This window comes from Plutella xylostella, chromosome 18 (assembly GCF_932276165.1).
Source record: "Plutella xylostella chromosome 18, ilPluXylo3.1, whole genome shotgun sequence".
NCBI classification, from domain to species: Eukaryota; Metazoa; Arthropoda; class Insecta; order Lepidoptera; family Plutellidae; genus Plutella; species Plutella xylostella.
The window spans coordinates 8,264,672-8,544,675 of NC_063998.1; the positions used below are offsets into that span (position 1 = coordinate 8,264,672).

A 280,004-nucleotide genomic window follows, 5' to 3' on the forward strand; every position below is an offset into this window, starting at 1 on the left:
CGCAGAATATTTATGCAAGAACTGTCGGCCTAAGAAGTAGGAGATACAACATACCCCCGCGAGCAATCAAATAGTACCAGTGACAATGCAATGGCACCAAATTAATCATAAACGGAAAAGGCTAGCTTAATTATGCCGCCTGCAATATTAAAGTATATTTTACAGCGCATCAGAATATTTAGAATATTACCAACCAAAAACTTGTGTTAATATATAAAATATTGCGTTATATTTAGGTAATTGCTGCCTACCCCGCAAGGGAGTACATTAGTACAAGGCGTGAGTGCGTGTTTTTGTTTTTTTATTTTTTATTTAGGTAATTAGAGTCGAAATAGTGTAAGTGGAACTATTTTATTGCTAGCGAGAGTAAAAACAGCATAACAAGGTAAACGCTTTTCCCTTTCACCAAAATCTTTCTTGTAGTGGGCTGCCAGAGTGTTCTGATACATTTTCATGAGGTTAGAAGCTTATGTCTCGGAATTGTCGGTGTTTTCGGAGTGAGGTCTTAAACGGTCTACATTTATTAGCCTTTAGGTTAAGTTAACTATTCTTTTTATTTGCCTTTAGGGTAATATAGCAACTATTGGTTTCATTTACTCTTTAGTAATAATTCACTACCACTGATCAAAAATGGGATTCACGACTTTCGTAATAGTATGTGTATAAATGTGTAAGTGAAGCGTTGATCCGCGAGTTCCGCGACAAATGGAAGTTTTGTAAAACTGAAATTTAGTTGGAACAATTTTATTACGCGGCATACTTAGTAATTGTTATGTATATCTAAGAAGATGAAATAATTCATAGATAAGAATTAAACTAATATCACAATCAGCACATACCTACTAATCTCTTCATTTTATTAATCTTAGTCAACTTTCCATACTATCAAACTTTTATTAAAACCCCAGAAAAAGTACCAACAGATTTCCAGAACTTTTTCTTGCGAAGCGTTCGCAATATCTCTCGATATGAATCTGGGAGTAGTTCTAGTTTTCCAATTTCAGTTTCGGTCTAGATTTTACATATTACTTCCGAAGCGGCCACTCCGCAGCCTAAATAGGAAGACCTAGATTTTCAACTTTTCAAGTATTTCGGTCACACTTCGGCTCATTCCCTGGAGCTCTCTTTGTGTCTGTGCCTCTTTTGAGTTTCTGTTAGTATTCAGATATTTTCAGAACATTTTTCTTGGCTCTCAGTGGGTTGTCAGTCTCGTTTTTTTTTTATAAATTTTATAAATCTTAGAAGAGCAATTCAAAAAATTCTTAGTGAAATTGATAGAACTATCTGTAACAGGTTGCCTGTAAGAGATGGCTTTTAGAGATAATGCCGCCTATTATACATGGTTTTAAGTCTGTGAGTATATTTTTTGTAATTCACATTTAGGTGGTGCATAATAAAGTTATATGCTAATCCGTTTATTGCAAAAAAAAACCAATGATTATTGCATATCCTACGAGACGCTCAGGCAAACTTTTTCCCAACACCCAATAAAACTAACTGGTAACTGCCCATAAAAGGCAGCTAATCCATAAAGTAAGCGTATTTATAAGAGTGCTGAGAGGTCGGCAGTAACACTGAATAAACAGGATATGAGCCGCGTAAATATTCAGCGTCCATTTTCTCATAATCAAAACGCCAGCCTCAAGAAAAGGTGCGGCCACACTGGTGTCCGCCGCGCGATAGCTTTCTAAAGTCTGTTTTTTAGTCTCAGATACTAAATTGACTGACAGATTCTAAACGGTTCATCAACAGTCGTTTGTCTAGCGATTAAGTGATGTATCGTTCTATTGGCGGGACAATCGACTGTTGTTGAATCGTTCAAAGTCAATTTAGTATCTGAGATTAGAAAACAGACTTTAAGCTCCAATTTCTCCGTAGTCGGTTAGATCGAAACCAGGGAAAACTTGATCAATTATTCGTCATCTCCATATTAAATTCTTGAGAGATGTGTCAAAAGTCAATCAATAATCCCTCGTTATGCTCTAACGGTTAGAGTCTAACCCACTATGGAGAAATTGGCACTAAGGGACGGTCTTTTGATCCGTAGTCACTTTAACCATTAGTTAAGTCACTTGTCAAGCATGAGAGCTACTTACATATAAAATGTATCGGTTTGTTGCGATTTTTGACAAATAGTTGAGTTAATTAACTAACTATACGATTGACTACCTCAGTGTAAACACCTTTACACTGTGAACGTTTTGATTTTCATAATTTTTGCCGCATCTTGGGGTTAGACCTCTTGGAGATTTTACTAATTTAAAATTATTAGGGAATGTATGAATGAATACCTATATCATAACTTTAAATTATTTATACTTAGTATTTTTGGTTCTGAACATACTTAAGTACCTAATTATGAACCTGAATCGGGATGTGTTAAATAATATGCTTAAGCATTTAATTTGATTTGGCTCATTAATAAATGTATTGTAGCATCTTTAAAAACATTATTTACATATATTAATTTAATAAGTACCTGGTCTACAAACCATGAACAAAATTCGCAACTAAGCTTGGGTTGGTGGGTAGGTACTATTTTGTTAGCATAGCTCTTGGCAATATCTATGGCACTGCAACATTTATTGTTACTGAATACATTTCCTTTGAATGCAACTACGAATATAATTAAAATTCGAACGATAGAATGCAGTTGAACGATACAGGGTAGTTCACTGCGCAAAACGGAAGTGATTCACCGGAAGCAGTATGTGCCAACGATACGCAATGGCTGCCACAGTGCCACGGGTAAATCTTAGTTACAGACAGAATTGGTTTTGCCTAGGTAGTGCTGCGGTTGATACCTTATGCAACTGACACTGTTGGCTTAGTGCCTCCGGTGTTGAATGTATGCAAATGTTAATACTGCATACTACATGGTATAAATAAAAGCTATTACTTGTACCTACTAAGATAACTAAAGTCATAAAAAACACAGAACAGGTTTCAAGGTACAATGAGGGAGGAGATAACTGTCAAGTACAACTTATTTTATAGTATTGTGTTTTTAAAAGCTTATTATTTGGTAGAACTGCTAATTTTACAATATTTACATCTATCACAAGTAACTTCACATCCAGACGCTTCAATATTTCCATACATCAACTCTTTCGCCCACACTGCTACACAGCAAAATAAAAGCGTCATTTAATTCTACCGACTGCGGAATTTTCCCCATCCACGCAATAGAATCACAGTATACTATAGAATAGTGGTGGTACCGGAAGCGAGGCGCGCCAACGTCTATCGGACGGCGGCCATATTGGAAATTTACGACGCACGCCATCTAGTGGCGAACGTTAGCAACTCCAATAATTGAAAATTTACTTTATGTGGCAGCCAGTTTATGCCTCTCCGCTGTTGTTGTTGATTACTGATGAAAATGCAGTTGGTATTCAATTTAATAGTGGTATGTTTTGTTTTAAATTTTAGTACCTAGAAACAACCTCAGCTTCTACATTTAAGGAACTGGGTATTGAGAGATAGATTCAAAAAATTGGAATTAGCATGAAGAGGGTGTAAGACGTGGCATGGGACAAACGCTTTCAAACCGAAGTTATGATATTTTTTGAATTAGCCGCGCTAGTTGAGCTTACACTTCCCCTTAAAACAAATTTAAAAACCATTATTACTTACCTACCTGACAACATTTGGTGAAAGTCCACCTAAAAATTCACTACATTGTGTCAACGAGTTTATATCGCATTCACTTTTAGTAGCACTCAGCTGTTCTCACAAATGTCTCGCTCATAAACTGTTTTGTTTCTGAGTTATTGTGTGTGACTACAGCAAATGGCTCACGTTACTACGAAGTTTGTATTTTGTACGAAATGGCACTCATTGGGTTAAGAGCTTTTCCCTTGTTTGAAGGACCTACTTGTTGGAATGAACGACGCTCATTAATTATTCACACGATGCGCTATACCGTTTGAATGAAGTTTACTTGGAAAATCGTGTATGCTTCAGTCAGCTGATTAATGCTGCTGCTACATATATTAGGATTGCAGTATACTTCAAATTTCATTGAAGTAGCTTAATATTTGTATCTTACTCCCTTTATATAAATATAGTTCTGGTTTAAAACTGGTTGTCCTTACAATTCATACAAATCAGAACTATCTTTAGCCTTCGTTTTATAAATAAAGGGAAAGAATTTACTAAAATGACCATTCTGGCAAAGTTTTTTTGCCGGCTGCAGTTTCCTTCCAATCTACGGAAAACATAACACATACTGTTTATCTCCCCTGACCATACTGTAACAAAACCTTTGAACTAAGTACATAACCACAAGACACGCAAGTTAAATTAACCGAGAGTTCAACAGATGTTGCGGAGCGTCTAAGTTTCTTACTGACACTGCAGGACACAGCAAAGATAAACTAACGTGATTTAGATAAGACAACACACTGCTTGCTGTTGTTGTACTGTTGCTCTTTACATTTGTTACAGTACAAATAATTTATCTGAAACATAAAGAGTTTAAAATAAAGGTGTTCATACTTCTGGCGAAAGGTTGTAAATATCACGAATTGACGCCATGTTTCTGCCATGAGCATTGTTGCAAAATTATTACGTATAAGTATTATGTTCTGTACAATTTTATTGATGGTGAAAACTAAATGGCGAAAAGCTAATCTGTAAGCATATAAAGAACGGCATAATAAACTGCCCTGAGCGGAAAATTCAAAATTTAACCTACAAGCATAACACAGATACAAGTATTTCTATCTAGACAGTCCCGACCTCCGAGAAGCAACTACCTGAGACCCACAGATGTATCGTTCCCTCAGTAAACAAAACTTGCGAAAACAAGCGTGATCTCTTGGCGCATTCAATTAACGCGGCAGTCTAACCTGTGGGGAAAATGGGGAAAACCAATTATCGACAGGGGAGTCGCCTTTCTTAGACCTTGTATTCATCCCGCACCCCTCTTGGAACTTTCGTCGTTATGACGTGGCACTTGTTATAAATCACAGCTATTAGGGGAAAGCGGGTCGCTTTGTGCCTAAAAGGTGTACCTGTTTGCCGGTCTGGCTAATTGTCGACGGAATGGCAGTTTGGATTTGTTACAAGATTCATTTCATAGTGCGGTTCCGCGCGGTTGTGGTGTGGCACCTGTCTTGCCTTGCAGGCACACGGGGGTTACTCTAGATTGAGTAAATACAAACGAACGGGAGCTGTCATATGATGGGTGTGTTTAATGCACGAGTCATAGTCTTTTCAAGATTGAAATATCAAGTTTCAGAACGATGCTGTGCTATTTACGACTTTAATCTACGTCAGACAGACACAGTTACGTACCTATTGCATGGAAGCTGCTCTATGGGAATTTTTTAAACCCTATTGAAAAATACGGGTGTAACAAGTTTTTCATGTACATAGGTGTTACATCTAGCGGATTTCACTTACATGAGTTGCATCTGCTATTTGATATAAGTAATAAAGTAACTTTTCAATTTAATTAGAATTTAGAGTTAGAGCAATTTTCGTATTAAAATATAACCGATTTATTTTTGTTCCAGGTAAGACAACATTGTTTCATCAGTCAAGGTAAACTTCGCGTGTAACATGAAATATTCTATAAATAACAAATGGTGCACAAAGTTGGAGCTTCAACAAATATTATCGTGTTTTCAGAAGAAGCATGTGCGGGATTTTCGCAAACTCCTTGAGTTTGCTGCAAAATTACGTAGACTATAGGAAACTAACAATGCATAGTTGTAACTTGTAAGTATGCACAAGCACAACTAGCAATATGTATGTGAAAAACTAATTAATTCGCGACGGAAAAAGATGGGTGTTATAAGAATAACGTATCCGTGTATAAGTGTGTATGTATTGGCCAGTGATAGCGTAGCTGCAAAGCGGCTGAACCGATTTCCGGGTAGTAGTTAACGTACCCGAAGTGTTCTTAGCCATGTTTGATGAAAATCGGTTCAGCAGTTCCAAAGATATACGACTGTTATTGTTGAATATCGGGGGTTTTTAACGTTGGTTAGGTTGGCTTTGCCCAAGTTGCAGACACAGAAAGAAATATTGCAAGATGATCAATTGTAACTTCTATCAATGCTTTTATGGACCTATGTAGGTATTCCAATGTTTGGTACCTTTACATAAACGTGTACCTACGTATTATATTCGCTCGTAGTAGCCTTAATTCTATTCTATTCTATTCTCTGTGGGGGTGTAAGTACCTGCACCTGGCTCTCTCGAGTGGAACCTTTGTGCATATCGCCAAGGTCTAAACTGCCTTCCTAAGCTTGGACCATTTCCCACCACGCTGGTCCACTGCGGGTTGGTGGGTTCACATATCTAGATGTGCTAAATCTAGATATGCAGGTTTCCTCACGATGTTTTCCTTCACCGTAAGAGCGATGGTATACATTGTACTTAAGTTAAAAGAACTCATTGGTACATGTCAGCGCCGGGATCGAACCCGCATCTCTTGCGTGAGAAGCGGGCGCTTACCCGACTGAGCTACCACCGCTCGTAGTAGCCTTAATATACCTTCATCTATGGTTATGAGAGTTTTAGTTACAAACGATATGAAAACGGCCTGTGAATGCAATTGCGATGTTCTTTTATTGTTATAGCTTTCACTGCAGTTTTAGTATCCTGAATGTACTTCCCTCCATTTTAGTGTTATTCATATTAAGTTGTAGCTTTTCTGCTCGAGCTTTGCCTCGACTTTAAAAGGTTTTCCCCTGAAATTTGAACATTAAAAAATCGACGTATATGGATAATGAAGCATTATTAAATTAGATATAATGAATGATATTTAAAATTGGTTTGGTAGATGAATTATTAATATTAGAAATTGTGTTAGTAGTTTCCAAGTGCATAAAAAAAATACTAATACATCTTGATACTAGTAGGTACTTAAGTAGTACCTTGTATAAGCACTGATAAGTACTTAGAATTCATACATTCACGCTTCCATTACGTACTAAACGAAGCATGTGCCAGCCAAACTAACTCCAACAGCATCCCCCAGAGACGCACTTAGACAAGGTTGCATGTGCGGACGCAATATGAACTGATATCATACAAACACCGTCCGGCTAGAACTTTAATGCAGTAATCGAAACTCGACCTCAGCGGTGTGCCGGTTGAATATCTACGGAATGGAATTTTATTATAAGTTTCGTAAGTTGTTTGCTGTCTGATACCATGGGGGAATTGTTTCGAGCTGGTTGAGGTAGATATGTGCCTATTGAGATACCTACCGTTGTGATTGAACTTCATTAGGCAGGTGTTGTTTTTAATAATAAATAGCTGGCTTTATGGCAGTCACAGCAAATGAATTTTGACCTATTTGACATAAACTTTCAGGAAGAAGCACTTTGGTATATTATCGCAAAGTGACACTAATTAATCTTAGCTGAAACATCGTATATTGTTTATCAAAGGCTGAGACTCAAATCCAGTAGATTATTTAAGTTAGGTATAACATAGGAAATTATTCCAACTTTACCGTAAGTCTTCTGCTGTAGTAATTTAAGTTTAATTTTGTTGTGATCCTTCGTGAAGTTATTTTTAGATACTGAAAGATGTTTCTGATCAAGAACATAATTAAGTAGGATATCATTACTTTAATGTTCTCAATTATTAAATCAACTAGCTACCAACTACGTACGACTAACTAAAGCCTAAATGATTGTTTATAGGTATGTACTTACATTTGTATTTAATTGAAAACAAAATAATTAAGATACTTATTAAACAATAACATTTCTGTTTATAAATTGTAAAACTTGCAACAATAACAGTTAAACAGGAATCTTGATAACATTAACCAAGTCATTATACAATACTCCATCTTGTGCCAGTCCTTTGCTGCGGATGTGGAGTCATGTCACTCTAGAGTCCTGACTGATATTCACTTGTAATTTATTTGTGTGTGTGATCCGATGGGATAATAACTCACTAAAGGCATCAGGGTACCTAAACTAATAACCAGATGAAACACATAGTCCCATTCAAAATTGCATTCATCTTTTTATTATTTAAGACCGTGGTTTTACCGTGATCAGTGGCACATAGCGGAAATATCAGGTTTAAAATTACAAAAAATAAACAGCCTAAGATTTTATAAGAGGTTTTTTTAATGAAGACAAAAAAAAAAACATTCTGAGCTTAATAGCATAGAAAGAAGTTCAGTGTAAACTTCTCTATATCCTATACAATAAGGCCCATTCGCTTTTGTAAGAATTTGAAGTTATTAATTATATCATTGTAATGTTTGACGGATGTTGCTAAAACCTCTTTAATTAACAATGATCAGTTCATACCAAAACAGTAATACGCATTTCCCTATCTCTTACCGCACACAGTCATCTAACAAACAACCAGGGACGGGCGAGAGGGACAGCATATGACACCACTCTGTAGTTAGAACGAGATAGACATCTCGACGCGTCATTTACTTAAGAAAGTGCCACTTCACATCAGCTCTTCCTAAGCTGTAATTGGATATTCGCTTACCCTTTGACTGTAGCGACACCTATTAGCCAGCACTTACACAGTGTAAAAGCACTTCATTAAGTGTTGTTGTGTTTTAAAATGTCGTCGTGGTTTAATCTTTCTAGACTTCATACGTATCTGCGTGAGCTAGATACATTTTGCATATGTTTAGGTTGGTCTAAATTATATTTTGTAATATATACACATACAGACCCAAATCTTTGTATTCACAAAATGGTATATGAATGCCACCTTCCCGTGTGACGCTGGTGTATAAAAATAATAATATTTTAAAAAAACCGACTTAAAAAAACCACTAAAATGTAAGAAATAATTTAAGGTTTACACAAATTATATGTGACAGTACAAATATACCTAAGCAGGAACTGTTCTTTTTTGATGTTGGTGCGGTGACAAAGTAATCTGAAGAAATATGGCACCAACTTCAAAAAAGAACAGTTCCTGCTTAGGTATATTTGTACTGTCACATATAATTTGTGTAAACCTTAAATTATTTCTTACATTTTAGTGGTTTTTTAAAGTCGTTTTTTTTTTAAATAATTATTTTATTTTATAGTTTTTACTTTATTTGCAATAATTTTTAATCAAAAGTAAGATGCAAATGATACCAAAAAGTCCTACTAATCAATACGAATCATTCAAGCCTAAACACGAGGTAGTTGCTATACATATACCGTTGAGGAGTTCGCTTGACTGCCTTCCGTTTCCATCATCAGATCAGCTCAAGGTCACCATCATATTTTTTTGTTATAAGAACTATATTTACGTTCTTAATTTCATTAGAATCGGTTAATATGTGTCCAAAATGGAAATTCATACCCTGTTTTTACCCCTTTACCCACCCTTAGGGGTGAGATAAAATTCTGAAAAAAAAATGGGACCACCTGGGAGCTCAACCCAATACAACAAAAAAAGAATTTCCAAAATCGGTTTATAAACGGCGGAGTAATCGGTGAACATACATAAAAAAAAATACCCGACGAATTGAGAACCTCCTCCTTTTTTTGAAGTCGGTTAAAAAGATAAAATACTCTTACACACAAACAGAAACAGTTTCACAAACTGTATCTGTATCATCAGAACTAAGTCTTATACATTATAGATATACCTACATACCTAAATTTGGCACCTTGTCCAGCTCAAGTGTTTGTCACCGAACCGCAAATAAGAAGAACCAAAAAGCATTACCTGATTTAGGAATAATGGTGTCAAAACTTAAAAAAATAAATTTTGACGACGTGTTTTTACGCAGCCAATCATTACCTATTTTATTTTTATTTACTTTAACAACAAGCGCTTTTAAACTAAATAATTGTTAGAAAGAAACACAATTAAACTCGCACGCGTAGCAGGTGCCGCAACACACTCGCAACGTCGCAACACTCGCGATGTTACGCGTATCGTGACGCGACGCAAATAACAACTTCAACTTATAACAAGACTTTCTTACTAGTTGTGTGAGGAGAGCAGTGGCTTGGCTAACTTGATATGCCTTCTGGGTTCAAGAAAAATAAGTTTTTTTATTAATCACCGACTGTAACAGGTAACAGGTGGTGTTATAATTATACTTAAATATAAAATTATGTACTGTACGTATAAACTTCCATTTAATGTATTTACTTTGGCTAATGTACAATTGTACATAAATGTGTCCCTAACTACATATCGTTGGCTGAATACCCATCTAACTATCATAACTTAGGTTCTCAGAAGCTATGGGCGAACATACAAAATGATTTATAGACTACAAATAATTCTGAAACTGATTATACCCAACAATTCTAAAAATAGACACCTATACCTATCATAATAACAACACTACAAATGACTATATTCAACTACGGTTTAAGAGAGTATAAAAATCGAATAAGAAGATAAAAGTTTGCCTACTGAAGGAGTAGTGCGTACGACTGAAAGTTGGACTTCATACAAAAGTTCTGTCTAATGAGATATGCCGGGGAGCCGGATTTTCTCGCCGTCTATTTACTAACTAACTGTTACTTTGTTTGGCTGAGCGGTCAGTGGGACTTTGACCCTTTCTTTCAGGGATTACACATGTGACAGATAATCTCCTACGAAAGTAGGAAAATACTGGTAGTAGGTAGTTTCTAGTGTGACTGCGCCTATAATTTACAGGAATCATCATCGGTAGAGGCACGGGCCTCCTTTCAATGAATGTGTCTAGCCCACAAGAGGGAATTAAAATTCTAAATTATAAATGATTGCCAGTAAATTAATACGTCCTGAATCAATGAGTAAAAAAATTACAGCATCAGTTCTTACAGTCGGGAGTGAAATGTGATTCTTCCTTAATTCTATTTCTGCCTGCTAGAAAACGCTGACTCATTCAACTGTAAGGGCGAGGCCCCGTTGCCGCTGAGTGGTGCGGTACTATGCCGTTTTCCATATATTTTTCCGGGTAATATGATAGATAGATAGATTGATAAGTTATTTATTTACTTAACACAACACATACACAGGTTACACAGCAAGATTTCTAACATAATTTTTTTACATAAAACACAAAACATTATTATAAGACATGCAGATAGAAAAGCAACATGTGTATTTATCATGTTAGCAAAAGGGTTCTGACTCAGCATAATACTATGATTATAATTAAATAATCACAGCGCTGGTATTCTGCCAGGACCAATTTAGTGAGTGGGAGTGGAGCCTCAACCAAACACAAATATATTTATACTAAAATAGAATAGATACCTAATTATATATTTATATATTATGTTCCGAATGTATGTATATATGTTAGAATAAATTGTGTTAAATGATTATGGATGTATGCCATGTAGTATGTGTAAACTAATATATTGTGATGATTTTAAGTGACATGTGTAAAGTAAAATAATAGCAAGTGATGTGGTAGTTAATTTGCTGGGTGACACCTAGAGAAAGTATATGGCGAAGAGAATGCTAGAACGTAAGCTATGAAGCCTGCTTTTGTACATCTAGCAAGTAAAGTCGGAAGCGGAGTTTAAAAGTGTGTGTATGTAATATCATAAAAAATCTATGGAAAACCGCACCGCAGCAACAGGGCGTCGCCCTAAGATAGAGGAGGGCCAGGGGCGAGCTAGAGGGAAATACTCAGAAATAAGCTATCTATCCAAAATAATAGTAAAGACAGCTATTATGAACTCGGGAAAACTGCTGAATATTATATTTCTTATGGAAAACTTTGCCCTTTGCCATATTATAGGTATGGATGGTGTGTCACATTTATCAAATATGAAAAAAGATTTTTCATTGACCTGGCAAATAAAAATGATCATGCACTTTCTCTATTAACAAAGAATAACACTGTGCAGAAGTATGCACTTTTCGACAGTATGGTATAGTTTTAATGCCAGACAACTACTCAATACCTACTTAGCATCAAAAAATCAACTTTCCAAAACTTCTAAAAGCTTCCGTACCTCGCAGAGCTTTCAACACATTAAACCGCTGCCAAAATGCACTAAAGCTCGTTCAACACAGCTTAGTAATTCATTGACAAAGTTCGTCGTTCGGCAACTAATTCATATTATTATCCTTCCATCCCCGCTCGAATCAAAACCACAAACGTTAAGCGCAAAACCAGACATGAAACATTCTAACTTTAAGGCCAATTCAAAGGCAATATATACCACCAGTATTTTCATTAAATACCACCAACTAAACGCTGCCCATTGAAATTCGCTGTACGGAACTAACTTACCTTCGCCTTAATTACAAAAACTAAACGCATTAACTCCCTTCACTCTCACCGTGGGAAATTCTATTCAGTTACCCTACATTTAGAGTTGAATATGCAATGTCTACCTGACAACATTGTTGCGTTTTGTTTTCGCCTCCCAATACAAAAGGTTCACAGGCATGCCGCGTATGGAAAGGTTGGATCGCAGTGCTTTTCCTGAGCATTGTTTGTTTATAGACTTTGCCAAGATATTTAGTGTTACCTCTTTGACTCGTAACGCTGTCGATGTAAGGTTCACAATCGCATTTGTTGCTGTATTGGGTAAATTTGTTAAGCTGTATGCACTCATGCTACTGGCTCAACTTTTAGTAATATCCAGCCGAGTGTGCACAGAGCTTTATAAATCTGGATTGTTGTGCAGTTTCGGGCCGGATGTCCGGAATATTGAGAGCTTCGTTATCTACCGGCAAGATACATTCAGAAAACATACTTTCAATTGTTAGTTTACATCGTTTTTATCGTGTTATGATATGAATGGGCGAATAACTTCGGAACGGTGAACTATTTTGATTAAACATGGTCTTTGAATCAATTTTAGCTTTCCACTTTAAGCAAGGCTATTTCGCCATATACACATAATTATTGTTTAAAACCGTCAAAGAAGCGTTACAGAATTTTGTAAGAAAAATTTCAGAACAATGAACGAGTTATATTTAATCCTTTCTCTTTTCAAACGTACAGATCTCATCAGAAACCTACCCCCGGCGATTAATTTACTCGAAAGCGTGCAAATCCCTCCTCCATACTTCGTTCTAACACCAGTATAAATAAACTCAACACTTCGCCTTAAGGCCACCACTCTTCGAGGTAGGTGCTGTCCCGTTTTTATTTTGCGAACACCCATTCTTGTAACACGACCAGTGCAAACTGGTCTGTGATACCGCCTCCAGCGCTTACAAAGTCTGGCTATTGCAAACGCGGCGAGGTGTATGTCGAGGTCTTATAACAGTGGTGAGTGCTAAGCGCATACAGTAACATAAGTAACCATCAAAGTTCGCAGCGTACTTAGAATAAATTTCCAATGCTCTTCAGCACGAGTCGTTAGTTTCTGAACTGTGTGCGTGCGGTATCTGCTGATGTGCGTCCGGAAATTATGAGTGGGGTGGATTGAAAGGAATCGTTCGGAAATGAGCTGCGGGTATTAGGTGGGATTTGTTGGTGAAGTTCAGAAATTGATTACGAAATTCACACAGCTGTGTTATTTTTTGGTTTACTTATTTCAATAACACAACATTTTACTGAAGCATATTCACTCTAGGTGTTTCGTGTGAGTTTAAAATTAGGCAAGCCAGTTATAATTAATGTTGTGCTATGTATCTAAGAACTCGCCTAAATATAGGCAGCGACCTATTATATATGTAGGTGTGCAGTAGAAAGTGCAAGGAGCAGTTACCTACATATTATGGGTAACTGCTTCTTTGTCATATTAATGTATGTGCCATAATAAAAGATAATTATATCGTATATCCACCTAAAAAAGATTCTTTTAAAATTGTTAATGTATTTTTGATCCTTCTGTGCCCCTTCGATATAAATATCGAACTGTGAAGACAAGTAAATAGGAGCAATGATTGATTGAAGTAGGGTTGTTGGTTTCTTTATTTCGCTTCATCCAAGAAGTCATACACGGAGTACATTGATGACTACTTGGAATGCCAAAAATGACATTTATTTGTTCCGAATAGTCGTAGCCTAGGTAATCATCATTCATTTTTATTTTCACCTAGACCAATTTGAATCCAAACTCTTAATACTTGCCAATACCTATTTATGTATTATGGGAATAAGTAACACCACAAATATGTATCTACTTATGTATGTTGTATGTGGCAATAACTTATAAATAATCAATAATGCTTTTTACATAAGAACCATTTACTTATTTAATTTATTTATTTATTTTTAATAATACCCTAGCAAATGTTGTAGCCACCAATTACAGATTTTTTCTTTTTAATTTCCAAATAAAGCCTTCACTACAGAATTTTTATTTTCTCTTGCTTTCTCTCCAGTAATTTACGCAGGGGCTCTCTCTCCCTATAATGCTTACAGTACATAAACGTCCTCCCCTGTATATAAACCTGCCTCGGGAGATCTAGATTGTTCTCGGTGCCGCAAATACTTACTATCAATTGAAAACTAACCGACTGTGATTTTGCTCTATGCTTCATTGTAGTTGGCTTGAGGAAAGTCTAACCTCGGTAGAAATCGGAACTTCTTTTATAAGTAGAGGAATTTGCAGTACCTAAAAGTATTTTTTTTCTACTCTAAGGCTAGGACAAAATATAAATTATATTCTTTTTTTTTTCAAAATAAATGCAACAAATATTCTCTTCTCTGATACAAGATAAAAATCAGGTACAAGCCATCTATAAACAAAATATATTGTTATTGTTCTATAGGTACATTCAGAAGCTTCTGTATGGGCATTGTGGCAGACATACATACAATACTCACACCCTCTCACCCTTTTTTAACCGACTTCGAAAAAAGGAGGAGGTTCTCAATTCGTCTGTATGTATTTTTTTTTCTTCGGAATATCGACATAATATCACATTTATGCAATAAAAGATTAAATAATAATAATAACAAAACACTCTCCGGTTTGACTTACTCGTAGAATTTTCTAGTGGCGCCACTTTTCATAGAAATTATTTCTGTACAAGCACGAGGACCTTAGATCAAGGATGCACAGACTTATCAAGACTAGGGGCCGCTCGGACAAATTATGAACTGATGGCGGGCCGCCAGAAGTATAGGTAATTAAAGACAAAAAATAATTGATAATAATGTTAAAATTGAAAAATAATTGATTTATTTTGAAGCGTGGCATAGTGCTTACAATCTTTTTTTATTTATTCGGCTTAAATTTTCATGTAAAACTGCTTCCAAACATTCGTTTGCAAGGCGTTTTCGATTTTTTGACGATTTCGTATTGAAAATTTAGTAGGTTAGTCACATATTATAATAATAATAATAATAATAATAATAATAATAATAAAGCCTTTATTCAATCATAAGTTTTACATACATTGACATTAGTTTAAAGAATTATTGCCAAACAATTAATCATAATCATGCAAATATTGACACTGCAAACTAATTATTCAATACAAATTAACAGTTTAAATAAATTAAGTACATTAATACATTACATTTACATTTATAATAATAAAAAATTATTTACACTATCATGCAAAGTATCAAATATAAAATATGTCGTGGTTGTATAATTCAATTAAGTACTTTACATTCCATTAATATCTAATTAAATCAATGAAAATTTACCATTAAATATTATGCAACTCAAACAATACTTAACACAATAATATCATTAATTTATATTCACTTAAAAATTATGTCACATTCATTTAAGTCCTTTATAGGACATGGTAGGCCTCTCACTGAATCTATCAGTGAGGTTTGGTCTAATCACCCGTGCTGACCAGACTTGACTGGGTGATGTGTTGGAGCTAGAGATACCGTTTCTGTTCTCTGTTACTAATTTTGAGCAATGAAGTCTTTTGACATCCAGTTCCACAAGTTCCTGTTTGGGGCTAGTCTCCACCATAATGAGTTGAACTTCCTTAACTCATCAGTCCATCGCATCAGCGGCCTGCCGACCTTGCGCTGTCCATCTCTAGGTGTCCATTCAGTTGTGAGACGTGTCCATCTGTTGTCGTTAGTTCTCATTATGTGTCCAGCCCATTGCCACTTCAATTTTCTTATTGTGGTGATGACGTCTGTTACTCTTGTGCGTTTTCTTACTTCCTCGTTCCGTAATCTATCTGATTTTCTTACGTTCAACATACTGCGCTCCATTGCTCGTTGATTGACTGATAATTTAGTTTTGTGTCTTTCTGTGGGTGCCCATGTTTGAGCGCCATACGTCATTGCTGGTAGAATACAAGCGTTAAACACTTTCCTTTTAATGGAAATGTGGAGATCAGACTTAAATATATGCTTAAGAGCCCAATATTTTTTCCAGCCAATATTTACTCTTCTTTCCACTTCTTTATCCAGTCTTTTAATGAATGACATCATCTGCCCTAAATATACATAATCATTCACATATTCTAGTTCTATTCCTTTTACTCGTATAGGTTGTCTCGTGCTGTTCGTCATTATTTTCGTTTTACTTTCATTGAGTTGGAGGCCTGTAGTCTCTATAGCGGCTTGGAAGTCTGCAATTATTTCTTGCATTTCACTCGCACTCTCAGAAAAGAAGACAATATCATCCGCAAATCTTAAGGCTGTCAATTTATACCCATTTATTGATATTCCTTTTGAGCCCCAATCGACGGATCTAAACGCTTCCTCAAGTAATGCTCCAAACAAAAGTGGGGAAAAAGGATCTCCCTGTTTTACTCCTCTCTGAATTGGGAACATAGGACCTTCCGACTCTAGTTTTATTAGTGCTGTGCTCCTCTTGTAAACTTCCATGACTATGCTTACATATTTTGCACTAACTCCTTGTTTTAGGAGTGCTTTCATTAAAAAAATTCTGACTTATACTGTCGAACGCCTTTGTGAAGTCAATGAAGCATATGTAGAGACTTTTGTTGTATTCTGTATATTTCTCAATGATCATGTTCAAGGAATGCAGATGGTCTGTAGTTGAAAAGCCTCGTCGAAATCCGGCTTGGTCGACTGGTTGACTCTCATCAATGGTTTTGTAGAGCCTGTTCTTGAGTATGGTCATGAATAGTTTATACAGACAGCAAGATAATGTGATAGGTCTATAATTGTTGACATCCTTTTGGCAGCCCTTTTTATGTAATAGTTTTATTATTGATGTATGCCATTGTTTTGGTAAGACATTATTTTTCAGGATAGAGTTAAATATGTTTTGAATTGGATCTATAAGTACGTCTGCGTAGCATTTCAGTATTTCATTTGTTATTGAGTCTTTCCCCGTTGCTTTTTTGCTCTTTAGATTTTCAATAGCAAACCTAATTTCAGATTTGAGAATATATGGCAATTCATCTTGATCTTCAGTGCTTTGGATTTTCTCTACAATTGACTCTTCTTTGCTGGCATAGAGATTTCGGTAGAAGTCTGTTGCAATTCTAAGTATATCTTGTCTGGTTTTTGCGACTCTACCTTTTGTATCAGTTAATGTAGAGATCATTTCTTTTCCTATCGATCTTTGTTTCTCTATCTCTCTAACTGATCCCGTAGTTCCCATAATTTCTTCGATTATTTTCAGGCTGTGAGTTTTCAGGTCTTTCCGGATACTACATCTTGCTTCTTTTTGTATTTTACTGAACTGAGTTCTTTCCAATCTGTTTTTGTTAGTTTTCCATTTAAGTTTATCTCTTTCATGTATTAATTTTTTGGTTTCTTCTGTGAATATAGTATTCAAAGGTTTTTTGTCTTCTACTTTTAGTTCTTCTTGCAATTGTTGTAGCAGGTTTTCTAGCTGGTCATACATTGTTTGCATCGACTTGTTGTTTTCGCCATGCATTGTGCTCTTTATCTGTTCTTTGTGTTTTTCCAATGGTGAAAAATGCATGATTCTTCTTGGATGGGACTTAACTCTTCTTGGTTGTTTTGTGTAAAGACATGCAATTACCGGTCTATGATCACTATTTATCTTGAACTTAGTTAGAACCTTCACGTTTTTTAATGTCCTTGTATTGTTAGCAAGAATGAAATCGATCTGGTGCTGGCTCCCATCAGGAGAAAGCCACGTCCACATTTTACCTTGCCTGGCTTTAAATAGGCTATTTGTAATTTTCAGTCCAAATTCTTGACAGAAAAGTACAAGTCTTTCCCCTCTGTCATTTCGTTGGCCGTAGTAGTAAGGACCCATAATATGATTTTCACATTCTTGTCGTTTGCCTATGTGGCTGTTGAAATCTCCTATGATATATACCTCTTGGGATTGGCTATCAGGGTATGCTTCAGAAATTTGTGAGTAAAATTTTTCTATATCTTCATCGCTGCTGTTGGTAGCTGTAGGGGCGTAGACTTGAATTATTCTCATTTTTCTTTTTCCTATTGTTAGGTCTAATGCTGCGACTCTATCAGATATTGACATGTAGTTATTAATATACTTTTTCATTGATTTGTTTATTAAAAATCCAACTCCCCCAATACTTTTGTTTGAGCTAGTGTGATATAAGATACATCCATTTTTTAACTCTATCAATTTTTCGTGCTCTCTTCTGACTTCAGATATTCCAAAGATGTCCCATTGTATTTCCTCCAAAGCCATACATAATTCCGTTAGTCTATCTTCCTCTTTTAGTGTTCTTACATTTAAAGTTCCAATTAAAATATTATTACTCGCTTCCATTTTGTGATTTTCAGTATTTGTTTGAGTTTGTGATTGCTAATTATTACTGGTAGTAATTGGAGATTTTGTGTTTGACATATTGTTCTTATCAGATTTATTTTGTGGTGAAGGATGCGGTCCTTTTAAATAATTCATTGTATGGTCTTTCTTAATTGGTTCGGTAGAGGTCCTTGGGCTGTTTTTGTTGGTTGTAGAGCCATATGATAAAATACTTCGTTGGTAGTTATTATTTGAAGTAAGTGGTTCAGATGGTTTTGTTTTCTTATATTTGGGTTCCTTCGTAGCGTTTGAATTTTTTATACTTTCATTTATACTTGTTTCTTGTGATGGGCTTTGTGAAAGCTGTCTTTTTTGCGTGTTTTTGCCGATGACGACCAGTTTATCATATTTTAGTATGGCTCTATTTCCTTGCTCTATTTCTTGCTTTAAGAGAGGCTGTAATGAGTTTCTTAGTTCTTGTATTTTCTTTGGAAAATCTTCTTTTATGTATGTGTTAGTTCCATTGAGTTTTTTCTTGGTTTTTAATATTTCTATTTTCTTGCCTAGTGTAGTAACCGCAAATAATATGGGCCTTGATTTTTGAGTTTTATGGCCAATCCTCTTTACGAACTCTATTTCGGTTTGCTTTAACTCTACATCTAAGTTTCCTTTCATAATACCGATTAATAAGGATTCTAGTTCATTGTATGATTTTTCTTCTTCTTTTATACCAAAAATTAGCAGGTTTCTCATTCTAATATGCTTTTCTATGTAGTCAATCCTTGCCTCTTGCTCTTTACTTTCCTGTTTAAGCTCATCGAATTCGGCATTTAAATTGTTAAATTTTTCATCGATATTTTGGTTTATGCTACTTGCTAAGTTTGACTCCATGTTATCAAATCGTGATGATATTTCTTTTAGTTTTGTATCGAAATCAAGTTTCATATTTTCAATGGCTTTTATAATATTTTGTTCCATTTTAGTGACACTTTAAGTATATATACCTTCAAAATCGGATACACGCCCTCTATTAGAAATTCTCTGAAGTTTAGGACACAGGTAGGCGACTTGAAGTTCTGATACTTATCTCCACTACTTAGCAGTTCGGTGGTTTTTCTGTAGGTGTCGCTTTCGTAGTTCAATATTTTCGATATTCAAGTTACGTGATTAAAACATAGATGGCGTTATGTACCAAAAATTAATATAAGTGAAATGATTTGCAGTTTTCCATTGGTAATTCTTAGGTTATGTTTATGTAATCTTACTTTTACTTCTTCAATTCATATCCAATAATTCGATTCACTGTTTATTATAAGAGATACATTGCCCTGTTTTCATTTATATTTGTTCACATATTATAGGTACAACCAAATAAGCTGGCACATTTTCAGAGCAGAGTTTATACCCAACTCTTTGTACGTATTTCTAGTTCAGCATTTTTCTTTCGTGAAATTTGTTGCGTAAATCTTGGTCGTTTTGAATGTTGATAATTTTTAACTGCATTATCAGGATTTTTAAGTTCCTGGACATCCCTTAGCTTTTCTGTCAGAAAAATTCAAATAACTAATATATGTACTTATTAAATTAAGAGATCGTTCCAGTGTCAATTCAGGACCAGCCACCTTATTTCTGTATAATACAATAAATATCTATATTCGCTTTCGATGTCATCAAGGAGTGGTTTGAATTGCCTATGATTGAGTACTTTTCGAAAATATCTATTTAGAATCAAATATTTTTCGAATGTACGAGAGTATTATTTTTGCTGTTGGCGGGCCACTGGTATTCGATCGGCGGGCCGCATGCGGCCCGCGGGCCGCGGTCTGTGCATCCCTGCCTTAGATCCTTCCTAATAACCTATCAACTGTTACTGCCCTTACTTGCACCTTATGCCGCTGATCACAAGTCTCGTTTTGCTGTAATGTGAAACAAGTGATTAGAACATATTGGTTCTGTGAGCTGAGACTTATGGGGCAAGTCGATGCCATGAAGATACTGAACAATACTGTATTAGGGGTGCTCCTTTATTATTTATTATATTAAAATTCTAAAAGAATTTACCTTTTATTGGCTATTCTTCATTTAAGAGCAGAAAGAAAACAATTAATTTACAAGTAGGTAGTGTTTATCTAAGTAGCCAGTCAGAATGTGTATAAGCATAACTAGACTTTGTGCAAAAAATACGAATAGCTGACACTCAAAACAAATAATTAAAAATAAAAAAAATATTTATTTAAACACCATAGAATTTAAATATGTAAGTAGGTACAGACAAATATTTATTTATTTTATTTTATTTTAACACTTTATTGTACACAAAAAACAAAAATACATAACAATTTATAAACACAGTAAAAGCATACAATGGCGGGCTTATTGCCAAAAAGCAATTTCTTCCAGCCAACCTTTGTTGGTGGATAAAAGAGTTACTTACGAGCTATTAAGTTACAGGTACAACAACAGTTACAACAAAGAGAATTAAAAATTAAAACAGTACTAATATAATACAGCCTACAATTCTTGTTGCTCAATCTTAAAAATACCTATACATACTTAAAACATTAATACAAAATAAGCATATAAATAAATACCTACTAAGAAAAATACATAAGTACCTACTTTAAAATATAATGAAAAATATATATAAAATATATACCTAATATTGAAATACATAAATAAATATATATAACTATATCTGCCAACCTAAGGTATTGAAACAGTGTTCCTTCACAATGTAATTTTAGGAAATGAAATAAAATGGTGCGGGGTCATAAATTATCGAAATTCGGTGGCTTCCACACTAGGCTCAGCCTGTGTCGTGGATGCCAGTGTACCTGGTTACAAATAAAATGATTAACTAAGTAGGTAGGTGGTACTTATAGAACTTTTAAATCTAAATAATGTTATTATCTTAATAGGTATGCGTTAAACTTATATACTTCACACACGTGAGTCCGCGTTGTTTTATGTTCACTGCATATTAAGCCCGTCACAGACTTAGCTACAATATATATTAATATTTTTATAGCTAGGCATATTACTATATATTTTTAATACATTTTCGCAGTGACCGCACACTCAGCTATAAGTAATATAATATTTCTGTGACGTCACCAAGCGATACCGTAATATACGAACACTAGGACGACCATAAATTAATGAAGGCAAAATATATATTTGTCAGTGTGTGGTAGCTTGCTATAATATATATTATAGTACGGTATATTCATATATATTATAGCTAACTCTGTGACGGGATTTTCTACTGTCTACACAACTAACTGTCTACCTATACGTTAATTAAAAGGGACAGTCCAATATAGGTGAAATAGCCGCAACACAACTATCGCGAAAATAAATCTTCACCGAAAACTCGTTTCGATCGCGAAATAAGATAAAATACCAATTCCGAATGCATAATAATGCATTTGTATTGTCCATGGTCAGGCGCCAACGCAAAACTTTGCTATAGAGAAGGTACAGCATCTCACACTAGTACTTAGATACGTTAAAACTGCGCTACATATTAACTCTCAAATTCATAGAAAGTATTGTAAATTTACAACAAGGTTAAAATTTACTTTGAAACACACGAGTTTCGACTCTTTACGTCAGTGGAAAGGTTGAATATCGTATATCACAACGTCAATTTTAAGCCTGTTGTAAAGTGTCAAAAAGCTCTATGAATTTGGGGGTAAATTTATAACATCGTTGCTTTTTTGTATGGTGATTATTAAATACTTCTTAAGTATAGGTACCTATAATAGAATCATTTAAATGTACATACATTTACATCAATATAAATAAAACATGATTAATTCAATTTCTTGATTAGTTAAGGTGACAAGATCACGCGTTTATTTATAATTCAAATAATACTTTGATTCTCTACTGCAAAACCTGTACATTTTCTATACTGAGCCTAACCTCCATAGCGCTATATGGCAATAATTCAGGCCTAGAAATGCAATTAGCGGGTTAGGTGATAACACCGCCCCCTATATTCTGGCTTTGAATAAAACCTGTGCACATTGGCCACACAGAGTAATGCTTGCCAATACTGCATGTTCTATGGTCTGTCTAATAAACGTTTGGTTCATATTAGGTAGAACTTATTTATAACAAACTACCACTTAATTGTAGGTATACCGTCTCTAAATACGGATTTCTTGCAGGATAGACATAGAAGCTATCATTTTTCAATGTAATTATTGGTATAAAACACACCTGCATTAAATCTAAGCCTTCAAGTGTGTTCAGTACCCTCCCTTGGTCAGTGGTATTCATGGTGAAGAGACATTTAGTCGAGTTTTTATTTAAAACAATTTACTTAATAGACACTTCATATTAACAATAGCTATGTATACGGTATTCTATCAATAACCTATTTTAATAAATACTTTAACTTGAGGCGAATGTTTTCTTTCCCACTTTTATCAGTAACAGGATACTGCGTCGCTCACAGAAGACGTTTTTACCGCCATCTATTATTCTATCACGTCAACTTGCGCCACTAATGGAGGTGTCATGTTACGCTGCCGCTGTTATGTGGCATAATACCGTCCCTCTTATATTTTGTCTCAGTTGTTATTGAGTCGATATAAATAATGGTGATGCAGCAACTTCTTGATTGCAGGGTCAATCGATGGGGTAATAATAATATGTAATTTTAAATACTGTCTTTGTTAACTGTTAGCCGGATCAAACTCTAGAATTTTCGACAATCCATTGCGAATACCTCGAAACCCTTGTGCTAACGCCCGGATAGACGGCGTCACCGCACCGGTGTGTCCAAGACGCTACACCAACCACGGTCTTGTTTTCAAACTCGTCTTCAACGATGATTGGTCCTCCGAAGTCTCCGGAGCAGAATCCCCGCCCGTCATTGGTCAGGAAGCCTGTACACATGACATTATCAGTGATGATTGGAGTATCTTCGTAGCCAGGTTGCGTCTTCAAATGAGCATAGCGTTGGCGGCAGGTGTCTTGGTTTACGATGTTGAGGTTTGTTCTTTGAAGGAAATCTGGGGTGGAGCCATCGGGCTGTGGAAGAAAATTTTGTTAATAGTTAATTTTGAGGGGCTTGTAGATTTCTTTTTTTATACTAGTAAAGTTTCTTACCCGAATAACGCCTAACCCGATAGAAACAACAACAGCATTATCAGGAACGGTGTAGCTGGCTCCGGCGATACTGGCAAAGCCAACATAGGAGGACTGTACAGCTCTCCTGCGCAGGAATATGAGACCTATGTCATTTTCGTAGATAGGAGAGTTCCATGAACTGTGCATCTTGAAGTCTGAGACATCCATAGGGTCACCGCCGAAGTTGGTTGAGGCGCCGACGCGGACCCGTAGGGTGATGGCTAAGTGGCGTCTGCAAGAAAATATGGGATTTTAAGTGAAGACTACATGGTAGCGAATGTCTAGAAGATGTACAATTGTACAGGCCGCAGAAATGATGTTCTTAGACTATTAGTGGTTGTTTTCTATGAGGAAGGTCGAGGACAGGGTGTTGTGGTGCTCCTTGGGAGTGAAGTGGGGGATTATGGGTTGTTGACGTTGAGGAAACCTCATAGACAGTAAAAACTTCAAGCTGGTTACTCTGATAAGCTATGAGGTTTAAAGGACAGAGGATTCAGGCATTGTTGTATGTCTCTGCACAAGCTTGCTTCTCAGTAAAAGCTTGCTAGGACTAGAACCCTTCCACTTCTCCTTGAAAGAAACCCGTGCCACGGCAGTGGAGACGTGATGGGTTGTAATGATGATGATTGTATGTTTCTGATGAGCCGTTTTTGTGGTTTTTCCAAAAAAAAAAAGTTTTCATTTTTGGAGAAACAGATGGCGTTGTACTAACTGTCAAACCCTCAGAACACAGATTTTGTGTCAGCTCACATATTATTTCCACAGAGGAAATTCTATATCTGCCCTCAGGCGTTCTCTACAGCAACGACGCTTGAAAAATACACATTCTGAACTTGTAAATTAGAATAAATAGAAGTACTATTAAAAGTAGTGAGTTCTTATTCTGAGTTTAATACTTCAACCTCTTTGCTCTCTGTGTGCAATATTTGACGTTTGGTACAACTCACGTATGTTGTCACGACCACGACATCTATCGGCTTGAAAAAAAACTGACAGCTGTCAAGGAAAACGGCTCATTGGATACTATAGAAGCAGAAAATATAGCTTATCTACCAGTGTTTATAAAACTTACTCCAGACAGCTAGCGGCAGTGAGCACCACATGATCAGAGAGCAGTGATCCCCCGCAGTGCTGGGACCAGGCTCCGAAGATGCCGTGTTGCACGCCGACGAAGAACGGGAAGTACTGGATCAAGGTCATCCCGCCCCCCATTATACGCTCCGGTTGTGGAGCCGCTGCTGGCGAAAAGTTAAGTTGTGTTATTGTTACAGTTATATCATAGTTCAAATAATTCTAGGGTATATATTTTCTTTTCAAAACAACAAATGCGCTATTTTTAGGATGGGTTGCACCATTTAACTTTAACTATTACAAACGTCAAATCCCTTGACGAGAGAGATCAATCTTCAAGAGATTTGACGTTTGTAATAGTTAAAGTTAAATGGTGCAACCCACCCTTAGTAGTTTTTTTTTGTTAACTAACTGTTATACATTCACTCACACACTCTTAAATATATTAAAATCATCAAAAATATGTTTATTTATGTGTTGTTGTTGAGAGTTGTGTGATATCGATCTCCTCGCATACTCCAAGCGCAAGTACGAGTGAGCGTTACGACGAATCCCTTCATTCTTGGATGTCGCTTATAGGAACTAGTGGAATCTATACGTATTTGCCGTAATGATTAGAATCAACGTATCTTACCGAGGGTGGCTCCAAACATCAAAAGTAAAATATACACTTTCATTTCGGTCGTTTACCACACTCACTAGCTAAACATCTACTGCTACAATGTTAATCCACATATTATTTATCGAATTAATCGTGCAAATCCCTAAATAACCTACGATAACGAGGTGATATTGTCTGAGTTTTTATGTACTCTTTAAAGACACTGATTTCATTTTCATAGTCAATTTTTTTTGTGAAATACTAAAGATAATTAAATGTAGGTGCAACATTAGTTCAGATAGCCTCACATTTAAGGTAAAACAAAGAGCCATGCACCGCTATTTTTGACTAGAAAAACGCGTTTGAAAACTGGTATCCGTAGTTACCTTAAAAGTTAAAAACGGTACTCATAAAAAATACCTATTATGGTACGGAACCCTTGGTTTGAGAGACCGAGCCGCACTTGTACAATACCGAATGAGAATGTAATTAATGCTTTCAATACATGTCCTCATCATCATTATGCACACCCTCGTCAACGGGAAAGAAAAACAAGTGAAACTTTGGCAGCACAATGGATTGTACTTAACTTAAACTGACTAATCTACTTAGTTGGGGGGACCAAAATGGCGACCGAACTAACCAATGAAAACTGGAAAATCTGGTACAGTTGTTAAAGGTACCATTCTGTAATTAGATCAATATAATTTTTGAACATCGGTCTCTGCCAAGGAGTTCCACTACATTCTATCCTCTGCCTTCCATATTGGTATACCCACTATATACTACCAGCTAGTACCGGATTACCTGTCTAGGTCCACCGGGCTAGATGGCGTCCCAAGCTAAAAGCTCTAATCTATACACGTGTATCTGTTTAATTATTGTTAATCCATGATAAACAAACTTTTCCATGCACTCATCAGTGTTATCATCTCCTGGGTGATTCAGAAATAATAAAGATTAAAAGGAGGATATAAAACTTTTTTTAAATTTATCTATGTCTATTTTGAGACCTAAATTGAATTCATTAGGCAAGCGATTAGATTGACAGTCTATCATCAACTTCTCACGTGATATAAATTTCGAACCGGAAGTTTAGGACTGTCTATTACGAATGTATAAAGCCAATTAAACCATTGAGTTAAATAGGTAGTTCAATTGAACTCAATTAATAAAAAGTTTAATTTACTAAATAAACTTTACCAATATCATACGAAGGTTTCAATAGAGATAGGGGATAGAGATCAGGTAACAAAACTCTTCAAAGACAAAAACAATCGTTTGCATTTCACAAAACATTTATTTTCCAAACAACGAACTTTAGTTCAATCCGGAGTTGGAAAGGATCCAGTCGGTGTAGGTAGACACCCTGGTGTTAACGCTGGGGAAGGCGGCATCACCACACTTGTAGCGCCAAGACGCGACACCAATGACAATGTCCTTCTCAACCACCACGGGGCCACCCTCGTCTCCATCGCAGAAGTCCTTGCCGCCCTGGTCCAGGACACCAGTGCAGATCATAGCCGAGGTGACAGCAGGGGTGTTCTCTTGTCCAGGCTGAGTCTGTAGGTAGGCGTAGCGGCGAGCGCATTCGGCCTCGTTGATGACGAAGAGCTCCACGCTCTGGAGGATGTCAGGGTTGGAGGAAGAGTCCGCCTGATGAAGAGAGGTTAAATGTGTATGGATTTTTCAGAATATTGAACTCAATGACTGGCCGTATCTAAGTGTCTAACTAGACTTTGAGGGTTTTACAAAAATGCATCTAACACAATCTAAAGGCAAGTAATTAGAAAACATAGTTTTTGTAGTTAATCTTGCATCGTATCGAGCTTTGAGGGATGGATAAATTTAGACCCTTTATCATGTTTACGATCACATAAGATCGGCATACAACGGGGCAATCCAACCCATGATTCTGGCTCCATCGCCTTCATCACCCTCTAGTCGCCCATCACACTTCTCGTTAGAGTAGCACTTATGTTCCTTGCCCATCACCGAAAATATAAAAAAATACTTACACTCAGATCACCAAAGCCGATGGCGGTGACGGCGGTGTCATCAGCGATGGTGTAAGAGGCTCCGGGAATGCGGGCGAGGCCGACATTCTCGGACAGCTCAGCGCGGGTCTTCAAGAAGATCAGACCAACGTCGTTCTCGTAAATGGGAGAGTTCCACCTCTCGTGCTGCTTGAAGTCTTCCACCTCGATGATGTCGCCGCTGGCGTGGGCTGAGCTGCCGACCCTCACGCGCAGGAAGAACGCGAAGTAGTTTCTGAAGATAGAAGTTGATATGGTTTAGTTAAATACATTTAAATAACTGCCTGAAAAGTCTTGGTAGCATCTTCTACCAGCTATCCTGGCAAATAAGGCAACCTCAAGCCTTTTCATGGTCTTTCGAGCTGGATCCCGGTTTTTGTGTCAATACAAAATCCAACATCCAACACTGCATCTGGCTCACTCGAATGGGCTCCATTCTGCTTAGTAGGTGAGACGATTTTCCAACATGCTGGGCTTTTGTTTTTGGATGTGCAGGTTTCCTACGATGTACACTTATATGCATTGGTATACATTCCATTGACCTCATTAGTGCATCCTGTACACCAACTAGCCCGTATTATTTTTGTAATACCTGAGAGAGCAATACCCGGTAGAACATTACGAGCTGTCCATCATTAGCACTTCACCATTACTTACTGCAAGCATCCGGCGCTAGTCAGGACTACGGCCTCGGAGATGAGCGAGCCCCCGCAGTGGAGCACCCAGATGCCGAGACCGCCCGCATTCACGTTCACGAAGAACGGGTAGTCCTGGATGAGGGTGTCTTCACCTCCGACGATGCGCTGCACGGCCTGGGGCGCCGCTGTGGAAGAAGATGAAGAGAATATCGTGAGCAAGCAGTAATGTAGTACCTACTGCTTATAAAATCGGGCAATCGAAAGATTGGCTAATCCTTTCCCCACAATGAAAATTAAAAATTTCGGATGTTCACTGACACAAAGGAGGAGCTTATAGAATATAGAATAATAGAATGGTTGCTGTCCACACAAAAAGGCACCTGCTCAGCATTATGCTGTGCACAATTATGGCCATAATCCTGGTTTTCAGTATTCGTAGTATTTGCTACCGACACATGATAAAAAACATTATGAGGATGGTTGAGACGCGCAAAAATCATAATATTTTCAAAAATAATTTAATTATTTCTTACCCAGGGCGGCTCCCAAAATAGCTAGAAGAACGAACGCTCTCATTTTGACGCAAAATAACTGGCTAAGAGCACTTACCTTCCAATGTTTATATAAGATTATTGTTATCTTTTTTTTTTCTATGTTAATCCTGAATTATATTAAAATGATAATGCTTGATATCTAATAGCGTGTTATTTTAAAATAATATATCCTATTGATATATGACATACGATAACCTTTTTTTTAGTTTTCCGTAGTAAATGTTATTTTGTTAAAATTATTTACGTAGTATTGGCGCACCCTGGGAAATTACTGACTGACAACTAATCTCCCTATCTAATCCTTTAGCCGAGGCGACAATGATGTTACTTTGTTTGCTACCGACATGCTTTTCAAGAAGATGATCGGTAGTAAATTTACTTATTTGATCCTTAGTTTAGAAGTTAAACAAAAACGGTCATTTTTGCCGGAATTGATTAATTAAAACTTTTAGATTCTAGGTAGTGTTCTTAAAATTTTGATTTGAGGATTTAAATACTATATTATTTTACTGGCAGTTTCGGATAAACGCCTGCAAATAGAAGTTATGTTTTTATTCAATGACAGGCACTATCTCTAGTTAGCCTTTGCAACGGTCTTACTGCCAGTTTCAATAACTATCTATCTATCTATCGACAGCTTTTTTTGTGTCAAAGTCGTATGATATCAACTGTCAGCTAACGATAGACAAAAGTATTGAAACTGACAGTTAATTGGCTAAAGCACCTGCTTTTCACAGAAGAGATACGGATTCGTACAAATAATACCTACCATTGCTCCCATAGTGAAGGAAGCAAAACATCATGGCTAAACCTGCATATTTATAATCAGCAAGTGTGAAATTGGCAACCCTCAGTGAACCAGCGGGGTCGAAAATGGTCCAAGCTTGGGTATGGGTAGGGTGTTCAGACCATAACGGGAAAATTCATACGAGTGATACATTTGCCATTTGATACCCGATGACCACACGCATTTTGCACTGACGATAGGTCTCCAGCCGTATCGTAAACTATAGAATGTTTTTTTGTAAGTGCTGGTTTTCTCCCAATATTTTCCTACACCGTAAGAGGTCGCGTAGTAAATTGCACTTAAATTTGTTAATTTTACTAAAAATATTCCATTTTCAAGACATGCAAGGGCTTTAACTCGAATTAACGACGACTCCTTTATATGATGATAAAAAATAAACACCCAAAAATTCTTAACGATTATCAGATCTATCCTTGGAAAAAGCTAAGTAGTTAGGTATAACATAATTGACCCATACTGCTTCATAGGTATTGTTTGCGGAGATAGCCGAATTATGCTGATGGAAGATCTGACTACGGTTTATTATGCATTTAAGGCATGTTAACAAAATAATTTATATTCCAATTTCATGAACTGATCTAGTAGTTTATAGTACAGCTAAAACTTATTCACGGCATGTTACTGCCAAGTTTATCATTAATAAATAAGGCTAAAGACACGACCATAAGCGGCAGTGTTAGCATTTTTTTCTACGTCTAGGCATCATAAATTATTCTTGTTTCATACTTTTTCGATTATCAAATTTGAATGTGATTGTGATTGAATATTTGGATTTTATAATAACTTAATAGTGAAACATAATATGTTTCACGGTACTTATTGCTATGCTATGCGTGGTAGTAGTTGAGGAATATCCTATCGTGGCTATCCTACACGGCAGGCCCTAAAAGGTGAAAATCTAAGAAAACTATATCAATTACTTATAAAATTTACTTTTTATTAACGTTAAAAAATATTTAAGCGGGAATGCCAGCGTTCTCAATGATCCAAGCGGAGTAAGCAGACACCTTGGTGCTGATTCCGGGGACCTTGGCGTCTCCGCAACGGTGGTTCCAGGAGGCGACACCGACAACAATGTTGTCCTCAGCCACGACTGGGCCGCCCTCGTCTCCGTAGCACCAGCCCTTGCCCTCGACGTCCAGGACTCCGGTACAGATCATGTTGGAGGTGACCTGGGGCTGCTTGGGGTCCGCGTTGGGCTGGTCCTTCAGCTCGGCGTAGCGCTGGGCGCAGGTCTGCTGGTTGATGACCTTGATCTCCACGCTCTGCAGGATGTCGGGGTTGGAGTTCTCGTCGGGCTGGTGAGGAAAAAGGTACAATGTACATGCTACTGACAAAAGTTATGAGGCTAAGGTGTATGAGTCTTACTGCTATGTTGCTAAAGTTTATGTAGATAGTTGCATTGACTCCAAAGTGACGATTTGAAAACTGTTAAGGGACGATTGGTAGTTACGGGAGCATTGCAAGTACATTAAATATTGTTCGATGCCACTGACCAAACTCTGCCACTTCAACTGATCTCTGAGTATCATTGGTCAGATCCAGGAATCGACTCTCAAGGGATGATAGTCGTACACTCATGAGCATCGAAATTCCAGTGACATATGGAACGGTACTGTTACGTGTAACTTTTTCATTACTAGCGAGTACTGGAATGAAAGTCCTGAAGTACCTTGGTGTCTCCGAATCCGACGGCAACAACGGTGGCGTCATCAGCGACGGTGTAGGACGCGCCGGGAATGCGGGCGAAGCCGACGTTGTTCGAGACCTGCGGAAGGATAAATTTATAGCAATAGTGGGATCGTTCATGGGGATAGTAATTAATTATGTTGATGAAGAACGGGTATGGATGTTTGTTACTCTTTCATGGGAAAACAGCTGGATCAATTCTTATAAAATTTGTCTTGTAGTAGATTAAAGTAACGTTATAGGAAATCTCGCGGTAAAATCAAGTTACGTAATATGTTTTTGAGTGTATGATGTTTTGAATGTGAAGACTGTCTCATCTAATAACGTGGTTTGGGAGAGGCCTACGTCCAGAAGGCCTAGCACGGGAAGGGCACGGCGGCTTCCAGAGCGAGTGCGATGGAAACCTTTGGTCAGGTCTTGACGTGAGCGTCTTTCGCTCCGCGCTAGACCTTCTGCAGTGGCCTCCTATAGGCTGAAGAAGAGAACGAAAAAAAGTGGACGTACCGTGGCGCGCGTGCGCAGGAACAGCAGACCGATGTCGTTCTCGTAGGTGGGCGAGTTCCACCTCTCGTGGTACTTGTAGTTGACGACGTTGTGCACGGTGCCCATGTTGTACGCCGACGCGCCCACCTTCACACGCAGGAACGACGCAATGGTGCCACTGTGAGGAAGCGGCAAGGTTAATCCAGCTCAGTAGCTCCGACACATTAGTAATTAACAATCAGATTTGACAAGCGAACTGCTGCTTAAGAATTGTTTATCTGTAATGTTCGGTGGTGGTAATCGTACAGGACAATTGTTTGGTGACCTTACAGAGGTGGCCGATAGTGGCTGGATGAAGGCCAAAGAGTGTCCGCGCTTGTAGGGAGAGGCATATGTCCAGCAGTGGATGATTACTGGGTAAGATGAGGACATTTACAGAAGTAAGTGAGTACAGTGGCTAAGATAGCTGGTATGCCGCGCTTTTATTGCCACCTGAGAACTGTAACCCAGACATACACCAGAGTATCAAATCTAAGAGCATCAACCAGGCTCAGCCCAACTCAGAGGCAGGTAAATAAGCACGGGCTTAAAACACTGGTACTAAGGTTGTGACTTACTCGAGGCAGCTGCCAGCGGTCAGGACAACGGTCTCAGACAGCAGAGAGCCACCGCAGTGCTGGACCCAGACACCCAAACCTCCTATCTGCACGTTGGTGAAGAACGGGTACTGACGGATCAGCGTGTCGTCTCCGCCAGCGATGCGGACCGAGGTGTTGGGGGCCGCTGAAATGGAGAGAATGTTTGGTAAAGAGGAATTCGGCCACATACATTCGATTTAATTTATAATATATGTAGACCAAATATCAAGAATGAGTACAGCCAAAATCTTAAGGAATGCTTTTATGTATTGAGAATACATAAAAGTTAGTTAAATATTTCATAAGTACATTAGACTTGTCTAGCTTTGAATGAATACTGAAATATTTCCTTACCGAGGGCGGCTCCCAGGATGGCCAGAAGGACGAACAGTTGCATTTTGTAAGACTTATTGGACACAAGTGATGATCTCCTTACGCTTTCCAATATTTATATGAATATACTTATCAACTAATTTCCCAGTAATCCTTAAATATTAACTGATAATGTGATAGATAGTAGTTAAGAAGGCATAATATTTTCTTTTTTGTTACTACATAAAGATCTAATTGTGCGTAGTAAATGATAATCTTAGCAGTAGATAGATTTGTCTCATTATCAGATAGTGTTATGCCTATAATATTTGTAGTATTACATCAGGGGTAGGTCAAGTTGGCCGTGTGGTAGGTGCGTTATTGAAAAAATGTGTGCATAATTAATTAGTCTATAGGTACTGCATTTTTTCATAAGTTCTTGGCATAAAAGGTAAAGAGTGTTAGTGTCTTTTTATTTTGAATTTATTTTAAAACATAAAAAAGCAATTAAATACTTATTAGTAAAAATGGTTATACTTTTAATTCAATGACAGTATTTATTTTAGCTTAGATATAAGTATTTATTGATTAAAACGACACACTAAGATTGTTTACGTTTTATGCCAAGTATGTAGAAATGCAGTGTACAGTTATTAGTAATTATCACAACATCAATTCAAGTTATTTATTTTTTTAATTTAAAGAAAGTCGACTAAAATATAGAATGTCTCATATCATATCTATAAATTATGTAAAAAAAGGAAAATCATTTAATAGAATAATGAAGATTTTTTCTCAAGTTATGTAATCAAACAATTATTCATATTAATTAATGGACTTTGACTTATTACATCATTTATTTTATTTATTTATTCATATTGTTCATAGGAATCAACAGCAACTATGTAGGTATATGGTAACATATAAGTCAATGATGGTAACTTTATATAATTTTGTCATAGCGATATTATTAACTTTTTTCTATTGTTGTATTGCTGACGAGTTGAGGACTTTTTTAGTATTTTTTGTTGCCTAGTCTTACTTGTGGTTTATAAGCTAAATAAGTACCTACTTTGTAATTGCAATTTATTTCAGATCGAGGTAGAGGTGTATATTAAATCAACTTTCAATTAAAGTACATTGTTTTCTTTCGATTGCTCTTATCTTTCCCTCTTATTACCTAGGTACTACTTTTCACAAATTAATTAAAATAGGTATGAATAGTTTCTGGATTAGATGTTTCCATTTCTATATATGTCTCTCTTGGTCACATTGATCTGAGTGTTCATTTACGTTTTGTTTAACAAAATATACATTCAGACAAATTGAGAATCTCCTTCTTTTTTCGTAGTCGGTTACAAAGAGAGAAGAGAGAAAGGGGTCCAAACTGACACTTTCCATTTAGTCCTCAAACATACTACAAGACTGCGGTCTGCGACGTTTTTAGGGTCCGTTAAAAACGCCTTTTTTATTTAATTTGATTTATTTTCGATATTGATAATTAGACGATCATTATTATTGTTGCATATAAAATAGCGAGTCATATACATATGAATCATCATTTTGCATAAAACCTTAAGTAGTTCATAATACATTCACACTATAGTGTTGTATATTTTTTTCATAAATCTGTAACCAAAGAGCATTACATGAAACTCACATTGAAGAATCATACTCAGAAAACAGAATTTTTACCGAAGGAATATTAATCAGAAGGTTATCTGAACCAATACCATATGAATCAGACATTGACCATCTTTTCACCTGGATGTAGGCATACTAGGAGCACCTCCATCTACTGGCTAGTGCGTTGGAGAGCTGGCTTCTAGCGAACGGATAGCCAGACTTCCATTATTGCCACTACATGACCAAGTATGGTCATCAACATGTTACGACTAGTGTTGCCACGAATAGTGAATTGGCCGAATACCGAATACCGAATATTCGGCGACGCTGCCGGCCGAAGCGCCGAATATTCGGCCGCCGAATATTCGGCGCTATAACCTGTTCTTTTTGTTCCTGGAACTGCTTTGAAGAAGTCGCTACAGATTATATGAGAAATGCTAATTATTAGGAGGCAGAATGCTGTGGCAAACGAGTTGCATTTTTATTTGATGATAGTTCGCCTAGATCGAATGTCCGATCCTTACAAGTGGTGGTCAGCAAACAAAAATCAATACCCGAACCTTTTGAAATTTGCAATAACTTATCTTTCTTCACCTGGAAGTAGCGTTTATAGTGAGAGGTTATTTTCTGAGGATGGTTACAATGAAAAGCGCAATCGTGGGCTACCAAATGCTGAAATGCTCGTTTTTATGAAGCACAACTTACTACTGATTAATTTTAAGTACTAAAATGTTGTGATTTAGAAATAAATACACAATTTTGATTAAAATAACAAGTCATTTTTGTACATGATTTACTATTCGGTATTCGGCCCGAATAGTACGCACTATTCGGCCGAATACCGAATACTGAAAAAACTGGCCGAATAGGCCGAATACCGAATAGTTGCCGAATATTCGTGGCATCTCTAGTTACGACATATGAATCAGTACTACATGCCGGACACTCCCTTAATTATTGATTCATAAAAAAACTTACGTACCTATTTATAAGTACAAAATATTTTTTTTGTCAAAGGAAAACTCACCCTTTGATAAAATTTTAATTTATGTTAATAAATTAAAAGGGAAATTTGATACTGAACATTTTGTTCCTCAAGCTGTCAAACGGACGCCCTATATGAATCATAATAACACACTATTTTTTTTCAGTACTGAAACAGCATTTACTGAAAAAATGAGATTGGTTACAAATAGAGATAAAGCTAGACTGTATTGAAAAAAAATTGGTGTCATTATCTTAATTGGTTACAGAGATATCCTCAACGCCGTCGAAAATACGGTCCCCGAAGAATCACCCAACAATTACTTGCTTAGGTATTATTACTGCCTCATAGGATTAGTCTCGAAATCTTGTTACAAAAATGTTTACACTGTAGACATAATTTAGGCCACAGACCTTTCCGACATTAGAAAAATGAAAGCTTCCGTGCCTGCTACATGATTGTGTTCTCTATATCTAGTGTTCTACAACCGTAACAATTTATAACCTTAAGCCCCAATTTCTCCATAGTCGGTTGTCTAACCGACCAGCAATTGGTTCATCAATTATACGTCATCTCCATATAAAATTCTTGACAGATGTGTCAAAAGTCAACCACTACTCCCTGGTTATGCTCTAACCGATTATGGAGAATTTGGCACTAAGTTCTTCCCGGTGTACTTACTTACGTCTTCTTATGAGAAGATTATTTTAATACATAAAAAACGGAGTTATATAATCAATAGAAGATAACCAATATATATAATCCCAACTAATATTATAAATGCGAAAGTAACTGTGTCTGTCTGTCTGTCTGTCTGTTACTCTTTCACGCCAAAACTACTGAACGGATTTGAATGAAATTTAGTATACATACGGTCTAGACCCTGGGAAAGAACATAGACTACTTTTTATCCCGGAATTCCCACGGGAAAACTTTTTAAGGCGAAGCGAAGCGCGCGGGAACATCTAGTATATAATAATAATAATATATAATAAGATAACATATTAAATAACGCTAATAGTAATCTACGGAATATTACGTGTTTGATACTTGATTTTCGTTTTATCAATTTAATCGGTAGATACCTACTTGTTAATTCTACCAAAATATAGATTACATAATATATGTCATAAATACTTAGATTACTATACTATACAATATCTCATAAGCTTTATTTATAAGGGAATTCCCATCTTAATTAAGCTCGAAGGCTCAATATAATATTAACGTCATAGTCATAAAAATAGTGAACCCAATACCTATATAGTTTTACCTAGTTGTACCTAAGTAATTATGTAAACATACTATGCAGTTCATATTGTTTACAATTATATATTTATCATTATAAAATATTCCACAGTATAATCTAGACTTTCTGCAGGTGTTTTTTTAAGTATCTAATCGTAGTGATTTTACCGTGGGGGATTGAGGTATTGACTAACATTTAATCTGTAATTGAGGCTGCAATCACTATCATTTATATATCAACCATTCTCATTTTATCAACATCGCAATAGATGCCGCCTATCATTGTGCTTTGCTTCCTTCTTACCGTGTCAGTAACATACAAAAGAGCTGAGCCCGTAGCATAAACTTTCATCGTGAACGTGAAGTAAAATTACACGATGAATTTTGTAGGAAAATTTTAGTTCTGCTACCGACCGCGCCGGGGCGCTGTTCATATTTTCATACAAAATTACTCGATAAATTTTACTTCTCGTTCACGATGAAAATTTATTCTAAGGGCTCTGCGCCAGTATTTGTCACTATGGTGAAAGGATAAGGATAGAGTCGTGGAAAGCGCAGCGCTCCAACTGTATTAGGCTGTTTTTAACAGCACGGGGATTTCATTACGCACGGATGGCACGCCATTTTCCCGCGTCACGCGTCCCGCGTCACGCGTTACAGTGAATACTTGTATATATATGAACGCGTGAGGGGCAATCCCGCGTGCGTGATCAAATTTGCGTGACAATTCTGCCGGTTTTTTGATCCGTGGTCAACTTAAACTGTTCGTCAAGTCACTTGTCAAGCATGAGGAGCTGCATACGAGTTTTGTTGGTTTTTTACTACAGTCGTCGAAATAGGTATAATAGGCCCGTTTGGACAGCTAAACAAATTTGCTAATTACTCTTGATTTACTTGATGAAATACATAAAAAGATACATAATCTGGCTTATTTTTTAACGGCAGAAAGAAAAAATAACTTTTAAAGCACCAAAAGTTATTTATTGTTGAAATTTTATGATTTAGATTTGACACCAGCTGTCATCCCATACATTTTCAAGCTGTCCAAACGGGCCTATTGTATTTCGACGACTGTGGTTGCCATTTTCGACCAATGGTTGAGTTAGCTACGAATCAAAAAAAAAACCTACCCCAGTTGCGGACACAGAAAGGCTTCACTAAATCATCAATTACATCATTGTGGTCCCCGGGTGCACTTTAGATTATTTGAAGTTAACCTACTACGTCCCACGGCTAGGCGAAGTTCGTTACCTATATCTCTATATCCTTTATGATAAATTGTTGTAGATATGGTAGTTTTGTCTATTTCAATGATTACACTGGTTCTACTATCTATTAAGTGATGCTATATTTTATAATTCAATGTCGTATTACATAATGACTACCTACTTATGTATCTAGGCACATTTTTAATCTAGTTATAAATATACCTAATCAACTATCTTAGACAACATTCGATTTTGATCCGTTTATGATAGTTCTAAGTTAATAGTATAGGAATATAGATTATATAATAATATAGATTAAATTATAGCATTTGCGTAATCTGACTTTGACAAATTGCGGCTTTTTTCAGCTTCTAATTCGTCATATTAGCGATGTTTTATCAAAATACTCTAGTTACATAATACTATGCAGGCTAATATCAGTAATCTTCAGTAAATATTTTAAATAGAGAGGTATCTACATGTTTCAGAGCACTTTATTGTATTCCCTCTCACAAATGCGTATTGGCTTCCCACAAGGATCTCTGCCGGGGCCATTTTATTTATTATCTACAATTCTACAGGTTCCCACTGTTAACGAAACTACTGTTTAGGTACTATAAATAAATACTTTCCAATGGCTTTAAATTATTATTTTTTCTGAATGAATAACACTATTCAAATTATCATTATAATGCTATAATATACCAACATGGGTTATAAATAACTCTGGAAACTGAATGTTCGCGAAAATAGCTAAATATTTCGATTACATTCGCAGAGGTTCTGGAATCCTAACTAATATTATAAATGCGAAAGTAACTGTGTCTGTCTGTCTGTCTGTCTGTCTGTCTGTCTGTTACTCTTTCACGCCAAAACTACTGAATGGATTTAAATGAAATTTGGTATACATACGGTCTAGACCCTGGGAAAGAACATAGGCTACTTTTTATCCCGGAATTCCCACGGGAAAACTTATTAAGGCGAAGCGAAGCGCGCGGGAACAGCTAGTATTATATAATTCCAGGAAGTTTTAATAATGTTCTAGACTATTACTTTCGGAATAAATAGTTTTACAATAGCACTTATAGAGAAGTTTTAATAACAATGAGTAAATAATTTTTCATAGCGTTCGCGAATGCAACTAGATCTATACTTTATGTATTATACTAGCCTAAATAGTAATTTGAAATGAACATCGGTGTTGCTGCCCGGTGCTGAAACGGCTTGATGCTAGCACGGGGCGCATTTAAGACGTGATAAAAGTTCCCCGTCGCTCTTGCTCATGAGGCTGCGCGATGTGAGTGAGCTTGATGAAAAACTTTTGTCACGTCTTATTTGCTCCTCGTGCTGGCTTTAGGTTCATTGAATAGACTTTTCATACTTGTATGAAACCTCTATATTGGTTGTTAATGAGGAATCAGTTGAAGTATTGCATAATCAACGAACCGCTTATGCGTGTGAAGTACCCCGGGTGACCTTGGTTCACAGCTGCCGGCCGTGCACTTGCCATAGTTTTAGTTTTTAGTTTTTATTTATAGTCAGTGGCATCATAAAGGGAAGCGGCTGAAAATCAGCGCGGTAGTAGGTAACATATTATCTTCTACCGCCTTAGCTGAGCCGCCGTCCGTTTCGGTGCCAGACAACGCACACAATATCCTCTCATTTATTTCTTTTGTTTAGTCATAAGGTCTTTGTGTTCATTTATTACTGTTTTTCATTATGTTTTCTTTTTTTTTTCTGTGTGTGTGCGATGGCACGGAATAAACGTTTTTATTATTATTATTATTATTAATCAATGTTGCATCAAAATATCTGTGATACAGAGGTGTATGAATGGTGCCTCTCCGAGTGACGTCTCTACTGTCCATTATATAAATTAGGCGCCGCGCACCCTAGGTATCGATTGAAGCTCGAAACTGTGTGCTATATCACTAAATGTTCGTATGCTTAATAATCAGTACATGGAATGTACCTACTACCAATTGTATAAGATCTCCATTTACCTGTGTACACGAATAAAGAGTTTGATTTGATTTGATTTGATTTGAACTGGCTGGTCCATTCACAATGACAAAATCTAAACCATCTCTGGGTTTGGTCACTGACAAGCTAAGAAGATGAACTTTCAAACTAAAGCGTGAAAAAAGTGTTTTTTGCGGTATTTTATAGAGGAATATGCCATCTTTCATAAAATACCGCAAAAAAGTATTCGTCACCCACAAAACCTTTGGCAACCCTTCTGATATTTTTTTCTGTTTCTATTTATCACACGTGCGCCACAGTCAGCCATTTTAAATCCCAATATAATTGAGAGTTATGTAAATTCGGCCCGCGTTTAACTGCCCGCCATTCGGTGCAGCCCTTTGCAAAGCTTTTAGCTTACCTCTCTATGTATGCAAGGTGTTGCAAAATTGCTATAGGTACTAAGCCGAAAGGGGGTGACAGGGGGAGTCATTCTACAACTTTTGTTCTACGAGTTGTTCAGAATGACCCCCTGAGTCATCCCCTTTCGGCCTAGTATACCCTTTTTGCAACACCCTGTGGAGCTTTATGTATATTACTCGTTACCAATTATTATTATTATTAAATTCTTTATTGCACATAAATTAATTTTGTACATAGGCGAACTTAATGCTAAAAGCATTCTCTTCCAGTTAACCTTGGGCGTTGTGGAGAAAGTGATAGGTAGTGCGAAAGACAATGAGGACAGTTTAATTTTGTTTAATATCTATATTGTTAAACACTAGAATATATACTTACATAATATTATAAAATAAACGTATACCTACATACATAATTTATATATATATATTTACTATAACAAAAAATAATAATATCATCGTCTCACTTACATACTATAACAAAACAGATAAACTATTTATTAGATCTGCTGCTGATTGTTCTGCTTCTGGAGGTAGTGCAGATGAACCTTAGACTTAAAGGTTTCTATGGACTGCGATTGCCTTATATGCAATGGTAACTGGTTCCACAAGCGAACCGCTGACACGGTAAAAGAATCCGAATACCCTGCCGCATTATGCTCTGGGGTACGAAAGAGCAAATTTCGACTTGACCGTTGAGGACGGTCAGTAAAGTCAAAGAATGAAAAGCGATCAGTTAAGTAAGAGGGGGCACAAGGATTATAAACTATACCATATACTAGGGAAACAATATGAGCATTCCTTCGATGACGGATGTTGAGCCACTTGAGTTTATTACGAAAATCGGTGACATGGTCATACTTACGCAGGCCAAAAATATAGCGAATGCATAAGTTGAGCAGACGGTCGAGTTTATCAAGTAGCTCTTCGGTGAGATCAGGGTAGCACACATCTGCGTAGTCAATGATAGGGAGCAACAAGGAGTTGACTAGCGTAACTTTGGTCGAGTACGGCAGGAAATTCTGCAACCATTTTAGTCCATGCATCGAGGCATAGATCTTGCGACTAATTTCTGAGACATGCAATTCCCATGACAGGTTATTCTGGATATGAAGACCAAGGTTTTTAACACTGTCACAGTAAGGCAAAGTAACCCCATTGAAGATTACAGGTGGTAGTGGGCCGTTTCGCAGTCTAGCTAAGTGATACCTGCTGCCAACAAACATAACTTGGGTTTTAGAGGGATTGACTAGGAGACCGTAGTTTGCTGTCCAATTTTTGACTGCATCAAGATCAGCAGTCATCCTGTCAATAGCCTCCAAAACATCACCGGGACCACAGGAAACATACAATTGCAGATCGTCAGCGTACAAGTGGTAAGAGGTAAACTTAAGAACGGAGACAAGCGTATTGATAAAAACTGAAAAAAGGATAGGGGAAAGGACACCACCTTGGGGCACGCCGGCTGTGACATCACACCAGTCCGATTCAATGTCATCGGACCGGATGCGTTGTCGGCGACCGCTCAAGTAGGAAGAGAACCACTCGGCTACTGAGCCAGACATATTAAGAGAACGGAGTATGGACAAGAGGATATCATGATCGACACAGTTGAAGGCGTTGCTAAAGTCAAGAGGTGTAAGGAGAGTTAGTTGGCTATCGTCCACGGCCTTACGAAGGTCATCAGTAATTTTAATGAGAGGGGAGCAAGTACTATGGGATGGACGAAATCCCGATTGAAGGGGGTTTAGGAGATTGTTAGAGGAGAGAAAATTCGAGAACTGCCGCAACACTACGCGTTCAAGTACCTTAGAAAGGAACGGGACCAATGTTCAATCTACTGATGGATTTATTGACAAATAGCTACAATATTGTCTGGTATGTGGATGGTTCTGTCCACGCCTAAACGCTGCGTCTGAACGCAGTATTTGTTGTTTGCAAAAATAAACTAGCTATATACTTAGGTAAGTTACATAATAAAATGTAATAATTACACAGAAAATAAAAACGGAAATGGATCCTAACAAATTGTTTCAGCTGGTATTAAGTCCTGGTATTAATTACCTTTAAGCACAAATCAGTCTGATTTCATTTTTAAGATATCTAACTTTAGGTATAAATAACTGACAATGATTAAAAAAAAGTGTCTTTGCAAAATCGCACTCTTTGTTTTCATGACTTTATAGTTGGACTGTAAGATCATACTCCAAGCCTATGATTTTATGTAACTCGTTATTTTTATCGCAATAATATTATGAGAAATTATACATAGGTACAGGATGTTGAAGGGAAGCGTCCGTAGTCGAGTGGGCCTCAGTGATCGTAACTGATCACTGAGGTTAAGCAACAACTAGCACGGTCAGCCATTGGATGGGTGACCGCTTTCAAGTGATTCTTTTCTGGACGCTTCCGTGCTTCGGACGGCACGTTAAGCCGTGGGTCCCGGTTGCTGCTTCGGCAGCAGTCGTTACGCCTAGTCAGAGGCCTTCGGGCAGCTTGAAAACATCTGACAGTCGGGTTGCCCACTTACCCGACAAGTCTCTCAGCATAAGCTTGCTTGTGTTAGGGTCCACCAACCCGCACTAGGGCTCGTGGTGGACTAGGCCTAAAACCCTTCCTTCATCGAAAGGAGACACTCAGGGGATGATTCTAAACAACTTTTGTTTACGAGTATTATCGTGTCTCAAAAAACGCGCTACACAAACCCTAAATTCGTTTGAAAATACAGTGGACGTATTATAATGTTAAACAATAATAATTAACGATATGGAAGTGATTGGTTGTTGTGAGTGGCATGTGTCACTAGCAATACGCGGTGTGTATTGACTATTTGGTTCAAAGGCAAATTGAGAGGCGGTGCATTAAAAGCAGATTGTTATTTAACTATTTATTATTAATGTATTTAAGTATTTATTATTAAATATGAATGTTTACTACAGCATTTTGTACCCCTTCCTCATTTATTCTTTAAGTTTCTCACTGTATTGTAAATTGATATTTTTGTTATTGTTTTTAAGTCAATAAAGTAGTATTATATGCTATTCTATTCTATGTACCTACTGGAGTTGTAGTGTGTGCATTTATCCGTATTCCTGAATTCAATTTTTCTTCAAACTTTATTACAGATGCGTAGAGTCGTAGTGCGTACAAGTATTGTTTTACAAAATCCGTAGAGTTCCTAAAGCATCAAATGTTCCGAAGGTTGTAAAAAGTGGCACTTCCCATGCTGTTCTGTCATGCATTCCGAATATTTGTAAATTGTATCCTCGTAAATTGTAATAAAGAGTTACATAAATAAAAATAAATATAGACTACAACTTTTAGTTTTAACTGAACAACGAGCCGCTCTCTCTCTCTCATTTGTTCTAGTGTTTCATCCTTTTACGAACTTTTTATCATGCTTTATGCCTGTATACCATTCGTAAGAACGTTACCTACATTACACAGAAATGCTCGACAAAATTTTGTTATCTATACTCACCTTAATGTGCTCACATCATTCAAGCCAATAATAATGTCCACAGGTACCTACTTTTAGAGTCTAAACCATACATAATAAAGGTTTGAAGTTGAACCGGACCAGCATGATAACGCTGCATAGAATTGGTAACTAATATCGTTGACACCCAAGACCTAATTTTAATGTTTTGCAATTTTATCAAAGTCATATGATCGCTCACTCCTATCGTTCACTCACTGAATATTAGCGAAATTATCTACATTGATTATGATAATTAATAATATTAGAATAAGTAAATACACTTCAGACTTTGTACTTATGACCTCGTTAGTTGCTACAGTGATGTACGGCCGAAATTGTCGTGATCGTTACATAATCTCAAAACATTTTACGAATCGTGGTGGTGTAACCGATACGGTCTCGGGGCTCTCATTCTTGAGGCCGTGGGTTCGAATCCTGCCATCAAAATCATCATCACCAGCCAATAATCATCCACTGCTGGATATAGGCCTCTCACAAGGAGCGCCGCAACACTCGGTCCTCTGCCTTCCTCATCCAACCACTACCTGCTAACCGCCTAAGGTCGTCGGTCCAGCGGGCAGGAGGGCGTCCCACGCTGCGTTTGCCTGTTCGTGGCTTCACTCGAGAACTCGTCTACCCAAACGGTTATCGGTTCTTTGGCAGATATGACTCTCTATCCATCGCTCTCACCATAGCACGCTGAGCTACTTTAAATCGGTAGACGAGTCCTACCGTCAGTGTCCACGTCTCTGCACCATACGTCATCACTGGCAGGACGCACTGGTTGAAGACTTTTAGATTAGTCTTCAGGCTCTGAGGAATGGCCGAGGAGGATATGTGACGAAGTTTCCCGAATGCAGCCCAACCCATTTGGATGCGCCTTGCAGCCTCCTTGTCAAAGTTGCTGCGAATCCTGCCACATACCAGTAAATTATCTTGATATAAGGAATGTAAGTCCAATTATACCACTTACTCTTACGGTGAAAAAATCTGCGCCTATTTTATTGCTCTTTGAGTTTGGAGAGAATCTCTTTTGTAAAAACCCAGGTTTCGGTTCGATCAACCCAGATATGGACCATTGTTGTATATTTTCGTGTTTGATGCTTGGTCTAACACAATTACTTACTTATTTAAATTTCAAATCAATGACCTTTCAGGCGAGACGAGCCCTCTGTCACACACATAATAAATAAATAAATAAATATGTATGTGGGGACAACTCACACACGGCTATCCGACCCCAAGCTAGGCAGAGCCTGTGTTATGGGTATCGGACAGCTGATATATCTACACAAATAGATAGATAGATACATATTAAATATATATCAACACCCAAGACCCGAGTACAAATATCTGTCTTTAAACAAATATCTGCTCCAGCCGGGAATCGAAGCCGGGACCTTCAGCATAGCAGGCTTATGACTCGGGTGGTATCCGGATAGTTAAATAATGTTCATCCGACCAAACTCACATCAAGTTATCAGTCTTCCAGGCCGCTGCTTGCATGATGCGTGACGCCATTTTGGTAAATATGAAAACGGAAATCCCGTGATGAAGTCTTCAGTTTCAGAAAAATAAATGTAGCGTTTCGGAAGTAAAATAAAAAGCACGAATTATGAAGACACAATACTTATTATGGTCGACTCCATCTATGTAGATTATTACTTATCTACTCGCATGCAAAAACGAGGAATTTTAAACTATCCATTTCACGAATCCTTGTCAACAATAAAACCCCTTCTTTTTAGTCGTGTGTGGTCTGACACAGAGTACCTATGGTTATATCTTTTACACACATATTAGTATAGTGTGCAAGAGGGAACCAGTAACGTAAAAAATCCGCGTAAAAGCAGATAAATCTTGTGCCATTAGAGCCGTGCTGTGGACAGATACAAGCACCTGTGGTATTTGTTTTTATTTCATGAGTACAGGCCGGAAATTTGCCGCCCAATATCATTTAGGTAATTCTGCAGTGAATGTGGTTGTACAATACAATACAAAACAATAATATTTATTTGCACACCATGAAAAAAACTTAAATCTAACTTAAATAACAGTGATGCACAAATGGCGGTCTTATCGCTAAAAGCGATCTCTTCCAGACAACTATTATGATTAAAAGGGCATTTAGGTGTACTTACAAATAATATTTTAAACAGAAAAATACAATATAATGGTTGTGTGGATAGCAAAAGCAGTAAAGCGTGCAATTATAATATTATGTACCTACAATGTAGGGTAACGTAACGTACCTTGGGACGCTTGTACCTCGGGACATTGATTGTATTTTAAAAACCGGTTAAATAAACACATTAAAATTCTACCCTAGGCATAGTATTTTACTCGCTTGGCAAAACTAGTGAGGGGCCGTCCATTAATCACGTGAGGTCGTTTTTCTCATTTTTTGACCCCCCCCTCCCCCTGGTGATATTTGGTGAGGTTTGGGACCAACCCCCCCTCCCCCCCCCTGGATCACGTGTATTTTTTTGTAAGTATGTAAAGGCTATTTTTGACTAGAAAAAATGTAACGAAAATTACGTTTTGAATTGAAAAACATTTAGGTACGTGTATTTGGAATAAAATATACTATTGTAATAAATCAGAAGCGGAGCTACTTAAAAAAAAAGATGAACACAAGGCACACAAGATTTAATCATTTAAATTTACAACAACAATCAAAGAACACTAATAATTAACAAATCTAGCACTGAGAATTAAATGCAATAGGTCACTGAGAAGACACGTCCATGCACAGTCGAGCGCTGCCCAAAAAGTGAGGGTCCGGCGCAGCTCCATCGATCAGGCCAGCCGCTCCCCACTGCTCCCCACCGCGCCGCGTCATCACGCGACGTCATCACGCCACCTTGGCTCCGCCCACTTTCTATTGGGACTCTTCGTTATTTTCTAATACGGCCGTTCCTGAGGGCGAGACGTCCTCGTCCGCTTCATCGTCATCTGTGAAACATAAGCAGCATTAGAACCTTCAAGTACAGCCAACTATCCAAATTCCCGCAGACATACTTTTGCAACATAACAGCTTATGAGCGCTCAAGCGTTTATGTTTCAAAACCTTTCACTCAAAATCTTATGATTTCAGCCAAGCAGGTGATACGTTAGCCTAAGCAGTAAAGCAAAGCAACCTCAAGCATACTTCAAGCATACATCACTACACAGCATACGAATGCTATGTCTGCCGGGAGGTACCTTTTCCCGCCGGGAGACTAGTCCCGATCCACCACACCTGAACCAGTGGGTGTTTACCAGTGGACAAGCCACCCCACACGGCAAAGCCATGCGACCAGGATAAATACATCCTGAACAACCACACAGCCGAAGCCATGCGACCAGGATAGAAACATCCTGAATAACCACACAGCCGAAGCCATGCAACCAGGATAGAAACATCCTGCACATACACGGGCCCGACGGCCACGTGATGTCTGCCAGCGGCAAAGCCACCCCTCAGCGAAACCGAGATGTACTCACGTGAGAAAAATGCCGCGCAAGTCTCAGGCGTCCACTCGCCACGCCACAGAATCATGTATTCTGCGGCGGCCTGTGTGCGCTTCCCATAGGCACCAGCCACCAGCTGTAGTTCATAGCGGTGATGTGGTAGCTCCTTCGTCACGCGGTAAGGTCCCCGCGTGCCAGCATCAAGTTTTCCGGAAGCCTGGGAAGTTTTCTTGACAAAGACCATATCTCCAACTTTGTAGGTATTAGGTGCTTTTCTCCTAACATTAACGTAATCGTCCTGCCTACTCTGATTAGCAGACAGAAGGTCAGCAGCACGTTGTCTTGTCAAGGTGACTGTGGCCTCTCGATTTGGGTTACTATTTTCGAGGGCCACATCACGCACTAAAGCCCGTATGACAGGAGTGGTGCCTTCGATACCCGCCAGAAGGTGTAGAGCGGATGTTTGGGTAGTGGTATGTTTGGTCGTGTTAAGTATGAGCTGTATCTTCCACAGGACATCTGACCAATCGGCACTGTTTTTATTAACTTCAACGCGGAGCATGTTGAGAACAGTTCGGCAATACCGTTCTGCCTGACCATTTTCATGGTGCATTTCAGGTGTAATAAAATGCATGGTGCAGCCCAGCTCAGTGACCCAGTTTTGGAAACTAGTGCTCTCAAACATTCGTGCTCTATCGCACACAATCATTGATGGAGTACCAAACAATGCAATAGCATTATTAAAAACGCGCTTTAAGTCGTCTGTGTCTTGCCTGTACAAAGAGTACAACAAGCAGTACTTTGAGAATGCGTCCACTAGGACCAGAATGTACTTAAAACCCCTAGATTCTGGAAGAGGACCTAGAACGTCCATATGAATGGTGTGGAATGGCACATCTGGTTTGGTCCATGAGACAATTGGCTGATGAGGTGCTCTCGGGACATTTTTGTGAGAGAGACAGACTAGGCAGTGTGAGACATATTTTTTAGTAAATTGTCTAAGGGACGGGAACCAAAAATGGCGAAGTATAAGGTCGACTGTCTTTTCTACCCCAATATGATCATGATCATCGTGAAATATTCTGAGGAGACTGAGTCTGTGACCCTTAGGGATGTAACACAACAGCCTAGAATCTTCCCCAACCGGTGAGTACTTATAGTACAAGACACCGTTTCGAACAACATACCGAGAGGAATCTAATTGACCCTCCTTCAACTTGTCAATTTGGGATTGAGTTTCAGCATCTGCCGATTGGGCGATCTGAGCCCAATTAGCAGGCTTTCGAATATGGTGAACGTCTACTACTGGGTTCCTACTGAGAAAGTCAGCATGTGACATAAGTGTTCCCTTACGATATTCGATAGAGAACTGGAAATCCTGCATATAGACCCACCAGCGGGCAACGCGAGGCACTAAATCTTTTTTTCGTTCAGTTAGCTTCAGTGAGTTACAATCAGTCACAATTTTAAAAGTGACTCCCAGCAAATAGTGACGAAAATGTTGGAGTGCTTTAACAATAGCGAGAGTCTCCAACTCATAGCTGTGATACCGAGATTCGGCGCCTTGCGTTGTCTTGCTGAAGTACCCTACAACCCTCTTAAGTTTCCCTTCATGTTCTTGCAACAAAACCCCACCATAACCGATAGTGCTAGCATCTGTATGCAACTCCGTAGGGAGATTAGGGTCAAATATAGCAAGCACGGGTTCAGTAGTTAGACAGCTAATGATATAGTCCCTAGCAGAATCCTGCTCACTACCCCAGTTAAAAGGTTCGCCTTTACGAGTTAACCTAGCTATGGGTGCCGTTTTAGTTGCATATCCAGAAATATACCGCCTAAAATATCCCGCAAGCCCAAGGAATTGGCGAACTTGTTTGACGTTAGTAGGTTTGGGGGACTTCACCAGAGCTTCTATTTTACGAGGGCTCGGCCGTACCTGACCCTGGCTTATGAGGCGCCCTAAGTATTCTACTTCGGTGGATAGAAATGTACACTTTTTCAAATTTATTGAGAACCCGGCCTTAGTTAGTATTTCTAACACCTCGCTAAGCGTTTCAAGTCCTTCTTGAACAGTCATACTAGGTATCAGAACGTCATCAATGTAAGTCAAAACCTTGCCACTTTCAATGAGTGGCTTTAACGTCTTAGAAATTATTCTTTGGTAGACGACCGGGGCGTTAGCAAGTCCATATGGCATTTTTAAATATTCATAATGGCCTTCCGGGGTCACAAAGGCTGTCTTCTCGATAGAATCGGGACTCAACAAAATTTGATGAAACCCGGACGCCATATCAATTCCAGAAAAGTATTTAGAGCCGCCTAATCGATCTATATGGTCGTCTATCAAAGGTAACGGGTACCTATCTTTGATTGTGATTGCATTGAGAGCGCGGTAGTCGACGCACATCCTGTCAGAGCCATCTTTCTTTTTGACGAGAATGATTGGGCTCGCAAATTCAGACTCCGATTCCCGTATAATCCCTTTACTTAGCAAGTCACTTATTATTGCCCTAACACGAATTTTCTCATCGAGGGATAGTTTATAGGGCCGATAGTAAACAGTTGCACCACTATTTAATTTAATTTGCATAGAACCGGTTGTAACTGTCGTCGTAGCCGTGCCGGTGATGAAGTGGGATGCATACCGATTAATTATAATCATAAGCTGATCTCTTTCTTTACCTACAAGTGGCGTATTCACTGAGTCCTCCTTAATTGTATTTTCACCCGTGACGCTTACGTGGCAAACCGGCGATTCTTCTATCGTACTGTCAAGGTCGCGTCTAACTAGCCTCTGCACGTCGCTATTTCTTATATACGTAACGCCTTTTCGATTTAACACGTCAGTACCAATAAGCAGGGGTGCATTCATACAATCGCGCGCAACAATGTAAAAGTCAACCTCTAGTGATATCTCGGGAAATTCTACCACAGTGGTCACATATGATGTACACTCGATTTCTTGACTACCAATACCGCGAAGCATACGATAGGCAGGTACCTTTTTGCAATTGAAATGTTTAAGTACACTTTCCGAAATAAGTGAAATGCTCGATCCGCTATCTATAAGTACGTCCACTGGCACACCCTGTATGACGGCCGACATCACGTCCCTATTCTCAGTAGTAAGTAATTTTCGGCAAAAATTTACATTACTAGGGCGATTGCCCTTACTTTCTTCCGAACGCTGTTTTACAAAACATGATTCAACCACGTGGCCCGATTTCTTACAGTATGTACAAATAAGCGGCGTCCTACTACTTGAGGGACGAGGATCAGGTTTCGAAGGTGGAGCTTCTACTTTACGCCTTTTAAAACAATCCGCCCGTTTATGCCCAGTGGCCCCGCATCCAAAACATTTTAAAGTTACATCCGATTTAACAGCTTCACGTTTACGAAAATCACCCCTATTTGGTTTAGACGAACGCACAGGATCACGATTTATTCGATTGTCAATCTTAGGTTTTGTGTACACGGACAAAAACTCCACCAGTTCATGCGATTTTAACTTAGCATTGGTAGCTACCGCTTTGATTTGCGGGTCTGTTATGCCGCGTAAAACAATAGCAACTTTAAGGTCTTCCGACAAACTACTCACTATGTTAAGACGCAATAATGACCTACGTGCATATTCTGAATAGGTTGGAAAGTCATTTGAACTTGTACACATAACCTCAAACAAAATGTTTGCTACGTCGATGCTTCGTGGACAGAGAGATTTGAAGTCACGTTTGAAATTAGTCCAAGTACGTTCGTTGGTGACCCAATCGCTGAGCCACAAACGTGCGTCTCCTTTTAGACACCCCGCAACTCGGGCTAAGCACTCATTATCGTCCCAGCGATTTAAAATTCGCGCACGGTCTATCTCTGAACACCAAACATCGAAGTCATGCACATCAGGGTCAAAATTCGAGACATAAAAATGGTTAGATCTTACTTGAGACAAAGCTGACAACGCGCCGATGATCCTGTCCGTTACGTCGTCCGCCGCGCTCGCGCCCCCTTGTAACGTAGACGGCCCCGGCCGTGGCTGCTCTAGCTCGCTCCGTGACGTCGACGGCCGCGACCCCGGTGGCTCGGGCATGCTCCTCCCGCTCGACACTGCACCAGACGCACCCACATACGCCGCCCTGCCAGAGCCTGACAGCACACATTCGTCATGTGGCCGCGGCGAGGGTGGCGGCAACGATGGTGGCGCGTCCAGCGCAGGAAGAACGGGAGTGGGAGGCTGTGATGGCGTGTTTATCCTGTCCTCTATTGCATTTAATCGGTTGAGAATAACATCTAACACTTCATTCGACCTACCCGCATCATCTTTTTTTCTAGTTCTAGTCGTTGGTCTTTTTGCAGACATAATTTAAAAAGAACACAAAATCAAACAGAATGTGAGCGTTACAGAACGAATCCCACTTCTGATGTAATAAATCAGAAGCGGAGCTACTTAAAAAAAAAGATGAACACAAGGCACACAAGATTTAATCATTTAAATTTACAACAACAATCAAAGAACACTAATAATTAACAAATCTAGCACTGAGAATTAAATGCAATAGGTCACTGAGAAGACACGTCCATGCACAGTCGAGCGCTGCCCAAAAAGTGAGGGTCCGGCGCAGCTCCATCGATCAGGCCAGCCGCTCCCCACTGCTCCCCACCGCGCCGCGTCATCACGCGACGTCATCACGCCACCTTGGCTCCGCCCACTTTCTATTGGGACTCTTCGTTATTTTCTAATACTATTTTAATCCTATAAATCCTATCCTATACTACAAATCGTTCAAATTTGCGCTGTTCAAAATTTCGGTTCAGAAAATACCTACCACTTTTTGACAACAAATTAATACACGTGATGTCTAACGAGAGCCCCCCCTCCCCCCTCGTGATGTTTCGTGAGGTTTTCCCTACCCCCTCCCCCCCCCTTTGAGCCTCACGTGATTAATGGACGGCCCCTGAGTCTCGTGATCATACCAGCATCTAGTGTGTGGTGAAGACAGTATGAAGTTTTTTGGAGTCAAAAGTAGCTTTTGTATAGTATTTTGTGTTGCTTTATCTCATAGAGGCATGCTCAAAATAAAGACATGGATGTCACGTATAACTTTTCAGTTATTTAATTTTATGACATGGCAATTATCTGAAAGATTCCTATTAATTAAAAATAAAGATATTTAAATTTTGATTAAATATTGCTTTTTTGTACCTTGGGACACGATTAAATTTGTACCTTGGGACACTGTTTCCTATGGCTTTGTACTATGGAAAATGCAAACATCTAAATAACGCCTTATATCTCTGTTCTTATTAGTGCCAGAGTGAAACTAGACAGAAGAGAGATGCAGTAAATAAATAAGAACAGAGATATAAGGCGTTATTTAGAAGTTTGCATTTTCCATAGTACAAAGCTATAGGAAAGAGTGTCCCAAGGTACAAACGTGTAACGTACCTTGGGTCAAAACAAGCCTTTTTACTTTTATCTTAATTTAATAAAATCTGTCCACACTAAAGCTTAAGCACAAATACTAGTGATAATAGATTATATATCCTACCGAATAAAGAAAATTTCACATTAATATCTTAGTTGTACGCTGCGATAGCTTCATTCAAAGTTGGGGTAGTCGAAAATGTCCCTAGGTACGTTACGTTACCCTACCTATTGTGATTTTTTTACTACTAATCTATTATTATTATTGACGACCGAATGGCGTAGTGGTTGACGACCGAATGGCGTAGTGGTTAGTGACCCTGACTACTGTGCCGATGGTCCCGGGTTCGATTCCCGGCTGGGGCAGATATTTGTTTAAACACAGATATTTGTTCTCGGGTCTTGGATGTGCCCGTAAAATGGCAATAGGCCCGCCCCCTATTACATTGGGACTAACTCTGGTGAAAAGTGGGTGCAGCAATGCACCTCTGCCTACCCCGCAAGGGAGTACATTAGTACAAGGCGTGAGTGCGTGTTTTTTTTTGTTTTTTTTATCTATTATTAAACCGCTGTTTGTATTAAGTACTATTTTAGAGAGGGAACCGTAATTAAATACTATCTGATCTTAACTTATTAAACCACAATACATAAATAAAAGTGCATGGTTTTACCTACTTTTATATGGATGGACAGACATACACATATTACACATAATATGATATAGGATATTATATTATAACGAATCAATAAGTGGTTATTTTTTGACCATTTGTCACCTTTTCTAGAAACGGTTGCCTCGTTCAATATTCAATAAGTAGTAGTAACTTATGTACTTACTTATTTGAATCATTTTCATTTTCAATCATCAACTACCAAGTTACCATTATTTGATTATTATTATTTTCTTTGTTTCAGGTACATGCAGGATTATACAATTGAAAAGTTAATTATGAACAACAACAGTTAACTAAGTAAGAATTAATTAAAATTAAATAATTTACTATGATCCCCCATGAGTATCAAGCTTGCAAATTTTCGGCTTTATTATACTTACCTTTTTGCACTTGTAATTTACTTACATTGGTAAGTATTACCTACTCTTAACTTGTTTGAAAAAATAAAAAAACACACCATAATACCAACAAAATGTTGTAATCGCTAAACTCACTGGCGTTGCTGTGACGTCACGCGCATGCGCTGTCTTATCTCTCTCCAACATAACAGCAACGCTGATTTCGCCATCGCTGTCAAGAGCAGAGTGGCGCAGTGGAAGCGTGCTGGGCCCATAACCCAGAGGTCCGTGGATCGAAACCACGCTCTGCTAGAATCTTTTTATGTTTTATTTTTGTATATGCCGCTAATAATTATACCTAGGTAATCTCAATATACTTACGAGGTATTTTTATTTTCAGTTTAAAAATTAATTTTATCATCTTAAATTTTCCGCATTGTGTACTTACCTATGATTGTATTGTACGGACTGTAAGTACCTAATTAAATAGTATTTACAGGTGAATGTTTCGGTTAGGTAGCTACCTATATAATCTTAATATTAAACAGACATGTAGGTACTTTGTACTAACAAGTTTATGTACTGACAAAATCTATAAGGCACTTTTTTCACAAATTCCAAATAGGCGTAAAATATAAGGGCCACTTACCACAAAAACTTATACAGTATTTAACACGTGATTAGCGCTGTCAAACGCCTACAAAAAATCTGTTAAATTTCGTTTTAAACACTAGTTAAACAGTGATTAAAGTTTTTTGTGGCAGCACAGAAGTTGTTTTGAATGACCCAATGAGTCACCCGCTAACTGTACCAGCCTGTATCCATGTTTACCGACTTTTGTGCCTTGTCGTGGCAAAGGGTGAATTGGGAATATTTCCAAAGCCGTGCCGTTGCTAGGCAACCGCGAATCGGATTTCTTGCGGGGCTTCGTACTTTATTAAGTATTCAAATTCTTTCGATTATAAGTAGGAAAGTACCTTTAGAATTACCCAAACTTCAGAAGTTCTTGCCTGGTGTGTGAGGTGTGGAAACACAAAATACCAATTTGAAATTTAAAAATATCCTACTAAATATTCAATTTAAAATAACATCATTAATTTAAAAATAACTTTGATTAGCTACTCGTAGCTCAGTGGAGAAAAAAATATTACGTACTGTAGTGCAAATGGCTTACAAAAACTGCATTTACATACACTTACTTTTTGCAGAACCCTGTAATATAACATGACACAGTATACAATTACATCCTAACTAATCCTAATATCCTATCCTAATCCTAATATTATAATAATTGCGAAAGAAACTGTGTCTGTCTGTTACTCTTTCACACCAAAACTACTGAACGGATTTGAATGAAATTTGGTATACATATTATGGTCTCGACCCTGAGAAAGAACATTGGCTACTTTTTATCCCGGAATAGCCATGGGAAAACTTTTTAAGGTGAAGCGAAGCTAGCGGGAACAGCTAGTTTGAAAATAACTTTGATTAGCTACTCGTAGTCTCTCTCAGTGAAAATGGCTTACAAAAACTGCATTTATATACTTACACTTACTTTTTGCAAAACCCTGTAAGTACTTACCTAATATAAATGACACAGTATACATATGACTATACATATGTATTATACCTATGACTATGATTTAAGAGTGTTAGATTCGTCTCATTACCAAACTAATCCCCGGAAAGAATTACTTCTGTGTTTGCGGCAGTTCAATCAAGCTTCTCTAATCTGGAGGCAGATGGAGGATTAACCCTTAATGCATTTAGTTATCGGACAATGGAGTGTGGGGTGGGATTTCAGATTTTCATCTCAGACTGTGTGTGCGATTTTTTAAAAAGTGCGACTTTCCTCGAAACGATTTTTAAGTCGCGCTATCCATATTACTTATTTACGGTGATGCAAAACATCGTGAGAAACCTGCACATCTACATTCTAGATGTGTATCCTAAGTGCATTGTACTTATTTCAAAAACGGCGATATGGTTCACAACCTATCACGTGAGTACAAATGTGCTGCGAAAAGTGGGTGGCTCACTTGTGGCCAACTCTGACTACCGCTTCGAGCATTAGAGTCGTGAGTGCATATGTATTATGTATGTATGTACTATCCATATTAATTTCATTCTCAATTTTCATGTTTTGACCATTTGAATGCTTATTACAAGTGAAATCGACAGAGTCTACCACTCTACCAGCACCTTTAGGTGGATATCTACATAGTTTATCTATTGATGGAACCCATAATTATTAAAAATATATTATATTGGTTTTTGGAATACTTACAATTATAATCATAATCATAATCATAATCATTTATTCATTGCAACTATGTTGGTGTTACACTGTTCTTAAATCTATGTACATATAAGTATCCTTAACATAGCTCCCTGCAGGGCATAGAGCAACATTTTCTTAAAACTAAACAAGTAGGTAGGTACTTAAAAATATAAAACAAAACATATAACTTTATAATATACCTATTTTATACATTTAACCATTTTAAAATATGTATTTAAAAACTATCTAATAAATATTCATTTACTGAATAATAACATCTTTCTATTAGAAATGTTTTTAGACTACTGAAAAATATGTTATAATTTTTCTCACATTTAATAGTGGTAGGTAGTTTATTATAAATTTTGATACATTTAAAATATGGGCTATTGTTGAAGATCTGCATATTTGACTGTGGTACTGCTAATTTGTTCTTATTTCTTGTATTTATTTGATGTATTTCGTTAACTTGTTTGAAAAGGTTGATATGTAATTTTACAAATCTGACTATTTCATAGATATAAATACATGGTAGGGTTAGGACTTTGTGTTGGGTAAAGTATGATTTGCAACTAGTTGTGTTTGGTATATTAGATATAATTCTGAGACATTTTTTTTGCAAAACAAACAAGTCGTGCACATCTACACTGTCTCCCCATAGGATGATGCCGTAGCTCAGCCATGCGTTTGCGTAGGCATAGTAAGCCGACAATGCCGTTTTCAGGTCTGTATTAACTTTAAGTACACCTAGAGCATAAATAAATTGTGATAGTTTAGTTTTTATGGTTTGTATATGACTTTTCCAATTTATGTGGGTATCTATGTTTATGCCTAAGAGTTTGAATTCTGTGACATTTTCTATATGGTCTAGTTGAAGGTTGAGAGGAGCTTTTTGATAAGGTCTGAATTGGATGATTTTCATTTTTAAAATATTAATTTCTAGGTTGTGATTAAAAAGCCAGGTTTTCGTTTCGTTGAATATATTTTTAATTTGATTATTGCAGTCATCTTCGGAAGTGCTTTGGAGTAGTATAGAGATGTCATCTGCAAATAGTGTGTTATGTGCTTTTATATGGTTTGGTAAATCATTTATATAGACAAGAAATAGAACACATCCTAAGACGCTTCCTTGTGGAATAGAGCAGTTTGTTGTTCCGGTATTTGATTTCATAGGTATTATTTGTTGCTTGTCTAGGTCGGTATATTGTAGTTGAACGTATTGTTTTCTGTTAGCTAGGTAAGAGTGAAACCAGTCATATAGTAGTCCGCGTACTCCTGAGTCATATAGTTTGGTCAGAAGTATTTTATGAGAGACTTTATCGTAGGCTTTCGTTAAATCTAGTAGAAGTCCTATAGCATATTTCTTTTCGTTAAGGTAGTTATGGATCTCTTGAATATATTTATATACTGCTAATATTGTTGGGTGTTTTTTCCTAAATCCGTGCTGGTTATTATGGAGTATGTTATTATTTTCCAGGTATTTGTAAAGTCTGTTTGTCATGGCCTTTTCGTAGATCTTAGAAATTACTGAGAGTAGTGCAATAGGTCTGTATTTGCTAGGGTCCGTATCTTTACTTCTCTTATTTTTGGCTATGGGTATTATTTTAGCTATTTTTAATTTCTCAGGAAAAGTTCCTTCTCTGAATGACTGATTGATTAGTTTTGTCAATGGGTAACTTAGTACATCGGAGCATTGTTTTAGAAGAATGGAGGGTATTTCATCATCCCCGAAGCTTTTTTTATTGCCTAGACCTTGTATGAGTTTACGGACCTACGGATTAAAAATAATCATCATCATTATCAGCCCGTATCTGCCCACTGCTGGGTATAAGCCTAAAAATATATGGGTATAAGCTTTAAAATAAGGGTTTACATCATCAAAATCATAAATATTATTCAAAAAGATTCTAAAATAAGCATAATAATATTTTCAAGCTAGTTTTATTATTATGTACCTACATATATTATTTTTATCTTTAGTCAAACATTATATGTCGTATAGTATAGTATACCCCTCAATTTCAGCCATGTGCTATTTCTACGAGAATAATAGGCATATTGGTCCTGCAGTGTTTGTGTATTGCACACAATACAGGGTGTTGTTTATGCATTGCGGTCCCATTTCTGGTCTATGGTTTATTGTTAACAACAAATCGGGTTCGGTTGGTTGGGTTAACTACTGGATTAATATTTAATATACTTCAAGAAACAATGTAAGCACTAATTAGTAATAGTTTATCAAGCACGGAAACAATGATTTAGAATGACGGTCGAATGGCGTAGGTAGTGGTTAGTGGCCCTGACTGCTATGCGGAAGATTCCCGGCTGGGGCAGATATTTGTTTAAAGACAGATATTTGTACTCGGGTCTTGGGTGTTGATATTTATATTTAGTATCTATCTATCTATGGATTTGTGCAGTCTCGCTGTCGCACTCAGCCGCGCTGCTTGTGTACGTACGGTCACTTAAAGCTTTACGAAAACAACTTTAAAAAATGTTTACTTGTGCACGTTGCAATAATACTTGTAACGATGGTGCTAAGTGTAGTGACTGTAACCAGTTCCTGGACTTTCCCTGCTCTGGGATCACAGAGGCAGGGTATAGAAGGCTTGGGGACAGGCAAAAGACGTGGCGCTGCAACACTTGTAAAACGGCTGGGAGCTCACCACGCGCTGCATCTTCCAGCCAAATCACCGAGGTGCTCAATGAAATAAGAGCTTTTAGGAGTGACTTCCTGCTTATGAAGTCTGATGTCCAGGAGACCTCCGTCGGGATACAGGCGCTGAACACCAAGTGGTCAGAAATGGAAACCCGCTTCTCTGACATGGAGGACAGACTAATACAGGTTGAGGCTAAGTTATCTTCCATACCTAAACTTCAAAAACAACTGGATGTGGCGAATGACGAAATCAATACTTTAAAAAGTGAGAACAACAATCGAGACCAATATTCCAGGATGAATAATTTGGAGATCTCAGGTGTGCCATACTACAAGGGGGAAAATCTATTCTCAATTTTTAAAAGTATCTGCCTAAAAATCGGAATAGAAATGTCTGATTCCGACATTGATACGATTCATCGAGTTCGTAGGTTTGACTCCGGTACGACGGTCGGTGACAATTCTACGGGTACCCGTAACCGCGCGCCGGCGATCATTGTGCGCTTCACGCGGCGCATGCGCAAGGACGAGGTGCTGTCGGGCGTGCGCGCGCGCCGCGGCCTCTCCACCGCCGACCTGGGGCTGCCCGGCGCTCCCGCCAACCTGTACATCGGGGACCATCTCACGCCGACAAATAAACAGCTGTTAAAACAAGCTCGGGAACTTAAAGCGAGTCTTAATTATTCCTTCCTGTGGATTCGCGACTGTAAAATTCTTATGCGTAAAAATGATAAGTCTAGAATAGTGCGTATTGCTAATGAGGCCGATCTACTTAAGCTAAAATGACTTATCCTATTTATCTCTTACTTATTTGTAACGATTGTAATAAGGTCATTAAACGTTAGTCAACACTATTTTTTGTGCCCTAGTAATAATATTATGTACTTGTGTTATAATTCTACCGGTAAACAAGCCTGTCTTGCGTTAACGATGAATCTTATGGTTATTAGCGTAAAGTTGATAATTGATAAATCACTTTTCATTAAGCTATAGGTACTTGGTATTTCTTCTATGTAATATAAAATTCGAACTTAATGCATTACTTTTAAGGTGCAAATTAAACTATGTTAGTCATAAATATGAATTTAACTGTTACAGCTATTATTATTTGTTGGTATTTCGCTTGCTTGTTATTGTAACTTCGGATGAGTTGCTTGTTTGCTTACCTACCATACTGTTACTTCGCTTTCATATCTATCAGATACAAATAACTACACTTATTAAATGCAATTTTATGGTAGCATTGGATATTTTTTTGTATGAGAGGCCAAATTCTGGGCAGGAACAATATAGGTCTTTATTACCCGTGAATAAAAAAAATGAGTAATTCCAATAATTTAACTTTTTACTATCAGAATGTGCAAGGCATGCGAACCAAATCTGAAGCATTTTTGTCGAGTGTTTTGCTTACTGATTATGACGTAATATGCTTAACTGAATCTTGGCTAACAGCTGACTATAGCGATTCTGAATATTTCTTCAATAAGTATAATGTTTTTAGACGTGATAGGTCATCGGCCGGGGGCGGTGCGCGGCGCGGGGGGGGCACGGTGCTGGCGCTGCGCCGCGACCTGCGCGTGCGCCGCCGGGACGAGTGGTGCGCGCCGGACCTGGAGGAGCTGTGGCTGAGCGTGGACCTGGGCGCCGCCACAACCGCCGCCGCCCGCCCTACGCGCCCTAACTCCGCTTCCGCACATTCCTCTTTATTAACAAAACAGTTAAATATTGTATGCGCTTATTTTCCACATAGCAAAAATCATTTAATTTCTTTACAAAAATTCTTTGGTAACGTTTCAGACTTAATGCTTAAATACCCTGATGATCTGTTTCTTGTGGCTGGGGATTTCAATATCACTTATGCTTCGTGGATTCCGTCGGATGACACTAAAGAACTGTCTCTTATCACTAACAATAATAATTTAGCGATTACTTTAGCAGAATTTATGGGTTTTACTAATCTTAAGCAATATAACTCGTGCAAAAATATCAATGGCCGGATTCTAGATCTAGTATTGACTAATCTAAGTTGTGACTTAAAACAGTGTGAGGACCCTATAATACCTGAAAATGTTCATCATAAGTCGCTCGAATTCACTATCTCTCTTCCCTCTCTCACTTTTCTAAAGAATGCAAAGAAGAATAAGATGCTATATCACGTCGCTGACTTTGAAAGTATAAAAACAGAAATTAAATCCATTAACTTGAATAGTCTGTCTAGTATAAACGTGGATCAAGCTGTCTCATATTTTTACTCGGTGCTTAATGCAGCCTTCCAAAAATATATTCCTGTGAAGAAGGTAAACTCTTCAAGTAACTTCTATCCTAGGTGGTACTCAGGGCCTCTCATTAAAGTCATTAAAGAAAAACGAAAATTTCATACAAGATGGAAACTATATAAAAATCCTTTGGATTATGATACTTTTAAAATGTTAAGAAATAGAGAAAAAAAAATGGAAAAACTTTGCTATAAATCATACGTAGAATTTGCTGAAGAAAACATAAATAAAAACCCTAAACTGTTTTGGAACTTCGTAAAATCTAAATTCCCCATAAATGACATCCCAGATGAAATGCATTATAACCATATATCTTCGTCTGACGGAGAAACTATATGTAACTTTTTCAACGATTATTTTCATTCAGTTTTTGAACCAGATAACAGTTGTCATGTTGACGAACTGAATGAAATTCCAACAGATTGTCCCATAGAAATATCTTCAGTAAATATAAGTACAGAGCTCGTTCGAAAACATTTAAAGTCTGTTGATCTAAGTAAAGGTCCTGGTCATGACTCAGTGCATCCAATTGTGTTATATAAATGTGCTGATGAGTTGGCTTCCCCTATAAAAACTATTTTTATAAAATCAATTGCAGAAGATTCTTTTCCATTGATTTGGAAAAGAGCTATAGTAACGCCTATACCAAAAGGGGGTGATAAACATAACGTTAAAGAGTATCGTCCCATTTCAAATTTGTGCCTTATTGGTAAAATATTTGAAAAAATTGTGTCACACGAATTAATAAAAACCATATCACCACATATCTCACCAAACCAGCACGGATTCTTTCGAGGCCGAAGCGTAAATACTAATTTAATTACTTATACAGATTTTATCCTTAATGCTCTCGATGCTGGTTGCCAGGTGGATGCCGTGTATACCGATTTTTCTAAAGCTTTCGATAAAATAAATCATAAAATTCTTCTTAAAAAATTATTAAAGATCGGTATACACGGAAATCTGTTTCGGTGGATATCGTCTTATATTAGCAATAGGAGCCAAGCGGTATCGTTGAAAGGATATATTTCCAGGACTCTTACCATTGAATCGGGAGTCCCGCAGGGATCCCATTTGGGCCCATTCCTATTCAGTTTATTTATAAATGATATTGATAACTTTTTGCACAACTCACTTCATCTTTTGTATGCAGATGATACTAAAATTTATAAAGCTATACTTTCATTAGAAGACTGCAACCAATTACAATCTGATCTCGACTCTTTTCTAGACTACTGTAATCAAAACCATTTACATTTAAATCCCGACAAATGTTATTCAATCACCTTTTCACGTAAACATAATCCTATATTGTACGATTATCATTTTTCTGACAGAATATTAAAACGAGTTAACCAAATAAGGGATCTCGGCGTGACTCTCGATTCTAAATTACATTTTAATATTCACATTGACAACATTGTTCTAAGAGCATAGTCTTGGATTTATTCTTAGAGTATCAAAACCGTTCAATCGCGCTTCTACACTTATAACGCTGTATAACTCATACGTCAGAAGCATTTTGGAGTTTGCCAGCGTGGTATGGAATCCCCAGTACAGGATTCACATTGATAGATTAGAAAAAATACAAAACAAATTTTTAAAATCACTAGACTACCGATTAGGTAACTGGTTTCAAGACTACAAAATCTCAGCTGAGCGACACAATATAATTTCCCTTGAAATCAGACGATCTTACTTAGATTCAATTTTCTTATATAAATTAATAAACAGCCATGTAGATTCAATTCCATTACTAAACAAAGTAGAATTTAAAGTACCACGAATCGCTTCTCGTACAAAATTTATCTTTTTTTCAAGCTGTTGCAGCACTAATTATGCAAAAAATACTTTTTTTAGACGAACTGCAGATAGTTACAACAAGCACCTCACTGATGTTGACATTTTTGATTTATCCTTAAGCCAATACAAAAAAGAAGTTTTAGAAAGATTTAAAAAAATGTGATAAGTTTCGTTAAACATAATACCTATATATTATTATAATATAGCTACCTATATTTACTAACTTTATTGTTAACCTTAAACTAAACTAAACTGTATTATTATTCTTTAAGTGTAAACGTAGCAATGTACCTAGTGTGAATTAATGTAATATTAGTGTATCTTTTTATGGAACTCCAGGTCTATTTACAAAAATGTTTGTTAAATTATTAGTAAGTGACTGTTTGTTTCCTGAATAAAATAAATAAAATAAATAAATAAAAATAAAATAAAAATAGATATATCAGCTGTCCGACACCCATAACACAGGTTCTGCCTAGCTTGGGGTCGGATGGCCGTGTGTGAGATGTCCCCACATGTTATTATTACTTTTCAATAGGTTTAAAATTGACGTTGTGTTATACAAAATTCAACTTTTTGACTAACGAACCTCGTTTGTTTGTTAGTAAATTTTAACTTTGTTGTAAATTTACAATATGTTCTATGAATTTAAGGGATAATTTAAACAGATCATAACAAAAATTGACAGAAAGTTTATAATTAAGGCCCGATTTCACCATTGAAGAATAAGGCTTATCGGAGAATAAGTCGTCCATTTATAATAATAATAATAATAATAAAAGTTTATTTCAATAAAAAATAGCAACAACGTTACAGACTTAATCTAGACAAAATAGGTTGAACAAATGCGTTGTGAGTTGAACCATCATAACCCTAAGCTAGGAATGATCCTGTATTATAGGATTATGATGTTTCTCCGATATAATGAAACAGTAGTAGGTACTTATACAAAATAAATTTAAGTAACGCCGTAACTTGATTTAGGATTAAAATAAGAGTGTGTGCCTAAGTTGTAAGTGTATGACTCTGAGTGTGTATGTGTGTGTGTGTGTGTGTGTGTGTGTGTGTGTGTGTGTGTGTGTGTGTGTGTGTGTGTGTGTGTGTGTTTGTGTGTGTGTGTGTGTGTATGGGTGATGTGAGTATGGAGTAATGTTATAGAGTAGAGCGATGCAGTTGATACATAATTTATGGGAAAAGTATTTTGATTGCAAGGTATTTTTAGTTATGTTATCATGAAGTCATAGTCAGGAGCTTCTCAGTCTCTTCATATGATAAGTCTGATAGCCAGCTTTTTAATTTACATTTAATTTCAAATTTATTAAGGGGGTAAATGTGCAAACTTTTATTTATTTTATTATATACTCTCGAGCTAAGGTTATCCAATTGGCTATGGGCAAATACCGTACGACAACTTTTTTACTCGATAGTGAGTGAGTAACGACATCTGTTGATAACAGTAGATATGTTTAATACATTTATAAAGATTCTAACCCGGTCGAGATTCAAACCGGACACCGCCATCAAAACAAAGGCATTGTTGCTTATTACTACTACATACTACTACATAATGGTAGTATCTATGTACACTGTGTATGTACCATCGGGGAAAACCATACAATTCTTGAAACAATATGCCGCACCCGCGCGTGTGTTTTTGCTTTAAACAAGCGGGCAGGCGTCTAGCGGTCGCAGTGCGAAATGAATTCGGTAGGAAAGTCACTGCAATTTGTATGCGTTTTATTAGTTTCTAACGTTACCGACAGGGGCGCTGATCAAGATGTTGTATAAATTGCTATCGAATTACGCTAGCGACTTGACTTGACGGCACTCGTGAATGATGCCAAAAAACATAGTGAGTGCGTCACATACAAAAACAGAAATGACAGCATTTTATTTACTGTTAGTGTACCAATGGTTAATGGCACAAATATTCTAAGGGCCAGTTTTTTGATCCGTGGTCAACTTTAAGCATTAGTCAAGTCACGTGTCAAGCATGACAACTGCATACGAATGTTTTTGGTTTTTAACTAAGGGTTACCATTTTTGACCAATGGTTGACTTAACTAGGGATCAAAAAACTGGCCCTTACTGATCTAATTCATAATTAGTGCTGAGTGGTATAAGCCTAAAGTTAACGTTAGTTTACCTATTACATGACAGACATGGTATAAGTGGGGTGTTATTTTATCGAGACGTTTCTTTTGCACTGACATTCCACACTCTATATGGTTCGTATTAAAATATCGTTGCTTGTAAGAAAGCCCACATAGACCCGACAGTACATGCGGGTACAAGACAAAGCATGCCACAAGTTACAGTTCTAATGTGTGCAAGTGAAGGGAAACTTCGCGAGTGGTTGAGACTGAGCCTATACTGCCGCTTAACAAACATGTCTTGGGTGGATATTGTGCTAAAACCGACTCTATTGCATCACGTTAGAGGCGATGCACAGTGAGAGAGAGAGAGTATGTATACGCGATGTTGGAGTGTACCTTAAACGTCTAGATTTGTCTTGTGTCTTTGAGTTCGAGCATCAAGTGCATGTGTGATTAAACTGGGATATTTGATGCTGCAGCTATGTACCTACTTAGTTATGTATGTAATCTATGTTTCTGTTAGTAACATTTGCTATTGAGCTGAAGGAACCGAGCGCAATAGTCGACTGATATGATTGATATGATTAAATTTAATAATGGCTGTCATATTATTAACAATAGCATCAAAATACTATCAAAGTCATAGAACGCGGATTCGAGTTGGTACCAATAGTCGAAGTTATAGATAAGGTAAAAATAAAAATATGGTTAAAAAAACGTCTAGTTGTAAGTTCATATTATTTCATATCGATCGTATGTACTTTTTCGCAAAGGCTCAGTCAATGAGGAGAAGAATTAAATTAAAAGTATTAAACCCTCCATTCTTCTATCGATGATTAATTGACTATATTCCTATCTGCACAATCAACATACTATCAAAGTCATAGAACGCGGATTCGAGTTGGTACCAATATAGTCGAAGTTATAGATAAGGTAAAAATAAAAATATGGTTAAAAAAATTTCTAGTTGTAAGTTCATATTATTTCATATCGAACGTATGTACTTTTTTGCAAAGGCTCAGTCAATGAGGAGAAGAATTAAATTAAAAGTATTAAACCCTCTATTCTTCTATCGATGATTAATTGACTATATCTGCACAATCAAAGCTACGGTGAAACAATATTACACACTATCCACGTATAGCCTTCAAGGATAATCCCGAATGCTCCCGTCTGTCCTCCCTTCAGTCAGTCAGTCACTTTCACACATAGGTAGGTCCTTTCATGCTGTAATCGATCGTAATCTGTTGTCGCGAACGCTGTTTCCAATCAACAGGACGGGCGTATGATGAAACGTGGACAGGACATAATAATGCCAATATCAAATTGTATCTAATCCATGCAGAATAAAAAAAAAGTTACACAATGAATGACAACAATCTTTGATAAAATTACTGTCTGTGTTTGGCACGATTTCACCTTTTGAAGAAAATGCATGGATTTATATTAAAGTAGTACCTTAATACTCCTGATAAATTAATTAGAGCTAACTAACAATACCTAAATTGTAATCAGTGTTCGGTACATTTAGGAATAACAGCTATGTACAATAGGAATAAAATAATAACTAATAACAAATAGGAAAACTATGAACTTAAGATACTGAAATGAAGATTTATTGAGGTAAATCTTAAAAAAATTAAGGTCTAGGTTTAGCCATATTATAATTTATAATATGCTTAATTTTAAACTTTATGCACGTGCTTTTTAATAAATAAAGCGTTTTTACATGGTTGCACTTTAAAATGGTTTTATATGCAAGTCCCATATGGAGTCATTTAATAACATGTATTGTTTTCAACGCTTTTGCTGTAAAATTAAGAAACGTCGACTAAACTAATAATTACAAAGTTGTGGATGTTGTATAAAGCAGTCACTTACACACATAACGTCTTGTGTTGGTGTGTGGGTGTCTGCTGGCCATCAGTTATTGTGGGAGGCTCAATCAAGATTACATACCCTAGCATTTGGATGCGGTTATTTAGGCTTATCGTCGTAAACTCTGTTATAGAGGTACATAATTGCATATTTGAGAAAGTTGATAAATAGTGAAAAAATACCGAGTTTCAGTAAGGAACTTTAAGCTAATGTCGCATTAAATCTATGTCTGCATCATTCTGTCCGCAATTCCGCATACTGTCAAAGCAAGGCAGCTTTACATTTAATACCATATCTTAAAGTTCTTTTGTGCAACACAGAGTATCTTACAGAAGATTATATTTGTTCATACAGTGAAAAACCTGAAGCAAACTCATATCTAAATATGAAACAAACAGCACAACACAGGAAACTAATAAAAAAATCAGTCTCCCAGCTCCTGTACAATTAATTAATTAACAAAATGGAACGAAGCTTAAAAACTTACAAAAGCTGTTCCATTACAGTATAGCCCACATCCATTAGTTCATATTCTGAATCCAGTGGGGTTACTCTATACTGACGAAAAACGAACGAACGCGAGCTGTCGTGCTACGGCACGTTTAATACAACGAGATAGAGTTGAGGCTCACGCAGCAGCGCTCCGAAGCTTCGTTTTTCGTTATATAGAGTGACCCTTCAGATCCGTAGCGCTACGAGCTCGGCTACGCCGCTACGCCGCTACGGGGCTACGCGGCCACGGCAGTCGACGCCGAGGCTTCGCGGCGCCTGGTCACAACTCGCCACGAACCCTCTCCGTAATTTTCGCTTTTCGGTAACATTTCGCGTATTTTTCGTGCCCATTGTGATAACGCCGTCATTTTTAATTAATGTGCGGAGTTTTTTCAGACGTGTTCCGAATAGGGCCCGCTGAGAGGCTACAAGACGTGATTCGCGAGTGTTTATGTTAAATACTTTTTTTCACGGGATATTTTGTGTCTGTGTTGTGGTAGGCTGTGCTTGGGCACAGGCTGGTGCAAGTGTTATGTTTGTTTATGTATTTGTGCTATGTTTTGGTTTCGGTTGTCGCTTCGTAAATTGGTTTGGTGGTACTTGTGGTAGGTATATGTTAGTGTGGTATATAGGACTTGACGTTTTTCTGTAACTGAACACTTATTGTTTAAATAACTTAATAGGAACACACTTTATTTGATTGGTTTGAATTATCTTAGAATATATAGGCTCATGTTTTATCTTGCAACATCGAAGTAGCATTTGTGAAAGTCGTCACATTAATTAAAGCCTTTTTAATGCTTTTCGCGGGACAATGAATTTTTAAGTCGTTTAAAAGCAATTAAGATCGTTTACTTTGAAGAAATTTCGTTTCTTGGAAGTTTATGTAGATGGCTGGTACATAAACACTTGATTTGTTATAGTGGAATCTTAAATGTATATTTTCAAATAGTAGGTTGAGAATCGATAGGAAAAATTATATTTAAAAAAACTGGATTTATGTATACGACCTTCAATATCCATGACTACATGGATAATATCCATGGTCTCCAAAACTAGTTTGACTAGTCAGTTAAGCATATTATATTGCAACTGCAATGTTTTAATTTAACAGAGTCTTTAACTGACTGTGCTTTAGTGCGTGGGCAACAGTAAATTGTTGTAGGATATTATATCTATTTGTTGTACTTGTTTAGTTTTTTTCCTAAAATCGTGTTAAGTTTTTTTTTGGAACTCTCATACAATTTTCTCCCTGTACCTCCTGCAGGTTGACTGGTAGAAAATGCTTTTTAGCATTAAGTCCACCTGATTGTACATAATGACTTCTGTATATTGTGCAATAAAATAATAAATAAATAAACAGTTTTAAGGTCGAGGTTAGTTTTAGTATCTATAGTAATATGTAAACCTTACAGTAAGTACTACAGCTGTACAGTGCACACTTATAAACAGACAGCCTTTATTATTTAATTCTATATTGCACAAATATAAAAATACAAAAGGTGGGCTTAATGCTAAGAGCATTTTCTACCAGTCTTTATGTTGGAATAAGGTATTTTAATAAATAATTATGTGCTGTTTTTGGTTACCAATATTTTGATCTATCTAAATGAAATATCTACTAGCTACATAAACAATGTAGTAAGAAATAAATAACTCATAAGATATGTAAGTTCTAAGTAAAGTAGTTCTAGTAGGCACCATATACTTTAGATACTTAATGCTTGTGTCTCAGTTCTGAAAATCGCTTATAATAATTATAACACCCTTGTCGTTGATGTTAGGTCTGAAAATAAACACAGAAACACACTACGGGTTAGGAAAATTAATTATTTAAAACATTGAGTTACCCTAACAAAAGACATTGCTGAAGCTAGCCAATGTTTCATTCAGCTTTTAACTTTGAACTCCCCTATAACACGCCAACCTAATTCAGCTGTAATTTAATAGAGGTCATATAACTGCCGCGTTTGGGACTGGAAGTGTCAAAATGACAATATTCCAGCAATTCTGTCTCCGTCAATTTCGTTGAAACAAAGCTTTAGTACAATAGACCTCCATTTTCATCATAAAATTGTGAAGGGACTCTCGGGGAGCTATTCTGAAACTCGACTGTAAAAGTTCCAAGTATAAGATTGACTTCTTTTTTTATTGTATGTGAGAATGTGATAATATTTAAAATTATGAAATAAGTGTAAAATGGATTTCCTTTTTCATGATTGTTATCAAGTTCGCGTGGAAATACACAATAATAAATAGTAATAATTACATCAATATTATATTGATTGATAGTGTAATTTTCTGAGTAGGATTAAAAAGCTTCCATTTCACATACGTTTTAAAAAAGGAGTCTTAGAATAGACCCCTAAAATTGTGGGTGAATGGAAATGATTTCGTTTAACAAAGAGCTCGTAACAACCTCCTTAGGATCAGGCCAGACGGTCACCGACTTTTTCAACGAAGGCATTTTCATAAAAAAAACGTTATTATGTAGTAATTTATAATGTCATTTCATTATATTCAGAGCTAGCGTATCCGTCATTTGCGAACTAAATTAGCACAGTTACTGGACAAGATTCAACTTTGACGGCCTTGTCACTAAAAATCTCTTCCAACCTTTGCATTGATAAAACAAATGAAATATAATTCAGCTATATTCGTTACCAATATTTGTGATTTTGTTTAAATGTGGAAACGAAAACCTATGGCTTTCAGAAGCCGACACCGGAAAGATCCATTATAATAATATTTTTTATTCTAGGAAAAATTTAATCAGAATAAAGGTAAATAGATAAAAAAAACTTCATCATGAGCTGAGGCTTTGAGCTCCTTTCTTCGGGAAATTAATTGTCCTTCTCTGCATAAGAAAACAATATTCGGATTAAGAAAGTTGCCAGACTGAAATAATTAGGGTTGAAAAAATACAGTCGAGAGTTATTTCCAGTTAAAACTTGCTCCGATGTTAGGAGCTTAGCTTCGGCACATTTGTAGGGTTCCGTACCTGAAAAGAAATACGAAAAGGAGACACTTTTTTTTGTTACAACTTCATTATTCATATTTTTACCAAATGGCAACATTTAATAAGTAGATACCTACTGCGTTTATTCATACTTGGCATAAAAGGTAAACCATCTTAGCGTGGTTTTTAATCAAAATATTATTAATACGAATAAACTACCTACACCTAAAATAAATATTTAACGGGGTAACATTCATACATTCATAGGTAATATACCCTAAAAAACAAAACCAAAATCGGTTCAGCCGTTTGGGAGCTACGGTACAACAGACAGATATACAAACATGTTGCATGGCAGTAAAACTAGAATTCCCTTGCCCAGTATACTTTACCTGAAGAAAAGTTTGAGAAGTTAGAAACTTTGTGCTTTAACATACAAAACCTTAATTGCAACACAAGTAAGGCTGCGCTTCAAACTTTACGTTTTTTACTTTACTTCGTATGGTGTCTTGTTTTCGTTTTAGCTGGCATTTTTTGTTAACACAGGACGATGGAAAATTTATTCACATATTTGGTTTTCTAAAATGATTATTGATTGCTGTAATGTGAACATTGATCAATACATAAAATGCTTTTATATACTTTACTATAATTATTTAGTGTGTCATTGAGATTTCCACGATAAATTTATCGACTTTAGTATACTTATTGAGTTAGAATACATTCAATTCATTCATAGCCTTCAATGAATACCTACGTCATTAATAATTCAACACAGTAATACAGTGTCAACCACCACACGCGTAGGTATCATTACACCTATTATTATTATATGAATAGATAAGCATTATTAAGTTCTTTATATGCACATAGTTTGGCGCCAGCCTAAGCTTATATTCGCTTCAAAAACTAGCCACGGGAATTATGGGATATATTTCTTTATAACGAGTTATCAAGATTATAAATCGTGATTGGTTTATCTATATGGTTTGGTGAGGATCATAAACGATATTGTTAGTAATTATATTAAGAATAAAAAATATACAAATTACTACATCGTGGTGGAAAGAAAGCATGCATGTAAAACTACTGAAATTTCCATGAAATTTTGTATGCAGTATTCTGCATACAAATTTTCCTGGACACACATTGTGTACGGGCTATTTTTTATCCTGGGAACCCCGAAGAAGGTGAAGAGAAGCTCGCGGGCAATTCCTAGTTCGAGATAAAGGTTTCTTCTAAATCAATGCACATATACATTATATTGTTGTATTGAGAAACCAGTCATTAACCTTCGAAGGCCGCCTACACAGCCTCGCACTGGGTCATGCGTTTTGTCTACTGCTTACTCTAATCTAATGCAACCTCCGTGCATAGTTTATTGTGCAACTATGACGTAATTTTATTCAAAGCCTGCTATTGCATTATTACGTCACCCACTCATTGACGCCCACTGCACCAAAGTTCACGTACACTGTGATAATGTCCTAAATCCGTGCTTGGTAAGAATTATAAGTATTTGAACAACAATCGATTCATTTTTCGTTGCCGACTATACCCAACGTATTGGTAACACCAAAAGCTGATGCCCTTTCAAACTTCTAGCATTCCGCCTAATACAACCATAAAAGTATATCTGATAAAAATGGTCTAAATAATTGACCTTGTCTGTCTGTCTGTACAATCCTTGACATTGTCACTTGTCATGCCTCAGTCATCTGAATGTTGTATGAACTTGAGTCACGAATGTCACAAACAATAGTTCGTTAAAAAAGTGTCACATTTCTATTTTCTTTTGTTTTGTGTATCTTTGTTGGTTTATTTTGTTTGCATGTCGTTAACCTTTCCGTAGCATTTTTCAAGTTTACTGTAATTTGAGGTAAGCATAATGGAAGGATTTCATGTGATATTGTAGTCAAAGTAAAGTCAAAGTTTCCTAATATAAATGTGAACTTTTATGATGTTGATGTGCCTTCGAATCGAAGACAAACTTACCCTTAGCTAGTTCTTACCCTTGGCGTTTTAAAGGACAACACAATGGCTATTGTCCAAAGTGGTATGTTTCCGCCACTGTGCCACATGCTACTACTAACGTACACGCTGGTTCATAGTAGCATTCACGACGCATGCAGAGGTCGTTGACTCTTGGCACAGGCTCACAGAAGTTGCGACAATGAGCTGCAATTATTTTGTATCTCTCTGTTATAATACTCGTATCAGAGTGACCTAGGTACGACTGTAAAAGTAAATAAATACTTTAATAAAATGGTGTTCAATCCCACCGCTTTTATATAACTCTTTGATTTACCAGATCAAATGGTGTAGCAAATTTGATGGCTATAGGTCTGACAATCAACAAAAGTATGATTTTTTTAAAACCATCTGAAATCTTTCTTTGCCATATAGGTATAACAACATAATAAAATCATTAGTTTACTTTTCTGTTCTGGTAAAGTTGTAATAAAGTTCGTATTTCCGAGCATCCAGCTTTAAACCTGTTAGCCTATATTTAATATTGTGCTCTCTGAATGCATGCAGCCTCCCAGTTATTCAATTTGTGAAACTGAATTTCAGCATTTAGGCACTTGCACTAGACGTGACAAGGCCACTTGATTTTTGAATAAACTTTTTCGTCCAGTTCCTCAAAGGATTCTGCTGCAAATTTATTACCGATTGGGTTAGCTGGAACAAAATGTATGATCACTTTATAAATGAAATGCAGAAAATTACAAAACAATCGTCTGTAAATTTGAAAGGAGAATTAATTAAAAGAATAATAATTTGCCAAGTTATTAATATGATCTATTTAAGTAAGTAGTACCTATAGATTTTATACTTAGAATTCCACCAACTGCAACTCCAAACCTAAACTTTTAACAAACACCAACGATCAAGACCGATCATAGTGGCATAGAATACAATTTTCAGATATGGATATTTTTCCTTGCGTTGTCAGGCAGTGTCGGCTGCAGAAAACTTTCATTTCACAAAGAAAAAGCCTTTGTTTGTACGAGATAATTGTATTTGTTTGAGGGGCCGAGCCGCTGACGTATTTGAATGGAAGGGCTACGATTTAAACGAGCTTGTTTCTCTTTGACTTGCTCCTCCGTGGATGCCTTCGGAAATATTGTTTCTTTGTTATTTCAATCCGTTTTCTCGTTATATTTGATGTAAAACTGGCATTCGGTGAACAAATATGAACGCTAACGGAAAGTTCAACGTATTCAGGCTCCATAAATAACCTAGATAGGTGTACTCAGTGTGGTCTGGAAATATGTAATGAAAAGAATGCATTCTAAATACAAACATTTTCATACCAAACAAAGACAAAAGCGCAGATCTGGGAACCGAGTAATTAAGCTTTGTGAAGCTTTTAAGCTTAACTTCCTGGCTTAGCTTAAAGTTATAGCGTGACAACTTCCAAGTTTTTGTTGGAGCTACGAAATTACGGATTTACGTACATGATGCCTTAATTAAGTACTTCAACTTGAAACAGTTAGTTAACAAAACAGTACCAAATGTGAATTCAATTATAAATTTAAACCACTGCTAATTTGTAGGTACTTATATGTTTATGTACGTACTGCTATAGATGCATCAGTTTGTTCAATTAGAGCTAACCAGGTACGGTCATAAAAGATAACTGAAAGGACATACTGTCTAAGTACCTATCTCAGACGACCAGATAGTGCATTGGTACCTTTATGAAAACCTTTTTCTAATAACAGACCCGATATCAAATTGGTCTTCTAGTACCGACACGCCGTACAAGGCACACAGCCTTATTTCACATACCATTCCACCGTACTAACTACGGCCAAAATTCTACACTGACACGCATAGTAAAAACTTATAATAAAAAATACAGCCATATCGACCCTTTTTGTAACACTAGAAACTCATTTAAAAAGGCTATTCGAAGGAGTAATTAAATTTAAATTTATATAAAACCGATCCTCGCTCCAATATTTTAAATTTATTATTATTCAATCTGTGGTGGTCCCACAAAACGCAACTCTTTGGAATCTGTCTTCCTTCTCTCCAGCTTAGTGGTATACCTACTCTCAATAGGTAGGTATACTGAACCCAAGACTTTAATTTTTATTTTTTGTTATGATGAATGCATCATAATTATCGTCGCAGGGCTAGGCTACTCACCTACACTGTATTTTGTTACTTATTATATTTTGTACCGTACTTACCATGAACAATATAATTTTGTAGGTACGTATACTTGTGCAAGTACATGCATAAGTAAATCAACGACTAATAACTGGTATAGATATCTTGACTCTGTCGGTGTCTCAATACACAAATATACATACCTACCTACTAACCGGTTCTGATACCTGCATCTACGCATACGCGCATCTAAGCTTAGTGGTAGGTACTCACAAAATAATTTATTCCCTAGTTCCCTACCGATCCCAAGACTGGACTCGAACTTGTCGCAGGGCTAAGACACACAGACACACATGACTGCCTGCAGTATACTGCCGCACTAACCTTACGATGGGTGGTATACTATTAATACTTAAATCACGTATCAGTATTTAGCACACACTCGTAAAAGGATGTCGCACGTCAACCTTCTTATTGTATTTTACATTTTTAAAAAACCGAAAGTTAAATCAGTAACTTAGCTAAGTATATACATAGTACTGAATATTTATTTTATCCTGTTCTTTGTTAAAAGACTTCTTTTTTTTTTGTTACAGACAAATTAGGAACATAATTTTATATCAGCATATACCTACTTTGCTTACTTACCTTAATACTAATTATTTTTGTTTTGTTTTTTTTTTCTTTGTGTCTAAAAAGTGTAAACTTCACGTTAGCTTGCTAAATTTTTATATTGAGTTCTACGAAGAAACCTATTATTGGCCTTACTTATAAATTATTACCACTTAAGTCATTGTAATAGTTACGCTGTTGGTTTCTCAATAAATAAATAAATAAATAAATAGATTTTGTCAATTACTCTCTGATCATTTACTTATTTCAATTGAAGTTCCTTCACTGTAAATGGTTAGTTCTGTATAAGTTTATTATAAGATTTATAGTCATTGCTAACGTTTTAAGTGTTTGTTAGATCTCGATAAAACAAGGTCGTTTGTGACGTTGTAACTAGTTTAATAGAGTTTTAAACCAGGTTTTATAGTCACGGCAAATAAATGCCTTAGTTGTAAATTCGGAAGTACCTACAAAATTTTTCAGTTACGTTATTTTTTGCTTTCAGCTATTATATTATGCTTTAGAGTCCTAGTTCTAGAACCTCTTACTGTACCTTTGGATTACAGTCGAAAGAATTTTCATGAACTGATAATAACGTAATGAAACATATTTGTTTTATTTGTTGAGTCAAGTAAGAATATTAAATATGTGCTTATTATTGTGAAAAGCTGAAAATTGTTGATGCGAAGCCTCTTACGAAAGAAAACCCAAAATAATTAACCAGCCGCCTGAAAAGTGCATAAACCTCATCAGCTTAGCATAAAACAATTATTCTTCCTCCTCGCCTCCATAGAAGCACATAAAAGTTTAATCTCTCCCGTGTTAATCTGTGTACACGGGTGTAGTTCACAGAGTGAGCTAATGAAGCTGCTGCAGATTATGCAGCTAATTTCTGATGCTAATAATAAGCTGGAGCCGACGTCAGCTAGCATGCGAGACCTCGACTTGAGCTCGTTTTTGTATGGCGTTGATTTATTTGAGTAGAGTCGCTGTTTGCGCGCACAAACCCGGGATTTGAGAAGAGGAATTCATGGTTCAAGGTTCAAGTGTCATCATGTCTTCATGTTGGTTGGTATTGCTGACACATACGCTGATAGACATAGACCTCTCTTAAGCACCACCACACTATCATCGGCTTTCCACATTTACTTACTATCTGATACCTGCGGCAGCTTCACGGGTCTGTCATCGTCGTCGATAAACTCGTTTAATGCGCGTGCTACCAATCAATTATATCGAGTTGCGATATAGTGACGTTTATTTACGTCGATAAAGAACCCGTGTAGCGGCAGCTGTTAAATTAAAGTCGTCGATCTAGAAAGGGCATCGTATGAGTAATGTTATCGGTGTTCGTGGTCTCAGGAAACACAATCGATTTTTCAGAAACAACATCAGTCTATATTTGCTTCTATGCTATAAAAATGCCTTGCACCGTGATCACTATGCACGCACTAGTATCCTAACTCATCAATTTCATGAATGGAGCCATCGATCGCCTTTCTTCAGGCGAGCTCACTGAATATGCATCGGCACACGTAGCCTATCTGTGTTTGTGCAGAACCTTACTGAGTTCACAGAGCCCTAGATACAGCATGAGTTTATATAAAACAATGTGATGCCTGTCAGTTTATCTTGTTTTTTACACTCTCCACTTTTTTTTTAACCTGCAGGTTGAATTTTAGCAAAGGTAGAAAATGCATTTAGCATTAAGTTCACTATGTTTTACATCAGTAATTTTGTAAACTGAAGTATTCATAAATAGATGTGTTCTTATCTTTTGCATGAAAAATAAAATAAATACCAGGCCAGAGAAAACAAGCGCTGTTGGTTCATAAAAATAAATAGGTAGGCGCATTAACTTAAATTTACTTCTACCGATTTACACTGAACTTCTACCTATATGATAAATCTTAACTAATATTATAAATGCGAAAGTAACTGTGTCTGTCTGTCTGTCTGTCTGTTACTCTTTCACGCCAAAACTACTGAACGGATTTGAATGAAATTTGGTATACATATGGTATAGACGGGTACACTACATAAATCCGAATTACTTTTTTACGAATATGAAAATAACGATTTTTAAAATTACGAATTTCATAATTCCGAATAATTCACAATCCCGAATTTTAAGTTTCCGAATAACGAAAATCACGAATAGTTAATAAACGAAATTTCAAACAACATATTTATTAAAATGACGAAAGTCAATTTTCCGAATATTATTATTTCGATGTTTTAAAAGTACGACTTTTTATTATATAGAATTGTTAAAATTACGAATCCCGAAGTTTTAGTATTCCGAAAATGCAAATTCCTGAATGTATCTTAGTTAACAAGAAATAGTTATTTAGAATTGTGTGTTTATTAACAGCATAATCCGTATACAATTTAACAATATTTTTTAAGCTATATTATGTGAAACGCTCCGCTCCGCTTCGCTGCGCTCCGCTTTGTTTTTCGATATCTATGTGCACCTAACACGCTCCTCCTTGCTTTGCTCGTCGTCGCACCTATCTTTAGATTTAGGTCCTAAGGTTTTTAAGATTTAACACCGTAAAAATCCGAGAAATTTTATTGCTTTGTTGTGTTACTTAACAACAAATACTACAAATAGTTCTCTATTTACAATATTTTTACTCTATATTTGAAACGCTCCGCTCCGCTTCGCTGCGCTCCGCTTTGTTTTTCAATATCTATGTGCACCTAACATGCTCCTCCTCGCTTTGCTCGTCGTCGCACCTATCTTTAGGTTTAGGTCCTAAGGTTTTTAAGGTGAAACACCATAAAATTCCGAGCAATTGTTTTGCTCTATATTTGAAACGCTCCGCTCCGCTTCGCTGCGCTCCGCTTTGTTTTTCGATATCTATGTGCACCTAACACGCTCCTCCTCGCTTTGCTCGTCGTCGCACCTATCTTTAGGTTTTGGGTCTAAGGTTTTTAAGACGTTTATGCTTTTTTTTTGTCAAAATCACGAATTATCACATTTTCGATCGGGATTTGAATTTTTCGTGATTATAATAAATCGGTATTTTATTTTTCGTATGCTTAAGTAATCGTATTTTTTAACGTTCGTGCATTTGACAATCGTAATAACAAATCTTCGTGATTATAATATTCGAAATTATAATTTACGTGATTTTTAGAATTCGGCATTTAAAAAAATCGGTATTGCAATATTTCGTAAATTACATATTCGGTGTTTTCAAATTCGGAAAAAAGTTTTTCGGAATATTTGGGTGTTCCCGGTATAGACCCTGGGAAAGAACATAGGGTACTTTTTATCCCGGAATTCCCACGGGAAAACTTTTTAAGGCGAAGCGAAGCGCGCGGGAACAGCTAGTACTTTATAATAGCTGAACCCAAATCCACCGAACCGGAAAAGCCACTCATAATTATTTCCACAATTATGCGTAGTCACACTTCAATCTATCTCCTTGTTTGTACAGATCGCCCTCCTGTTGACTGTACCGCCCTTACCCGACTGTATCCGTCTGATTGCGATACATATTTACATTTCCAGTTAATGTGTCCGTCAGAGTAGAAGCTAACGTTTGGTTTTAGTGCATTTTTAATTGATTTGCATTGTTTGGTTAAGTATGCGGCTATTTTCTTACCAGTGTATGTGTTCATTTCATTTTCGTTTTAAATAATTATTGTTCGATCTTTTTCATCCTATAGGAACAACACCTAGTCAAGTTTCCAAATACCAATACCTACATAAGTACCAGTAACTCTAGTCATCATAACGACTACAACAAAAACAGTGCATTCAAAAGTGAGTGTTTGCAAATCGAATCGAAACAAAAACAATGACCAATTACGCATTCTAAATTTGAATTTTAAAAAGTGCGCGGTGTGGTCTAGTTAAGGCGAAGTCACATGTTGTGCGTTGACGGCGGATGGTGGGGTGCGGCTCACCTATGACGAATAACAACAACGGAGTGAACGGCGAGGGCGCGGCCGGAGAGCCCGGGGTCGACATGGATTCGCTCGAGGAGATGCTCAGAAAGGTAAGCTGCAGTGTTTGATCTATGTTCTTCTGTAGCTACATAGCACAGAGCATTTTAATTACAAAGTTAAGTGTAATGTTACTTAAATTCTGGTACAGTATCAGACTTCGGGCAAAGCCAAAGAGATACTTTTTCAAATTCTAATGTGTATATTTATTAGTGTGTAAAGTTTGACATAAATTTTAGGTTTTAGCGTTGTAGATATATCAATAAGCTCATTATTAGTCACAAATAATTTTTATTTATATCACAAACACAAGCATACAGAGTCAATTATTTTGAATATTTCACCTGAAATAGAAGTTCAGGTGTTCAGATGTCATCAGGCCCAACCCGCCACCGCAAACCATCATCAATAAACTCCCGTCAACACGCGTACCTGCTGCGTCGAATTAATTAATTTCGATGAATAATTTACCTTCCCCTTAAATTCTATTTTGCTGGAGTGATTCATCTGTTTGTTTTACCCTTATGAGAATGAAAGGGTGTGAGATATTACCTTTAAATCTTTGTAATTAATTTCATTTTTATATTATTTTTAATTTAATCTTTGTTGTCCCAGTATAATATTAGGTACTTAGCTCTTTTCTCTTGTACACCATTAATATATACTTTTTTTCCGAGATTAGCGATTTTAATATGGTGGCAGTATCTTGTTGATAAACGTTTTTGTTGAGTAAAATATAGCTAATAGGTACCTATTTAATTTTTTCGGATTATTCCATCTCATGATGTGCCTGCCCAGCAGCTTTAGGTCACAACAGGTGAAATTCGAGCGCAAATTACCAAACCAATTGCTTATTAAAAACAATATTGTTTATGATAAGGATTAATTGAATGAAACTCGTTATTGAACGAGCAATGAATGTAAATATTGAAACAGTTAATTTGCGTAACAAACATTGTATAAACTGCAGTAAAGGGTCCAATGAATGAGTTAAATGTTTAGCTTAGTTAGTATTTTAATAGGAAATAATAGGAAACATATCAAGTACTTACATAACAATAAGCAAACCATAAGGGCCATTGGCCACCCATTGGTACTCCATGCTTTTTAAAAAAGTGGCCAAATTACAACCACCCGCCTCCAAATCGCCAATTAACACAAATAAACCGTTGCGTACGTTTTTAAACGCGTTTTCACCGTTTGCTCGATCCAATATTCAACGTTGGCCACAACGGTCCGACAGTTGGCTGTTTGCAGTGTTTACCTTTGCCTCCGTATTCACGGGCCGAGTCGAGCCACGTCAGCAGAAGGACCAGGGACAGAGTATTCACTAGGATAGTGGATACAAGAGGCGAAGAGTTCATACAAGACGATACCCATCGGCTTCCGTTTTGGATTGACTGGTTTAATATTTAATACCTATGCACTTCACGATATTTATAAGAAAAGTATATTTTTTTCCACCGGCTTTCAGTCGTCAGACAAACCGATGTTGATACAATATTCATAAGTACCTACCATGTTTATAAGAAATAAAACGATCCGTCTTGAAACTATTTTCTTTAGAAACCGTTCAATATGAGCACTGTTACTAATAACGTCAATTAGTTCTTACTAAGTGTTTTACCCTATTAACACTTCGTTAGTTTTTACTCTCACTTCAGGCAAAACCTGTATCGTCTTATTGTTATGTAAATATTACTTTCACAGTAACTACCTACGTCTAGTTTAATAACTACTGACAATATAACCTTTTAGATATTTTTATGTCTAGTATTGCAATTGAAATTCCGTAATTCAATGAAAATTCCCATTATTTTGCGTCCGTAGTGAGCTTAAAGTCTACGGAAAATCAGTTTATCCACGGTTCCAAAACCAAACCCTCGTATTCGTGACACAGCTGTAAACCAGCGTTATGACCTTGTCTACAGCACATGCTGAGCTGGTGCCTTTTTGAGGCTCTGGACAGCAACCGGTTGCCTTATTGTTTATTTTGTATTGTATTACTTTCTGCATTGTTGTTGTTGTTGTTGTCAGTGTGTCAAATAAATGTTTTTTCTTCCTTTGATCAGTTGCCTCATAATTTGAAGCTCCTAAAAAGTAAACCATACCCACTGTATTGTAGTCTACTCCACGGGTCCAAAACAACATTTGTATTAAAAGTTGGTACCGCGGCCCCGTAGGAGTAACTCAACTCGCTTTATTATTTATTGCTCGCTATAATAAGTTCCCCCCCCCCCTCCCCTTAAACCCCCCAGAAGTTTATTTGTTTTGCAAACTCGTTGCGTGAACAGATTCGGCCTAAATTTTATAACTTGATAATTTATTCATCTGAAAGTCGGAAACCTTTCGCGGACTCTCCTTTTCTATAATTTTATAACTAGTTCAAACGATAGTTTTTCAGGTTTTATAGAGTAATTAATTACTATTAAATGTTTACTGAAGATTCGACCCTGAAAAGCCCTTGAAAATTTAATTTAAATGTTTTTTCAGGATCACTGTAAGATATGGTTTTTGAAACATGATCTGAATATTCTTTTAAGGAAAATTGTTTATTGAATTGCTCTGTTGATTTGTATCCGATATTTATATCGATACTCATTCAATAAAGTGAAACTACTAAATATAATTTATCAAACGTTTTTCTATGAACTTACAGCCGTGGCAATTGGCAACGTAGGTAACTGAAATTCATCTAAGTAGGAATTTAATTAATCTTATTTAAACACCTCTGCGAACAAGTTAACGTTTCCAGCACTTTATGTCACTTTTACGTCACGCTCCGTTTCACGACAATAAATGCAGTTCGTAATTCCCCCGCTACGAGGCGCCACTGAACAATGAAAAGGAACGTTACACAATTCCTTTTTCGAATTTTTATCGTCGACGCCATTGTCGCAACATCAAAGGGAGTTTAATAAAATGGCTGCCTCGGGCCGTCACGACGTTTGAGCTTTTATGTATTAATTCCAAATGTGGGTAAAAATGTACTTTACGTTTTCCTGTTAGAATTATTCCGTTACTTCGGATCAAACGATGAATTAGCTATGTCGTCGTCTTTATACATCCACATAACCTAGTTAAATATTATATATATACCTTCATATTTTTATATTATACTAATGTAAGTTAGAAAAAAAATGCAGTGACATTGAATTAAGTAGGTTTTCTATTTTTCTTTTTAGCTTCAAGTGTTCTTACCTGTTAAGCACAGACCTCAGCAATTCCGTTGAGAAATTGCCGTTGTGATACATGCATATGCAAGTGTCGGAGCCAATATTTGTCGGACAAATCCATTTTGCACTTAACCCCTCGTGCGCTACAAGCAAACATTATCAGACGGTACAAATCCTTCAGGGTTTCCCTGACTTTGCGAACCACGAGACTATGAGAGCATACCGTCTTACAAGGCAAATTTCATGTTCTATGTACTATTATAGTTAGTTATATTAGTTATTGATTTAGTTACTCTCTAGAAAGAATATAGATTCGTAAATACGAAAGTATGAAAAAAGTAATTGGAACCCAAAATATTTATAATTAGGATTCATTATTATAAGAAGGTACTAGGTACTAGGTACGGAATAATCCTCATTTCATTTCATGACACAAAAGAAAATTCTATCTACAGGCAGCAAAACAATGATCGTCTCCCCGGGAATTCCCGCGCACCTTGAATCTACTTAAATTAAATTCCCATAAAACATTAAAGCCAGTTGCAACTATTCGTTCTCCGGCCGTGAACGTCTTAATCCGAGTCTTTCTCGTGCTAAATTACTCGCTGTAAGCCAGCAATCAGAGGCGTGCTTGTTACAAGCAGCCGAGTGAAATATTACTGGAATATCCCCCCACTTTACTCGTTCACTATTGTCGAGCGGTGCAAAAGCGTTTATAATGCATGTAGGTAGTAGTGGTAGTACCCATAAAATAAAGTAAAATAACGGTATTTTATTATACCTTATGTTATGAATTTATGATATTAATTAACGACAATACGTTCACGTACACGTAGGGTGTAACAATCACGTACCTAAAGCGTTATACTAACTATAGGCAAAACATTCGTATAATAATTCATTGGAATAAAAAATTCTGCAACAACTTTTTGCACCACATTGTATACTTTGTATAACCTACAACAATAATTTAACTCTGTTTTTTTTTGTACTTATTCAACGGATAAGGTTAAGCTACCACTTACTACCTTAAAAATCGGCACATATATGTACCTACCTATAGGTATATGGAACGGCAGGTGGAACTTATTCATTGCTCTCGGGTTTTATTATTGGTGAGTAGTTAATGACTTGGACCAGATGCGCCTCAGGCTGGGAGCGCCCCGGGAGTAAGTACAATGCTACGAATCACCCGATTTATATGTTTCACCTTCAACGAAATTGTAAAATTTAAGCGAAATACTCTATTGCGCTAACTGATGGAACCACTTGTGAGATTTGTTTTAAAATAGCAATTTAGTGTTTCAAGCGACGGATTCTTAACTTAAGTTTGAAAAACTTTAATCCCGCAGAACGTGATGATTTCAAATAGATTTTAAAAATAACAAAAAAATATTACCGTTTTTGACACCCCTCCCGCATTGCAGTTATATAGCAATATACGGCAGGGGGTGGGGATAAAACGTGGTATAAAATGCGAACCGCGCGCGTATTGCGATTAGGTGTGGGTCGTTACGTGATTTTCACGAAACGTAACGTAACCGGTGACATCGAAGTCGTCACTAGCTCTTATAACTAGCTATTTTTGTAACTAGCTATTTCTTCAACCGGTGATTTTAGATACAAGTAATTTTACCGAAGTATCACTATAATGACACGAAAATATTGCATTGACTACGTTACTTATTCCAAACTGGTGTTCGTCAAAGTAGTTTTGTAACTATACAGTTAGGTACATACAAAATATTTTGGTGGATAAATGGTAATTTAAATCTGTAAATATCTCGGCAATCGTAAGGTGTTTTGGGGAGTTGTTTAGGGGGAGTTGTTTTAGGTATGTTTTCGTATGAGAGCAGAAGTATATTTTTGTGGAAATTTAAATCTGTAAATATCTCGGCAATCGTAAGGTGTTTTGGGGAGTGGTTTAGGGGGAGTTGTTTTAGGTATGTTTTTGTATGAGGGCACAGGTATATTTTTGTGAAGAATAAAATTCTGTTAGGTAGTTAAATTATAACTAGTTTACAAAAGTCACTAGGTTGTCGTATTGTAAATAGTGACGTGAAATAAAGCCCATACCTAGTTTACAAAAATCACTTGATTACAAAAGTCACTGGTAGTTTGTCGTATAACGTATTGTTAATAGTGACAGTGAAATAACGCCCATGTCCAGTTTACAAAAATCACTTGGTCACAAAAATCACTATAGGTTACAAAAATCACTAGGTTACAAAAATCACTAGCTTGTCGTATATCTAGAAACTGGTTATTCGGTTACATGTCCCGTAGCCAGTTATTGTAAATAGTGACGTTAAATAACGCCCATACCTAATTGCGATTAATGTGTGATCGGCACGCGATGGTGCAGTTAGCCGCGGCCGAGTGTGAATACGAATAATGGATCAGACCGGCTGCCTTGTAGATTAGTTTTACCATTTACACGTAGGTATATTATATATGTGTTTCAAAGAGTGGGCCGGTGTAAAAACCGTGGAAGAAATATTTAAACTAGCCAAGAATAGAGAGCGCTGCAAAGAGCTGACCTCCAATGGTGGAGAGGCACTACAGGAAGAAGAAGATATGTGTAGGCATTATGTTTTATTATTGTAGGCCAATGTATTAAACCATAATCAACAAGCGTCAAACTGAACCGAATGGAGGAAGAAGCAAGCCCTACGTCCCTGATTAGGAAAAGAGCATTAATGATCATGAGATTTATTTTTAAATATTTATATCGTTACCTGATAGTTTTATTGATATTATTGATATTATGTCTGTGAATTTCTAGGAGAGTAAGAAGAAACCTAACAAAAACAAATAAGTACCTACCTACTCGCCTAAACTATTCCTTGCCTAAAGACGGTCGAGATAAACCGATCGGATTTCGTTTGGAAATCTAAGTCGGGCCTCTCTTTAGCCTATAAACCTCTTGAACTATCGATCTGACATACGGCTCTGTCTAATATCGTATCGACGACCCCACTTGAAAGGTTAAGATACTTAGGGTGGATTCGTCCAAAATTTACGTTACACGAGAATAACTATACCGGAATAAAATTTATACGCGAGTAAATATCTGGGATAAGTGCATTTGCATTCTACCAAGTTATACCATGATTAATTGAATGAACGAGGAACGAAACTGTAATGCAACTAAAATAAAAATAGCTGCGTTTCAAAGCATGCAATAGAAATGACATGCCAACTTAGTTTGAATGGATTATAATAGGATAAAATTGTGTATGTTTTAATATTTTATTCGCTGTTGTTATTCTGAGAATTTGCCTTTTAACGTACTTTTTTTAATGTTTTGACAGATGTGTTTACATGTCATTATGACGGCTTTCTAATCAGCTGATGTGCTGCCGCCATTACAAAATTACTCTCGGATAAGCTCGTTACACGGTCAATTTTGGCGGTATAACATTTTATTCTTGGGATAAGCTACTTATCTTGGTTTCAGGTTTGGTAGAATGCAAAATCTGCTTACTCGCGAGTAACTAGCAGTTTACTCGTGAGTAAAAAGTTACTCGTCGTTGGTCGAATCCGCCCTTAGCAGGGTAAAAGCTGCAGAAGAGGGAAAACGTTTTGTGAAAATTATGTAATTTCAACTATCGAGAATCAGTATTATTTACTACCTAGATTTAGTTTTTTTTTACCAGCTTCCACGTTTTACAGCGTCACATGTTGGGCGCCAAACCAAATATTTGAATTCACAGCTCGTTCTATTATTCATCACAATTATCATTTTTTTTCTCTTTACACACATAAATTAATACTCATCGTAAATTTCTAAGGTTAGCATAAATCTCAGGAATGAATTTCCACCCTAAATTTCAGCCAATTATCAATTTAGGCCACAAACAAAATGTTTATTTATATGTCTTGTTAACCCTAACCGTGTGCAAGCACAGCTGCACCCGCCCGGGGCTTGAACCGGTTCAATCCGGCTTCTAACCGGATGAACCGGGCCGGTTATCTGAACCGGGTCGCGCCGTGTCTGGCATATCATTAGCCGATACACCTGCTGGCGGATTAAACGACGCTCTCCACGATATTTGTACAGGTGACGAGGGATTACGGCGGTGGCGCTAGTGTGCTTTGTTGTTTATTTTTGACGTCTTCCTCCGATTATACTTGACTAGACTGTAGTATAGGTAGAAGTAAAAACATTCATAGGAAACACTAGAGCTGGACTAGGTTTTGTCACCGTGGGTTAGAAATTATGATTTGTAGCAGGCACTGATTTGTCAATGGTGTGTTGAATTGATAGGTCCGCGGGTTATATAGATACGTGAGTACACATATTTAACAGGTAAATATTGATACCTACGACACTTGATTATCGAGATAGCTAAGAAAGAACCATTGCGATCATAATTATTTGACATTTGTCACCATTTCAGCATTCGAACCTGCTAGTACCGCCTTTCTCCACGACTGACATCAATGTCGCCGTACTACATCTATGAACAGAAGCTACGTATCTTACCTTTGTATATGTCTGTTAGAAATTATTATGCATGTGGCACTGTTAGCTTCAAATACCTTCAACCTGGCGCTGGAGGGGTTAACGGAATATTTGGATTTTAATATTAATGACGTTGGTGTGTAATACATTTGCGCAGTGAAGATTAATTTCGCTAGTGGCGGATCGGGGAGTGAGTATAGTGTATTAAATTTTATCAGTATTATCTAGGCCCCCGAACAAACTCATCTGATACCAAATATACGACTATGTATAACCCATGCTAATGTCTTAGATAAGTTGTTGAGTGGTTATTATGTTATGCATAGTAATAAAATATATTATATAAAAATAGATAAAGGAAATTCGACTTTTTTATATACCTAACATAAAAAAAATAGAATTTCGTTTACATACAAAAACCCTACTTTTATTACGAGTACATACAAAATAATAAACTTTTTGACTACCAAAACATTTTCACTTTCTCCTAAGAAAATGAGATGTAAATTTTGGCAGCAAAATTACTTGCAATTTAGCTTTTACCTACTCATCATCATCGTATAAAGCTGGCTAAGGAAATTCATCAAAAAAATAGCGTGATAAATGAGAAAAACAAGGCTTAGAACGCAAATTACTCAGTGAATTTTAAAATTTTGCAAGTAAGATATCACCTGTTCGTGTCAGCCTCCCTTCATTGGGGGTCAGTGACCTCATGATAATGAATGAGGTACCGGATTATAGTTAAGATACCTAAGCCGTGGGTATTGGATAATTTTATTTATTTAAAGAAAATTATCCAATAATATATAATCTCAGTTTTTAATATAGGTATACATTTTTAAAGAGACATTACCTAATTGTGTTGCCAGAATCAATTTAGGAATAGTTGACCTAGGTATACGTTTGAAAATTCTGTAAAAAAATCAGTACTACTATAAAAAAATTAAACGTGTTTAGCGCCGCCGCCGTAAAATACCTTCTGCAGGTTTCAAATACCGTGTTTAAACTTTGCTGTGGTAGTCATAGTAAATTTTTAAGTCATCTTAACCTTTCCACATTCTTTTTATCACCATGATCGCTGAACGGCTCTATCTAAAACATTAAACTGTTTCGCAAGAATTAAAAGAAATTAGAAACAAAGAAATCACTTACTAAAAGAAACTCATCAAACCCCATAACTCCTCCACTCTTCTGCTGCACGGCACGGGTCTCCTTTCAATAAAGGAAAAGCTTTAGGCCTAGTCCATCACGCTGGCCTAGTGCGGGTTGGTGGACCCCAACACAAGCAAGCTTGTGCTGAGAGAGTTGTCGGAAATAAAACTACTTAACACGAATTTTCATACGAAACTCATAAGCTGCGAATAGCAACTACATCCAAAATCTTATCATGGCCATCGTATTCCGCAAATACTCCCAGTCTGCCTGCAAACATTTCTGTTTTATTCTTAATCTAGCCGAGAGTGTGAGCCAGTCCCAAGACTCCCAAGTGCAGATAATATTCATAATCGCGTACTCAAATGTATTCGTAGATTCGAGAATATAACCTGGCGAGTAGTAATATTATCAACGTGAACAAAGCTAGTACATAGTATCTTAGATAATACCTACTTGCACTTACAAAACCAGCTAGATTTAATAATAACGTGCTGGCCGAATTTCGTTTTATTTTCCTTTTTTGAATTTGACTATTTCATCACTCTCAGGACTCTCAGACTGCTTTATATAGCCATAAAATGCTAGTAGAATAATGAGCACGTATCTAAGTTAAATAAACTATCATAGTGTACACAACCGATCTGCATTATTTTGCATAATATTTTTTTTGCTAGTGGAAAAAAAACATAATTCTTCATAATATGGATATGTCATTTTTTCACAATCGTTTCAGTACCGCGGTTACCTCCAGAATATTGTCCGGTTAATAGTATTCCGCTCACGGCTAACGACAACCGGAAAAATCCGGTTAAGGTGTAAAAGATAACCAGGTTAATCTCACTGTGGCCGCCTGTGAGTTATGAACCTCTTTGTTATATCCGGTTTATGTAATGGCGGGGATTACTTCAAAATATCTTCTTCTTCAGCCTATAGAAGTCCAGTTCTTCTTCGATATGAAGCAGTCCGCTGCTCGACGTAGAACACCCCCAAAGCATGCCACTGGAAGCCATCTAAAGCTTTCTACATCCAGTTTTTTAAAAATATGGTGGGCCAAAAATATATATATTTTTAATATAGTTATCAATCTCAAGCGTAAGTTGTCGAACTTAGAAAGTCTTCTTTTAAAATAGTACGCCATGCACTAACAAAACACTTTACACATTATTGTAGTGAATTCTCAACAACATATTATTATGAACCAACAAGTCAAAGAGTATCCTTTGAAGTATGTAACACGCAAATGGAATAAAAGTAACGAGGTAAAAATAACGCTTACAATTTCCTTTGTGTTCCGACAAAAAAAAACAAGATTTAAAGATTCCACCCTCCCTGTTTGATACATGATTTGAGCATCTTCAGTTTAATGCATAATGTATGAAATTGTACAGAAACAGCCGATTTCTCAAATGATTTTAATAAAATTCACTTTAGAACAGTACAGTCATTTGATTTTTGTGGAATAACATAACCAAGCATGACTAACTTACACACATGGATAGTTACCATTCTTATGATTAACATTGAAAATTATGAAATAACTTAGTAGTACGTAGTAGTAGTAGTTCTACATAACCTCGTCGAGTTTCGACTCATTAGGTTCGGCTTGACGAGTACCTACCTGCTGTAGCCGTAGTCAATCTGTCATCAAACATACAAAAAAATATCAACTATAGTTACATACCAACCACGTTAATTAGAGTTAGCCGTGAAATCATAGGATCATCCGTGGAATCATTTATCACTTATCTATCACCTTATCAGCCATAATAACATATCCAATGTTGATACGCACAGTTCATTGCCCTCTAGCGTTTATACATATTATACTGTACAGATACATGAAGCTAGTAACTCAAAACGGAGATTGTTCCGGAAATTGTGCACTAGACGTGATGTGTGCCCACTGTGGAACTAATTAGGTGTTATACGTGCGCCAGCAGGGAACTAGGAAACTGTTTATAATCACTTTTAACTGCACCTATAGAGCCGCTAATTGTATTGGGATTCATTGTCATGTAGGAACCAAAGCTATGTACCAAAGAAAGTGCTATATGTTTATATTATTTATTGTAACGTTTTGGGTTTTTGTGTAATATATGTTATGTTACAATGTGTGTACAGATCATATCTATGCCGCATATGAAAACGCATAAAACGCACCACAACCGTTTATGTGCCTAATATAAGGCTGGATTATCGCTTATAAATATGTAGGTAGGTACATCTAAACCTAACCACAAATATCTCTGTCAGTGTCATTCCATAACTTGTGATAAATTATACCTTACTAGCTGTGACTCCGTTGGAACGACAAGGTTCATCAGTCATTTATTTCGTCAAATAATTACATTGTCTTTGCTTGCCTCCCCTGCCACCCCGCGCCCCTCGCCGCCCCTCATCACCCCTTCATTATGAAGCCATTAACCATTTATGAGGCATCGGAATTCGCGCAGAGATGAGTGATTGTAGAGCGATATTTGCTTCTCTGAGCACACTATCTCTATAATCCAACCAACGTTAAAAACACCCGAAATTCAACACTAAAAGTCGCATAACTTGTGAACGGCTAAGCCGTTTTGGATAAATTTAGGTAAGCACACTTGGGGTAACATTAACCATGACACAAAAATAACGAAAATCGAGAGGAGTTCAAATCGAGATCGTTGGGAGTTAAGCTACCACAAACGGATACACAGATATGCAGACACATTAACTTACAAAATCCCTTCATTTTCGTTGCCGGGGTTTAAATATATTATTTTGGTTTGAGTCTCCAGATGAGGATACCGATTAATCTAAGTGTCGGTGCCAAAAACTAGAATAGGGGTTTTCACCATAGCATGGCTATAACAAGATTTGCCAGTCAGATTAGCTTACGGCTCCTCTAAATTCAAATTCAAATTCAAATGGTTTAATCGACGTAAAATTTTACAATTATTTGTCGATAGTCATCTACCACCATTTCACAAAGGCCCCGTCATTGAGAAGGAAAGAAATGGCGAAAGAAACTAATCTAGAATGATGGACGTTAGAGAATCTTCAAGAAATAGAGTAAAACTATAGTACCTACAATTGTTTAAATAATGACTATATACGTCTAGTAGAGAACGATGCGAGAAGTTGTATTATTATGAGGTTTTTAACCCCGATAAAATAATGTTTGCAGCGTATCCTGCATTATTTAAGTACCTACTTACTTATCAACATATTTTGCTGTAGTTAACCCTTTTCCCTTATAACCAAGGACCAAATGTATGTATGTATATATACCATGTTATATTTGTATGACGAATGGCCCGTCAGAGGGTCCCGGGCCCCAGATGCAGGCAGCGCGGGCAAAACCGCACCATGACATATGTACAGTTATTTTGTTTTGCTGTCGCTACTATATCAAGTTGATATTTTGTAAGTACGTCCATATTTTGTATGAATATACAATACAGTACAAGATGTTTTCTTATCAAATGGTTTGTGCTTTTGGTAAGTAGTTAGGAGTAGTGGACTAGGCCTAAAAAACCCCTCCTTCATTGGAAGGATATCCGTGCCCCAGCAGTGGGGACGCAATGGGTCGTGATGAAAAGTAGTTCGGTATTTTTACAAAACAGTGCAGACGTGTTAATCTGTCCTGAGAAATCATCTTCTTGGACTCGAGTGGATATTATTGTCAAGCATTCATCCTAACTAACATTATAAATGCGAAAGTAACTGTGTCTGTCTGTCTGTTACTCTTTAACGCCAAAACTAATGGGCGGATGGGCCAAAAATAATGATCTAGACCCTGACAAAGAACACAGGTTATTTTTATCCCGGAATTCATACGGGATTTTTTTAAGGCGAAGCGAAGCTCGTGGGAACAGCTAGTAATTTATAATGTAATCTAAACTACATCAAAACTAAAATCTGGTAACAAATTAGATGGAAATTCCTGTAAATGGCGAAAGACGTTACAAATAAACGGTTCTAAAAGTTAAATAACATTTTAATGAATTTGTTAAGAACAAGACGACCGAATGGCGTAGTGGTTAGTGACCTGACTACTGAGCCGATGGTCCCGGGTTCGATTCCCGGCTGGGGCAGACATTTGTTTAAACACAGATATTTGTTCTCGGGTCTTGGATGTGCCCGTAAAATGGCAATAGGCCCGCCCCCTATTACATTGGGACTAACATAACACTCTGGCGAAAAGTGGGTGCAGCAATGCACCTCTGCCTACCCCGCAAGGGAGTACATTAGTACAAGGCGTGAGTGCGTGTTGTGTTAAGAACAAGGTAAGTAAGTAACTGTGTTAAAATGTTACTTAAACAATTGAAAGTTTTCGTTCAAGAAAATAACGTGTTGAATGAAATTGTGAAGAAAATAAATCTTGGGCAAAAAGAATACGCCGCTCCGCTTCACTCCGCTCCTGGGGGCCTATGGAGTGTCAAATTCAATACAATTTGAACACGAAAATCTTTGTCAAAACAAGGAGCCTGTTTCACTGTAGTTACTTGAGTTATTATAATTGTATGTATTTGTTTGTAAATTATATACTTATTTATTAAAATTTCAATTTAATGCTGAGGAAAAGAAATAAAGGTTTTATCTATATCTATCAAACCTGTGCCCAGTACTGGGATAGTCACGATCACGATACATAAATGAAAACGGCATACCTAAATCATAGACATGTAAGTTAGTGAAATCTCAATTTGTGACCTTGGCAATATCACGTAATACGATCATAAAAAGAAAGAAATTCAGCTTTTTACTGTTCCACTCTTATGACGTCATAAAATTGACACTCTATCATTGACCATAACTATTTAATAGCATACTGAAACGATTGCTATAAAAAACCTAAGTACTATAAAAACGAAGGTAATTAAATATTTTCGTGAATTCTCTAAAGTATCCCTTTACGGTAATAATAATTTGATATCGATAATGTTATAGTTGTTTAATAGATAAAAATAATATACTTACAGATGTATGATAGAGGCGGAGGAAGCTCAGTCGGGTGAGCGCCCGCTTCTCACGCAAGAGATGCGGGTTCGAATCCCGGCGCTGACATGTACCAATGAGTACTTTTAACTTACGTACAATGTATACCATCGCTCTTACGGTGAAGGAAAACATCGTGAGGAAACCTGCATATCTAGATTTAGCACATCTAGATATGTGAACCCACCAACCCGCAGTGGACCAGCGTGGTGGGAAATGGTCCAAGCTTAGGAAGGCAGTTTAGACCTTGGGGATATGCACAAAGGTTCCACTCGAGCGAGCCAGGTGCAGGTACTTACACCCCCACAGAGAATAGAATAGAATAGAATAGAATGATAGAGGCGATTATTGTATACCGAAAAATAAAGAGAAAAATATAATTTATTATTGTAATTACCTTCCTACTTTTGAAAATTCAGGAAAAGGAATGTGTACATGAGCTTTTTTTTACAGATTTACAAGGTAATGTAACCTTATTTAAATGTATGTTATTTGTTTCAGGTACAGTCCAACAATTTCAGTGAAGACACTGCAAGTATGGTATTCAATAAAAGGTATTGTACTTTTTAGATTACGATTTATGACAGTGTAAAACAGGTGTAGGACAGGTAAAATAAGGAATAAGGAAGGACCATATAATATTATGTATAGTAATTGTTCCGCCTGTTCCAGATACCGTACCACCACCACACATAAACAGTTAAGTACTGATCTATCATAATCATACCTTATGTAATTGTTTGTTTATCTGGTAATGCAGCTGTTCCCGTAAAACAACAGTCCCAGAAACCTGTTTCCAAAAATAACCACCCATTACATTCACGTACACAACTTAGAACACCCTTACTTTCCGGTGCTGGATAAAAAATAGGAATCCTTTATTCCCGTCGTGAAATTTCCGAACACAACGGCCCCACGCGCAGAATCCACAATGGATTTCTGGACTGATTGTTTATTAGTTCACAGCTCCTTAGTGGTTGCGGTTTTTCTGCGCTTTCCGAACGAAAAACTTCAATTTAAAGTTTAGAAACTGTGAAGTTTTAAATTGAGGTTTTTAAGTGACTTTCGTATTTGTCTTGCTTTTATTTGGCATTGGTTTCATTTCTAACCTTTTTACGGGTGTATAGTTACTTACCTAAATTTTTTGAAGGGTACCTAGGCTGTGATGCAGGTCCAGAGTTCGAGTCCCAAGTTAGCACTACAAACACATAATACAATTATAGAAATACCTACAAGGTCTAGTTAATGAAACCAAATTACGAAATAAAAATACTTACTCAAAATTGTTAAAAAAATTGTGAAAGCTCGGGTATGTACTTACTACCTATACATTATTTAATCACGTGTTACACACATTCCATGTTTTTCGCCGAGGGCTAAAAACCATACAAAGCAAATTGATCCTGAAAACACTGTAGCCAAAATCCATCAACGCAAGTGCTTTTAGTGAAACGTGCGCTTCGACCAATCAATTCAATAGGCCCATACTATCTACATGTACCTGACAGCTGCTCTGTTTTTCAAGGAAAAAAGTTTGTCAACAGAAATGTGTTGATTTAATTTGTTGCCTGCCCGCCTCGCTCGAAATTGCCACGCTATTGAAAGATGCAGTTGATAGAAAGTCTATTAAAAGCTAATAATTATGTCTTTTAAAAATGTACCTATATTTAGCAACAATTTGGAAAGGAATCTACAACTGTTTAATGTAACTTATTTTTACCATGAATGAAACGTTTTGACTTTGCTAAAATATAAAAGTTCACTTAAAGTACCTAATCAGCACCACATAATGCCGAATCCAAACATTAGAGATCTCACTGAACGCGTCGCGCCGCTCGTTTGGGCAGATATCTGAACTGATATTTCCATTTTGCATTCGCGCTCCGGCATAAATATCTCGTTATGGCTTCCTAGCGTCTTCTGTGGTCACCGCATTAGCATAAACGACCTTCCTTGGGACAATTAAAATGCATAAGTACCATTTGAATGATACCTTTTTCTTTTAGGTACTTACTACACTCGCGATCAATGAAAACGTTCCATAGACATAATTACAAAAAAACTAAAATTTTTAAGCACATTAAACACAGAATCAGAATATTACCCACATTATACTACCACTATAAAGCTGTAATTACACTATTCACAATGAATTCTTCCCCCAAAATATAATAAACACATTCGTTCATAAATCACTTAGCAGTAATAAATCTGAAATTCATAAAAGGCTTTCAATAAAATTCGTTATTGATAATAAATCGCCAGGGGCATGTAAAATAGAATTCTATTCGTGACAAATTGCCGTTGTCACGAGAATAATAATATTGTTACACAAATATTAAATGTTGCTATCAGTAGTGGCGTGCAACATATTTAATTATTTAATTGTATGGATCGACGGTGTTGAGCCACACTGTTACTTTTGCTAGTAGAAAAAGCGAAAGTTTTAGGGCGAAGCAAAGCGCGCGGGAACAGCTAGTAAATAATATAAGTAGGTACTTACTTAAAATTAATTTGATTCCATGGTTGACTGACAAATTATTTATCTACCAACGTTAAGAGGAACACGAAAATAATATGTTTTGGCTGGTTTTTCCCATCGGAATATAGAATAATCATTATTTGGTCATCTCTTCACTTTAAAAAAGTTATTTCATCAGCCGGCCCCTTCCGGGCTACTGCAAAAAAAACCCGCCATAATCGAACCGTTTTTGACAGTCGAAGTGGAAAACTCATTCGACCGACGTCTCTGGTAAAAAAGAAAAAAAATAGACCCCTAAAATACTGACCGACTTCCTTGCTAACATGCTTCAGCTAATTCGAGCTTTAAAGCTTTGCGTTACAGTCCACTGTTAGGTAAATGCTTGTGATGTTGAGGCGTTATAGTTTTCAGTCTTAGTGCGTGACTTGACTGCAATCACTTAATTATTGAGTCAAACCAATTTGAAGTTGATTCTTCTGAGGTGCGATCACAGGATTCGAAACTACACTAAGGGTCACTTTTACCAAACGCGAAACGTGTATAAAATAGTATTTAAGTCAAATTTTAAATACATTTTGTACTAACTGACAGACGTATGACAGGCTACTAAATATGTTTAGCGCTTGATGAAATTCCACATAACATAGAAAAAACAAATGTCATTTTTGGAACTAACAAATTTGGCTTACATTTTGACAGTGACAGTTGACGATACGCAACGTAAACGGAGGTTTCGAATCTTATAATCACTGCACAGTTGGTGACTCGTTTTTCAGGTGAACCGGCCATTTAGATAAATGTTTGCAACATTTTGGACGAAAAAATACACTGTGTTCAATTCCAATCATGCTTTGCTTTGAAATCCAATTATATTTTACGCTCGATATTGAGTTCCTGTAATCACGGGTCACCAAATAGGTTTTCGTATGGAAATGTCTCTTTACCTATGTTTGAGAATATTTCGGGTTAAAGCCAAATAAAAGTAAATGAATGAATGAATTTACGTAAGCACGTATATAAACAAATACGCATTACTTACTGAATAACATTCTACCACTGTACCAAGTAGACATTCAACAATACAAACTCTGTTATTTACGAAGTAGTCCCGGAACCACATTGTCACTCGCTAATTCATTTTAAAAGCGAACAGCAAATGCAATTATTCCGCAATCTTACGGTCTAGACTAGACTAGACGCGGTCTAGATCTAATGCCTTCCTAGACGAAACTAACGCCGAGGCCGTCGACTCACTCGGAACTCGATTAGACATCGACTTGATTCGACTTTTCACTCGATTATAGATGGATGCAGTTGGAGTTTTGAAGGCTGAATGTGACAAGTTCAACCATTGACATAATATATAGAATCCCTAGATGGGACATAGGTCAAGATATCTAGTAATAGATCTTCTAGGTTTCATCTAAACCTAGCTTTGCAACGAAATAGCCTGTAAATCCTAGTCCCAAATCTCGAGCTAACAAATGTTATCGCTTACATAAAAATTACTTTACGACACAGACCCTTAAAATATACGCCATTACTTTTCTTTATTCCTTCATAAATTTTATAATAAATGGCTTACACTAAAACTATAGTGGAGTTATGTTTGTTGCGTGCGTTAATGGGAAGTGTGTTATGTAATAAGGGTCTACTTACTTAATGCATATGCAGTTATGGAATATTATATCTAAAACTAATGTTTTTTTATTATAATAATTATTGTTTGTCATCAGGCAACATGAGGCCCTCATATAAAATATTTTGAGTGCTCAATTATTAAGGTATACCTAATAATAATACCCAAAACTCTATCTGCCCCGGCCGGGAATCGAGCCCAGGATCTTTGGCATAGCAGTCAGGGTCACTAACCACTGCACCATTCGGTCGACAAACTCAGTAAGCGCAACTTCAAACAGTTTGCCTACTAGGAGAGCTTTCCACAATTTTTTCCTTTGCCATTTAAAATTTGTGCTGAAAATGCTTGGTCGTGCGTAAAAGCTGCAGTTCGCATGTGAAGGAAATAAATTTACATGCTCTAATTCGTGCAAGGCGGGACTATGTAGGTATATAATTTATGACGTCACAATGTGAAATGTGAACCTTATTTTTGGAGAGACTACACAGACCTGTGCACGATCATTATAAGTAGCTCTGTACTTGTGTACCATGTAGAACTAACAAAACATCAATACTTTTGTGGATGACTACTTTGCTGTAGGCCTCCAACCTCGTAACGTTGGCAGCTTGTAACCAACCAAATGAAGGTAAAATATTTGTTGAAAACTTCAAAGTGAAAATCTAACAGATAATGAAATAATAAAAACGATCTAGCTAGCCGTTTTACGAAACGACTACAAAGAGCAGGATCAAGATCAGGGTAACCGTAATTGTCCGCCGATTCATCTCCGTATCGTTAGGCCAAAGCTGAACTGTTTTTAATTGACTCTTGTTCATTCATTAGCGAGATGGTGGGTTTGTGGATTTCAATTGTTGTTCATTCTGTGATTAACATGGGTGTTTAGACAGAATTTCAGAGGGTTTTATAAGTTTGATGAGTGTATTTGTCTATCTGTAAATGTTAATAATATTTTTTTCTATATTATTTGTCTTTAGCCTTTTTAAAGGTCAGGATATTTCCAAAATGCGCCTCTGCATATCCTGAGAGGAATGAAATTCAAAGTTTATAGGGCAAATTATATGATTGGGAGTTTTTGCATGGGACCATCGCAACACCACCGAAATATGGGTAACACAACCTTTGACTAACCTATACTTTGTTTTACGGGGAAATATATCTAACAGGACCCTTATTACATTCGAATAAGGGTAGTTTTTGTTTGTATCAGATGTCTTTCCCGTGTAGCAAGGTAGGTATGTAATGACACTTAAATACTTGAGTACAAAATATTCCCTTTGAAAAAAACTAGGCATTTTGATCAGACTATTTATTTAACTCAATTTCTGAGATCAAACGGGTCCCCGTCACCCAATCGCGTTCGTTAAACATTTATTTCATATTTCCCCCAATTTATATTATAGCGGCTAATACTGAAAGGATCATCCCCTTTTATTTCATTTGACTGGTTATACTTTAAAAGATTTAAGTAAGCACTTATAAGTAAGGTAATGTAGTAAAAATATATAAGTATTATCTTGCTTGAGATAATACCTATACTTTTTTTTGGGTCTCTCTAAAATATGGTATTTCAACAGGGTGGAATTTATGCTGACCATCTATAGGTAAAGTTCCTTTTGCAACGTCACGATGTACCCCAGATACGAGCTAAAATTCTTCCAATGAAATACCTAATGCACAAAATAAAATAAAGTTTAGACACATGTAGAATGTTTTATACTACCTGTTCAATTATTTTGAAATCTATTTCCACAGCCAAAGTAGTAAACGAAATAAACCAATTTTCTTCTTCTTTCTTTTAATTCAATTTAAATACCTAACGACTCTCCTAATGCATTTAGTGTGCAGTTACATAAGCATTATCTAAATTGGTCGAGCCGGCAGGAGTGTGACGTGGTCATTAATTTCTAAGGACCGAAGTATAAGGCACCGCATGCGGTTTCATATACAGAGTAATAAAAAAATAGAAATAGCTATAATATATATCATATAATGCTGTGCTAGTGGAATCATAATATTGTAAGACGGAGTGATGAATAAATTTGAAAATCTTAAAAACTGATACTTCAAATTAGCACTTTGTTACGAAAATTTAAATGATTAGATCTGGCGGTTTTTACTCATCGTAGCTTTTTCGTAGCACTAGGTCCGTGCTACGAAACGACTACGCGCCGTAGCATTTCGTAGCTCGGACGTTTGTTGAATTTTCTAAATACTGAAATTAGTATTCAGGTAGTCGTTTTATCGCTTATTGCGATATTTAAGTTTAACCAAACGAAAACTGAATATTTTTAGTAAGTAAATTAATTAATCACGTTTGACGAGAAAGCATAAACACATAAAATATTGTTTCCTAAGTTTTACGACAACAATAAAGTACTTTACTTAAAGTTGCTAACATATTCTTTTAATTTAATTGTAGTATTGTGAGTAATAATTTTTTTTCTCGCACCCACTAAATTAGCCAGCTACTCTTTACCGAGAAACTTGACGTTGTATCGCGGGCCATGCCATGATTTATTAAAGCCTTTCTGATTGCATTTCGCAGGCGTGCAGGGTGCAGGGTGCAGGTTGCACTTGAAGGGACACGAGCTTATTGTTGTGCTGAAAATGTTTATTACACTATGTATTTTTCGTTGTAAATTTTATGAAAGCGTGTAGACTTGGCTGCCTGTTTTCCGACTTTGTCCGTTTTTGTTCATCAAATAAAAATATCCGTAAATTTGGCATAATGATTATGGATCCCACATCGTTTTGAGCTTTATCCCATTGAGTTAATGATGAAAGCCATGGAAATTTTTTTATGTAGTCATGCGCTTATTAACGGTTAAAGACCGAAAGAACTCCTAATCACGCAAAAACACCATAAATGTGCTCACAATCTCGCTTACAACTCTTTAAGAACGAAAATTCCAGTAAAATGCGGTTTAATCCAGTTCCTACTGGCTCTAGGCGGATCGGGGTGTGTCCGAGGGCTATTTACTGTGACAAACGAGCGGCCAGATGACGGTATCGACAGTAATGGAGCGACGCAATACGAACTGACAGATGAGAGTTTTTCGCTATAGCGATTTGGGACTTCGGGTCGCGCGGAATGGGCCTCCGATGCTGACGCGACATTTCTTGAAAAACTTTGTACGTATTTAGACAGCTTCGTAAGTATTATACACTTTTGTACCTTGTCAAACTTACAAACCGCCTCGCGCCAGGACAGGTACAAGAGTATATAGCTATTTACGAAGCTGAAACCATGAAGAAAATCCATGTTAAATAAATATGTAAAAAATGTAAAAAGATGCCTGTAAAAATAAACACAATGAACACAGTCTTATCAGAGCTTCGTGGACACGGTTAAACACACACATATTCATAAACATGTGCTAAAATTACACTGCAGGGCAATGAAAAAGTTCCACTCACAAAATTGCGACAACAAACGTCCCCAATTTTTTCAAAGATTTAATTTTAAAATTGGAACAAAATATTACCGATTTTAGTTGGTAATATCCTGATGCTCTGATAAATGTACCTCAATGTTGCAGAAGACGGCATTAAGCTAGCCTTTTCCGTTTAGAAGTAATTTGGTGCTTTTCTCAGTGGAACCTTTTCATTGCCCGTGAGTGTATTATTAAGTACTAGCTGTCCCCGCAAGCTTCGCTTCGCCTTAAAAAGTTTTCCCGTGGGAATTCCGAAATAAAAAGTAGCCTATGTTCTTTCTCAGGGTCTAGACCATATGTATAGCAAAATTTCATTCAAATCCGTTCAGTAGTTTTGGCATGAAAGAGTAACAGACAGACAGACAGACACAGTATCTTTCGCATTTATATTATTAGTTAGGATTCCTAACAACTCATGAATAGCAAGAGCAAGAAAAAAGTTATTTAAAAAAAAAAGTTTTCCTTTGATGAAATAATATGCAAAATAAAACATTAAGCTAACGTTAGCGAAAGATTTTTAATATTAAATCTTTACCGTGAACAACTGGACATTTACATAATGTAAACCTTTTCTCGTTTTATATTTTTAAAGTGGGCTGTTTGAGAATAAATAAATGTATTATGCAAAGAGAGCGCACAGTGTTGCCACCCTGCCCTACTTTCAGACTAATTCGTTACATTTTTACCATCCTCCGTAGGGTAATTAATTATTTCATATTTTACTAGCCGTTACCCGTAAGCTACACTTTGCTTTAATAAAACCGTGAAAACACCGGGATAAAACTAGTCTATAATCTAGGGTGTAGCTTCAAGTAGCTAGTAGATACAAATATTAGTAGCTAGTACATATAAAGTAGACTATGTGTTAACCCGGAATGTCAGTTTACTATGTAACATACCAAATTTCCTCAAAATGTATCCAGCCTTTTTCCGTGATAGAGCATCAAACATGCATCCATCCATTAACACACAAACTTTCCCTTTTATACCTAATTTGGGAATTGATTTGGCTTCATAAACTGAAATATTATAACAACACTTATATCTATGCATTAGATTTTCTCTATAATAAATACCTAATATCCTTCAATTTCCTCCACTATCTAATATCCATTATGTACTTCCATTAAATCAGTGTGTTAACTAAACCGAAAGGGGTCACCGGGCGGCACTTTCAGGAGGGTACCTGTAGGGTTACTCTATACTGACGAAACACAAACGAAAAAGTGCTGCCGAGCAATCGGCAAGTTTATTACAACGAGATAGAGTCGTGGCTCGCGCGGCAATGCTCCGAATTGTCGCTTTTCGTGATGTACAGTGACCCTTCTGACGAATTCACTGAATTTCAGCGTTCCCTCGCAACGCTGAACCTCTGAAAATCTCTTCAGTAATTTACGTGGAACCGCTTCGTCATCGCGACGAGACGGTGTAAAGTGCACATATTGAGGATGCCTTCAATCGAAGCCTTCTTGATTGTAATCGAAATTCATAGAAGGATGTTGGCAGATTTTGAAATCTATCGGTGGAGCAGAGTTGTTCATTTGTTTTGGAATGCTTGTGCACGGAACATTGCCACTTCGATAATAATATTAAATTCAAAGCGCTATATTGAAAATCTGTCGCTATTCTAAAGAATATCTATCTATTGGCTCCCTAATAGTAACTTACAATTTTTCAGCATACTATGTTAGGCATGTAGAGGAAACATTACTATGTATCAATTGAACCCATTTCTCATTTCAAGTACCACTTACATCACAAAAAACACACTCACCCACATAATCTGTTACCCAAAAAACTGCTACATACCTACCATTAATTTCGTATGCTTATGCGTGTGACAACCCTGGCACAGGGGGGTTACTCTATAACAGTGTTTTTCAACCTGTGGGTCGCGACCCCCCGGGGGGTCGCGAAGCCTCTGTAGGGGGGTCGCCAGAGGTCGAAAAAAACTTGGTGCTTTAGAAAAAAAAACAATAAAGATATTTTATATTTATTTAATACATAGATCAGCGATCATAAGCATTTTGCTGTATCAATGCAAGTAGGATGGATTTTTGCAGCAAAATTCTACTAAATCTGGCCAAAATCTGTAGTTTTCCAGGAAAATATTTCGTTGTTACATACACAAGAAAAATACAAAATTACCCCCAGTCAACTAGGTATCTGGCATGCGAAATGGTGAGTTGTGGCTAAATCATCAGCAAATTTATATAGATATTTTTTGTTGTAGCTGAGAACTTGTGCAGTCAAATCGGGTAATTTTGATGGAATTGGCTGAAACTTTTCTTTCTATCAGTTTTCAAGCAGTTTTCCGATTTCCGATCAGCCTAGCAGCCCCACAGCCCTTGATATCCTTCAAGATTCTTTGGTATTTCAGGGTAGTTTTTTGCACTTAAGATGGTTTTCAGCATATCGTTTACTCTTTTATGTAAAAAAAAATGGAAAACAATAGGTGCCTTTTTCAGTATTTATAAGATTTTTCCGGTCACAACCAATAAAAAATTCTTGAAATCATACTTTTTATCGCGATATTCCTACGGGAAAACTTTTTATAGCGATATTCCTACGGGAAAACTTTTTAAGGCGAATAGCTAGTTTACTCATAATTTCTTTATACTTAAGTTGGAAATAATTGCCTTTGAAAGGTATCACAGATTTCAATAAAAAAGGACACATTTTTGCATTTTGAGTGCAATCCTATTCAATTAAAACTCCTATTCTGTCTTAGTTAGCGGCATCGTGACTGATGAGTAAAAATGACGCGCTAAGTGCAATCGGCACCTACTTCCCCCTTATCAGGCAAGCGCCGTAAATTATCAAATTAGAGAAGGTTTTTGGATTGATTCTAGTCAATAGGTCATGTTTACTTCCGATGAGTGCAGAAAATAATAAGAAATATTAACTTTATTTAGTTATTGGCTTTCAAAATTAACTTTTTCCTCTAAATTCACTTTTTTCAGATTTTTCAAAGCGAATCCGGAGGCTGTTAATAATAAAAGAATTGAATTATATTTTACATAGGATACTTTGGTTGGCCCACCCTAATACAAACACATACTTACATGATAAAAAAAAACGAAGGGTTAAGGGGGTCGCGAATTTTTTTTTTATACCAGGGGGGTCGCATCATGAAAAAGGTTGAAAAACACTGCTCTATAATTACGAAAAACAAAGTTTCGGAACGCTGCTGTGCGAACCACGACTCTATCTCGCTGTATTAAACATGCCGATTGCACGACAACTCTCGTTTGTTTGTTTTTGTCAATATAGAGTAACCCCCTGAACAGTAGCATCAATCATGCAGAGATGTCGCTTGGAGCGGTGCGGTGAGAGCGCTGTGCGGCTGCAATAGAATTCATTTGATGTACACGAGGATTTCAAACGATTTTCAGCTTCAAATCCAATTCCTTGCCGTGTTTTTATGCAAAAAAAAATACACTTTATTAATTCATACACGAGGGATTTTCTTAATTGAGGTACTGTACTAGGTAGTCACGATAGTCACGAGAGTATTGTAGTCCAAAATAGGCTCACATAGCAATCATAGCATATCATTCTGAACAACTTTTGCTATCCGTTATACGGCGCTTCATCATGTAGTCTTCATAATTAGATTTCTAGTTATTATGTCTGATTTCATGTGTGTTGAGTTGAATAGTTCCAATCCGTAGGGGAATTCCATTTGCATACCTACATACAGACTTTCAATCATGGAGCTATTATGAATATTCATTGACTGCGATGAGGTACTTATGGGGTACTCTACTATTTATGCTGCATTATTGGTCTCAACTGACATTTCATATAATTTGTACCTATGTACCTAGGAACATTGTCGTTTGTGTAATATGACAACGCGGACTCGGTTGTACCGTAATTAAGTACAGTATTTGTTAGTTTTATGATCGAAGGATTTTTAAGATTTTCTTTTGTCAAGGTTTTTTTTTTTTAATTTTACTCTTTAGTTTGATCATCCATATCCCCGTGGATCTGGTTTTATTACGATACATAGTACTTAATGTTATTTAAAACTACAAGCAACCCACTCACGCTACCAGGGCAGCATATCTCGGCAGAGCGTAGTTGAAATAGCTTCGGAGCGGGAGTGATGAATGGCCGGTCACAGCAATTTCAAGGCGCGTTTGAAGCATGGCTCAAATTGCTTGCATAGAGCTGCATGCAATTCTACTAGCAGCACTAGGACAGTAGGGATAGATAGAATATACGTCATCGTTTAATGAACCTAGGGAGGAACCTAGTGAAAATTAATTCTTTAGAAATTATTAATATGAATTTAGACCAATTTGTGTAAATCTAGAATTACCTAGAACATCTAGATGTGTAAAGCCTGGTGGAAATTGGTCAAAGCTTAAGAAGGCCATTTAGACCTTAGGTATATGCACAAAGGTTAAATTCGAGAGAGCCAGGTGCAAGCATTAACCGAAGAGAATACAATAGAATAGTTGTAAAATAAAAATGAAATTATTCTTAAGAAACTGATAGCGGACATATAGATACATACACCTCATTTATATCAGTGGTATTATTCATTCGGATGTAAAAAAAACAATAGGTGGTGAAACTACCTAGGTACTGCTACCAAAAGGCTCGTTAAAAAAGTAAAAAAGAAATCCAACACCTGTCTCTACATTTAAAACGTGCGAATTCAAAAATCCGCCACTGGGAAACCCTTTGTTCGAGTTTCAATTTAAACCAGTAGTTCTGGATTAATTGGTTTTATTTGCAGTTCCCTCCAAAAATACCAATATGGTGGACAGATAGACTGTCAAGTGCAGGTAGGGGAATCAAAAAGCTGTCCGTCAAATATCATAACTGTATGTACTCTTTAAGTATTATCTGTTTGGTTTTAAGCCTTGTAGGGTGAGAAAAAAAACAAACCGATATTTGACTTTTTTCGTTAAAGATCATTAAAATATAAGGGTAAATACAATACGTATTATGTATTAGTGCAGAAAAGGTAAAAACCGCATTCTTCTCCGTATGTGAAAGTAGCTGCTGTAAGACCATATAATAATTATTATAAGGCGGCCCCCCCTAGGCGATCAATTATATTGCGCAATACGAGTATTGACAATTGTGCAATATATAATTCATCGGCTAGTGTTAATATTGAAGATTGCGCAAACAAACGTCATTTGGATTAATAACTTATTGCACAATAAATATTTTGCACAATATTATTGTAGGTCTAGGGTCCGCCTAACTTAGAGGTCAATTCATTTAACGAAAATTTAGAACGAATAATATGTCAGACGAGGTTGAACCCAAACCGCCAATCAGCGAAATGGTCGCCATCCATCACAGTTGTCGGCCTAGATGATAACAATTTCCACGAAAGTTTAGGTTCATTCATAATCCAATCGTTATTGTTTGAGGGAGAATCTTGAAATAATCTAGATGTAATACCTGTTTGGCACCTATATCGTTTCATTTCAGACACATAATATTATGATGCAACCGCTTTCAAAACTCATCGATACGTTCTTAATTTGATACGAATCCACATACCTATACACTTTAGTCGGGTAATAGCGAATACCTACCTACTTTTGAAGCTGACTTTGCTCTTAAGTGGCATTTAACAAAGCGCTTTCCTGGCGATTTCGTTTAAAGTCCATTTTAAAGGAAATATATACCTTCTTAGGTCTTTAAGTTAAAACAGCCAGTTTTATACGGCTGTTCGCCTCCGGTGTAAGAGGCTAAGTTGTGTAACAGCGTAACTTGAGCTTAATCGGGTGAGTAAAAGTAGAGTTATGTTTCAGGTATAGAGCCTTCATGACTTGAGTATTTCACGCAGAAAGCTGCATTGTTCTTGCATATTAAGGTATTACTCATACTTACAAAGGAAATGAAGCTTAAAAATTAAGAGCTTGAATTTCCCTCATGCAATTTTGCTTTTCAAGTTGACACAAGCCATCGTACGATAATGCTTTAGAGCGCAGCCCGGCAGCGTAGTTACAAAATGCACATGTGGAACAACAGAAATCCAGATTAACGTTCGTAAATCCGCGTCCGGCACCAACTGGGGACAGTGCGCATATGTTATCCAAATGTTGGTATTTTTTACCAGACTTTTCCAACTGATCACCGGTGTTGATTAGAAGTTACGAAGATTAGTACCTACATATGTTTTGGTTAATACCGCAAACTATTATATCTAACTTATTGCATTCTGAATTAACACATAAGGTTAAAACCAGGTTTAACTTGCTTTTTACAGGCATATCTTGATATTTGTGATAAGTCGCTTAAATCACACTGAAATGGTTCACTGTTCCACTATCCTGAGAACTCGGCTTTTTCCAGAAGGGTAATTTGAATAACCCAAATCATGTACTCATCAGACAGTAACAATTTTACTGTCGATCAAGATCACCAAAGAATGTAAGCATAGTACTCACTGGTCCAGTGGTCAAAGAGTTCCAACCGATACTTCCATGATCAGTTAGGACAGTTCTCGCGACATTTCAGTGCAGTAGGAGCGGGTTTTTGAGACTTTTTACCATCCACTCCCCCCAGGAACTGAACCGCGACAATTTATTCAGGACAACAGATATCGTTTCCTTTTTCAGGCTTTTCCCTGAAAGTGCTGTTTAAATAATTGTCTGTGTCGTTTTTTGTTTTTTCGCATTCCATTTTTAAGCATCGTTGTTTATTGTGCCGGTTGTAGGGACGGGGTTCTGTTAATGTTTTTTTTTAGCTTGGACTTTTACTTCAATGCGTTGTAATGATTGGTTTCTTACGGATTTAATAGAAAATCTGTTAACTTTACTTCAATAATTAAATATAGATCACGGGCTTTATAATAGAATATTTTATTTTGAAAATAGAACAAGTACCTACCAAAGCAACTTGAACAAAGTAATTTCAAGGGAATTCCTGTAATCAAAGAAGCTCTGTGAGTACATTTCCCTCACCTGTCCTTAATGAAAGCTAGCAAAGCAAACAGTGTTTAAGCTGGCTTCACACGGAATTGTCTCAGCTGGGATTTGAACCCGTGACCCCCGCTGTAATGACGCAATTAGACGCGACACAAAGCGCTCCAGTCTAGTCTAGATCTTTTAATTGTTTGTGCTTATATTATTTAACTAATACGAGTTTTTGTCTGGGTGTGGCATGTCAACCCCTAGATAGTATCAAAAAACTTTCAGTATACTTAAGGGTAGTCTAACCTCTGACCTAAATCGTCCAGAGAAAGTTATTACAAGACAATACTAATATCATCGACGTATTAAGTGTAGGCAATATTGTATTTTTTTAAATCTCCGATACTTAATGGACAGATTCTGAACGGTTCATCAACAATCGATTGTCCCGCCAATAGAACGATACGTCACATCGCGGAACAATTGACTGTTGATGTTGATGAACTGTTCAGAATCTGTCAATTTAGTATCTGAAATTAAAAAACAAACTTTAGTCAAAGAAATAAATAATTATACATACACTCAGACGTGACAGTAAGTATCAATTTTATTTCACCCGGTTGTTGCAAACATATTATTTTTCTATACAATACATAATAAAGAGTTTGTTATGGCTGATCAAACATTCTGAAATACCTAACTCCTACTAAAACTGGCTGGAAACTCCGCGGAATCACTACTTATACATGACTTAGAGGAAGAAAACTGCGCACCTGTGATAATGTTTGTGACAGTTCGGAAGTTTAATACTTTTTACTAGTTTTTCATACTTTTTTACAGCTTTTATTCCTCCCGAAGCCATTCTCTAACGCGACTTTCATGCAGTGGAGTTGCTCCTTCCATCATAAAGTTAGTTCGGAACTTATGCCGCGCTATTCTTTCGTAATCTCTGGTTTTGTGCCACCATAAGAAAAGTAATATTTGTTAAGTAAGATGATTTTATCATTTGAAGTTCTTTTCAGGTTTTTTTTGACCTAACAGTCCAGATGTTATTGCTAGTTGGGTAAAATATTGGTTAGCTTTCAAAAATGCAATTTCAAATCTGTCCTGTTTAATAATATTTATGAGTTAAAATAGGTATCCGATACTCAATTTCACTAAACCACAAAACCTTTACAATTTCCCCAGCAACACTGCATCAAACTAGTTTGTAACAGAACAATCCAATCCATTATTTCCTCGGTTACTCCCAATAAACAGACATTGTTGCGTAAGCAAAATCATTTTTACTGCATCCCGCGCCACATAGGGGGCAATAAAAGACTTCTATAAGCCATAATCCGGTATAATCCAGTTGGAGCCGGTAATAAAGTGGTACATTTGAATCGTCGTAATGCGCGTTGGCGGGTAGTTGGTAAATATTTGAGCGAGCCCGTCGTCCGCCCGTAAGTGGGTCCATTCGTTGCGTGGCCGCCGGCGCGAGCGGACGTCTTCTACTTCAAAATTACATTGCTATGGACATAAAACACTTAGAAACTTACACTTTTTTTCTTAGTCTGTTACGTTTAACATGGTTTAAATTGTTTAATAGTGTGTATACGTAACAAAATACTTATCCGATGTTATGCAAAATGTTTGGTAAATAGTAATTATAACGTTGCTAACACGATTTGGATGAAGACAGATTAGATTAAGAAGTTTGCGCGCGATGATTGATGAGACACTTCAGAGTTATTACTTCAGCAGCTTCTTCCTTCAGCAGAAAAACAATTAGGAACTCTCAAGTGCCATTAACCTCGTTTTACTGGAAACCTTATTTTGAATAGTAAAACTTGTTAAGGCAGATCCTTTTGCTTGAAAATTATAGCTAGCCAGGGTAGGATGATGAAGATAGTATTATCCAATAAGACCTACTGAAAGTGATGAGTTTTTTAAATGTTTCATCTGCGTTACTTTTAAAATTTTCCTGTAAGTACCCTTTTTATACTTAAATAACGAATGTAGGTACCTCAGCTGTAAATCAGACAACAGCAGATAAACATTCATAAATCCAACGTATGCTTCCGTCCTCAATACGTTGCTATTGATTTAAGCAGCTATTGATAACATTTTGTCTCAATTTTTGGTCATATTCCGTGAATTGAAGTGGGGTACCCACACAAAATATTTAAATGTGACAACAAACAGAATGACTCGCTCAGTAACGACTGCAGCGTGTTGCAGGTTCAAAGGCGATAATTGCATTATCACAATTAACGCGACAGTCCCCCAGGGACGAGGCAACTGACTGAATTATAGTGGAATGGCCCCCGTGAGCCGGCGTCCACTGTCAAGGTGTTTTGACATTTATGCGAGTTAACCCGCTATTGTTTTGGGGTTCAGATGAACTGACGCCGCAGCATTGGTTTGTTTATCTACGTAGATGAGAAACGGTAACTAATAGATTGAAATTCCACCTTAATACATGCATCGCCGTGTTTAATGCAAGTTACGATGTACGTTACCAACTTACCGTGCACTTGTCATCCCTATTATAATTTCTTTTTTTGCCCCCGTATTCATATAACTTGCTATTGAGGGTTTTGTTAAGTTCAAACTCTTTCCATGAGTCTTTTTTTTGTTTTACGACACTTTTCCTGTAAGTCACATAAATAGGGTTCTACGAGTAAGTATATTAAATAACATAATTTTCCATATCAGAGAATAACGGCCGCAAGTAGTGCCTACTCTCCTGTGTCAAACTTCAAACACATTTGGGGTGGCCCGTACCTAAATTTCTAACTTCACTTAAAAGGTAGAAATGGTTAGTTCAGAACAGAACCTCAAAGCGTTATTTTCAACCCGATGCTTTAGATAAGTCCACTGGAAAATTGGGCGGACCCTGTAGGGAATTCGGCTTTGGACCCTTTCAAATTTTTTGTGAATAGTTGCGGTAAAAGAGGAAATACTTACTGACCAACGCGCTGCTAGCCATTGTGCTAATGTGTATTTCGGCACAGATAAATTCCAGTGAAAATTAAACAAGAAAATGCTTTGGTGTAATTTTATGTCTTTTAATATGGTTTTTGCAGCAGTAAAGTAACATTAATTTGTTTTGTAAGATATCACGCATGTTTTTGGCAATATTTATTTGAAAATTTTTAGCTTTGTATGTGAATCTGTGCAGATAATAACAGGTAGGTACCACAAACTATAAACGTTACTTTTCTACCACCATTTTCTTTTACAAAGCCAAAAAGGAAATAACATAAATAAAGTTTAAAACTTGAATCGATTTAACCTACTTCCTCCATTTATAAAAGGCCAAATATAGAGTCCGGGCAGACTTATTCCTAAAATTGGGAACAGTCTAGTTTCGCTGCGGCCCTCATGCAGAAAATTGGAGCTAGAAACAGAGAGCTCTTGGTTTAACTCCACCGAGGGGAGGTCCCGTGATTCCAGCTCCTCAGAAGCCTCTACAATATTTGTATACGACGTAGAGATGATTTGGTTTCCTCCACTGAAACTTTAAACGCATTCGATTCAGTTATGAGACAAATATTTGAAATTGCGGTAGAGATATTTTATTTAAGGGTGACCTTTCTTAGTAGTGGTATTTGAATGAACCTCGAAATTATTTTAGGCTATTTACCTAATTGTTTTTTTATATAAAAGGGTACAGAAAATGTACCATAAGAAATTACCTAATAGCTAGTTATCTAAAATAATATACTAAGGACACTTGCTATATACCATGTAAAAAATCTTCAACTTTTGGGTATTAAATTAACCTTACACCGAATGTATTGGCAATTTAACCTAACATGTCAAATTAACTATTTTATTACCCTTTATCAACATGTAAACTGTACATGCTGGGAGTTTTAAAAGTATTTCTGTGTATGCGGTGTATTTGTGCAGTTCTAAATAAATGTGTTTCCTTTATTTCTATTCGGCACGATCACTAATCAAATCCACCCTTTACCTTCCTACATCATAAACTGAATGCACCAAACGTCCCAAAGTAGACGGTATTCTTTTGACGACCCGCCTGTGGGACTCAACGACTGCATCGAACCGACTGATGCCTCCTGATTAAAGTGCACCGAAGAATACTTGGCAGAGCTTCGCTTCTCAAATTTTGTAAATATTTGGTGACTTTTGCAAAGCACTGAGTCTGTGACTAAAGCAAATATTGTATCGGGAAAACGTAAAAAAAACTATTGCTGCATCAGGGGAATTTTAAATTATTTGTCTTCAGAATCCGTCTACAAACGTTACACACTGACGACTACTCACAAAAGCACCCTTTGTTTTCGATAATCTGACATCAACCTCATAAAACATTTCGTCCCAACAAACAAAGGCATTGTAAGGAAAAATAGGGAAAAAACACAATTTCAAGCCATCATCTACAACATGACATCCCATTGATACAATTGGAGATCATGTCCTTCCAATATATTGGGTATTTTGACGTCATTTCAGTTTCTGAAGTAGGCGACCCTTGTACGCTAACATCTAATTTAATACCACCATGGCATGTTATTGGGTAGGTAGTTCGGGAGTCGTCCACGGCAAAATAATTTTAAGGCGAAGCGAAGCTCGCGGGCAACAGCTAGTAAGTAAATAAGTTTATATGTATAATAGCTGTTCCCGCGCGCTTCGCTTCGCCTTAAAAAGTTTTCCCGTGGAAATTCCGGGATAAAAAGTAGCCTATGTTCTGTCCTAGGGTCTAGACCGTATGTATACCAAATTTCATTCAAATCCGTTCAGTAGTTTTGGCGTGAAAGAGTAACAGACAGACAGACAGACACAGTTACTTTCGCATTTATAATATTATTAGTTAGGATAAGGTGGGGTTAGTTAGACAGTCACCCGGGGAAGACTATCAATGTGTAATAAATACTCGTAGATATAGTTATAAGCAGCTTCATTCTAAAGTGGTCCACTGTTGGTGGTTACCACTTTTTAGGATGTTGCAATTGTGGTATTTGTAAGCCCAACTGCCAACTCATTTTGGAAACTTTTGTTCTATGACATTCCAAATTTGTTTTCTCAAAAGAAACAAATTTGTAACACATGAAACGGCTTAATTATCTTACTCAAGCGTTCCTACTATGTATCTATCGATTTACCTACATGAAACGCCAAATTAATAATATCTAAACCAGTTTAATTAGTTTGATGTTTTTTTTTTTTTTTTTTTTTTAAAGATTTTATTATCACTCCACAGACTTTTTGTCCGTGCCTTTTTGAGAGATCAATATATTGTGAGAGTTTGGTTGTTTTTTGTCTTCATCTTTTAACTACTCACTACTCAATGTGGAAGCTTATAATATATATATTTTATCTTTTATATATATATACCTATATATTATTAATAATATATATTTTTTTTTTTTTTGCACTCCTGGAGGAAAATCTACACAGACACCTGGGAAGGGGACCCAGGTAGTGTCGGCCTTTAACCGACTAAAAACCCCCAGTTGTGCATTTCTTGTTTTTTTTTTTTTTTTTTTTTTCTTTGTTTCACACAGTCACACTTACAATTATAATGGCAACAAACATTTGAAGGGTAGGGCCAGTGTCAGCTGTCTTCAGAGAACTTAACAGACGCCTGTCAGTGGCCACACACTCCTTTTGTCATCGCTGTTGTTTTGCCTGGTGTTAATGTGTGACAGTGTTCTTAAAACTATCTTAATTTTATTGGTTAGTTCTTATACAGATAATATTAATTCATGATATACTATACAATACCTACATATCAAAACTATACAATACATGCTATATACTATACATAACAAAACTATAAAATACATGCAATACGGTTTGGCCGTCAATATAAAATTAAAATCAAAATTCTCCTATTCCGCTCCACTTTGCGTTGCCAAAAGCCTTGATTGCTGGGCAACGACCTCTTTGTCCCGATTTTTTTATTGCCCTCTTTAGGTTGTACTCGAGGATCCGTTTCTTCGGTGCTGTTATTGCCGTTTTAGCGAGGTTGCCGATTAGTTTGATGTTTAAACGTTATGACTACCACATAGATCAACATAATGATTACTGAAATGTTTGCCTACATCTTCAATACATGTTACGGAAATCCAAGAGGTAGAAACTGAAACTAACTGGGGCCGTATGAAAGGAAATCTTTCTCGGATTTTTCTTTAAAAGCATTCATTTTATTTGATTTATCGCATTTCATACGTTGTTCGTGAAATCGTGAGATTCCTCGTGTGACGGAAACAAGACTTGCACTTAACTTTTCATATTTTCTTTAAGATTGAGATATTTCCTTTTTGTTTCTTTTGAAGATAGTAAGTTATAGAAAATGTGAAGAATTGTTAGAAGCACTAGCAGCAGCAATTTACTTGTATTTTCGTCATGAATTTTTTAAGGTTTTAAAGTATTATTGCATTAGTTACTGCACTGTGTACACAGTACCAATAGCATGTTAATCAGGTTCTATTACGAGTGAGTTACGCTATTATGTAAAATCCTTTTAATAAATTTTTAATGAAGTAAAATTGTAGTTCCCATTCACAAAAAAGCGGTAAACAGAATATAAGGTACCTACCCTGGAACCCTCACCACCGCTGCACTTTGTCCCAAAAATAATATGAATAAAATATATTACTTATGTCAGCACATAGAGTAACATTAAACATAAGTAGGTAAGTACTTAATTATCTATTATTGTCGAACTTAACTACAATCCAGCACGGGAGCCTTAGGTATATGATACTATACAGTCATAAATAATAATACGTCTATTCAACACATTGTAAATTACAAATTCTGCCTTCGCCACTACTAAGTACCTATGTATATCGACGCCATTAAAATCCACTTTCCTCCTGCTTGTAATACAGGTATATCATTTCAATAACGTTACAAAGTAACAAGACAGAGTCACCCTTTTAAGAGCCTGATACGCCTCCCGTGGCAACGAAACCACTGTTGGGTGGATTTCAACAAGTCCTAAAAAATCTTCATTTCCGTGGACTTTTTTATCTTAAGGTTTTTTATATTAGAAAAACGCTTTTATTAAAGTTTTTGTTAATGTTAGTGTTCTTACTAAATGGGTAGCAGATAAGTTAAAAACTTAACGAGATACGGATGATTAAAAATTTCGTGCCACGGCGATGAAACATGCGTTCACGGCAATGAAACAAGCGTCCACGGCAATGAAACAAAGGCCCACGGCAATGAAACAAAATTTCCACGGCAATGAAAGAACTGTATACAATGGAAATGAAAGAATCAATCCACTGCAATTTTTAAAAAAGACTGTGAGGGAAACGCAAACTTAGACAGGCATGTATGGAAGAAATATTTCATAGATATTGGAACGAAAGAAAGAACGACAGTATGTATAAAAAAATAAGAATATAGTATGGAATTCTCTAAGTAGCATTGTGGGGTCCGTATTGCGACGTATAAAACAAAATGTTTCATTTCACACTAATAACGTTCACAACATATAATAAACCTTACCTATTTTTTTATTTATTTATACTTTATTGCACAATTTACAATCGTAATAATGTAAAATTAGGTGGACTTAATGCTAAAAGCATTTTCTGCCAGTCAACCTGCAGGAGGTACAAGGATCAAAAAGTACGGGTGTGCAAAAAAGAAAAAAAAAGATCAAAACATAATTATGATTGTGGAGTTCCTAAAATAAAATAATACCTAAACCCTAAAACTAAGTAAATAAATATATAGGTATATGACCCTAAACCTACTAATATCAAAATACTATACAATACATATAAATCCTAAATATATACTAATGTATACATATATATATTATATATAACATCTACATTTTTATAAGGTATAATACCCAATATGTATACTGTTCATTTTATGTAAAATTCATAAAATATACTATAATATGACATGTATTCTCTGTGCTGAATTACACAACACCAGGCAAAACACCTAGCACCAAAATATAAACATAGGTGCGGTTAGGTGCACATGTTGGTCAGCTAAGCGTCTCTCTACATAGCGCCAATAATAATAACGCAGTCAAAACTCCTTGCACCAAAACCTAAACATAGAGCGTCTCCCCATGTAGCCCCGCTTCGCTTTTGCTGAACTTAACTTAACCGCTCCTCCTCGCTTTTCACGTCATCGCACCAATCTTTAGGTTGTGGTGCTAGAGGTTTTGATGGTGTTGTGTAATTTAACACACATTATGTGATATGATAGAATATTTTATGAACTTTATGCTAAATCATAGTATATTTTAATGGGTATAATAATATGAAATGTACATTTTGTAATCATCAGCCTATAATCATCCAATGCTGGACATAGGCCTCTCCCAAGGAGCGCCACAACACTCGGTCCTCGGTCTTCCGAATCCAGCCACTACCGGCTGGATTCGGAAGTTGGTAACCTTAGTCCTCTGACGTATAACTTCTTTTCTGATACTATCCATTAGAGAAACCCCAAGTATAGCTCTCTCCATAGCACGCTGAGTGACTTTAAATCGGTGGACCAGTCCCACCATCAGTGTCCAGGTCTCTGCACCGGGTTCCTCTCATCTCGCCTAATCTTTATTATCCTAAACTCATTTCGCATAACTCGTAAGGTCTAAACTTTTTTGGTAGAATCATCACTTTGCCAAGACTTATGTGGCATAAGACTCGTTTCGTCTAAAACTCTTTTGGCACAAACTTGAAACATATAAGTCTTGTTTGCTCAAATTGTTCATATTGGTATAATCTTGTTTCTCCTAATATTATCTTAATAAATACTATATTCAGTATGTTTTAAATGTACAAATTGTGGTATTTTTCTCCTACATCCCGAAAATCACGATATTGAATGATCAAAATATCGAAAGTAAATGACCATTATAATTATTACAATCGCCATTAAACTCCATGGGATCGAAACCTAAAGGTAGGTGCGGCGACGAGCAAAGCGAGGAGGAGCGTGTTAGGTGCACATGTTCGTCGAAGCAAAGCGGAGCGCAGCGAAGAGAAGCGGAGCGTTACCCACATAGCGGAAAATTAAATACCTAATGCAAGGCACCAGTTTGCGCTATATAGGGAGACGAATGAATATTAGTAGTTTTTATAAGCTATGCCATAGTATTGTTAGGCTATTTGAGATTTGACCATACCATTATTAGGCTAAATAAGATTATGCGAAATAACTTTTTACTAAACGAGATTTATGCCATACAATTTTCGGCGAAACGAGACTTTGACCAAACGTTACTATGCAATACGAGATTAGGCAAATAAATCTTAGGCCAAAAAAGGTAGAACCCTCTGCACCATATGTCATAACTGGCAGGGCGCAATGGTTGATGACTGTTGGATGCGCCTTTCAGCCTCCTTGTCGAAGTTGCTTCTGCCTAGCCGAATAGTCTGTCTCAGGTAGTCATATTATTGCACAACTTCGATAGTTGTCTCACGAACGATCACCGGCTCCGGTTTTATGTGAACATTCTACATGACTTTTGTCTTTCCCAAGTTCATACGGAGGCCTGCACGTTGCAAGCAGCATTAAGGCCACTTAGCATCCAGATGAGTTCCTGCAGAGATGTATGTTCTATTATATTCTATTCTACTATCCGTGGGAGGTGTAAGTACCTGCACCTGGCTCTCTCGAATGGGACCTTTGTGCAATGTGCATATCCCCAAGGTCTAAGCTGCTGCCTTTCTAAGCTTGGACCATTTCCCACCACGCTGGTCCACAGCGAGTTGGTGGGTTCACATATTATCTAGATGTGCTAAATCTATAGGTAGATATGCAGGGTTCTTCACGATGTTTTCCTTCACCGTAAGAGCGATGGTATACATTGTATTTAAATTCAAAGGAACACATTGGTACATGTCAGCGCCGGAATTCGCACCCGCATTATTGGAGTGGGAAGCGGGCGCTTACCCGACTGAGCTACCACCGGTCTTATTTATACATAAAGTTCATTATAATTATGTTGTGATTGTTATTATTAATGTAATATTATATATTTCGTTTTTATACATCGCGATACGCACCCGTTTTAACGCACTGCAAAAAGAGGTAATTTGACTAGTTCTGTAGGTAATGTCAGTGATCGGTATTACCTGTATTACAGGTAAAAGATATGTTACTTTGCCTAATCATACATACCACGGCGATGAAAACATAAGTCACGGAAATGAATAACCTGGCCACGGAAATGAATAACATAACCACGGCAATGAATACAAATTATTTTACAAGACATGGCAATGAAATTTTTTTCATTGCCGTGGTTTTTTTTTCATTGCCATAGCAAATATTGGCCACGGAAGCCACGGAAATGAAAGCATGGCGATGAAAATCAAGGCATTAAATATAAATAACTAAAAATGTATTAACTATTCGAAGAAATAAACACTTTATAAGGTAAATATTTTCAAAAAGCTTTCTTTTGAATGCTTACTCTAGAAGACAAACTAAAATTTATAGAAGTTATATCTATCCACGGCAATGAAAGAAAAAATGTCCAGTCCCCAAAATTTTTACTGATTTTCACTATAGCGCAAAAACGCGGGCACCGATGTACCTCCTTCCACGTCGAGCAGTTAGGCGACACTTGTAAGAAACGATTAGCGCACTGAGGGGGGCACCCAAGTTCAAAGGTAAAACAATAGCCTTGATCATGTTTAGGACACGGCGATGAACAGAAGTTCTGGGACACATGAATTTTCACTTACCGTTCGTTATATTCTTTATATATTTCAATAAATGTATTCCGTGACAATACTTTAACTATTAATGTATCAAATGAAACTAAGTTTAACTATCAATACTCAATATTTTTTCATCAATGAAGAATAATACAAAACGTGGTTACGTGGGGACAGACACGGCAATGAAAGATTTGGGGGTTTAATATTTTTTTTAAAAATATCCATTAATCCTATTAATAAAATATTTAGTGCTACACATAGATAACTATTTCACTTAACCGGAAAAAAATATTAGAAAATTATAACTTGGTTTTTTAGTACCGATTTCATTGATGCCACGCAATTTTTGGCCGCGGGAAATTCACCCTGTTACATAACAATAATGTATTTCTACAGCCTTCGTAATAAATAGGCGTCCATATTTCGCAACCCCTGCCAGACCACGTGGCATTGTTCAATAAAGTATGCGCGCGCCGCCGACGCCATCTATTGGATGGCGCTGTAACTTGTTGGTAGCTTGGCAAACCATGTTTCCAAAGATTCCTGTTTTCAGAGCAGTACTACTGGCGTTGGTTTGAGCGCAAGTGTTTCTCTGATGTGACACTAGATGGCGCCACTGGTATTTTGAGCTAAGTTATTTTTAAGAACATTACTGAATCATTCGTGTTATTATAACTGTTAATAGCTAATGTTTTATTTTCTTTGTTACAGCTCTCAGAGCTCGAACAACGAGTCCTGGAGGCGGAAGGCCGGGCCGAAGAAGCCGAAGACAAGGTACTTAATTTAGTTTCACTTAATTAACATAAACTTAGCAGGGTCTCTCAGAAAATCATGAAATATGCGCCCAAAATTGCTGTTGTAAGACCCAGTTTGGGCCAAAGTAGTCGTTTGGTCCAGAATGTGCAAGTCACTTAGGAGGGTCAGCAAAACAGGCTATTAATCTCGGAGCTGTCGGCAAACAAGCCTTGTCTGACGTAATAAGGGCAGGGTCTACCAATATTTGTTTTTTTGTGATATTCGTGACGTGACCCGTATAAAGACGGATAACTTAAAAACTCCTTTAAAATATTTTTTACAAAATTCAGAGTACCAAAGTAAATTTATTTTGAGCTCAGCAAACAACACAAATAACAAATTATTTAGGTGTGAATCTATTATTACTAGTTATAAGGATCTCACGTTTTTGGTTTATGTTAAAACTATCAAATCCCTAAAACTGTCTCATAAATAAAAATTATTGGCGCCCCTACACTGTTATTAGTAATCTTACGGAATTCTGACAGTTATCAATTTTAGACAAATCAGAGATCACAAACCTTTTTGGGCTGGGCACTTTTTCAATACGAGTCTGGACATCTGAGACTATAATATTTTTTTTATTTTTTTATTTTTATTTTATTTATTAAGAAAATTTACAGCGTAAACAACAACAGCTTATATACTAACATGCTTAAATAGTAAGGCAAATTACAAATTTTCCTTCATATACTACGAAACAATGGTGCACACAAAAGTACTCAATTAAAGTTAAATTAATACTAATTATATACTGTAGATTATGAACTGAAATTTATCAAGTTTATCCTAATTTGTGGAATAAATAATAAGATAAGATAGATACACAAATAAATAAATATATAAATAAATATTTTCTTAATATATTTTTTTTAGTCCCTGTATCCATTTTATTAAGTGCGGCGCTCCAAATTAAAAGGGGATTTACCTACGGTGAGAAATAATTACCGTACCTACCTAAATATATTACAAACAGTGAAAAATACAATTAAAGATAATCTCAATTATCTTATATAATTATCGCTGTCGTAGAAAATATATCTAAAAACAACTAGTAATTATTTTTGAAACGGTAGCCGCGCCGATGTCAGGGCGATGTTGCGTTCGTATTTGAATAGAGGTAAAAAAAAGAGATGTCGCTCTATAAAATTGTATTGTGTGCACTGACTGGCTTGCGTGTCGTCACAGCAAACTGTGAGTCTAAAATGTGCGGTGGTGGTACCAAATTAGCGATACAGGTGAAATTGTGTCAGCGACTCATCGCTGGGAGTAAGACAGCAGAACACGTTTACCCCATCGGTCATCGGTTCTTCGACAGATGCGACCAGCCCATTGCCACTTAAGCTTACTAACTCGGTGAGCTATGTCGGTGACTGTAGTTCTCTGTCAGATTACTTCGTTCCGGATGCGATCTTTCAAGCATAGCTCCAAGCATAGCTCTTTCCATAGCTCGCTGAGTGACCTTCAGTTTGTGAACCAGTCCCACAGTAAGTGTCCACGTTTTAGCCCCATAGGTCATAACCGGTAGGACACACTGATCAAAGACTTTCGTCTTGAGACTTTGTGGTATGGTATGGGCGACGAGAAGACTTGACGAAGTTTGCCAAATGCTGCCCAGCCCAATTGTATTCTTCTATTGACCTCTGATTGGAAGTTGTTTCTACCCAGCTGCAGAGTCTGTCCAATCCAGTGGCGTGCTTTGGGAGGGAATACGTCCAGCAGTGAACTGCTATAGGTATGACGATGGATGGATGATGATGGATTTGTTTATTAAAATCTCTACCTAATCATCACTATTATCATCATCATCATCAGTATCTTCATCATCAGCATCGCTGACTTTAATTATTACAGATTCTGTAACTCTGTCGATAAAATCGTCGAGAGTGCACATCTTATCTTCCTCTTTTATTGTGTGGCTGATGCATGCTTGCCATTTCTCAGGAGTAACATTTTTTATACCTTCTAGTAGTAGTTTTTTAACTTCCGCCATTTTGTAGGTTGTGTTGTGTCTTGCGACATGCCCCTTCACTTGAGCCCACACCAATTTTTGAAATTGATTAAAAAGGTTTATTATCCCTGAATTTAGTAGGAAGTGATGCCATGCTATAGAATAAAATAAAGCAATTAAAATTAATTCGATACATGGGTCGTGAGTCGTGATCCTACTTCATATTATAAATGCGAAAGTTTGTAAGTGTATATGTGTATGTATGTATGTATGTATGTATGTGTGTATGTTTGTTATTTCTTCACGTCAAAACGGCTGAACCGATTTTAATGAAATTTGGAATGAAGTTAGCTGACACCCTGGATTAACACATATGTTACTTTTTATCGCGGAATTCCCACGGGAAAACTTATTAAGGCGAAGCGAAGCTCGCGGGAACAGCTATTATATTGAAATATTTGTTATTTTTGTATTAGTTTACTTGAGCAAGTAAATATTTAGATTTATCTTTTTGTATAAAAATATTAAGAAAAAATTATTGCCCAGAAATGGATCGCAATTTTTCATTTTTTCGGTAAAGAACTTTTTTAGTAGCATCACTTATAAAATGTCAGAATTCTTTCCAATTAAAAATCAGATAGTAGTTTTGAAAATATTGGAGACCCTAGTTGGGTGCCAATTTACAAAATTGTACTTTTCGGGAAACATTCCCGTAATAATTATAACTGTTAGAGTTAAGTTTTATGTTATTGGTTTATTTATTTAGAAACAATATGACTGTATCACCCTAAATAGAAGTAAAAAATATATTGGCGCCCAACACGGGCCATTTTTGGAGAACGTAGTAATTTGGCGTTAGTTTTCGATATTCTTTTTGTGAAAACCTTGTCACAACAACAAAGTTAAGAAGAAAAAATGGCAACAATTTGGCGCAAACCAATATTTTTTAACCGACTTCAAAAAAAGGAGGAGGTTCTCAATTCGTCGGGATCTTTTTTATCTTTGTATATTGCGAGCAATGAATAAGTTCCAGTGACAATGACATAATATGCAAACAATGGCAGATGAAACTTTGTCATTGGTCGCGAGTATACATACATAGCTTTAAACAGTTACAGCATAAGGTAGGTGTTTAATCATATTTAATTAAATTACTGATTGCAAATATTAGAATATGCAGAAGTAGAACATGATAGTTATCCTCTTTCACTGTGCCTACTACCCTCGTCATAACGAAAGCATATTACCCTTTGAAGGCCATACAAAACAGAAACAGTAGGGGAGATCTCAAATTTAGGGTCTAGCAGACACGGGTAGGGTCAGCAACATGATTAATCGTTCTGCTTTTAATTAAGCGAAATAATTTATTCACTGTCTCGAGTTTCTTAAATAATAATTTAAGAAACACGAATGTAAGACCGTACTTATTTATATATTATAAAAACATTTTAAACTTATAAAGACTCTGAGTTATAAATGATAAATTATTACATTGCCTTGGAATGCATCCAATACTCACAGCAAAATATTTATAGATTACTTTTATAATCCAAATTCCTTATTTTTTATTTGTGATTAAATAATACATTTATATAAAATAACTAAATCTAAATTTACAAATTAAAAATCAATTCTATGTGTACGCTTTGCTTTGAACTTGCTTTGATAAGATTTATAACTAATCTATGTCTGTCAAAAACAATCATAAAAATACGTAAAAATTATGCTGACCCTACAGAAAGATTAGGCAAACACAAGTGTATGGAGGTACCTACAACGATTTCATTCGCGACTCGCGTTCTGTGCAAACAGCTCTATTGATTTTCGTTATTGCACATCATGACTCACCCTGTGGATACGTGTGTTTCTTATTATGATGCAAATATAGATTTGCTCATCACCCCTAGTCATACTTACTCGGACGCATTTGTTTTATTCTTGTTTCATTTTAAGTTATGTTATGACTGGTCTGCTTAAAATATGGTTATGATTCGAACGAAAGTTTTGTAGGTACCTATAATAAAATCTTTCAACAATTATAATAACTTTGACGACATGATTCTAAATGAAGAAAAGTCAAATGCTGGGCATAAGTGTGCAACATTAGGCGTAGGGATGACCTCAGATACATAAGGGCCGAAGTGCATTTTGAAAGGTTTTCAGTAGAGCAAAAAGAAAAATGAATAATATCAGTACTTTACATAGCTGCTGAAGATACTAAGAAGATGACACTGGCATAACTTAGTTGGACCGTATAGGTAGTTATAGTGCCACAAACTTATCTGTTCCGGTGAGAGCGAACTAAATTGGTCCATACCTCATTACTTACTGTACTAATGAATTTCATATTGACATAGATTATATGGACCAATTTAGTTCGCTCTCACCGGAACAGATAAGTTTGTGGCACTATACTTGTTTTTTAGAACACTCAGTATTCTGTGGTAAAACTTCGTTCGTCCCAGTATTCTCCCAACAACCCCTTGTAACATTTTTGATTTTCTACTCTGAATACTGGCAACAATAAAAAGTCACCCTCATGACTGGCCACCCCACCGCGCATGCGCCCTCCCCGCGCTAACTTCACCCCTGTACACACCACGCTAACCCCGTGTCAACTTCGTACCAATACCTGTATATACATAACAAAATCTCCCGTCATTTAAACACTAAAATATAACAAAAATCATCCGCGAAATTCCGTCTAAATACCCTAAAAGCACACCCAGTGACGTACCAAAGTGTTTTACTGAAAATTTCATTGATAAAGTCCAATAGTAAACGTGATATAGCCCGCGGTTGTAGCCTAATACTTTTGATCAATAGAAAGGTCGCTCTCTATTTAATTATTTGTGTTCTTACCTTAAGAGGATCGTGCTCCGAGTGGCTTCGATCATTGTGATATGATAATACCTATATATTTTCTAAATACCAGCCTAAAGTAATCATTGCAACGAAGAATTATATTTTAGCTCTAAATGTCTATCGTATAGGCTTAAAGCTTTATTTTCGTACGTAAAGTTAAACGTAGTTTTAGTGTTAGTTAAGGAGGATTGTTGTGAGAAGTCTAGCATAATGTCTAAACCGACGACGCTGAAGGCCCACCGTCTTAGTGCAGAGTTTGCGGAGAAGCGAAGCCAGGCGCTCAAGAAGGCTGATCCAACGAACTCATAGCAACCAGCCGTGAGTACCCAGTTAAACTGTTTACGTGTTTAAATACTATTTCATTGAACCTCTTATTGAAACATAAGTACAATTGGTTGTGTTTTGTAGTACTTAAACGTATGGAACACTTGGATTATAAGGGTTTCTTACAAGTTTTCAGACATGTGTCTGTGAAGCCATTTAAAAGGGATTGACTGTATTTAATGTTTCTTTTGTGTGAGATATGGCTTGATTCATTTCATAATTTTACATTTTTATGAATTACCATTCATTTTCATCCTTTACAAATCAAAAACATATTCGAACATAATAATAATAACATACTGTGTCCATAACTAAATGCGGTCATTCATTTTAATTTTCTCTTATTTCCCCTAACCCCATGACCTTAATAATCTATCATTACGCAACGGTGTAAACATTCCTTATCTTAAAACAAAATCTCCTTAATACAAATGCCCCATGCATGTAGATAAAACACGACTACAAAATGTGGAGCCACTACACCTGTTTACCATTCTTTTACTTGTCCTTTTACGACATAGCTTGTTGATTCTTATGTGGAACTATTAGATTCTGTTTTCGTTTGACGATCAGTTCTACGAGTGTAACATTAAAGGACTAATAAAATGAATGGCTTCACATTTGTACGCATGCGTGGCATATTCCCGCCATCTTTACATTTTACAATGTAGCGTGAGTTTTTCAATTTCAAGGTTTCCGGTTTTACCGGTAACAAACCCAGTATATACACACTTGTTTTATATAAAATGTTTTCCTGAAAATACGTAGGTATTTATAAAAAAAGTTATAATAATATTTACACAGTCAAGTGTTTAAATATTGTGATTCGGTTGGTTTGGCGCCCAACATGTGAGTATTGTAGACCCTAGTTGGGTGCCAAAGAAATTGAAGTAGGTCATACTTCTAAATTAGACTAGAATCCATTTAAATAAAATCGATATCAAATTAAATATTTAAAATTCTATCGTAGCGGTCACGTCCCGTACTTCGTTCCGATGAATATTTTAATAATGAGCTCTACATTTCCCAATCTATTTTAAAGATTTTGATTTTTATTCATACTAAGTACAAGTGCTGTAGCTATATTATTAAGTAGTATATTATAATATAATTAAGTGAAAAAAAACTATCAAAAAAATATTGATTAATATATATTTTTTTATTCATTATTGTTTCGTGCACAGTATTCCGTGTATGTCGAATCGAAAGTATGATTCAAACACTCCCTCGAGATGTCGATACTGAGTGGTGAGTCACAGTGCAACGACCCCGACTAGACAGCTGCTGGCCGATCACTCGCTCGATCAATCGTTAGATCAGTCGACTGCATTGTTAGCCAATATGGATTTGTAGGCCAAGTGTAGGTGTGGTGGTCAGAGACTGTTGAACGATTAGTGTCGCGACCATTGGATATCTGGGCCATTCAAACACACATTAGATAGTACGATAGATGTTTTGAAACAATCATACTTTACAAACTAATTATATTATGATAATACTAAACAAAATGCTTGTAAACATTATCTTCCGCAGAACATTATTGCACAACAAGACAACATAATTCCGACAGATAAGACATCCGCATTCATACTTCGAACAAATCCAGAAATCCAACATGGCGTCACGTCAAACGCTTGTTTCCTCTTGTTCCTTGTTTAAACTTTGACAGTTACGTAAACTAGTGGCTAAAGCTGTGTACGAGTGTACGTGAGGTTGTATACTACAGTACCTATAATGTATACTTTACTATAGTAGTCCTCTCCGGTGCCGCTGTGTTGTATTGAGCATGTTTCTAAACTTTGCACCAAACACCTGAACAGAATACTGATTTAGAATGCCCCAGGTCCTAGAATAGGAAGTAACAGCAATTATGTTGAACACGCATTTGAAATAAAACGTCCAACCATTTTCGGAGCTACAACATTTCCATACCATACGTGGAAGTGTGTTTAGTTATTGGTACGTAAATAAAACATCACATTGTCAGTAGCATTAAAATTTCCATAACCCATAACCATTTACACGAAAACCATAAAGTATATTCAGATATACTGTTATGTCAGGCCTGTGTCACTCCGCGCGTGGGCGGCGCTGGCGCCAGCCTGGCGCCTGCCGCTTCGAGTGGGCAAATCTAGTCGGCTGCCGCAAGCGGAAGACGATACACGCGCGCGCGAATTATGAATAGAAAAATGGACATAAAAAGAAAAAAAGCAGCAAAAAGATACTGTGCCGTATTTAATTGCTTAAATACGGATCGTGATCCAAATTTAATTTTTTTTACATTACCAAAAGATGCTGACAGGTAAAACTAATCTAAGTATTTTATTGATTTCTTCTACGTTCCTTATTTGAAATGAAATTAATCCGAACTACAAACCCTTTTTTTCTCCATGTTGAACAAAGTCTATTCCAATATTTTTTTCGTTAAATTATTAAATTTACAGACACAACTACCTTCAAAATGTATTAATGAATCGATTATAAAATGTGCGCTGAGTGGGATTAGTGCTTAACGAAACTAACACGTTCTGTATCATAATATAAATTATATCCATAATATAAATTATAACGAAAAAAAAACATGTTTTCACAAAATTAAATGTTTTAGGTATTCATACATATTTTATGTACTTCAAAATATCTTAACTATGAAATTGTTATTGTTTTTACTGGTTATTTCCAATAGAAAACAAGTTTGGAATAGCTTTGTATTCTAAATTCAAATTAATTTTGTTTTAAAACATGACATTCTTTTTACAAAGTCAGTCCGTTGCTTAGTAAACGTTGTAGTCTGTGGTGCTGAGGCAACCCTAAGGTGGCTTCTTTTTCAATGCGTATAACCACGTATAACTTATTATGCACCGTAGTCCAGTGAAATAAGGCGCATATTCCCTCAAAAATTAATTGGTAGGTAAGTAAATAAAAACGTGTGCGGCCGGAACGCGATCTAAATTAGATCTTATTGCTTATGGGATGGAGTCATATTTCTTTGCAGGCCATTGCGAAGATGGGCTTCTGTACCTGGTACTAGTTATTATTCTGTGGTTATGTTGGTAGGTGAGTACATAGTAGGTATTATGTTTTTGTGTAACTATTCTATGGTAGTTGGTCCATTCATAACAATAACTCGTCAATCGGTGGTTCTAGCTAAAGTAACTTCTGTCCTAGTTGATATAAGGAAAACTTTTATTAAAACATGGCGTGTGTTTATTATGGTGTAGGAAACAGTGAATGGACTGCTCGGTCCTGTGTTTAAATAATTCATGAAGTTGCAATAAAAATGTGATGGATGTCGCTTTTGCACAGCAAGGTCTTAGAATTCCTCACTATCTTGGACTATTTACTACAATGAATTCCTATGGTATTTACTTTATAGTATACTTAATATGCTATGTTATTCATCTACTCGTTTATATTAAAACGGGTAGAAATAATCCTAAGTGCTAACAAATTTAGCTACTTATCGTAAAAATTTTACACTTTCAAATGTTTGTAGGGACATGATAGTTATAATTATTCTTTGTATAACGAGAGGTAATCAATAAAAAATTGTCTTGTTTTTGCTACAACATTAGTTTTATCAAAGTTATCATTTTATGAAAATAAAGGCAACACAAGTCATTGGTAAAAAACCATAGTGTTATCGTATCCTCCTGCCATTTCGAACTTAAAAAGTTACATACAATACACTATCACGTCTATTACTCACTCCCTTTTCTCAAGTTTCCCTTGTTCAAAGCAGAAGCATTTACTGTATCTAGTAGCTTTATCTGAGTATCTTAGCGTTTCCTTGAAAGAGATTAGCTGGACGGCTGTCCAATTTCAAAACACAGTAAGCGCCAACTTTAAAAAAAAACGGGTCTTTGATTTATACATTATTTTAGGCGATTCCGCACATTCCTGCATTGTCAGAATATCAAAAAACGGCTTAGAAACGAAAATAAAATTTCTAAAAACCTAGTAACTCCACCCTGCGAAATCAAAAATGCCACGAAAACCATTTTAAAACACAGTAAGAGCCACCATCAACCATTTTAAAACACAGTAAGTGAAAATGACTTACTAGGTTTTAAAATTGTCAATGGCGCTTACTAGGTTTTGAAATGGTCAGCAAAGGTCAATTTTTGCCCGTTAATTTTAGTAAGTCACAAATGGCATACATTCCCAAGTAACATTTCATTCGAGCTTAGGTTGTAAGAAATGCCTTTAGGTTTTATAAGGGTTGTGAAAAGGTTAATGCTTTGCTATCTGGTCATATTGAGTACTTGAGAATGATTACTAAGTCCTAAAACTAATTGTTTATTAATACAACCTTGTAGCTGCTGATAAGAGTTTATATTAACGTTATTTTAACATGTATTTCAGGAGCATATAGTTCTAGGATCTTATAGTTGTCGTAGACTCCTGATTTACTTCTAGAAAAGCTAGCAATAATGCTAAAGTGAGAGCTTAAGGTTAAATTTTTAACCTTGATATAACCATAAAGTTATGGAATATTTAAATTACTTATAAGTATTTTTTAAAACCTATCTTAAACCTTTAGGTTGATAAGAGTTGTCTAGGCAAACAAATTAGGACTACTTGGTGAAAACCAAAAGCATTAAGCACTGGCTATGAGCTAAAGGCATGATTTAAGTCCTACAAGAATATTTTAAAGCTTTAGAGGCATCCTCAAAATATGTTTAATGCTTTTTAGTAATTTCCTAACGGCCGCCATATTTTTTCACTGAAATAAAAAAAAAAACTCACCAAAAAGATACATTTTAATTAATAAGGGAAAATTCAGTAGCGTTTCCTATACTATTCCAAATATATGTTTTTTTATATAGACAGTATTTTTAAATTTAAATTTACACCAAACATAAAATTTTATCTATTTTTTTTAATTAAAATATCTTCAAATTTATCATTTACAAAAGGCCCGCCACTTATACAGAACTATTATCCGAAAGTATCACAATAAAGTGCTAGTCGCACAAGGTTTTCATATTTCCTGACTTCAGCCTAACTACTTACTATATTTTGTATTAATACAACACTTACAAGTTAGCCATTTTGAGTCTTGGAAAGTGTCTGGTAATGGCGCCATTTATTATAATTAATATAATATCTTACACAGAAACATTTTAAAACCCGAGAGTCCTGGGAAGGCATTGCAAATATCCATCAAATATGTTTCAAGTTATAGAAGAGTTACATCCAGGACTAATTTAGAACTTAAAAGCTGCCTTCCAAGGTTATGTTAACGTTAAATTAAGGTTGTGAAGGTTTTATTTAGGTTCTGTGTAAGTTGTTCAAAAGGTTCTGGGTTTGAGCTATAGGTTTTGCTGTAGCTCTCAGAAAGGTTCTAAAACGTGGGCCCTTTTTGCACTCAGGAGGTTAATATAAGGTTAATATAAGGTTATCGAGCCTTCTAAGTCTCACGAGTTGATTTCCATACAAAGGTTCTAGAACCTTTTCAAAACCTTTTTAAAACCAAAAATGTTACTTGGGTTATTGCAAACACTTTTTTCGAAAAAATATCAGATATTTCAGAACCTGTATCTTTGAACTCATTGGTTCAAGATACCTAGAGAGGTGAATTAAAAGTAGAACATAAGGAAATTTTGTCTTCTTTATAAAAGCCATAGATACCTTTTTCGTCAGAACCTTTCTACTAGCCCTATATTGCATAAACCAAAAAAAACTCAAACATTGTAAACTAATTTTAGCTCAAAATTTAGGAAATATTGTCTAATTTAAGGCAGCCATAAATAATGTTCGTGTCAGACATGCCTTCTTAATATGGCGATTTGGTTCATTTAGATAAAACTTAAAAATATGCCGGTATTTCAGCTATTACTTAGTGCGGTCGTGTAAAAGTGCTGCAAAATTTGATTTATATTATGTGAATGATCCATATAAAAAAATAAAAAAACATATAAATTATTACGTTATTATTGCAATTTCAATATACTTTACTTGTCTTAAATTACACAATAATGGCTCTTACTAGGTTATAAAATGGTCAGTGAGGTCGGTTTTAGGGTGAGAAAAACATTTAAAACCTAGTTAGTGTTTTCTTTTGTGCATTACAGCAACAATATTAGTCATATTTAAATGAAATAGTATTGTATGTAAAGCCTAGGTTCTGCCGGTTCTTTTAAGCTTACATTCGTTTAGATATGTATCATAGTTTTACCAGGGCATTGAAATGAAGGGACAAAAACGTTTTTTGGCTCTCCTGAACATTTTGTCTCTTGGCTGTTACTGTGTTTTGAAATTGGACAGCCGTGGAGTGGACGCAGCAAGATGCATTTCCATATTTACATTATTTACTCTGCTCCGCTCCCGAGTGCTCTCCCTAAGGCGATCTTGTTGTGAAATATCAACGTAAATAAGCTTTGTGTTAGGTACTTTGGTAGTATCGGTAGGTATATAGGTTTAGGACTTGTTTCACAGTGTACTGATAATGGTTATGGGTGATTTTTCAATAGTTAGATAAGTAAATGTTATCTCTATCGAATAAAATTGTTGCTGTCATATCTGGCTATTGAAAAATCAGCCCTTATTATAAAAACCACCCGATGGTTGCCAGCAATTTAATTTTAATAATGTACGGCCTCTCCCGTATCGCCTAATCATGCATCATTTTTAACTGATAGCAAAAACCAATACTCTTAATAACCCATTAATTAACACAAATAACATGAACTTCAACGCGAAGAGTTAAAGGAATGGCGGCAGGAAATCACTTCCAAATTTGTCACAGGAAGCCCGCGTCGTGTCGTGACCGAGCTGTCTCTTACTTCGCTACATATTTGTCACTATTTATGGCCAGGATAAATTTTAGCATCTTTAATTATTTATCAATTAAGTTTTGATTTTTTTCTATATCGCTTCGATTATAGTTTGTAATTTTTCAATAGTCTTGCTAGTCACTTTTCTGTTTTGATTTATTTATAACACCGAGTATTCGTAATTACTTAATAATTGTAATAGGAACTATATTAATTTCAGTTATACGTATTGCAGCGAATTACTATTTTGTGACTATACTAATATACTAGATAATTTTAAATACTCTCCTATTCAATACAGTTTCGAATCCAACATGTCTCTTATGCCGCTGGCGCCAGCTCCTTATAGCGTTCTTTATAAACGCTCCTATTTCGGGACGGCTGCCAAGTCATAACCCTGTCGTCCAAGTAGATGTGATTCTTGTTTTTGAATGCGCTTAGATGAGACGAGCCATGGCTATGCGCACAGTCAGCTATTTAGGTACCTACTGATTGAATTAAATAAGATTTAAATCAATACTTAGTGGATTTTACACGATACTTAGTTACTCATATTTTCTACTTTTAAGTGTATTTTTACTCAATATGGTTGTCTGGAAGAGATTACTTGTGATGCTCCCGATTGTACTTATCCAACTTCGAAACTTTATTTATGAATCTACTTGGTGTGCACTATATAGACAATAATTTTTTACCTATTGTAATTACTCTAAGTACCTAGTTTAGTAGACTTCTAAACTACAGTTTTCTATGTTAAGAGTTAGAGGTAGGTAGTACCTAAAAAATATAATATCGTATCGTCTCAGCAAAAAAGTAAAAAAAAAACTGAAAAAAAAGAACACTGAACACCAGGCAGCTGTTTAAAATGGCCAAAACATAAAGCGGAAATGCCTGAAATGTAACAAGATTTCAGCCACAGAACAGCCTTTAATCCCCTATTGCAGTACAGCTAGTGTTGCAATGCGTTTAGCTCTAATTTATGGAGAAAAAATTGGATTCCCGCCAGACATGCTGGCTTGGAAGTGTAAGAATTTTTGCCATTTTAAACTTGCTGTGGTGATTTCCTGTTTGTTTCAATTTGTTGTTTTTAATTAGGGAGAAAACTAAAGGGGGAATGGGTTTGCTGATATTTATCATTACATTAGTTAGTTACATACATATTTTTTATGTCTAATAATCATTTAATGAAACTGTAAATATGTACATAATACAATCTAAATAACTTATTCTAAACTTATGAAAACCTTATGACATACATAATTATAATTATATCTTCTCCCATCTTCATGCCGGAAGGTCCTAATTATTGTGATCCTTATAGTTACTAATTTAAATAGGTAGATATTTGAAAAAATGAAAATTTTGTTTTATAGGTAATATAAATTATCCAATATTGTTATTTAATAAGCACATACATGGCTTACTATATAAATAAATAAGTATATGACATTAGCAACACCCAGTATATGATGAGCCACACCAACACAGCCATCAGTGCAATATGTGAAAGACAATATTTGCACGCTTTTATCCAATCTCGCTACCAAGGAAATCCTCTTCTCTACACTTTACCCACGCATAGGAGTCATGGGAGCTAGAGACGCCATTAAGAAGACATGAAACATTATTATAGGTAATGTTGTCACTAGAATAATACGCCACGAAGTGTACGCTATAAGCTTTTAAAGCTCTTCTGTGAGCTTTCGAGTTGAGTTAGGAAGCTTTACGGTTTGTGAGAAGTTAAATATGATTGGATTGTCAGCGATTGCGTCGAGTTGAGATTTTGTTAAGGACTTACTTTAAAATTATATGTTCTTACTAGCTGTACCCGCGAGCTTCGCTTCGCCTTAAAAAGTTTTCCCGTGGGAATCCCGGGATAAATAGTAGCCTATGTTTTTTCTCAAGGTCTAGACCATGTCTGTACCAAATTTCATTCAAATCCGTTCAGTAGTTTTGGCGTGAAAGAGTAACAGACAGACAGACAGACAGACACAGTTACTTTCGCATTTATAATATTATATTTAGGATATTCTTCTTTAACCGTTGGTTCTGCTATTTATTTTTTAGTAGATACCTACATACCAGTAACGCTAACTCGCTGATATGAAATTCCACACCATCTCGTCTTTCGCATTCCAAGTCTAGCCTATCTTTACCCCAGCTAAACTAATTTTATCCACAAGCCCACGCGTCCCAAAAAACATTTTACTCCATAAAATCGTGAAAAAATAACCTCTAAAGCTATGAAATTTAAGGCTCTCATCGTCGTCTAGTCGTAATAATCTAGAGGACAACTTAAAGTGAACGGAGTACAGAGTGTGGCTTGACTTTAATTAAACTTGGAAGACAGTTTTCAATAGCCAGGCTGTTTACATGCGTCCTTTGCTGGGTAAATGAGGAAAATATTTATAAGTTTCTTGGATCTGCAAAGCTAAAGAGGTGTTTTGTAAGGATCTTCAATATGGTAGTTTCCATGTTATGAAAAGTTCCACTTACAAAATGTCAACACCAAATGACCAAAACATTTAATTTAGAATTTGATCCAAATATTTATCGTTTTTGTTGGTAATATTCTGAATATTCTGATGTGCTTTTAAATGTATCTACTTAAATATTGCAGACGGCGTCATTAAGCTAGTTAATTCGGAGTAATTTGGTGCTATTGTCACTGGAACTTTTTCATTGTTTGTGAGTATACATAGACTCCAATGTACTCTTCAATAATGTTTTATCTATTAGCACTATATTGGGTCGCTGTCGACGTCTTCACATCGCTGCGTGGAAGATAGAAGACACCATTACACGGTGATGCAATAGTTGTATAGTTAGCGTCCACTAACAATACAACTGTAGCAACACCCTGTAGCTTCTACAATCAAGTACTTACAGAAGATTCCGAAAATAAAAGAAGTAAAGAAGATGGATATTTGAAAATTCACCTAACCAAGAAGATTAGGGTAATTCCCATGGTATTAAAATCTAAAATGGACACGTATTTTTTCCTTTTATACTTAGGTAAACCGCTTTAAACTCACACAGAAATACGTTTTTTTTTATATATTTGATTGCTACAAATAGTTCCTAACTGAACTAGGTAATGTTAGATGGTTTAGATTTACCCCATAGCACAGAATGATGAGAATTAGGATGAGCTCATCAAAGTAAAAGCCGATGAATGTTTGGACGCCTATGCACACAATAATAAAGGCAAGTGCACACCAAACGGATTACCCCACGGTCGGTCGTATGAGTCAGTGGAGCGTCTGTAGGGGTGTGGATTTGTGCTGGACGCACCCTTATAATGGGGTGATTCGGCTATCAATAATTTCGCCATTTTGGGAAATTTTGTATCGTCTCGTCTGTTACTCAGTGACACAGTTGATTTTGTTTGTATTTATTACTTAAGGATAGGGTCAAAAATCTAACCATACTTTTTCTAGGCGTAGTTCCCTAATAAGTTGCTGTAATTAAGTAAAATATTTTTCCCAAATATTCTCTTTCGGACCTACCGCTACCCCATTACCTTTGGGTCATGAAAATTGAAAAATAAGGCTTATATTCGTGTTCTTTGTTCACCGTTCCTATCATTAGACTGTACTGTCTTATAACGACAGGAAGTGACAGCTTGACATATTGTACTCTCGTCTAATGGACGGTAAATAACTTGACCTTTAAACAAGAAAAGCTGATGTTTTCCTCTGACGTCACCTTGAACTTATCTTCATGCGTATGCTTTGAGTATTTTCTAGAAAGTTGGCAAGTATTGTGTGGAGGGGAGAGTAAAGTGCGTTTTGGTCGTGGTTTTGATAACTTGGCTCCAGTACTGTCTGGAGTCTAGCCATTGTTTGAATAGGATCCGAATTCGAATACCGAAAGTATGATTTGGTTTCATAAAATATATGAGTGCAAGTTTATCATTTAACCAGATGGAACAGGTCGTTTTTCCGATTTCAAAATATTACTGCATTTTAATAAAAAAAACACATATATATTGGTTGATAATCGTAGGCTTAGAACTAAACAGCCTACTACTTTATTTACCTTTTCACTAAAATGTACACCAACAAACATGTACCTACATTAGTAGGTACTTACTTCAGTTTGAAATAGTTCTCCAATCAATAACACCCACTCGCATGTGTTAATCCAATTAGATAGAACGTTCATTCAGTGAGCTTATTCAGCGAGATAGGTACCTATTAGGTAGGTGGCTATTTGTTCTAGTCTAGATATACACCTAGATATTCTACTCTATTCAAACTAGAATTGTGGTCTACTAGACCGAGATGGGAGTCTCTGATTGTCTACTGAGATTGATCGCAAGCTCTGTTTCACACTTTGTTACTGTTAATACCCACGTATTATTCCTAACACCTATTGTGTAAGACACAAGGCCTACGCTAGTTGAGTCGTATTTCGATATAGAGCTAAATTCAATAGCGAAATATTATATAGGTCAGTTAGATATCTCACATTCTTGGGTCCGGATTTTCATTGAATGCTATCGCTTTTGGTCCAGGCACTCCAGGCGGTCCACTCTACTTTAATAACAAGATCGAACGAGAGCTATGAGATCGGTACATATATTATAATGCAACGAGATAGAGTCGCGGTTACCACAGCAGCACTCCGAAACTTCGTTTTTTGTAAGGTAGAGCGACCCCGTAAGATTAGGTTGGCGTGGCTAGTGTAGATATTGGCGGGCTGGCTGCTGACAAATGTTAGGAGAACGATAAATTCAAGCCAGAGTTTTCGCTTGAATCCTAGTTTCGGAGTCCGATTGTTGAATTGAATATCAATATTTGAATGGAGGTATAATACCTAGTTCCTCTTTCGGCACTTTAACGTGGTTTTATAATATGATATCTAGTTACACCTACACAATGTTAAAAAAATTACTTATAATAAGGCCTTTTACCCGTTTAGGAGGTTTTTATTTTAAACTTCTTATGACATAGTACCTACCTATGTCACTAGAACTTTTTCATTGTATGAGTGAATAAAACTACAGTGTCCTCCGCATACACGGCCATGACATCTATACTGAGCGGCATGACAACAATCTCTGTTTTTGGCACGAAACCCGCATTTCGCCGATATCTGCTCGTTTCAAGGCAAAGAGCAGTCACTGGACGCTTTCCAGCCATTTCGCCGTCTACGGTATACGGAGGGTTACTCTATACTGACGAAAAACGAACCAACGAGAGCTGTCGTGCAATCGGCAGGTAAAGAGATACAGAGTAGGTAAAACACGATTCTTTATTCAGAAAAAAACATGTTTTTTTTTTTAAGAAAGTTGTGCCCTATTCTAGGGTAACAGTTAGCAAGTAAGTTAGGTGAAAATAGGGGAAGCAGTAGGTATAGCATCTGCGTACTGATCATTAAGAGTGCATAAATTGGACTAGGCATGTTCATGTTTTGTAGTTATTTTGTAGGTAATAGATTATGATGACATTATTTTAGTAGTATCATAGGTACTTAGGTACTGGACCTTTAGGTACTTTTATGAGAACTTCATTCATAAATCACAACTTGGCTCAATATACATCGCGTCGCGACGCTATAAAAATATGAGAAAGTTTTAATGTTTGTCTGTCACCGAAAATCGCCGTGCTACGACTTTTTAATGCATTTATTTTTATTTGCATAGTTAGATAGATAGATAGAGTATTCTTTATTATTACTTACAGTAAGTAAGAAATAAATTTCAATTTTACATAACAACTTAAACAGACAAAAGGCGGTATAATCGCTTATAGCGATCGATCTCTTTCAGACAACCTCTTTGGTCTGATATTCTCAAAATTTTTACTTTACTCTAACAACACAATAATAACACAAAATTGTTCAATACCTCATTAGGTAAAGTTAACTAAAACAAATATTAAGAATATTGTTTCATATTATACTTAAACGTTTTCGTGATAACGATAACGGACGGTTTAGTTTGCGTGTTTGGGACAGAGGGTGAAGGGTAGAAGGGGGTCAAACGTGAGGTTAGTAGGTTCAATGTCCCCTAGGTCAAATGTGGAATAAAATAATTGAATTACAATAACAGATGTCTTTTTCCGCAAAACAAACTAGGACTAGTTTATTCCCGCGAGTTCGCTTTACTAAGTCCATTTGCAATTTTATATATCGAAGGAAAGTAATCTATAACAGCGATTGTTCATTTGGGAATCATCTCATTCCCACTTCAATAAACATTTCTATAGCGATAAAATTATAATACCTACATCTAAATGCCCTAGCTTGCCGGTTTAAACCCAGTGGGAGTGTCTGCACTTTACCTAATTATGGATCATAGTTTATTCATTTGATTTGAAACTATAGAGCGACCGAATAGCGTAGTGGTTAGTGACCCTGACTACTGAGCCGATGGTCCCGGGTTCGATTCCCGGCTGGGGCAGATATCTGTTTAAACACAGATATTTGTTCTCAGGTCTTGGATGTGCCCGTAAAATGGCAATAGGCCCGCCCCCTATTACATTGAGACTAACATAACACTCTGGCGAAAAGTGGGTGCAGCAATGCACCTCTGCCTACCCCGCAAGGGAGTACATTAGTACAAGGCGTGAGTGCGTATTTTTTTTTTAAACTCTACTAAGTATGTATATACCTATACTATATACATACTTAGTCTTAGTACTTACCTAATTGGTTTTACAGGATGTTGCAAAAGTGGTATAGTTAGACGAAAGCGAGTGATTCAAGCTCACTGATTTTCGGCTTACTAGGTATATACTACTTATGCTACACCCTATACAGGGTGTTGCAAAAAGGGTATACTAAGCCGAAACCTACATGTGCAGCATGATATACCTAAGCCAGAAACTGAAATCAGAATTTGAAAATTCGCGAAAAAAAATATTAATTTTCCATAGAAACGTTGTTGGTCACGTGACTTTTACTATGGAAAATTAATTTTTTTTTCGCGAATTTCCAAATTCTGATTTCAGTTTCGGGCTTAGATAGGTATACCATGCTGCACATGTAGGTTTCGGCTTAGTATACCAATTTTGCAACATCCTGTATACACTGACTTAGTAACCGATGTAAAACATTATTCCAAGTGAAATCTAACTATGCTACAGAGCACAGAGCAAACAACTATTGCCTACGCTAGTCACATTTATAATTCAATGCTACATAATACATATATTAAGTAGGTATATAGGTATTATTTGTGTGTCTATTTCAAACTGAGTCACAATAAAACCTTATCTTTATACTACCTAACAATGCCCTGGAATCAGAAGTGAGACAACTGGATTACAAATGTACGCATTAAAATGAGCAGAACATTATTTCCATATTAAATGACAAAGTACCAGAAAGCCTTTACGCTATAGCAGGAACAGCTTTCGTTAAATTTATAGCGTCTGCGATAAAAGACATTTACATTAAAGAAAGTACTTAGGTATGGATATTTTGTTTAATAGAGCAGGTAGGGAGATATTTAGATGATTATTTGAGTCATTTTAAAAAATCAAGATCAAGTCTCAAAACTCAGCCAAGTCAAGTAAGTTAAATATTTTACGCGGTTTTTGATGAGTTTAATATTAATAGATTTTAAACTTTATGCATCACCAGACAGGTCCCTAAATAGGTACTTGTACTGTATTTAAAGTTTCACCATGGAATTTAATTAATTATAACAATAACATGAACATGAACATTAAAATATTTCCTCACATTATCCGATAGCGATATACGCTTATGAACAAGAGGGTTGCTCTACCTTGATATAAAACTACGGAACTAGAGCTGTCATGCAATCGGCACATTTTATACCATGAGATAGAGTTGTGGTTAGGTTACTTCGAAACTTGGTCGTAACCTAGAGTCACCCCTCAGACTGGCTCAGGGTATTCCTTTGTGAGCTTCTGCTGTGTTTAGCTCATATTTTTCTACTTGAGCGAGTCCTACACTACAAGTTTCTTTCTGACATACCTACCAAGCGTAATAATTTACATAAAGCACAATTTATACATTATGGGAAACATGCAGAATCCTCTAACAATCACAAATTTGAAGGATTAAACATAAGAATTAAATCACAGTTTGATTAGCCGCACCCTAATCATTATCAGTTTCGTTAACAGGAAATCACACACCATAACCGAGTCATACCGACACCGGACAAATGGAAATAGACACGCCATTAAACTTGCATATTAAAAGGAATGTAAATATTGATCCTTATAGCGTAAACGAGGCACGTTCTATTCCTGCAGGATATCCCCTTCGCTAGTTCCCTCCCGCGCCGCACCGCGCGCACACGTCGCGTCAGTGAGGATGCAGTTCCAATTTTAAAAATCCAGAGATTTTATTCCTTTTTTCGCGAGTGGTTTAGTGGCCAGTGCGGGCGTTTTGTGTTTGAAGTTTTTGAAGTGTGCGGTTGGATTATACCTTATTTTGGTGTATTTTATTTTGTTGGAGCTGTAGCGTGGTTTTCTTTGTACTTTTAATAGGAGTTCTGAAGTTTTTTTCTTACAGAATTTTCTTTTCTTCCGGCTCTTTACTTTTTATAGGGCTTAAAAAATGTATTTTAAAATTTGGAATATTCATTTTGAAGTTTTACGTTGTATTCCATAATTTCCTCTTTTGGCTAATGCAGGAGCCTTGTCACTGGACTTTACGAGCAGACATTTACGACGAGGGTTGCTAATGTGGCTATGCCAATTAATCTTTACTTGCACACCAGATTCTGCATTATGCTATCACACCGTTCCGTTTTCTTGCCAATAACATTACCTACTTTTAACAAATGAACTTAAATAAAATAAAAATAAAGATTCAGTAAGTTTAGTGCCAATTTTTATTTTTTTTTCATATTCGGTTATCTAACCGACATGGATTAATTTATAAATTAAACGTCATCTCTATATAAAATTCATGACAGATGTGTCAAAAGTTAACCACTACTCCCTGGTTATGCTCTAACCGAGAATGGAGAAATTGGCACTTAGAGTGACAATCTAAAATTCGATCCAATTAATTCCAGATCCAATTAAACAATTAATCCTCCCACTACATAATACTACTTAACTACAGTAGTAAATCACGCCCAGGTGAACTCCTAATTAGAACTAGACTGAGACGCTAGTAATTAGCTATTTACCCCAAGGAAATTGTGTCTTGGATAAATTAATTATTGATGCTCCCTCTATAGGTACCTGGATGTAGATGAGCTCTATAGGTAGAGACTAGAGGTTAGGGTTTGAAATTTATACTGTCAAAATATATTAAACCTCCTCTGCTGCGAAAAGTGGGTGGCTCGCTTGTGAGCCACCTCTGACTACCCCTTCGGGGATACCAGTCTTGAGTGCATAAATATGTACAGTATTGTGCAAATTAATGTGAACACAAGTGAATATTTGAAAAAAATACACTTATTAGTTCTAAAATTTAAAAAACAGAGATATATTTATACAATTTTAGTTATTTTAATAGAAAATGTGTCCTTCTTGGCTTTTATAACTGCTTCATCACGTTTTGGCATAGAATCGACATGATTTTAACAGTTTTCTGATATTTACTGGTCTAAAAAACTTGTATGGATTACAGCCACAATTATTTTAGTTTTTCTTGTGCAATCCGTTTTACGAAGTCTAACTTTCACGATGGCCCACTTATTTTCAATGGGATTAAGTGCTGATGAGTTCTCTGGCCATCCAAAGGCATGATATCTTGTTGTTCTTGAAATATTTGAGCATAATCTTGGACACGTGGCATGGAGGCGAAATTTGTTGAATAACTTATTGACCGTTAGCATCAACTTTTCTTAGTTTGGGGCTGTATTTCTTATATAGGTACCGGATGACTTGTGCCCATCGAAGGGATGATGTACTCGCTAAAATACAGTGACTTGCTAGAACGGAGATTAGAAGTTGAACTAAGAAAAATTGATGATAACGGTCAATAAGTTTTTCAACAAAATTCGCCTCCATGCCACGTGTCCAAGATTATGCTCAAATATTTCAAGAACAACAAGATATCATGCCTTTGGATGGCCAGAGAACTCATCAGCACTTAATCCCATTGAAAATAAGTGGGCCATCGTGAAAGTTAGACTTCGTAAAACGGATTGCACAAGAAAAACTAAAATAATTGTGGCTGTAATCCATACAAGTTTTTTAGACCAGTAAATATCAGAAAACTGTTAAAATCATGTCGATTCTATGCCAAAACGTGATGAAGCAGTTATAAAAGCCAAGAAGGACACATTTTCTATTAAAATAACTAAAATTGTATCAATATATCTCTGTTTTTTAAATTTTAGAACTAATAAGTGTATTTTTTTCAAATATTCACTCGTGTTCACATTTATTTGCACAATACTGTACATATTTATGCACTCAAGACTGGTATCCCCGAAGGGGTAGTCAGAGGTGGCTCACAAGCGAGCCACCCACTTTTCGCAGCACATTTGTACTCACGTGATACCGATTACTTACAATTAATTGCAATGCACGGGTGCACGGTGAAGTACCTAATTGGGGCGATACTCGTGAGACGATGTGAGTGTCGTATTTAATTAAATATTTGTGAAACTTTGAAAGTTACCATTCTAACGATGAGTTATGAATATTATTATATTATGTTGAGAAGATAGTATTTTTTCAGTTGGAAAATTTTATATCGCAATGATCTATATTCTATTACAGACAAATGCAATACAAATTTGAGACCGTTATTTAACATTTAACCAGTAAACGTGATACGAACTTACAATGTATGGTTCTTACGGTTTATTATTATTATATATACCTACCTTCATAAATACCGAGGTTAAAAGTACCTACCTTAACAAGTAAAATTACTCTTACATTCAATGCAATCCCAACAGATCCAATAATCCTACTCAGATTTTCAATACGATCTTATTATGACTATGCGTCGATGGTGAGAATATTCCTTGGAAATATCGGGAAATTCCGATAACAAAGCTGCTGGATATGAAATGCGATGCATTTCTTGGCATTTCGATTGCATTTCGCGAGACGAAACCATTCTGTAGGAATAACTCCATAAAAATAATAAACCAGATCACTTTTCCTATAGAGGAGAGCTATAAACCGAAACAAAAACATAAAATAAATCTTGTATTTTCTCGAGTAAGTAATTTAATTTTATTTATATATACACTTTTTTGCACACAAAAAACAATTTTTACACGGAAGCATTTTAAAAATTTGAACACAGCTAATAATTTGGCACCAAGGCGGACTTATTGCTAAAAATAATTAATTTAATCTTCGGCGTAGGTACCTAGATCAAAAATGATGGATTCTAATATGGATGGATGGCACAAAATTTTATTTTAGCTAAGTGTATAGGCATTTCATCGTATTTTTGTAATAAAAAAAATGCTAAATGAGCATTACATCCGAATTCCTTTGTAGAGACCTTGTAGGTCACTCTGTCTTACGAAAAACTAAGCCTCTATCTTAGCTCGTCGTATTTAACTTACCTATTGCATGACAGCTTTCGATAGTTCGTTCGTCTTCGCAGTCTTCGGTCTAGCTAAAGTAAACTACTTACTACTACTTTTACTACTAATTCTAGCTATTATGCAAGCAAACGCTTCTACTGCGCTAACGACACAAAATAAGTATATTAGAAAGTATTATAAATAAATTAATAAATATATTACATATTATGGCTTAGCAGCTAAGCAGCTCTTCTTCGTGAAGCTAGAGTGACCCTGGAGAACTCAGATGCAGCTGTGAACGGAAAAAAAGAGCTCATTTTCTTTTTTTTTAAACTCGCTAAAGGATTTTCAATTTAAATTAGAATGAGCTAGATTTTTATCACTCTGTTAAATCTATCCTTTATTGTTTTTGTGAAACATGAACTCTTAGTGCCAAAATATGAGATAGTCCTGAGGTAGTCTGTATCTTTATAGAGCGTGGTTTTCAGTGTCCAGTTCTGTTAGTAGGTTAACTAGTTACCTCGAATTTAAATTAAATTTTAATTAGGCTCATAGATACTTAAAATTTAACATTAAATTACTAAAATTTTTATATCGTTTTACGTACTATCCGTATCCACCCTTCTTGACTTTGAAGAATTTCTCAAAATATCGGCCACTTCGTCTTCAATCACCGTTGCCGTTCGAACGACTTTCATCTATTTCTGTTACCAAATGGACCGCCCGTGTTTGTAAACACTTTTGATTCATTTCACTCGTTGAAACGTTAACAAGTTGAATCAACAGACCTAATTGTCGGCTTAGATTAGAAGGCGTTAAAAAATAAATAATTATGATGACAATAATTTAATTAAGAGTAGGTTAAACTTTTTCGGGGGAATGTCGGGAAAGGGAATCTTTAAGTTAAAACGGAAGAAGTTGACTGTTGATTTCAATATTGTAATAATTATCACATTTTAATATAATATAACAATAATTTAAGTGGCTATATTTATAAATTATACCTAATTATTAATTATTATATAAGTTATGACTTATGCATGACTTATGACACAAAATGGAAGAAAACAACATTAAATTAACTTAACATCCGGTAGCAATACCGATGCGTTCATTTTATTTTTAAACTGAATTAAAAGATTGAAATAGTGTTGCCCATTGTATGTATTTATTTAAACATTAAGTAAAGCAAAGCTTACGTCGTCTGATATTGTGATGGCCTGAAGCGAGATGCGTCGAGCGTCCTATATTTCAAAAAAGAAAACTCGGTTTGGAAGACATTTTAATAATGCCATAATTTCAGTTTCCAGTGCCAAGGGAACTCCTCAACAGTGAGATGTCTTAAGCAGTCGTGTTACCAATTTAGAAAGTTTCCTCAGCATGACGTGATGTGTGTCCCTCGACTCGCACATCGTGACTCAGGCAAATTACGCCGTCCGTGATTAATGCATACTATTCCTGTGTGTACCCTTCACCCAGTGGTTCTTTCCTTTGTTTGAGGACGCCAAGTTCTAATGGATTGGATGTGTCAAGTTGAACAGTCCACGAGTTTGTTCCAGCTAAGCCTGAGTTATGCGCTGAACGTGTGAGTAGTTCGCACAGACTTTCGAGTGTCTCGTTCGTACTCAGTGATTGAGTGCCGCAGGAGTTACTAATTTCTCACCAAGACTGCACATATATTTTAATATCTTATGGCATATCTGAGCTACAGCTACATTTCTACCATGTAACTAATAAAAACGGTACTATACTGTTTACAATTACATAACTATAACTATACTATCATGTACATAGATTCGATTGAACCTTAATCCATCACAGTATTGACGACAACCACGCTACAGGTCAACAAACCAATGCTATAAGTTCTAGACCACGTGTTTTATACTTTTATGGTGTGCTGTGCGGAAGTTGTGAGACGTGTGTTATGAGGTTTTGACTGCTTCACGCCAGAGCCGTGAATGGTGATTCAGCGAGAAACGTCACGACGTGAAGCCATCGCAATGCTGACGACAGAAGCGGACCTTTGTGAGTGGATAAGCTTATGCACTTAAAGTTAGAACGTGTAGGGCTTATATGTTTGTTGTTCAAGAGTCTCAGCGAACGTACATTGAGATATTTTCAGGGTGGTATATTCCGGCTTGGTCTTGCGTGACTCGTGATGTATTGTTGTAATGCCAGATAACACCAATCAATTATTTAACTCGTGTCCCATTTAAGTCGATATTATAAATTGCCACAGCCACTGAAAATAATAATGGGTTTACAATAACATAATTAAGTATATCATTTTGAAACCCTCCACACACAGAATTTCTTAACAGAGCTTAGTTAATTAATTAATGTGATTATTCTGTATCCATATCATGTCAGGATAGGGTGTCCGTAATCCGCACACGCTTGGATTACCGATGTTTCAATATGGCGGACTATTTTTGTTAATTCCAGCATTGTCATCCACACTGATTGGTTTAATCTCCCCAAATTTCCGTTCCAGTTGTTCCACAACGAGTTAAATAACATTGATTCGTTAAAATGGTAAAATAGGTAATAACCTATAAATTTAATGACACCCAATTCACTGTTTATACTAGGTATGTAGTTTTAGTAGTAGTTTTGAAGAGAATGGCGAAGCGGACTGCAATTTGCATTAAAATTAATTAATCAATAAGATTAATGTCGCAGCTTTTCCCTTTACTGATCATTTGACCCGAACTCTTTGATGTCGTTTCAAAGTGTAATAGCAGACGTGTGTATGTCAGTTCCTAGACTTGCGGTAAGCCAAGGAGTGAGCTACAAATGTCTATCAGAAAACCACAGCGACCAGATAATATATAATATCCTACCTATGTAAGAAGTAACTGAATCCATGAATATACTCCACTTATTTTGGTACTGGAGTCAGAGAGAGTGAGTGATATTATAGGTACCTACAGGGTGAAATTTATTAGTAGTTACAATCCCGTTCCGTTGACAGGTGAATGTATCCTGTCATAATAAGCAACACTTACTATAAAACTTCTATAAAACCAACCCTGAAATAATTTATGACGCCACAGTAATTTGCTATCTAATAATATTGTATTTCTTTATTTCCAGGTCCGCGCCATGGAGCAGCGGCTGTGCGATTGGCCGGCGGGCACTGACGGTGCTCCGCGCGCCATCTCGCGTCTCGAGGGACAGATCGAGGAGCAAGTTAGTGTTCTTGTTCCTTCTCTAGGTTATTATTTTTAAAAAGCTTTATAAGCTGCAATAGCTGGCTGAAAACTTCACATGCAGCTACCGCAAATTTTTATCCAATGCAGATTAATGTTATAAGCTATTAATTGTAATTTAAATAATTATACAAGATATACAAAATTTTAAACATAAATTTATTCAGATAGAATAGAACAACACAACACATCACTACAAGTACAAATATTTTCAAATGAAAAATTATGAACGCATCCGTTTTTCGTGACGTCACAACCGGTTTTGACTTTTATTAAACGTAAACGTCAAACGTCAAACCTACGTCACACACTAACGAAAGTTTTGTTTGTTGTTATGATTTTTTCGTGTAAAAATTATTAAAAACATACGCATCTGTGTTATGTAGATTTTATGAATTAAACAGCAACTTAAATAGTGAAATTTAGCCCATCCATAATGAACTTCGGACTTTCCGAGAGTGTTTTCGAGTGCTTTTACCAACAAACTTAAGTTGCGAGGGTAACTTAAACTTTTACAAGTGACACAATAATTATTGGAGAAAATGCAGGTACTTACTTAAAATATTTTTCCCCTTCTTATCTCTATACCCGCAAAAACCACACATTCCTATATTTTTCATAAAATATCAAAACCGTAGAAATTCCAACTGGATTCCAAAGACAGGGCGCGTATGTTGAAAACGGACGGTCAATACCACTGTTATTTTCACTGTGGTCCTAATCTAAGCTGTCGAGCTACGAACTGAAGGTCTGGCTCCAGAGATCCCCATCTTTCCTCTTCCCTTCTTTGACATAGTACTGCCAAGTCTCTCAATTGCGTCTTTTTGTTGTAAAACTCGCTAATTTCACTAAACTGATGATCTCCTATTCATATAATTAGCAAAATGCTGACCACTATCTCTATTACCATCACTAATCATTAAATCATTTTATTACCTATCCTTCAACTCAACTCGCACCCGCTGTGGGTGCCGCTGTGGCACATCCTAAAACCGTCCCGTTGGTTCCAGAAGCAGCTGCGCCTGCAAGACGCGAAGCAGGTGGAGGCGAAGGCGGCGCGGATCAAGGAGTGGGTCACGAACAAGCTGCGCGAGCTCGAGCAGCAGAACCAGCAGCTGAGGGAGCAGAACGACCGCTGCAACCAGCAGTTGGAGCTGCTGAGGAACCATATAGCCGCGCAGGGGACTAGGAACTCTGCGGTAAGGGTTTGACTGTGAATTTGGCTAATAGAGAAGAAGATTTATTTAGGTGGTAGAATGAATATGCATTGGCGCAAAGGTTGGGAAAAAAACATTCAAACAAAATATTTAGAGAAGAATGAAAAGAATGCTGTTTCTGGCAGTATGTATGTACAAGATATTATTGATTTCTAGTATGTAGAGAAATAAGTTATACATTATTAATCTACAAAGCCACAATTAATACATATACCATTCAGTTCATTTGATCATCTTATGTACTTACATCTTTTATCAAACAAATTACAAAATACATGGCTTGTTATGCTCACTATGTCACTGGCTTATTGCAAAGTATGTAAAAGCCAAATAATTTATGTATACTTACTATAAAACTCAAAGTGAAGCAGCCATAATTTAAGAAGTATGCAAACTCATTACATATTTCATTAATATCTCAAAGCAGCAGCATAAAAATATGTTGACTACTAACTTTTAATCAACATAAAAAGCCTGCACTACAGTTAAAACTTTTCCAATATTTTCAAACTAATCAGTCAAGTTTCCAACTTCAAACGTGGTTATGAACAAAAAAATCAATCAGTTCATAATAATCCTCAGTTTCTACCGTCTCGAGCGAGCCTGTCTCTCGAAGTGAGGGAGGACGGCCCTCGAGCCACCTCCAGCTTGGCGGCTAACCGACGCCGGTCGGAGAGCCTCGAAGGGCCACAGGTAGACTTGATGTTGTAGAGCAATTTGTGATGTTTATTTGCTCTAAACCTGCCAGTTTCCATAATTTTTTTCTCTGTCTCTTTTGTCTCTGCTATTGAAGTTAGTGAGTTTCGGTTTCAGTGTCTATGCTATTAAAGTCTGTGAGTTTCATTTGTTCAGCTCTTTTATTGATTGCCTGAGGATTTGCGTTCTACTCGTATGCCGTTTTTAATTAACAGAAGAATACTTCTAAAAATCAAACCTACTTTTTATTAATTAAATAGAATCTTCTCTATGTTGCTTCTTATGTTTGACTCTAACTTGCACTGTGTAGGTCGAAATACTTCTTCTATCAATATATATTAGATTAGCTAACATTTTAATGATTTCCGTTATCAGTGGCACTATTTCATAATTTTAATTAAACTTGAACTTGAGTATTGACAGTCAATGTTCAATTGCATTTTTGTTGTTGTAATATAACTAATATTAGATTTTTAAAAACCTAGGGAAATCTTATAAATTTCCAATAAGTTACTTCTACTTGTTATCTTATTTCATTTCAAAATTATCTTATATTCAACACAAAAAGATAAACAATTATTCAATTATAATTGAAAGTCTTTTGTCTATCATATTCTTCCTAATCTTAGCCCTTTCTCTTATACAACAGAGGTTTTAGAACAAAAGCCTGACATGACCCCTATACAAAGTTATATCTCTTTTTTTGGCAAACATCAACATAATCCACCACTCTCTAAAAATTTACCTTGTGACAACCCAACTAAACCCCACACCTTACCTCCACAGCTACCACTAAACTCCACGGAACCCCACTACAGCACCCCGGTGCGGCACAGACGGAACCTGTCCATCGGGACCACAAACTTGACCACCACCCCGCCAGCTAATCCAGTCAACCTCAACACCATGAATAGAACCATGGATGAACGGACCACGGCCAGTTTACTGGCTGACGATTTGGCTGTGAGTTTTGTTTTGTTATTTTGACTAAATATATGAATATTGTTACGAGTTATTTTAATATAATAGACATAGGTTAGAAGGCTTTACTAACCTATATGTATTGTATTTTGAATGTACTTTGATAATAATGTACTTACTTACCTCTACTAGGCATATTTTAATATCAGCTACTGGTGATTGGTTGTCCGTGTTTTGCAAATTGATTAAATAGTTAATAATTATACTGATTAGTAAAATGACATGATGCTAGATTTCATTCTTTTCAAAACTATAGAAAGATACACACATTTATTTAATTACTAGATAGAGCTCCATAAGTACCACTGAATCTCACCTAAATAACTTTCCACAGGCCGCAGTAGAAAACCTAGTAGTACTACCGACGACCCCCGCCACATCGACCGATGGTGACACGACCCACGACTACGCAGAAATATACACGCCTAGCAGAGGTATACTTACGTTTGAATTACGGTGTGGTGTGGTAACGCTAAGCTTGGCTTCGGTGATGGTAACTGGTATCGTGTGGTATACAAACGATGACCACTAATAGTGTCTTAACAATAGTGTCATAACATATTGTCGTTTTAGCGGTCATGTTTCGTGTATTATATTATACGTATTTGTAAGTAGGGACAGCTAATTCGCTGTATATCGTCACTTAAACATAATGTGAAGAGTGAAGAGCAGATATCAGTTTTTTACGCAGCAGTATCAATTAGTATGTTACCCGAAATTTCTAAGATTCCATTTATCTCAATATAGTGAGACATGTTTATAAAACAGTAAAATACCTCTACTATTCAAGTTAATTATCAAAAGAATACTTATTTATGTGGTTTACTCTACTTCCAAAGCTTATACTACCTCCTTTTGCGCAAAAGCTACTATTGCCTTAAACCGCTCATTCACATTGCCCACAAAACTAAACCATCCCTTCACCCAGGCTCTTACCACTCCCTAGAGCGCACTCCAGCCTGGTCGGAGGCGGGCGTGGTGGTGCAGGGCTCGCGCGGGTCTAGCGAGGAGAGCGTGGGAGACCCCCGGCGGCCCCCCACGCCGCCGCTGCACCGCCTGCCGAGCTGGGAGGCTAAGATTTACCAGGTGAGATTGATAGCTTCTTCTATTATGTTTACCTATTCTGCAAATCAGGAAAAAAATATAATCTGCTGCAAAGCGTATTTTGAAATAAAATTTGAAACCTATAAATAAATAATAAAGAGTCGTGAACTAATACGATCTACTTATCTAAAATAGAACGGTCACTATAGGTTCTAATTAAGTATTATTTTTGTTACCTTTGTAGCCTTATTTTCTTTTCGTGTCGAAGGCAAACAATAACTAAACTAAGGTTTGTCACCGTGGTGTAGATTGGTTAATCAGTTTAGCGTCATTCGCTAACTCCTGGTTCGTCATACGTATATATTACTATTATTAGTTTGGTTTCGTACATTCCCCACTAATCTCCCCTATACCTCCACAGGTGGCAGACGACGGCCTGCAACAGTCAGTAGAAGAGCAATTAGGCGAGGCGCCGAGCGCGCGGCCCGTGCACGAGTCGACTAGCTACCAGGACATGTCCGTGCCCGTCTACGCCACGGTTAAGGGGGTATGTGAAGTCAAAGTGAAACTAGCTTGTTATAAAACATAGACTAAAGTTGCGGTTTAAGGCTGCCGTCAGTTGGTGGACACCAGCAGAGACAGAACGCCTGCGAAACTTTATGCGAATGAATGAAGCCAATAATTGACCATTAGAATTGCACGAATGGAGTTTTTATACAATTTCGTTAACTCTGGTATGCATTGAAATCGCCCAAAGATAATACGTAACTGGCACAAGCGATAAAGCACTTAATGCCGCGCTACGTTTGAATTGACCCTAAGAATCAGTTCTCAGTAGCTTTAACAAAAATAAAATAAATTCAGCACTCCGTAAAATTAAATGTAAAAAGTAAGGTACTCGAGAATATACAAATACTCATTCGATGTCATATCGCAACATCCAAATACCTTAATACCAATGTCATACGTTTTTTGTTACATCATAACTAAAACCCCTTATTTTCTTCATTCAGCGCGCGAGTCAGATCCGCTCGATGCCGTTCACGGGCGAATCGTCGGACGACTCGTCCGACGGCGAGGACTCGATGGGCGTCACGGTGCACAACACGCCCAACCACGTCTTCAGTGAGTATACTTACATTTATGAAAACTAGGAGTAAAAAAGTAGCGGTATAAATTGTCTATGGAAGCTCATGAAGGAAAGTAGGTACTTAGATTACTGTGTACATGAACATCCAAGACATAGGGTTATTGCCATAATCGCAGGTTGGCAGGCGAATTCTTAAGACCTATCACTCAACACAAGCAATCCACACCCAAAAAAGTATGCAATTATTCAACATTTAGGTACTAAATAAAAACAAAATGCTATCACAAGATTTTTGTTTTATATTTTGGAATAAAACCACAATTGACCCCTCTTTTTCCCCTCCACAGCCGCACAACAAATGCCTCTATCCATCAACAACGTGAACCTAACCTGCATACTGCCGGCCAACATGCAGGACACGCACGCACGCGCGTCCAGCACGCACTGCAGCTCGTCCGACGCTAGTTTAGGTATTGTACTAGATATATGTATACAGGGTGTGGCAAAAAGGGTATACTAAGCCGAAACCTACATGTGCAGCATGTTATAGGTATCTATCACTGAGTTGCAGAAAGGATCTTTAAGTTAATGTCGGCATTAAATGTATTGTTGCCTTGCTTTGACAGTATACGGACAGAAAGAGACAGACATAGATTTAATGTCGACATTAGCTTAAAGTCCCTTTCTGCAACTCGGCATTAGCCCGAAAATGAAATCAGCCTTTTTGCAACACCCTGTACTATTATACAACAGTGGAGAGCTAAAGCTAATGTATTTGTTACCGGAGAGACGTGGTGACGTAACGGATAAGGTCTCGTACTCTAATTTGAGAGGCTGAGTGTTGAAATCCTGGCATGCACCAATGAATACAATTTATGTACAAACGTACCACGAAAACATCTTGAAGAAACTTTCACATCTAGATTCTACATATTACCCTGTAAGGGTGTAAGGGCAGACGGGTGATACATACAAGATTATAAACATAATTCATTGTACTAATTCCGAAATTGCGACACGTTTTGTAACTTATCATGCGAGCAAAAATGTGTATTCACCAAAATTTTTGTGGCTAGCTTTCGAGACACATCTAACTACCCCTTACGGGATAACAGTCGTGTGAATATGCATTCGAATTTAAGTGGTGTTAAATCAAGTTATTTATTCTTTTCTAGGCGCCAGCAGTCCGTCCAAAAGTGTCAATACCAGCTCCAGTCTGAGTCCAGCGAAGAGATCGAGTAGCGGCTCACCGACCAGGCATAAACATACACGTGAGTATTATATGATTTTCAACATCCAGCATGGGACCAACTGGGGGGTAGGAAAAACAACATACCTCCGAGTATAAGCAGACTGTATCAGACGCCAGTTTGAATGTGAAATATGAATTTTTATTCACGATCTTATTATTTGTTTATATGAATACGAGCTACGGCAGTGTTTTGCTTCTCTTTCACTATTCTTTTCAATAATGGGTAAACTCTGATCAAAACAATAGACCAGGAAATATAGGTTTGTTTTTCTAAACCATTGTTTATATCCATCTTCCATTTTAAAATCAATAACATTTCTGTATCAAGCTAAATCTTCAATTTCATTTCATTTCAAACGAGTGATCTTAATAGTGCATTTCTTGGTTAAAGTTTTCAAATTCTTCTAAATTAGGAAAAAAATACTTTTACATTTGGCCATTTTTTGTAAATATGTTTGGCTGGCGTGCGAACCTCCTGAATCCTAAACACTCTTACAATACTCTTGATAAGGATGTCCATCGATTCCCTGAAGTACTTTGGCGTAGACACCACACTAAAAGACGGAATAAAAAACGAGTGATCAGCTTTTGCGTTCTATTACGATATAAGACACTTTTTACAGGTACTTATGTGGTTACCAATTTAAAATTAGTGCTATAAATGTGAATTTCAGAGTGATTTTATGTTAGTCAAAAATAACATGATGAGTGTTTAATAATATAATTTATAACCTAATTTGGTTTTTCCTATACTGTTCCCGATGAAGGATGCCGGCTGGCACTAAACTTATCATCTATTCTAGCAAAATTATAGGTTGATTGGATAATAAAATGTTCAGACTCCATTCGCCCCATTCTATACCGCATTAAGCTCAAGTGTTTAACAAAAAAAGGAGAAAAAAAATACCGTATTTAACCGCAAAATCATCATCTGTTATTCCACCCACAGACACATCCTTCGAGTCCGGCATGTCGGACGACTACGCGATCCCGCCCGACGCCTTATCCTGCGACACTAGCGCCTCCCCGTCGCTGCCGTCGCTCGGGCGCGCGCAACACGCGGACTCGCCGCGCCGCCACGACGCACTGGAGAAGAGCGGCCATCTTGCCAAGCTGGGCGGGAAGCTCAAGACTTGGAGGAAGCGATGGTTAGTAGTAGAGATGCCACGAATATTCGGCAACTATTCGGTATTCGGCCTATTCGGCCAGTTTTTTCAGTATTCGGTATTCGGCCGAATAGTGCGTACTATTCGGGCCGAATACCGAATAGTAAATCATGTAAAAAATTACTTGTTATTTTAATAAAAATTGTGTATTTATTTCCAAACACAACATTTTAGTACTTAAAATTAATCAGTAGTAAGTTGTGCTGGATAAAAACGAGCATTTCAGCATTTGGTAGCCCACGATTGCGCTTTTCATTGTAACCATCCTCAGAAAATAACCTCTCACTATAAACGCTACTTCCAGATGAAGAAAGATAAGTTATTACAAATTTCAAAAGGTTCGGGTATTGTTTTTTGTTTGCTGACCACCACTTGTAAGGATCGGACATCCGATCTAGGCGAACTATTATCAAATAAAAATTCAACTCGTTTGCCACAGCATTCTGCCTCCTAATAATTAGCATTTCTCATATAATCTGTAGCGACTTCTTCAAAGCAGTTCCAGGAACAAAAAAAACAGGTTGTAGCGCCGAATATTCGGCGGCCGAATATTCAGCGCTTCGGCCGGCAGCGTCGCCGAATATTCGGTATTCGGTATTCGGCCAATTCACTATTCGTGGCAACACTAGTTAGTAGTGTATATGTGTCGCAGTAAGATAGTTATAGCCGTAATATAGTTATATCCCTAGGGATATGATTATATACCAGAACCTAGTTATACGAGAGCGATTCATTACTATCTCACTAGGAATATAGTTATAAAACGGACCAAGTTTAGTGATATAGTTATATTACTAGATCAAGTTTAGTGAAATAGCTATTTGAACCAACCTCGCATTCTTAAACCCTTGAGAGCCGAGCGAAGCGAGGCCACATAAACCAACCCCGCATTTGCGTGAGCATGAGCGAAGCGAGGCAATACAAACTAAACCGGCATTTCCTAAACCGTAAAGAGCCGAGCGAAGCGAGGCCATATAAACCAACCTCGCATTCTTAAACCCTTGAGAGCCGAGCGAAGCGAGGCAATACATACTGAACCCACAATTCCTAAACCTCAAGAGCCGAGCGAAGTGAGGCCATATATCTCAACCCAGCATTCTCTAAAGCCTAACCTTACCGGCATTTTCTAAACCATAAATTGCAGAGCAAAGCGATGCCGTACATCTCAATCCTGCATACCTTGAAGCCTAGAGAGCTAAACGCAGCGAGGCAATACTAACCTTACCGGCATTTTCTAAACTCTAAAGAGCCGAGTGAAGAGATGCAATACAAACCAATCCGGCACTTTCTAAACCCCAAAGAGCCGATTTGGAAAGTGCCAGTTAATTTTGTATTGCCTCGGTTCTTTTAGCTTCAGGGTATGCAGGATTGAGGTGTTTGGCCTCGCTTCGCTCGGTACTCTAGGTTTTAAGGAATACGGTGCAGAAAATGCCGGTAAGGTTAGGCTTTAGATAATGCTGGGTTGAGATATATGGCCTCACTTCGCTCGGCTCTCAAGGTTTAAGGAAATGCGGGGTTGGTTTATGTGGCCTCGCTTCGCTCGGCTCTTTACGGTTTAGGAAATGGCGGTTTAGTTTGTATTGCCTCGCTTCGCTCGGCTCGGCCTCGTTTCACTCGGCTATCTACAGGTTGTTGCAAAAGTAGTAGAGTAAGCCGAAAGGGGGTGACCCAGGAGTTCATTATGAACGTATAACAACGGTCACCCATATTTGACTTACAATCCACTTTTCCGACGAATTCTATCTTAGTGTAGTACTTACCTTTTTTATTATAAATTATCATAACTGCATTATAAATGATCCCTATCTCTTCCAGGTTCGTGCTCAAAAACGGCACTCTCTCATACTGGAAGTCGCAGTGGGACGTGGCGCGCAAGCCTGCGGGGCAGGTGGGGCTGGGCGAGGCGTGCCGCATCTCCCGCAACGAGGGCGCCGCCACGTTCGAGATCTACACGGGCGCGCGCACGTACTACCTCGCCGCCGACAGCGCCGCCGCCATGGACGACTGGATCCGGGTGCTGCAGGTCAGTCACGATCTCATTGTTGTCAACAATGTGGAGAAACACAGGATTCAGGGTCGGCTGTTTTTGGTGTTTCATCGAAATCGGTTCAGCCGTACTAGATAGACTAGTGTCTAGATAGACACTAGTCTATTTTTAGTACAGATGTACTATCTGTAGCAACCACAAAATAGTGATAAAAACAAAATTATCAAAATCGGTTCAGCCGTACGCAATAGATTCTTATCCATCTGTGGAAGCCATAAAATCGCGGTAAAAAACAAATTTATCAATAATTAAATCGGTTCAGCTATTGGAACACCCTGTATGTCCGTATCAGCCATAAAATAAATAGGTAAAAATAAATTTTATCAAAATTGGTCAACTCACTCGGTCGGTACTACCTCACCGCCGACAGCGCCGCCACTATGGACGACTGGATCCGGGTCTTGCGGGTACATTCATAAATGGTATACTGGGCCTGTTGGACAATGTCTGGATAATGGCTGCCTGTGGGATAACAGACATGCTGTACTGTCTAAAACTTAGTAACAGAGAGTGACAACATCTCGCCAAAATTGTACTAATAAAAAATTATTATATAGTGGCCAAACTGTAGCGCCGCGTTTCAGATAGTTTTAATGTTTCATCAAAATTGGATCAGCCAGGGTAAACTACTAGAACTAAACTATCTGTTGCCATAAACTTTCGACTCGGTTGCACCAATACTGTTGTTTTTAGCTCTAATTATAGCCATATTTCATCCAACTTTACTCAGCTGTACTAAACTATTAGTCTTTGGTTCCGCAACGTAAAGACCAACAACAATTTACCTCTAACATTCCTTTATCTTATTTCAGAATGTCCAACGCAGAAACGCAACCAAACTCCTACTAAGCAAAGAGGACAACAAGCCCACGATCCAGGGCTGGTTGACCAAGGTCAAGAACGGCCACGCCAAGAAGAGCTGGTGTGTGCTCATTGGCAAGATGTTCCTGTACTTCAAGAGTCCGGGAGACCAGGTTAGTGCATTAGAATAAAAACTTAGAAACTACCTACACATATAAAATTACTTTATTACATAATACTTATATTATAAGGCGCAATTAGTGGCGTCAAAGGGTCGTCTGTCAAGGATCACGCACATTATGTCGCGCCATCCACATTTTGTGGCTCGAATCGAATATAATTTTAGTATGGACTATCACCGGGCCATACCTTCATATAAAATTCATATAATTCGGACTTCCTTTCGCGCTGCAGTCAATATCGTAGACATAGCGCTGGCTGACTGGGTTAAACCCGCATCATATATGTATAGACTTTTGAATAACATACATACATATGCTCACGCCTGTCTCCCAGAGGGGTAGGCAGAGACTATGGGTCTCTACATGCCACGATCCTGACATACTTCTTTCGCTTCCCCCACATTCATTAGTCTCTTCATACACGCACCTCGGTTTCAGAAACTCCTTAATAAAAGTGCTCCTTTGTGTATTATCTAAAACCCCATATATCTTTCCCCAGAACCCCATAGGCCAGATAAACATGCGCGACGCGCGAGTAGAAGACGTAGAACATTCATCCGACTCCGACTCTGAGGAGAAAAGCGACGAGGCGCGCGGCCACCTCACCGCCGCCATCTACCCGCAGCACCAGGTAACCGCGGTCAGTCTATGTATATATATTTAGCATGACTAGATTAGAATACCTAGGTATTATAGGTCGAAATGGACTCAATATTCAAACCGCGCGACGCCATTGACGCGCGCTACGCCGCGCGCTCGCTATTCGTCTGTTGCAAGGATGCGCTCCGAATCCTCGCTTTTCATTCGTTCGTTAATGCGGCATGAACAAGATGGCCGCCATTTTGTTTCTTTCATTATTACACAGTCCGCGTTGTATTAACTCCTATAGGCTTACAATATGCTTTAATCGACCTGCTTCCGTGGAATGGCATTTTTATCGACGTAGATAAAGACGTTTATCCACGTCGATAACGGACCCGTGCAACGGGTATGTATTACGAATGCGATATAGTAACATTTTATCTACATTGATATCGGACCCGTGCAGCGGCGACAGTAAGCTAGAGACTCATGTAGCAATGTCGTGCAACACTCGTCCGACTCGGCCTCCTCTGAGAAGGGGACGAGGCGCCCGGCACCTCACCGCCGCCGTCTACCCGCAGCACCAGGCAACCGCGGTCAGTCACAGTACATGTACATATTTAGCATGACTAGATTACTATAGCTATACCTACAGGTATTTTAACGCCCAAACGGAGGCAGCATAATCTTCGTTACATTCAAACCGCGCGACGCTATTCGTCTATTACAAGGACTCGCTTCGAATCCTCTCTTTTCAATCGTTCATAAAGGCGATATGAACACAATGGCCGACCTGATCCCGCAGCATGGATTTTTATCGACTTGGATAAATTTGTTTTATGCTAGTCCCAACAAACACATCCCGGTATTTATCACGAATCGCAATATACCTAGTTCCCTTTATCTACGTCGATATCGGACCCATGCAGCGGAGACAGTAAGCTAGTGACACACATGTAGCAATGTCGTGGAACACTCGTCCGACTCGGCCTCCTCTGAGAAGGGGACGAGGCGCGCGGCCCCTCCCCGCCGCCGTCTGCCCGCAGCACCAGGTCACCGCGGTCAGTCACAGTACATGTACAATGTACATATTTAGCATGACTAGGCTACTGTAGTGCAGAAGTACAAGGCATCTTAGTAACTTGATAAATAATGGAGCAAGTCGGTAGCGGACTACAAGAGGTTGAAGGAGACGACGTCACGCAACAGAACTAATGGTTTCTGTGCGATTCTTTGCTTGAACGAGATGCATTCGGGAGTTTTGGTATAAAGAGAAGCCTTTGTATTAATCCAGGATGTTGACTTACTACTTTAACCCGTGGAAAGTAACGAACATCCATCCATCAATTCTTAGAAACTTCCAACTTATTAGGAGGATTATTACCTTTATCAAGAACGACGCAATTTTACAACTAATCAAAATACTCCCATAAATAATTTCCATTATTTACCTTTCAGGGCCCAACCTACCTTCTCTTCGAGACCAAAGCCGACAAGGACGCGTGGCTGTACCAGCTGACGGTGGTGAGCGGCGGCGGCCTGCCGCAGGGCACGCACTTCGAGCAGCTGGTGCAGAAACTCATGGAGACTGATGGTGATCCTAGTGAGTGTTCTTCTTCTTAGCCTTATGAGCCGGCTTGGTCATTGCCATTAACGTGTATTGATGCGATTGCCAGTTGATAACGATGCTTTTGAATATGAAAGTGGCGGACTCAGTCGTTCTATCTCGTATTCTCTCTATTTGTAAGTCTGGTCAATGCTAGAGTTAGAGTTAGCCGTCGCAACCAGAAAATGGCAACCGTTTCATAACTTCGAATACATAACTATTATAGAGGATCACATTATGCAAAATTTCACAAACCTAAGTTGATGAAATTTTGCATAATGTGATCCTCTCTAATAATACTATCGTAAAAGTGACATTATATATCTTTCGTTTCAGATTGTGTGCTGTGGAGGCATCCGACGTTGCTATACTCTAAGGAAAATATAACTTCGCCACTGACATCGCTCAACTCCGAAGCGTTACAGGCAGAAGCATTGAAATTATTCAAGGTAACATCCTAAAAATCACATTATTTTACCTGAAACTTTCAGGTCCTGGTTCTATGTTATGTATTTGTTGATTCGAATATGAATATTCACAAATAATGCATGTCTTAATACGTGCCTCCCAATTCCCCCAAAAGTTTGAAGGAGATACCTGAACTGTAACATCTTTTACAAAATCCTTATAGCATCGCATCCACCCTTTGTACAACATATTTGTGAATTAAATAATAAAACAAACAAATTTCCGTTTTCCAGTGCGTCCAACTGTTCATGTCAGTCTGCGTCGAGCAAGCGGGCATAGACTATCACGTAGTCCTCGCCCAAAACGCGCTGCAACAGTGTCTCGAAGTGCCCGAGCTTCAGGACGAACTAGTCGCCTGCCTCTGCCGCCAGACGGCGCCACACACGCACACCAAACACGGGGTCCAGGTAACCCCCACTAGGGTTAAAACCCCGAAACCCGGGGTCTCGACCCCGCTGTCGTTGCGACGGAAAGCGACCCCGTCGTTGCGAGATAGCTTAACGCAGCCTAAAGCGAGCAAGCTTAAGAATGTAAGTCGAGTTTTTGTTTCGTTTTTTTCTGTGGCGCTCCTATGAAAAGATTTAGTAATTTGACACAGATACATTTAATTAAAAAAAAACTTTTAATATTTTAAACTTGTATAAAATACATTAAATACAAGACTGTCAAAGTAAATATTTTAGTTCACGAGCTCAGGAGCGTCACAGATTTATATTTTATGTTGCGTCCCTGAAATGGTGAATACTTTTTCGAAAAATAAAGTGTTCACTATTTTATCAATAAAAAATAAGCATGGCTTTTATGTTACTTAACGTGCAGCGGCAGTACTAAAAGCGTCAATGTATTCTGATTTACATTAGAACCAAAGATAAAATAGTACTACGATCCATTTAAGTAAGTATGTTATGTAAGAAAGTAAAAATAAAGGCATTTTCTTTTGAATAAAAACTATTGACGCTAAAACTTCATCCAAATTACATTTATTGATGGGTGAGCTAGCTTGTTTTATATTCGTAGTAGTATTTTTTCTATGTACTGTGCTATCGAAGGAACCTTTAACCATTTAACCAAGCATTTACATGAAAATAAAACTGCTCTCATCCCTGAAAGAGATCTCTATACCTTCTGATAGTATCAGTAATCCATTTAAAACATACATTTATCAGACTACTACATAAAATCATGATGTAATAAAAACATATCCAATAATGTATAGACCAAAATTTATTTATGAATTCATGTTTTTATGCGAAAGTTTGAAACCAATCTGCCTAAAAACAAAGTTGTAGTAAGATACAACTATTTGTCATCTTTGCCAACATAAATCTACGTAACACACATTTACATGATCTTATTGTTATATTAAATGTTATTAAAACTCAGCAACTGAACTGCTTTATATTCGCAACAGCTTATGCTGGGCTGTTTCGCTTGGCGCTTTTCTCATATGTCATCTCATTTATCACTTAAATATAATCACATTATCACCATATATCTTTTATATCTATCACATTCTGCCTTGCACAACTGGCGTAGCAAATATATTAACCCGTATATAACCCTTATATAACTATTGTGCTCCTGTTGATAAACTAAAAACTTTTTAGTTAACATCTTAGAGCACAATATTTTATGCAGTAATATAGTGAAATGGTATAACAAATGTAAATATACACTAACAACCCATTAATGTGACGTCATATAGTCCGCTTTCTGTGTGCATTTAAAATGTATATAAAAAAAGCTTTTACCGTGTTTGATCAATTTGGAATTGTGGATGTGATTAACATTACTATATTGGCTTCTTCAAGTAGACACTGGCGACTAAATTTAAGAAAAAAAACTCTATGGTTAAACGAAACAAGGTTTTATTCCAACTTGATCGGAAGTTCTGGCAACATTGCGGTACAACTAATGAGAAAATAAATTAAGAACGCAAGATTCGAATTTTTGAATTTACAAAAGCGTTCTCGGTTTTTGAATGTTGCCATAACAAAATGAATTTTTATATAAATGGTGGTTGTTTTTCAAATGGAATGTTGGTGTACATTTTGCCCCAGTTTTTTTGTTACTTTCAAAGTTTTCTCCTTCTGTGAATGCCCCCGACCCATAGATTTAGGGAATGATATTTTTATATTTATTCATTATTTCTTGACTGTCATAGAAGCCACCTGGCCCTTAGCACTGTAATCTTCCTTTGTAATGCAAGGTTGACATACTGTTGCAAGTTCCTAGATGTTATAGTTATTTCGATGTACAAATATAATCATTATTTTATACTCTCTGGTGATGGAAAACCTGAAGCATCAGAAAAGAGGTAAGCTTAGCCTGTTTTCTGGGATTATTTAAGTTTACACTGCTGCCTATTATGTCAAGACTTTAAAATTGATTTAAAGATTTTTGTTTCACTGTGTTGGCCATAATTATGTTTACCAAACCAACTAAGTAGTAATATATGTTTGTTAATACTTTGTATACTTACATAAAAGTATATGTATTAATAATTGGCTATGAATTCTAAAATTTTAAAAAAAGATCATTTTACTCGTTGTATTTTATGTATAATAAGCAGCATGTAAACCATAAACATGAATAGAAAGTAAAGTTGTGGTCCACTAACTAAACACACTTTCCACTTCTCTGTGTACAATACTAAATATAGGGTTTAGCACTGGAATAGTTGTCTTAAAACATATTGGTACTTATGTAAATTACAAAGGGTTTCGGTGGGTATCATTCACAAATTCATCTATTCACACAATACACTCATATATATGGGATAGAGCATTCAATAAGTAGTCTATAAAATACACTCTTTATTCGCGTATACGCACCTGCACTAATTCATTGGGATATACGATATAAATACACAACTTTCATAAAAAATCGTCTCACATGGTACATTAAATTAGACCTTCTTTAAGCACCAATAAAGCATTACCTGCTTTTCAAAGTCATATTGTGTCATATCTGCTAATAGTAACCAGAGTAAATACCTACAATATATTTGTTAAACAAACTTACTCCTTTGACATATTAAATTCCATGGTCTAAAATTTAGGTCTATAGAACTCCCATTGTAGTCTCAAGGGCAATTATCGCCTTCATAATTGGCAGTTCAGACCCAAGGGTTTCTTGTACCTCCCCCACAGAAAATAGAATAGGCCACACACACACTGTTATCAACATTAGTTTTTTAAGGGTTTTACGGCCCTGGTATCTGTTACTTTTGAGCCTCTCAACTTAGTATCAACAGTAGGTACATAACATTAAATTCCATGCTCTAATGTTAGGTTCAATTTAGGTTTATAGAACTCCCATTGTAGGAAATAGTCGTCTACATAATAGGCCACACACTACAATCCACATAACTACTACCACACAAAAGCCCCCGACTACGTAACTGGTTGCGGCAACACCAACATTTCATTTGCAGCAACTGCTACTCTGCGCCACCCAGTCGCTGTTCACTTGCGACTCGGCGGTGGCGGCGGCGGGCGGCGGCGAGGCCGACGGCGCCGCGCACGCCGCGGGCTCGCCCTCTTCTGTGCAGGTAATGTTAATTTGGCAGCATTCTGAGCATCACTTACACGCAAGAAGAAGACTACGTAATCAGGCTGTTTTTAACATCATGCGGAATTGATCACGCACACGTTCATACAATTCATTGTAACGCGTGGAATATGCACGCGAGACACGGGAAAATGGTGTGCCATCCCGTGCGTGGCCCAGCGTGGATGGAAGTTGAGATGGTACAGTCATGCGCCTAATTGACTATAATGATTCGTGTTAGTATTGAGAATTCGTATTTTTTTCTGGACACATCTGTTGGTGCTTATACCAGGACTTGTACCAGGAGACCAGGGCACAATTTTGGCTCTCTTGACGTTCACTAGCGCTCAACATGGTGGTGATGGTGACGAGTGGGTAAATATTTGCCCCCAGGGCACAATGCTCCTGTGATGCTTTTATAGTCACGATGCTATATATCGAATGATGGTATCAAATATCTGAACTTACAATATGAGCAGCAGTAATCTGTAGCTTGTAACTGTACACCACCGTAGTGAATGTACTAAGGTATATTTATTCTTTCAATATCGTTCATGGATACGCAAAAAAGAAGAAATGAAACATGAAGAAGCACTCTTAGTTAAAAATTATAGCAGTTTGTATTATACCTTTAGCTCTAGTCTAGATTAAACACTTTCTGTTCAAATGAAACATTGCAATGTGATATCAATAAATTAATCCACAGTTAATTCAATATGTTTTTAGGTATGTTATTTTAATTTTACACACAACTGTTTTAACCATAGATTTTTTGTTTCTTAGTCACTGTAGAAGCCAGTAGTATGTTAATTTACACACAAGTTTTTATTTTCATTTACTAACTACAGGAGATATCAAGCTATATCCATATCATATGAGAAAGGCAAAAAGTGTTAAAATACTATGTACTATGATTACTAAATACTACAAAATTTTGCCCCTATAAATTTCTGTTCTGTTCTGATTCTGACAAAGCAAAACTAACTGCGACTTGAAAACGCTGACAACCCTAATTTTACGTGTTACACGAACGTTTTCCAGCTCGCAAAAGTTTTTGCATTTTATACAGCATACTCATTTCTTACTGATTAAAAGGATAAACTACCCAAGGTCAACAACCCACAAACCCACTAGCAAAATCCCGAATTTCAGGCGCCATTACTACCAGTGGACTGCAAGAGTAACCCCCCTACATACAGCTTCGTGCAAGGCTGGCAATTACTGGCTCTGGCTGTCAGCCTGTTTGTGCCGCGGAATAACAGGCTTCTGTGGTATTTGAAGCTGCATCTTAGTCGCCATGCGGATACTAAGTAAGTGGTGCTTTTGTTTTTAAATTTTTTGTTAAGGTGAATGTGCTGTTTGGCGATATGTATTTGTGGAACCTGAAATAATTTTTATAACACAGTTGTTGAAAAGAGTCCTCTGACGATTGATGTACGGTCAGGTGCAGAGAGACCTGACCCCCCTCTCATAGTAACAATGTTTCTGAGAGGGGTCAGGTCTTTCTGCCCTTTACTGTACCTACAATGCTGCTTGTGAACCGATTATGGAAAAAAGTTATTGCTATAGACATTGTACTTAGCTAACCTTGGCAGGGATATCCCGAAACGAATATGCTGATTATGATTAGCGTTTATTTTTGTGACACGTAACGTTTGTCATAGTAGCATATATTAATAATTAAGTAAATATCATAACGCATATGTAAATGGAAGTAATAAAAAAGGGGACCGTTACATTATCATAAGTGAGAGCTCGAACAAGTTTAGAGAGAGCGAGATATCTTGATTTCATTTGCCATTTCCATATACTGTATCTTCATCCACACTCATTATACCTTCAAATTAATTAAAAATATTAATAATTCCAGGACGGAATGCGGCAAATACGCCGCCTACTGCGAGCGCGCCCTAGAGCGCAGCATCCGCGTGGGCGGGCGGGAAGACAAGCCGTCCCGTATGGAGGTCCTGTCGATACTGCTGAAGAACCCCTACCACCACTGTCTGCCTCACGCCATACCCGTGCACATGTTGAATAATACTTATCAGGTAATTATACTGTATTACAAACCTATTTGAGGATGTATGAAAGGTTTGTAGACTGTAGATACATTGGTCACTGGTTCATATCCGGTCCGAAGGACCATAACAGGTACTTAAAAATATGCTAGCCTATCGGTATAGTTCCTTAATACATGTAAGTAAATCCTCTAGTCTAGACTGTATATCCATAGGTCACTGACTCATATCCGGTCCGAAGGACCATGAAAAGGCTTGGTAGCCTCTCTTGCCTAGGATCGCTGGTAAACATCGCAGTTGTCGCCGACCGGACTGATATTTTACTTACGATTCAATAATGTGAGCCTTTGTACTCTGTCGACGTCGTCTCATCGCTGCGTGGAAGTTAGAAGAAAGAAACCATTACACGGTGATGCAATAGTTGTATAGTTAACGTCCACTAACAATACAACTGTAGCAACACCCTGTAGCTCCCACGATCAACTTCTGAAGATTACGTGCAGAAGATTACGTATGGAAGAAGCTAAGAGTTAAGTACATGATGTATTTGGAAGATCAATACAGTAAGAAGATGGATTTTATAAAATTAAGATTGTTTTCCCCAATATGTCAATTTTACTACTGCTTGGTTATGAATATATGGCCTCACACAGAGCCACCGACCCCAAGCTAGGAAAATCCAGTAATATGGGTAACAGACAGTTGATATATCTACAGATAGATACATTTTTTATACATAATTAACACCCAAGACCCGAGTACGAATGTCTGTCTTTAAACAAATATCTGCCCCAGCTGGGGATCGAATCCGGGACCTCCGGCATAGCACTCAGGGTCACCACTACACCATTCCATCCACTAAAACCTCCTTAACCTAACATCAACATTCACAGGTGATATCATTCGACGGGTCCAGCACAGTGGAAGAGTTTCTCGCGACGCTGAGCTCCACAGTCGGCTGCCGCGACTGCGCCGCGTCGGGCTTCGCACTGTTCAGCGATGACCCCATCGAGAAGGAGCTCGAGCACCACATACAGACGGATAAGAAGGTAATAACATAATTACACAGAGATTATATAGAAAGAAAGAAAGAAAACGTTTATTCAGTGCACTGCACACACACGCCAAATACAAACAGAAAAAAAGTAAAAAGTACACAAAAAATAAAAATTAAAACAAGGTAGGTACAGTACAAGGTCCTGAAAACGGAAGTGGATCCTAACTTTTAATTACAATGATAAAGTCTTTTCAGTTGGACTGTACAACTGAAGGAAACAAAAACAATACTTAGGTGTGTGTTGCCAATATACATATATGCGAAGCTTGTGAAGAAGGGGTGTCTCTATATATTGCAATAATACTGCACATACTCGTGCGGTAACGACTCGAGTGACGCGAGGCAATACTACTCAAATCTGCATTCCATAAAGCTTGGACAGTCGAGCACAGCGAGGCAATACTAAACTTAAATTAAATTACAAACTTAACCGGTATTTCCTAAACCGTTAAGAGCAGAGTGAAGCGAAGTCATTAATCTCAATTCTGCATTCCCTATTGCCCTAGAGAGCCGAGCGCAGCGAGGCAATACTAATCTTACCAAAATTTCTAAACCCTAAAGAGCCGAGCGAAGCCATTCCATACAAAAAAATCCCGGATTACCTAAAACCTAGAGAGCCGAGGGAAGCGAGGCAATACAAAACTAACCGTCATTCCCTAAAATGTAAAGATCCGAGCGAAGCGAGGCAATATAAACCAAATCGGCATTTCTTAACACCCACTTAACAATAAACAATTCCACACTCTAAGTTCTCCCCATCTTTCCAGCTATGCGACGTGATCTCCAAATGGGAGACGGCGCTTCGGGAGAAGGGCTCGGGCAAGTTCGAGAACTCTCGCGTGATCCGGCTCACCTTCCGCAATAGACTCTACTTCAAGAGCTCCGTCCGGACTGAGACGGATAAGGAGCGGCTGCTACTGTGCTACCAACTTAATCAGCAAGGTAAGTCAATTGTTGTTTAGATGTTGATGAACTAGCTCGCGAGCTTCGCGGTAAACGCTGGCTAAGGTATGTTGTTATACAGGGAATTATATTTTGCTTTGAAGTGATACAAACATCGTTTTAAAATTTTGTGTATCTATATATATTGTATAATTTCTCTCCTCCGAGGTAGTCTGTAAGAAATTACTCTTAGTAATAAGGCCGCCATTTGTACCGTCTATGTTGTGCATATTTTTTTTGTAATTTCTTTGTTTGTGTGCAATAAAGAAATATCTATGTATATAGTAGATTATGTTATTTAGTAGTACCTAAGCAATTTCAGAACCCATGAAAAGTCGCCGAATAGACTGCCATTTTACTTCATTTCAATATTGTGTTGTCTGTTACAATTTGTATTGTGTCAACGTCTTCTCATCGCTGCGTGGAAGACAGAAGAGATTATTACACGGTGGTGTAATAGTTGCATAGTTACGTTGACTAACTATGCAACTGTAGCAACACCCTGTAGCGCCCACGATCAAGTCCTGAAGATTTCCAACAGATGGCAGAAGATTACGTAAGGACGCAAGAGTTCCTACATCGCGCAATTTGAAGATTGGCACAGAAACAAGATGATTTTCCTCAAAAGAGATGTTTGGTTTCTGAATGTAATAACTAATATCACTTTCTATTCAATAATGTGTTGTCTTTTAGGATCTGTATTGTGTCGACGTCTTCTATAGGATTCGCGAAGTTGAAGATAGAAGACATCCTAACACGGTGGTGCAATAGTTGTATAGTTAACGTCCACTAACAATACAACTGTAGCAACACCCTGTAGATACCACGATCAAGTACAGAAGAGTCTGAACAGATGGCAGAGCAGAAGATATACGCATGTATACGTATTATACGCATACGCATGGACGGCAAGAATTTTTACATCGCGCAAAGATTGACACCGAATCAAGATGATTTTCTTCCAGAGAGATGTTTGGTCGCCGGGTTAAATTACTAATATCACTTTCTATGTCTTGTCTTGTAGCATTTATTTCGACGTCTTTATCTCTCGACTAGGCTTCGCTTCGATGAAGATAGAAGACATCCTAACACGGTGGTGCAATAGTTGTATAGTTAACGTCCACTAACAATACAACTGTAGCAACACCCTGTAGCTCCCACGATCAAGTACTGAAGGTTTTGAAGATATGGCAGCAAGATGAATTTCAAGATTATTTTTTACCAATGTACGTTTATCTGATTTGCCGGATAAAAACGTAATGATGTGAAATTCTTCGGATGCTATTTGTATGTAATGAATTTATTCGAATGCATGTTGTTGTAATTTAAAATAAAACTGAATTTTTCTTTCAGCAATTTAATTATGTAATATTTTATTATACTTACTTAAATAATTAAGTACGGATATTACTCTTGATTTGTACTCTGTCGACGTTTTCTCATCGCTACGATGAAGAAAGTAGGCATGCATTACACGGTGGTGCAATAGTTGTATAGTTAACGTCCACTAACAATACAACTGTAGCAACACCCTGTAGATCCCACGATCAAGTACAGAAGATTCCAAACAGATGGCAGTGCAGAAGTTTACGTATTATACGTCGCACACTTTGAAGATGATTTTCCCCCAAGGAGAAGTTTAGTTTCCGGGTGAAATTACTAATATATCACTTTCTATTCAATAATGTCTTGTCTTGTAGCATTCATTTCGACGTCTTTATCTCTCGACTAGGCTTCGCTTCTATGAAGATAGAAGACATCCTAACACGGTGGTGCAATAGTTGTATAGTTAACGTCCACTAACAATACAACTGTAGCAACACCCTGTACTTCCCACGGTCAAGTACTGAAGATTTCCAACAGATGGCAGCAAGATGCATATCAAGATATTTTTCTTCAAATGGATGGATTGAATCTTTGAATGCAATTTGGATCGTTTTTATAAAACAGAAGTCTTCTTTCAGGAATAGAATTATGTAATATACTCTTGTAATTTAAGTATTACTTATAGCTATTACTCTGCAATTGTACTTTCATTTCAATATTGTGTTGTCTTTTAGCATTTGTATTGTGTCGTCGTCTTCTCATCGCTGCGTGGAAGATAGAAGAAAGAAACCATTACACGGTGATGCAATAGTTGTATAGTTAACGTCCACTAACAATACAACTGTAGCAACACCCTGTAGATACCACGATCAAGTACTGAAGATTTTAAAGAGATGGCAGTTGAGAAGATTACCTATGGACAGCAAGAATAACTACTGACACCGATTTTATTTTTCTCCAAAGAGAGGTCTGATTTCGAAAATGCAAGTTAAAAAATATGGTAATTCGGAAAATTCACTTTCTTTTCAATAATGTGTAGTCTTTTAGATTTTGTGTTTCGTCGACGTCATCTATACGCTTCGATACGATGAAGATAGAAGAGATCAATTACACGGTGATGCAATAGTTGTATAGTTAACGTCCACTAACAATACAACTGTAGCAACATCCTGTAGCTCCCACGATCAAGTATAGAAGATTTCCAACAGATAGCAGCAAGATAAATATCAAGATGATTTTGTTTAAAACTATTAAACTACCTATGTCTGATTCGCCGGTTAACACCTGATTATATTAAAATCTTCGAAGGCAATTTATATAATTTTTCAAAATAAAACTGGTCTTCTTTTGGTAATATAATTATGTAGTATACTTAAATAATTAAGTTCTTATTATTGCTATTACTCTAGGTTTTTTGTGTCGACGGCTTCTAATCGCTGCGTGGAAGATATACGACAGAAGAAAGAAACCATTACACGGTGATGCAATAGTTGTATAGTTAACGTCCACTAACAATACAACTGTAGCAACACCCTGTAGCTTCCACGATCAAGAACTGAAAATTTCGAACAGGTGGCAACCGGATGAATATCAAGATAATTTTTATACAAATCGAAGTTTGATTAGAGTAGCATACACGTGATTTTGTAGAATTCTTTAAATGTAATTTGTATTGCATTTTAAATAAATCTGAAGTCTCCTTTCAGGAATATAATTATGTAATACACTTTAACAATTTAAGTATAATGGCTATTACTTTAGGATTTATACTGTGTCGACGTCTTTTAATCGCTGCGTGGAAGATAGAAGAATAGAAGAAAGAAACCATTACACGGTGATGCAATAGTTGTATAGTTAACGTCCACTAACAATACAACTGTAGCAACATCCTGTAGCTCCCACGATCAAGTACTGAAGATTTCCAACAGATGGCAGCAAGATGAATATCAAGATTTTTCTCCAAATCGATGTTTGATAGTGATGAGAGTGGCAAACACGTGTATTTTTTCGAATTCTTTGAATACAATTTGTATTGTTTTTTTTTAAATAAAAGTGAAGTTTTCTTTCAGGAATATACCTAATTATGTAATATACTTTAATAATTTAAGAATTATGGCTATTACTCTAGGATTCATACTGTGTCGACGTCTTCTCATCGCTGCGTGGAAGATTAGAAACCATTACACGGTGATGCAATAGTTGTATAGTTAACGTCCACTAACAATACAACTGTAGCAACACCCTGTAGCTCACACAATCAAGTGCAGAAGACTTCAAACAGATGGCAGTTCAGAAGATTACGTATGGACAGCAAGAATTCCTACTAACACCGATTTTATTATTCTGATTTCTGGGTAGAACACGCGATTTAAAAAACATGTTAAATTGCAAAATTCCCTTTCTATTCAATGATGTGTTGTCTAATAGCATTTGTGTTATCTCGACGTCTTCTACATATACGTTTTGCTACGTGGAAGATAGAAGAAACCATTACACGGTGGTGCAATAGTTGTATAGTTAACGTCCACTAACTATACAACTGTAGCAACACTCTGTAGATACCACGATCAAGTACTGAAGATTTCAAGCAGATGACAGTGCAGAAGAATATATGAATTCCTACATCGGGAATGAATGCAATTTGTACTTACTGTTTAAAAAAATTAACTTAGGTTTTCTTTCAGCAATATGATTGTAACATTATAATAATTAAGTTTTACTGCTATAATAATATGCTCACGACTGCGACTCTAATCCGCGAACGGTGTTATATTACATGTTTAAGTTATATCGTGTGTATCCCCCATAACACAAGTTACCTGCGAGCTGTGCTACACTTTCATTCCTTTATTCTGCCATAAATAAATAAAAAGCATAACTAGCCTATGCGCGAATTCATAATCATCTAACATACCAAATTTCATCGAAATCCGTCTACTAGTTTTAACTCCAAACCTAAACAACCAAACACACATACTCACAACCATTTACCCTTCACAGTGGTGGCGGGTCGCTTCCCCGTGACTCGCGAGTTGGCGTGCGAACTCGGCGCCCTGATGGCTCACATCGAGCTGGGCGAGCCCTGCGCCACCCCGCAGCCGCTGGCCAGCCGCTTCTACCCCTTCCGGTATAGAGCCGCACTGGGGAACCATGACACGTGAGTGTACCATGTGTTACGTAGGCTGTCTGTGGTTCGTACCTCCGCACAAAAAAATCCATTAGTGGATTTTTGGCACGTTCGTTGCTCCACCGTTCGCTCCAATGAACAGGCTGGTGTTTTAAGTTGGTGTGCACGTAAGGAGACTTCGCAAGTTACGTTTCAGCTGTTATGTATGTCCAGTGCACCCTGGCTAAGTCAATCGTGACTGACAAAGTATCTGATTGCCTGATTCTTCCACCACCTTGACTTATAAACCCTAAAACATAATCCTAATAGATCGCAAATGCGCGATCATTGCAAGTTCGCACGATTTTTGGTCTTACGAATCCGCGATCAAACATGTTGAACTACATTAAGCGTACTGTCGCGATTCGCTTTCTCTTGGGGTAACACCTAACTCTACCGCCGTGTTTATCGAAATTGGGCCACAATTACTGACTTTACTCAAACAATTCCAGTGAACTAGAAGAGAAGCTACGCGCGAAGTGGGCGGCGCTGAAGGGGCGCAGCGCGGCAGACTGCGTGCGCATCTACCTCAACTGTACCAGGAAGTGGCCCTTCTTCGGAGCTAGCCTGTTTCAGGCTCAGGTGAGATTGTTTCTTCTTCTTATAGTACCTCTCCATCATTGGAGGTTGGCAGTCAGCTCTTTGCAGCGATCGGACGATGAGATCATTTGTTACTGACTAAATGTAGATAGATAGATAGAATATTCTTTATTTGTACACACACAAGAACAGAATTACGAAGCTTATATATAAACACATAGGTACCAAAAGGCGCTCTTATCACTAAAAGCGATTTTTTTAAGACAATGTAGCCATGTGTAAGCTAAGGCTTCCTATATACCAAATTTCATCAAAATCCGTTTAATAGTTGTCACGTGAATGAATCACAAACATACACACATTTATAATGTTATCAAGGTAGTCAACCCTGTAGCTACACCCTTGCTTATCACTTTTCGACAGTATTATGTTAGTTTTACACGAGAGCTTATTCCCAGTTTTCGTACATATCATAAAGCTTATTTAAACACATATTTGCCACGCCCAATAGTTGGACTCCCCCACCCTCGGCGCTTTACCGATGTTTCAGACACATAGTATTAAGACCTTCGTTACTTTTACGACCTCTACCTTCAAAATCCAAACATTGCCCACAGATAAAACAGCCAGACTTCTCCATGGCGTGGCTAGCGGTCTCAGAAGAAGCGGTCACAGTTCTAGAGCTGTCCTCCATGGCGGTCATAGCCAAGTACCTGCTGAAGAACATCACCGTGTTCGGAGGAGTGCAGGATGATCTGATGATGCTGATTGATTCTGATGACTCGGCGCACGTGCATAAGATGCGGGTGTCGTTGAGTAAACCTAAGGTTGGTATTTGTATTTATCTTCTTTATCGCAACTCGGAACAACTATTTATTCGTTACATATGGTATTGTCCATAATGTGGTACAGAGTTACCTTTCGCGTCTTACGATACTACGTTTGCAATACCGTTTATAAATCGGTTTAAGACCTCAATAACCGTTTGTCTACGTTAAAGTGTAATTTGATAGCGGACTACATGAATTTGCAGCAAACGAAGTTTCGCAAAAATGCTATTGATGTCTTTCTATGGATGAGTAGTCAAGCGCTGACTGATAAATAAATCCAATAGAAATATATACAATTATTCATAAAACCAGGAGTGTGTTGATGACGTGTGATGTCGCTTATACGATATGTACTCTAACTACGAGTATGTCAAGATAAATAACACCTTTTTATCTTTTTCACAGATGGTGGAACTAACGCACCTAATAGCGGACTACAAGAACGCACTGCGGCCGGGCGGGCCGGGCACCCCGCTCATGAACTCACTAACGAGGAACGGCAGCCACCGCTCCATCCGCAAACCAGCCTCGACCCTACCCCACTCCAGCCCCAGCACCCTGCCACACACCCACCAACTATCGCAATCTCATCACACTCACAACACTGGACACAACACCCTAAACTCCCATACCACGACAATGACATTGGGCTCTGACAGAAACGCAACGCTTACCCTAAGCTCGCACACCGGATCCAACAGCTTCAACCAACATGTCGAGGCAAGGGTACTCTCGCATGGACAGCCAGATATCTTAAAATCGACCCCGGATCATCATAGAAGCGATAAGAAACGGAACCACGTCCAAGACAGTAGTGTTGCGTGATTGAAACTGTAAGTGTGCATTTCTGAACGGTACTTTTCGTTTTAACAGTGTTTCCGAACGTGCTCAATGATGTGACAATTTCCGGATGCATTATTTTACCATTCCATAGACGATGTCGGCTAGTTACTACTTCTAAAATATACCTCATATTTTGTAGCGTTACTTCAGACAGACAGGTTTTAATATTCGCTTTTGGTATCTAATAAGTATAAGTTACTGTTATTCGTATTTTTTTCCACGGCCACTAATGTTTAATAAGCTATTTATGCATCTAAGGGATACAAGGCTTTGTATGTATAATGTATGGTAACTTTTAAATGAATGGAATGCCAATTTTAGAAGTAGCTTAACATAATACTACTTAGTTTAAACAATAGTGTAGGTATGGATCAATAGTTACTATAAAGTCCACAATTTAAATAAAGCTTTTAACCAATCGTTACTAAGTATTTCTGGAAGTATACATAGGTGCTAAAATTTATAATGAATTAGCAAAGAGTTGAAATAATAATCTCGGTTACCAAAGACATCACAAATCGAGCTTAATGTAGCTACTTTGCAGACAAAAACTAGTTTAGATAGCCTAACAGTCTAAACTTGTCAACAGATAGGAAACACTTACCAATGATTTTCCGATTGTTTTAAAAGTTTCATTCTATATCTACCTGTTGACAAGTTGACCACTGAAATCGCAGTGTTAGTAAATGGTAGCAAAAGCATTAGAGAAAAAGAACTGAGAATCAATAAATTTCATCACAAAAACTTCGACTGACTGCTATTAGGATCAACGAAGAAAAATCTCATAACTTAAATACCTACTTATTAATGTTATAATAATAATTTTATGTAATTTTTACATTATAATTTAATTAATCTTCGTACCAAATAAATGGAGCTTTTAATTCACATTTATTTTTTAGTAATTACCTACTTAAATTAATTTTAAATGTAAAGCCTTACAAATGTTACTATTAATTTCATATCATATTCACACTCCTGTAACTATTTTCATATTATTTAAGTGAAATGGGGAACTGCCAACTAATTAAAATTGTCTTGAATAAGATCGTTAAAATGTTGCGTATAATCTTTTTAATATCAATAAAAAACATACAAAAGAGTGTAGTTAGAGCTAGACTGTGGTGTAAAACGTTATATTATTATCCTTCTTTTGGCTGAATACAGAGTTCTGTATCTTACCTTTCAGTACCTTAAATTCTAATTATTATTCCATATTATTCATCTTTCGAACCTTCAGAACAGAAAATTTACTTTTATACATACTTATAATTTACGATAAAGTTTAACCTCTTGTCTTCTTTTACGCGCTGTAACTCGCAGTTTCTTTGGCGTTAAGTATATTATACGGATTATACCTATTACAGTTTCCACTGTAGATGAAGGTATGTCGAAATTGAAAACCATTCTTTTGAAGTCGCCTTTTGATTGCACTCTTGGTCCGTATTATCTTATTTAACCGGTTTTATAATAAACAATTATACATTGTTTAGAAATACTTAAACCGGAATTATAGAAAGACTAGCGGTCAATTTACTATGTCCTATATTACAATAGTGATTAAAAATGATATTTCGATTGCACTTTTTACATAACACTAACTGTTTATATAATTGTGTATAGAATATTAATGTAAAATATACAAATTGATGTAACGATTTAATTTAAATTACGAATTTAATTTGAGCGACGGATTTATTTAATGTTTCAGGTTTATTGTGAATTAATTAAATTAATACTTATTTATAATACAATTTTTTAAGCGTATTGGCTTAGTTTTGTTTTGTTGTGAGTTTAATTATATTTTTAAAAATTGATTAATTCGTAGATTTAAAGATTAAAATGGGAACAAATTCGTCCTCTTTTTGTTAACAGCCGGCCTAATATAAAAGACTTAGGCGACTATATAGGCCTAACTTTTATTTATAATCCTTGGATCTGATTTTACTAGTTTTTATTGTTTGACAATGCGAGTAATAAAACATCGTGTATAATTTAAAATTTGTTTTATTTCAGGCAATCCTACATCTTTGAGTCCTTTCATAGTTTTTATACAATATAAGTAATATTAAGTACATTCACAAGGGTCGGCTCAACAATGTGAAGACTTGTAGAAGCCACCCGGTCATTTGGTGAGTAAAAACTCTTCCTCTTTTACATCCAGCGCTTTTAATATGGACGCCGTATCGAAGGGCACACCTGAAACACATATTTCCAGTTATAAATACTGTTAGTTATGTGTAGAATTTTAGATAGACTAAGTAAATACCTATATACCTTATACATTAGGTAGGGATTTCATAGCCTCAGGAGTAACAGAAAATCTTGATCTGCATGTCAAACTGCCGAACTTATAAACTATGTAGTTGTCTAACTATTAGCTATCACTGTTAGTGCCAATTTCTCAATTCTCGGTTAGAGCATAACCAGGGAGTAGTGGTTAACTTTTGACACATCTGTCATGAATTTTATATGGAGATGACGTTTAATTTATAAATCGATCCCTGTCGGTTAGATAACCGACAATGGAGAAATTGGCACTTAACATAAATTTATAAAAAAACACAATCCATTTAAACGAGACCCCTTTTACCGATATCGATCCATTGATGTGCATATCCGGAATCTTTCCTCGACTCGTGGATACATTCCCTCAACGCGAATATCACTCCTACTGCTGTGCACGCACCCATCTCTCCCACCGCTGGAATTATTTATATAAAATAAATTATATAATCGGTACTTAACTAGTTCTAAAAGGATTGAGTTACTGTTGTGCCATATGTGACTGTGTATAATCAAATATTTAAATCAAAAGTCACACTTTTCCCGACTCTATTTGGTGAGAATGCTTCTTCCTAATGGAAGCTAATTAATTGTTCATAATTTTCATATCTCTTATGCCGTTAATCAATTAACGAATAACACCAATTATAACTTAGCTGATTTCCGACGTCTTTTATCATAACCTATAATTAGGTAGGTAGGTAAGTATAAGTCTTACAAATTATATCTTCCTATATTAGGAAGGAAACATCAATCGATACATAAGCAGCGGCAGCGTATTAATTAGGTGTACCTATCTATAAATAACAAACAAATATTTTAATTTGTTTCATTGGTGGTGGCCGAATCAACTTACCTTTGGAACCCAAAACTCCTTTAGGATTCTTGGAGTTGTATCGCAGACTGATTCTGAAATCAGCGGGAATGTCCATCGCTAGCGGCACGTGGTAGTTCAGAGATCGATTAGTCAGTAACTTCCCGGTCTTCAGATCATACACCATCTTCTCACTTGTATAGTACCCGATGCCTTGAATGTATGCTCCCTCCACCTGGATAAATTCATTACGAATATAAATATGAAAACGAAAAGTTTGATCGTGTCGGTCACTACGCTTCCATTCCATTTCTATATTATTATCTGGCTTATCATTTTATTATGTATCAAGATAGTTTACTGGACAAAAGCATTTATTACCATCATTAGATGCCTTTTCCTACTAGGTACTTTTTTTTTGCAATTTTTCATTGTGTTTTTTGTTGGGGGAGTAACTTACCTGACCTACATCAACCTGAGGATTGGCACTCAATCCGACATCTTCCATTACAACCGCTCTCAGTATCTCAAACCTTCCCGTCAATACATCCAATTGGGTCTCTATCACGTTCACAGCAAACGCGCTATAAGACTTTAAATCTGGTTCCATATCGTTCATCATATACTCAGCCGTCAAGTCCACTTGATCAGCCCCGGCCTGCTGGATCAACTTCAACCAAGAAGGATTTACCAGCTTCTGCCTCACTGGCTCCAAACGCTTTTTCAGTATCTCACAAGCCTTAATTATTGAATAGCAAACGCTCTCGCTTGTTATACTCGAACCGGAAAACACATTGTTTGCGCAAACAAACGAATGGTTCGGAATTATAGAGACACAGTGCAAAGGGACTCCTAAAGTGAACCCACAGACTTGAGCGGCTTTTGTGTTGATGCCTTGTCCCATTTCTACTCCTCCTGTCGAGACGGTCACTGTACCGTCGCCTCTGTAAATGGATACAAAGGCACTATAGTTTCCGTAATACATTACTGGAAACAGCATGACGTTGATTTTGATCGCCTTTTTCATCCATCGGTTTGTCTGGTTGTATTCTTTAATAGCTCGGTACCGCTTCTCATATTCCGTTAACACTTTCATCTTTTCTATGAGTTCTGGTATATCGTTGTCTTCTTTCCGCATGTTTGCTAGTCGAACCTCGGTCGGATCTTTCTCTACTTCGAAAGCTATATGCTCCATTATATGTTCTATTGTTGCTATGCCTTCTAAGTCACCTGAATTAAAAACATTAACGTTTTTATAAATTCTTTCTCAGTATTTTATAGAATTTCAGAACTTAGGATATTACACTACTTAGGATCATTTTACCTGGTGCTCTCATAAACGTGTTGGAACATAGATCCGTAAGAACATTAGCACTTTTAACCCTCCAAAAGTCTTTGTTGTAACAATTAGGGAAGCCATCTACTGTGTAACTTAATATATCTTCATTTCGGGAACAGCCTTGATCCTCAAATATGCTGGCTTCTAAATACTGGATCTTACCATCTTTATCGACACCAACCTTGAAAAAACGTAAGTTATCATAATTATAAAGAGTAGGTACCTACGCTCTGATAATTTATTTTAATTTAATTTCATCTTACCTCATATTCGGTCTGGCAAGGCAATCTTTTTCCACAAATCGTCAGATTGGTCTGTATAGGCAGGATGAATCTGCAAGGGGTGTCCAGGATCTTTGCTACAAGCGCGCAAGCGGTCGCCACTTGGGCGTTGCGGGTAATTTTGCCCCCAAACCCCCCTCCTAAACGACGCACTTTCACTTGGATACTGAAAAATTTATAAAAACATTGCCTTTGTAATTACTTATAATGAAAGTCTATAAAACCAGACTCATTAAAACTTATACTTACTCGCTTTCATTCATTTTCAAACACTGGGCTATCGAAATCTGGGTCAAGTCGATCCATTGGGTAGAATCGTAGACTTCCAGACCGTTATCGACTGGTATCACCACACAGGTCACAGGTTCCAAATAGTAATGGTATTGTGCTTCAAGTTCAAACACTCCTTTCACAACTTTCTGAACATTAGTGCCTCTTCCAACTGGTCCAATGGCAGCATCACTAGGAAACACTCTTTTACTATCCTTCTTCGCTTGTTCAATAGTAAGAACTGGAGCATCTGTACTAACATTCTTATAAGTGACTTGGACTTTCTTTGCTTCTCTCTGAGCCAATTCTGCTGTGGTTGCTACTATTATGGCAATGGGTTGGCCGTAGTATTTAATTTTTGTTGCTAGGATCTCTTCGTTTTCGGTCAAGAGTTGAAAGCCGGGTTTGGTAAATGAGTTTAAACCAGGAATATCTTTCGGTGTGTACAAAGCTACCACTCCTTCTGTTTCCTAAAAAATGTGGAGACAAAAATAATAAGGTGATAAAAAAAGGTAATTGTCTATCGACATAGCTTAATATTTCACTTACTAGAACATCCGAGGCATCAATATGGTCTACTTCGCCAATATGTACAGTCGACAGCACAAATGCCCCGAATACCTCTCTCGGAAGCGGTGGTATATCATTTACGTATTGAGCCTCCCCTGACGCCTGTATTTGTGCTTCTAGTTTTGTGACCGGCTGGTTCAGAGGATACAACGCAGGGTCAGTTTGGAAGTCTTGAATTCCTTGGGACAGCGGTCTTTTGATATGTTCACCTCCAGATTTATAGCAGGGAGGAAGTAGATTGTGAGGAGAGATGCTCAAGATAAACTGTGGACAAAAATATGAGGTTTGAATTCATTTTGTTTCTTCGTTGATAGGATGATGCTAAGTATTTGTTTAGAAAATTATAAACCTTATAAAATAAACCGATAGCCAATTTATTTCTAGCTGCTGGGCATGCTTCTGGGGGACAATCGTCTGGCTGAATCTCATGATTCAACAGTTTTATGGACCCCTGTAGAGTTTTATTATCAAATGCATCTTTCCCTTTCAGGAACTCCTCAGTGTAGGAAGCTTGATAGAAATCAGGACGTATGTTTCCATAAGTTATGCTGGCTGTCTCAATTTCAGTACCAGCATCTGATATTTTCAGCATAAACGCTGAATTGACGATAGCTAACGCGTTTTGGTGTCTTGGCATTATCTGTAAAGAGCAAATTGATCCTTTACCGATTACCGATATATTTTTCGAATTCATAATTTTAACAATGTTTAAGAATTGTTGTTATTAATAAACACATAGTTAATACATACTTTATAGCTCTTAAATATGTGTCTGGAACTCAGGGGAGGTAACTCAATGCTAACCAGGAGCATAGCTACAGTTGAAGACTTCAGAAACTGCACAATTGGCACTGAAATTCTTGTACCATTGGCATCACCTGAAAGTTTATTCATATTGGTAGGATATAGGTCTGTGGGATTCATTTAACTTTTACTTTCATAGTTACAAAGATTATTTATTAACGTTAAACTTACGAATAGTGACCGTTGCTCTAACGCATGAGAACAGTAAGAAAACGTCAGATTGAAAAGTGGGAACTGCCTTCTTCATCATCAAGTTACCAGCCAAGCATCCGATCTGAAAGGGGCGTATTTGCGGCGTTATAGGTTACTGTACTTATTCTATTTCTGGTAGAAATTATTTAACGTACATTTCCATATTATCAGGCAAGTATTTCGAATCGTTAACAAACATTTAATGCGATATTCAAATTGTTACCAAAATAGGTCAATTATAGACTTAAATTTCCACATTTACATTGGAGGTTAACGATCACGGAGGCACGTGTAAATGATAATGGTTGTTTACCTTTCTAACTGGAATATGAGCTATCTTCTCGAAATGCTCAACAAATGCGTCCAAGTAAGCGAATTCTGGCTTTCTGCTTACTTCCTTAAATATTTCCATAGCGTCTTCTAAACTAGTGTTTGCGCCAATAATTAGGTTCTGATCTATTATATGCCCTTTTAGTGATCGGACATCACTGATGTCTATTAATATACGTGGGTATTCATAGCTTTCTAATAAACCTGAAAATATATGAAGCTGAAGTAGGTATGCCTTAAATTAATACCTACTTACTTAAATATAGGTGATTTTAATGAAATCAAAGATTTCCAATATACCTAAGTTTGAGGCGTACCTTTCCCAGTATTCCCACTGACGAACATATACGAATCATAGCCCTCCCTCTTCAAAATATCGAAAACATGCTCCTCATCAAAGACCTTATGAAATTTCGTCTTCCCGAAATCCAACTCTATGGCATTCCGAGGAACCTCCTTCGGAGCACATACAATGCTCCAGTCACTATCGTTACTAGCTTCAGAGCATTTTCTCTCGCATATCCTATTAGCTTTCTTACAATACGAGATATCTTCAATGTCTTCGATCGCTGCAACCCTGGTCTTCAGCTCTGGGCTGGCATCTATGGCAAAAGACTTGATTGTGTCCAATATTGGCCGAAAACCTGTGCATCGACAGGTATTGCTGCCGAACGACTTTTCTAGCTCTTCCATTGTAAGCTGCTTGTCGAGCAGGCTGGAAAATAAGCATGTCATCCTGTTTAGATGGATGAGCATCAGCCGAGATAGGTAGCTTTTATATGTAAGTAGGTAGTTACTTACCTACTTTGAAATTTATCAGTTTTCGTAATAGTTACCAGCAGTTAAGATTGAATCCCATCTCCTTCTACAAAGCTATTCCCTTTAACTTTAACCCCCCTAAAGGCTCAGATTATAAATAAATAAATATAAATATGTGGGGACATCTCACACACGGCCATCCGACCCCAAGCTAGGCAGAACCTGTGTTATGGGTGTCGGACAGCTGATATATCTACACAAATACATAGATAGATAGATACTAAATATAAATATCAACACCCAAGACCCGAGTACAAATATCTGTCTTTAAACAAATATCTGCCCCAGCCGGAAATCGAACCCGGGACCTTCGGCATAGCAGTCAGGGCCACTAACCACTAAGCCATTCGACCGTCAGATTCCCTGGTCCATTGCTATGTGTCAGAAGCCTGATCACCAGGCCCTTCATTCAAAAGTAGAATTAAATTCCAACACTTACCTCGTAAGAGCCATGACCCATCCAGGCGTGCAATACCCGCACTGGGATCCGTTGAAGGCGGCTATCCGCTTCTGCACCTGACTGTACCCCCCCGCGCGGCTCCCCAACCCCTCCACCGTCGTGATGTCCCAGCCCTGGCAGGAGAACACTAGCACTAGACACTGGAATGAGAATGGTAGATAGGTGATTATTTACTGTCATGGTAGTTCAGGACATTTTCGACCCCTCTAAGCGTCAAATCACACGTACCACAACCACACCACGTCGCAGCTACATAATGTGGTCAAGCTGTGGTTACGTGTGAATAGCGTGACAGCGGCTTTTTGCAGTTGCGTTGTGGCAGCGACAAAATGTCGATTTGGTTGTGTTGTCGCTGTCGTTGCGATGTGGTAACCTCAAGGTCGTATGCAGTTAAAAGGGAGAGTGGGCGCGATGGGTTGTGATGTGGTTGCGATGTGGTCGTATTACACAGGTGGTCGATAACAACGGCAAAATGTGGCATGTGTGAATTGGATTATTCATTTTCAATACAAAATATACGCCCGACCACACGGCGTGGTTGTGGCTGTGGTGTGGTTGTGGTACGTCTGAATTGACCCTAAGTACCTACAAGGCGTGCGTGTCAGTTTTATTTCTGCTAAGTAGGTATCTTAAAACAAATGAGGTAAGACACCTGGAGGTATATTTTCAATAACCCTGACCACTTTATTTTTACGCTGGTTAAGTCAACGAATGCAGATGCATATAAGATTATTAAAGTAAGTAGATGCTTATTAATTATTATAACTTGGTCTTGGCAGACAGCTCCGTATGAAAAACTGGAAAACTAGGGCTAGGACTAAAAAAACTGACAGAGTGCATTTTGAACAACTTTTGCAAATCTCTGTCCATACTAAAATAACTTACGTGACCTATAAAGTTTCCTTGGAGAGTCTGCCTTTTACTTTAATACTTAGCCATACCAGTTTTCCAAAACCTTGTAGGTAGTTATAATCACTAAGCTTTCTCAAGCACAAATTTCATACAGTAGTACCTAACTACATGCCAAGCAGTGGAACACCACAGAGGCTACATAAAAAAGTACCGTCATACTTACAGAATTAACAGCAAACACCTCCACATCCTCGCTAGCCCCCGCGACCCGCACGCTCACGATACAGGCGCCGCAGCCGCCCTCCTGACACATAGACTTGGTTCCGGGTAGAGACAGGTGGTAGCGGAGGTAGGCGTTCAAGGTCGTCTCCCGAGGCAGGGAGGAGGTCACTGGAATATGGAAGATGGGAAAGTTGTTGGATGTGGGTTGAGTTAAGGATATAAGGGCGTTTATAGGCGTTCGTAGAGTATATCGCGCGACTTAGATAGGTACTTTTAAGTAGGTACATAGAGAGGCGATCATCGCCGGTTCCCTAACAGTCATTTGAGTCGCGCGATTGAATATCTTGTCTCCCGATTAGGACACCTTTTCGATGCATAGGTATGCTTGATCACACATTCGGTTACAAACAAGAATCGCATGAACTGATAATAGAACTGTGCGGCGCCTTTAGGTTTCATCCTAATTAAACGCGAATCGCGATGGCTCTAGTTAGCGGTCTGAACGCTCACAATACAGGCGCCGCAGCCGCCCTCCTGACACAGTCATGGACTTGGTGCCCGGTAGAGACAACTGGTAGCGGAGGTAGGAGTTCAGAGTCGTCTCTCGAGGCAGGGTGGGGGTCACTGTAATATAGACAATGGGATGTGGAGGGCATCCTAATCGACTAATCGAACGCGAATCGCGATCATCGCCGATTTATCAATGATTGACGGTTGATTAATTTGACGAAGTATACTTAAAGATTCCAAGTACCAACATATTAGCCTATACCAACGTAGGCCATTCATAGATAGCTAAATAAATACCTACTTAGTTAGGTAAGTAAGTACCTAAGTACTTTAAAATGCAATAATGACAAGATAATAACAGCAATCTGTTTACAAGGTTTTTTTCATGTCACATAAAATGTCCACTTTGATACAATCTTCCTAATGTTCTTTATTATATAGTCTTCAATCTGAATAATGTACCTTCTTACGCATTTGTAGGTATTTTTTATTTTTTATGTACCTAGGTGGTTCTACGATACGTACAATCTAGTCTACTGTCTAGTTGGATTACTATTACTATGGTATTCGGATGGTAGGTACCTAATCAGCAAGATTTGTGAGCATATGGGATGGAATTTTATCAGTGAAGAAGCCTAAACTGGCAAGGCCTGTATCGTCAGGTAATCATCTAGGTTTTAGTAATTAGGGGAACCCGGGATAAGACGGGGTCGCGGGGTAAGACGGGACCACCCACATATGTGCAAAACTATACATCTTAGGAATCTGAGTAATTAGCCAATAGAAAGGCTTAAATGATTGACCTTTAGTGCGCCAGTGACTGCAGGTGTGAGCGCGTGCGTTTTTTGTGATAGCTCAGTTGTTTGTTTTTGCGTGATGTCCGTGTTATTTTTGACCGGTAGAAACAATGTCACAACTCAGTAGTTAAAACAGTGGCATTTTTGGTAATTGTGTGTTTATATTTAAGGTTTGACACGCTTTGTTTAGATATGTGCAAAATCACTTCAACATAGTTAGAAAGTTTTTTTTAATGAATTATTTTTATAAAAATATATCGTGGGGCAGGACGGGGTAATTTTGGAGGGGCAAGATGGTGTATGGATCAAGCTTGGTGAAGTTTTTTTTTCTCCAACCCGATATTTGACATTGAAGAAGGGTTCTAAAAGGGCTACAGGGAAGTTGGCTAAAAACACAAAGTAGATACTGCCTACGAAGAAGAATAACAACGAAGATGACTGTGTCTACCTCTGCTGTCAGGATATCAACAGTCCTACTTTAAATCTAAGGAAAACTGGGTCTGATGTCAAAGGTGCAGGCGTTGGGCTCACACTGCAGGTGCTGGTGTTGACGATAAAAACACAGAAGAAGTGTTGTTTGTATGTTTTGTGCACCACATAGTATACTAACCCCATCTTACCCCGTACACGGGGCAAGATGGTTTAATTCCCATTTTTTACATTTCTTAAAATAATCAATTTTAATGATTACTTTTTTGGCAAAAACTGTGCCAAAGTGTTCGTCATTAAGTTCCTAATGAGCCATAAATAATTGATAACGTTGTGGTTATAAACTATAACCTACCTGTTGTTTTTTTTATTTTCCCTTAGCGACCCCGTCTTACCCCGGGTTCCCCTAAATGTGGATTAGATATTGTGCCTAACCTGAGGTACAATTTGTGAGTACCTACTTATTAATATAGTTGAGACTATGGTACCTTATGTGCTCTCTAATTAAGTAATTAATGTAAGTATGAGGATCCTACCTCGACATTTCCGTCCGTTCACTGAAAACTCAATACAATCCATCTTTACTGGCACAACCACAGACCTATACTGAACATAGCTAATGATGACTTCGCTTTTTGTATTCTAGCAGTTATGTAGTTGCTATCATTACTTGTAGTCAGTGCGATACAGTATCATCAGCTTGTAGCTATTCACTTTTGTAGTTCATCAAACTAAGAAATCGTTGATGTAAGAATCAATGCATATGTCGCAGCCGGATCGTATAACCCGCCGTATTACATGACGGCTAGCCGCATTACAAGACAGGGCCGCTTTGTAACGCGGCGGATCAACGTTTAGCCGTATTGAATACGGCTGGATGAAAATGCGCCGGATTGTATTCGACATCATACGTCATTCAATACGGCTGGCCGTTATGTAATACGGCGACAGATTAGCCGCTGCTTTGAATGATTTTAGTTTTGATTTTTAACACTCGTGGCGCTGCTTGACATAACAACAATAATGGCGTTGGATACAGATATTTGATGATGATTACAACGAAGAAATCGTGTTAAATATGCTAGTAAACAGTACTTCAAGAACAATTTTCACGTGAAATTAAATAATTTCCTTTCCGATCAATGCGGTACAGTGAAAAACGTACAAAAGATATAACGCACATCAATCAGCTAAAGTGACCATGGATTCTGCTGGTTGGCGGATTTCCAGATAATACTACTGGGTCAAAAAATATAAATGTGGCCAGCAAAGGTTATTTTGATCTTGAAGAGATTGCGACGAGGCAAACGTAGTGTGGGACGCCCTCAGGCTAGATGGGGTGACGAATTGCGAAAGGTGGCTGGTTATGATTGGATGTGGAATGCTGTAGATTGCATCCAGTGGTGTGCTTTGGGAGAGGCTTACGTCCAGATGTTGATGATGAAGAATAATAATTCCGGAGATCCTACAATCCGAGTAGTGCCCATTAACAGTATTTTGATACTTTAATGGAAGTCCATATGATAGATTTACTCTATTATGATTACAAAAATACTTCACCTGTAATGTCATGCTTAGTATGGACATGGTTACCCTACAATTCAGTAGTAGTACGATGCGCCTAAACGTGGGCCGCCGTATTGAAGAACGTATTGAAATGACAATGCGGCTAAACGTTGATCCGGCGCATTACAAAGCGGCCCTGTGTTGTAATGCGGCCAGCCGTAATGTAATACGGCGGATTATACGATCCGGCTGCGACACATATACGGTTTGTGAGTGTGGCAAGAAACAACCGTTTTTCATCTTAATTAATCGTTTTTTAACTTAATTAATTACCTAAGAGATAAGTAAAAGAAACGATTTAATACATTAATGAAAAAATAATATTTATTAAGCCAAAATTACGCTTAAACAACACTTCTTATCACTGGGATTATTATAATATCAAGTCGATATTTAGTCAAAATCATGAAATGCCTTAATTCTAAACCACACTTAGATTTAAATGATAATAAATGCAATTAACATTTGGAAGGCACTTATTTTTGTCGACATCTTATTCAAATTATCGTGACACAACTACTTAGATATACAATATAAACGATGAGTGAACTACTAGAACTACACGCAAACTTAAAAGTTAAAAGACAAAATTGTATCTATTTTAAAATATTATTGTTGTATTCCTATAGCAACATTTGATGCGCAACATCGCCTGAACTTTGCATATTATAACTTCCGCAAATAAATAAACATATTAAAAATGGTGGCCCAACCATGCCTCGCTTTCACTTGTTTTGATCGTAGGTAGGTAGGACCCTACTCCTTCCAACGGCCTATGTAAAACGTCCGCCATGTTTATTTTGTTTCTTTTTTCACTGAAGTTATACGACAGGGAAGTTTAAGATTGTACGTTATTTAGTATTATGTGGCGCAACAATCGTTGCCTATAATAAACTAGGAGTACTACTTATCATAAGGTACTGTACCACCCGGTACCAAAGAGTTACTATGTAAATTATTATTAAATTAAAGAATCAATACATTTGAGAACATTGAGGTAAGGAAAATCTTTAGTTCACAAAAGCAAACTTATTCATCTTATGATAATCATATTATTATGTAAAGGCACATTTTGAAACCCAAAAATATGGGTTTTACACAAACATTAAATTAAACACACGTAAAACTTTTTTATGAAGGTATTTGATTCAGAAAGTTATTTTAGATTAATGTATTTGTTTTCCAAAAATAGTACTTGTTTATGCATTGTATTCATAGTTTTTTTTTCAATATCTTAACTATTTGACTATTAAACGTGTTCTACATTTAGCAGAATAAAAATCCTTATATTTTAATATCAGTCATTTTAAAATAACAGTAAAAAAGCAAATACAAAGTAGGATTGAAAGAAAAATCATAGCAAATGTATGGCAACAGGATAACATGATTATTAAATCTAAAGTAATTAACTAATTTAAAAGATAATTAATCTATAGATACTCAAGTAGTTTCGCCAAACGACAAAATCAAGGCTAAAAGTACCTAATTAACGTACACTTCTTATTGCTACTTCTATCGACAGTAAAATGATATTAATATTATAGAAACTGTGGACAAAATTACTGATGAGACCGCAACATAAGATTTTGCACACGTTAATGTCATAGAAGTTGTAAGGCAGCGTTCCCACTACGCCGGACCGGCAGATCTGCCGAAAACCGGACACCGGACAGAGTGTTCACATTACATCGGATCCCGGAAGAAATTCAGACAGTCCTCAGTTGAATTTGGACCTGCGCGCACAATGGACGACGAAATTGTTGTGTTGTGGTGGTATCTTAATAGAAGGCAAAATAAAAGAAAACATTGGGTGCACCCTATTTTACGGGAAAGATTTTCACTAGTTTTTGTCTTTATAGACGTCTTCGGTCTTATCCCACAGAATAGGTCTCTCTTGGACAAGCGTAATTAAAGTTTCTGCTTGAATATCCATGCTAAACGTCTACTTTTACCAGAACATGCGAGCCGAATGACGTGAGTGGAACACGGGCGGGGCGAGGGGAGCACGAGCGGGGCGAGCGGGGGACAGATACCGGCACAAACTCGTTCACATTACTCCGGGCCCGGTCGTTCTACCGGCAATTCGTAGTGACAAAACGTTCGGTAGAAATGCCGGGCTCGGCAAAAATGCCGGACCCGGGATAATGTGAATAGCTTCATATAAATTGTACAGCCACTAGCTCTTCCGGCAGATTTACCGGCGCGGCAGATCTGCCGGTCCGGCGTAGTGGGAACGCTGCCTAAAGGTTTACCAGTCAGAGGTATCAAAATATAATTAGTGAAAATGGAAATTATTTTTGAGGGTAGTTTGAATAAACGTTAGATTTCGATTTATCTCTCCACTGAAAAACCTTCCCTATTAGGGATAGTACTTAGAGGATTTTAAATTTTATCGCCTGGCTTGACTTTATATTTAATGAAGCTACGCATAAACACAAATACAAACAAAGTAATGTAATTTATACTACAGCAGTAGAATATAGTAAAAAACTTAAGCAGTAGAATATAGTTAAAACACGCATTGAAGCGTGACCATATTCAAGCAAAATATCTTGATAAAAAACTAAAAAGTTCATTATACGAAACATAATGCATAAAAATCCATATTATAATTTTCCTAATTTACTAAAAACTTTATGTTTGGCATATCATTGTAATCTAAACCAACTTCAGCTAGAATTTCTCGTAAGAGACATTGAAGTTCATCATTCCTGTAACAACGCCTGCACACACTTCAAGCAGGACTGCACATCATCAGCATCAGCCGACATGCTGGTGAGCTTGTCCTGCACATCCATCAGGTAACCCTTGTCAAACCCTCCCTTCTTGACAGCAGTCAGGCAAAAGTTACTCAGCGCCCTGAAACACTGCTTCCTCTGACTGTTGTGAGGCTGTATGTCCCACACCGGAGTCGCTTTGACATAGCTCCAAGCTATGAAGGCGTACTGCAGCACAGAGTCCCAGTGTTGAGACTCCACCAGCGTCTTCCCCTGTTCGACGACGCACTTCTTAAAAGCAGCCAAGTGTATCGAGACGCGGGAATAAGCAGGAGAGTCCGTCTTGGACATGAGCCGAGATGTCGGCAGGCTCTTGAAGATGTTGCACTTCAAATAGCTCAACTTCTCCTCCAGAGGGCTCAGGTCAGGCACTGGCATGGTCTTCCTCACCTCCTGCTCTATCTCTGGGTGTTTATCCACAATGCCTTTAATCATGTTGATGAGTTGTACAGGGCTGAGGCCTTTGAGAGCCGTGTCGATTGGGCCCTTAAACTCTTCAAGCTTTCTCTCGATCCTGCACCGCTTGGCTGGTGGAGTGCCTTTCACAGGGCTGGTGATCTTGAGCTTCTGAGGGGTGCTGATGTCACTGAAGTCGATCTTCTCCGGAGTGAGTGGAACCCTCTCTACATCACCCAACATGAGTCGCTTGCGCGGTGTGGAGCGCAGGGTGACCCCTAGCTTCAGTGGAGAGTGACGGTTGGGAGTGTTCTTAGGAGGAGTCCTGATGGTGGAGTGGAATGTGGAGTTCCTCTTCAGCTCTATGTCGGGTGACCACGTCACTGGCATCAGTCTGCGCCCTGTAAGGTGAAATGAAACTGGTTAAATGAATGTTACACTCATATGATTGGCACTCCAATGCACATGAATTGGTGCTCCATTACGGTGTTGTTTTCTATAGTTGGATTTTGTAGCACCTTTATGTAATGTACATGGTACAAGCACCAAATAAAAGTTTTATATAATACAGACTAAACCCACCTCTCTGCTGTATAACCATTTCATCCGGCGACGGCGCCGGACTCAGATACCCAGGCGGCAGCGCCGGCGACATCTCCCTGGTGTTGGTGAGCTGCTGCAGCGGCGTGGTGGACACGCGCAGCCGGTCCAGCCGCGCCGGGATCTCGGCCAGCGCCGCCCGCGTGCGCCGCCCTCCCTCGGGGGTCACTGGCACTTCCATTGGGCACCTGGGGAGGTGAGAATCGGGGTTCTGAAACTTTTGCTTCATAATTTAGGTGCCTTGATACAACTTAAGTAAGAGATGTTGTACAAGTGAGTAGTTATGTATTAAGGTAAGAATGACTTATACATTAACCAATCTATTGATGCACCAGATGTAATGAGGTGCAGTATTTTTTTTTATAAAAGGTGCTGGTGGGTTATTCCAAATTTCGGATAATTCCGATTTTTGCCCATTTCTTCCAAACACATCCATACTTTGAACTGTGGAACAACCCAAGCAAGGTAGAAGAAGTTGCCATCAAGGTGAATGGTTCCACGGTTCAAAGTATGGCTGCGTTTGGAAGAAATTGGCAAAAATCGGAATTACCCGAAATTCGGAATTACCCACCTGCACTATAATTTATATTTTTTGCATTTCCCTACTCTATGCTGCTGAAACTCCTGCAGGTTAACTGGTAAGTAGATAATGCTATTAGCATAAAGTCCACCTGATTGATTATACATCTACATTTTGTACATTATTTGTGCAATAGAAGTGTAAATTAACAAATAAATGTCACTTGGAGGCTTCTTTTGTGCACCCCACCCCATACAAATACTGATGCATGGTACAGGTGACAAATGAAATAAATTTAGGACCTTAAACCGCTGATTAATAATTGGGTTAATGACGAATAACTGGTGTGATTAACAGTGTCAAAAAAATCAAAATATACCAGATAAGAGAGAAATTTCTCGGCGAAATTAAGAAATAAAATATCTTTGATAAAACTTTCACAGTTGGTGTATTGTTATCAAAATCAACTATAGCCAAGAATATATCACATTTACTGCAATAGTATAGTTCTATCATTTATTATTTCAGCAGTTCACATCAAAATATTATTTCCCGCCCAAACCTAGAAATGCATTATGTTTTGCTCCGGTTTTGATAGCTTTATTGAAGTTAATACATTATTTTTTGGCGCATTATGTAGAATAGAAACATAATTCATTAGAAACTTACCAGAATATTCACTAATTATACTGAAATTACACCGTTTTTATTGAAATATTTACTGCAACACAACACAAAATTGGCGCACAATTTGGCACTTTGATGACTATTGTTTGACAGATAATGACAGATCAACACAACGGTTGCAGTTGCAGCGCGTCAACGTCAACGGCTACTAACTATAGTGATGGCTTAACCTGTAAAAATAATTTAATCGATTATATTCGATAAATAAAATAAATCGGATTGACCACCTTAACCCCTGTCTCAGACACCAGGAACCTTCTTTGTTTCTTTATGCAAAAAAATAAAAATTACAGCAAGATATTTTTGACAATGATTTAAGCCGTCTCGTTGATTGGTGCGATCTAAATGGCATGTCTTTAAACGCTTCGAAATGTTACCACATGATGTTTTCGAGGTCTAGGCAAAATATTCCACCTGAAACCTTCTTCATTAACGACTCTCCTTTAAAAAATGTGGTTGAGGTTAGGGATCTTGGCGTGAGACTAGATAGTAAACTGCAATTTCATAAGCAGATAGAATCTATGGTGACTCGTAGTTTTAAAATGTTGGGCTTTATAATTCGAAACACTAAAGACTTCAAAAACGTTGTCCGAAGCTGTGTAGAGTATTGCAGTCCGGTGTGGATGCGGTGCTATGCTGTATACTATAGTATAATGATAAAATAATTCTATAGTTTTTTTAATCATCTGTCATAAAATTTTCGATTAGGATTGTGACTTAATCTTATTGTAATTTATATTTTTTGTATTTAGGTATATTATGATGAATATTGTAAATGTAATTACTTTGTTATATGGGTGCTGCCTGAAATAAAGAACATTTATTTATTATTATGGTCCCGGGTTCGATTCCCGGCTGGGGCAGATATTTGTTTAAACACAGATATTTGTTCTCGGGTCTTGGATGTGCTCGTAAAAATGGCAATAGGCCCGCCCCCTATTACATTGGGACTAACATAACGCTCTGGCGAAAAGTGGGTGCAGCAATATTACATTGGGACTAACATAACGCTCTGGCGAAAAGTGGGCGCAGCAATGCACCTCTGCCTACCCCGCAAGGGAGTACATTAGTACAAGGCGTGGGTGTATGTTTTATTTATTATTTAATATTATTATTGCATTTTTTATGGTTGTACTCCTAGTTTCAAATAAATGGCCTTGCTTCGTTGTTGGTTGGTTTTTCTCGCCCTCGTCTTTTTTCTCAGCTTTCTATGTTCTAGAAAAAATGCCTATTTTACTAGAAGATAGACTATCGATACTTTGTGCTCTCGATTTATCAAAATGATATTATTTAAACAACACTATCAATAATATTTAGTTCTACTACTCCATTTTACGTAACAATATTTTTTAGTCCATCCAAATCATCAAGTAGATAAAAAGTATTATGAAATAATAATAAAACTGTGAAATTAAAAATTAATAGGTACAACTTAAAAAAGCAACTATCAAGAAATAAATAAATATAACTTATATTTTCTATTTTAAGAATGTATGCAGTTAATTTATAAAGTTAGTTTACGAAGAATGGAACGCACTATAAATAAAAACACATCCAAATTACAGAGACTACGATGACTCCGATCTCTCTGTCTTCATACATGTTGGGAAAATGAGAAAGAAATAGTATCTGATAGCTTCTTAAATTTACAAAATAAATTTTTATATGTCAAAAAAATCAAATGTGAGTGTGTGCTGTGTGAGAGGAAATAAAGAAAGTGGATAGATCCTCGAAACTATATTATTCATTGGTGTCTTTCTTTGTGACCTTTGTGTGGTTTCTATTGCTTTAGTATAGTTAATAAAGATCTACAAAAACATTGCGTCCAAACACAAGCCCCAAGAAGAGAAGGGAAATAGGGAACTTTAGACTCGAGTTTCCCAGAGCCTAGCTATTGCATTCCAGTTTTTGGCTAATAATATTCGCACTAACTGTGAAACTTGTAAATTTATTACAAAAACCGTTCCACATTGTTACGAATTAAGTGGCAGTCCATAAAATACTGCATTTTCCGTTTGGTTAAGAGTGTGAAATCCGAAAATTACATCGTACGTTCTAGATCTTTTGACGAGCATGAGTGTTTACATTTTCCGTGCGGAGTGTTTCGGAGTGTAGGGTGATGGAGCGGCTGTCGCATGACTTGAACCTGGCCCTGGAGGAGAGCAACTGCGTGCGGCATGAGCGCAGGAAGATCGGCATGCGACGAAGAACTAGATCCGCTGGGAATTTACGTCAGTACCTTCTTAATACTTCGCCTTTGCTAATCTTTATGAACCTTGGTTAAAAGAGGTAAACAATAGATTTCCTGGTGGCAATATTTAGATTTTAATTTATAATTTATGGGCTACTTGTAGTAAGGGTTCCTACAGTAATATTATTATTACTCAAACAATGGAAATATTCATGCTATTTATAGAAACGTCAGCCTTTTTGATCAGATCATCAGTCAATATTGTCCACTGGTGGACATAGGACTTTTCCAATGAGTATCACAAGCTTACAGCTGCTAGTGATATAGTATTTTTGTGAAATTACACATTAAATACTATTTCATTCATCATGTTTACAATACTGACAAATGATTCTGCAACTGAAAGTAAAGCAATTGCAATCAAATTAAAGATGTCCCTATATCTCCAACTACCTACTACTACCTGGTCAATGCATGTTGCTAATAACAAACTACATTTAGTCCAACTTTATTCTACCTATCTACAAACAAAAAAAAACCTCTCCAACATATCTCCATTCACCCCAGCAGCAGCTGTAGCTATAAGTGTAGCTGAAGATGGCAGCTCGAGCAGTCCCCCGCAGGCTCCTCTCATCACGCAGCCACTGTCGGACTCGGACGACCCGCTGCTCAACCCGCACAAGACCGGGAGTCTGAAGGCACGCCATTACTGCCAGATTGGGGCCTTTGAGTCAGGTTAGTTGCTTTTACTTATTGTAAAATAGGGGCTAGACATATTAATTATTATAGTTCTGGTTTAGGAACAGCTTTAGTTACTGATTTGTATGAAATTTCTGGTATAAAACTGGTACCAAAGCAGACTATATTTAGTCTATGTTTTATTTAAGATTTTTTAAACATTTTGATAATACTCTCTTGGGTTGAAACAAAGCTTTTCTGTGAATAATCAGGATAATAAAGTAACTACTAACTAGCAATGTCACAACTTAAATACAACCTCACACTATATTTTCTTTAGCTTGGCTTGGACACAAAACCTTTATGTTCAGCTTAATGATATCTAACCAATATTCATAGAGCTTCATCTAAATCCATTTGATATCTAACCAATTCAAGGTAGTATTCAAGAGTTTAACTAAATCCGTCTAGTACTTTTTGCTTCTTACAGTAACAAACATACACAAAACTTTCCCCCATATAACATAACTACCCTCCAAATTCCAGATTCCTTCAATGAGAACTTCAGTCCGACGCGGCTGGCGACGACGCGGCGCAAGCGCAAGTACAAGAAGGTGCCCATGGACTTCGTGGACGGCTCGCGCTCGCCGCCCATAGAGATACTGAACCTCACTGCTGAGGTATGCATACCCTAATACCCTTGTCACACCTACCGAGTTATTATAATAGAGTGGCGAGACAGTATCAGGAACACGTGGTCAATTGCAAGCCGTTAATAATGTGGTTAAATTACTTAAATTTCATGGACTGCTATAGGCAATCAAAAAACGATAAATTCATGGCCTAGCATAATGCTCTGAATTAGTAGTAGTTACATGTATCAATCTATATCTATACCATAATAATATTACATAAAGGAGTTTCCTTACCCTGCATTAATTCGGGTCTGAAGTTGTGGGTAATTTTGAATGAAAGATGTTCTTGTTATATGTATTGTTAAATCACTGTTTTATTCAATGTAATATTTTGTCTACAGCCCAGCGAACTGCCCGTGTCAATTACACTGAACTCTGGATTGAGCTCAATTTTACATACCAACAAGCACAAACTATCATGCAAAGAAAGGTATGTTATGTTCCGATAAATAGATAACTAGATTATGTACCAATAGTAACCATTAATAAGTAATAACTAACAAAATGATTGTTTATTCTCAAGTACCCATAAACTTTTCAGAAATGCATTTTGTGGCAAAAGGAAATGGTCGTACCGAGACAAGACTGACGGCTGCGAGATGAGAGAGCGGTCCTTCAGCGGCGGTTGCACATCCAAGGCCACCTTCCTGTCCAAGAACTACGACTTCAAGACCAAAAACCTGGACAAGAAGAGGAAAGAATCCGTCCTGCAACCCGGGAAGATAGTCCTGAAGTCGCAGAACGATAGCGCCTGTAGTCCCCCGACCTTCGCCAACACTCCAACTTTACCCGGAAGCTCCTCTTTCAACTTCGTCTACAAGAAATCCTTCAAAAACGGCACCCCGACGCTCAATAAAATGACCGGCTATAAAGTCACTACCGACCTCCCGCCATTCTTTAACCCCATACCGAGCTCCACCAAAAACAACTTTGACGGGAAAATGCACAGAAAGTCAAAACTACTGAACAAAACGCACCCGCCAAACAGTTTGCGGAATCCGTTGCAGTTTGATGACAATAACGGCATGGAATGTATGGGCAATGAGTCTAGTTCCCTAAGCAGTAGTGAGTCAGACGGCATAACAAATGACAGTGATCGTGAAGGAGACGATGAACTAACAGACTGGCCCGGAATAGAAGAACTTAAAGTGTTCAACAAAAGTTTGACGTTCAAGTCGTCTAAAGTAAACACGGCGGCGGCCGCCACGGCCACGCCACCAAAAAGACTGAAAAAGGAAAAGTATTTATCCAAAAGCGGTTGGACCGGATGCAAGAATAGGTTCAAAAAGAAACGGCCTAAAGTAGACTCGGGGAACGATGAGGAAGCAATGATGTCGGATTCGAAAACAATCATAGATTTAGAAGACGAATACATTTCTAAGGAGAACATTCTTCAACCACACTCTTCGTTTACAAGTTTCAGTGACGTGAAAAACGCTGGAGTGCTAGGTCAGAACGCGAACGAGACTTTTTTTCAGTCATTTCAGGCGTTTCAGGAGAAATCAGCTCAAGACGAGTTTGGCCAGACGCCGCGGACGAATTTTGCGCTACAAAAGACGTCATCTAGCGACTTGAATATAAGCGAGAAATCGCCTCAAAGCGACCATTACTTCAGCGAACACTCGATGGGGAATTCCCAAATGAACGACGTTAGGGAAATCAGAGCTGGGTGCAGAAGAATTCGCGAGGAAAGACCAGGTTTCCTCATACTCAGTGCTGCCAATGAACAGTTGTCAAAGTTCCTGCAAGATTCGTGCCAGACGGAGCTGAAGTTGCCAAATCTGAATGACCCTGATGAGAGAGAAAAGTTGGAGTCTCTGGCTAAGCTCTACTCGTTAGAACTGAAGGTCGAGATGGGTAGACCTGTTTTGAGGAAGACTTGGTAAGTTAATAACATCATTTAATCTATATTTATTTATTGTTCTTCTATCTCAAGACGCTAGGTAAACTGAGAATAGATTTCAAATTACTAGCGTTCTCCCGATGGCCTACGCAATAATATCCATCAATGTTCTTCATCAGTAGTATCACAGCTGGACATTGGCTTTTCCCAAAAAGCGGTACAACACTCTGTCCTTGGCTTTCCTGGTCTATTCTATCCACTACCGGACGCCTGTCTAAGGTCGTTGGTCCAGCGGGCCGATACACCCCCCGCCTTAGAGCCTAGATCTAGATTAATGTTGCGAATAGCAACTCAAGAGACATTATTTCAACTACCCTTTTCTTCCAGCAACACAACACAAGCGATCCAAGTGGAGCATTCCTACCCGCACCTGCCGTCAGACCACAAGCGGCGCTGCTACGGAGAAGACGCGGACTCCAGCCTCAGCGTCAGCGACCAGAACTCGGTGGCTTCCATCAACGACTTGGAAGAACACGACATAGAGAACTTCAAGAGTGAGTTGACAGTTGGAGTTAAATATGTAGACACGTTTTCCAATTCTTTGGTTGATAAGTCGCTTTTGGACCCGGGGGAGATTGATTAGGTGTTTGGTTTTGTGAAGCATGTTGTATGGCTGTTTAGGTATGTAAGTTATGATATTGTTTGCTCTTCGTTGAATTAGGAATAGGAAATTAAATGTTCTGATAGAAACGTGTACTGAAAATATATTTTTTATAAGTATGATTCATATAAATCGACTCAATCTAGTCCAAAAACATTGTAAATTGGCACAAATCTTATCAAAATTATATTTAGGACATAAATAGGCATCTTAGGGCGTCTTGCACAACAAAGTTAAATAAAATTAAATAGTTTGTCTCTTGCTCTGACAGTATAATGTCAGAGCAAGAGGTCATAGATTTAATTTTATTTAACTTTGTTGTGCAAGACGCCCTTAGTGTAGAATGGCGTGCATGCGAATTAGGTCATTATAATAAATTATTTTTCTAACAAAACCATTACGGTTATTTGGTTATAAGTTATAACTACACATATTTTATCGTAGTGCACATATTATTTCAGACTTTCAACATTGTATTGCATTAATTAGAACAAGCACCAATGAAACTGTTTAATTTTTTCCAGGCTTGCTGCCAGAATGCTCATAAATGTATCGATCTCATTTAAAAAGGAACTATCATTATGGATGCAGCTATGGACACCCATTTCTAACATCTGTGCCATTTCGGTAATTAATTCTTTAGACTTTAGAGTATTAAAACATTGGTTTGGATTTCTTGAACATTATATTATAAAATATAACATATCACTTATATGTGCTCATTCCTTTTTTGTACTAAATGGACTAACAATAGACGTAATGACATATTTTTAATACATATTTTACAGTAGAATATAACATAGTAACATAACCATCCCCATTTGTACTCATAAAAGATTTTTGAAAAGGTTGCCCTGAAATAAGAGTAGTCAGTAAATGTTTTTGTAAATATAAAAGATAAAATATTGCGTAACGTTAACACCTAAACGTGATAATTCCGTCTTTTTTACAACTTTAATTTGTTAAGGTGTAGTGTGGCAACACTTCCCCCTACCAATAAATGTCATTCTAACATCATACTTGGGTTTGATTGCGCGCGTCCTCACAAATTTATACTTATAATCCCATTCCACGGGGAAAGACATCTGATACAAACAAAAACTACCCTTATTCGAATGTAATAAGGGTTCTGTCAGATGTCTTTCCCCGTGGAATGGGACTTTAAACTATACTAGAATGTACTGTCAACAAAACAAATAGATGAACAACCTGATACCTAATATATATATATACTTTTTGTGCATTGTACTTTGAATTTTAGATGAAACATTCAATATTTTGTTCACACATCTTTATTAACGTCATAGTTTATCTCATTGTTAGTTTAAGGGGCCAACAATATATAATTTTTTGTCAAAACCTTCATTTTAATTAAACTAATGACAGAAATATTTAAATATAATTTGGCGTTAAAATATACAGAGATATCGTATCCGTTTAAATTACATGTCCTATCTTGAAAAGCCAACTATCGTGCCAATAAATATAAGTTTTTTTGGTTCAACTTACTTTTTGAAAGAATACTTTGAAGCCTGAAAGATATATTTGATTGATTTTGTGACATTTGAGTACAAAATTCCCGAAACGGTGACTCGAATTATTTTCTCGCAATCTCGTATTTGTAATATCAGTTTTATTTTCCGCACACATATCAATCGATCTATGTGTCGCGTATTACCATAAACACGGCAAACATAAACATACATATGTATATTGCTTACACATAAGCACATACAAAATAATTATGCTTTTATTTTTACCTGCTGGACCGGGTGTATGTAAATACAGTTGTAAAAAATGATTTTAAGAAGATACTATTCTTGTAAATTGTGTGACCACACATTTTCAAAAAGGTCCTATAAGGTGTCATTATATTTCATACATGGACAATATGATTATATATCAGAGTAGCGTATCACATATGAAATATATTCTTAAAGTAAAATAAATGTTTCAACATGGAAAAATTACATTCAATTATTAATATGAGTTAGAATCCTCTTCTTATAAAACTGTTTGTATGAGTTAAATAAGTAAATGTTGTATGTTGAGTATTTGACTAGCTCTATAGATTTCCCTAGCTCTATAGCTTTCCCTAGCTCTAGCCAATCAGAGAAAAGCTTCTTTCAATGACTTCTGAGTCCACCAATCACAGAGTTGGGTAAAACTACAGGGTTGGTGGTGCCATCTACAATAAAATTGGTCTTCACCAAGCGAATTATGAGAATGTATTTAAGTAGCCGGTTCTAACTAAAGTACTTAAGTATGACGGTAAAAAAATTCAATTTCTATTCAATGACACTGAAATCATGTGATCTCTTTTTTAGTTAAGTTAGAATGAGGACACCTTGTTTTAGTTTATACAGGATGTTATAAGAAGTATATTGCTTTGAATAGGGACGTAGATTATAGTCTTATTTATACAGTTCTTTATTATATAACATCCTGTAGAAGCTAACAAGGTTTTATATAATGTATATCGGTATGGTTTAAATAACAACTCGCATACCTACATTTGTACTAACTTATAAGTTATAACGATAACATAAATGTTTTAACGTATCGATGTTGTTATTAAATTGTATACAATGTATTATAAATTTATGTAATAATAAAAACAATGTTATATCTAGATTGATTGGTTTTATTACTAAATCTCATAAAAAACAACCTAAATGCTAGACTAGAGAAAGTATGACCTGAACTTTTTATTATAGGTATTTTATATGGCCACATTATTTCGCTGCCATAGATGTCATTCATAGTCAACGACTTTGTCTTGATTTTGCAAATCTATAGTATGACAGGTCACGACTGTGGGTCACGCTTTGTCTAGCCAGACTATCAAAACTATCTTAGGTACCTACATGATTCCGCTGCTCGCCCATCTTTAGGTGATGTTTTATTATACTGTGAAACAAACAAGCATTTTGGGTTTCCTAAAAAGCAATATTCAATCCAATAAAATTAAATTCATTGCCGTCAGTATAAAGGTTAAGCGTCATCTATAGTCGGGTTTATTAGTAGCAGCTGTTGTTGTCTATAGTAGAAAATTCCTCAATGTCAGCGCCGCCCCGCTAGAAAGTGGACCTTAAGAGCCCGTTCCCACCTATTTGATTAGTCTTCTTACCTTGAAGGCTGCTTATATCCTAAATCAATTTCTTCCAAAGATTTGAAACTTCAAAAAAAAGTTTTTAGTGGGGGTGTAGAGTAGATACCTAGGGAGCGGTGAAAATACGGTTATTTTTCGACATTTCGAGATAAAAGCGAATTAGTGAAATGAAAAAAAAATCTTGTTTAATTTCATTGAGTATCAGCCACTTCACTTACTTACACGGGGGCTTATGTCCTAAATCCATTTCTTCCAGACAAATTTAATTTGACAACTTCAGAAAAAAGTTTCTAGTGGGGGTGTAGATACCTAAGGGGTGGTGAAAATTCGGTTATTTTTTCGATATCTTGAACGGTATTCGAGATAAAAGCGAATTAGTGAAATGTGAAATTTTCTTTTTATACCTTGTTTCACGGGGAAAGACATCTGACAGGACATTTATTACATTCGAATAAGGGTAGTTTTTGTTTGTATCAGATGTCTTTCCTCGTGAGAAAAGGTATAAATTTCATTGTGTATCAGTCACTTCACTTACTCGGGAGGTTTATGTCCTAAAACCATTTCTTCCAGTCAACTCGAACGGTTTTCGAGATAAAAGCGAATTATTGAAATTTAAATTTTCTTAAGCACAGCGTCAGGTCACGTTTTGGATTGCCAGACTATAATTTTTCATCACATTTTGTGAACTGCTGGAGTTATAAATATGTTAGCAATACCTATAGGGTGTAGGTGTAATAAAAAAACCAATAGTTTAAAACAGTATAAACATAATATATTTTATTAAATAAATAATGTACAAACAAAGAAATAACAATTGCACGTATTGAAGTACCGTCGTATGAGCACCAAGTTTTCATCAATAGAAAACGTAATTAAATAAAATTAAGTGTCTACATACTCAGGTTTTAAACCTGTTTTTAAAATAAAATTTATAATTAAGCATACATTTTCTTTCATATCTCACCCTGTGTCGCTTCGATTAGGAATGACTACATCTATCTACCTACTGTACATGGAAAAAGACATGCTTATACAAAACTTTGCAACCATGAGAATATTTGTACTAAGAATCAAGGCATTTATAAATAATTAAGACACTTTTAAACTATTGTTTAGGATAAACTATCACAGTTATACTTCATTAAATTTTGCGACAAAACTACCCCGATGTACCCTTAGCATTCCTAATATACAAATATAAAAAACAAACAAATATAAATAATAAAATGAAAATTCTTAACAAAACTTTGTATATACAAACAGGCTCACAGATCTATAAAAAAATCGATTCATGTCTTTTATATAAAAAAAGCTTAAATTCTCTCTCAAGTCTCATAATTTCATTTGTTTAATAAGTACCAATTCATAACGAATAATGCAGTTAAATTAAAACTTAATGTGATGTAACATTTCTCATAGAGAAAACGGATACCCGATTGGACGTCCTAATCTTGAATCATTCTCCGTCTCACTCTAATCAGCGATAATGCAAATCAGGTCGTCTCCCTCTAACTTCTGTCCGTTGGTAATGGCTACAGATGTGACGGTACCGGCCTTGGCTGCTTGGACCACCATTTCCATCTTCATGGCTGACAGGACGGCGATAGCTTGACCCTTCTCTACCTTGTCTCCTTCCTTCACTTTGACAGCTGGAAGGAATAAAGAAAAAGTTGTCATAGAGTGGGAGTTTATGGTGTTTAATTAAATATGGCGGACATATTTTGTTGGTTGATTGCATGCTGTCTTTTGTTGATTTTAATAATTTAAAAACATAGTTATTTACTACATAGGTACTTAGTATTTGTATACAATAGACACTAGAAATATTATCGTAGTAGTACGGGACATGAGCCAAAAGAGAATTCTTAGAGTGCCCTCTTGGCCAATATCCAAGCACTAAAATATTTAGTGTAAATGGTACAGTCATAAGAAAATACATTCATTTACAAATTCATCGTCAACGTTAGCAAGAAAATGATTCTGCAGTCTTAGAGCTACTTCTAACAACTTCTTCCAGACAACCTTTGTTAGAAATAATAAAAAGGGGACTTACACAAAACAGTGCCAGGCATGGGGGCTCCCACTTGACTCTTGTCGCCTTTCACAGCCTTCGGGTGAATCTTCATCTCCTGGAAATTGTACAAATCGATACAGTAACGCATTTTGACTGTTATTTAATATGGTTACTTGTGAGTGGATGTTGCTCCTACAAATGGCTGGGGCGAAATGTTGTTAGTTTAGTGGTCGGTGCCAAGTTTGTTTAATGTATCGGTTTTATAGTAGATACGATTGTAGGTACAGGTAGTGCGTGGTTGCCAATGGGGTAATTCATTCATTCATGTTTTGATAATTATAGGTGTCATTCGACCCATTATATTACATAATTTTGAGTTGTGTATACTACACATCGTATCATGAAAGAACAAAGTGGCGGCGAACAATGTTGCATTTATGAACGAATAATAATGATTACACAATACACAGGTCTCGAAATCAAGGATAAAGGATAGGTTGGGTGATAGAGGAGGATGGGATATTAAAAGCGACTTTTATCCACGGAGAATTTGTGAATTTCGCGAAAAAAATGGCGCCCCCTATACCAACATTCTTGGTCATCGGAAATTTTAGTATTGGAAATAGGGTGTGAAACACAACACCCTGTATAGCATATATAGGGTGGTCATACCTTGCTAGCGTTCTCGTCCCTGATGAACACAGAGCGCATCTGTCCGTTGAGCTCGAAGAACACCTCTCGTTCGCCGGCGGCGGTCATCTCGTCTGAGAGAGCCACTATCTTGATGTCCAGCGTCTTGCCTCGCTCGATCTTCACTTCGATTTCCGAGCCGATCTGGGGAATAGGGGGGTTGGTTAGTGATGTCATTTATGCAGTATTTACAAAAACGAGGTATGAGGTTCCCTGCATCAGTTAGTGAGTAATTAATATTGTGTCTGTCAATCAGATTCTACATTCGTTATTTATACCACTCAACTCTAAGATAAAGAACTAAATTGTGGTATCTAAGTTTGGGAGACCTAATGGGGGATGCCCACTTACCTGTTGAAAACAACTTTACATAGGTACCTAAACGGCATTAGTTAGATGAGGAAAGGCAAAGACTTACTACCAGTTTCAGAGCTGAGAATGTCAATATAAGTAGAGTATGGAATGCTGTCATAGGTCTTAATTTCATGCTTAGGTAGATTGACTCAAGTGAAACTGAGCCATAATATCGTGGAAATCTTTAGGACAGTAAGATAAAGAAACATTTAATCATTTCATAACTAACAGTGTTAATAAACTAAAGCAGGTAAGTAGGCAGGTATACTCACGGAAGGCCCCGTGAAGAAGGTCTTGGTGTCGAGGTGCTTGACCGGGCCGTACTTGTCGCGGATGCGGAAGTAGTCCTTCGCCACTTGCGGGTACATCGCCGCCGACATCACGTCTTGGTCTGACACCTGACGAATAAAAATAATTAAATTATAATTTACTAATTGTTTAGGGTGGGGTTTTGAAGCGTGATTCAAAGTAAATTAACGGAATGTTGACTACCTCCTTCCGACGATACTGGATAGAATTTTTCACTAACATACGAAATCCGAACTCTTTAATTGATCCATCCAATCTAATTTGATTGATCAACAAAATTAAATCAGTGGGGCCATCACAAGTGCTGACAACTTAAGTCGCTGGTGTAATTCGATAGCAATTTGTATGACATCTTAATCAGCAGGGGCTGTCGGTAATTTTAGAAACTAATAAAATTAATACAAATTCCAGTGACTTTCCTATCGAATTCTAACACTGGTGATCGGGGCACAGATTCCTAATACAACCATGCGAAACAGGTTTAAAATGGGGCAACAATTACTGCCAACATTGACAAAACTATATCATATCTATGGACTATGAAATACCGCGCTCACTATCATCCACTTACATCAGGATAAGTCTCCTGAATCTCCTTCTTGAGCTGGTCGAAGTCGAGCGGCGGCAGCTCCTGCCCCGGCCGGCCCTCGATGCGGACCATGTCCTTCAGCACTTTGGACCTGGAATTGGAACAATGATTTGTTAACAAACCTTCGGGGATTACAGTCATGAGCATAATATGTATGTATGTATTTGTTAACTATAGATCGATTTTATTATAATTTAAGATGTGTGTTAGCCGTTCGCTATAAATATTTTGCTCCAAAACGCAGTTTGAGACCTTAGTAGCTGTTTGTCATGTTTACGTATTTGAACATCCTCGTAGCACAGTGCTACTGTGATAAGGATGACCGAATCGAATCGAATAAAGCGTAATTTTGTATAGATAAGTTTTTTATAGAAACTAAGTTAAAGTTGTTCCGATATCGATTCTGATGGCACAAAATTTAATGTTAAAAATATGGCATTTACGGTTGACCTCAATAGTGACCAATTTTAAACATAGAATTAAAACTTAAATTAAACATTACTTATAGACATTGCTACGGCAAAATAGGTAGGTATAATATAAAAAATATTCAATCATCAGAATCGATCATATTATATTCGTGTAATTGTGTGACAAATAAATTAAACTCACCTAAGCGGTTCAGGGAACCCTCCATACGGGATCCCGATAGCTCCCTGCAAGAACTCAACCACAGACTTCGGGAACGACAGCTCTTCAGCCCGCTCCAATATCTCTTCTGCGGTCAACTTGTTCTGTACCATGAACTGAGCGAAGTCACCCACCACTTTGGATGAAGGCGTCACTTTGATTATGTCACCGAGGAGAAGGTTGGCTTCTCTGGAATGGTGAAAGATACAGGTTTAGTTAAGAGTAAAAATGTGTGTTGTTCATGTCATAATGATGTCCAGCTTACAGTATATAAATTTGAATTTTTCCTAAATAAAAACTACAAATGAAAAAGTGTGCTGTTTAAATCACCCAAAAATTTATATCAACCAAAATACACCGTACATGTACCTAGGTATTGTGGCTGGTTGTAAGTTAAAGATTGAGGAAGTGACACTTGATTGCAATACTTATAATTATAGCAATATTTAATCATTTCATTCGAAGTTAACTTTAAGAGAAAATGAGTTGGATCAATAATAAAATAGTTGGAACGTGCCGCATGTAATGAATATTTGTTGTCTGAAATTAGCAATACATAAACAGAACTAACCTGTAAGCCTTCTTAACCTCCTCAAACTGGCTGCCCAATCCCAATGAAAATGCTTGGAACTGCAAGTTGGTGTATTGACCTCCAGGTATCTCGTTCATGTAGACATCAGCGTTTCCAGACTTCATGGTAGCGGTACATTCGAAGGGACCGTACAGAGTTCTTGCCTGTTCCCAGTACGCTGAGTATTCGGAGACCGTTTGTAGAGGTATGCCTGGGGAGGATCGATTTAGTGGGTTAAGATTAAGATTGCATTAAGTTATATGGGTTCGAAATTAAGATTGAAGTTTTATTGGCTTTGAAATTCACTTCCACCAACAAATTCTATAAAGTGAAGCCTGAAATAGACAGCTATAATGAGTCGTGGATTCACGCGAAAGTACCAGGCGACCATAAATGACCTAGAGCTCTAGAAATTATAAAACGCGAATACATAAATACGTATACGCGTTAAAGTACCAGGAATACCAGGATCACATAAATACGAAAGAGCATCATTATCATTGCTCGCGTGTAGCCAACAGCGAGCGTGCTACGTTTGTCTAAAATGCTTAGGAAAAGTACCAGGCTCACATAAACACCGAACAGCTCTTACCAGTATCATAACTCGCGCCGTGCAACGCAGCGACCAACGCGCCCATACTCGGCTGGCTGGTCATGCCGGACATGGCGTCCACCGCCACACATACTCTATATCTACATTCCCAATAGACAAATAGGCTTTTTATAACTATTACCCATCAAAGTAGCAAGAATACCAGAGTCACATAAACATTCAAGCTTATCAGTATGAGTGTCATGTAGCGCTGCCACCAGCGCACTCTATAGAACTCAAGTGCCACGGAAAAGTACCAGGCTCACAGAAACACCAAAGAGCTCCTAGTCATTACTTACCAGTATCATTACTCGCGCCGTGCAACGCAGCCACCAACGCGCCCATACTCGGCTGGCTAGTCATGCCGGACATGGCGTCCACGGCCCCGTCACTCTATCTATACAAACCTATCTACACTACATTCCTAATAGATAGCAAATATCTCTAATATGATTATGTTGTTTCATGCGAAAGTATCAGGCTGCCTAAAAGCCTAGAGTGTTTATGATTTACAGAGCCACGGAAAAAGTACCAGGTTCACAGAAACACCAAAGAGCTCTTACCAGTGTCATTACTCGCGCCGTGCAACGCAGCAACCAACGCGCCCATACTCGGCTGGCTAGTCATGCCAGACATGGCGTCCACGGCCACGTCCACGACGTCCGCGCCGGCGTCCGCGCACGCCAGCATGGACGCCACGCCGTTGCCGGACGTGTCGTGAGTGTGGACGTGGATCGGGATGTCCGGGTGCTTGTCGCGGATGGCTGTGATTAGAAGTCTGGTGGGGGGAGAATAATGTGGGTTAATGTTTAGAAAAGTGGTACCACTAAGAGAGAGATTTTTTAAAGATTCAAACATCGTCATAGGATTTAAATAGTTCAATTTCTTGGAATCTGGTTAAACGACCATAAGTTTATATCGCCATTTGCGTAAAATACGGCGATTCGATTGGTGGGATTTGCATTATACGTCTTTATTTACGTTGTAAAAGTGTGCGGGGGCTAGAGGGGAAACTGAGATTATCTATCGCCAGGGACATAAAGATAAAGCAAAACAACTCACTTAGCAGCCCTAGGCTTCAACAACCCAGCCATATCCTTAATGGCCAGCACATGAGTGCCCCCCTTCACCAGTTCATCTGCCAAGTTCACGTAGTACTTGAGGTCATATTTCTTCTTGCTAGGGTCGGACACGTCTCCAGTGTATGAAATGGCGGCTTCGACGACTCCGCCGGCTTTGCCAGCCGCGTCCATTCCTAGGATCAAGTTGGGTAGGTAGTTCAGGGAGTCGAAGACTCGGAAAATGTCCATCCCGGATTTTACCTGGAAGAGAATAAATAAATAAAATAAGAGAGTTATTTGAGGTTATACAATACATTTTTGTAATACTTGTATTAAAGGATTAAAAGGCGGCTTTGATGGTCAGTAATGCACCCAAATAACCTAAAGGTAGGTGTAGGATAATAGGTAGACAGTCAATAGGACATATTAATGTAGTTTTTGCGTTCTTATTGTTCTTACTAATATTGTTCGAGCGCTGCATGCAGCTGTCGCTAATAAGTTATCATAATTCATAAGGCCCGCAGACAAAGAAACAATATGTAAAAGGGAGACAAACTCATGCTGTCTCACCAGCCTACTCGTAGCTCTATGAATATGGAATGGCTGCCATGTTTATATTAGTTCTTTATACGTGTGCGTTATATAAATGCGGTATTCCGTCGCGCTCACTCTCAAGACCGCGCGATAAAACCGAGTGCGACGCGAAACCTTTAAAAGGAGAAATCACACTTACTGGCGTGTCGTGACGCACCATAAGCCATCGGTTTCATACATTTAGCATAACTGTCGCGACATGGAAATATTACACTCACCATATTAAATGTATGAAACCGATATGCTTCTAGCGCGTCACGACACGACACGAAACGTAAGTATGTTTACTTTCCATGCTAGCTCTACATACTCACAGCCATATCACAGAACTTGTACACCACGTTGTCGGGGTAGTTGGTGTACCCGACCGCGTTGGCGCCTCGCAGCAGCATCTGGAAGGGGATGTTGGGGATCAGCCGCCGCATGTCCTCGAGACGCTCCCAGGGGCACTCGTGCAGGAATCTGTAGGGGAGATTGGGGTTAATAGTGTTTTTGGTAATGATTCTTTAAGATGAGTTTGGAATATCGTCTATCATCACAAAACTCTTGATATCCTTGTCAAAAATAAGGGTAGCGAGTGTTTGGTGATGTAATTTGCAAGGGAAGGTTGTTGTAAGTTTTGCTCTGTGTGCCCAACGCTCCGAGGTCTCGCAGGTTCGGTTCTCAACTGGTGTTATAAACACCTGAGAGCACCACTTTCTCATATGTTTCGTATACCTACTTAGAGCGTGGGACACCCCTCTCTCATATGTGTAGCATACCTACATAGAGCGTGGGACACCCCTCTCTCATATGTGTAGCATACCTACATAGAGCGTGGGACACCCCTCTCTCATATGCTCCGCATACCTACATAGAGCGTGGGACACCCCTCTCTCATATGTGTAGCATACCTACATAGAGCGTGGGACACCCCTCTCTCATATGTGTAGCATACCTACATAGAGCGTGGGACACCCCTCTCTCATATGTGTAGCATACCTACATAGAGCGTGGGACACCCCTCTCTCATATGTGTAGCATACCTACATAGAGCGTGGGACACCCCTCTCTCATATGTGTAGCATACCTACATAGAGCGTGGGACACCCCTCTCTCATATGTGCAGCATACCTACATAGAGCGTGGGACACCCCTCTCTCATATGTGTAGCATACCTACATAGAGCGTGGGACACCCCTCTCTCATATGTGTAGCATACCTACATAGAGCGTGGGACACCCCTCTCTCATATGTGTAGCATACCTACATAGAGCGTGGGACACCCCTCTCTCATATGTGTAGCATACCTACATAGAGCGTGGGACACCCCTCTCTCATATGTGTAGCATACCTACATAGAGCGTGGGACACCCCTCTCTCATATGTGTAGCATACCTACATAGAGCGTGGGACACCCCTCTCTCATATGTGCAGCATACCTACATAGAGCGTGGGACACCCCTCTCTCATATGTGTAGCATACCTACATAGAGCGTGGGACACCCCTCTCTCATATGTGTAGCATACCTACATAGAGCGTGGGACACCCCTCTCTCATATGTGTAGCATACCTACATAGAGCGTGGGACACCCCTCTCTCATATGTGTAGCATACCTACATAGAGCGTGTGACACCCCTCTCTCATATGTGTAGCATACCTACATAGAGCGTGGGACACCCCTCTCTCATATGCTCCGCATACCTACATAGAGCGTGGGACACCCCTCTCTCATATGTGTAGCATACCTACATAGAGCGTGGGACACCCCTCTCTCATATGCTCCGCATACCTACATAGAGCGTGGGACACCCCTCTCTCATATGTGCAGCATACCTACATAGAGCGTGGGACACCCCTCTCTCATATGTGTAGCATACCTACATAGAGCGTGGGACACCCCTCTCTCATATGTGTAGCATACCTACATAGAGCGTGGGACACCCCTCTCTCATATGCTCCGCATACCTACATAGAGCGTGGGACACCCCTCTCTCATATGTGTAGCATACCTACATAGAGCGTGGGACACCCCTCTCTCATATGTGTAGCATACCTACATAGAGCGTGGGACACCCCTCTCTCATATGTGTAGCATACCTACATAGAGCGTGGGACACCCCTCTCTCATATGTGTAGCATACCTACATAGAGCGTGGGACACCCCTCTCTCATATGTGTAGCATACCTACATAGAGCGTGGGACACCCCTCTCTCATATGTGTAGCATACCTACATAGAGCGTGGGACACCCCTCTCTCATATGTGTAGCATACCTACATAGAGCGTGGGACACCCCTCTCTCATATGTGTAGCATACCTACATAGAGCGTGGGACACCCCTCTCTCATATGTGTAGCATACCTACATAGAGCGTGGGACACCCCTCTCTCATATGCTCCGCATACCTACATAGAGCGTGGGACACCCTACACAGCGTTGTAACATATCTGGCAGTACCTGAGAGCGACGTCGAAAGTGGCGCCGCCCCAGTTCTCGAGCGAGTACAGTCGGCTGAAGTTGTGCGCGACGTACGGCGACACGGCCAGCAGGTCGTGCGTCCTGACTCTGGTGGCTAGTAGGGATTGATGCGCGTCGCGGAACGAAGTGTCCATCAGAAGGAGCCCTGCGGAGAAGAGGTTGTCGATGAACATAGATAAACCAACATGTTATTAGCTACAGTAAAAAAAAAGATGCCGACGAATTGAGAACCTCCTCCTTTTTTCAAGTCGGTTAAAAACTATGAATTTCTGAAAACGGAAGTGGATTCTAACTAATTGTTACATTCCGTATTTAATCGAATATTATAGGTAATTATTTAATTACAAATCCGTTTAAAAGCCAATCAATCGGTATTTTATTTTTAAAATGTATGGGAATAACTGACACTGTTAAAAAGCCTTTGCAAAATCACACTCTTTATTATCATGACTATATAGTTGGTCTGTAGATAATCCAACTTGTTATTAGCTAAGTTAATACTATAACGGTGCAATAGGCTAGCTTCCTAAATTTAGAAAAACATATGAACCAATTTTGAAAAGTCTTTAAATTTTTTAGTGTTCATGAGGCTAGTTTTTGTACCTATTAAATTTATTATTTATGTATGTACATATAGAGGGGGAAATATTAGGCAATGGTAATGTCACCATCCTGAATACCCATACAAACCTTTGTTCTGTCGCACGGCCTTGGCGAACGCCTCGGGGCCGCCCTCTTCCAAGATCTGCTTGTAGCCGCGAGGGGGCTTCACGGCTGTGGACAGAGGTTTAAAATTATGTAGTACAATTTGCAGCACATGCTGGGCTTGAGCCCTTTTTGGCCCTGCGCTTAGGTTAAAAGTTACTTGTGAGTTTGATTGTAATCAAGAGAACTTGGCAAGAATTTTTTATGTGATAGTGCAAAGATTCGCAAATTGTAAGTGAGAAATGGAACTAAAAAAAATAGAAAATCTTATAAGTACCACCATGATGGCTCTGGCTGTTTGTTAAAACTATAACAATTAGTAAAAAAAAACAAAAATAAATACCTGTGTTCTCTCCGGTTAACTCTTGTCGCCTAATGGCTTCGGGGGAGAGGTCTGAAACGTTATTCTAATATTTAACACGTAAGCAGTGTGTGCAGTTTTTAGGCCGTGAACGTGTTAACTGCCAATTGAAAATATTTATATTTCTTCCCCGTACTAGGTTTTTAGGAATGAAATATAAATCGTGTATGATTTTGTGGTGATTTAGACCATATTATTAAAGTATTTATAAATGAGATTTACCTTTTTTTGTATGAATTGGATCAAATTGTACCAAATACTAAGCCCAAATACTAAATACAATAATGACTATACGTTCTAAGAACAAAATATACTTATTTAGTTATAAAACCCAGTACTTAATGATGACTTGATGATGCTTCACCACAAAATTAAACACTAATTTTGACCCAACTTTTCACTGGCTGATCAAAATTCCGTGATTGGTTGATTTGCTGGGATAGTGACAAAGTATCCAATCACATTGCATTTTAAATCCATGGTTATTATATTGATTGGCCAATGAAAAATATGGAGTGAGTAAGAAAGTACATAGTATGAAGCATGAAATTTTAGTCCGTTGGTTAAGCCCCCGTTTAGGAAATGATTATTACACTAGAAGTAGGTACCTGTTTTATTTTCTCTATGAAAGCACACAAAATACAACACAAAAAGCTAATTTAAAATGGCCAATAATACTGGACATACCCTGTCCTCCGACTGAAAGAAAAAGTTTACGTTATGAATTTAGATTTAAAAATTTCATCCTTCATGAAAATGTTGAGTAATTCTAAACCTAACTTAAATATGGAGCTGTCAAATGGATATCGCTTAGGTTTAAATAGTTAAAGGGAACTTGAGCTATAAGATTGGTGTGTAATTGTAAGCGATAAAATATAAATTTGTTGGTGTCAACAAATGTTGAGATGGAATAGTAAGTAATTGGTAGATATTTCGTAGTATAAATAAAGTTTTTTTATGGAAACATTATAGCTGTGTGTGACTCTATTGACATTAAGTGCATTACACAAATTCACGTATAGAAAACAAAACTTTCGATCAAATCCTATCCAAACCCAGATGACAGCTGTCAAAAGTTTCATTCTAAATCTTACCCAGCGGCACTGGTGGTATATACGGCTTGACGTCAGCGGGCGGTATAGATGTCGCTAGCGGCGTGGCCGGTCCGTTCACTAACACCTGTCCCAAGTAGTTCAGCAGCTTCTGAGCTCTGTTCTGTGATGGCTTGAACATGAAGAGTTGAGGATGTTCGTCGATGAAGTATGTGTCGACTGACCCTGTGGGAGAGAGATGAATGGATTAGTGGTTGGGGTGAGAGTGGGATGGATGTTTTGGTTGATAAGGAAATTTAGTTACGGTTTTGTTTGTGATTGGTGGGAAACTGAAGGGTGGTTCTTCTAATATACAGAATCTTAATGATGAAGTGTAATGCACCACATAATACATTTGTGTTATTAGAAGAGATAGTCCGACTCCTTATTGTAAGGTTGGGCGTAGGAATGGGACAGACAGTTGTACGAAATCACAAATCACATAAATCAAACACTAACGCATATCTCTGCACGCCGGGATGCAAAGTCGGGACTATTGGGATGAAAACTAGAACATTATTTGTAAATTTTTCACAAAGACATCATACAAGTTTGTCTTTTTTTTCAATAACAGGACGAAGAAACATCATCCATCCGTATTCATGAGGAAAAGGAGTAAACGGAAAATATTAGAATGGTATATAGATCCATAACTTAAATTATGAGGTTAATAAAACATATCGGGACATTCAGATCATCATTCATGGAGATTTGGGTCTGAAATTCATGATCAGTACACATTGACACTCGCAAACCTTGTACTATTTTCCCTCCAACTTTCTTGGGGAACCCTGCAACCGAGGTCAAAGTTTAACATCTGCTTTATCAAACGATAATGAAGAGTCTTCATCTCATTTTAAAATCGTAAAAGTAATCCAGTGGAGCATCATGGCTATCTAAATTTATAATAGCGTTTCAATGATGATTACAGGTTTTTAACGTATGTAATAAGTAATAACGTTGTTCAAATTCCCGCCAGATGTCAACACTGTCCACACTAGAAATCAGGCGATACGTCACTCTAGAAGCCTCTTTTCGTGCATCCAATTTCCCATCTGTTTAAATAAGTTGTAACGCGTTACTCGCTAGATGTCACCCTCAACAAAGATTTACACTAAACACAACCTTAACCCTCACCGTTTAAGAACTTCTGGTTCTCCAACACATTAAGCAGGAAAGGTATGTTAGTCTTGACTCCTCGGATGCGGAACTCTCGCAGGGCTCGGTTCATTTTAGCGGCTGATGACGGGAGGTCGGCCGCGTGGGAGATTACCTGAGGAGGATGGAGTTTATAGTTATAGGTTTATGTGCGTATTTACATTGCGTACGGTTTATTTAAATCGGTTTGTCATATATTAAATATGCAGAGAAATCATCGAATGCTACTTACTTGGTGTTGGTATACCTAAAAGTAAGCCGAATCTAATCTAATGAAAAGTGGGTGGATTTCAGAAGAATCCTCATAACTAATGGATGCTAGTATCGGATTAAACTGTTCCCTAGTGCAGGAAGAAACATGTAGGTATGTAGTGATAGTACATAAAGTCTGTATAGATACAGAATGAAATTTCTTACTTCCACTAAGCGTATGCAGAGCGATGTTGCCTACGCTTGACGACATTGCAGAAGTCGAGATTTTCATCTTGCAGAAGCCGACGTCTGCAATGTTTATTGGTGATTTAAAAACAATGAATGATTGTTCCTTTGTCTCTTAATACAAACCTTGACAAGCAGCGAGTCGTAGTACGGGGAGATGACGGCGCCCGCGTACGTGGACGCCGAGTCCAGACGGATGCCCATACCCTCGCCCGACCTGGAACACATAGCATTAAGTATATACTGAAACTTTTATTAAAATATGAGTTAAGGCTTAGCCACACGGGCATTGTGTGTGCCTAGCGTCAGCGTTGCGGCGACGTATGTAATAACAACGCATCAGATGTATATGTATAAATCTGATGCGTTGAAGTGACGGACGGAGCAAGGTACAAAGGGAGGAGCAGCAAGGGAGAATTTAATAGCATATCGAATGAGGTCGCTGTTTAGACTGACGTCCCGCAGCGCTCATGTTAGTTGATATGATATTCACTGCGTTAAACTCATTGCGTTGCGCGCGCAACGAAGCCACAACGTCACATGGCCTATTAGGCTGGCTTCATTTAATACGTCACTTTCACTTTGGATACAGTTGACACGTGACTCGGGGAGGTTAATTCATACACAACCTGTATAATTATAACAATGATAAATAACCTTAGTAGCCATAATAAAACTCACCGGAACACCTCAATCCTTCCCGTGCTAGGCTGGAAGTTATTCGCCGGATCCTCCGTAGTCACTCGACACTGGATCGCGAACCCTGACGCCTTGATCTTGTCCTGGGTCAACCCGAGTTCAGGCAGCGTCATGCCCTCAGCCACTCGGATCTGTGATTGGACGAGGTCGATGCCGGTCACTTCTTCTGTTATTGTGTGTTCCACTTGTAATCTGGAAGTGAGATTAGGTAATCAGAGATAGGTAATAATATTTTTTTTAAAACAATATACTTTTGTTAGACTACCCAACTGATTTGCTAGGTAATACACAGAATGTTGCATTCTATGAGCAAACTAGTACATACATACCCATGAACGATTAAACCACAGTATTTTCTGTACATATTGTAAAAATAATTTGATGTGTGATAAAAAGATAACATTCCAAGGTGCAAGGCAAGATACGGTTTAACAGTGCATGGGTCAAATGCCAAATATCACCATTTCATTACCTTGATTTGTGTTTATTATTATTTCACTCACATATTATCATCGTCTACAACAGGGTACAAGGCGGGCGAGATAACTAGACACCTGGGTTAAATGACATTTGTCTTTAGTACTGAGTGCAAAAAAAGTAATATCGATATTACCAAAAATATTTATATTCTTCCTCTTTGCTATCAGTCTTTTATAAATTAGCTCGACTAAAAAAATAATACACCTCGCCATACTGCGCAGTTTTAATGGAAATAATTTTATAAAGAAAATTGTTGCAAGAACGTAAACAACTCCACTACACGTCTGTGGATGCATCTGCACACGTACGCGAATGCATCCGCGGACGTGTAGTGGCACCATAATATACATGTAGCGCTCCGATATTTGAAATTTTGAAACCCGCATGCGAAAGACATACTTAAGTACCTGACTTTTGTTATATTGTAACAAAATTTATAAACATTTGTTTAAATAAGTATTCAAGTTGATACCTACTTGTTAAAGTAGTAACAAAAAAGTATGCGATAAAAAATATTTATTGTTGATCGTCTGATAATTCTTCGATAAAATTGCGACAGACTTTTGCTAACGCTACAAAAGGACGAGAGCGGGGCCTCGCGCGGGGAAGCGGGGGAGGGATAGATTTTTGGGCCAGGTGTCTAGAAACTTTGCGCGGGTAGTACGTACCTAGCGTTGACCTCAATGAAGTAGAAGTTGCCTTTATCGTCCAGTAGAAACTCGACAGTGCCGGCGTTCTCGTAGCCGACATACTTGGCCAAGTGAACCGCGCAGTCCACCATCTTCTGACGAACCTGAAAGAAAGCAAACAGTGAAAATTAAAGGATTCTTTCACCGGCTTCTTTCAGTTATTGCCCTCATTGGTAGAGAGCGCAGTGAGAGTTATTATATATCAGTCACTATGTAAAATTTATGCTTCTGTAGTGTGTGTCTCTTTTACTCAATAAGTATCTCATTCACCCAAAGGTTGCCTGGAAGAGATCGCTTTTAGCGATAAGGCCGCCTATTGTGCTTGCTTTGTTATTTAATGTATGTTGTGTGTTTTGTTCAATAAAGTTATATTGTATTGTGTCTTTCTTTTTGCTGCAACAATTTTATAGTATTTTGGAAAACAGATGGATTAGAATCCGCAGTAATTCGAGCTGCAGAAATTTCCAAAAAAACACTTTTTTGCGTAAGCGATACTCATAAAGAAACTTAAATATAAAATCAAATAAATCAACCGCTAACACTTCGTTATTCCTTACCTCAGGGTCCAACCTCGGTGCGGGTGCGATCTCGACCACCTTCTGATGTCTCCTCTGCACGGAGCAGTCTCGCTCGTAGAGGTGCACCACGTTACCGGCTTTGTCTCCTGCGAAGAGAGATTGATTTGTGAAAAATATATCATGAGCACTATAATTAGTCTCATGGAATACATGACGCTTTTGGAATTTTAAATGAAACAGCATTCCTGAGTGTTTCTTTTAGCAGACACCGGATTTCTTGTGGAAGCTCACTGATACAATTTGGACACTGCAAACTCTGCATAGGCACTACATAAACATGTAAAAAACTGTTATTTTGTTACCTCTGCTCCTAAGACGACGCTCGCGCTCGCTCGAACGCTGATTCTACTAGGCCCATCACTATAATAGCGTATATCTTACCCAGTAACTGCACCTCAATGTGCCTAGGTCGCTCGATGAAGCGCTCAATGAACATGGACCCATTCCCGAAATCACCATAGCGCTTAAACGACGCTTGCTTGCTTGACATTTATTCTACTTCGCTCATCTCGACTATAGTCAACTATATCTTACCCAGTAGCTGTACCTCAATATGTCTAGGTCGCTCAATGAAGCACTACATGAATCTGTAGCCGAAACCACCAAAGCGCTTAAACGACGCTCGCTCGCTCGAACGCTGATTCTACTTCGCTCATATAATCTATAGTTACATATTATAATATATCTTACCCAGTAGCTGCACCTCAATGTGTCTAGGTCGCTCAATGAAGCGCTCAATGAACATGGACCCGTTGCCGAAAGCGCCGAGCGCCTCAGACGACGCTCGCTCGAACGCTGATTCTACTTCGCTCATCTCGCGCACCACTCGCATGCCGCGACCGCCGCCGCCGTATGCCGCCTGGGGTGTTAAAGGATTTGATGTTTACATAAAGACAATAGAATGTTACTTTCCCCAAAGTTGAATAAGAAGGCAACCCAACGATGGGAGGGAGTGCCTAAAACGCCATACACACACACCAAACAACTGCTTATGGACACTCAAGACCGATTGCATGGGTTCCGCTCATCTGGCATAATCTTTATTGACCAAAACTCATTTCGCATAACTCGTATGGTCTAAACTTTTTTGGCCGAACCATCACTTTGCCAAGACTTATGTGGCATAAGGCTCGTTTCGTCTAAAACTCTTTAGGCACAATCTTTAAACACCTAAGTTTCGTTTGCTCAAATTTATGTTCGTCTATACCTATGTATAATCTTGTTTCTCCTAATGTTATCGTAATAAATCATATATTAACGGTCTTATTCATAAAAAAACCTTAAAGTAGGTTTACTGAGCTCAATAGTTACGGAACACATTAAGCCTATTTGAGGTTTCGTAAAAATCTCTATTCATAATAGTTCCGTAAACCTTCAGTAACTATAGTGATGCTAATAGATTTCACAGACCAAACATTTTGACATTTACCCTATTAAGTTGCCGGTCCGACGAAACCATAAACAAAAATAGCGAAAACTTTCATTCATTTATCAATCTCTATTATCTATGTTAGCCACGGCGCGGCACTTAAAAAAGTTTACGTTGGCTTAAAGGCGCAGTTGGCCAAGCCAAAACCCACAAAAAAAATAATTAAATTTTTACGTTACCATGGCAACTTATTTTCAGCAAATATTAACTCACAACAAATGTCAAATCGTCAATATAATAATAATAAAAATATTTTATTTGTCAAATAAAAAGTTACAGTTTTAGTACAATTATGGTCACTTACGTAATAATTGTTCGAAAATAAATAAGAGTGCTCTAAGCATCCGCAGTAGTTAGAAACTGTGTTGCGGATGCCACGAGTTTCTCTCCACCGAGTATACAAGTTACATTGTAAGCATTATGACAAATTATGATAATTAAATTTTGACAATAACAAAATATTATTTACTTTTAAAGTTTACAACAATACTTAACTATGTTCAGTTTACTTTTCTTTACATTTAAAATACAACATAGGTATAAAAATATATAATAATAATAATTGTAAGTAATAGGTAGTTTAAGCAGTTTCAGCAATTGATTAAGTCATGGTAGTTAGTAGTGTTTCTGTTTTATCGTAGTCTAAAGAAAGAAGGTAAGTGTGGACAGATCTTTTACAATTGTGTTTGGTCATTGGGTAGATAGCTAATATTTTATTGATTTTGTTATATAAAAATGGAGCTAGAAATAAATACTGGTGCTTAAAGTACTGAGTCCGGGCAGCAGGTACCACGGATACGATATCATTTCGCCGTTTTGATTTCATTAAATGTGCATCGTATGCTAAGGACAGGTGGTAACGCTTAATGATATGCAAAATATATGACTGTCTCACTGTCAATAGCTTACATGATTGGTATAGTAGAGTTGTTGGGAATCTATACGGTTTAAAGCTCATTACTTTTAATACCGACCTTTGGGCACGTTCAAGTTGTATGATATGGGTTTTGAAGGCCCCGCCCCAAATGGAAATGCAGTATGTTAGTACAGAGTGACATAGTGCATAGTACACTAGGTTAAGAGTATGGGTGCAACATACATGACGGAGCCTTTTAAATACCCATATCAATTTTCTCACTCGAGAAGTGACCATGTTGATGTGTCCCTTCCATGACAGCTTGTCATCTAGCACTACTCCTAGGTACTTCATAGAGCTAGTACGCTGTATTTGGAGACAATTACAAAAGGGTGGATTATTATTGCAAGAGTGGACTGTTAACTTAAAATCAATGGGGGGTTCGCTAGATTTACTTATTGAAAAAGCCATGTATTTAGTTTTATTTAGGTTAAGGGAGAGTAGATTATATTTAAGCCAGTTGGATACTTGTTGAATTCCTACTTCAGCGTGTTTATAGGTGTCCTCCCAGGTATCACCGTAGAAGGAGAGGGCAGTATCGTCAGCAAAGCAGAAAATCTTACCATTAGTCATGTCAAGTTGGCAGAGGTCATTTATATACATCAAAAAAAGGCTTGGTCCTAAAATACTGCCCTGGGGAATTCCAAATGTAATGGGGATATCATTACTGACCTGGTCACCAATTTTAACCCTTTGCGTTCTGTTGGTTAGGTAGTCCCTGAATATGTTGAGTCCCCTGATTCCTAATCTCTCCATTTTATCCAGTAGGATAGGGATAGACACAGTGTCAAAAGCTTTTTTCAAGTCTAAAAATATTGTCAGGCATTTTTTACGTTGGTCTGTGTATGATGTAATATAGTTGACTAAATTATTAACTGCATCTTCAGTGGAGCGATCCTTCCTAAAACCAAACTGATTATCTGAAAGTATAGTTATAAAGCAGAACAGCTGTTGACCGGCCGCCATGTTTTTGTACAAGAGGAGGCTTACGGAAGGTGTATAGTAGGGTCCAGCCAACTTTAGCATATCAAGGTTTTACGAATCAGTTGGAGAGTTCTTTAGCGCTATTGATCGTTTATGAATAAAGTTTTTTTGACATTTGCTTATAGCAGGCCTATAGGTCTCCCGTAACTTTTTATGAATAAGACCGTAAGTATGTAGTAAATGTACAAATTGTGGTATTTTTCTCCTACATCCCGAAAATCACGATATTGTATGATCAAAAAATCGAAAGTTAACGACCAATATAATTATTACAAACCCCATGTGATCGAAACCTAAAAATAGGTGCGACGACGAGCAAAGCGAGGAGGAGCGTGTTAGGTGCACATGTTCATCAAAACCAAAGCGGAGCGTTTTCCAAACAGCGGAAACAATACAAGGCACCAGTTTGCGCTATGTAGGGAGACGCTCCGTCAAAGTTAAAGCCAAACGAATATTATTACTTTGTATAAACCTATGCCATAGCATTATTAGGCTATTCAAGATTTGGCCATACCATTATTAGGCTAAACAATGTTATGCGAAATAACTTTTTACTAAACGAGATTTATGCCATACGATTTTCGGCGTAACGAGACTTTGACCAAACGTTACTATGCAATACGAGATTAGGCAAAAAAATCTTATGCCAAAAAAGGTAGAACCCGATTGCATATTACAGTGACTACAAAAAAAAACTTTCCCCAAAGATTTCATAGGCTTTAGGAATCTTTTAATCTGCATATTTTATCTGATAAATGGGTCTACAATATAAAAAAAAGATAACTATAGAGTATTAAGTTACAAACAAATTTTACCTTAAATATAACTGGAAGACCATGTTTCTTGCAGAACTCTGATGCTTCTTCCTTCGTTGTGATTGGTCCGTCCGTACCAGCCACGATCGGAACCTCTGAAAATTCACAATAGGTAGGTATATATAATTTCAGGTAAAATTGCTCAGGAAGCAGTACGAAAAAACTTAGTGGCAAATGGCAGATTTGTGCAGAAAAGAATTGATTCGAACGGGAAAACGGCTGAGCCAACTTTTATGAAATTTGGTATTTTAGTAAGCTGACTCCCTGAATAAAAAATACAGGCTACTGTATATCTCGGAATTCCCACAGGAAAGCATATAAATTCGATCCGAAGCTCACACACTCACACGTAACTGACATAACCAGCACTAAAACTAATAAACAGTATAAACCGGCACATACTCGCTTCGATGGCCGCCCGCCTCGCCGCCACTTTATCTCCCATCTGCTGCACCACCTTGGGCGAGGGCCCGATGAAGCGCAGCCCCGCGTCGATGATGGCCTGCGCGAAGTCTGACCTGAGGAGGGAGTGGTATTGAAGTGATAGTATAGCATAGAGTGTTGGGGTCCACCAACCCGCACTAGGCCAGCGTGGTGGACTAGGCCTAAAACCGTTCGTTCATTGGAAAGAGACCCGTGCCCCAGCAGTGGGGACGTGATGGGTCGTGATGATGTACCTACAGCCAGCTTCATACGTAGCACCTCTATAGCTATGTAATTAATGAAGTGCCCTGTTGATATACTCGTTTTGGTTGTTAAGTTGTTATTCGTTTTTTGCGGCAATGACTATGATTGACTGTACACACTTATAAATATAGTCATTTTGGTTTTAGTTACCTATATCGTTAATCGAAGTGTAGGTAACCCTAGCCTAGACTATACAGAGGCCCTAGTATACAGGTTTAAATTATATTATTTCAAAAAGGAAAAGGTTCAGTTTTTTCCCTTCTACACTCTACACTAGACATACTTCACCAACAAGAAATATTTCAGAATAATAATTTACCTCTCAGAAAGCAATCCATATCCGGGATGGACCGCATCCACATCATTCTCCTTGGCCACGCGGATGATCTCCGGGATGCTGAGGTACGCCTCCACGGGAGGCAGCCCTTTGCCAACTATGTAGGATTCGTCCGCTTTCTGTCTGTAATTGTACGTTACGGGGTTAGTAAACAGGTAGTATTTATTATAAAAGGGGTAAGTTATCAAAATAAGTGACTAAAGCACTTGAAAATATGCAAGCTGATGTGGCAATATCTGTCCAACAGTTTATAACCGAGCGGAGACAACGAACGTGGGACACCATTTAGCCCGCTGGATGTTTAGTTTTTTTGATAAAACATATTAGATTCTTGAGATATGCCTGAAGCAGTAGACAATTGACAGCTGCTGCTAATGTTCATAAATCATTCTATAGTCAGTCCGTTCGCTTTTAACCCATTGTAGACAAAAAAAACCGACTTCAAAAAACCACTAAAACGTAAGAAATAATTTAAGGTTTAGACCAATCCTAGGTCACAGTATAAATATACCTAAGCAGGTACTGTTCTTTTTTGATGTTGGTGCAGTGACAAAGCAGTTAATCTGAAGAAATATGGCACCAACTTCAAAAAAGAACAGTACCTGCTTAGGTATATTTATACTGTGACCTAGGATTGGTCTAAACCTTAAATTATTTCTTACGTTTTAGTGGTTTTTTGAAGTCGGTTTTTAATTTTTTTAAAATTATTATTTTATTTTGTTATTTTTAGTTTATTTGCAATAATTATCAATCAAAAGTAAGATGCAAATGATACCAATATGTCCTACTCGTTAATACGAATCATTCGAGCCCAAACACGAGGTAGTTGCTATATACCGTTGAGGAGTTCCCTTGACTGCCTTCCGTTTCCATCATCAGATCAGCTCAAGGTCACCATCATATCTTTTTGTTATAATAACAATATTTACGTTATAAATTTCATAAGAATCGGTTGATAAGTGCCCAAAATGGAAATTTATACCCCTGTTTTTACCCCTTTACCCACCCTTGGGGGTGGAATAAAATTCTGAAAAAAAAATGGGACCACCCCTGAGCTCAACCCAATACATCAAAAAAAGAATTTTCAAAATCGGTCCATAAATGGCTGAGTAATCGATGAACATACATAAAAAAAAAAAAAAAACATACATACAGACGAATTGAGAACCTCCTCCTTTTTCGAAGTCGGTTAAAAAATAGAGCAAGGCTACAATTTTTTTGCATTGGTTTAAAACGTGCATGCTCTGAACCCAGCTATTATAAATGTTGCCGAGATTGACGCTCTTATTATCGTGGCTTAGAGTTCTAAACATGATATTCGTTGTCTCGCTCGCACTCACCTGTGCATCTGCAGCTTGTCCTGCTCGCTGTATATGGCGACCCTGCGGATGCCCAGCTCGGTGCACGCTCCTGATTGGCCGGTGTTCTACTGTCTCGCTCGCTCTCACCTGTGCATCTGCAGCTTGTCCTGCTCGCTCTAGATCGCCACAGAGCGGATGCCAAGCTCGCAGTCTTTTGCTCTAATATTCGCTTTTTGGCGAAGTAATGATTTATTTTCAACGGGCGGCGTTAGTCCTAGTTGAAGCCCAACTATTCGTTGTCTCGCTCGCTCTCACCTGTGCATCTGCAGCTTGTCCTGCTCGCTGTAGATGGCGACGCTGCGGATGCCGAGCTCGGTGCACGCCCGGAACACGCGGATGGCGATCTCGCCTCGGTTCGCCACGAGCACGCTCCTGATTGGCCGGTATTCCACTGTCTTTGAGTCCTGGAACAGAGATGGTCTGGTCTATAGATAGATTATTAATGTTAATACTAGAAGGTGCCATGGTAGAAATTCGTGTTAGCCCGATATTGCTATCGCGAATTTCCAAAAGCCGTAGAAAAAAAGTTGTTCAGAATGACCCCCTGAGTGACCCGCTTTCGGCATACTATAGGCATAAGTAGAGCGTACCTGGATGATTTCAGTTCAGAAAAATATCGTAAGTTTGTGTTTGTAATCGTAAAATAAAACAAAATGATATCAGAGCATCTTATCGCACTAAATAAATCATTAAGACGTTATCAAATATCACTAGGTATCTTTAACAATCTACTACAAGTAGTAATGTTCGTATTTATTCACCATTACATTACACTTATCATTTATCATGATATTGCGAGATTATCCGGTAAGAATACTCAAGGTAAGAACCTACTTATACTTATAAAATCACCCAAAGTAGGTAAATCATAAAATGAAAGGTGTCTGTAATCACATCGCTCGACCCATAATTTTACATAGTACGAGTAGGGCGAGCACTGAAAAAGTTCCATTGACAATAGCACCACATTACCCCGTAAACGAAAAGACTAGCTTATTGACGCTGAGCTGTTTGATTTGATTGAACGAAATACGCAAATATTGTGTTCTATTTATAATTAAATATTTTAAAATGGGGTCATTGAGAGTCGGCATTTTGTATAAGTAGTGGAACTTTTTTATTGCTCGTGAGTGTAGTACTAGGACAAATTTTATTGTATAAGGCCTGCAGATAAAGAAAGAATATAAAAATGGAGGCCGTTACATAAGTGGGAGCAGGACCGTCTATATTGTTACTAAACACGGATTGGGCGAGACAGCATGACCGACCGCCATTTAATATTGTTTCTTTAAAAACCGTTTTACCGTTCACTGGTACCTAAGTAGGTACATTTGAACCTTTGAAGCTTGTATCTTACGATAAGGTAATCTCTCATATTAGGCTCAACTGTGACAACACCTCTGATAAAAGTAATCGGTAATTTATATTTCATCACGGGTCAAGGAACTATTCATATCTTTCAGGTGTAAATAAACAAACATAAAATATCCCAATAATTACATATAATGTATTGATATGTATATGTATATATGGGGACATCTCACACACGGCCATCCGACCCCAAGCTAGGCAGAACCTGTGTTATGGGTGTCGGGCAGCTGATATATCTACACAAATACATAGATACATACATACTAAATATAAATATCAACATCCAAGACCCGAGTACAAATATCTGTCTTTAAACAAATATCTGCCCCAGCCGGGAATCGAACCCGGGACCTTCGGCATAGCAGCCAGGGCCACTAACCACTACGCCATTCGACAGTCCGATGTACAATATAAACAAGCATTTTATAACTAGTTCCCTAACCAGGATTATTTCTGAGTAAGTTTCCAAAGCGTAAATATCGAATAGAAGTTTTTCGCAAAAATCATTGTCATGATGACTGTGTGATGAGTGATGACTACTCATCATGACATGTTCATTTTGACGATAAATAAATGAAAATTTCAAAATAAATTGAATATAGAATGAACTAAATATATATTATATGAGCCTTGTATAGAAATATCTGTGAATGTGCTGAAGTCGTTGACCTTATATGAGTTTATTCCAAACACGAAAGGTATCAATTAGGGTAATTCAGGTAGTTTTATAACTAATTGCTTACCAATTAGCACGCAATATTCGTGCGCATCTAGTTAGAGATGGATAGATAGTGTGTAGATTTAGCGATAGCGTTTGCAATACAGAAGGGAATTTTATGACTGATCCAGCGGCGTTCGGACGATCACTTATAAAATTCAACACTAGACTGTCTTCGATTTTACTATCGCTTTGGTGACGCCGAGTCGCCCTGAATAGGCAAGCTGTGCCTAATACAAACTTACTTAACTGCAGTTAAAGTTAAAGTACCCAGTTTTTTCTTACAAAACTCATTTATCTCTACTTAATGGTTATTTAAATCGTGTTTTAGTAACTCACCGTGGTGGCTGTCCTCGTTTTGGCAGTGCTCCATGCTTGGAACTGAGAGGCGGACGCCCTCAAGGCAAAACGAGCCTTAAGTATCTGCATTTTCGGTTCAAAATAACTAACACTAACACAAATAAGTACTGGCTTAAGTTAAGTTAACTAAACGTAGAAATAACACAGCTTATTTCATTTTAGTTTCTTCTAAGACTAGACGAGAATGTAACGTTTTGGATCGCTCGGTGTTCGTGCTGTTATCTGAAACAAACAAATATTCATTTATGATTAGGCATTTAGGATATGTAGTAAAATAAATTAATCAGATAGGTATTCGAGTAAACATGAGATAAGAGTAACATTGCGTAGTGTGCCAACCGCAAAGAACCTTGAATTTTTACGAGTTTAGTTACTTGTTTCTTCGAAAGTTTTGAACTAAACATTGTCAGTGAGTAAGTTGGTTTGCTAATAGTTAAGCAAGTTATGTGCCAAATGCTAGTCTTATAATTAACTAAACTATGAATCGCCGTGGAGCATCGGGCGAGATTTTAAATATATTATCTACATACAGTGGACTGCTATAGGCTGATGATGATGATGATGATGATCTACATACGATATACATGAGAAAAGAATTATTTTTAGTTGTAATAAGCGACACGAAAAAACTGAACCTACATAGTTTGTTGCCTATATCTACTATGGTCTAGAACTATATAAGTAATGCTGACCGCAATGACATTGCATCCTCCGACTTATACTACTTATAGTATTATGTAATGAAATGAAATGAATAATGTATGATACCTAATACGGATAAATTGACTGATTCTCGATACAATTTAGTTGATTCCTCAGATTTAAAGAATGCTCTAAGTAATCATGATATAAATAATGATTTTGAGGCCACCTTTTCAGTTTCTCTATAGAAGTCAGTGTTTCGAAAGGTTTAAATGAAACTTGGTTGCTACATTCTAAAATCAAGATCTAGATACAGTAGGTACAGGAGCATTAATATTTTACATTGATGTGAAAAATTAGACAGCTTATAAAATTTCTAAAAAAGTCCTACCTATACGTGAGTATAAACCATATATCTTTAACTCTATGTATAAACTCTAGGCCTTCCCGAATGCCTACTAGCATTAACTCTAGAAGACAACAAGTAGTTACAAAGTCAAATTGCCACAACAATTTCTGCCCACCAATTTATTCATCGTTACAGCTAACTCTCTCACTAATGTAAGGAGGGATATTGTAAAACAAACTTCTTATCTTGAAAACAAGTGGGGGCAAAGTCTGCTGAAAGTAAACAAAGTGAAACAATTCATTCTCAACTCGGTTGAGTAATGTCGTCAGACTATTGAGCGTCTGTGGGCCATGCAATATGTGCGATTGTACGGTCGTTTTGTTGAAGATAGGTAAGAATAGATAAATTAAAGAGCAAGTATACGTATAATATTTGTTATGATATACCTACTTATAATTTTATAAAAAGGTAAAGTTTGTGAATCTGGATCTGGATGGATTAGAAAGGATATTTGTAAACCCTTTATTTTATTTTAGTTTGCCCGAGAGGTAAAACTTATAGATTGACGACCGAATAGCGTAGTGGTTAGTGGCCCTGACTGCTATGCCGAAGGTTCCGGGTTCGATTCCCGGCTGGGGCAGATATTTGTTTAAAGACAGATATTTGTACTCGGGTCTTGGGTGTTGATATTTATATTTAATATCCATCTATCTATGTATTTGTGTAGATATATCAGCTGTCCGATACCCATAACACAGGCTCTGCCTAGCTTGGGGTCGGATGGCCGTGTGTGAGATGTCCCCACATATTTATTTATAGATGCAATAAAACATTGAGTATTGAGTATTGAAATTATTTCGGTAAATAATGATAATATTATTTACTTAAACAGGATATAGTGTTTTATTATTAAGTACTTCGATAAATAAAAAAATGCCAACGTACATACTATTACATTTATTTAATTACGAAATCAACCTAACCAAAATAAATTGCTAGCAGTTGTCTTTCATCAGAAAGTGCTTCACTGGTCACTGATTGCTTCACTAATAAGGCTTCAGAAAGGCTACTAACGGAATAACTGTACCTACATACATTTTCTTATACTATGTAGACTTGGAAAAAAACATAATATCCCAAGATTCCCAAGCATAAGTCAGTTTGAGAATTAGAAAACCCTATAAAATAATACGACAGGGTGCATAAACCAGGTTGATTTCGAAATGCATGTAAGTATGTACTACCTTCAAATGTCGATTGTTGACATGTTATTCGTAAAAACAACCGGTTTTTGAAAACGATTCGGCGCCGGCCAACGAACTCAGACCGGTTGTCGTGCTCAACGCTATGTTGATGTGTAAACAATTCGGCTTTTTGGCAATGAGAAAATTTCAGCTCTACTGTTAGCAAAAAAACTACATTGGCCACCCCAGCGCGTACTCTTTAATTTTTATGATAAACTCTGAAGGATAATACGTTACATAAAAAATATTTAACTTATAGAGATTGTTTGTATGTATCGATAAATGTTATTTGATTCATCCATCTCCAAATCTCCACCTATGAGTCTCTGGATCAAACTGTTTGCACTGGGTTGGCATATCTCTGTTGCTGAATATACCTACGTACTTTTTTAACAATAAGCATTATAAGCATAGGATATAGAACGACTATGGAAGGATACATAATATTATAGTAGAGCATCGAAAGATAAAGATAAAGATCAGCGTTTTATGTGAAGTAACTTCAAAGATGTAGTCGAATATCCATAAATAAAAAGCAAGTATCTACCTTACAACCTAAACAAGACACACACGATTGTAAAAAATACTTTTTTACCCCCGTACTTATAAGTTTTTTTATAAAGTGTCCAAAATTTCTAGCTCTTTTAAACGCAGTTCTAAATGTAAACAAAACACGAGACAGTCACGAGAATCAGACAGTATGTAGAACTATACAGTACAATCCACGTGTCATGTCTGGATAAATATAGAACAGAATTTATTCACTTCGCCCGCTATTTCTGGACGATATCAAACTAAGACAGCTGAAAATAAAAAGCTTAGAGAAAATGGTTTTAATTGCAACGGCCGTATGTAATTTGGGTCACTTTCTAAGGGACATTGGGATAAATACAAAGTGAAACATGTCTACATATATGCCTAACGGTATTTTAATTTTCACTAATTAGCTATATGAATCGCAAGCAGAAACTGATAATCAAAATATTTATTGCAATCAAGTGTATATAGGTCGTTACATAGATCTTAATAATAGGGATGTAAGAAAATTGCATAGGGATATAAGATAATTAAAACATTATCGTGGTAACATTGATAAAGTTATTGAGTTTTGAAATTATCAGGATTCAGGGCTGGTTCAGTGGTATGTTTGACTGAAACGGGACAGTAAACTGCTAGTCTTCTTCTTCTTCCTTGCCTTATCCTTATTTATAGTATGGTGATAAAAAGCAGAACTTATGATAATTATTAGGTATGTAAGTAAAGTACCTACGTAGCTGACTCTCAAAGACGAAGAAAATTTACTGAATGCTGTAATAAAACAAATGAACATAAATGATTTATGTCTGAAACTGAATACGGTAATTCATAAACGTAATAAATATCAATTTAGGAGTAAAATTGTATGTAATCAACTTAATTTCAAGCTTTATGTTTCAACTAACGTCACTTCGTAATCTACTGTAACCATAGGATCATCTTAAAACAATATAATATAAATGGTTTATTCAGACGCTAAAGAATCTAAAGATCGCATCCAGTGGCGTGCTTTGGGAGAGGCCTACGTCCAGCAGGGGACTGCTATAGGCTAATGATGATTCAGACGCACATCCGAACACGAAGGAGGATTTGGATGTAGGATGCGGAAAGTACCAATTCGCATCCAGTTTACACAGAAGCTGATGTCCAGCTACTAGTGCGATGGCCTATTGATACATATTTTTATACACAAGCCAGTATGTATTATGCACGGGTTTTAATGGCACTGTATAAATAAACTCTTATGTATGTTACGTATTCACATAGGTACAAGAATTAATGAATGTATGCGTTGTCCAAGTTCTGAAGACCTCTGGACTTTAGAATTAACAGTAATAATCCGTATGTTTTATAACAAGAGAGAGGGGAGGAACAGGGGTCTTAATTAACTGGCTGTGGAAACGAAACGCAGTGGACAATATTATGTTTACAATTTGAATGTAATTGAAAGAAACGACTAAAGTGCAGGTTATTAAAAGAAAATGATAAAAAAGTTAACTGATATAATTATTTCAGTTAACTTTATAAAGGCGAAAGTTTGTGAGTATGTGTGTATGTTTGTTACTTCTTCACGTCAAACCGGCTAAATCGAATTTAGTAAAATTAAAGAGATAGCTCAGACCCTGGATTAACATCTTCGTTATTAATCAGCTAAGTTTTACTGCGGAATTTTCACGGGAAAACTTCTTAGGGCGAAGCAAAGCTCGCGAACTAACTAAAGCGTAGAACGTCCCGGGTCCTAGGTTGATATCTTGGCTGGGTTTTTGCATAAAGCATTATGCATGGGTGGATCCACTAAAACACCTTATCATACCAATTATATAACTTATGGTGGTGTTTCTAAGTATCGACTTGTCTCATGATCATACCATCATGAGGCAGTGGTATCGCCCTAAGATACCTTATAATTTATAGTATACCTACTCAATACTCGAATAAATATAACTACCTCTAGATAAAATAAAACCATAGGAACAACTACTGTACCTATTTCGTAATGACGTAAAGAAAATATAATATTCTATAGTGTACCAACCAACAAGTGATTGTGACATTAACGTTTGGTGATAACAGGAGGTCAGACATAACGATCTACTTATTTGTCTCCATGTCAAGTAGACTGGTTAGTAAACTATTCGTATCTCTATAATAAAGTCAATAAATACATTAATTGATTTATTTAATCATGAATGTATTTTACCTTTTAACCTAATCAGTAACATGAAGTTACTTAGGGCGAATGAAATTAAAATAATTGATAAGTACCATAATTTGAATTTAGTTTTAAAAATCATAGGTAGGTTAGATACCTAGTTAGTTACACGGTACACCAATGACCCAAGGTATTAAATTTACATATCTCTACAAAAAATCTTTCATTTGGTGTATTCAAAATATCTGTTGATATGAAAAACCTAACAGTGTGTGCTGTTGATGTGTACCGTACTAGGTAACTACTAAGTATCTGGTTAACCTTACATGTTACATGTACCAATAGAAAGGCTGTAAAGATGCAGTAATTCGGGTCGTGGTTAAACTAACTGCAGTAATTCCTAACTTATTAGGATTATGATAGCTGTAACTATAAAAACAAGATTATCCGAAATCAAAATACTTAATTTATTTTCCTTGAAGTAAAGATACAAACTTGATAGAGGACGTATGAAGGCTGCCGGTTGTTGCAGTTTTATTTTATGTTATGAAACGTTAATTAGATTATTTAAGTACCAAGTTATAGTGTAGACACTCATAAACTTTCATAGGAATGAACGGATGTAAATGACCTTTAAGGTTGCAGACACGAAACAAACTAAGTAAGTACACAAACTTCTGAAACTTTTTACCGACTTATACATTGCCCAGAGACGCCTAAACAAGGCATTTAAAAAAAAACTTTTTGATGTTTTGACCGAACCTCTGCAAAAATCCACCAGCAGGTAAAGGACTCGACAGAAAAAAATATAAATACCTTTAAAAAAAACGAGTTCCCACAACACGTCCACCCACACCGAGCACCGACGCGATACTGACAGAACCAGGTCACTGTGACCTCTACGCCGCTTATCATAAGCACCAGGGTTCAATGGCAAACGAAAGTTAAGTAATGGACGTAGAGGCATCAGCAGTTCGTGGATTTCATGTTAGAGGATAATATTCTCGGGACTTAGCATCTATTGGTAACTAAATAAAATTTAAGTGGTCCGTTTTTGTACTAACCAGATTGTCATCCCTAACTTTCACCTTCAAACTCTTATTTTATTAATGTTGTATTATTAGGGTCACTTTTCAGGATTTCACAAATTGGATTGTTGAATCTATTAGACAAATGTGAAGCGATGTGTTTTATTGCTTTACATTTTAACATAGACAGGTATCATAAACAAGTAATAGTAATAGGGGATGCTACAAAATAATCGTGAAAAAAAACATATGAGCAATATAGGAGTGTGTCGTGGTGAATTGGTGATACGATACATAGATATTATTATCAACGGAGATGATCTTGCGACATTGAGGGTACTGTAGGTCCTAGGTCAAAGGCATTTATATGATGAGACTGTAACTATAACACAAAACAAATAGGTACCTATTCAAAATATGTATAGTCAAAGGCGAGAATGAGATATATACCTACCTAAATAACATAAATTCCTACTCGAATTTCTCGGACCACAAGTTAGTTTTTGGCGTAACCTACATTTTGACGCATATTACGTCCTTACAGGGAATATTTCATGAAATAACGTTGCTATTATACCTAAGTTAACATTTGCGTAGGAAACACAGAATTTTACGATAATGTGTGTGTTCTTAGAGTTGTTGGCACAATAGGTGCGGTAGTGAGGAACGGTATTGGACCCGCCTATCCAAGCTAAAGCAAAGCATCTGCCAAATATTTGGTTAAACTCAGTTAAATGAATGATATTATCATAATAATAGGATATGGGCTGAAGCTATGATACGGGGAAATGATACACATATAAAAGCATGTTTTTTTGTATAGCAGAATGCATAAGTATTTTTTTTACTGTCTAAATTTATGTCAAATGTCTAATCTTCAACCTGAAAGTTGCCTGTAATGTAAGCTTTGGAGAGTAACATTAGAATTTAATGTGAATTAGACTATCTTTATCAATACCTAAAATAGCCAGAGAGGCCATTAACCTATTCACCTAATGGAATAAGAATAATTATAATTAGTCATGGAATATACATGATTTATTTATCTCTTGAAATAGGTATTAATGTCACAATCGTGGGACATTCATGATTATACATTGTAGGTAACTGTATAATGAACCTATACATATTTATATGTTTAATTTAAGACATTGGAGTTAACCTACCTATGGTTAATACCATAGACCTACTACACAGTAAGTACCAACACATTATACCTTCTAGAATAATACCCTAGTATATCTATTTATAGGAAGTGTACCAGTAAAATCAATTCATGAAATAATAAACAGTTCTTTTCTAATTAAGTATAACATAATAAATTCAAGGATCTAACTCATAAATCTAAGGCTACAAAATTTAGAAAGTGAGGTAGATGGATAGGGGACAGCACTGGTTGCATCTCCATTGAAGTCTATAACATGGTAGCTGTTTCTGTGCAAACTTTAAGCCGAGGACTGGCAAGTAAATGCATGACTGTCGGCATTTCCATGCATGCAGTTACTTTACATTCCCGTCTGGTCTACACTCACTATGGCCATGGCGTAACAGGTACGAGGGTTGCTTAGCACAGCTGCCTACCTGTCCTACAGGTGCCTATGGGTGCCTGAACTAGAGGGTCTAAATAGCAACCAAATGTAATAATAGATGAGCCTGTTACAATAGTGCGTCCAACATAAGTACCAGGTGTAATAATATAAACTTATCAAATATTACTTTAAGTATATTTATAGTTATCTATTAAATAAAACCAATAAACTAACTTGTTTAAAAATAAGTCTAGTCTCAGGCCAATGGAGTTAAGTAAATTTAAGTTTTATTTCTTGCATATTTTTTGAACTCCTACCCTAACTTTAGCGAGTTAAAATTAATGAATTATCTAGGTCCCACTTGCAGATTCTCCGGATATTAAATATTGATATATAGATTGGGTTACGAATACAGATAATAAATAAATAATAAATAAATTCATGCTTTATAAAATATTAAACATAAGACTCACCTTAAAATGTACACTCGCAGACACTAAACTAAGTTATGTTATTTAGGCCTGTATATTAAACTATTTATTTTATGCACTGATTATAATTATTTGTACACAGAGACAGCGAAGATAGGCGAATTAAAATTTAAAATACGTAAAAACTGCGGCAGCGGCACAGGCTGCGGCTACGCAATCGCAGTTTTAATGACTTTTTTTTTCTTTTTTTGTGTTTGATTTGACATGGGCTGGCCTGTCACTGTCAACTTCATTTAGGAAACGTTTCGTTACAAGCAAATCATTCAAGATTTCCGTTGCTTTTCCATGGATCTAGAGACTTGATATAGAGAGTATGTCCCACGGTTGTGTCGATGGAAGAACACGCTTCATCACGGTGCGTTTTGGAACTCAAAAGGCGATGCGATGTGATTATTTTTACGAGATTAGGAATAGGATTGATTGGTTTGATTTCCTACGCAACAGCAGCAACTAAGCAGCAACAGAGCAACAGGCTTTCTTCTGTCATTCCTGATTGTCAATGTCAGTTGTCGTAACACAACATGACATTGACATCTAACATCAAAATAATGTCAATTATTGTCAATCAAGTGGTAGCAAAAAGCAGAAAAACAAAAAACAAAGCAATTTTAATTGAAAAAATATTATAAACTCTGCCTATTTGCTGAAAATTATACTATAAAACTGCCTGTATTTACAGTATACAGTGATTGTTTCAGCAATAAACATCGTAATGGCTTTGCAAGCAGAGAATTTGACGACTTGCTGTCGAACTTGCACAGAGGGCTCATTGGAAATGTTCGATGTGTTTGCAACTTATAACAGCTTAGTTATTGCCGAGGTGCTCTGCACATGCACAGCTGTAAAGGTATATTCTTCAGCAAAATACCTTCCTTTAATTAAAACAAGGATAATATGCCTGATGTTTAAAACCCTTTGCCCTTACACAAAAATCGGTAAATTAAAGAACACTCATGAGTCAATTAATAATATTGTATGGTCAAAAGTAAACACACAAACCTCAGTGTCTTAGTTGAGCCTTTTGGATTCACAGCCTGGTCTTGAAATATTTAAATATATTATAACTATTTAATTATTACTTTTGTCTTAATCAACTTGCTCTTTCTATTTCAGATTGAAAAAGACGATAGTTTACCTCAACAAATATGCATAAAATGCTACAAGCAGCTCACAATGTTTGTAGACTACAAAGCACAGGCGGAGCTGGCAGATTCTAAACTACGAGCTTCACTGTCCAGTGGAAAACTAGAGGTTTCTGTCAAAGAAGAGCAAGACTCCTTTGAAAATTACCCATGTGATGAAGACTACTCCTTTGATTATACAGATGAAACTGAATCAGAGGTTAAGCAAGAGTACTGTAGAACAGAGGCAGAAGTAACAGAAAAAAAGAAATCAAAAAATTTCAGCTGCCACGTTTGCTCTGAAGTATTTAGGAAACTGATTCACTTGAGGAATCACATAAGAACAGAGCATCCTGGCGAACGTATCAAGTCTGAATTCACATGCAAGGTGTGTGGTAAATCATTCAAGCACCATAATAGACTGTTACGACATAATCTAATCCATGATACAAAGCAGAAGCAATTCCCCTGTGTATTATGTCCTGAAAGCTTCCGCAGGATGTCTTTATTGACTAGTCACTTAATAATCGAACATAATCAAATAGGAGATGTGAAACTTGGAGCAATATGTGATATTGGTGTGAACGACAACCAAGAAATAAAGAAAGAAGAACCAGACATATTCTTGTGCGATGTTTGCTCATGCACATTTGACTCAGCCCATTCGTTGGCAGCACATAAAAAGAAGCACACAAAACCTGGCAGGGTACTTGCATGTTCAATTTGTGGAAAAGTTTTTAAGAAGACAAGTCATTTAAAACGTCATGAACTAACACATGATGTGAATAGACCATACAAGTGTTGTTTATGTAAGAAGGCCTTTGTAAAAGAGTCTGACTTATTATCACACTTGGATAAGCATAAGGGAATATCCTCTGGACCGTACAGGTGTGCTATTTGCTCAAAAGAGTTTACACACAAATCAGCATTGACAACACATATAAAAATACATACTGGGGATAGGCCTTATTTATGTCCAACCTGTGGGAAGAGGTTTGATTCTAGCAACAACTTAAAACAGCACATAAGGAGGCATAATGGCGAAAAACCGTTTGAGTGCAATTTGTGTCCAAAAAGATTTATAAGTAAAGGTAAGTAATTTCTGAAAGAATTATCATATTTTTAGTAGCTTTTTAAGGCAAGTACTTTTGAAGGTTTCAATTTAACAATCAAATCAAAAGTACTTACCTTATAAACACCTTGTCTTTTAACTAAGTGAAGCCTTGAACCTTTGAATTCAAAACGACATATATTACACTCAAGTAATTTAATGTAATTTCCCCCTGTCAAATACTATGAATATTATAATATGTATTAATTAAATTAATGCTTTTATTCATTGTATAAACATAACATTTTCTGATAAATGGCAATTTTTATAAACTACTCTCCGTTCGAAAAAGGGCTTTTTGTGACTCTACAGCTCTAATTTTAAACTCCTTGTTTGCTAACGTTCCAGGGGAGCTCAAGTCGCACGGCGTGACCCACACAGGACTCCGTGCATGGACGTGCGACCAGTGCGGCGCCGCCTTCACCAAGTCCACCACCCTGCACAAGCACCGGATGAGGCACCTCGGGGTCAAGCCGCACCCGTGTGACAAGTGTCCCATGAAGTGAGTGTGTTTAGACGGGCGAAATATAATAGGCCCGTTTGGACAGCTACACAAATTTGCAATTTACTTGATGAAATACATAAAAAGACTCATAATTAGGCTTATTATTTAACGGGTGAAAGAAAAAAGAGCTTTTTAAGCACCAAGAGTTACTGACTTAGATTTGACACCAGCTATCATCGCATACATTTTGTAGCTATCCAAACGGGCCTCTTATATTTCGACGACTTTAGTACACTAGCCGTGTTCCAGGGGAGCTCAAGTGTCTCCCACTAGCAATGTTCCAGGGGAGCTCAAGTGTCTCCCACTAGCCGTGTTCCAGGGGAGCTCAAGTGTCTCCCACTAGCCGTGTTCCAGGGGAGCTCAAGTGTCTCCCACTAGCCGTGTTCCAGGGGAGCTCAAGTGTCTCCCACTAGCCGTGTTCCAGGGGAGCTCAAGTGTCTCCCACTAGCCGTGTTCCAGGGGAGCTCAAGTGTCTCCCACTAGCCGTGTTCCAGGGGAGCTCAAGTGTCTCCCACTAGCCGTGTTCCAGGGGAGCTCAAGTGTCTCCCACTAGCCGTGTTCCAGGGGAGCTCAAGTGTCTCCCACTAGCCGTGTTCCAGGGGAGCTCAAGTGTCTCCCACTAGCCGTGTTCCAGGGGAGCTCAAGTGTCTCCCACTAGCCGTGTTCCAGGGGAGCTCAAGTGTCTCCCACTAGCCGTGTTCCAGGGGAGCTCAAGTCCCACGGCGTGACCCACACAGGACTCCGTGCATGGACATGTGACCAGTGCGGCGCCGCCTTCACCAAGTCCACCACCCTGCACAAGCACCGGATGAGGCACCTCTGGGTCAAGCCGCACCCGTGTGACAAGTGCCCTATGAAGTGAGTGTGTTTAGACGGGCGAAATATAATAGGCCGGTTGGACAGCTACACAGTTTGCTATTTACTCTGGATTTACTTGATGAAATACATAAAAAGACACATTTAATCAGGCTTATTATTTAACGGGTGAAAGAAAAAAGAGCTTTTGAAGTATCAAAAGTTACTTAAGGCCTTACCACAAAAACTTAGACAGTATTTAACAGGTGTTTAGCGCTGTCAAACTCGTACAATAACTGTCAAATTCTGTTTTAAACACTCGTTAAACAGTCTTTAGGGTTTTTTGTGGTAAGGCCCGTATTGTTTAGATTTTTATGATTTAGATTTGACACCAGCTGTCATACCATACATTTTGTAGCTGTCCAAACGCTCCTCTTATATCTCGACGACTTTAGTACACTAGCCGTGTTCCAGGGGAGCTCAAGTGTCTCCCACTAGCCGTGTTCCAGGGGAGCTCAAGTGTCTCCCACTAGCTATGTTCCAGGGGAGCTCAAGTCGCGTGGACGTGCGACCAGTGCGGCGCCGCCTTCACCAAGTCCACCACCCTGCACAAGCACCGGATGAGGCACCTCGGGGTCAAGCCGCACCCGTGCGACAAGTGCCCCATGAAATGAGTGCCTCCCACTCTTGTCGCTGTCCTAAAGTACCCCATTGGCACAGAGGGCGTGCACGTCCGCAGCAACCGCTCTGGTCTCCACCCAGCTCAGGCCAACAGTGGCGACGAGGTGGACGGTGAGCGCAACACAGCTCGCCGTCCACTGTGCGCCCCTACATACACACCAACCCCGTTTTTCTCAAAACCTTATGTACCGTGTGTGTAAACAAACCTAACTGGGATTCCCTAAAGTGTAAAGAGCCGAGCGAAGCGAGCCCATACATGTCAATCCTGCATACCCTGAAGCTTAGAGAACCGAGTCAAGCGAGGCAATACAAAGTTGCCATTTAACTTTCCAAACCACAAAGAACCGAGCGAAGCGAGGCCTTACAAACTTGCACACATTTCTGAAATTTAAATAGCTGAGCAAAGAGAGGCAGTACAAACAAAAACTGGCATTTCCATAAACCCTAAAGTGTGCACTGGGCGATCTCAGCGTCTGCGTTAGATAAACAATAAACGAACAAGATAAAATGTCGGCATAAAAGAAACATCTCGAGTCTCGACAAGATATTTAATTGATAGTTTTAATAAGAATATTAAATTTATTTACTAAGAAGCTCTGTGATTAAGTTTTCTTGAGTTCATCTTTACTTTGCTGGCGATGTTAATAGAGGAAATTACCAAATTTGACTGTACCTAGGTACAGTAAAAACTGTTCTTTCCACTTTCGTAAAAATCTCTTTCTTTTCTTCCAGATTCACAACAAAAGACCATCTAAAGCGTCACTACCGCATCCACACCGGCGAGAAGCCATACAAGTGCGAGTTCTGCACGCGCGCGTTCTCCCAGAGCAACGACCTGGCCAAGCACCGGCGGTCACACGTCGGCGACCACTTGTACAAGTAAGATATACCTACTTACTTAAATAATATTTATAGTTATACATACAAGCCGCACTAGGCCAGCATGGTGGACTAGACCTAAACCCTTCCTTCATTGGTAGGAGACCCGTGCGCCAGTGGGGACGTGATGGGTCGTAATGATATTATAATAAGCAATAAGGTCGTTGGTAATGGTGATCAGTTGAACTACTCATACTTTTTGCCGAACCAGTAGCTGCGCGGATAATCGCGCAAAAAGGTCTATAGGGTATAGAATGTTGTGGCATAGAGTCGTGTTGGAATAATGGATAAGTTTGTGTGAGTTCTGATCGCGCGCGTTCTCTCAGAGCAACGACCTGGCCAGGCACCGGCGGTCGCACGTCGGCGACCACTTGTACAAGTAAGATGTAAACATAAATATGTCATAACTTTACCACTGAACCTGTCCCACTAAGCTATAAAAGTAGTAGAATCATGAAAATTTATCTTAGGCTCCCTGCGGCAAGTATCTTAATTTTTATAGAACACACGCCAGACAAACACCACCCTGAAAACTCATCTGCGTTTATATACAATGCATGCAAAATGCAGCGTGATGCGGGGCAGTGTGAGAAACGGTTTGAATTCGGAATGCTGCGGTGCTATACGCTCCGAAACTTCGTATTTTGTCAATCGAAAGTTGGCTCGCTGGGTTCACACACATCGGATTATCGTTAGTCGATTTCCGCGGATATATTATTAATCCAGTAATTTGTATAAACTTATTTAGGTATTAGACCTGTAGCGACACCTATCTTCGTCACATGGAAGCTTCGTATGTATGTATGTATGTATTGCACAAAACCCAGCCAGGAGTTACCCTGCATCCTGGATTACGCCAGGCCAACCAGGCAGCACATAGTTTTTTAAAGGGAGGGGGAACACACGCTCAAGGATAGGTAAGGAAAGTGAGTATAATCGACCGAGTATGCACCCTAATAAGCCAATATAGGAGGTAGGGTACGGGTAGGAATAAGGTTTGTGGAGAGCGTAACTTGTTATTAGCCTTCTTGGCATATCTGGGTATTAGTGATTCATGCTTCTTCGTGCTGCTGCTGCTCGGGTCTGATATCCTGTTCCAGTCCTTTAGAGGTTGAGATAGGTTTAGCTGCGGTATGTCGTTGATGTGATGCGTGTTTGTATTGTGGGTGTTGGTGCCAGGTGTTCACGTGACTGGTGGTGTGGTTTGTTGTTCCTCGTCGGATAGGTCCGTGTCAGTTTCACTTTCGTTTAGTATCTCGTTAGCTGCTGCCTTGAATTTTTCTCTGTCGGGCGCTAGGTTGACCCATTCAGGCATTGTTCTGTTGGACCTCGCAATGTCTTGTTGTAAAGAGTCCTTCCACGTGTATATAGGTCGGCCCACTTTTTTCTTACGGGCTTTATACCTGAGGGCCGCATGCAAAAGGTGTGGGTGCTCTCGTCGAAGGACGTGTCCGTAATAACAAATTCTATGACATTTTAGTCGCTTTGTTATGGTTTTCCCCTCGAGTATTTCTTTTGTTTTTTTATTGCGTGGTTTGTTTCTTGCGTGTTTAAGTAGGTCGTGAAGAATCAATCTTTCGTATTGACGAAGCCTTGATCTATTGGCCTTCGTGAGCGCTGCGACTTTTAGTCCGTAGAGCATGCCAGGTACAATGACCATTTTGTATATGAGGCGTACAGTTTTCCAGTCCATGTTGGCTTTTTGTAGAAATTGAAGTAAAGTTTTTGCATTTTTCTCTGCCTGTTTACACCGTTTTCTAATGGTTTCTCTGCGGTTTAACCCGCTTCTTATGTAAGTGCCGAGGTATTTTATTTCTTCAACTGGTTTGTAAAGGACTCCATCTAGCTGAATGAATGGTGGCTGGTTTACTAGAAAAGGGTCTCTAATTAGGATTTTAGTTTTTGAGTCGTTTACCTTTAATCCGACACTACTAAGTAGTATTTTTATATTTGTTGTGATTTCGTTAAGTTTTCTGAGATCGTCCGCCAACACTATAAGGTCGTCTGCAAAAGAAAGGATGAGGGGAAGTCGAATTTGCTCGTCTTGGTTGAGATAGATCTCTGGTGTTTCTTCTTCCAGTGTCCTAAGTACGTCATCTATCAAGATAGTAAATAGCCGCGGCGACAGGGGACACCCTTGTTTGACTCCTTTTCCTTTAATAATTTCCGCCGTTTGTTGTCCAAGCCATTTAATAGACGTGCGCTCGTTCATACATACCTGCGTGATCCGGTTAACTAATGCTGCATTTGTTCTTGATAGAAGTATATCCCGCAGTGCTGTTAGGTCTACTGTGTCAAAGGCTTTTTCTAAATCAATTGCAAGTACGTATAACCTATTTCCTTCTCTCCATTCCTCATCAAGGAGTCGGCGAAGAGTAAATATGTGATCGTCAGTGGATCTATTTTGCAGGAACGCAGCTTGGTAGCTTCCCGGTTCTTTTATTGATTCATCTAGGCGAGCTAGTAGGAATGTAGCGTATATTCGGTAGATATTATTACATATTGATATGCGTCTGTAGTCATTGGCTTCTTTTGGGTTGTTAATCTTTGGGATTGGGACTTGAACTGTAGTATTCCATGAATCCGGTATTATGTTATATATATAGGCTTGTTGGATGTGTTTCGTAATTTCCTCGAGCATGTCTAAGGGGAGTGCTTTATATAGCTCAATGACGATTTGATCTTCGCCAGGTGCTGTTTTATTTCGCATCTTATTTAATATGTCCATAATTTCATCCGTAGTCGGTGGATTTCCGAGATGCGCTGGGTCTTCATCAGGTGTGAGCTCAACTCGGGGTCCTTCTGATTTCCGTAATTCTTGTTCCCACCGATTCATGGGTATGTAATTCAGTTTTTTCTTTTTTCGCAGGTCCATTTTGTGGTCTCTAAAGAAGTGGTAAATGATTTTCATCCGTTGCGATGGGTGTTTTTTGCTGAGGTCCGAGAAGAAGGCCAGACATGCTTTTCTTTCATGTTCTTCCTTTGCTTGTTTTAACTTCATCCTACATTCTCTTATACTTGGGTAGTGTTTTTTAGTTCCAGGGTGTCGATATTTCAAGAATTTTGCTTGTTGTAGATTAGCGCTAGCTATTCTAATTGGTTTTATAGGCACAGTTCTAATTTGAAGAATTTCCTTCGCTGATGTTCTAATTGTATTTGTGATGGATTCCCAATCCATTACTGGGTCCTTATTGGATTTGTCTTGGTTGTTGGGCATGCCCCGGAGAATGGTACTTTGAAATTTCGATTTAACTTTTTCACTAGAGAGTGCGTCGTAGTTCAGTTGTTTGTAGTTAAATTCCTTTTGGCTATTACCATCTAGTATCTGGTATTGATATGGTTTAGATAGGTTGTATGGTTCTATGCTACGGATTTGGCCCCAGATGAGTTTGTGGTCTGATATTCTTGTACGTGGCCATACACCTTTAATATATTGGAAAATTGGGCGCGATGGGTCGGTTGTAATTATGTGATCTATTTGAGACGTGTTTTTTCCCGATTGCCAAGTTATCTTACAGGAGTGTCGACCTTTACTTGTTTCCACTAAGAGATTTTCATATTGTACCGTATCTATTAATATTTCTCCGTTTGAGTTGGTTCGCTCGTGGTGAAGGTTCCTTCCAATATGTTTGTTTTTAAATAGTGTTTGTGTGTCCTTGAGTCCGATGTGTGAATTGAAGTCTCCTAGAATTATAGTATTGTGGTTTTTGTTCCGGTTCCGAATGGCGAATCTCAGGTTGTTAAATGATTTTAGGGCTTTTTGGGTACTGCTCGGGATATGAGTCGTTATGATATGGATATATTCATAGTTGTTGTTTTCTTTTTGAACTTTTACAGTTGCTGTCATAACATCCTTTTCCGATGAAGATTTGCAAAGAGAGATGTTGTAATTTTTATTAATAAGTATGGCCAGGCCTCTGTGGGCTGCCGTATGTTGTCCGCTGAGGTGCCATGTGTAATTTTTAGATTCGTACGTTCCGTTTGTCATTTTGGTTTCCTGTATTGCAGCAATGTGTATATTCCTAGTATGAAGTTCCGTGTCGATTTTATTTTTTTTATCTGGTTTAGTCGTTCCTCTTACGTTCCATGTGGCTACATTGAGGTTCTTGATGTTTATTTGTTGGTTAGTTGTTGGCTTTGTTCTCAGTAGTGTGTAGCCAGTGTCATCAGGTAAGTTGTCAGGGCTCAGGGAGGACTCGGGTGTTATAGTGGCGGGAGTTATTTGTGTTTTTGTGAGAATCGTAGAGGAATTACATTGACTTTCTGGCGAAAATATAATACTGTCGTAGTGGTTACTTTCAAAGAGGATATTAATAGATCCCACCGCTTGCCAGTGTTCGTCTGGTTGGTACGATAGGTAAGCGGAGTTTTTCTGGTGAACATTTACATTTATTAAGTAGAAGTTTGCTGCAGCTATAATGACCTCTTCTCCTCCCCAGACACCATCTTTGTATAGATCCTTTATATATGTTTGATAAGCAGCTTCACTTGGCGTACTAATAGCTAATCGGATCTTATCGTCCATTTGGTTTTCATTGATGTATCCAGCTAGGTCCCTGCGTATAGCGGTGTGGTCAAAAGTTATATGAAACAATACATTTATTTGATGAGCTATGGCTCTAAACAGACAGTTTCCGTCTCCTAGCATTTTTATTACCTCCATTTTAAAATGCCTTTGTTATACTGTGGGAATTATGTTTTACCGAGTTTGTTGGGCTTTGTCCGCTTTCGATACTTTTTACTCTTTTGTTTCAGGTTGCGTCTATTTTATGGTTTGCAGATGTTCTTCTTGTGATTAGTTGTTTCTGAAAAAGGGCTTATTACTACGAGTTTTGTTCACTGTGGAAAAATATTAGTTTATGATCCTAAGACTGACATGTGTTTGCACAATAGGGCTTATATTGTGTAAGCTATTATTGTTTTAGGGTAGGTACTGTTACATTCGCTGTTTCTGCAACTGAATGAGTTGCTAGTAACTTTGATTTTATGATTACGATCCTCTTTATGATCGGGCACCCTTGTATCCGTTATTGGTAGTTTTAGATATGCTTATGTTGCCTGAATTCAGCCGTTTCTATATGTAAGAATATCGGTATCATGTATAAAACACCACGAACGATAAATTACCACACTGTTGCTGTTGGGGACTTATTATCTTTGATGTTGTGTAGGAGGTGATCGGGCCTAGTTAGGTTACCTAGTTATGCAATGCAATTTTTTAAGAGAACTCTATTATTAGGGGCTTAATATGTGCAAGTTTAAATTACAATATATGTATTGGGTTGGTAGTAGCTTAAATTCTATGTATGGTAGTAGCTTGAATCTATGAAAAAGTCGGTTTTCGTTGGGTAGCCTTGTGGTGTCACTGTAAGTCAGCCGTCCCTATATGTATTAGAAAAGAGCATGCATAAAACGTCACGTTTTGCTTAGTGAAGTTACCTCACTGTTGCAGAAGGGAATTTATTTATTTTAAATGTGTTGTATGTTAAGTTACCTATATACACAATTATTAAGGGATCTAAAGGACGGGCTTTATCCGTGTTAGCTCAAACTATAATATGTAAATATTTAAAAGGCTTTTAATATTTATGAGTCTGTTGTTTTGAAGGGATTCAAAAGTGTACTTCTACTGTGTGTAAGTCAAGCTGCAATTGTTGTGATAATTGGTGATTCTTGGTGTCAGGCTGGCAGCACCAGTGCCATACTGTACGGTCTCGGTATCTATATCGTAGTTGGAATTCTCTCACCAAATTCACACGAGGTTCTGCTTCTGGGTGTGATGCTGCCGGTAGGTGGCGGGCTTCCTTCGCGCCTGTAGAGGAGCCGTATCACTCTGCCCAGGAACACAATTCACAACACACACTAGATTCGCGCGCACGTTAGGTAATTAAATTGGAACCCGGTATAAATTAATGGCTTCTACTTTAGTGATATTTGCAGTTGAAGATCAGATCACAGTACACTTTTTAGGCGCTTTCGTTTTGAACGACAAACAAATGCTCGCGAAACAAAGGGATTTTACGAGCGGATTGCACAGTATGCGCGGCGGGCAGCGGTCAACACGTGTTGGGGTCTAGGAGCGGTCAGCGGACACGTCTGTTCCCCTCGGCTGTTAGAACGCAATCATCTTCGTCACATGGAAGCTTCACAATAAAATTAAGGTCATAGTTCAGGGTAACTTCAAGTTATAAATAAAACGTACAGATGGCAGCACTTGTCAAAAAACGCACGTGAGATGCGACATTGAAATATCTTCCAAAATATAAATGAATTATAGTTTTAAACTAATGTTTATACCATATTTAATTATTTGTAATAATTGTAGTATGTAATATTATTATTTAATCGGTGTTCCTCAGCTACCAATACTTATATAGAAATATGTTTTCTTTACAGATGTGATCAGTGCACAGAAGGCTTCCGTTTGAAATCCGAGCTCACTCAGCACATATCAGAGCATTTCCTCGCATCCAAGTTAGAAGCAGAGAAAAATAATAAATCGGATTTAAAATTAGACAAAGATGGTGAAAGTGGTATTGAGAGCGAGTTTTTGACGAATGGAAGTTAAAGTTTTAACCACGTTTTAAGTTTTAACTATATTTAAAGAAAACAATTATTGCCAAATTTTCAATCTATAATGTTTGTTGTTGCCGGAGTGCGTTATCAATATTATTATGCATATATGTACATAGGTATTACGTTTACTTTGTAAATAAATAAAAGTAGATACCGAGATATAGTTACGGTCAGCTGCATAAGTAGCAATACACTTTTGTAGTACCTTGTCAAATTGACTACATATCAAACAGTCATTGTTTGAATAGGCAGTTTGTGAGTTTGACAAGGTACAGAAGTGTACAGCTACTTATGCAGCTGACTGTACTAACTTATAATCCGATGAACACTAATCGCCTTGTTGGGGCACATTTGACTAGATTTAGACTAAATGAGTATAAATTTTCAATAATACATGTTTTAAACAAACATGTATTATTGAAAATTTCATTTAATTTAGTATGGTATAATTTTGTTCCTACACGATTTAATGTTATCTAGATAATTGTTAATTATAGTTTTAAAAAGCTCTTCCAAAGTTTTAAGTGTAGAAGTACGTTTATATTTTATTACTGGTTAAGAAATTAAATAAGATATTTTAATAAACGTTTTGAAACACTGCTATGATTCGTTTTTATTTTGCTACCTAGCGTGTCGGTGACAATCACTAGAGGTAGACTAGGCTGGATTTGTCACCGTAGTTAAAGGATTATCCTGTCAGATTAGCGTCGGTTACCGACTGCATAGGGTGCGGTGCGCCGGACTTTTATAAATACCACTCCAACTCTCGACATCGCACACAACGGACGCATCGCATTCAGTATTCTTTTTATAGAAATTCACACAATTGCGCCCACTTCACCGGCATTGCCGACTGCGTTTGTCCATACATTTATGGAAATCCGTTTGGTCTGATTATGTATCGATACCGAATATACTGATAGATGGACGCGTACCTTTATATACCACTTTATACGGTGCAGTTGAAACGTCAGACGCCACTAGAGGAGGCCCATTTCGTGGAGGACATGTTTAGTTTTAATTTACCCATTCCCTTTGCAAAATCAAAGATGGTACCTAAAGAACTAGCTAAGTAGTTATACATCGATAGTTATACGTCCTCTGAATAAGGCTTCTAAAAGTTTAAGGTTGGCTGGTAGCTACCCAAAGATATTTATTTAAAAAGTCTTCGTATTCCCAACAGCATAAAGCTCACAGTGTTATGTCACTATTTGATTCTGAGCTTAAGTTTGTAGGATCCACCCCTTGGATACAATTTTATTGATACGTGTACACTTCCGGTGGCGGAAATTGAAGATTTCTGTTGAAAGCGAGGCCGGATGTCCAGTGTTTACAGAGGAGAGATGTATTATAGAGTTGCTAGTAGAGTTGGAGTAGGGTAGATAGTTAAACTTTGCTAATCTGGCCTACTGATTTTGTGATCGTGGTAATCTGATAGAGAATTTGACACTGGTGGGGAAGGTAAGAAAAGAAGGGAGGCTGAAGATTATCCGATGCCAATACTGTTGGTGCTGAATACCTACGAAGGTAAACTCACTATTTAGTAGATTATACCTAAGAACTATCTAATATCACGTTTAAATGCACCTACTTTATTTTATTATGTAAGTAATTAAAGTTAAATAAATATGAATGTCATTTTTAATGATGCGATGTTCTAACCCTCCAAAATAATACAATTCTGCCGATGCCATTTCTCCATACACTTATGAAAATCCGTTTGGTCCGATACGTACGATAAGTACCGATATGTGGACGCTAAGTTGACGCAGCGCAGTGCTAACGCAACGCACACGCAACGCTCGCGTGGCATGGCTCTTTGCTACCACACACACACACACACACTCACGCCTTGTACTAATGTACTCCCTTGCGGGGTAGGCAGAGGTGCATTGCTGCACCCACTTTTCGCCAGTGTTCTGTTAGTCCCAATGTAATAGGGGGCGAGCCTATTGCCATTTTACGGGCACATCCAAGACCCGAGAACAAATATCTGTGTTTAAACAAATATCTGCCCCAGCCGGGAATCGAACCCGGGACCTTCGGCTCAGTAGTCAGGGTCACTAACCACTACGCCATTCGGTCGTCTCTTTGCTACCCTATCTGTTTAACTTATAAAACAGCAATTTCATACGTTAACTCCTACCTAATATAATATTTTTAGCTTCAGCAATATAATTTCATTCCTTTTGGGAAATATCAGTCGTTGTTTTGTTTGATAATATTCTCGAGTGGAAAAACGTTTAATGAAGTTTAGGATTTAGCTCCATTCCTTTGAGACTTGTACGTTTACTTTAGTGTAATATTGGATTAACATTTTATGAGTTCATACATTCGTTAGTATATTATTATAAGTATAATAATTAAAAAAAACATGTAAACATAACGCAGGTACTTACACCTTAAGCTTGGGTGGTCGAACCACTAGGTATCCTATGTAATAATTAATAATATTAGGTCCTTACATATGAAATTGGCGTTTTGTCGTACTGGCCACTTTGATCTCAAATATTACCTTTATGGTTAGGAATTCCAAATTCAAATTCATACAGCTATTTACTCATGCATTTGTGTTTCAAACCCCCTAATTCATTTGTTTTTTCTTCTTTTGTTTCTTTCTTTGTGTCACTCTGTTTACAAAATGGAAAACTTGAAATATCGCGTTATTTACGAGTATGAGTTCCACCGTGGCACCAGTGCTGCAGAAACGGCTCGAAGGATTAATGATGTGTATGGTGACGGTGTCGCAAAAGAAAACACAGTGCGTTTTTGGTTCCAACGTTTTCGTTCTGGAAATTTCGACCTGCAGAATAAGCCTCGTGGACGGCCGGAGACCAAAGTTGATAATGAAGAATTGAAGGCTATTGTGGAAGCGGATCCATCGCAAACCACGTCCGAGTTAGCTGCAGTCTCCGGTGTTAGTTAGTTAGTTAGCAAATTGGGAAGGTGAAAAAGCTTGAAAGGTGGGTACCTCTGAATTGAGTGAAGCAAACCGACAAACGCGCGTCGACTGCTGCGTTACGTTACTCAACCGGCACAATAATGAAGGAATTTTAAATCGAATCATTACCTGTGATGAAAAGTGGATCCTCTACGATAATCGGAAGCGCTCATCGCAATGGCTGAACCCTGGCGAACCAGCCAAATCCTGCCCTAAGCGAAAATTGACTAAAAAAAAGTTTCTTGTAAGTGTTTGGTGGACTAGTGCCGGTGTCGTTCACTACAGCTTTCTTAAATCTGGCCAGACGATTACGGCAGATATCTATTGTCAGCAACTGCAAACCATGATGGAAAAGCTAGCTGCTAAACAACCGAGGCTGGTTAATCGCTCTAGGCCACTGCTGCTTCAGGACAACGCTAGACCACACACTGCACAACAGACGGCTACCAAATTAGAGGAGCTTCAATTAGAATGTCTTAGACATCCACCGTACTCTCCGGACCTTGCTCCAACAGATTACCATTTTTTTCGCAATTTGGATAACTACTTGCAAGGAAAAAAATTCAACTCCGATGGGGCAGTCCAAACCGCCTTCAAAGATTTTATTGATTCCCGCCCGAATGGTTTTTTTAGTAAGGGGATCAATGAACTACCTATGAGATGGCAAAAGTGCATACATAGCAATGGTACATACTTTGATTAATTTAATATATTTCATTAAAAAAAAAACGACTTTATGTTCCTCTCCTATAGAAAACGCCAATTTCATATGTAAGGACCTAATATTATACTTCATCACGACCCATCACGTCCCCACTGCTGGGGCACGGGTCTCCTTCCAATGAAGGAAGGCCTAGTATTATACTTACTTCACGCAAATCTTCTTCTTCTTAAAGGTCGGCCATCATTATGGCCACTTGGGTCCAGCTCATTGCATGTTGTTGTCTCTACCCCTGACTGATGCTAAATGCGAAATTTCAGGAGTCGAACGGTTTTATTTAGATAAGTATTAACGAATTACTTATAAAGACTTTTCTAAAGTTGCATCTAAGATAATAAAATAATTGGGTCTAAGGAAATTGAGGACTAACTCAGCAATTTAGTTTCAAGTTGAACCACACGCGAGCTATAATTATGTTTTAAGTTACAATTGTTGTGGTTAACATAAGTTCAATGAAGTGAAAGAACAAGACATTAGAGCCACGTAACGAAGAAAGTGGCTAATCTATTTCAAATCGCATGATTTTATAAGTACCAACTTCGGTAACAAAGTAACTTTACTTATAAGTACCTGCCATGTTCATATGTACCTACCTACAAGCGTATGAGTTGAAAACTCAGAATCCCAATATTTCACCCGGGAAGACCTCCTCAAGGCCAACCAGAGACGTGGCGGTCCACTGGGCCGCGGAAGTGTGACAGTTAAATGAAACTTCAGAGTCCGGTTAGTTTCACCATAAATAGATCATGAACACGGATTAACTTATTTTCGATGGTGAATATATGCCTAAAATAGGAAATTTATCTATTAAAATTAATCCCAAATGGAAACTTTACGGATTAAAATAGAGGTAGGTAAGTACTTATTTATTAATCCACAATTATCTTTGAAGGGTTTTCATTAGCCGAGGATAGATAAGGCTAAAATTAACGTTACATACGTTACAGTTACAGGAAATATATAACCTACTATAGGGTATTCATCAGGCACTTCAGTACATATGTATGAAGTATATCCAACGTTACTGAACACTACCTTATCACTAGTCTCTACAAAGTTTTTCTGCTAACTATGCTGATCAGGAAAATGTTCAGCTAATCCTCCTTATCCTAACACCAAGCAGCGGAGTGCCGCAAGGCTCCGGGTGCGGCCCACTCTGCTATCTCATGCACGTCAATAGCTTATGCGTGGCCCTAAATTATAGTTCAGCTTATATGTTTGCTGATGACTTGTGCACATTACGTGCTGGCTTTAATCTCACAGACACTTGTTACTCTATCCAAAACGATATCGATGCTGTCGTAAGATGGTCCCATGATAATCTTGCTTTTTAGGTCATTGTTTTATATATTTCAACGTTCGTACAATTTTATTACACTGGATATTAAATCAGTTTTTATTCAGCTATTTCACTGTCTTGAACAATGTCGAATCTAAATATTTACCATCAGAACGTAAGGGGTCTGCGTACAAAGACAGACATTTTTTCGAGAAATGTAAGTATGAATAATTATGACGTCATAACCGTAACGGAAAGTTGGCTCCACGATGGGATATTTGACCAAGAATTATTCGACGAGCGTTACTGTGTTTGGAGGAGGGATCGTAACTATGTCCACACGCAACAAGAGCGCGGGGGTGGAGTTTTGATAGCCATAAAAAAGGAACTTAAAGCTATCGAACGATCCGACTGGAACTCGTCTGCGGAGGACCTCTGGATCTCAGTGTCGCTACGTTGTCCCGTAAATAAAACTGATTTTAAGTTACATATTTGCACGCTTTATTTATGTGAAGAAAACTTAGGTTTATCTTTTTCCGAACGATTACAGTGTTTCTCTGATAAACTCGAATATGCAACCACGCACAACGATTCAGACAAATTTTTAATTTTGGGAGACTTTAACATGAGCTTCATTAAATGGATTTCAACCGAATGTGGTCTCGAGGCATCGTCAGTAACAGGTGATCATGCAAATAACTTCCTTGATACAATTAATTTCTGCGCTCTTCAACAATTTAATAATGTTCAGAACGAATTTAATCGTATATTAGACTTAGTTCTTTGTAATGACCAAGTTGTGGTCCATAAATGCAATGCGCCGTTAGTACCTGAGGACCCTCACCACAAAGCTATCTGCGTTTCTCTCTCTTTTGTCGAACTTGAACCTCTTCCTTCACTGAAGCGCCGAACGTTCTGTTATAATCGTGGCGACTATGATAAAATCTGTAAAGATATTTGCGACGTTGATTGGTTTTTAATATTGAACAACGGGACTTATGAAGAATGTATAACATCTTTTTATAATATAATTTACGATATTCGTAATAAATATGTACCGTTAAGTAATCAGACAGTAGGTAAATATCCGCCATGGTATAATAGAAGCCTCATCAAATCTCTTAATGAAAAGTTTAAATATCATAAAAAGTACAAAAAATATGGAAATTTAAGTGATAAGTTTACATTTTCATTTCTTAGAGGTAAAGTGAAACGACTTGAAAAACTTTGTTACGACCGCTATATTTCTGTTATTGAGGATTCCATTGAATCAAATCCTAAGTCATTTTGGACTTTCATAAAGAGGAAACGTAAGGGGACCTCCTTTCCATCTTGCATGACTTACTCGAATATTTCTTCTACTTCCGGTGAGCAAATTAGTGATCTGTTTTCGAACTACTTTCAATCTACGTTTAGACAATGTGATCAGCAGTCAAATTGCACTCATGCTAGTAATTATTTGAACCAGTCAAATGCAGTTTCTGACGTCAGCTCGGTCGAAATATCATCATCTGAAATAGAAAGATTGCTGAAATCTCTAGACTTAAATAAATCTGCAGGGCCAGATGATCTACCGGCAATTTTTCTGTCTAGGTGTTCCAAGGCCCTGTCAATTCCTTTATCTTTGCTTTTTAAGAGGTCACTTGCTGAAGGTGTTGTCCCTGTAATATGGAAATCAGCTTTCATTAGTCCCATCCATAAGAAGGGCCCAAAAAACTTGGTCGAAAATTATAGGCCAATATCTAAATTGTGCCTAATAGCTAAAGTTTTCGAGCGTATTGTTTATAACCAGGTTTATTCGGCTCTTAAGTCAACGTTCAACGAACAGCAACATGGCTTCTTGAGGCAAAGGTCAACTGTGTCTAACTTATTGTTATTTAATGATTTTATTTCGGATCAAATGAATAATAATAATCAGGTGGACGCTGTTTATACAGACTACAGTAAAGCCTTTGACCGTATAGACCACAGAATGTTACTAAATAAACTCCTTCAGTCTGGTATTCGAGGAGACTTGTACCGCTGGTTTTCATCTTACATCAGTAACAGATCTCAGGCTGTGGTTTTAAATGGTTACATGTCTCACTGGACATGTATTCCCTCTGGAGTCCCTCAAGGATCCCTGCTCGGGCCACTCCTTTTTATCATCTATATTAATGACATTGGCACCTGTTTCCGTTACTGTAAATATCTCCTCTTCGCTGATGACATGAAAATCTTTAGGGTGGTCAATAGTTCGATCGATTCTAGCCTCCTCCAAGATGATCTTAACCGAGTTATATCGTATTGTATCCTAAATAAGTTAGATATTAATGTTTCTAAGTGTTTTTCGGTATCGTTTGGCCGTAAACAAAATCTCACAAGTGTCTCTTACAGTATATACACCGAAACCATAACAAGTTGTAATAAAATCAGAGATTTGGGAGTGGTAATGGACACTAAGTTGATTTTTGGTCACCACATTGAGAGCGTGGTTAACAAAGCATATAGAGCTCTTGGTTTTCTTATACGGTCTTGTAAACATTTTAAACGAATGAAATCGATTAAAATGCTCTATTGTGCTTTAGTAAGAAGTCATCTCGAATATGCAAGTCAAGTTTGGAACCCACGCTATGAGATCTACAAATTGAAGCTGGAATCCATTCAGAAAAAGTTTATTCGGTACCTATGTTTTAAATTTAAAATCCCTAGAATAAGTTACGAATTCCATTGTAATCAATTCCATTTACTTCCTCTTTATATTAGAAGAGATGCGTCGGACATAGCATTTCTCCTGAAGTTATGTCAGAATCTCATTGATTGTCCTGATTTATTAAATAAAATTAACATTTTAGTTCCCCAACGTCAAATCCGCCGTAAGTTAATTTTGCATGTGCCGTTGGTTCATACAAATTACCGTCGAAACTCATTTCTTTTAAGAGCATCCCACCTGTTTAACTCACTGGCAATAGAATGCAGTGATATTGATTTATTCAATAGTGATGTCAAGAGCATTTATTATTTCTTAACTGATAAGTTTAGTTCTAAGTTTGTCTAGCTTTTATTTGTGTTGCAACTATTTTACCTTTAAGGATATAGGTTTTAATTTTTATTAAAATTCAATTCGTAATTGGTTGTACCAACAGCGGCTTCCCTGGCTTTTTTTAATTTGTAAGTTATTTGTGAAAACTTTTAATTGGCTTTTTGTTTTTTACTTTTTGCTATATATGATAAATGTGTTAGCTGTAAGTTTTCTTAAATAAATAAATAAATAAATAAATAAATAAATAAATAATAATGGCATCGTCTTGAACGCTGACAAAACTAAACTTTTAATATTACACTCGCCTCACTTAAATCTGAATGAATCACCTCCACCTTTAGTAACACATAGTTATTCCTGCCTCCACAATAATTTGGTTAATTGTCAATGTAAACCAATAGAAAGAGTAGATTGTGTAACCTACCTTGGTGTAAAGATTGATAATAATTTCTCATGGTCTCAACATATAGAATATATTAGCGATAAATTAAGGATATTATTAGGTAAATTTTATCATTTAAGTTATAAAGTTCCTATTAGCACGTTAAAATGTTTATACTTTGCTTTAGTCGATTCAATCTTAGATTATGCTCTTGATTGTTATGGGCTAACGTTTAAAACCTACTTAGATAAACTAGAAACATTGCAGACTCGATTTTTAAAGCTACTAGTTAATACAAAAACCAAATTAGAATGTAAAGATAATTATAAAAAACTGTATAAAATATGTAAAATTCTGCCAGTCACTGTTAAATTTAAATATCTATTAGCCATTCACAATTATAAAACCTGTAATAATTACCTTCATCCCATTCCCCATAAACACGGCAAAAGGTCTATATCTGAGGGTAAATTTGAGGTACCTAAAGTTAATAATTATTATGGTGATAGAACTCTAAAAAAAAGAATACCGTACCTACTTAATAGTTTACCTCAGGATATACGACAAGAGCCTATGTTATCTAAATTTAAAACTAAATTAAAAAAATATTTTTTGCTTAACTTACCTTGATACAAGTTCACCTCAGATTATAATTTTATTATTTGTTGTGATATTACCAATTATGTATAACAATACCTAAAACATAAAAAAGTATTTTGTTTAGTATAAGAGACTCTGATCCCACAGGCAAATTGTATACAAACAGTTTTGTGGGACTCATTGTAAAACTACAACTAATATATGTAAGCTTAATAAATAAATAAATAAATAAATAATAAGGTGCAAAACACGCTTCACCGTACTAACATCGCAGTAACTCTAACTTAACACCTTGCATGAAAGACTAGTCTAATCTAAGCACGACACACAAAAAGGTTTACGATAGACACCTCGACCGCCTTGGTCGACACCTCCATGGTACATTGACTACATTGCACCAAAGAGTATAATAAGTTTACAGCACGCTACAGCCAACAGCCAACACCACTTACTCCGTGACGTCAGCGGCACTCGGAAGAGTGTGGTGAGAGAAGGAAGCTTGTGTTGTGAGCCGCAGTGGTGCGCGAACGACGCGCGCGCAACAGCAGTGTCCGCGTTCCCTTTAGGCTGCATGGTACGTACCCTGTGTCTGTTTTTGTTTTTTTTTCGGCGCGCGGGAAAATTCGTTTGACGTATAGCTGTGCAGCGTTTTGTTTTGTTTTTGGAAAATAGTTTTTTGTGCAATCGTGCATGTTTTTTGTAATATTTTTTCGGACGGACTGCAGGTATTTAATTATTATGTCCCTATATGTATTTAAATCAATTTAAATACCACCTTAGTTTGTTTTAATACTTAAATAAATGATTTTTTTTTGGGTCAATTACATTATTGTTTACTTATAATTTTTTTATTCATAGCTGAATTCAGCTTAAACAAAAGTGTCAGTAACTACATCCCCATCAACGTAAATAATTTGATCGTAGAGTCGCTTAAGAAAAATCAGTTAAAGAATAATTGTACCGATATAAACACACACAAGTTTTATGAATCAAATATTCTTCCGTTTATTATTCAATACTTACTGAATATTTTTTATTCTGAAATACATGTGCTGGAGTGGATACATATATATTTTTGTCTGACTGTACATTTAAATTCAAATTAGGCAGTCGTAGAATGCAGTCACGGTCTGCTACTTAGTACCAATTTAAATATTTTCCAAAATAATAATTAAACTCTACGTACATTCACTTAGGATCATTCTTAAAAACTTTTTTCTTCCGTTATTCTGCTTCATGCACCAAAACCATAGTAAAATGAATAATTATGCATTTATATCTTCGTAGCTTCTTCCTAGGCACGGTTATAATGCCACTGGTTATCTAACATGGCTTTTGTTAGCAACAAAGAAAGTATACCTAACCTAGGTACCATTCGAATACGGAAAACACCGGTTACAGACAAAACAAAAGAATATCGCACTGGCATAAAAAATGTAACTTTAAATTTGACAAGTAAGACTTTTATTATTGTGACAAGTAGACACTCGGTAATTCAAAGATTAGAATGGAAGGAAATATTGCTACTTTGTATATTAAATTGTTACACGTAGATCATGAATTGAACATGAGATTTACGACGAGTATCGTTTTATCCGTTATTGCAGTTTGCAGATTTTTCCAATACTGCTCGTTTCTGATTCAGCACTTTCAGCAGGTCCTGAAGAAAGGCTTCTGTAAAATTTTAAATAATGCATTCGTCATCCGGATCCAAGAGCATTTTTTCGAGGCAATGCGAACGCAATATGCTGCTAAGGTTCACAAAAATGAGTATCAATTGGAGATGATTGTCTATTACCTACTTTTAAGTTTAATCCCCTTATTCATAGAAAAGTTACAATACGTTTTAACTAATAAACTGTTTTGTACCTCTCTGTCAAAGAACAAATTGTTCAGTGTATGAATGTTACTTAATCATCTTACACAGTGCTCACTACGAGATATATTTGTAACTACTATAGATGCTTATAATCTCTCATAATAATATTAATATTTGACGACAAAACCTATCTACAGATGAACAGCTAATAACGAAGGTACTGATAGAGAATGTCAAAACAAATAGCCATTTTACTAACTTTGGTCAGATCCTTTACGAATATATTAAGATGTCATCAAACTTGTCATTAGCACCTTGACACATCGCGTTTGTCTCGCACGACCACCAACACGTGACGACGCCTTTCAGAAAAACCCAAACAGGAGGGTTACTTTAGCTTAACACAAAACAAATGAGAGCTATCATACCATCGGTACATCTAGTCAGTACAGAGGCGAGATCACAGAATTCGATACTATTTTCGAAACTACACAAACACATGGAAAAAGAACAGTATCGTCAACTGTCACTGTCAAAATTTAAGGCAAATTTGTTAGATCCAAAAGTGAAATTTGTTCGTTTCAAATGTTTGTGTAGTTTCGAAAATAGTATCGAATCCTGTGATCGCGGCTCAGGTCTGATAGTTTGTCAAAAACTATAAAATAGCGAATACAAAGTGGCGCCTCCAGCGGAAATTATCATGAAACTTTTGACAGATATTGTATGCAGATGACAAAAAGAAACCCATTTTTTTCGTTTACTTAAATTGCAAAACCCGTACTAGAGGCCTGGTACGTTTAATGAAACGAGATGAGTCGCGGTTAAACTTCCTTTTTCGGAGGCTAGGGTGACCCCACAGACATGTGTTTTACCTTCTCCTGTACCGGCCGGCTGACCAATTGAATTTCATTCTAAACGCTGGCATTGCTCTTACAAATACCGGTGTTCAAAATAGTACTTAGTAGGAAAGAAATTGTTTTACTTTTTCAAGTGTAAACATTTTCTGTCTAAAGTTTTCTAGATAACTTTCGCAAAAGACTACATAGTTGTCAAAAAATATTTTTAACCCATACAAAACTTACTGGTACGGGACGTATCCGCAAATTATCGTTTTCTTCTATCGAAACAACGAAACCAAATTAAAGCCCGTCGCATGAAATTCGGCAAGTTACGCGGTTGATGCCTGCGTACATATCGCAATACCGATGTTTACCGTCTAGAGGCAGCCACTACTACCCTAGAGCGAGAACCTCCGATGCTAAGAACAGGTTCAAACGTAACCTGGCCACTGTTACATAAACCGTGGACCCTATCTGGCGCATACTCTTTGGCTATAGCTAGTTTATTTATTTACGTTCGTGACACCGAAACTTTATAGTTCAGTAGTTCAGATTTTATCTCACAAACGAATTTAACGTAAAAGTTTACAATTATTTGTCGATAGCTGTTCCCGCGAGCTTCGCTTCGCCTTAAGAAGTTTTCCCGTGGGAATTCCGGGGTAAAAATTAGCCTATGTTCTTTCTCAGGGTCTAGATCATAATTATGTATACCAAATTTCAAATCCGTTCAGTAGTTTTGGCGTGAAAGAGTAACAGACAGACAGACACAGTTACTTTCGCATTTATAATATTAGTGAGGATTGTCAAGATTATGAATCTACCACCATTTCACAAAGGCTAGGTCACTGAGGAGAAAAAAATATTGTCCAAAGACAATCCACACGATTTGAAGATGTTACGATTTGGTTGCTATTTTCACACCAATCTGAGACCTGCTTTACCTACGTCATTACAAGTCTTACACAAAAGTAGTCACACCTAATGGTTTTGGTTGTCAATATTAATTTTAGCGTTCCATCACTTACTACGTGACTATGCGTAGGTATGTAGATAATTAAGTACTGAAAATAGAATTATGGAGGTATGAATATATTTACCTAGAGCCCACTTTTATACATAATACTTAAGTATAAAACTCGGCTCTCCATCACTCTACGAGTATGTAGTTATATCATAAAATAGTAGAGATAATCAATTTATTAGGTGTTTGAATAAATTAAATTAACATTATTAACGTGCTCACTCAGTCAAAACCTGCGCTTAGAAACCTATACGAATAAATGCAATTACGCTTTCAACACATAAAAATAGTGATATAATTTACTACAACAACAACATCCGTAAATACTGCTACAATTGCCACTATGAGTCGTAAAAAAGCTGTAATAAACAATATTATAGATCATTTACCCGTCCATTAGTCGCTGGGATCTCGCAAAGCTGGAGGGTTACTCTATACTGACGAAAAACAAACGAACGAGAGCTGTCGTACAATCGGCACGTTTAAAACAACGAGATAGAGTCGTGGCTATCGCACAGAAGCGCCCCGAAACTTTGATTTTCGTAGTATAAATAAATAAATAAATATGTGGGGACATCTCACACACGGCCATCCGACCCCAAGCTAGGCAGAACCTGTGTTATGGGTGTCGGACAGCTGATATATCTACACAAATACATAGATAGATAGATACTAAATATAAATATCAACACCCAAGACCCGAGTACAAATATCTGTCTTTAAACAAATATCTGCCCCAGCCGGGAATCGAACCCGGGACCATCGGCTCAGTAGTCAGGTCACTAACCACTACGCCATTCGGTCGTCGAGTATAGAGTGACCCCCTGGCATCTCGTAAAGCGCTGACATACTGACACGGCTTTCGATTACGTATACTATAGTCGTGCGGTAATATGTAAATCTTGTGTTTCAGAAAGGCATTCTTGTGCTCAAATTAATTTCGAAACGGCCCTTTATATTTATCCTTTGTAGATTAAAATGTATAATTATTAAAATAGTCTGTAAGAAACAGATGTTTTGAAAAAAAAATATACTTAGGTTATTCTACCTAAAGCTCTCGATTGGGAGGTAGTTTTCAGAGCAACTACATAGTAGGTATACGTGATAATAAAACCCTTAAAGCACCTCAAATAATTGTGTTTGTAATTAGAGGTATCGCAAGGTTTTGGGCTTACTGTGATGAAATTGAAATCAATACAGGTAATTATAGTGAATCGCTTACATATAAGATTAGGTGTAATCGGGATTGATTATACGTAGGTACTTAAGGGCTGAAGAAACGTCTTAAGGTAGGTCCTTAATGGGTAGTATAAAAAACGTTAAGTATTGCATTATACGAGTTGGTCAGAAGAGAAGTCATAAATATTTTTAATTGTTATCACATGTTAATAAATACAGCAATTTTTAGCAAGGGTAACATGAATTAAAATATTGTTTAAAAGTAGTTACAGCTGAACACAAAAGAGTAGAGATTAATGTTTTTGGAACTAAACAGATTTAAACCTGGCAATAAAAAAAAACTTGTGATTTGTGGTCTGTTTCTATGGTTTGAATGTCAAACTCGCCCTGTTCCTGTGTAAACAAATCGAATTTTGCTTAATTTTGGAGTTTTGTGGATTGTTGAGTTTGTTCACGAAGTGAAAATGAATAAAACCATTCGCAGCGAAGCTAGACAGATGATTTACAGCGTTTACCTACGATGTTTGGCGGAGAATGAGGCTGGAGAAGTATTAGTCAATATATACGATGTTTATGAAAGAGCAGCGTTTTATACTGGTGAGTAGGTACTTAATTTCTAACCATTAACATACATTGCTTATATTTCTTGTAAAAAAGTACTATTTTGATGTAATAGAATGCCTTTCAATGTGTATTTGTTATTCTTATAGAGGTTAGAAAATACTAGTGTCAAACGTTACATGACATCAGGGTAGTACCTATTGTAAAAATATGTGTAAGAATATGTAATGCCGAGTTGCAGCAAGGGACTTTAAGCTAATGTGGACATTAAATCTATGTCTGTCTCTTTCTGTCCGTATACTGTCAAAGCAAGGCAACAATACATTTAATGCCGACATTAACTTAAAGATCCTTTCTGCAACTCAGTGTAAGAGTCGGTATAAATTCTCCAGACATAATAATTTGCAAGTCACTGCTTTTCTGACCAATTAAATAATTTGTTGCAGGAAGATCGGTAAACACAGTTTTAGAAGAATTGCCGGGGCACATTTGAACTTTTTCCTGAGCAAGAAAAAACTGTAATAAAATATCGATGTGTGATACTATCACTTTTCTCCTATAGTAATTACATAATGGGATAACCAACACATGTTTCAGTGCAAAAAAACATTATGAAATACACAATGAAATAAAAGTTACAGTTGATTTGATTTAATGAAATTCATTCAAGACTGCCCCCCTCTCCCCTACTAATTTCTTCTCTTAACATAAACCTCCCCAAAAAGTCGCATTTTATAATTAGTAAATATTTGAAACATTTCTCGTTTTGATTTTTTCTGCTAAAGTATCGTGATACTTTTGTCCGTTTTCTATACTATAATAGTGTGGCCACTTTCTTAGATTGCAACGCCCTCAATTATTCTCTACTCTTTTATGTTCCATTGTACTTAAGCAGTGGATAAAGATGATTATGTAACATATTTTATGTACAGTAAATATTCTTATATACCTAAATTAAAAAGATAGAGGCCGAGCCCAGCAAAAAAACATTAATTCTATGATCCACTGACGGGTTCCGCCAAAATTGCTTGCGCTTTGGGTTATAGGATATATATACAGGGTGTTGCAAAAAGGGTGTACTAAGTATACATTAATAGTAATACTGTACCATGCTGCACATGCTGGTTTCGGCCTAGTATGGTTTCGGATTTCCCTTTTTGCAACATCCTGTAGATACCTATTAAAGCTATAAGATTATACAACTTAAGTAATATTACAGCTGTATATCACTTAAATTCTCCGAGTGATCATTTTATGGTTCCATTCCGGTTATCCGCAAATAACCTATCACGTGGCCGACGACCACTAAACATTTTAGTTCCAATACCGTGATTAGCATTTAGACCACCATGTTACATAAATTAAGAATAAAACTTTTTTTAACGAATATAATTTTGGCATCATAACGAGCTGAGGATTTCGTTTTAAGTATCTTATTTTTTATGAATATAAAAATACGTTATTCTGGTAATTTTTATATAAACTTATCAGGTTGTCGATAGTAAGTAAATAATAAAATTCATCGTATGCTTATTAGATCTTAAAATTACTGAAAAATAATTTAAACAGGAAAGGATTTCAGTTTGCATAAATCACCTTCGGCAGAACAATATGTATAGGAGATATAATAGATAATATCTCACCAACACATATTATTATAATTATAATAAGAAATATATAATTGTCAAAATTTAACAAACCACTCTACGTTCGGTAAGGCTTCTTTGTCATTGGAGAAGAAGGAGAGTACCTATAGATTGGCAAGTTGCTTGGCGACCCTCCTTGCGGGGTGAAAGACGCGGAGGGGACGAGGTACCCAAGACGACAGCGGGTAGCAGGAGGGTAGCGGGGAAGGGCAACGCGTGCACTGCATGTCATTTTTACGGCAGTCTCGGCCGCGCAGCCGAGGCGGCCACATGTCTTATATAGTCTGTCATAATTTGAGTGCGACCCACATGAGATCATTGATCCTGAGACCATTAGTCTTAGGATGAGTGTTGAGGCCTTTTTAATATTATCATTATATTATTATTAGGTATCTATAATTCGTCAACAAAATAACGTTAAAAACAACAAATCGTATAATGTCTCAATATAGAGTCTTCTTGTAGAACAGCGTACCGGATCAGTCATGCTACGCGGCTAAAGGTTGGTACTGCGCAGTCAGATACGAAAATGTAAACAACAAAGACGAAGTCCATATGACAGTGCGTCAGTTGTCAGTTCTTGTAACTAGGAAAGCAACCAAAATTTATGTGATTTAATGAAAGTAATTAATGAGCAAAACACAGAGAAAAATTACAAAATTGATGAAATTTTGAAAGAAAATGGTCATATCGTGCTTCGCCTACCCCCATACCACCTGGAATTAAATCCTATTGAACTTGTGTGGCGGTACGTGAAAGGCGAGCTCGCAAGAACGTCGATTGACTCTAACTTAGATAAAGAGATAAAAGACTTAGAGTTGCTTTTCTCTAATTATTCGCCTGAAAAGTGGAGAAATTGTGACGACCATGTCATAAAAAATTAAGACGAATATTATAAATCTGATAGAGTATTTGACGATGTATTGGACAGGTATGTTATTGTTTATTTATAATTTAATGTAAATTAAACATAAAATATTATAGGTGTACACTGAACTAATATGACTGGCGTACTCTAGTACTTCAAAGTAGGTATAATGTTTTTTGGTTTTTGTCTTAGATTTATAATTGAAGTTAATGACGATGATGAAGATGAGGATGACGACGACGATGAACAAGTTCAAACAGAGAGTGACATGGAAATTGATTTATAAAATAAAACACTTTTACATAAATAAATTCAAATTGGTAGATATTCTGAAGGTAAACATCCAAATTTTAATGCTGTCAAACTATTAATTTTAAGCTAAATATGACATTTACGGGAACACTCATAGAATAAAATTTTACGTACGTCAGAAATAGTTACAAGCTATCGCGAGATTAATCCGGGCACACTTTTCTACGTGTGTAGCATGTCGTGCTACCTCGCCCCCGCCACTTCTTTCACCCCACTTCTTTCAAGGAGGGTCGCCAAGTAACTTGCCACATTATACTTAATATGATCTCAGTTATCAAAGTTTTCAATCATTACGATTCTAAACATGCAATTAATATTCACAATAATCTTCCCTCATATCTAATTGGCTAGCCTTACCCTTGCAAAGTCAATGGCAGATAAAGTTATAATTGAGGAAATGAATCAATTAGGTTACTTTCCTATCGTTATCGTTTCCTATTGTTTTAGCTTATCGGTCTTCAAGATAACAATAATCACTTTTTATGTTCAACAAGAGGTTATTTTAACGTGTCTATTATCCCCATGATGGCTTAGTTAAACCTTCTTTTATTAACTACATATACAAAAAAACCTGACCCCTATCAGTTAACATTGTCACTCTGAGAGAGGTCAGGTTTATTTGCCCAGACTATACGATGTCTAGTTGTCAACCTACTTATGAATTTAGGATCTTTATCCAAGTCGGACCATAAAAAACATTAGGTTCATGGGTATAGGTATGATAACGGTTAAAATATGTAATTTAGAATAATTTTATAATTTTATATAATGACTTACTTGCTATTTTTGGCTATGGATAACAATGATGGCATGGACAAACAGCAAGTTCCGTGGTGTTTTTTTTTCAAATACTTGTGAAAGTACTCTTTGAGGGCATTAAGATAAAGATCAGATTTTTACGGTGATTTATGATACCTACATAATTTTAATTGCATCGTAAAACGTTATGTAATTTAATTATGTATTATGGCGATCATGTTGTTTAAATACTTGTGTTTGTCAAAATTGGCCGTAGTGTTTGCGCTTGGGGGAGGGTAATTATCTTTTCTAAGCCCTGACGAAAAATATGGGTAAAACACCCATAAAGTAAATCGTTTCTATGATAGCGTAGCTCCGAAACGGCAGAACCGAATTCGTTTTTTTTGGGTCATTGGTGATGTTACCTTTATTGTTCTTAGCCATATTTTGTCAAAATCAGTTGAGCCGTTCAAAAGTTTTTATTTTTGACTGTACTGCTTCACTCTGAATTCACGGTTGGAACTTGCACTAACCATTCAACCGAAGAACGAAATTGTAACAAAAATGTATTGCAATTAAAATTGAGCTTATTTGTGAGTGCATGTTAATGGCTGCTAAAAGTAGTTTGTATTCGAATGGTCGGTATTTCATTATTAAATTTTATTTCGATTAAGCTTTGCCGAATAGTCTGAACGCTTAATCCTCGATTGGAATACTCAGTAGAGTCCATTCGGTGTGTAGCAATCCAGCAATTCGAGCTATTTCAGACAGTTGTTGTGCATATCTGTAGTTCCTCTTTGTGTTGTGAGGGCCTAGTGGGTGGGTGTATTTGTTTACACCGTTCGAACCTTAGATTAACGATATACAAATAAGATGGATTGTCAGTGCAAAACGTCTCGACCAATAATACCCCACTTATTCCACTGAACCCTTCTTTTGAATTAGTTCGGTTTAAAGATTTGTGACATTTATAGGTATTCAGTTACAAAACTAATACTAACACATAGGTAGGTATACAATAGTTTGAGGATAGATAGTTATTATTTTCTATAGTTATATCTACTTATGGGGATAGACCTATCAAAATGAGCTACCGTTATAAATATGATTATTCTTTATTTATACAGATTGCTGCGGCCAGACTATGGAGGTTCTATAATTACTATCTAAACAAAACTCTATCAAATGAAATAAATGATCTTTCAATAAAAACAAATGACAGACACGCGCAATAAGCTATTTTTGAATGCTAGTTAATGACAAAACAACGCAACGCGAAATATACGTTGCTGCTTAGTTATTAATGGTTAAAACTGAATAGCAATCACAAATAGTTTGTGGCAGTTTATTTTGATAAAAGCACTCTCACTTTGACGTAACGTTTTTTTTTTAATTGTTTTTTTTCTTTGTTACAGAGGTGCAAGAGGCTGGCATTGTGGACAGTGTTGTGGCTTGAAGTGTTGTGAAAAGTGATATAAGTAGTTACTTTTTGAAGTTAGTGATTTGTGAATTTAGCTGTAACAATGGTGAGTTTATTTTGTTTTATATTTTAGAAAGAAAGATAGAAAATTCATGTATTTCTAACACACACGTTAACAACACATAAGTTAACAAAAAAGGTTAAAAAGTATTAAACATAAATATGAGCGTGAATGTTGCTTCCCGGTGCCGAAATGGGTTCTAGCTCAGCTTGATGCTATAGCAGATATTCTACACCACACCATAGCGTTGGTTCTCAGCTTGGGTGAAGTTACGGACTGACTTGACACAAATATATCATTACATGCATAGAAAATACTGCCTTAGCCCTTCTTTCAGTAAAAGTTGGATCGCATAGAAGTATCTATGTATCATGTGCTTGACCATAGGCCGCTAGCATGTGAGTCACATGATATAACTATAAAAAACCCTTTTTCTCTACAACTTCTTACATTACTACTCAATCTAGGGCATCGAAGGGATAATCGCTAGGTTTGTGAAATGAGTAAGTATACGTCATTGAGCAGAAATAGAGGCTGAGTAAATTCTAAAAACCTATAATACAATACAATATAACTTTATTGAACAAAACACACAACATACATAAAATAAAAAAAGGAGTAAGCACAATAGGCGGCTTTATCGCTAAAAGCGATCTCTTCTAGGCAACCTTTGGAAGAATGAGATACTTATTGAGGTAAAGGAGGAAACCTACTTAGAAAAGTAATGCACAAACTGTCATGAATGTTTATATATTATTAAGTACATAAGTAGTACGTAAACAATTTTCCTCATTTTGTAATAAGTACCACTAATTTACCGCGTGAATAGGTTTTGTGAAATACATAGAAATGTTTACGTAATGTCGGCAATCGGTGATTGTGCCCAATTCAGCTCTAAACTCAATTAACTACTAAAGTATCCTATATACACTTATTTTTATTTCCTAACAGCTCATTACTTTTCAATGGCTGAGCAGTGAGCATATTTAGTGAAACTAGACGAAAATAGTCTCGATAGAAAAAAAAGTCTTTAAATCGGGTAAATATTTTATTCGGGAGCTTCGAAAGATACATATACGTAAAACTAACTAAAAAGCCTCTAATTTATATAGAATAAATAATGAATTAAATATAGAGGAATAAATTTAAAGCGTTTTCATATTAAAAAACTAAAGTGATGACAAAATGAAAGCGCGTGACGAGTATGTAACGCGTTGAATTCTAATGTATGAAGATTAAGTAAATGACCCCAAATAATGTTTTAATAGCTATACAGATTCATTCCTTGACTGAAGATTGGGAAGCGTAAGACTAAGATTGGCCATTTAAAAATTGAATTCATAAAGCTTCTTACTAGTTATTACTTACGGCAAAGCGTAAAAAAAAAAAACGAGAAAAAACATCTCAAAATAGGAACCAACACATTTTAAACCTGATATTAAGAGTAGGCCCACCAATAAAATAGGTCCCAGGTTGACCTAGACTGATGGTTTCACTCACATTCCGGTAGTTTTCTAGGAATAGGTGCGAAAAAACATGTCACTACTATGACGTTTTGTTACGTTTCAGAGCGTTTCAGCCATCCCGCACTTGTTATGTCACATATTTTTGTCAAACAAATCCTGGCAATCCCGACATGACCATATTTTTAACAAGGTTAAGCCTAGTTGCGTAATGTTTATTCATACGTAGAATGCTATGCTAACGGTCAGGCCGCTATCAGAATGCTATCTATAAAAGCGGGATTAAATATATTGGAAAAAAAGTTGCCGATCGTAAATAGAACGAGGATTATTACATAGTTTATTTATAGAATTAGATTATCAACAATTCGCCTTCGTTATAAACTCCCGTACCGATTTGATGACGGTATATTTTGTTATATAATTATATTTAACGTATCCCTAGAACATTCCTTATCCTCAAAAGTCGCCTCCTCGAGTCACTTATACCAATTAATACAAAAAAAAATAGGGGCTCCTGCCATCCTGCCAACCTCTGACCTTTCCCTTGCAACTATCAAAACCATCAAAACACATTTAAAACAAATTAATAATTATAATATATAATGGCCGCCAAATATTGTTCCGATGACCTGTCCTTGAAGGACCACAACAAAACAATCACCAGATGACTTCCTACAGCAATTAAACCAATGTTTATAAGTAAATGATTATTGTCATATTGTGTTGGTACAATGGGTGATCTAGCTACTCCTTATTGGGCGATGGGCGCTTGGTAAGGACGAAATTATCGGAAAAATTGAACGCAAATAAGCAATGCGATTATAATAGGTGTAGTGGTGTTTTTGTGCAATGCCATGGGTTTGGGTTTGATACCCGAGGATCATTTGTTGTTTTAATTCGGCTCTTGGATTCCATGAAAGTTGAAAAATATGGTTAGAGGAACTTCATAAAAGAAAAGTGCGTAACTAAAAATATAATACGCTTAGTCCTCATATGTACTTACGTAGGTGTTTTTTTAAATCTATGGACACTCTATTATAAGCTGGCTATAGGTATAGAACATCATCAAAAGCATTGACATATATATTTTGATCAAAAGCCGTATGACTTCAGACTTAAATGGTCGTACCAAATTGCATCTTTCTTTACGATTACGATTGCAATCTATCAGACAAACAAAATAAACCATGTCGATGCATTTTGACACACAGATTAACGCATCTACTTGCCACGCTCAAAAACCAACCTTATACCCATACGTTTAAATAACAAATGAGTTCCATTAACATTGAAATTGAGAGGATACCGGTACCACGGAGATTATCACGCTATATTAAACCGTATCACGAAGGCATTATAGCGATGATCGGTTGGTTGATATAAGATCGTTCAGAAATTGCGCAATAGGCGAAAGTGTTAGCGGCGTTTGCTGGTTCATATTTTTCTTTGGGTTGGTACCACTGACTCTCGCCATGCGGTCATGGTCGCGACTTTTTATGCCAATTACTGAACGCAACTTATACGGCTGTGGCCTGTGGCATACCGTTCGTTATCTGTGCACCGTTGAATGAAGCGGAAGGAAAAAAAACTGTCATTGATTGACATGCGAGCACGGTAATTATGGCGGGAAGAATAAATTGTACTTTTCCTTTCTAGTAATCTTTACGGTAATATTATTTTTGCCTACTTATACATTTTGTATCTAAAGAGATATGATAGAATGTTAAAAAAAAGTAATACTTCACGGTATTTTTTAAATATAATTAACCTACCCTTTGCTACTCTTTAAAGTAAAAAGTATATACTTCCGGATTTTTATGAAATTTAGTATGCACCCTGGATTATTACAAAGGATAATGCTATCCCGATTCCTATAGAAAAAAAATTAAGGCAAAGCGAAGCTTGCGTACAATAGCTAGTACCTACTTCACATATAATATGAAGCAAGATTATAGACATAAGAGTTCCTAGGTTCTTTCTAGTCGCAGATTTCGCTCCACATAGGTCCTAGCCTAGACCGTAACTTTATTGCTTGCATCTGCAACATCTTCATTCGAATGAACACTTATATCTCTATACTATGATTGCCATACAGGGTGTTACAAAAATAAAATACTAAAGAGGGTGACTATATACGGGATCCATCTGATCGATTCGGCAATCTTTTCGGCAGCCACCTACATATTATTATATGTATATTAGAGCATAATTATTTATTGAACTACCGCAAAGACATATAAGATGTATATGTATATCTTTCTTTCAGGTACCTGATGCAATAGAGCATATTCCGATATAAAATCACCTTTATCTTTCATTTTTTTACCAAATATCTGGGAATTGAATCAAAGAACAACGTGTGACACTATGTTGAAAATATAATTAAAAATCATCCTTGCAAATATGCAAATACATTGACAGATGTCCTTTAGCAATTTGTAATTTGTGACAAATTCAATTTGCGAAAATTGCATTTATAATGAGCCCCGTTACAAAATAATTATAATTGATTTATGATTATCATGAAATGTTAAAGTTAATGTTTGCATAGATATTTCGTATTTTAGCCAATGTATCCTTAATATTTGTTTTTGATAAAACCCAAATCTATAGACAATAATATCTTGTAAACAAAATCTGACATAATGCCCTTGGCTCCTTTCCCCCAAAACCGTGTAAGTAAGCCTTTTTTTATATCACGTGTCCTTACCTTACATAACAAAAACAGGTTTTCAATATTTTTGCGTCTTTTTTACAAGTAAAAGTAGTTTTTGAGGTGACCTCCTTCGTGTCACCATGTCCTGAAATTAAGGTTCGATGTTTTAAAAACAAAAGCAAGGACAAGGACAGAAAATGGTTATAGTGTGGCAAGTTACTTGGCGACCCTCCTTGCGGGGTGAAAGAAGTGGCGGGGGCGAGGTAGCACGACATGCTACACACGTAGAAAAGTGTACCCGGATTAATCTCGCGATAGCTTGTAACTATTTCTGACGTAAGTAAAATTTTATTCTATGAGGGTTCCCGTAAATGTCATATTTAGCTTAAAATTTATAGTTTGACAGCATTAAAATTTGGATGTTTACCTTCAGAATATCTACCAATTTGAATTTATTTATGTAAAAGTGTTTTATTTTATAAATCAATTTCCATGTCACTTTCATGTTCACTCTCTGTTTGAACTTGTTCATCGTCGTCGTCATCCTCATCTTCATCATCGTTTTCATTAACTTCAATTATAAATCTAAGACAAAAACCATAAAACATTATACCTACTTTGAAGTATAATGTACTAGAGTACGCCAGTCATATTAGTTCAGTGTAACCCTATAATATTTTATGTTTATAGGGTTACACTGAACTAATTGCATTTACATTAAATTATAAATAAACAATAACATACCTGTCCAATACATCGTCAAATACTCTATCAGATTTATAATATTCGTCTTAATTTTTTATGACATGGTCGTCACAATTTCTCCACTTTTCAGGCGAATAATTAGAGAAAAGCAACTCAAAGTCTTTTATCTCTTTATCTAAGTTAGAGTCAATCGACGTTCTTGCGAGCTCGCCTTTCACGTACCCCCAAACAAGTTCAATAGGATTTAATTCCGGGTGGTATGGGGGTAGGCGAAGCACGATATGATCATTTTCTTTCAAAATTTCATCAATTTTGAAATTTTTCTCTGTGTTTTGCTCATTAATTACTTTCATTAAATGACATAAATTTTGGTTGCTTTCCTAGTTACAAGAACTGACAACTGAAGCTCTGTCATATGCACTCTTCGTCTTTGTTGTTTACTTTTTCGTATCTGACTGCGCAGTACCAACCTTTAGCCGCGTAGCATGACTGATCCGGTACGCTGTTCTTCAAGAAGCCCCTATATTGAGATATTATACGATTTGTTGTTTTTAACGTTATTTTGTTGACGAATTATAGTTACCTAATAATAATATAATGATAATATTAAAAAGGCCTCAACACTCATCCTGAGACTAATGGTCTCAGGATCAATGATCTCATGTGGGTCGCACTCAAATTATGACAGACTATATGAGACATGTGGCCGCCTCGGCTGCGCGGCCGAGACTGCCGTAACAATGACATGCAGTGCACGCGTTGCCCTTCCCCGCTACCCTCCTGCTACCCGCTGTCGTCTTGGGTACCTCGTCCCCTCCGCGTCTTTCACCCCGCAAGGAGGGTCGCCAAGAAACTTGCCAATCTATAGTTAAATACTTTATAATCAGGTTATATTTGGCTAGTTGTAAGACAAGTATGGTACGGAAGTATTTCCATGATAAATGACGTTACAGTTGTCAAAAATTGTTATTAATTAGTTAGTTATTATATAAGGGATCGGAATCACTAGGAAAACATCGTCACAGTAAGTCTCCCAGTTTTACAATTACCTGTACTAATCAGTTTTTAACTAAAGGTTGTTTGAAAGAAATCATTTCAAGCGATAAGACTACCATTTGTACCTATGAGTTCTGTAAATTTACTTTGTTTGTGAACAAATACCTAAAGAATATCTAACTCTAGACATACGTAATTCCAATACCATCCTTTAAAGTATTTTACGTTTAAAGTTACATATAGATATTTTGTTGCACTCTGTATTTTATAAAGTGGAATTTTTAATGTGCGTCAGTGCATGCTATTGAAAGGTATTCCCATTTTAAAGGGCATTGGTTTTACTGTTTTGTATCCTTGTAGTACTTAACTTTATTTAACCACTACTAAAAGGGTTTTATTTTACTTTGTCCGTCTTTGTAAAGATTGTATAGATTATGTGTGTGTAGTATGTAGGTAGATACCGTAGTTCTCAGAGGTATTTAGTTAAAACGTTGTGTTGACGTTTACTATCTTTTTTTTAAAATACTTAATTCTTTTCTGGAAACAATATTAATACCTACTCCTTACATTAATTTTTGTAGAACACCGTTAAATCTATGAGTTCTTATTTGCAACTATTATTTTTAGATTTGTGTTATATCATCTATCGCTTACATAGTGCCTGATGCACTTTTTATACAACTTCTACCCTGCAGATGTATACTTTTTTAAATTAAAATAATTTAAATAAATTAAAAAATTGTTAACTTTTTGTAACTACAACTGCCTCTGACTGTACTTTTACGTTGGATGTTGTGCGAGTAACAAAGAGTTTACTTGTAATAAGAAGTATGTACGTACAAAGGAAATGTAACATTACGTGATCGCCACGTAAACGTAACGTGCTAAGAGCCGTTATAAAATCATTGTAACTACCACATTATAAATAAACAGGCGTGTTGCGTTAAACGTAACTTTCTTGTCATTTTCGATAAGTTGAGTGTCTTTAAGTGGACTATATTCTATTTTATTCTATTCACTGTGGGGGTGTAAGTACGTGCACCTGGCTCTTTCGAGTGGAACCTTTGTGCATATTCCCATGGTCTAAACTGCCTTCCTAAGCTTGAACCATTTTCCACCACGCTGGTCCACTGCGGGTTGGTGGGTTCACATACCTAGATGTGCTAAATCTAGATATGTAGGTTTCCTCTAATGCACCTCTGGCGTGAGAAGCGGGCACTTACCCGACTGAGCTACCACCGCTCTTTAAGTGTACTATACGACACAGTGTGAAATTTTATGAGTGCACAAATCGAAAGCTTATTGAATCATCTTTGCCATTAAGTATGTGTAATTATAACGTGAAAAAAATCTATCATATAAATACAGTGTGTCCAGTAGGAAAATTCACTTTTCATATTTGAACTACGCAGCAGCCGTTAGCCCGAGGAAGTCAGGAGAGGTCTCAATTTCGAGCTTTGGACCGGAGCGCAACGTGCTTTTTCTGTTGAAGCTTGCTGTAGAGGTGGTAATAATAAATACAATATTCGCCCCACAAGGGTTACCCAAAGTGTAAACCTTTTCAAAAAGTGGATTAAAAAGGCCAGTGAAGCTGGTTCTATCATTAATTAACCCATTTCGGGCCGCACAACCACTGTGCCGAGCATGCTGTACCCAGGAAAATGTGCACTGAGTAAATGATTAGTACGTTTTTTTTTGATAATGATAATGACCATGCTTTGATGGTCAATTCGGAGCGATATAAGATTATAATTGAAATTTTATTGCTCCTATTGTAAGAACAAACCACCTTATAACAGAAAAACACGGTTCTAACAGGATGGGACCACTTTTCATACCTCCAGGGAGTCAATTGACACGGTTAGGGCACTTTTTCCACAAAAATTGATACCGACTTTAGGAGACATCTGCTGGTCGCCCAGGTCACCCGACCTCACTTCATGCTATTATTTTCTGTAAGGCTATGTGAATTCAAAAGTGTATTCAAACAAACTACGAACACTAGCGACTCTGAAAGAAAATATCCGGCAGTATATAAACAATATCTCCCAGCAACTCTGTAAGAGTTTTTTTTGGCAAATTTACGTGTTTGATTTGATTAGAAGAGTGTGTACGATGAGATGGTAAACAATTAGACAAAATTATATTCAAAAAATAAAACCCGCTGAGTTTCTTAATATTTCCATATTAAATAAATTTGGGTATTCATTAATTTAGTATCATTTTTCTTGAATCGAAAAGTGAACTTTCCTACTGGACAATCTGTATAACCGACTTTTCGAGTAATAATAATATCTTTATTAAGTAAGTAAGTAAAACACATTACACAGTTACTAATAACTAAACTATACTTAGGGCCTGTTCCACAATGTCTGGTTAGTGGCTACCTGTCGGATAAAATACATACTGTCACTGTCTAAAAAATAATGACAGAGAGTGACAGCATGTATTTTATCCGACAGGTAGCCACTAACCAGACATTGTGGAACAGGCCCTAAGGCTAAAGTAGATGTCTCATAAAAGTTATTGTTTAGCCTCCACTGCCGAACTAGGTAAAAACCAGTATTTCAGCAAGTAGCGCCTCACCCACCAAAAATGACAAAAATAGCCATAGACAAAGGCAAAACTAGACTCGCTAAAGTCTGTTTATGTAACTTAAGAAATTATATTACAGTTAGGGTAACGTAACGTACCTAGGGACATTTTCGACTACCCCAACTTTGAATGAAGCTATCGCAGCGTACAACTAAGATATTAATGTGAAATTTTCTTTATTCGGTAGGATATATAATCTATTATCACTAGTATTTGTGCTAAAGCTTTAATGTGGCCAGATTTTATTAAATTAAGATAAAAGTAAAAATGCTTGTTTTGACCCAAGGTACATTACACGTTTGTACCTTGGGACACTGTTTCCTATAGCTTTGTACTATGGAAAATGCAAACTTCTAAATAACGCCTTATATCTCTGTTCTTATTGATTTACTGCATCTCTCTTCTGTCTAGTTTTACTCTGGCACTAATAAGAACAGAGATATAAGGCGTTATTTAGATGTTTGCATTTTCCATAGTACAAAGCCATAGAAAACAGTGTCCCAAGGTATAAATTTAATCGTGTCCCAAGGTACAAAAAAGCAATATTTAACCAAAATTTAAATATCTTTATTTTTAATTAATAGGAATCTTTCAGATAATTGCCATGTCATAAAATTAAATAACTAAAAAGTTATACGTGACATCCATGTCTTTATTTTGAGCATGCCTCAATGAGATAAAGCAACACAAAAAACTATACAAAAGCTAGTTTTGACTCCAAAAAACTTCATATTGTCTTCACCACACACTCGATGCTGGTATGATCACGAGACTCACTAGTTTTGCCAAGCGAGTAAAATACTATGCCTAGGGTAGAATTTTAATGTGTTTATTTAGCCGGTTTTTAAAATACAATCAATGTCCCGAGGTACAAGCGTCCCAAGGTACGTTACGTTACCCTACTTATAACTAACATAAAAAAGTAAGAAATTACAGAATTTATTACATTATAATATAATATTATTTAGAGAATGTGCTTTCATGTCTTAGTTGTGTTATAAATTCACTGAAAGTGAAAATAAGATTAATGTAAGATATCATATACCTATATGTATTTTTATTATTACTTTTATCAGTGTACCAGTGCAGGAACAACCAGCTAATTAAGTATAATAATTGTAATTTAAAAGGATCAAAATGTAGGTTAGTGCATTCAAAAGTTAAAAACCATACCACAAACATAGCTAAATTACTTCAGAATCTTTAAAAGATCCTCAGTTTCATCGTATGATAGCGTTAGAAGCCATTTCGTAACAACCTTTTTTATTGAAATTTTATTTTAAGCTGTATATGGAAATTAACTTATTAACTTTATTATATAAATATGGGCCGAGAAAAATAAAAAAATCTTTGAATGAAGGAAGTGTTGGACTGTTTAGGTAGTACGCTGACAGCATGCTTACTTCTCTTGTTTAGAATATCAGATTACTGTGCCGTCTTAGCAGTATGTTAAGCACAAATAATTAACGAACAGTGAGCACTTCGCAGGACCGATACAACAGAGTTGTAGGAAAGAGATATGGCCGAAAGGTGGCCACTTTTAAAATCATACGTTGTGCCACTTCAACCGCCTTTATTGCAGTTTTGTGCGCCCCGCCCCATGAAGAAATGCAGTACGTGATAAGAGATTGGCTTAGGGAAAATAAATTTGTTTCATACTAATTGGCTCTAAAACATGTAGCGAATTCTTAAAAATATAAATGAGCTTGCGGATTTTTCCACTCAACAGATCAATATGCTTTTTAAAGTTTAAGTTGTGATCTATTATGACACCCAAGTAACGTATTGAGTCAGCTCTTTCCATTGGCTGGCACGTGCATTCTTCGTCATTAAATTGGCATAAATGGGGGATGATTTTTTTTATCAGCAGTTGGTTGGCCGGTTTTAGTTATTAAAAAAGTCAAATACTTAGTCTTGCTTATGTTCAGACTCAGGATATTAGCAGAAAGCCATTAATTAACCAAGTTAAATCCATTTTGGGCAGCATGGAAAGTCTCACTCCAGATATCAGCAGCAAAAACGAGAGCGGTGTCATCCGTAGTAGGTAACATACTTAAATAAAAGCAAAAAGAAGCATTAAGCTCCTTTTCTAAGTTATTCATCATCATCACGACCCATCCTTCCAATGAAGAATAAGTTATTGATTACCATAAACTACTTTGGTAATGTGACTTTATAAAGGTGTCGTAGTAAGAGCTTCTTTGGGCTTACAATACCACTTCGGCAAAACCCTTAGAATGAAAACAGTGTCATAGGTTTGGCCTTGCCGTCTAAGCACTAATAAACACTATTTCAATCATACAAAAGCATTCAGTCTATTGATTTCACTTGCAATACATGCCAGTCGCACCGCAGCCCAATGTGTCTATTCATTATCATCGTATACATTGTCAATTACAAATACTGAATAGCATCACTATCAACAAACCCATTATCAACCATATTTGGTTGGACAGAGAACATGTGACTTTGTTAGTTATTATGTATAATATACAGGATGGATGTTTATTGATTATGTTCCCGTAATGATGACGATTATTCAATAAGCGACCAACTTTAAAATAGTAAAAAAACACCTAAAACCCTCAAATACCCACTGATCTAAAATGTACAGCAGTTTTTTTTCGACATCATTACAGAGTTGTCGGGTACGTTGACATACCGACGGGAAATACACTGATAAATTTCCACATTTATGGTGGTGTGACAGTTTTTTTGTAAAAAGGTATTATATGGGTTTATTTTTCTTAATAAACCAGTTTTAGGCTGACAAACACCTGCAAGGCATTTATCCTGTAGAACTCGTTCCCAATCTTTGACCTTGAATATTGTGTAGTCGTGTGAATTTTTGGTGCTAAGTGATTTTTAGATTATGGCATAAAATATTGAATTTTTCATTAATTTCATAAAATTTGAAAGAAAAGTAGTTACATACATTTTTTACGTAGTTTTTATCGCCCAATATTAATTAATGTTATTGTATGTGATGATGTGATGTATATAGATTCGTTTACTTTTAATAATTTATTCTTGCAGTAATAATATAGATGTGCAATATGTGCATTGTGCAGTCAGCGTAGTTATGTATTTTTTAACTTTTGTTGATGAAAAATGACACAATCCGCTTTGAAAGAATATAAAGAGTACCTAATTAAATTAACACATTTATGTGAATCTATTTCTACAACATTTTAAATACATAAGTACATGGTTCCACGATGTCTTCTTTTGTATTAAAAAATCACAAATGTATTTTTAATACTTTAAAGAATATGGTAGTTATAGATTTTTTGTTATTGTTTGTTTTGTATCTTTGTATAAATTTTATGATTTATGAGTATGACCAGTTGGGTTTTTGAGTGGCAACATTATGACATTGTGTTCATACGGATATAAATCACCTGTAGTTAGTGGCCCGGTTGTAACCATACTGTACAGGGTGTTTGCAAAAAGGGTATACTAAGCCGAAACCTACATGTACAGCATGGTAAACCTAAGCCCGAAACTGAAATCAGAATTTCAAAATTCGCGAAAGAAAATATTATGATTCTCCATAGTAAAGTCACGTGACCAACAAAGTTTCTATGAAAAAAAAATATATTCGCGAATTTTGAAATTCTGGTTTCGGTTTCGGCTTACCCTTTTTGCAACATCCTGTATAGTTAATTCAATTAATATGTACTGTAAGAAAAAAGATTAGATTGAGATCCACAGCACAGACAGAGATTGGTGACAACTGACATGAAAAATACTTGTTTTCAATAGAGCGTTTGTGTACATTATATCCATAAAATATTCTTTTTTTCATATTATGTTCCTCTTATGAGTCTTATTCAAAGCCAGCATTCCTAACATTGTCTGCGCTAAAAACAATCCTGATGGCTTAACACAGATTTTTTATTGACTTTCATTTCAAAAGTGGTAAATAGTGGATTTTTAAAAACGTGGATCTTCATTTGTTGTAGTATGTTTGCTCGTTTGTCGTTATCTCAGTTGAGAGTTATCAACATTAGACATTTATTGGTCATAATTTCATAACTGAATATGCAATCATACGGAGAAAGTGATGACTAATGCCATCTATTGTGAACTTCCGACCCTACGCACGATCCATAACCATCTCCAATATTATGTGTATATCTATGATAGGTTATAAATACACTCCCGGGCAATGAAAAGGATCCACTAAGAAAAGCACCAAATTCCTCATAAACGGAAAATGCTTGCTTAATGACGCCTTCTGCAACATTGAAGTAGATTTAACAGAGCAGCAGGATATTACCAACAAAAAACGGTAATATTTTGTTATTTTTTTTTAAATGATTGAAAAAATTGGGGTCGTTTGGTGTCGGAATTTTGTGAGTGGAACTATTTCATTGCCCGTGAGTGTACTAATTGACATTGCTATAAATCTACAGACATGTTACCTAAAGGTTCGATGACCTTTACCTGATATTCAAGGTCGTTACTTACATATTTTTCACATCGGACGTAGGCAACAATTTGTATAGCCATGTTTGCTTAAAAGTTTAACGTTGAATATTAAATTTTGTTAAAATAACTAAGACGTATATGTATATAACGTAAGTAGGTAGAGGTACCTAGATATCTTATGATCCCGTGGCGTACCTCAGTAACCACGTAGGTTTACAGAAATTATAATTAGATAAGTGAACTGTATTTTTAATACAGTAAAAAATATGATACAAAAAATAATGAACAAAACAACATTACATTGATCTCCAGTTTTTAGAACGGCCAATATCATGAGATCTGCAACCCTGCACTGGAGTTAAGGTACTGAAGTATACAGTACAATAATATAAGTAGTGTGAATCAACCCTAAATGTAGTAATCATTTACTTACTTTACCAAATACCTATTAGCTACGTGCATTGTACGGGCGGCGCGGTGTAACATGATCTGATGAATTTCCCAACAGCAGGCGCAGCGCAGGTCCCGTGGCCCTTTCACATTATGTATTGCGCAGCAGATTTATACATGTTAGGGTTGCCACTGGACACTTACCAGACCTTCCAGAGGCTTCGAATTTTACATTTGGTGCTAAAAGACTAGATTTTGAACCTGTAAAATGTGAAAAAATATTGATATAGGTAACTACTTAATTTACGTATACTACGGTATTAAGAAAAACGTGTAACACTATGTATCTTAGGTAACCCAGAGCATAAATAAAATTAAAAAAGATACCTGAACTTTTGAAGTAAATCGTAAAGTTTGAGAAGTGAGCTAAAACCCTGAAAAGCTTCCAATTTAAACCCCATCTGTCGTCAGTGCAGTGGCAATCCGTAAGTGTATCAATAGAAGAGTATTTAAAACTACACAGCTCGAATACCTAATTCCCGCCAATAAAAAGAATATGGTAGGTACTGAAATGACTTGTCTATGATATCCACACTACCCTAAATGACTATCCGTCACTATAGTTATATGTAATAAAACACTGCATAAAATGATGAAATCATAATTATAACACATTATACTTACTTGATATCATAAAAATAACTAAAAAGATGTGCACTTTAGATAGGAAATACGTAACTTGGTTTCAACAGCATTTCAAGTTGGTTGTACCGGAGTATAGATTTACATCCTTTACTTCTGGGGAAAAGTAAATAAGGGATTTAATAGTCTTAAGAACTGTAAGGTAAATTATGTTCTTTGAGGTAATTTGCGAAAGCATCGCGGCACTGAATAAAAGGATACGGTTACTAAAGTGTTCCACTGTGGGGCTAAGTTCCAGAACTTTCTATAACTTTAGAAACTATAAGTAAATATTTATTTATGCTGGTTTCTACGAAATTACTTACCGATACCTATTCCTAAACCCGGCTGCTATTTCCCGCTATTTTCTCTTACGAAACAGAAATTACTCAAAGCATACAGAAACATATTAATTATGTGTAAAATAGATGAAATGAACCGCCAACTTGCAAAATTATATCCACCGTTTGGCTCGTGTCACGTGACGCAAGAATGTCGCATTCAAAGTGGAAATGTCGACCATTCGCCAAATGTCAAGTTTTGTGAAAAATCTGTTGCTAAATACAGTTATTAAACTTAATTTGTCAATGTTAAATTAATTATCATAAAATATACTTTACGACACCTGAGCGCAGATGTTTTTGCATAGGTTAGAGAAATAGATAAAAATATCATAACATCCCTGTGTGAAAACATCTGCTACTGAAAAATTTAATTGTCCATGGAACGTTTATAAATTAGAGAATAGATATACTTTACATAAGTTTACATATGGAAAAACAGTAGGGCTTCTACTATCCATATTTTTCACAGAATAGAAATGAACGTGAATTGAGCACTGGATTTCTAAATTATAACTAAGTATAAGTATAGCATTACTTTTCTTGTTAGTATAGTAAGAGCTTATTACGAAAGAAAATAGTAGATCCGTGTACAAACTTATTACAACAGATTTCCGGTATGTTTAGCTAGTATTTCAATTTAATTTTGTATGTTTACATGGTACACGGTCTACAAATCACAAACTGAAGAATTGATAATTAATTAATCTATACTCTGTTAATGTAACCCGGAATTCCCATTGGATGGGCTAATAACCTTTAGAACTCTGTATGGGAATACAGGATTCATTTTGTAAGACCACTTAACGAATTTTCCTGTAACAGGGTAGGAGAACCCCCATTTCATATCATTGATTTACGTCTTTACCAATATTTAAAGGGTCATCGACAAAAACATCATAATTACACTTTATATAAGTAGTATAATTATTATAAACATAAAGAATATAAAAGCTTTTCATTAAGACTTCGTCCTCAGCTTTCCTCATGCAGCCACTATTTATAATATAATTCATTAATTTGGTCTTTACATAATTTTATGTAAGACAGAACAGGTTGGTTGTCCTTGAAAAGCTCGTTATAAGAGATTAAAAGCGCCGAGAGCGGATTACGATTTTTTTTCATTTTTACCTTACCTACTGCAGAGTAAATTTGAATTATTTTCATTAAAACTGTGAATTTGAGAAATTTGTTTTTAAAAATGATGCAAAACTACGAGGAAAATCATGTAGGTATACTGGTATATTATGTATTAAAATACTCATTATAAAACCAAAAGTCTTATTATCTATACATAAAAATATTTAATAAGAATTTTACAGAAGTTTCTTTACAGCATCTAATAAAACTTATTAAAAGGAGAAAAGAGCTAGGGCAACTTTTTATCCTGAAGTCACCTTCGGTAAAACCTATAAAGGGTACAGGAAAAAACTATAAAATCTAAATAATATCACATTTAAATACCTAGTATATACAGCAGGAGCGGTGGTAGCTCAGTCGGGTAAGCGCCCGCTTCTCACGCCAGAGATGCGGGTTCGAATCCCGGCGCTGACATGTACCAATGAGTTATTTTCTGAATTTAAGTACAATGTATACCATCGCTCTTACGGTGAAGGAAAACATCGTGAGGAAACCTGCATATCTAGATTTAGCACATCTAGATATGTGAACCCACCAACCCGCAGTGGACCAGCGTGGTGGGAAATGGTCCAAGCTTAGGAAGGCAGTTTAGACCTTGGGGATATGCACAAAGGTTCCACTCGAGAGAGCCAGGTGCAGGTACTTACACCCCCACAGAGAATAGAATAGAATAGAATAGAATACCTAGTATATAATAATATATGAGCCACAAAGCTTTATTTAATTATTCGTAAACTACACAGAGAAGAGAATAGAGATAAATACACAGCGCGTGACCCGTGACCTCTGGAATGTCACGATTTATTATAGAGTCTCGGTCCTCAATAAAATAACTAACTTCCAACCACAGCTTTTAGATATCGAGCTTTTACAACTCCAATTCTCAACCGCTATAACCGCCTTTGGGTGGGGGCGGTGGCAAAAATCATTGCAAAATGATCACTATTGATGGCCAATTACGGGGTGCCACTGACTAAATTGCCGTGAAAATTCAGAGCTTGTCACTATCGTCAAAATTGAATGCGATTTTATTTTCGTTGCAACTACACGAAACGCAAGCAATGGAAAAGTTCCTCCTAAACGCTGCAATATTGCAATAAATAAAATGTTTGAAAAACATTGGGTCGGCATTTTGTGAATGGAACTTTTTCATTACTCTTAAGAGTAAATAATTGAAATTGATTGACTATTATCCTCACTGTATCTTCTGTACACATTATACCTGCCGAGGCATATGCTATGTCTCGTCCATAGGTAGGTACTTCAATAGATGAGACAACTTATTAAATAATGATTACCTAGTAATAGTGAAGCGTGCGGGCCGTGAGATAATGTTTCTAAATACTGTGTTTGTCTCTGACACACTTACGCGCCGCCGCATACTTGTTGACAATACGTACTAATATTTGGATAGTATTAACGATTTTCAGCCTCATTTTACTGGTAGCTTAATGAGGACCGAATTTAGTGTTGTAATAGGAACGCCTACCTTTAATATGTAGGTACTTATACTACTTAAATATCGATGATTTGGTAGTGAAGAGAGCCACTTCCATACATTTTTATAAAGTATAATTTTATCATGCAAAAGTAATTAAAATATTTCAACATCATCATCACCAACCCGTTATGATCCACTGCTGGATATAGGCGAAGAATCTGTCTGCGCTTGGCCTTCCTCATCCAGCCACCTGTCTTATGTCGTC

At 37.2% G+C, this 280,004-nt stretch overlaps 9 protein-coding genes and 1 non-coding gene across 21 annotated transcripts; 4 read left to right on the top strand and 6 right to left on the bottom strand.

Annotated features, from left to right (window-relative positions):
- Positions 1-22,302: 22,302 nt before the first annotated feature.
- On the bottom strand, positions 22,303-25,516 carry LOC105392197 (trypsin, alkaline C). Its single transcript, XM_011563794.3, has 4 exons — positions 25,363-25,516; positions 24,730-24,892; positions 23,637-23,889; positions 22,303-23,558 (listed from the first exon to the last, which is right to left on the bottom strand). The coding sequence occupies exons 1-4, from the start codon at positions 25,403-25,405 to the stop codon at positions 23,217-23,219; spliced, it is 801 nt and encodes a 266-aa protein (XP_011562096.3). The 5' UTR covers positions 25,406-25,516; the 3' UTR covers positions 22,303-23,216.
- Positions 25,517-26,613: 1,097 nt separating this feature from the next.
- LOC125488543 (trypsin, alkaline B-like) lies at positions 26,614-28,695 on the bottom strand. Its single transcript, XM_011563796.3, has 4 exons — positions 28,537-28,695; positions 28,023-28,188; positions 27,348-27,600; positions 26,614-26,985 (listed from the first exon to the last, which is right to left on the bottom strand). Exons 1-4 carry the CDS (start codon positions 28,577-28,579, stop codon positions 26,650-26,652), a joined length of 798 nt encoding a protein of 265 aa, XP_011562098.3. The 5' UTR covers positions 28,580-28,695; the 3' UTR covers positions 26,614-26,649.
- Positions 28,696-30,281: 1,586 nt separating this feature from the next.
- Positions 30,282-32,685, bottom strand: LOC105392199 (trypsin, alkaline B). Its single transcript, XM_011563797.3, has 5 exons — positions 32,530-32,685; positions 32,155-32,320; positions 31,559-31,715; positions 31,038-31,133; positions 30,282-30,663 (listed from the first exon to the last, which is right to left on the bottom strand). Exons 1-5 carry the CDS (start codon positions 32,570-32,572, stop codon positions 30,322-30,324), a joined length of 804 nt encoding a protein of 267 aa, XP_011562099.2. The 5' UTR covers positions 32,573-32,685; the 3' UTR covers positions 30,282-30,321.
- Positions 32,686-53,540: 20,855 nt separating this feature from the next.
- Trnam-cau lies at positions 53,541-53,612 on the top strand. Its single transcript has one exon. It is a non-coding gene; the product is annotated as a tRNA-Met (tRNA).
- A 24,222-nt stretch (positions 53,613-77,834) lies between these two features.
- Positions 77,835-174,318, top strand: LOC105390498 (uncharacterized protein CG43867). The gene is made up of 28 exons (XM_048627201.1): positions 77,835-78,491; positions 118,041-118,103; positions 144,580-144,675; positions 145,706-145,894; positions 146,495-146,605; positions 147,395-147,571; positions 147,924-148,023; positions 148,536-148,675; positions 149,055-149,180; positions 149,647-149,758; positions 150,071-150,193; positions 150,899-150,994; positions 151,925-152,123; positions 153,957-154,164; positions 155,001-155,162; positions 155,671-155,811; positions 157,212-157,356; positions 157,696-157,808; positions 158,061-158,357; positions 161,264-161,380; positions 162,532-162,689; positions 163,250-163,427; positions 164,291-164,446; positions 165,222-165,396; positions 169,723-169,879; positions 170,341-170,470; positions 171,046-171,255; positions 171,664-174,318. Exons 1-28 carry the CDS (start codon positions 78,381-78,383, stop codon positions 172,081-172,083), a joined length of 4,410 nt encoding a protein of 1,469 aa, XP_048483158.1. The 5' UTR covers positions 77,835-78,380; the 3' UTR covers positions 172,084-174,318.
- Positions 174,093-183,745, bottom strand: LOC105390506 (indole-3-acetaldehyde oxidase-like). Its single transcript, XM_048627202.1, has 16 exons — positions 183,613-183,745; positions 181,342-181,508; positions 180,246-180,406; positions 179,305-179,702; positions 178,971-179,191; positions 178,637-178,739; positions 178,412-178,539; positions 178,011-178,301; positions 177,641-177,925; positions 177,071-177,561; positions 176,804-176,987; positions 176,526-176,721; positions 175,662-176,431; positions 175,244-175,436; positions 174,695-174,805; positions 174,093-174,300 (listed from the first exon to the last, which is right to left on the bottom strand). Exons 1-16 carry the CDS (start codon positions 183,653-183,655, stop codon positions 174,227-174,229), a joined length of 3,816 nt encoding a protein of 1,271 aa, XP_048483159.1. The 5' UTR covers positions 183,656-183,745; the 3' UTR covers positions 174,093-174,226.
- A 3,397-nt stretch (positions 183,746-187,142) lies between these two features.
- LOC105390499 lies at positions 187,143-189,762 on the bottom strand. Its single transcript, XM_038114163.2, has 3 exons — positions 189,605-189,762; positions 188,398-188,603; positions 187,143-188,216 (listed from the first exon to the last, which is right to left on the bottom strand). The coding sequence occupies exons 2-3, from the start codon at positions 188,594-188,596 to the stop codon at positions 187,348-187,350; spliced, it is 1,068 nt and encodes a 355-aa protein (XP_037970091.2). The 5' UTR covers positions 188,597-188,603; positions 189,605-189,762; the 3' UTR covers positions 187,143-187,347.
- Positions 189,763-191,316: 1,554 nt separating this feature from the next.
- Positions 191,317-196,508, top strand: LOC105390507. Of its 3 annotated transcripts, XM_038114111.2 has the most exons (7): positions 191,317-191,853; positions 192,381-192,548; positions 193,038-193,171; positions 193,528-193,616; positions 193,728-195,068; positions 195,417-195,583; positions 196,215-196,508. In XM_038114111.2, the coding sequence occupies exons 1-7, from the start codon at positions 191,742-191,744 to the stop codon at positions 196,235-196,237; spliced, it is 2,034 nt and encodes a 677-aa protein (XP_037970039.2). In that variant the 5' UTR covers positions 191,317-191,741; the 3' UTR covers positions 196,238-196,508. The 3 variants fall into 3 exon arrangements, with proteins under 3 accessions (XP_037970039.2, XP_037970037.2, XP_037970038.2); XM_038114109.2 differs by lacking the exon at positions 196,215-196,508 and having other exon boundaries at positions 195,417-195,898; XM_038114110.2 differs by lacking the exon at positions 196,215-196,508 and having other exon boundaries at positions 192,384-192,548; positions 195,417-195,898.
- Positions 196,509-199,552: 3,044 nt separating this feature from the next.
- Positions 199,553-231,946, bottom strand: LOC105390500 (pyruvate carboxylase, mitochondrial). Of its 7 annotated transcripts, XM_048627237.1 has the most exons (28): positions 229,586-229,718; positions 223,825-224,067; positions 221,652-221,800; positions 220,018-220,158; positions 219,414-219,529; positions 219,012-219,106; positions 215,558-215,726; positions 214,847-214,953; positions 214,269-214,393; positions 213,103-213,312; positions 212,548-212,638; positions 211,963-212,098; positions 210,829-211,011; positions 210,422-210,433; positions 209,717-209,767; positions 209,359-209,442; positions 208,648-208,813; positions 206,521-206,668; positions 205,614-205,873; positions 205,186-205,329; positions 204,851-204,921; positions 203,960-204,170; positions 203,371-203,577; positions 202,741-202,849; positions 202,133-202,258; positions 201,489-201,650; positions 200,856-200,931; positions 199,553-200,451 (listed from the first exon to the last, which is right to left on the bottom strand). In XM_048627237.1, exons 2-28 carry the CDS (start codon positions 223,912-223,914, stop codon positions 200,276-200,278), a joined length of 3,615 nt encoding a protein of 1,204 aa, XP_048483194.1. In that variant the 5' UTR covers positions 223,915-224,067; positions 229,586-229,718; the 3' UTR covers positions 199,553-200,275. The 7 variants fall into 7 exon arrangements, with proteins under 7 accessions (XP_048483194.1, XP_048483193.1, XP_048483192.1 ...); XM_048627236.1 differs by lacking the exons at positions 204,851-204,921; positions 229,586-229,718 and adding an exon at positions 231,800-231,946 and having other exon boundaries at positions 205,115-205,329; XM_048627235.1 differs by lacking the exon at positions 204,851-204,921 and having other exon boundaries at positions 205,115-205,329.
- Positions 231,947-232,376: 430 nt separating this feature from the next.
- Positions 232,377-243,581, top strand: LOC105390501 (zinc finger protein 660). Of its 4 annotated transcripts, none has more exons than XM_048627376.1 (6): positions 232,377-232,664; positions 232,931-234,029; positions 234,398-234,436; positions 235,905-236,019; positions 236,763-236,909; positions 243,306-243,581. In XM_048627376.1, exons 1-6 carry the CDS (start codon positions 232,530-232,532, stop codon positions 243,475-243,477), a joined length of 1,707 nt encoding a protein of 568 aa, XP_048483333.1. In that variant the 5' UTR covers positions 232,377-232,529; the 3' UTR covers positions 243,478-243,581. The 4 variants fall into 4 exon arrangements, with proteins under 4 accessions (XP_048483333.1, XP_048483334.1, XP_048483332.1 ...); XM_048627377.1 differs by lacking the exon at positions 234,398-234,436 and adding an exon at positions 235,259-235,297; XM_048627375.1 differs by lacking the exon at positions 235,905-236,019 and having other exon boundaries at positions 234,398-234,551; positions 243,306-243,580.
- The last annotated feature ends 36,423 nt before the right edge of the window (positions 243,582-280,004 follow it).

What these genes read in the sequence shown, in the direction of transcription:
- LOC105392199 (XM_011563797.3), bottom strand. Translation starts at nt 32,572, where the DNA reads ATGCAACTGTTCGTCCTTCTGGCCATCCTGGGAGCCGCCCTCG. An exon ending in CATCCTGGGAGCCGCCCTCG is followed by an intron (nt 32,321 to 32,529) that starts GTAAGGAAATAT and finishes TCTCCATTTCAG; the next exon opens with CGGCCCCCAACACCTCGGTC. An exon ending in ACCGCTGGCAGCTGCCTCGA is followed by an intron (nt 31,716 to 32,154) that starts GTAAGTCACAAC and finishes GCTTCCTCACAG; the next exon opens with TGGCACCATTGCGTCGTTCC.
- LOC105390506 (XM_048627202.1), bottom strand. Translation starts at nt 183,655, where the DNA reads ATGGATTGTATTGAGTTTTCAGTGAACGGACGGAAATGTCGAG. An exon ending in GAACGGACGGAAATGTCGAG is followed by an intron (nt 181,509 to 183,612) that starts GTAGGATCCTCA and finishes TCCATATTCCAG; the next exon opens with TGACCTCCTCCCTGCCTCGG. An exon ending in TTGAAAATGAATGAAAGCGA is followed by an intron (nt 176,988 to 177,070) that starts GTAAGTATAAGT and finishes TAAATTTTTCAG; the next exon opens with TATCCAAGTGAAAGTGCGTC.
- LOC105390507 (XM_038114109.2), top strand. Translation starts at nt 191,742, where the DNA reads ATGGAGCGGCTGTCGCATGACTTGAACCTGGCCCTGGAGGAGAGCAAC. An exon ending in AAACTATCATGCAAAGAAAG is followed by an intron (nt 193,617 to 193,727) that starts GTATGTTATGTT and finishes TAAACTTTTCAG; the next exon opens with AAATGCATTTTGTGGCAAAA. An exon ending in CCTGTTTTGAGGAAGACTTG is followed by an intron (nt 195,069 to 195,416) that starts GTAAGTTAATAA and finishes CTTTTCTTCCAG; the next exon opens with CAACACAACACAAGCGATCC.
- LOC105392197 (XM_011563794.3), bottom strand. Translation starts at nt 25,405, where the DNA reads ATGAAAGTGTATATTTTACTTTTGATGTTTGGAGCCACCCTCG. An exon ending in GATGTTTGGAGCCACCCTCG is followed by an intron (nt 24,893 to 25,362) that starts GTAAGATACGTT and finishes TTTCGCCAGCAG; the next exon opens with CGGCTCCACAACCGGAGCGT. An exon ending in TCGGGTTAGGCGTTATTCGG is followed by an intron (nt 23,559 to 23,636) that starts GTAAGAAACTTT and finishes TTTCTTCCACAG; the next exon opens with CCCGATGGCTCCACCCCAGA.
- LOC105390501 (XM_048627376.1), top strand. Translation starts at nt 232,530, where the DNA reads ATGGCTTTGCAAGCAGAGAATTTGACGACTTGCTGTCGAACTTGCACA. An exon ending in CGTGACCCACACAGGACTCC is followed by an intron (nt 234,437 to 235,904) that starts GTGCATGGACGT and finishes GGGGAGCTCAAG; the next exon opens with TCGCGTGGACGTGCGACCAG. An exon ending in GTCGGCGACCACTTGTACAA is followed by an intron (nt 236,910 to 243,305) that starts GTAAGATATACC and finishes TTTTCTTTACAG; the next exon opens with ATGTGATCAGTGCACAGAAG.
- LOC125488543 (XM_011563796.3), bottom strand. Translation starts at nt 28,579, where the DNA reads ATGAGAGCGTTCGTTCTTCTAGCTATTTTGGGAGCCGCCCTGG. An exon ending in ACTAGCGCCGGATGCTTGCA is followed by an intron (nt 27,601 to 28,022) that starts GTAAGTAATGGT and finishes TTCTATCTTCAG; the next exon opens with AAACTACTTCGCGTTCTTCC. An exon ending in TCGGCTTTGGTGATCTGAGT is followed by an intron (nt 26,986 to 27,347) that starts GTAAGTATTTTT and finishes TCTCTTCATCAG; the next exon opens with GCGGACTCTTCCTCCAACCC.
- LOC105390498 (XM_048627201.1), top strand. Translation starts at nt 78,381, where the DNA reads ATGGTGGGGTGCGGCTCACCTATGACGAATAACAACAACGGAGTGAAC. An exon ending in AGGGGACTAGGAACTCTGCG is followed by an intron (nt 145,895 to 146,494) that starts GTAAGGGTTTGA and finishes AATAATCCTCAG; the next exon opens with TTTCTACCGTCTCGAGCGAG. An exon ending in AGTCGCCATGCGGATACTAA is followed by an intron (nt 162,690 to 163,249) that starts GTAAGTGGTGCT and finishes TAATAATTCCAG; the next exon opens with GACGGAATGCGGCAAATACG.
- LOC105390500 (XM_048627236.1), bottom strand. Translation starts at nt 223,914, where the DNA reads ATGCAGATACTTAAGGCTCGTTTTGCCTTGAGGGCGTCCGCCTCTCAG. An exon ending in TTCATTGAGGTCAACGCTAG is followed by an intron (nt 213,313 to 214,268) that starts GTACGTACTACC and finishes TCTCACTTCCAG; the next exon opens with ATTACAAGTGGAACACACAA. An exon ending in CATGCCTGGCACTGTTTTGT is followed by an intron (nt 200,452 to 200,855) that starts GTAAGTCCCCTT and finishes TATTCCTTCCAG; the next exon opens with CTGTCAAAGTGAAGGAAGGA.
- LOC105390499 (XM_038114163.2), bottom strand. Translation starts at nt 188,596, where the DNA reads ATGGAAGTGCCAGTGACCCCCGAGGGAGGGCGGCGCACGCGGGCGGCG. An exon ending in AATGGTTATACAGCAGAGAG is followed by an intron (nt 188,217 to 188,397) that starts GTGGGTTTAGTC and finishes TTCACCTTACAG; the next exon opens with GGCGCAGACTGATGCCAGTG.